Source organism: Centrocercus urophasianus, unplaced genomic scaffold (assembly GCF_019232065.1).
Source record: "Centrocercus urophasianus isolate 14NV4802_14NV808 unplaced genomic scaffold, USGS_Curo_1.0 seq_36, whole genome shotgun sequence".
Lineage (NCBI taxonomy): Eukaryota > Metazoa > Chordata > Aves > Galliformes > Phasianidae > Centrocercus > Centrocercus urophasianus.
Genome location: NW_024884933.1, coordinates 4,447,688 through 4,673,630, shown reverse-complemented (window position 1 = coordinate 4,673,630; position 225,943 = coordinate 4,447,688). Strand labels below are relative to the sequence as shown.

Here is a 225,943-nt window from a genome sequence, read left to right as displayed (position 1 = left end):
GGGGCGGATCCGGGGCTCGGTGCCGGCTGAGCGCCGTGCAGGTTTAAGAACCGCGTGGGGCTGCGGTGGGAACAGAGCGAGCCGAGCCGAGCAGCATGGCCCAGCCGCGCTGCCGCTCCGTGCTCATCACCGGCTGCAGCCGCGGCATCGGGCTGGGGTTGGTGAAGGGGCTCGCTGCCTCCGATCCCCCCCCGGAGGTCGTCTTCGCTACGTGCCGCTATCCCGATAAGGCGCAGGTAAGCGGGCTGGAGGGGGTAGGGGGGGATGCGGGATGGAGCCGGGGCTGCTGGGGGCTCCGAGAACGGAGGGACGATGAGCTGCTGCCGGCTGGGTGTCCGCTCCTGGGAGGGAGGAAGGCGGCGGAGCGGCTCGTCGGGCGCAGCTGGAGATGGGTGCTGCCCCAGGAGCCTTCGCACGGATATCCCTTAGGGCTCCCCCGTGCCTTCTGCACTGTGCATCCGTTCTGTCTTTCCCCGTCTTTCCCCGTTCCATGCTGGACTTGCAACAAGTCCACAACCAACTTAAATACTGTCCTTAGGCAGGGATCGGTGCCTTCTGCCCGTTGCTGCTGCGTGTCTCTGGGGATTTCGTTTACCTGCCTTTTTCTCTGCAATATAGCAGCGGCTTATTCGCACCCCTCCTCCCCTCCTCTGTCCCCAGGCTGTTGTATGTAACCGCCAGACAACCCAACCTGCGGGGACAAGCTGATAGCAGGTTATCAGCCTGCTTCACCCCGTGCTGCTCCAGCCCGATCTTGGCAATCTGTGGTGAGCAGAACGCTGCCAGGGCAGCTCTGCACTCAGAGCATCATCCTCTGCCTTTCCCAGAAAAGATCTGGTGCTGCAGAGCTGGGAGAATCTGAGCTCTCAGCTCTGTGTCAGGACTCTGCCGTCCTGTAATCAGTGCCACAAACTCTGCTTCTTTCCCTCACACTGGGACAGGGCTGCCCAGGGAGAAGGGATTCCCCTGGCACACAGAGTGAAGGAGATCTCGCATGGCTGCTGCTTTGCTGTGAGTTTAATTCCTTACAGTGCAAGCTGTGATCTCACTGCTCTGCTACCAGACAACACAGAACAACTTTTATTGCTTTGCTACACAAAAGCTGGGGCAGGGGCTCCTGTTGTTCCAGGATAGCACAGGGCAGGAATGGCTGCAGCCTGGCTGCTCAGCTCTGCAGCAGCTCTGTGTTGCTCTGTAGGTGCTTAGGAAAGTGAAGGAAGTCATCTTCCTTCTGTTCCTCAGTGTCAGAGCAGGCAATGCAACAAACACTCTGAGGGTATGTTTCTGAATGGAACTGCTGTGACACAGCATGGGTGCAGGTTACCTTCATGCTGCGGGAGCTCCCAACCTGTACCTGTGGTTATGCTGTTTGCTGTGCCCTCCTTCAGGTCCCAGATGGATTTCCTACTGGTAATTGCACACTTAAAGGTTGACACTGCAGGGACCGTCAGTGATTGAAGCCTTCTTGTGCAGGTGCTTGCTCTGAAGCTGCTTTTGCTGAGAGGTTCACCAACTGACCCTCATGTCCAGCAGTGGTTTCCCATTGTGATGGTCTTGAATCAGTTGTATGAAAAAGCAACGTGGTTCTTTCAGTAGGAAGAGCTTCCCAAGAAGCATTATGCAGACCTCGAGCAAAAAGCCTGGTAGACAAAGGACAAAACAGCCTTCCCATACTGTGGTGCGTGGAAAAGGCTGGGCAACTGCTTGCTTGCAGCAGGAGAAACCTGGAAAGTTTCTGGCAGCTGTGCCTGTTGGAGGCAGGAAGCTGGAGCAGGGCTGCATTCCTGTAACCCTGAGTTGGGATCCAGCAGGCCACAGGGCTGCATCCTTAATTTGGGTTGGTTTGTTTTAGTTTTTGGGTTTTCCTGGAGCAGGAGTTGTCCTTGGGGGCTCAGGGTGGGTTTTTGTTCTTTGTCAGGACCTCTAAGCCATGTGCTGTGCTTTGGCAGCACATCAGTGGAGAGCTGCGCAGCCGGCTGAAAGCATATTTCTAACAGATGGGTTTGGAAACACCACAAGGAAGGGAAATCTTTACTGAAGGTATTGTAGTCTCCCTATTGCTATCTGTCTCATCTGCAATGCTAATGCTGGCACAAAGCCTCTGACCGCTGCTGGGGCAAGCAGTGATGTGTCTGAGCCGTGCAGTGGGTACAGCTGCCCAGCTCTGAGCTTGCAGTCAGCTTGAGCGGGTATGGGTAAAAAAGATGGGTAGTTCTTCTCCTTTTTCTCCCAGACGAGGCTTTTGCCTTCGCTCTGCTGCCAGATCTTGAAATCCTGAAATGGAAAAAGCAGAAACGAAAAACAGCCTTTGAAAAATAATCGGGCCAGATTTTAGAGGAAAAGTGATGAAGCGTGCTTAATGACTGGCCAACCCAGCACTCAAGGACGATACCCAGCAGCACATCCCCACTAGGGGACTGAGCCAGAGGAGCTCTGAGCAGAGCGTGTGCTGTTCACAGCTGCATGCCAAGAGCATCCTCTAGGCAGCTCCCCAGGGACCCGACCTTGGATGAGGTGCTGGACAGGAGCCCGTCTGCTTGCTGCAGGGAGCAGCATCTCCTGTAGCCTGCTAACCCCGGGATAAGGCTGAACAGCTGCAAGCTTTTGCATGCGAGGCTGCTGGCAGCTGTAACAACTCCAGCTCTTGTGCTGCATACCTCCTAGGTGGCCTCCGCAGAACATTTGCCTAACAAATGGGCTAAGATCACAAGATAGCATGCAGCAGGCCTGCAGGCACATGGAGATAACCGCTGCTCCTCCCTGAAAAGTCCCGTGCTGGGCTCCTCCAGCCCAACTTTGCTTCTGATCTGCCCTTCCTTGAGCTGCTCTGGCACTGAGAGCGGAGGCAGCTACAAATCTCTTCCAAAATAACCCTCGTGTCCCATCTTTGCACTCCAGATGGACAAAACCAGCTGAGCAATCTCTGGAGCAGTCCTCCAGCAACAAATCTGCTATATCAGGAAGAGGGTGTTCTCACAATCTTTCTAATTTTGGCTTAAGGCAGCGGTTTGTACTTCCTACCGTGGATGTGGGGCAGTTGGCAGCAGCTTGGTGTGAATTCTTCCATAATCTGACAGCAAGTTGGCTGAGTGCTGTGATACTGGACAGCCCATCTCAGGGATACGTGGGCAAATCTTGGAGTGCTTTGGCTTCGTCTGGAGTGCCAGCAGGGCAGTGGGAAGGGGCACTGAGTCCCCTTTGCCTGACACAGCTGCCTTAGGCTGCTCTATTGCTTCCAATCAGTCCAGCACAGCCAGGCTCCTTCCAAGACTTGTAACCAGAGTGAATAATGCTTTCATAAAGAAGGCAAAGTAAATCCTGCTAAATGACAAAAGCAACACAACACCCTGATTGGAGCCTAACAACCCGTGCACTGATGGATCTGTATCTGGAGTCTCAGCGCCAGAGGATCCTGTTTAAATGGGAGCAGGCTGACTCCTTGTTAATCGTAATTAAAATCAGCAAGCAGGAAACAACAGATGTTAATCACAGCCTTAAGTTTTTTTTTCTCTGATTCTCATGGGTAGCTGTTTGGGTACCAAACACTCCTAGAGCTGCTGCACTAAACATGTGGGGCTGGTGTTGAGTGCTTTGCTTGTTTGCTTCGTTAGCTTGTTTGTTTTAAATCAGCTTTTGCAGCACCATAACTAAATATAAGTGGCTTCATCTGTTGGGGCTGCCATGGGCTTGTCCTGGCCCTCCTCTTTAGGCACAGAAGGGAGAAGAATGTGTTTTCCTGTGCTTTTTGGGTTTCCCATCTAGGCTTTCCACTCCTGTTCTCACTGAGAGCAGCAGAGCTCTGTACTTCTTGCAGCCCAAAGCTGTCCAAGATAAAGTTACGCCCAGAAGCTTCTTTTGTGAACCTTAAGCCACTCGAGTGGGAGTCATTATTAAACACAATAATTAACTAAATGGAAAAACTATTGAATTTTAACTCTGGTTTACATGCAGCCATTGCAGTGTTTATGCTCCAGGGAAGGAGAAATGCCACAGCCTTTGGAGTTCTGAACTGAAGATCTTGCTGGCTCACTTTGGAGCCCTTTCACTGGTTCTCACTGCACAGAACATCTCTGGCCTTTTAGCAGAGCAGGTTTATCTGCTGCCTCACAGTTGTAGTTTGTTTCTGTCTGACAGGGAAGCAATCTGTCCATAAATAAATGAAAACATCGTGGAAGCCAGAGCGCTTCTGGAGCTGATCATAATTGGTGCTGTCAAACTGAAGTACAGCAGACAGTCCAAAGCCACATAATTATTGCAGACCTTGACATGGCAGAACTATTCCTGTCCAGGGAAAGGAATGTCTGCTGGTTTTGTGCTTCTGGCTTCTTCCCCTTCCAAGCCCCACAGCAGCTGTAGGTTGGCTGCAGTGGGAGAGCAAGTTTACTAAACAAACCTGCAGAGAATCTTGCAGAACATCAACTGAGATAAAAAATGTGGTGTGTTACAACCTGATGAGGGGACATGGAGTCCCCAACCATCTCCAAGTGGCAGAGGAATACTCTTTCAAAAGCAGCTCCTTCCACCCCTGCTCCAGATGGGCTCCTGAAGAGGTGGATTTGCTTGAGCTGGGATGTTTGCCTGTGGCTGCTCAGCCCCTAAGAGTGGCTGGCAGCCTGCACTCTATCCATTAACATTTGTCCCCGCTTTCTGCATGGCACAGAAACCCCAGTGCTGCAGCTGGGGCTGTAAAATCCAGCATGCACGCACCTTATCCAGGAGCAATATCAGCCCAGCACTGATTTCCTACAGGAACACTTCTTATTCCTCTCTTACTTTACTGCTGAGCATTAGCAGGCAGATGGCTGAATTATATTGCAGAGAGAACACCGTTCTCCTGGACAGTTGTTGTGTACATAACCAATTTCTTGTGTGCTCTACTTTCAGTTGCAAGAACTGAAGCTAACGAAAGTATTTGATAACAGGATTTTGATGGGAAAACTGTTAGGATGCTTTTTCTGCAACCAGTAGTGCCAAATGGCTTTTCTGAGAGTTTCTGTTGCTCTGACCTGATGTCTGGTACCAGCTAAGCATCAGGAGAAGTGCTTAACAGCAGTGAGGAATTACCAGCTTGGCATGCAGCCTGAGCACAATGGAGCCATCACCCAGAGCCACCTGAGCAAAGACCTTTGGTTAGACTGTAAATGCACCCTCTGTATTAATATACTGAGAATTTACCATGCTGGTTTCTTGGCTAAGCAGGTGAAGAGCCCAGTTTCTTGGAGCAATCAGTCTTGCTCTCAAGGATGGAAGGCAAAGTAGTGCCACTGCTCTCAGTCCAGTTACAAAAGCAAACTGGAGGCGCAGGTCTCAAACTGCTTCATGTAACATACGTACAAAGAAGGTAATAGAAATAATTTCTTCTTCCTAGGAGCTCCAGCAGCTTAGCAAGCAATACAGCAATATCAAGCTCCTCCAGCTGGGTGAGTAAAGGGCTTAAATAGGAGCATGTTCAACCAAGTCAGGTGAGTGCATCTGAAGTCTCCTGCATGGTCAGTAGCCGTGCACGACCTCCAGCAGCTGGAAAGATCCCTAACTTCATTTTAAGATACCAACAGGGAATATAATCTGTGCAAATCTTCCATGCATGGTCTCCATCCTTGTTTGCTGCCTAACTGTCCCCATTCACAGCCATGTTTTAACTTTGGTTTAGCACGTGCTGTGTAGCAACAGCATTTGAACCACGTTGCTGCTCACTGCGGCTGTTCTTGGCTCCTCTGTGTAGATGTGGTCTGTGAAAACAGCATCAAGAAAGTAGTCAAGGAAGTGGAAGAAATTGTGGGAGACAAAGGTCTGAACTGCCTCATCAACAACGCTGGCATCAACGTGCTTGCCTCCTTGGAAGATGTTACAGCAGAGACGATGCTCACCATCTACGAAACCAACACAGTCGCCCAGCTGATGGTCACTAAGGTAAGAACTGGGAGAAGCATGCTTAATTGATGGCATTGCAGAGGCCCTGCCACTTGTGAGCTGGGCACGTAACCCAAGTGTTTATCGCCTTGGAACTGCGCCCCTAGGAGAGCAGCAATGGCTTTCCAACCAGTATCTTTGTCTTTATTTAAAACCAGTTGGTACGAGGTCACTTCAGTGGACAGCTTGGGCTGGGAGGTGAGCAGACGGCTGCTTACATTTGGATGTTATGGAAAGGTTTCCTACGGTCAGCTTGTCTTGATAGCCATCACCATCCAGTGCTGATGGAATAGAGTTGTACTGCAGGTTTTCACAGAGCAGAATTTGAGATGCCTTTAAATGGACCAAGAGCGAGGTGACCAAATTAAAACCAACTTTGTTTTTACAGGCTTTTCTACCCCTTCTGAGGAAGGCAGCTCAGCTGAGCACAGGAATGGGCTGCCATAGAGCTGCTATTATTAATATGTCCTCTCTTGCTGCCTCTATGCAACTCGTCCAGGCGAATGAGATGTTCCTCAAGGTCTACCCCTACAGGATAGCAAAGGTTTGGATGGTTCCTGGGCTGTGCTCATTGGGTGAGAACGGGTCTGTGTGTTAAAGGCCACTCTGAGCTTAAGATGATCGCAGCGTTAGTTCTGTCACATCCAGAGTCTAAGTCTGAATGAGTCGTCAGGATCAGACATGCAGTTTCTTCTGCACCACCTACTCGTAAGCTGTTAACATGCTTGTTTTCCCTGATCAGAAGTAAAAAGCCTGAATGTTTGTGTTGTGATTGTTGCAGAAAAAGAGTCCTTACGTCAGGGTTATTTTTCACGAGCCCTTAGGAGTTTCAAATGTTATTTATCTTCCTTCGTAACTCAGTTTCATCTTTGGGCAATAAGTTTACGAGGTGGAGCTTTCACAGTGCTTCCCTTAGAGGTATTTCTGAGAATGAGGGCCCCATAAAGCCTGGATAAGTTACCATCACGCTGCTATTGCTACTTGATTTGTCAGCAGGCATCTTGGAAAGGAATAGCCAGTTAGCTTGGCTTAAGGTCTTGCTGAAAGGGTGGTTGTAAAAAGCAGCATACTAATAGATGGTTTCCCCTCTTCTAGACTGCACTGAACATGATCACCAGATGTCTCGCTGCGGACTTGAAATCAGATGGAATTCTCTGCATTTCTCTGCATCCAGGCTGGGTTCAGACAGACATGGGCGGAAACATGGTTAGTGACACCTCTACATAAATAGGAAAGCATAATTCCCTTGTTCCCACCCTTGACCCTGCTGCTAGTACACTTCCATGCTCTGCCTAGGCACACTATGCAACTTGAAGAAGGTCCCATTTGATCCTATTGACTCCTTGATTGTATTCTCCGTTATACTTAGAAATAACTCAACCTCTATTTGCTCTCCAGGCTCCTTTGCAGGTGCAAGAGGCCATCCCTGGTATTCTCTCTGTTCTGGATCGTCTTGGTGAAAAAGAAAACGGTTCCTTCCTGGACTGGCAAGGGGAAACTCTACCGTGGTAGATGTGCATAGTATAGTACAGAAACAGCATGTTGGTCACTATTCAACTTGCATCAACTACTGTCTCCGTCTTCAGGGTATTCTTAGATTCTCATAGAAATAGCCAGTCTGATATCCACCCCCTCTCCAGGTATATTCAGAAAGGTTTACTCTTCCTTGATATCACTACTGCTCTGCTCTAACACTTCTGACAATACCACAGTGCTCTTAGTGATGGGTCTCTCCCAGAACCAGTTAACACTGATTAAAAAGTACAGGTTATATCTGGGGCTGGTTTCACTTTGCTGATTTGGTTGTAGAAGCAGCCTGCCCTCAGACCTGCTCTGACAGCACAGGCTCTTAGAGCCTGCTATGGTGGATGTGCTGGAGACACGTCTTGGTCCTCCAGTTTCCTCCAGACCTGACAAACTTTGTGGATTTGGTACTTCTGAGTGTCCTCAGGTTCACAGCTTTGCTTTTGTTCCCAGTGGGTGATTAGCATCCTGATCTTGGGGTGGGAACGTGGTTTTGTACATAGATTTCTGAAGCGTCTTCAATAAAGTCTCGTTTCAACAAATTGTGTAATGAGCCGCTCCAGTTCGTTCCTCTGAGTGCAGGTCTCTATTTTGCGACCACAGAGCCGTGCGCTCAGGCAGAAAGTCTAAACCTGAAGGAGACAGCAATGGCTGAACTGGTTTGAAATACCAAAAGCAGCCGGTGAAAAGATCTCGGTGTTCTGGCTGAGGGAAGGATAAAAAGCAAGGCGTTCTTTGAAGTGCTGGGCTGGCCTCGGCGCGGCTCCCCATGCCAGCTGATGAGACCTTTCATGCTGTGCCAAGACGGCGGTTCTCGTACCCAGAAAGACAAAAGGTTGAAGCAGGAGAAGCAGGCGTGGCTGTTCCTGGACAGCAGCCACCCGCAGATGCATCTCAGGGTGCAGAGGGAGGGGTGCCCGGCAGCCTTTCCTTGCCGCTGCAGTAACCGGGACGTGTTTCCCTGCTGCGGCTGTGCGAGCACGCCGTGTCTGACCTCTGTTTTGGGAGGTGCTGCCGCGCCCGGGCAGCTGAGCAAAGGGCTGCGCTTCCCTTCCCTGCTGGCTCTCCCTATGAGCGCACAAACAGCTCACTGACACAGGCTGCTGCTGTGGATCCGAGGAGGAATCTGGCCGTGAGCAGTGGAGAAAGAGAGGCTGAAGGAAGAATGGGGTATGTGTGCAACAGCCTTCGTTCAGAGGCATTACAAATGCTTTTTAAGGGCGCATTGCAGCACGGCTCCCACGACCGCCATTTCCCTGGGGCGCGCTCCGCACCACGGTTGTTCCGGAGGGCGCCGATAGGGGGCGCTGTGCTGGCGGTCATCGGCAGGAGGCGCTGTGCTGGCGAGCACCGGAAGTTGGGGCGGAAGCGGGCGGCGATGGTGAGTGATGGCGGCCCGCCGGCCTGAGGAGAAGGCTTAGGGCTGGAGCTCGGGCCTCAGTTCGGGTGTGGTGAGAACTGCGCCTCGGGAGCGGCCAGTTTCGCTGTTTGGGGGTTGCAGAGAGGCTCGGTCTCTGTACCGGCCCCTGGTGAGGTCGAGCAGCGGCGCGTTTCCTCGCAGCAGCGATCCTCGTTCCACTTTCTGCTGTGGTAATGATGCCGTAGTGCTGAGCTGGGCGGGAACGTGCGAGTGGGGCTTGGGATGGAGGTGCCTACTTCTTAAATCTGAAATAACAAAAGCTGCATTGGTTATCTCTGAAACTCAGCTGCCTCAGTGTTTGTGGGCCTGTCACATCCAGCAGAGTGGAACTGGTGAAACGGGAATTCTTGGAGGGTTGGGGTTACATTTCAAAGTGCTTTTTCAAGTAGCAGTAACGGGTTTGCCTCACTGCGTAAATGTTTTTACTTTAACAGTCAATACCAGGTCTGGTGAACTGAATGAAGTGGGGAAAAAAATGTTACTATCACAGCTGACTTCCCGGCTACTGAAGGCTTCACGAGTTGCAGGTGAGTGGGTTTCTGTTTGTCTTTTGGGGTAATTGGGCTCCCAGGAATTTCTTCTCCAGCCAGCAGTGTGGGTGGGGGAGCTGTTGGTTGTGCTATGTATCTGTGGCTGTGCTGTCAGTACTATGGAGCTGCAGAGGAGGTTTCTTAGCAGCAGAGAACAGTTCACAGCTATCCCGGATTAGCTGTACAGCTCACACAGTGAAATGCCATCGAATGTAATTTTAGCAGATGGGATTGTTGTAAAATGGTTGGGGTTAAAATAAAAGATAAGCCTTCTTTGCTTTTATGATGGGAATTTAATTGCTTGTTTGCAGTTTCCTTTGTTGTTATGACTGAGTTTTTTTAGTGCTGCTTGAGCTGTTGTGAAGATATTTCTAGGGAATTCTGCCTCCTAAGTGCAATTCTTTTCTTCTCAAAGGGCACTTTCTGCCAAGGTCGGTGTCTTCCTTTCTTTGCTGTCATTCTACATCTGTGAACTATTGCACGCAGCCACCTAATAAGAATGGAGCCCAGCCTCAGCGGTGGCACGTGCTGGAGCCTGAACTGGAAGAGATGTTGGTCCCCAGAAAGCTTTCCATCAGCCCCTTAGAAAGCTGGCTGACAGTCACATACTCCCTTCCTAAAGCAGAGGTCAATAGTGCTCAGGAAGAAGTGGGCTCTGGGCCTCTCCAGAGGTATGTCTGTCCTCCATCTGATGAAGGAGCTGATGTGGAAGAAGGGGAAGGAACACCAACCAACACACTGCAGTGTAAGAACGTGTTGGAGATCCGCAGACGGAAAATGAATCGACACAAATACAAAAAGCTGCTGAAGAGAAGGAAGTTTGTGAGAAGGAGGATAAAGGAAGGGCGCAAGAAGAAACGGCAGGTGAGCTCAGCTTAAAGGGAGCATCTTGATGTAGGTGCACACCCTTTTTCAACTGCCCTTTGTTCAGGTGTTGGATTTTAGGTGGGATTAACGTAGGGAAAAATGGCAGCAGCTCGGAGAAATTCAGTCTAAGCCAATTCAGGATTTACTGGCTCAGTAGTGTTGGCTGATTTAATCTGTATTTTACCTCTTCAGAAGCTTACATTTCTGTGCTTGTAACCAGGTGTGTGTGACAGTTACCAGGTGTGAGTAACTCCATAAAGATGTGTGACTAGTGGGGAAGAACTTGTGTTTGTGTGGAAGATTAATTCACATACCTATGTTACATCAGGAAGATCAGTTTAATCTTAATTTCCTACCCATCTTGCTCGTATTCTCACATGCTTTTACAGAGCTGCTGTAGGAAGAGACCACAATATTGACTTTATTGTTGTTTTTATTTAGAACCCTTTTCTTCCTTTAATAGAAAGGATGCATGAAGATGTTGGCCTTCACTCAAGTTGTGGCTATTCTCATTCAGTGCTGCCTTTTGGCAGTCTGCTATGATATAGTTCAGATAATTCTTGGTTACTTTTCACCTTGCCTAGATGCCTCTTTAAATGGGATTCACTGTTCAGTTTCTGCACGCCTGTGGGAAGCTCTGTGATGAGAAATTCTCTTACAGTTTCGCTCCCTATCCTCTCAGTTTTGCTATCACAGCATGTATGCAGATCCTCTTGGGGCACTTGGGCAGTGTCTGAATGCTTGAGCGTTGCTTCTCAGGTGTTGCCATTTCTCTCTCTTTCTTTTTCCTCTGTTTTAGGTAAAATTTGAGAAAGATTTGGAGCGCATCTGGAAAAGAGCTGGTTTGAAAAATCCTCCTGCAGGATGGCAAACACCCAAGATATTTCTGAAAAGTTCCAAGCATTAGAAATACTTGTAACGAGTTTTCACATGTAATTGTAATTAAAAGAAATATTTAAGTATGCAGGCTTCTCTTAACCTTTTTTCTGTGTGTGATAAGATTTGGAAGTCGCTTTCCAGTCTCTGTGAGCTCTGGTGGGGTGGACTGGTTTCTGAGGAAGGGGAAAGTGAGCTCTCATGGCCTCTTGATCCTGCAGTGTACAGAAAAGCTAACCTGAAAATGCGTTTGCTTTTACTGACTGGCTGCAGGAAGCTTGACTAAATCGAAACAGAAGAACAAATGTTGTGTGAACTGAAGGTACAAGATAGTTGAATTTCAGTGCTGGAAGGACAGGTGACTCCAGGCATCGTGTAGGAAGGCTTTCTGAGGCTGCCTGCTGGTGTCGCTAGATGGCAGTCAACTCAAAGCTTCTGAAACATGGCAGCGAATGCAGAAGTTGGCAGGTGGCTGGATCTGCATGTCGGTATTGTAAGGAAAGGGGGGCACTGGTGTCACACGTGGTTAAAAATGGATTATTCTTGGTGGAGAACTACCGACTTGCTGAGAACTACATTGGAGTCCTGTGGAAACAGGTGGCTAGCAGGTTTAATAGATCCAAGCCATATGTTAACAGTAGGCAGTTTTTATCAGTTGACTCAAAAGGTATTTCTTTGTGCTTTAAATATGCTGCAGATGCTTTTTATCGAGAGCAGTGGGACTGGATGAGCACAGCTGGAGTAAGATGGCCTTCCTCATTCACTGCTGCTACCTTCTCTTATTTATTTTAACACTAGGATAGTAATTAGAAAATTACTGAAATAGTAATAATTGCAAGTCAACTTTTGTGCTATGACAGTGATTATGTTAGGGGACTCCTGTGGTAAATTGCAAGTCTCCACTAAGCAAAGCAGCTTATTAAATGCTGTGCTGTGTGAGTAGTCGTCCCATCCTCCTAATGACAGTCTGTGACATGCAGTCATTACTTCTACATCTATTAGACATAATTAAGCAACCAGGTGTTGATGGGACTACTGTGTGATTTACAAAATGGTGACTTCTACCCGCGTTCCTTTTTGCTGCAGTGCATCAAAGCACGTCTTAGGATTTGTGCTTTCTTTATGTGGCAGATGCTGCAAAGGCTCCATCTTCATGGCATGAGTCAGGTGACGTGCACCAAGAGTATATCAGGTTGCTTGAACTCTTTTGACCACAGGATGCAATTCTCAGCTCACTTCAGATGGAAGGAAGCTGAACCATGTTGCTGTAGGGGGAGCACTAGTGCATACTATACTACTCACAGTTTTGTTGTGAGTTGCTGTTCTGCCCCAAAATTTGTGTGTGCCAGTGTACCTGCACAGTTACCAAGTGTGTGCATACGTGTGTGTGTGTGGCTGCAGTAGAAAAAAGGCTGAAATAGAAAGGTTTGGCTTTAAGGCTCCTCCATCTCCTCGTTATTCTGCTGCTCTGAGAGGAAGTGGTTGAAAGTAAGCAGGTGATTGCTCAGGGAATTGCTGCTGTGTGTTGTAGAGATTGGAGATATCCAGTGGGGATGGAGATTTCATATTTGAGACTGCATGACAGCTCTTTGGCTGGAAAGATCCTTCAAAATTGGAATATGAAACCAATTATGCTCACACCCCCTAAATCTTGGATTGTGTAGACTTGAGTACAGACAGCAAACTCAGCAGAGGAGAAAACCCAGTTTGGTAGTTTTGTCACAGCAATCAGTTTGTGCTGACATGAGCTGGCTCCAAAGCAACTGATTTCAGATGGGCTGAAAGTTCTGAAACTGGTTTCTCCAAACCAAAGCATCACATTGAAGATGGAAGCAGTGATGTTTTCCCTTTTGGAAAGGTCAGGACCCAGTAACATGATGATTGCAGGCTTCCAATGAACGTGTGACAGAAATACCATCTCCTTGTAGTACAAGAAAATAGTGACTGCTGGCAAACTTGAGATTTTAGTCGTCTCCATGACCTCAGTAGTGATGATTCTCACTAGGGTAGGAATTAGATGCATTTTGAGGCGTATGCTCTGGAAAAAAGTGCATTGCTCAGTTGTATCTGTATGAATTCCTGAAGTTTTTTAGTTGTTTCTGGACGTAGAAGGATTTTTGAATATGCCACGACTCTGGGAAGCTCAGGTTCTTTTTGTATCTGTATTGCAGGTGTTGTTTTTCTTTCTTCCGTTTGTAGTCTCAGGAGTGGCCTATGAGCAGGAGGAGCTGCTAGCCCAATGTTTCTGGGTACGTGGGGTACAAAACACCTTTCAGAGAGCGATTGGACTTTGCTCCTGCTGTTACCTAATCGACTGAGATGGCTTGGGAATTCCTGAGCAGAAACAAGGAACCTTTGCTCTGGTGAGCTAAAGCATTAAAGGGGCACTGTTACAACGTTACCCAGCGTGAATTGATGTATGTATTTTGGCCTCTTTAACTGACCCTGTTCTTTTCAAAGTACAAAGCCAGCTCTGCTCTGGTGGATGTGAACCCCAGTCCCTGTCTTCCAAAGGTAATTTATTACCCTTGTCTACAGTCTCTCAGAATCTGGCTGAAGTGATCTTACTGATCTTGCAGACAGCACCTGTGGATAACTGAAATCACATCTTTACATCATTCATGCTGTTCTGCTGCTGGCATTTCTGTTCAGACTGTGAAAACATCCTGGTTTGGGTTTGCTGGGGCTGTCTGGCCAGTTACTCTCCAAAAATAACAGCATTCTGTGCTTTACCTGGAGCCTTTCACTTTGCAGAGCTCAAATGATTCTGAAGAGTAGGTTTTGCTGTCTCTGCTGGTGTAGGAAAAAAAGAATTCAATAACTGTAGCTCTTGCAGACATCTGAGCTAGCTTTAAGCAGTGTGCTGGCTTAACTGTGGAGGCATCTATTCTTGCTTGCCTTTCCCTGTAAGACGGGGGAACAGAACTGAAACAAGGAGTTCTGTGAGTCATAGAACTTAAGAACATCTGATATTCCACTTCTTTCAATTCCCTGAAATAAGATTGAGTTCTGTAGTTGTGATCACTGCATGGTCACCAATGCATAGAGTCATAGAAGGTTGGAAAAGAACTCTATCATAATGAAGTCCAAATGTAAATCCATCCCCACCATGCCCCTCACTGCCAAAGCTGCCCTTTCTTGAACCCCTCCAGGGTCTGGGACTCCATCACTTCCTTGGACATCTTCATTGTGATGTGTTTCTAAATCCCACAAAACTGGTAAGAGCTATAAAACTGTAAGACTTCTTGACTGCTCTGAAATATAGCCAGAACAGGGGGTACAAAGTAACAGGGAGGAGGTTGAATGGACAGTTGGGATCGTGTATCCATATGTGCCTTGTTTTCTTAGGAAATGTGTTAAAATCTTGTTTACAGTAAAAGCATAGCATTAACAATCAGTTATTTCTGACTAGTATTTGTTTTTACACTTGTCCAATAGGCAGGACTTGGTGCAGGTCAGGGAGGTGCTGTGCTGAAGGAGTTTCATTGCCTTTGGTGTGTTTAGGTCTGGAGAAGACTGGATGCTTTGGGAGCCTCCTGGCAGCTGCCAGCACTGTGCCACAGCTGCTGCAAGTGATTGGTTCAGGCAAGGATGTTGGGTGCCACATAAGGAGTTGGCATATCAGCTAAAACAACTGATAGCTTGGAAATTGTCAGGTTTCTTTGAAAAGAACTGACAATTCATAGCAGGAAATGGTCAAATACGAAGATAAGCCATGATGGAGGAACGGGCCAAACTAAAAGGTAGTAAAAGTGGTTAGAACAGTTAAAGTCAGCAGTGTAACCACGTGTGAATGGCACTGTGTTACTCACCAGCACTTTCCCCTGGGTGCTTTTGAGTCAGAGCTGTTTCCTCTTGTGACCAAAGGGTTTGCTGCCCTCAGCTCTGAGGCAGCTGGCTTCTCTTCATGGAAAAGCCTGCTGGAGGCTGCCCAGCAGCAGAATCACCAAGCATGGCCTGAAGTCAAAATCTATGACTGGTCACCTGGACCTGGTAGGCCTTGGCTTGGCTTCCCTCACCATTCTTATTGTTTCAGTCACTGTACTGTCTTTTCTGTTGTTTTTTCTTAGGTCTGGATGAGCATCCTCCAGAGAACTGTCATGCTTAATTTTACTGGCTTATGATGTGGAAGAATGATGTGCACTAACAGCATCCTGCCATCTGTAAGAAATTGTGCTGTAGGCCCATCAGAAGGTAGGGCAGAGAGAAACGTGTCCTACTTCTGATAACATCACATGTTCCTTGGGGAAAGGAAGAGTGCTGTTGCCCTCGGGAAGGCAGGAAAACCTTTCTCTCACAAGTACTTTATGCAAAAACCTGGGACTGTGAAAAGGAAGCAAGCAGAAAAGCCCCATATCATTATTTCTGCCTTGGGTGCAGTACTATCTCTGTGATTTCTGATTACAGAGTGAGGCTGGGGAGTAGAAAGGAGAGCAAATAAAAACGTGTTTCTAGTTTTCAGAGTAGGGACAGCTGCTTCTGGAGTAGAGCTGCAAGTTTTAAGTAACTGGAACACCTATTTCTACCTTGTGCTTATGTTGAGGGGAGCTCTGAAATGGGTGCTGCAGTACACGACTCAGGTGTCTGGATAGAAGCAGCAGTGCTGGTTCAGTCAGGTAGGTTTGTATGCAGGAACATTCTCAGGACAGCTAGTTTCTAAAGCAGCACCCTGTTTTGTTTAGTTAAAGTTCTGGGCACTTGGATTGATCTAGAGTAAATGCACAGTTTGCATAGATTACCCTTACAAGTTGGCCAAGCTCCATGTTTGTGCATCTAAATTTGGCAGCAGGATTATATTGTGTTACACAAAGGAACCTCCTTTCAGCCTAAGCATTTTTATTTGAAGTGAAATGGCCTGCGAACCTGAGGCAGATAACACAGCTCTCTGGGAAGCAACCTTTGAGTGCCCTTTCCAGAGTCAACCTCTTCATTTTTCCACTCTTTCCCAGTCATTTCTGATCTCAAAATAAGATGCTGTGCCTGAAATTGCACTGCTTAATTATTTTAGGCGGGTGCAACAGATGGGCTGCAATTAGTGTGGGGACTGGAGTTCTCCTTTCCAAGCTCCTAGTGCCAGAATGCTGTTCCCATGTAGAGAGGGGACTGAGAGATGTGGTTGAGGCACAATGCTGGTGGTCAGAAAGGGGACACAAAGTGACGTAAATAGCTGAATGTGCCTGTTTCCCTGAATGCTTTGAGAACTTCTTGGTTCTTCACAGAAATATGTGCTGTGTGCTTGTGGCTCAAGTTTTTCTCATGTTAGAGGAACCTCCACATTGCCCGTGGAGGAGATTGCTGGAGAGCTGCTCTGGAAAAGGTTCTCCGTTCAGTCATCTCCTGTGGCACTGAGTCAGCACTGCTTGTGAGTGATTGCTTTTAATTTGTTCTTGGTAGGTTCCTTGTCAGAGCCTGCTGTGAGTGAGCAGGAGGATGGGCAGTGACGTGGGATTTCAGAATGTTCTGTGTCCCATGGACCAGTTATTTCTCCCATCTCTCCCTCAGCTCCTCCTCCTTTTTGTGTAGGCTTAACGACTTCCCTGTGAAGTGCCTTGAGATCTGAAATGAAGTAGTGGCCTTTTTACACGGGGGTGCTACTGAATTGAAAAACGAGGCCCAAGGTCTGCCTGTCTGGTGCCTCTTTTTTCTGAAATATGGAAAATTCTGGAGCTTTGTCTATAGAGATGAGTAACAGCTTGATGGAATGCTGCTTATCTCAGCTGCTGCCTTCTCTCACTTTTCTGAAGACAAACACACTGGCTAAGTAAATGTTCAAAGGAGTGATGAGATCCCTCTGTTATTTCCTCCTGATTCTCAATGCTGTTTGCCATCTGCCAAATTGGACCAATTCTAAGTGTCTGTCCCCTCAAGGGGGCTTAGTGGTTTCAGGGCAGGTTTGAAAAAGTGAAGACTCCACAGAACCACAGCTCCCATGGGGCTGAGTCAGTCCCATGTCATAGGTTGGATGCCCTTCTGTCTCAGGCACTTGATATCAAGAAGTTAATGTTGGGGGAGGTGGATTTTCTGCATAGATCTAAAAGGTTTAAGGGCACGGAGATGCAAGTGATAGCATCTTAGGGGCTCTAAACCCTTCCCCTGATTCCCAGCAGCACACAGTTGCTGGCTGCTGCTGTGAACCTTAGGGGAAGATGAACAGATGCATATACATGCACAGAGCCAGCTCTTGAAGTTATGATTGATGGTAACTCCAATTTAGATTTGCATGTTTTTCCATCCCCTCAGGAACTTCATGGTTCATGTGATTTTGAGCTAATATCAGTGTATTGAAGGCACTGCTGGCTCTCCATAAGCTGAGAGATAGTTAGGTACTTTGTGTCTTCAGAAAAAGAAAACAAACCAATAACAACAACAATTTATTTTCCCTGCTGTGATGTGAAAAGAGGCAGCAGGTAGTAATGAGTGTGGTTCTCCTTGGGGAATCAGAGTGCTGCAAAAATCTGAGAGGTAAGAGGGATGCCATGGGCTGTTTTGAAGTTAAAAATTACAGTCCTACCCAAATGCATTCTGTCTCAGAGCTCTTTGTATCACTGAAGCTTTCCAGAGCAGAAAGACAGGGAAGATTTTGTCCGACTCTGCCCTTCAGTCTGCATCCTCATCAATCTTCTGTGCAGGGAGCCCTCACATAGTGCCAGAGTTTTCTAGGCTCTCCGTGAGGACAGAAGCAGCACAGTCTACAGACAGAGGTACTAATGCAGCTGGTCTGGGCTGTATTCCTAATTCTGCCACTGGTCTGCTGTGCAAGCTTGGGTGAGTCATTTCCTTTTGTGCTGTGTGTCTCGCTGCTGCTCCTGTCTGTTTAGACTGCAAACTTTTCCTATGAGGAGCTGCCTGTGCTGTGTACCCAGCCTGCCCTGTCAGCAAATGAGCACAAGTGTGGGGCCACCAACAGAAAGACCCTTGCAAACATTGAATGAGAGGCTGCTCTGTTTCTATTCTGATTTCCCTGCTTGCTTGTTTGTTTTTTTTTCTGATTGAGGCTAGTGCTCAAGTGCTCCCTTCATCAGGTACCTCAGACAAAGCCTTGGCCTGCTGTGATTGAGGGGGATGCACTCAAATATCCTGAAAGAAAGAGAAGAAGAAAGACAATGAAACAATTCAGTGAAAACATACATTAATCTATGGGGATTTAATTAAGATTTAGCATAACTGCATCCGATTCAGGTGCTTGTTTGAAAGATTGTGAAACTTGACACTGATTCAAAAGCACTGTCAAAAGGATTTGTTGTTTACAGGTTTTTGACAGTGATTTTCACAGGCTGTGAATGGCATGAAGCACTGTATCTATTGGCAAATCTGTTCAGCACCAAAAAAAACCATCTGGTGAATCAGAGCTGTGTGAGATGAACAGGAAAGAAAAGGTGAAGGCATGGAGACTCTCCCTACATTCATTTCTTTTAATGGCAGTGATAAATTAATGTCACTATTACCTAAAGCTTACTAGCAGTAGGATTCATGATCTGATGGGTCTTGAAGTGTTTGTGCAACTGGGGGTTTGATGAGAGAGAGACTCTGAGTGGATGTAAACAGAGCTCCATGGTAGTTTGTAGAAGCTTGCAGATTTGGACCTGCTGGCTATCTGCCTCTGATGGCTTTTGGGGCACAGAAACCCATTTGTCTTTTTTCCCCGCACCAAACCCAGCCTTTTGGATTTTCATCTTCTGGAAGAATCGCCAAAGCACATTTTTATCTTGGAAAAATAATCTTCAGTTTTCAGTCTGGAAAGAAAAAAAAAAAATCATCAGTTGGTTTCCTGGGCAATTTCTCTGTTTTTGTAACTGGTTCATATTAATGGTTTTGAGATGAATCCCAGGAATCTGCAGCTGACAGCTTTCCAACAAAAAGGAGAGTTTAAATACAGTGGCATCCAAGATGCAGGATGACAGGAGTCTCTGAGCTGCAGAGATAGGAAAGGATGCACACAGAGCTCTCACCCTCTTACCTGGGCACTCACACTTAGAGCAGCTCAGGAACACACAGGCATAGGCACACATTTCTGTTTGCTAAGAGCAGTTTGTTCTGTTTGTTTGGATGCTGGAGTTTAACTCTTCCTTAGTGCATATCAAGGTCTTTGCTTGGCAAAGAGCAAAGCTCAGTGCATTAAGCAGAAGATCAAAATCCTCTCAAGATTCCATCTGCCTAAATACCTTACATACCTGGAAGGTCTCTATTATTGCTGCATCACATCACATCAAGGAGTTTGGCACATAGGGAGATGGAGCTTTTCAGTTGGAGAGCTGAGACAGGCAGAAGCTGAGGAATTGCCTGCAAATGACAGGGTAACACGTACTGCTCCTGGGCAGCCCTCTCATTTTGCTTCAGAAATGCTTGCACAGAGCATTGCAGAGGCTACAACGTGGTGGGTTTGTGGATTCCATCTTTCTCTTTGCTGGAAATTGGTTGTTTGAGGGATACTTACAAGTGAAACTATTGACTGTTACAAAACTGCTTTGTATGTACTTAGTAGGAGGGTGGCAGAGATCTGCTTTTCCTGCACTGTGCATTTGCCTCAGCTGTTGGTTTGGTGGTGGATGACACAGGCTGGGGATAAAGTGGTCTCCAGTGAAGTAAAACAAAGCAGAAAAGCATCTGGCCAAACTCTCAACTTGTCATCCTGAACGCAGTCTTAGGAGAATGCAAATCCGGGGCACAAGCATTTCCCAGCTAGGGAACAGAGAATAAACATTGTATTGCTGGGTGTGTAAGAGAGATGCAGCTTGTTACATTGCTGGGATAATGATAGGCTTCACTTGACAGCCCTCTCATTGTGGTTGGCTCTCAGTTTTGTCCTTTCAGTTCACAGCTCTTGCTGCAAGTTGGATTATTTCAGCCTTGTTTATGGGTTTCATTGCAGCTGAAAGATTTATTTTAATAAGAAAAGCTTTGTAACCAAATGAAGCCCCCTGGGAAGTGCACACCCTCTGGTAATTCATGTGGCTCTGTGTTACGTTGCTCTTTTCCATCAGCAGGCAGCTCTGAAGATTCCTCTGCCCCCAAACTGGAGCCCCCAACTGCAGTATCTCTGCCTCTCCCTCTTTTGCTGCTTCCATGCAGAACTCTGTGCTTTTGGTTTGGCAGGATCCATGTTGGTTTTGCCCCCATACCTGTCAGCACTCCTTTCCCAAGCTGTAGCTTTCCCTGCTACTTCTCCTGTAAAAAATTATCCTTGTTTTTACTTTTGGGAAGAGCTGTTCCCTTTTCCTTTGGTTGTACCCTGGTACAATAGGTTTCACATTTAGAGAAGATGTAGGGAAGTTGCTTGGTAATACAAACATGGAGCATTGATAGATCATGCATGTAAATCCTTGTGCTGTAATTTGTGTCTTTGTGTCAACAGAGCCTTAATCCTGGCATTCCTTTTCAGCGCATTACGTGTACTTATAGCTGTGAAAGTAGGGCAGAAGTGACTGCTTTTCCTCCTGCTTCCCAAGTTTAATGATTCTGAAAATGGCAAGAAAGGATGAAGGGCACCTCTTTGCATCAGACCTGATATTTGCTCAGCTTTCTGGACTGGTGCTCAGGCCAGATGTATTGGGAGGTCTTTCAGTGCAGCCTGCAGGCACGGAAAACAAAAATGTTCAAACAGAAGGGATCAGGAACAGCAAAGTGCCCGGCAGATGTGGCTTGCTCATTACTGCTTCCCACAAGCCAATTAATCTGCCTTTGGGCAGGGCTTTTTTCCACCTGAGTCACCAGCATTTCTAGGTGAAATAGGGATGACTGGAACAGAAGAGCCTTTTCTGACCTGCAGTGAGCACGGCAGGTGCAGAGCTCCCAGAAGCAAAATCTCTTTTATACCTTCCCCACACAGGGATGAGCTGCTTGCTTTGGACAGGCTTTGTGGTGGGGCAGACGGCAGGCTGTGCTGCAGTGGGCAGTGAAGGGATGCTTCTTGTTTTGAGAATCAATACCCAAAATACCACTGCCTGACCAGAGTGCCTTAGCCTGACTTGCAAGGAGAATCGCATTAAACGCTCAGCACCTGATGGGGCAGTTGGTGCAGCTGCATGCTGGGGATCTCTTTGGTGCAGCGAGGCTCTAGGAACACAGGGCAGACTGGAGACTGCACAGAATGAGTGAGAAAAGGGCAGGAATCTGTGTCCCTTTACTCCCCTCCTGAACCCCAGGGCTGTTCCTCCTTCCTTCCACTGGGCTGTTTTCTTCGGGAGGCTGCAGTGGGTTTGGCCTGAACTTGGCTTCCTTCAGCCAGGAAATAGCCAATTCGTGACAGCAGCAACCACAGAGCTCTGCATCCATCCCAGCAGGCGGGCAAGAAGAGCCAGTAACCTCTGCAGTGCCAAGGGTGGGGGGCAGAGAGATGGGAAAACAACCTGAGGTTGCAGTGCTGGGAGGGATGGAGGGAAGGACGGGGTGCTGTGCTTGCAACCTGCACGATGGGAGCAGCTTCTTGTCTTCCTGCCAAACATTTCCCAGGCTCTGCTGTGATGGTGCAGCTGTCGGATCTGAGCCTCAGCCCTGCTGCCTGCCTGACAGGCTACAGGAAGGCTGCTGCTGCCCCCAAGCTGCTCTCAGCTTCTGTTGGTCAGTAAGGTGTTTGCTGTGATGCCTGGCAATTGGCAGCAAGTTTTAATTTTGGGGGTGAGCAGGAGACTTTGCATGCAAGTGCTTATGGAATTCCCGTGCAAATATGTGAGGCTTGCAAAGAGTAAGCCTGTGTGTTTAGGTTGCAGTTGGGCTGGACGTGTGAGCATCCAGGCTATTGACACAGCTCATCTGGGGAGCGTGGGAACTTGCACTGTGACTGTTTGTGTCTAATTACCCACAACTTCCCACTGAATAGAAATATGAGTTGAAGTTTGCAGTGAAATTTCATGGGGTTCTTACCTGAAGATGATTTTAGAATGTTTCTCTGGAAACAAGTCCATTGTAATTTGGGTCTGTTTTGGACAGTATGAAGGCATGCTGGGGTTAATGCAAGCTTTGTTCGTGGTCAAATTATTTAATAATGATAATAATAGCTCCAGTTTCTTGGAATGTCTTGGAAGCAGCTGGTTCCATTTGCTGCTGGAGAGGACACCACACTGGGTGAAGTTCTGGTCTGTTTTAGTCTGGCTGCTCCCAGTGCTACTCTTGTTGCAGAGCATTCAGATGTTTGTTTAGGTTCTGGTTGGAAGGATAATGCCCTCCTCTTCCCTTAAGCACAGCCCTCTCTGGGATTGGGTAAATAGATGGAACAGACCAATGTCAGCATGGAAAAATGCAAGTGGGGCAATTAAGTTTCTCTCCTTGAGTGCCATGGGAAGGTTTAGGTTTTATTTTCAAGCTCTAGTATGAGAATCCCACGTATATTTAGCTCTGTTCTACAGATGGAATTGTAACATCACTCATAAGTGTCCCTTTCCCCCAAATTTTCCACTTGATGACTAATTTGATTGTATAGTTAAATCTGCTAAACACTGCTAACCACAAACAACAGCAATCTTGCATCGTAGTAAGAGAAGTTTGCTGCATTTTGACATCTGTTAGCAGCACCTGCACTGTCTCCTGAATGTCTAGGCAGGTAATTTTCCTGCAAGTCTTGCATGAAAAGACTCTTTCAGGTTCATTTGATCACCTGCATAGGTGAGGCTGTTGGGATTGCTCAGGGGCAGATGGAGATGGAACCATGTGCTTGACCTAAAGCGATGCCTGAGCCTCTCAGAGCCACGGTGCCTCACGGAGCTGGATGGTTACTAATCCAACTCAATGTATTTTACCAACTACAGCGAAGTAAACTGCATCCTCAGTGATGGAATTGTTCACCCAAGTTCTCTGTGTTCTGGTCTGACAGGAAATCCTGTTCCCCATGTTGCAGTGGTCTGGGGCTTTGCTTGTGTTCTAGGCTTCTCTGCCTGCACTGCCCTAAGCTCCCACCTCTCCAGTCTTCTGCCATGATTACCCTCTTGCTGGGATAGTTGCTGTTAAGTCCTTGATTACAAATCGCAGGGCAGGGGAGATGTTGTTTTCTAGGTTGTCTCCTGAGACTTGAGCTTAAAGTAAAACCATACGAAGAGACAAAGATCAAAAAACCACTGAAGGCAACAGAATAAATTGTCTCAAGCAGACAGCTGGACGAGTGTCAAACAAAGGAAGGAACAGCTGGATCAAGTAAAGCACAAGGAAAATTAGTTTCATCCTCCGGGGAAGGGAGAAAGATTTGTTTCCAGAGCCCAGATCTGTGTGGGACAAACCATAGCCGATAAAAGTTTTACATCAAAGTCACACAGGTCCCAGAGGGAGGGGAAGGAGAGGAGTGGGTGTTTGTAGTAACTGTGCAGGGAGTTATGGAGAGGAAGGAGGTGGAGTGTGAGCGTGGGGGAGAGCAGTGGGGAGGTGGGGAGTTAGGACTTGTAGGTGGAGTAACTGCAGAATATGAGCTGCTGTCCACAGCTTTCTGGATGTAAATTGATGAGGTCATAGTGTTTTCCAGTTAGCAAAAAAAAAAAAAAGTTTTTTTTAAGTCTTCAACTTGTTTTTCAAGAGAGACGGAAACACGGAGAAGCTGAAGGAATGGAGCAACTAGCAAAACTCCTTCTGTGGCAGCTTTTGCTTCAGCAAAGTAAGCTCCTAGCTGGTCGGTGTGATGTTACTTGTTTCTGTTTCAGCTGCAGAGGATGGGGCTGGAGATGAGAGAGATTTTGAACTGTTATCTTTGTTAGATTTTGCTGAGGTTCCTTGTTTCGCTGGGTTTGGGTCTGCGAGGGGGAAGATTTATGGAGTTCTCAGGCTTTTTTGAGAGGAAGGGAAAGAGTGGAGAAATACTTGAGGTTAAATACTGCTTCATTCAGCATGTTTGTGAAATTTATTTCTTCCTCTCAGTTACTTTAATTGTGAATTGAAAAGCAGTAAGCTTAAAGGAGAGTACTGTAAATCTTGGATAGTTTGAGTTACAGGTCCAAGGCTATTTCATACTTTTGAAGAGGCAGAAACAGCTGATATGTTTGTGCATTCAGGATGGAGGTGCAAATGTAAGTTTTTGTTCCTTGTCAGCATAAAGATAGATAGGAATTCACTTAGATATTAAGGTACAGGAGAGGGATGAGGGCAAGTATGATGGATGCACAGCAACACAGTGACTTGTACATTTTCCTGTACCACTGTTTTCTGTAGGAGCTGAAAATACATCCAGTGTCCCAAGAGCCTGATCCTAAACTGAGCAGAGAGACCTCAGTCAGTAATGCTTGGAAGGCAGGAGAAGACATGAGGATAAATTGTAAAAGCCAAGCAAATCTACCTTTGCAAGACCTTGGGGTCTAAGGAAGGCACCTGTGAGCAAGGAGGAATTGCAGCTCAAAGCACAGTATGGAAAGACCTCATTCCAGGTGCTGACAATAGGAAGTGAGGAGCTTTTGGGGGAGCAGTGACCCTTCTGCTTCTCACAGCCCTTAGTGAAAGGCTGTGGCTTTCCACCTGAGCCTCTTGAAATTCCTCAGTATACAGAGCTGAGTTCTCAGTTTGGTTCCTGCTTAATGCAGTGCTCGTGTCACCAAATCATCCCCGATGTGGTGATGTCTAAAGGCAAGGGTTAGGAATGGAATCAGTCATAGGGACAGAAGGGTTATAGTGACTCAAAAAAGTAATGTGGGGGAGTGGGTTAAGCTGGGGGAAGGAGGAGAAGCACCAACCAGTCCAGCTGCTCCCCAGTGTGGCTGAGCATGCTAGCAGTGCCTGGGGCAGGAACAGCAGGTTGGGTTGCTGCACAGCACAGAGCCAGCAGTATCCCACCACAGGATGGGCGATTCTCACGGACATCTTTGGGTGTATTTTGGAGAGAGAACTCGTCCATCTGCCAGGGAGCCGTGATGCTGAGTGCTGCTGTACCCACCCAGGTCAGGTTAGTGTAATGAGAGAAGGGAGGAAATCTGTGTCTCTGTGTTTGCTGAGATGATCCTGCTTGGAGAAGAACCACACCCTCAAGTGTTAATATCTTGCAAGGAGGAACAGCGCTGTGTTTGGAATGGCTCTGCAAACTATTCCACGGGCCCAGGGCCAACATCAAGTACACGAACCAGAAAAGGGTTTACAAAGCTGAGCTAATATCCGAGCTGTCTGCAAGGAAGTCAGGGCAGATCTGCGCAGGATTCTGGCTGTGTGGTGGCCAAGGTGTGATTGCTTTCTTGTCCAGACAGGAGGCTTTTTCCTTGCTGCTGAGGCAGCACATTCTTGCTTTTTGCCAACTTGCAGCACGTTGCTACCTGCAGTGAGGTGCAGGGATGGTTGGGGCTGGGTGGGCGGCCAGCAGCTCCAGTGCAGGCATCCTTGAAAGCAGCATGCTCAGCTGGTGAGAAACTTGTCCCAGCAAGCTTTAAAACTAAACAAGTACAGAGACTCAGATAGAAGTCCAGTTTAAAGCCTGGCCTGGCCATCAGTTGGCTTTGTAGGGAAAACTTTGTTTAGACAAGGAACTTTATTGCTCACCATCTTCTGTCTCTGCCTAGGGATGGGCCCAGGTGGTGCTTCTGGCTACTGATCTCTGTGTTAAAGAAGTGGCTGCAACAACAGTGCTGAGCTCATTTGTGTAGATGTCACCTCGATGTGACTGTGTTATAAACCATGATGGCTTCTTAGGCACTGTGTCAGCTCCCTGAAGAGTCAGGCTGGAGTCTCTGCCATTCTCCAAAAGCATTTGGAAATAGCTTGTTAGCACAAGCTTCTGTTTTTGAGGTAATTACGTAATAACTCAATGGAGACCATGAAATCTCCTGCAGAAGCAGTGGGGTTTATGGGAAAAATAAAGGAAGATGCTGTTCAGGCAGCTTATCCTGGCATCAGTGGCAAAGCCCTCGCCGTGTCCCACGGAGCACATGTGCCACTTGGCGCTCAGGCTGCTGCCTATGGTGTTTGCTGTTCCTTTTTCTGTGCTCCTTCAGTGTGAGACAGGAACTTGGTGGTTTCATTAGCACAGGCTTTGCCTCTGCCAGCAGCTATCTCAGGGAGAAGAGGAGCTGTGCTCTTGTTCAGGCAAGACTCAGGGGGCAGATTGCTGTTTGAACTGCTCTGAGGACAGAGCCTCGAGATCCCCGAGCGTGTAAGATGTCTTTCAGAGCCTGAGGCTTTTACCTGTTGTTTGCTTGCAGTTTTTTGTGGCCTAATTCTTTACTATGAAAGTGGCAGGGATTCAAGCTGTAAGAGCTGGCCCTGCCTTTTACAAGGGATTAGGAAACTCGCAGGCTGCTTTCCTCTTCCTATGTTGTGGGAGCAGCTGGATACCTTGGGGATCCTACAGAGGGGCAGGCTGAGGCTGCAGAGAACAAGTCAGATAGCAGATAGATGTCTGTCTCTTTTTTTCTGAAGTATATCACACAGAGAGAGGTCAAAGTGATTATCCTCCACACAGAACTGCAAATTTAAAAATGAAAGCCACTGTTACCAACTCTTAAGGTATTTGGTGGTTTTGAAGCTGCTGGAGCCCCATGAGCACAAAAGACTGAGCTTCCATTAGGTGCATAAATAACCCTCGATTTTATACTTGCAGATTGGGTAGTGACTCACCAATATAACTGCTTCCAGTCTGTCCCACTCCTGTAGCTCATAAGCTGTTAATTTTGCTGATTTATGGATATATTGCTGATTATCTTCAGTAGCAACTGTGGTACACAAACAATAACTTTGAAAGCAGGCCGGGGGGGCATGTCTTTCTCTGGAATGCACTTTGAGTCTCACATAGCAGAGCAAATCTCATATTGTGTTTAACTACTGCTCTGTGTCCAGTTTATTAAAAACCAGTTGTTTTAAATTCCTTTTTCTCCAGGCACATAAGAGATCAGAGACATTCCAGATTCCTTTGATTTATAAGCTATTTCACTTACAGCCATCTCAAATAACTCAGTGTATGCATTCAGATTTCCAACACTGACAGGGAATCATCACAATCGGTTCTGCTTTCTTTGTGCTGTGGAGTTCCCATGGCTCTTGTAAAGCCTGCAACATGCCTTTTCCCTTCTGTCCCCTCTAGAGCTTCAGCTGCTGTGCTTCATCAGGCCAGCATCTCGCATGGGCTTTGTTCTAGTGACAGTCACCCAGGGCCATCTTTGTGTGGCAGCACCCAGCAAATCAAATTAGGAGGATGGTAAGAGGCAGGCAAGGCTTCAACAGATGCTCTTCCCTTTTCCTATAAAGAAGCAATGTCCCCTGGTCACCAAGGGGCACTCCTGGAAGGATGCTGGTGTTCTGCCAGCAGCCAACCTGGCCCTCCTGGGTGGGGCAGAGAGGGCTGGGTGGTCATTGCCATGCCAGCAGGGCCAGCACAGCGTGCACAAAGGTGCAGAAGCAGGACAGGCTGCTGAGCAGAGCACACTGGAAGGCTTAGAGGGATGTCTGTCAGATGTTAGGTTTATGGCGCTGCGTTTGGGCTCAGTGTTTTTTACATTAACGTGCAAGAGGAAAGGAGGGAAGTAAATGCATTCCTGTTGCTCAGCCAGAAGAGGATGTTTCTGCAGCACCGAATCAGCTTGCTGTCAATGAGCATTAAAGCAAAGCTCTGGAAGCACTGGCTGTGCAGCCAGACAGCTCACTTGCTAGCACGCAAGCTGCCACGCGTGTTGTGATGCTGTGCTGTTCCCTTGTCACTCTGCAGATGCCACCAACTGTGGGCAGTGCTGGCAGAGGCTGGCAGCTTGTTGTATTTTGCCATCAGGTATTTTGCAGCCTATTAGCAGACATCATCAAATAATGGGATTATAATGTCTCAGTAGGATTCTTTTCTTATATCCAGAGCTGTACAGGCTCTGTCCAAAAAATTTGTTTTCTTTATGATGCTGAGATTACAGATGTAGAAAGAATTCCTTACATTTGGAGTGTCTTTTGAGCTGGCAGTTCAACAGAGAGCGCTGCTCACTTTTGTTCTCTGGTGCCACTGCCCAGTATTTTGTGATAGGAAAAGAAACAATATATTCTCAGCCCGTGCACTGATGGTGTTGTTAAAATAGCCCCGATCTGGAGTGAATTTCTTTTCTTTTGAAAGGAATAAATTCCAGGGCTGAAAAAAAAATAAATAAAAAATGCAGCGTTTGTCAGGAGGACATTGTGCCTATGACATTAGCAGGACAAAACAGCTAATTATTCTGCTAGAACTCACTTGGACTTGACTGGTTAGAGAGATGAATGATGTCATTGTGTTGGGAATCCGATTCGTGCTCTCCAAGCGTGATGCCAGGAGACCTCTCAGACCCCTCCTACACAAAAAGCAGGAGGGATGGGGCCAGGGGGATGCAGAAACAAAGCCATCAGTTCGTTCTGATGAAGTTCTTCCTGCGTACATCTGAGTCACGCGGCTTGGAGAGAGTTGTGGTTGCTTCCAGAGCATTGATGGTCAACTGTGCAGACCAGGAATGTGAGCAGGAGGCACACATGAGAGTGTGTGTGTGTGTGTGTGTGTGTGTGTGTCTGGCAGCAATGTGTGTCACAAGTGCAAAGCAGAACGGCCACATTGCATCACACTCAGCTTGACAGGTTGTCAAGGCATCCTGCAGCATTCAGGGATTTTGATTCCTTGGATGAAATTAACCCCCTGTCAGTTACATAGGGGTTGGATTTGAATGGTGAGCCCAGGCCAGGGCTGTTGTTGATTCTTATCCCTGCTGTTGACTGCCCTTTGTGGAAGGATAGAGCACTTATCTTTGTGTTAGAGAACTATTCCCAGGCAGCAAGCACCAAGCAAGGTCGCAGTCTCTGGGCTTAACCACAACACCTGTGTTAAATAAGTGTGTTAACAACGAAGGGAGTAACAGATGGAATAATAACAGGAGATGGTGGCTGACCAGGAGTGCATTTGTTGTGTTTTGTTTTAGTTTGGTTTGTTTTTTTTTTTTGCTTCTTTAATTTTTGACATTATTTTTTGTTCTGCTTCAACAGGTTCTGTTGTTTATTTATATTCAGGTGAGTGGCATCTTTGTAATCTGCATGGGTTTCTGTCACCATAAGAAGAAATTTGGTGTTATGAAATCAGAGTCCATGTAATGGGGATTTCATAGGTAACTTCTGCCATGCACACCATGAGCTGGTGCCTCTAAACACTGGGCTATCTGAGCATTAGGATTAGGAAAGGGTAGGTATGACAGGTCAGATTTAGGATCCTGGTAACAGATGTTTTTTGAATGAAATCAGTGATTTTTAAATAAAAATAATAATAATAATGTACTTCTCCATTAGAAAGCTCTGTGTTGATCTTGAAAGTTACTTTTCTTCAGCTGGGTTTCTTTAGGGTGCAGAGACTCTAGAACAGGACCTAATCTCACTCTAGTCCCTCCTTTACGTGCCATTAATGTGATCACTTTATTCTTTCTTTGCTCCTTGCCCTCAGTGCCAGCTGATGCCTCCAACCCAGACAGCGTTGTGGTGTCAGTGTTAAACATCAGTGCAACCCGGGGCTCGCAGGCTGTCCTGCCATGCAAGAGTTACCGCATGGTGTGGACTCAGGACCGCCTGAACGACCGCCAGCGTGTGGTGCACTGGGATGTGTACAGCACCTACTATGGAGACAACAAGATGGAGAGGCTGTGTGACATGTACTCAGCAGGAGATCAGCGTGTCTACAGCTCCTACAACCAAGGGAGGATCTTAATGCCCCAGAATGCATTTACAGATGGCAACTTCTCACTGGTGATCAAAGGTACTAAACAGGATCTTTTTCTCTTTTATCTCTAAGCTTTGCAAAGGTCTTTTGGCTTCTGTGCAAGCATTTGCTGAATAGCACAAATGACAAAAATAGTTGGCTCAGCATGAAACGTTCAACTTGTCCTCTCTTCTCTCTTATGCTAGATGTTGCAGAGAGCGATGCAGGTATATATTCGTGTAATCTTCATCATCACTACTGCCACTTATATGAAACTGTGAAAATTCAACTAGATATCACTAAGAAAGGTAGGTGTGACAGCATGGTGTCCCTTTCTGCAAGGGCAAGTCTGGTAGCTGAAGTCCAGTGGTCCCCAGGTCTGAGCTGAATTCACAGTGGGGCTTGTGTGCTGATTCACAGCAGGCATTGCATGCTATTCTGCTAGCATCAGAGAGCACTGTGGATGAAGGCTTTTTGTCCATGCCTGCTCTGTTGCAGCTCAGGACACAGGTGCAACAAGAATCTTGCAGTGTATCAGGAGGAAGCAGTGCTTACTGTGTGGTTTTCTATTAGGTTCCCTGAATATCAGAAATTTTGATCAGTGTATGGTCTTATGAAAGCCCTTCCTCTCTTGGCCTGTGCCCAACTCTGCAAAGCCTTTTAATTGTACACTAGCCAGCCCAGTTAGCTAACTGGGCCATCAATGCTCCAGCAATAAAACATTCCTAGTAACAATCTATCATGAGTCAAGTTAGCCACAAAGATCTGCCTTGTAACGTGGATTGCTGAGCTTAGTTTGAGAAGCCTGTTGTTAAAAAAACAAAACAAAACAAAAACCTTGAATCCAGCTCTGAAAGGAAGTTTCTAAGGGCTGTTGGTACCTCAGTGTGTGCCACCTGCACCTCATAAGCACATAAGTTGTTTAAATCAACCTACACATAGTGCACAAGTAAGGTTGCTGGGGCTGATGGTGCTGGGGAGCAGCTGAAGTGCTGAGTTGTGTAAAAAACTGATGGGATAGAAGTGCAGAAGAGCACCCCTGCTGCTGTTCTCACAGCTTCTATGCAGTAACAACACCCAGGCTGGCCTGTGAGCCCTGGACTGCTCATCTGTGTTTTGATTCCTCTGTTATTCCTTCTTCAACAACAAAACACAGAACAGTGTTGCTTGAACTTCTTCAGTAATTAGGGTATATGTGGGAAGGAAAGCATTTCCTGCTTGGAGAATGAGGCACAGCATATTGAAGATGGAGTCTGTTATTCTTATTGCATTCATGGTCTGTTGAGAGAATGTTCTTCCTTCGTTCTGAAGCAAGAGATGAATTCTTACTTTTAAGGAAAGGAAGTGGCTGTGCTCAATGTACCCACCTGGGATGTGAAGATATGGGTGCCTTTGTTCACTGAGTGCTGAATTGAGTGTGAGTCAGGTACGTTACCCCTGTGGCACTTCAGGATCTTTGGAGAGGATGTGTTACAGGATTGCAGGGTCTGAGAGCAACCCGAGGTGTGCATGGGTGTCCTTAAGCAAATGGGTAAAGATGCACGTGTTATCTCCACAGCCAAAGCAGCCAAAGAGTACTGGGATGGAGAGAAGGCTGTGATTGTTGCCTTGGAAGGCAGTACTGTGATGCTCCCTTGTGTCAACCGGAACCACATCTGGACCGAACGGCACAGCGAGGAGGAGCAGCAAGTGGTCCATTGGGACAGGCAGCCCCCAGGGGTTCCCCACGACCGCGCTGACCGCCTCATTGACCTCTATGCCTCTGGTGAGCGCCGCTCTTACGGGCCTCTCTTCATTCGGCAGAAGATGAACATCACTGACACAGCCTTTGCCCTGGGGGACTTTTCCCTGCGAATTTCTGAGCTGGAAAATGCAGACGAAGGCACTTATTCCTGCCACCTGCACCACCATTACTGCGGCCTGCATGAGCGCAGGATCTACCAGGTCTTTGTGACAGAGCCAGTGAGAGAGAAGAAGGTGGTGAACCTCACAACCCACAACACTGCCCCGGCTGTAGGTGAGTGGCTTCTGGCAGTGCTTCTGACTGCAGGAGGGGAGGGAGTGTGGTCAAGGCAAACCTGTACCACAGACACCTCTGAACTGAAGGTGCCTCTCGAAGCAGTGCTGGGGTTTTCCTGTATGATTTCTCCTATTTGAGCCGTGAGCAACTCCTGCCCTTAAAATCAGAGAATTAGATGAGGTCTTGCCTCCCTCCCTCACTACTAGTGCTGGAGCTCTAATGTGTAGGCTGCATTCTTACTGAGCTGTTTCCATTACAGTGGTGTACCTGGAGCTACAAAATATTAGTGAGGATTCTCTGGTGTTGCTTTAACACTGAGCTGCACCCACAGTGGAGTGTGCCACCCACCAGGGCTGACTACCCTGCCTGCTGTACCGCAGTAACATCATGTCCTGCTGCTCTTTGCTCTGCTCTGCAGAGTTTAAACTCCCTAAAGCAAGCAAACTGTTTTTCTAACAGACTCCCTTTTCTGCTTGCTTTTATGAAACAGGAGAGGGTGTGGAGCAGGGGGTCTGTTCTGTGCTGCCTTTGCTGTTACAACATGCCCCTGTTTGCATAAGCACTTCCCACCGTGCTGCTCAGGGGTTCAGGCTGTGCCAGGTGCCAGACTCTGCAGAATCAACCACCAGGAATTTTCCTCCACCCTTCAGCTTTTTCTTTTTCTTTTTTTTTTTAAAGCCAATTTTCACATTTTCCACTGCAGTGAGCTATCATTTGACAGCCTGTCCAAACCCCAAACCATCATGCTTCGTTCAGGCAGAAAAATAAAATCCCAAGTTTTAAAAAAAAAATGCATATATAAAAGTCCCTTCGGTAATAATTCCATATTAACATTTTAAAATAATCATTGTGGCTTAATGTTTATTGGCTGCTTACTACAGAATTTGGACATCACTGCATAGTAATGGTGATAGGAGGACGGTTGGATGTTGATGATGTTGTTGTAGATGATGTTGTAGTTCCTTCCCAACCTTGTGATTCTATGATTCACACGTTTTTAGATATGTCTATTCTTCTCTAGCAATTAGTTTTTCTTCAAGTCACAGAAGCCCAAACCTCCCCACTGGGACTAAGGCTGGTGGACAGAAATCCTGGCTGTACTGAAGAGGGGTTGGCCATTGGGGCTGTGCTGACACAGGGACCAGAACACACAAGTATCAGTCTCCCTGCATCTGGCTCTTTTGCTACCCTTGAGCCCTATCTAAACCCACTGTGCAGATGGAAACTACGTCGTTGCCCACCCAGGAATCTTTCTCTCACTGTCCTGACTGTGGCTGAATGGTTACCCCCTGCCCAGCTGGCAGATCCTGCAGGGTTCTCTTGGTTTGGAAGCAGTGCCCCACTGCTGAAGGAATTTGCCTTCCTGAGAAAAGCCATTTTCACAACCAGCTTTGTCCCCTGGGGGCAGGGAAGGATCAGCTGGTCTGAGAGCAGTAGGCACAAAAATATGCTGAGTCGATGGGAACAGGGAAAGGAGCTGAGATTCTGGAGTGCCTTTTTGAAGCCCCTCGCTGATGGGCAGCCTGTTTGTGTATAGCAGCAAAGGCTGAGATACTGCTCCTCTGTGAAGAGCTGGGCAGAAATTTTCTGGGCTGTAAGTTAAAGCTAAAATGAAACATCAGGAGATAACAAAAAGCAAAGAGGTTTTTTTTTTTCAGCGAGCAGCAATCGTTTCTGGCGTAATTCCAAGGCTCAGAGCTGTTTCCAGACAGGAAATTTCATCCTGTTTTGAACTATAAACATGAGTTCAATGCTGTTCCCAACTCCCAGCAGAAGAAATATGTTGTATGTCTACTAATTTAGTGTATTTTTACTCTGCATTTGTTTTGGAGCAAGTGATTGAAGAATAGCCTATCTTGCAGAACTACTCTCAGTCCTTGCCAGCCTAGGAAAGAAAACGTGCCACGTACCCAGCAGCTGTGAGCTCTCATGGTGCAGCTCTCTCCATTTTTTCCAGCTGAAAGATCTGACCCTTCTACATCCTGATAAAGTAACGTGAAGGCATCTCTTCCAGTTTTTTGTTCCCCACCATTTAAGACTTATTTTCCAGCAGTTAGATCATGTGAACGGAGTGGAGGCAGAAGGGAAAACCAAGCTGAGACATACTGAAGGATGCCGGTGACAGAATAAAGCTGCATCCCTGCTTTTGCACCTTGCCATTCTAGTGTCAGAATAAAGTTTCAGTTCTGATCCTACCCTCCCCTGCAGTACTGTGGGAAAGCAAAGGGCCAGGAACAGGATGCATTTAGGTCTGCTGGCTCCATGGCTGCTCCAGTGGCTACCATCTCATTGTGGCAGCTGCTGAAGAAACCCTTCGTGAGGCAGAGGTTTGTTAAAGTAGAACTGTCACATACACTGTTTGCAGCTTTACAAGTGGCTTTTTTGGTTTGGTATTTCTTAGTGGTGAAAAATACATGCTTGCTTTGAGCAGGACAGCCAGCACAAAGCATCCAGCATCTGGATTTGGAGATTTGTTGGTTAGCTTAACAAGCTGCTTGCCTGCTCTGCTGCCGTGTAGGGTGAGGCTGGACAAAATCAGGGCTCTTGGTGCTGTATTTTTTGTGGGGAATATTTTGTTTCAGGACTCGGCCTATTTACAGTACTGCGCTGATGGAAATGAGCAGTTTCTAACATTTCCAAATGGCCTCAAAAGGAAAACCAGCTGTTGAAATAATGATGAACTTGCTGGCTTAGCTCGACTGCGACATTCTTGTTCGTGCTGATCAGTTCTGACCTTAACTGGTGCTGGAGATGTGGCTTTGCTTAAAGAGGAATACCAAAACGCTGCTGGGGAAGGCTGTTCGTGATGGAGTACAATTAGCTGGACACAAAGCCATGTCTGATAACAAATGAGACCAGCTGACTCTCATCCCTATGACTACTTAATCCCAGTGTTAAAATCAGTGCTTATTACTGGCTGAGGCTGGCTTGCTTGAGGCAGGCTCACTTCAGAAGACATTGCTGAATGGCACCGTGGCTTTGGGGATGTTTTCCAAACCTTTCCCCTTATTCCCTCTGACTGGGGTTGAACTCCCAGGAGAACAGTGGTCAAAACCCCTTGCTGGTGCACTCAGCTCTATTCTGAAGAGAAAAGCCTTCCATAGCACAGCGTGTCCAATGGCTTTGTGGTCTGTGCCTGGGTTTGTCCACTCCTCTGAGAGTTGCAAGCAGAGAAGTTGCTCTCTTTGTATGTGCAACGCATTGACCTATTTATTTGAGAGCTACAAAAATGTTCCACGTAAAAGTTTAGAGTTACCCTTTCCTGTGCTGAGGAACTGCAGCGCTGCTGCACCCACAAGTGGAATGGAATCTTGGCTTTTCTTTGTGGGCTTTTATTTTATTGATTGATTTTTATTTGATTTCAAAGGGAACTCATTCTTTGGCATTGAAAATTCCTCCCACTCTGTAAATTACAACCTTTGGCCAGGAGTGGCTGCTTCATACTTCAGCTGTCTGGAGCCGAAGCAATGTGGTGTGTGCGTGTTGCAAGGGACCCAGAAGAGGGCTGTGCTACCCCAGAGCAATCCTAGGTTGTCTGTTGTGGCTTCTTGCTGGACTTGCTCTCTGCTGTAAACAAAAGCAATGCTCTGATAAGCAGGCAGCAGCATGGGAATGTGCAATGGCCACTGAACATGCTTTTCAGTTCCACGTCTGGACCCACCTGCAAACATGCTTTGCTTTGAATGCCAGCGACAATTATTGCCTCGTATTCCTTTTTTCTCTGTTCTCAGATCCAAATGTTGTCAGGGGGCACAATGTGATCAACGTCATCATCCCTGAGAGCCGCATCCACTTCTTCCAGCAGCTGGGCTACGTCCTGGCAACGCTGCTGCTCTTCATTGTCCTGCTCATCATCGTTGTCTTCATCACCCGCAAGCGCAGGCAGAGAGGTGAGTGCTGGAAATCACCACCTCTGGAGTCCTGCTCCATGGCAGGAGAGGTGATTCTGCAATTACTGTGCAGCACAGTGCTTACTGGAAGCATCACAGCAGAGAGGACTGAATAGCTGCTATGCGTTGCCGTTATCAGTGGTATGTGGGAGGTGTTGGTTGGATTGGATATAAATGCTCATTCTATTTCTCGTCCTTATTTAGGTTATGAATACAATGTGAAGAAATATGGAGAGTAAGTATCATGATAGAGTCTGCTGTCTGTGAGTAGAATACGTAAGAACAAACTTATTGGTCTCTTGCCTCTGTCATTAGGAGCCTAAAACAGCTGAGGATCTGTTTATGAGAATGCAGCCACCTACAGCACAGACTGTTTGATAGAATTTCTTTGTTTAACACTCTAGTCATTTTTAGGGTGATGTTTCCAGGAAATACATGCTTGCTTCGTGGTTGAATATCAGGAAGCAAATTCCATGCTGTCAAGGTGTGGAAGGAGAGAATGGCTTGTAGGGATTGTTTGGCACCTCTGGTTATAACTTGGGAACTGATTCACAGATGGTGTTTATGTGAGATGTCATTAGGAGTTAGTGGTAAAGGGGTAATGCACAGATCTACTGTAGACTCTGCTGTGAAATGGACCTAAGCCAAGATGGTGTATCTGTGTCCCTTTGTGTTTTGTTACCTGTAGTAAAGTGGAAGAAATGGGAAAGTTCCAGAACAGATTGGTTCCCCAGTTTTCTAGGCAATGGTCAGATTTGAGAGGGAAAAGAAGACACAGATTAACCAGAGATCTCTTGGTGTTGGTAGAAAAGACAGTGAAAGCAAGAGAGAGGAGAATCAGATTCCCTAATAAGTAGTATGATCCTGTGGAATCTGTTTGACAGGTTAAGGGCAAACAGAGGAAAAATATCCATGTGCAGTGGCTGCCAAAGCTGTCATCTCTCTGTCATACTTTCTCCAGGGAAGCTTTGTAGAAACAGAAAAGGATTCTACAGGGATTACTGTGAAAATCACCAGCATTTAACAAAGAATTAAATCCTCTATGAGTTTTTTCAGCTGTCCTCCAGATGTATAGCCAATAAACAATTTAAATTAATAAAAACAATTTAAAAGTTCTTGAGAAAGCTATTGTGAAAAAAAAAAAAAGAGGAGCCAGTTATTAAAGGATGTACCAATAACCATTTTTCACTCTTGTTGATTTTCCAGGAAGGATGTAAATCTGAAAGAATTTACAGTCGACACAACAGATCTGACTCAGTACAAAAGTGAAGACATCAGGCTGGGTATGTATCAGCTAGCAGCCATTCTCCAGACCTGTTCAAAACTTGTTGCAGCTAAGGACTTCTTAATGACATTTCTGTGTTCATTTTGTAGTAATCTTTGTGGTTGTAAATGCACATTTAGGGGAATCTCACCCCTAGTAAAGGTGCAGCCTTTTAAAGAGCAAGCTGACGTGCTTTGGCTATCAAAATTGCTGCAGTGATGGCCCCAGTGAGCAAAAGGCAGATGTAAAAACTGAGGCAAGGAACAAAAGAGTAGCAGAGGGTGAGCTGCAAACCAGGGCAGCAGCAAACATAAATTGCTATCAGGATGGAAGAATCTGTGGTGCCTATGAGGAGCAGAGAGTTAAAGCATGATTAGTACCAGGAAAAAAATACAACCACCCTAAGATGTAGCCTGTTATTCTGTTGAGCAGTTGATTAACTCTATGAGTTACCCCTAAAGATCTGGAAATGATAGACCTAGGGTGCTTCAAGGAAGGGCTGATCCCTTGTAAAGCTTTGTTTTCTCTTAATGTTCTAATGGCTGTCTGAATTACATACATTCCTCCCTTATACAGATTACAAAAACAACATCCTGAAGGAGAAGGCTGAGCAAGCCAGAAGTTTCCCAGCAAAGAACATTGATTTAGACAAAGGTAATAATGACCTGCTTCACCCTAATTGGTGGCTGTAGGAACCTTCTGATGGGTTGGAGGAGGGAGGAGGGAAGAGCACAGTATAGCAGTGAGCTGACCAAGCCACAAGCAAATGAAGAATGGTAAACATCATGACAGATGGCAGCAGGAATGAGAAGCCAGTTCTCTTCCTATCCTTTCATCATGGAGCCACAAGATGCAAGTAGTGATTAGGCTTTTAAAAGCTTCTGGCGTGACACAAATAGAATTTTTCTTTATTGGGAAAAGAATCCCTAGCAGGGTTGGAATAGTGCATTTTAGATTACAACCTCAGAGAGAGATGCATCTCAAAAATGTACTGGCGTGGTCTTTGAGAAGAATCTGCTGTGCAGAAGAGTGTTTTGAGTTGAATTAATTTACGGGCAATAGGCAATCGCTGACTTTATCCAACAAAACAGCTCCTTCCCTCTAGGAGCTGAATTGCCTTTTGTTCACCCAGTCTAAATTCTGGATACTATCAGAGTTGCACTTATGACAAGCTGTGCTTTTAAGAAGGTTAGGTCCTGTGACTCCTTTCATACGATTTTAGAACATATTAAATGTGTCTGAAGTGGCATCAAGAAGAGAATGATCCCGAGAGTCCATGAGTTGCCTTGTATCTGCAGTTCCTGATGCAGCTCTCATGATATTTACGTACATTCTGCAGAGATGATCTGTGTAATAATTTGTATGCCATAAATCTCACTGTGAGGTTTATGAAGCAGATACTGGGGAACGTGGCTGACTGCAGATGGTCACTTGTAACTGTATAACTAATTCCATATCACCGTGTGTTTCTTTGGATGGTTTAAAATTTCATTCCAGGTCTGATCTCTGTTTCAATTGCTTTCAGACTTCAGGAAGGAATATTGTAAATGAAGACATTCCCAAGCTGCTGGCTGGACCAGAAGCTTCAATCCAAGATAGATGGAAAAGAGATGCCTTTCATAATACCACGTCCCTCCAGTTACCATACATTTTTCATGTAGAGTTTCTCCCCAGTAAGCATGAGGGTATTTGCAAATGCTTTCTGAAAGAGTTAGGCCATCTGTCTTGCGTGCATTTATGATGGGTTTGGGTTTACTTTCCTTCTATTGTTCTCCCAGTCCTCCCTCCCATTTTCTTTCTGATATTATTGTTGTTTTTATGCATCAATGATTTTTACGAGCTGAATCAGCAGACCTTTTGCTTTGATGTTACTGCTTTAAATAAACCAACCTGCAACACCAATCTTAGCTATCATTATATCAGGCATTTTTTTCATGCAATGTACTCGTTAGAAAAGTAATAGCAAAGCCTGATTGTGATCTCTCATATGCTGGTTGTACATTGAGAGGAAGAGTACTGTCACTTAGCACTTTATATATTCCAGGTACAAAGAATTGCTTATTCAGCCCTGCACAAATAACAATATAAATACCTCATCATACAAACAGGGAAATGTCAACATCCTCATTTTACAGGGGGAAGGGAGGCAGACAAATCTAGTTGCCACCAACATAGTGTTGGGATCAGCTCCAAAGAGATCTGGGAGTCTAAATTTGTTTTTCTCACTCTAAGCTTGACTGTTGATTTGTTTTTGTTTCAGTGCAAACCAAACCAAATTTGTCAGGAGCAGACACTTCCAGCTGCAGTTGGAGGTACAGTGCTGTAATGCCAGTGTCAGTTAGATCAGATCCAGAAATATTATGGACAGAGCTAAGCTCCTGTGTGGAATCTGGAGCATGATTTTCCTGCAGTCCTTGAGTGGATCCTCCCCACACAGTTCTTGTGAGCTCATCACAGAAAAAGGTACGATTACAGCACAGTTAGACTAACTGTTGAAAAGAATAACTTCCACGAGCCAACCATGAGGAGCAAAACTAACAATGCATTCCACCAAATAGCCTGTCAGGCACTGTTGTGGATCATGGTCCCCAAAAGAAGCAGCCAGGAAGGGATATGAGTTTACTCTTGTAGGTTTTGGCATTGTTCTGGGGAGCATAAGTGTGAGGCTGTGGGCTGAAGGGGAATTCTGCATTTAATTCTACTGTATCAGGTGGGGGTGTCCAAACATTTGGAAGTCAGTAATTACGTGTTACACTACAAGCAAGGTAAAGTGTCAGGAAAGCCAGAAAATATTAACAGCTCCATACAGTCTCTCTGACTGCTTGAGATATGCTGTGGCACCATTCCCAAACCATGGCAGACCTGTGGTCCTTTTGTGCATGGATGAAAATAAGGTTTCCTGCAGTTGGAAGTGTGAAGGCAACAGCTTGTGTTCTCATGGAAGCGTGTAGCTGGCCAGGGATTGCCAGCTTACTCTTTGAGTGTCTGAAGAGAAGAGCAGAGGAAGGGATTGAGCATGGGTGAGGTGACTGGAGCTGGAGCAAGGTCTCCGGGATGTTGTGAGTGGTGGAAGTGTGAAGAGGAGCTTGTGTGGAACTACTGTGAGTGTAAGGAGTGGTTTCAGGCTTGAAGCAGTGCTCTGCTTGCAGCTGCTGCCTCAGTGTGGATTTCTTCCTGTTGTGAAGAATCCTGAGATCTTTGCTGGTGATAAAGTAGCTGTCCAAGGAAGCATCTCCGTTTACCACCTAAATAATTGAGAATATCATCTGCTGCCTTCTACAGTGTGTGTCCTGGCAGTTACAGCCACTCTCACCACTTACCACACGTCAGTGCTATGTAATGGGGTAGAGGTTTGGCCAAAATGGAAAGTGATGTCATGGTTGGGTGAAAGTACCTACTACAGGCACACATACTGTAAAGGTCCAGGGCTTTTTTGAGAGCTATTCAGTACTGTGGGCCTCCCAGACATAGGAATCAAGTCTTGTGCAGACCCTTTCTTTCCACTGCTACCAACCTGGATGTCTGATTTACTGATGCTCATGCTACAGCTGAGCAAATCCTGATCTTATGATTTGTTCAGTTCTCCTGCTGTTCTCCAGGCAATTTCTGTGATTTCTGCCTTTCTTTCCACTTGAAGATACGCTTGTACAAGAGAGTTCAGAGTAGGCAGACTGAAGACTGGTGGTAAGGAGGGCGTGGGGTTGGGCCCAGGTCCTTATTTGCTTTCCCTTCTCCCAGGGTGTTCAGCCATTCCTAGGTTGCCTTTGGCAGGATCTGATTGGAACCCAGGCTGCATTCCTGCAGGTGTGTAAGGCTGCTCTGGTTATTCCATCAGGGTGGCACAGACTCAAATAATTGCCATTAATCTCTTTCTCCCTCCCTTTCATGTCTGTGAGTCAAAGGTTGGAGATCTTTACTTGCCAGTTCGAATTGCTTAGCACAGCTCATACAGACATCAGCTCAAAGTGGGGTTACTCATAAACTCCATTTAAATATTTTATTGGACTTCTGGGCTGCAAAATAGCTTAAGGGGAAAGAAATGTATTTGTTCTCTGAAACAAGTGCTAGGAAGAACTTGATGAGTTCCTCATCCTCGCTTTGATCCCAAGTTTGAATTTGGATAATGGTCAGACAAAGCAGTATAACTTTGACTGATCAAAATGGGAGACCAGGTTGAGATCGTGGTCCTTTTTCATCAGGAGAGGCATACGTTGTGTGATTGGGCTGAGGATCAGAACAGTGGTTTTTAAAAGCAGCCTGCCACATCCAGTGTGTAATTTACTAAGTTAAAATACTGGCTGAAGGAGATCCAGGCAAGATTGCTGGCTATCGACTGGTGTGTTTTCAAACTGTTGAAAGAAACCAGAAAACTGAGCCCTAAGCTGAAGAGGTTTTTGTTTCTTAGTTCAGAGAGTTAACAAGGGCTGTGTGCCCTCCACTGCTGGTGAGAAGCCATCTTTTGCTTGTTTTGTGGTGGGGCTTTGTTTTGTGCTTGTTTTGTGGTAGGTGATGGTTGATGGTTGGACTTGATGACCCTGAAGGTCTTCTCCAACCTAAATGATTGTGATCTTGCATGTGGACATTAGGAGTGGATCTGCAATCTGGATTTGTAGGTGACCACTAGCTCAGGGACAGGACTGTGTTCTGTTCCCACCCTGCCAGAGGCTTGATGTGATTCTAGGCAGGTTGGCTTTCTCTCTCTCCCATCTCTCATCTCAGCCTTTCTCTCTGAGAAATGATTTTGTCTGAGTTACTTGAGACTTCTGGTTTTCTTATGACTTTATCTATCTTGATAGGAAAACTGCAATGCAGGTGGGTTTTTTCCACTGATGCTCATGCTTGTCTTGGCTTTGTTACTCAGTCTGTCTTCTGTAAACTCATTCATTAGCAACTAACTGCGTTTGTTAATCACTCTAAGAATGCTGTAACCTGTAATATATGCTTTCCCTCATTTTATCATTACGTGATAATTTGCAGGAGAGAGTACATCTGTGCAAATTGTAGGCTTAGATTAGTGAAGATGACATAATCATGATCTTAATTGGACGTAAATAGAGAGGAAGGAAAATAAAATAAGAAGGAAAACAGATGAAAGAGTGAAGGACCTGCATGGAGTCAGTGACTTGTAAAAAGGAGAAGAAAGTGAAAGAGCCCATTTCAGAGAGTCTGGGGAAAAAAATTTCTTTCCATAAGATGAGGTCTTAATTGAAGAGTAAAAGAGCTTAATTTGAATGGAAGCTCATGCAGCTGTACAGGCAAACAGTGTGTGTTGCAGGTGGGGAAGGTTGGTTGTGACTTCTGCCAGTCTGATCCTCTGGTCTAAGAGCATCAATAGCTGGAGCATGCTTTTTCAGTTCAATTATCTTTGAAATACATGCATTTTAAGTGCATTTAGTGCATTTTAAGGCTGTTTCGTAATGCAAACCAAAGGGTGCTATGTGGGAACACTGGGATTTGTTCTCAGACAGTTCTGATACAAAGTGCTGCAGCAAATGAGCCCTTGGAGTTCATTTGGCTGATACAAATGAAGTTCCAATGCACTTTTGTATTTCTGCAACTTGATGACGTAGAAACAGGGAAGAACTGAAGTGAGGAAACAGTCACACAATGTAATGTTTGTTTGCCAGAAGATGCAGAAGGCCACTGGCATAACAGGCTGGAAATAGAGCCCTTTCTTTTCTGCTTCATGCATGCAATGCTTCCTCTCAAGACTGTGGGGAAGACCTGGTCCGTGCATCTTGTTTCGTTCTTCATTGTTGCAGAATTAATTTTCATGATTATTGTTACTTAACTTTTACCATTTGTCCTTGCTGTGTAACTCTCCTAGCATTTAAGAAATAAAGGAGAACGTAAAGAGTTTCAATTACAGGTTGATTTTATTTCTTGCTTTCTGGAGATCCTGCCTCAGCTATCGCCAGCATTAGCTAATTCTTCCCAGTGTTTAATTTCAGAGCATCCTGAAGTGCTTGACAAAGTGCAGTTCTGATGCAGTGAGTTATTCCAGTGATTTTAATATGGGACATTCGGCGATTTTGACTTGGGACATCATCATTTGTCTCAGATGTGGGGCTCACAGGCGAATTCTAGCTCTCCAGAATCGTGTGATGAACATTTCTGTGGCTGCACATGGAGTTGGAATCATTTATCACAGAGATGAAGGCTGGCAGCTCCTTCAGAGTACATAATTTTGCAGGACCAGAAGGGAAGATAACATATCCTGCTGGAATAGTTTATGGCACAGTTTTATAGTTCTCTCCCAGCCCAAATTCCTTCCTTGCAGAACTAACACCTTGCAAAGTTCCTGCTGTGCATTCTGTTCTTGGAGGGCTGCCACCCACTGAGTAGTATCCCAGCTGGTGACAGAGTTCTTTCAGGGACACTGGTGGAGGCAGCTTGCATTGCAGTTTGGGTGGATAAAGCAGGGTGCAGGTGCACCTTGGTGAGAGCAAATGACAGCTGTTCTTGAGCAGGTGAAGCCAGGGACCACGTAAAATAAAGGTCTCATCCCAACTACTCTTCCTGGGACTGTTTTAGGACTTCACTGGTCGTGGTTATAACCTGTGAGTTGGATCATTCATTGTTAGGTGAAGACAGATGAGGACTCTTGAGGAAAAAAAGATACTTTGGGCAGAGTGAGATCATCCTGGAGCTGGTCTCTGTTTTTTTCTGCTCCATGCATGCAATCCCACTCACCAGTCCCACTCTGTGTCTCTGTAGGCAGTGGGTCTGATGTTCCAGGAAAGCAGCTGGGTACAAGCAAAAGCTAATTTAGCAACCACAGGGCCTGCTCTGCAGACCACTGAAATTAAATATTTTCATTGTCTTCAAACTGTCCAAAATGAAGTCCAGATTGTCCCCATTTCCTTTCTGCTTTCAAAGTCTGGGGAGAGCCATTCCAGTGGAGAGGGACTTGTTTGTCGTTAGGAACAGATTTCTTAGGGGAAGAAGAAATACTGGGGAGCTGAGAGAAGCAGGATAGTGGTCTGACTAGACATTCCTAAGCAAAAAGCTCCATTGTTCCCTAGAGGTCAAGTTTCTAAACATATGTGGCCCTCTGCACATCAGCTGCTCTGAAGACAATTGCTGCAGGGAAATTTTCCAAGCGTGGCTCTTTTCTTTGGGGAAAGAAAAAGAAAGTGCTGCAGCTGCTAAAAAGAGGTAGGAGAACCAGAAAATGGTCAAGGAAAGATTGAATGCTTTGTGTTTGAATCCGGAGGTGATGAATGCCTGCGGAGCTTACTGAACTGCAGGTCTCTTGCCTCCCTCTAGCGGTGCTTGCCCTTATTTCCTCCTGAACTGCATCAGGACCGAGTTGTGCGATGAGCTGACTGCCCCAGTTCAGCTGCACGGAGGGAGTATAAGAGGAAACAAAGCATAGGAGAGATCCACGAGCAAAATGGCTTGCAGTACATCCTGCTGCAGCATCTTAATTTTATGCGCATCAAACCTGGTTGGTTCCACTTCTCTTCCTCTTTTAAGGATCCTTTCCATGTTTAGTTCTCATGCTGTGTCAGTGCTAATCTTGCTGATGTGAATACAGGGAGATGAAGGGTAGCTGCATGTCTGCAGGTCACTGTGATTCCAGTCTGGAAGGAATCTTCCCCAGCTCGTAGGTGTCATCACTTTGGTTCCACACAATCCACCCTGCTGCCCTCCTTGGACCATCAGCCCCTACAAGGGGATGGGGAGCATGCAGTGATGCTCACTCCACTGACTGTGCTGTGCCTCTGAAACAAACAAAACCAAAGGTCAGAAGAACAGTAGGAAAACTGCCAGCGATGACTCTTGAGAAGAAATAATCCTCCAAGTGAAAGATGATTTTGTTCAGGTGGTTAAAAGATACAAGATCTCAGTGTGGGTTCAACTCACAGAGTGTCAGAGAGCTCAGAGCTTTTCTTTTTCTTGTATCTCTTTAAACAAATATGTATTTGCTAAGCACCCAGAGCATGATGAGCCTTTGGAATTCACTGAGACAAGCAGCCACCATCGCTCTAATTCAAAGGACCCCTTTTAAAAAGGCTTGGCTCTTCTCTGTGTGGTAATGAAGTGCACTGCTGTATAAATGAGGCAAAGGGTGAGCAGCTTTCATGCCTCAGGACACTATCTGCTCCCTGCAGGGGTCAGTGAGACTATTTGCTCTGTCACGGAGAGCATGGCACTAATAGCAAGAGATTTTATGCCTTCTATTTATTTTCCACTGAAGTGTTAAGCACTGAACTCTGCAAGAAGCGAGATATTAGCCCTGATGGACCAGTGGTTTGCTCAGGTGGCACATTCTGCATCCCATGTACACTCTTTAATTGGATTAGCTTGTGGTTTGACTGTGACATGAAAGTGAGTTATCTCTTCTGTGCTTTATGGGGACGTGGAAGGCTTTTTGTGAGTCATAGATTCAGCCTCATCATGTCTGTTCCAAGGTAGTATTCTGACAATTATACGACTCATTATATTTTCAGTTGTCAAAAGAGAAAGCAAAGCCAATAGAGCAGGAGCAGAGATTTTTTTTTTTCCAGGTTTAATCTTTGTGCAAACACCACCAGCTCCTCTGAGGAATTCGGGAGGTCATTAAGTATGAACTGAAGAGACCAAAGGGCTGGATGGTTATACTTTGCCTGGATTTTGCACTGAAAATACCCCCAAAAGCTCAGTATATCAGAGCATATAGCTTGCACCAGAGCTGTCGTGTAGTCATCCCAGAGAGCATTTTCCATTCTTGCCTGGAGCTTCCTGCTGCAGTCAGTATTTCTTTAGGGATTTTTGTATTGACAGTCAACAGTGTCTCCAACCTGTTTCTTCCTTCTCCCCTCCTTTATGATCCTCGTTATATATTCTTACAGCTTCATTTACAAATGCTTTATGTTAACTGGTTTTGCTCTCTCCAGCTCATTTCCCTACCCCCCATTAGTCCAGGTAACAGAGTTGACAGCACACATAGCAGTAGTGATGTACTGATTATCTGAATCCAAGCACCACCTTCATTTTCCATTACTGTAATGTAATTCTACTTAAATGACACCATAAATAGGAGCACAGGAAATAGGGATGTGTCTGATCTCCAAGCCTCTAAGAGCATCGACATGTTCTGCTGGTAAAAGAACCATCCCAGTGCCACAGGTAATTCAGTCACTGAGCTGTGATTTACTCCTTCAGAGAAAGCAGATGAATATTCTGAGGCGAGAATGTCCTCTTTCTTTGGAAGTGGGATAGAAAAGAGGTTGAAATTAGCTTGGGATTTTCCTGGAAAGGCTTTTTTTTTAATGAGCGGATTCCTTGAAACCCGAATTGCTGTTCTGAAATCTTCACTTTCTGCCTGTCAGCATGGGGGATTTCTAGAAAGAATGGTGAACCCATCCCGAATCTATCAGCTGCACATCTGTCTCACCTGGCAGCAGTGAGAAGCGCTGTGAAATGTAGGAGATGAAGGGTCTGAAGCTCAGTCAGTGCTAAGCATTGCAGTGCAATCTGTCCCAGCAAGCTTCCTCCAGAGCAGCTATTAACAGCAAATTGTTCAGAGCCACAAATATCCCTTCTTTCTTATTAGCATAAGCTCTGGAGAAGCCAACTGCACTGTAGAAAATCTCATGATTGGCAGAGAGCCCAGAGAACCTACCTCAGCTCTCATGAAATACGAAGGGCAGAGGCAGTCCAAATTCTTGAGGTACTCAAAGGAGAGGAGTCTGTCTGCCACTGTGATGCAGTGGGAACTGTCACTCACAGATGTCTCATAGGCATCTTGCCCATCTCTTGTTGGAAGGAAGCCTCTGGTTGGAAGTTAATCTGGTGAAGAGTATTGATTTAGGTGATAAAGATTAGAAACAGAATATGTATGTATATATATATATATATATATATATATATATATGGTAGCACAATAGGTGTGTGCTAGCATATCCTAGAATCATAGAATGGTCTGGATTGAAAAGGACCACAGTGCTCATCCAGTTCCAACCCCCTGCTGTGTGCAGGTCACCAACCAGCAGCCCAGGCTGCCCAGGGCCACATCCAGCCTGGCCTTGAATGCCTGCAGGGATGGGGCATCCACAGCCTCCTTGGGCAACCTGTGCCAGTGCCTCACCACCCTCTGGGTGAAATATGCAGCTTTTCCAGCTGCCATGGCTACTGTGGGGCTGACCCCATTGGTACAGTGGCTTACCTGGCATGGAATGGTGCAGTGGATTTACCTGGAAAGTGTTCAGTAATTCTTAGAGGCAGAAAGGTTCGGCCTGGAGAAAAGAAGGCTGCAGGCTGACCTCATTGCAGCCTTTCCTAAAGGGAGCCTACAAACAGGAGGAGAACCAACTCTTTGAAAGGGTAAATAACTGCAGGATGAGGGGAAATGGTTTGAAGTTGAGAGAGGGAAAATTGAGGTTGGATGTCAGGGGGAAATTCTTTACTGTGAGTGGTGAGGTGCTGGAACAGCTGCCCAGAGAGGCTGTGGATGCCCCGTCCATCCCAGGAGGTGTTCAAGGCCAGGTTGGATGGGGCCCTGGGCAGCCTGGGCTGCTGTGAAATGGGGAGGTTGGTGGCCCTGCGTGTGGCAGGGGGCTGGAGATTCATCATCCTTGGGGTCCCTTCCAACCCTGGCCATTCTGTGATCCTGTGAAAGGGAGGGCGGAGAAGGGACTGACAGCATCAGGAAGCGCTCTTACAGACACCTGTGCTCCCTGCCCCTAAGTACCCAAAGATCGCAAGCAAAAATGCTTGTATTTCCCCCTTTCGGAACCATCGCTCCGCTCGCAGCCCCTCCCCGGGCCGCCCCGCTGCAGTGCTGCCGTGTCGGCGGGGGGCGGCGGGCGAGAGCCGGGCTGCGTGCGGGCCGAGAGGCAGCAAGAGGAGGAGGAGGAGAGGAGAAGGGGAGAGGAGGAGGAGGGCGGCTCGCCCGCTGCCCCCCCGCTGCCCGCCGGCCCCGGGGCTGGGTGCCGCGGCGGCCCCGCTGCCCAGCGCGGCGGGGGGCGGCGGGAGGATGCGCGCGGGGCGGGAGGCGGCGGCGGAGGCGGCGAAGGGCTGCCGTTCCCGGGTCGGGCAGCTAGAGAGCAGTGCAGGGAGCGGAATCCCGGCCCAGGAGCGTGGCGGCGGCGGCGGCGGCGGCCGGGCGCTACGAGCTGCCTTCCTGTGCGGGGCGGCCGCGGGCTGGAGGCGCTGAGCGGAGCCCCGGGCCGCCTCCCCGCAGCGCGCTGTTCGCCCGCCGCGCTGCCCTCTCCCATGGCGGAGACTAAAATCATTTATCACATCGACGAAGAGGAAACCCCTTATCTGGTGAAGCTGCCCGTCCCTCCGGAAAAAGTCACTTTAGCCGATTTTAAAAATGTCCTCAGCAACCGGCCCGTGCACAGCTACAAATTCTTCTTTAAATCCATGGATCAGGATTTCGGGTAAGCCGGCCGCCCAGGTGGCGATGCCGTTTCGGGGAGGTGAGGGGGTCGGGGGGGGGGGTCCCGGTTGCTCCGTTCCGCCTTTCCCTCTGACAGCCCGGATGGGAGAGCACCTGCTGGGCTGGATGGAGGCGGGCGGGCGCTTCCCGCGATGAGGGGCTGCGGTTGGAAGCTCCGCTCAGCGCCCCGAGCCGCGCATTGCGGCACCCGCTGGGCTGGAGGCCCCGCCGGCGGCTGGCGGGGAAGGGGGGGAGCGGCGGCCGCTAATATGGCGGCCCCGGCTCTGACAGCTCCCCGCCCGGCCGTTCGGAGGCCTCGGCTCGAGCGAGGCTCCGTGCTGAGGTCGGGGCCTGCAAAACGCGTCTCCTTTTGGGGCTGTGCTCGATGCCGGCTCGTGCTGCTTCTCCTCGCGGCTCTCCCAGCCCACCGGCTGCTGTCAGAGCTCCGGTGCCGTTCGGGCGGTGTTTGTGGCCGAGTTCCGCCGTCCTCCCTGCCCGCGTACCGGCCTTATCTACGGTCGATAAAAGAAAAGCGATAAAAAAAGCCGTTCTGACAGCTCGTAACTTTGAAAACCCATTAATCCCTTTGTAGCAAATCGCTTCTCTTTGTACTCGCGTCTGTCGCTGGCACGGCGATTTTATTTCACGTATCAACGCCTCGCCAGCAGAAAAGACGAGGAGCAGGTCTGTGGAATACTACCGCCAGAGCCGAGTAACGGAGGGGCTGGGTGGTGAAACACATCGCCCTGTTACGTCCCCTATCCCCGAGACCCAGAGATACCCCTTTTCTGCTCCATCCACCGCGGAATGTGGACGTTGTTTGTTGACACGTATTTCTGATGTGGCAATTCGTTAGCGTTGGCACGCCGCTGTAGGGATTGCTGGCATTGCTCGTGCGTTGACTTGTTGTTGATCGGGATTGTGAAAACACGCTTTGGGAAACAGCTACACGAAATGTTTGTTTTCAAAATACGGCTTTTAAAAATGCCTGTTCGTAAATTTCTCTCCTCTGCCCCCTCCCCCCAAATGATGGGGACGTTTAGGAATCCTGGATCGATGTTTTGTGGTGCAGCCTCAATGAAGGATGATGGATTTGTTCAGGCAGCGTTTGTGTTCGTTGCCGCTGCTTGCAGATGTTTGGGTGTGAGGGAGAGCGAAAGCGGTGCTGATGCTGTTGGGTGTGCTGGTGGCATCTCTGGCACGTGTGGGCAGTAAATCCTGCGGTGGATTTGTCTCAAAACTTAAAGGGAGACGGGCTGTTCTCCTTGTCTTGCCCTAGAAATGGTGGAGGATGAAGGGCTGTCAATAGGTGGTTAGGCTTAGCGCCGTAAATTCTGCTTCTCTCATTTAAACTATGGTCTCAAATGTAACCGACCAAGACGGGGGCTTGTTTGTGAGGGATTATACAACATTAAGGTTGGAAATGATCACTAAGATAGTAAAATCCAACCCTACCTCCACTGTGCCCCACTGAACTGTGTCCCTCAATGCCACATCCAGGGAAACCTCCAGTCATGGTGACTCCAGCACTTCATTGGGGGTGGAGGATGACTGCGGACTGCGATGCAGTCAAGAGGCATGAAACTGAATGTGAATCAGTTCAGCAGCGAATAGAGATTTGTAACTTTGGGGCTAAAAAGGCTCGGAGGACCCCCATGGGATGCTGGCAGCTGAATGCATACGGAGGAGTACACCCCTGACTTTGCTTGGGAGATTTGTGCTGGACCTCATGGTTCACCACAGGCTTCCTGTGAACCCGTATGTCACCCTATATTATTAATTCCTGAATTTTCTCTAAGCTGTAGCAATCAGTTGTACATGAGCAATGCCACTGACTTTGTGGTGGTAGAGGCACACATCAGGGCTGGGTCACTTGGAGGATCGGGATGGTGTGTGAACCTGACTTGCGTTCCCACTGACATCTCTAACTGCCTTTTGACTTCCAGTAGAATTTTTACAGCTGAGTTATGATCCAAAATAGAATTGGATTTGTAATAAAAAAGCTAATGCACGATTTCACTGCGCTGACAACAGCACAACCACATCACAGCTCTCCTTCTGTGTCTGTAGGATGTATTCAGGGTTTTAGGATATCCTAAGAGCAAGCAGCACTTTTCCTTTCTCCCTTTTTCTTCTTCCTGCTATTTGTCACCTTTTCAGTACCATAGAGCACCATCTTATCATGGGTTCATCTCTAATTCCCATGAAGACTGGCTGCTCTGCCCTCAGGATGAAGGTATGACCAAGGCTGCCATGATCCAATCTTCAAGAGTATTCCAACCAGCTTCAGTGTACACCACAGTCCAGGTGAAGGCTCTCACAGGTGCTGCTGCTGAGGCAGGAGCCCATCATCTGAAACAGCTGGAGGTAACCCACACCTCTGAAAGCTGTCAGTCGCATTTTGGTCTCTGTTTCACTTGTCAGCCAAACTGTTATTGCATGGATAATCTCAATTACCTGTGAAAATTAGAGAATTAGGAGGAATCCACTATCAGTCTCTGCAGTCTCAGCAAGCGTTAATGGTAAATTTGGGCTTTTCTCCTAATCTTATCTACAAGCTGACTTTCTTACTGTTGCAAATAGGTAATTATAGCTGCAGTCACCACTAACCGTAAGAGCGTTGTACACCTGATTTCTGCCTTACCTGCTTGCAGATGCCCTCCAGAGAAGTGTGTTCTGTAAATGGCTCTTCAGCTGCAGTAACATTTTGGTTTTCAGTGCTCTCCTCGTCTGTCCCTGGTGTCACTGCATGCTGGCTGTGCAGAACTGTGATTTGGCACAAGCAGCACTGCTTGGCAGGGTGCTTTGTAAATCCCAGTATGGAGCAAAAAGTCATTCCTGTGTTAGGAAAGCAAATGTTTTCTTGGAGAAGTGGAGCCTCCTCGAGAAGCCAGTGATTGGGAACCAACGCAGCAACCCTGCACATGTTGTTGTAATTAAGGCCCGGCCTTTCCTGGATCCTGAAATAACCCAACAAATAATTGTGTTCAGAAACAGTGGATGTGTTGAATTGTTTCCAGCGGTGGAAGATAGAGTTGCTTACCATTGGGATGGAGCTGGATGTGGACGTGGAGCCATGTCAGGCTGTGCTGTGACAACAGAGCAGCGGTGAGTACCTGCGCTGGGCTGCTTCCAGCTGCCCTCCTTGGAAGGTGAGCTGAGGAAAGCTGCAGGAGTGGCAGGTTTTCTCCTGACTTCAGTTAGCCTTACAGCCTTAATGTTGCCCTCTTGGTAAAGCTGTAAAAAGATCTGTGTAACTTTTTGGCTTTCCTGGCAGCGTTTCCTCGACAGAAAAACATCTTCCCATGCTGTTTCGTTTTCTGTCCTGATTTCTGTGCCACCTCTTGAGGGGATGGACCTGTCTGTGTTCTGCAAGCCCAGGCTTCCCTGTGGACTCTGTCCATAATGTCATATTGAGATGCAGAGCAGTTAGCTGTGTTCTCACTTGGACTTGACCCTTGGAAGTGCTTTGTAGTTTCTATTTCTGTTCTCATGAGTGGGAAGCTAAGCTGGAACGTCACGGGATTGGATTCATTAATGTGGTGGTATCTACCAAGAGGGAAATGTAGAGAAGGGGCTATTTGTGATGTGTGTTTTACGGGCAGGGAGCGCTGCTGTCGGCTGCCTTTGGTGCTCTCTTTCTTCCAGGGAAGGAGATGGGAGGTCACTTCCTACCACTGAAATTATTGATTCTGAGGTTACAGCTGCATGTCCTTGTAATGATGTATAATGCAATTTTGTTGATTCTTTGATGATTGAAAAATAACAGATAACGGATGCATCTTAAAGGAAGGCTATGGTTTGTGGCGCCGGGGCTGTCATGACTGCAGCTCTGACAGCTGCATAAACTGTGTAGGATCCAAGTGATTCATGATGAATCCGTGTGACAGATCCCATAATAGAAACACTGATCTGCCTGCTGTAAATATTTGGTATTTTCAGAGCTTTTCTTAATAGCACTGTTTTACACCATCATTCACTTCCAAAACCACAGAATTATAAATGCGTGTTATTGGAGCATTCCCACCTTGGAGGCTTCGTTCTGTGGTTTCATCTGTAGGCAGTATAGGATGCTGTGCAGGAGATGCACAGGAAGGGCAGCTCCTTTGCACAAGTGGGTACAACGTGCTGCTGAATTTGGACCTTCTGGTCTCCTCCTCTCTGTTTGGGGAATCTGTCACAGTGCTGCTGGAGCAGAGCGAGCCACTCCTGTGCTCTGCAATCTCCATCCATCAAATTCCAAGGGAAGTCTGTCCTGCCATCCTTCTGGGTGAGGTTCAAGTCCTCATTCTTTCCATTGTGTGAACTAATATACTTTTCATTGTGCTTCTTTTGGGAGCACTTTGAGGAGTGGCTTTTTAGGCATTCCTTTGGCATCAGCAAAAGAACTTCCTTTCTAACTGTACTTTTAGGTGCAGCTGTTTCTTGTGCAGAAATTGCTTTTCTTGGTACTCAGCGTCTTGAAAACTAGTGATTGAAAGCAGCGGGAATCCAGCCTGGATGGGATTAAAATCTCTGTTTTTACCTTGCCCTCAAGGGAGATCTGACCAAGAGACAGGAATCACAATTGAGAAGTGTCTGATTGTAGGCATCTGGAATAGTTTAATCATTGGGAAAGCTTCTCGAGACAAGATATTGAAGGAGATACACTGGATGTGTCACCTAGAAAACAGCTTTGATCTGCATGTCAAATTCACAGAAGTCTGCACTCATGGAATATAACCAGGAAAGCCATTGTAAAAATCCTGCCAGCAAAGAAACATTGGGCAAAGGTGTGGAAGCCGAGTCTGAGCCACACTCCTGAAGGCTTTGGGGCTCAGCTGTGAGCTTGGACAGCTGTTTTCCCCATTGGTTCAGGGCAGAAGTGCCTTTCAGGTGGGGATTTGCCTTTTAGGTGCACTCCCTTTAATGAGAAATTTTTGCTGGTGTTTCAGAGGGATCCTCCAAAGACCGAAGAGCAGCATGAAGAGGTGCATCCCTCTGCTGCGATAGTGAGCATGCTGGTGACAGGCTGTATTTTAGGTTGGTTGCAGGCAGGAGATTATCTTGTTTGGAACAGGATAAAAAGAAGGCAAGGGGTGCACATTTGCATTAGAAAACACGGAGCTGGTGGACTGATGTGCTAAAACTAACAGGTTGGGAAAGTGATCTTTGCAGCTCCGTGACAGAAGCATTGCTGCGGAGTTGAAGCCATGGCCAGGTTACCAACCTGAGTGATGGGCAGGTGGATGAGCAGGTAAGAGGTGCTGTGCCATGAACATTCAGCCTTGAGATACAAGTAAGGATCCCTTGATAATGCAGCCTTGCAGAGTGCCCCTCTGTGTGCTTGATTTCCCACGTGCATCTCTGCTTTCTGAGTCTCTTTTACCCTCAGTGTGACTGAGGGCAGAGGAGGGCTTAGGAAGGAGGAGCTCTGTGGAGGTAGAGATAACAGGGCCAGGTTTTGTGATGATTTGTGTCCTTTCAGGGTTAACCCTCTGCGTTTTCTCCCCCATTCCTTATCTCAGACTGCTTTGTTTGTAGATGCTGGGAGACATCTGAGGCACAGTCAGACTGGAGAGAAGCCAGCAGTTTACTGGGACGTGGAGTTAAGGACTGGGGCTTCCACTAGTAATGCAGTCACATAATTAACCATATACGACTTTGCACATGCCTGTGGCATATTTATTGAAAATATCTTTTGGATGGCAAGTGTGTTTGAACAGATGGAGCAGCAAATGGCATCCTTTGTGAGATGATTTTTTTTTCCCCCCGTCCCCCCTTTTTGGCCACGGTTGCTGATCTGTAGGCTAAGAGGGAGGAGGAGGTGTGTAGGAGGAGGGAGCGGTTGCATAATAGTGCAAGTTGTCTTCAGGTCACGCTCGGGCAGCTGCTGTGTGTGATGGAGATAGGGCAGAGCAAGGGGTGAATGCACAGCGTGTTGCTGAGCCCTGGGACCTCTGTGTCGTGGGGTAGCAGGTGCTGACCCCTGGTGAGCTCAAGACGAGTCTGAGCTTCTCACTGGGTTTCAGCCAGCTTCCACGTGAGCTGTTCTGTCCCGTGAGCAATGCTGGTCTGAAAGTGAAGCTTGCAATGGTAGGAGCATGCCTTTTAGTACAGGATTTCCTCCAAAAAAAAGAAGACAAACCCCAACCAAGCTGTTAGGTGAAGTAGGTTGAGTTCAGAATTGCATGGAATTTTATTTGTTCTTTGAGACTGCAAAAAGAACCAGCACAGGGATGTGTGGTCAGTGAAGGTTTCACCAGTACCTGCAGAAGGTTGGAGTGCTGTTAGTGGTGGAAGAAAACAGGACGTTGCATAGCTGAAGCACTGAGCTGAGACCTGGGAAATTGCAAAATAATTGCACTCAGCCCCAGCGTTAGGGTTGGACTCAGCTGAGCACTCAGACACACTGAGCATCAATTGAGGCTTCTGTTAGCTGCTGGCTTAATGAGGATAGTCTTTGCTTCTTTGGGGTTTTCCCATTTTCTCTGCTGAAATTCACAAATCTTTTTGTTTATACAGAGACCCTGCTCCTTATCCAGCACCTGGCTGTTTGCTGTTTGCTGCTTTGCTGTTTGCTGGCATCAGAAAGCACTGTTGTAATACAAATAAGAAAGATGCATACAAGAACACCATGCTAACAGACCCCAAAGGCCACAGCTTTTAACCACACTAGGTTAGCTTATGTGTATTTCATCAAACTGATGCTGATAGCTGTCTGCAGTACAAGCCATTGCTTATTTTAAAGTCCCAGCTGTAATGTGATCTAAATACTTAAAGCAACCACTCTTTCTGCTGGAACCTGAGGACTGCTCTGCTCTGAGGGTGGAGTACGTTACATTTATTAAAGCTAATGCTATGAAAACATGCAAAAGGGTTACATCAGGTTTGGTCTGCTTCCTGTGGCTAGTGATCAGCAGCAGGACAAGTCAGAAAAACAAGTTTACTACTGTTCATTTAATGAACGCCTCCCCAAAGCGAGAGCTCAGGTCTTCTTTCCAGAGCTCAGCCTTCAGCATGTGCACAGAGGCTGTACAGCTGTTGGAAGCATCAACCAGCTCTATAGGATGCGAGTTTGACACCTTATCTACAAGCTTGCTAATGAAAATATGTCTGTGAAGCAGGTTGAATTAAATGAGACTTATTAAGTAGTATTGTTTAATGATTATCACTGCTGTAGTCTGCTGCAGGAGCGTGAGCGGGCAGCCAGCACCAGAAGCAGACCCACATTCAGCATGGAGGAGTTGGCCATAAAAAGCAATGGAACAGATTCAAATTCTGAATTAAGGAATTCATTTACATGCAGTATTTCAGCCTGCAAAGATTTCCCTGGTAGATGAAGTGGGAGCTCTCGTAACTCACCATACCTTGTAGTCTTTAGAGCTGCTTTGGTCCATTTTTAACATCTTTGGGGGAAGTGTGTAGGATGAATGTTTGCAATTACAGCAGGGAGTTGTGTTCGCAGCCTGCTCACCTGCCTTGTGAATGGGGAAACTGCAGCTTGTGTTCAGAAGGAGGCACCTCCTTTTGTGTTTGTAAAAGGGCAAGCTTGTTTTGGTTTGAACTTCAGCAGCACAGAGGTGGGTCTTTTCTCTCTGTGTTCATGGAAAGCTGGAAAGGAGCAGCATTGTCCTGGAAATTCAGAGTGGTGTAAGAGGTTCTGACATCCAGTCCTGCATGAAGCCAGGTTTAATTCCAAGTATCTTAAAGCCACGAAACCCTGAATCCCCTGTTTAGCCTTATACATGTATTGCTGCAGCTTAGCATCTAGCTTGTGGTTAAAATGCTTCATCTTAAAATGCTAAGATTTCAGGGTTTTGTTTGGGAAGAAAAGAAGAGCGAGGAAGCTGTTTGGGGAGCATCTGCTGAGCTCAGCCCTGCCCCGGGGATCCCAAGGTCAGCGTTCCCTCAGCATCTCCACCTTTGAGCTGCAGGGACCCGAAGAGAACTTGAGAAGGCTCAACGAGGTGGCAGTGTCCTTTTGGTGACCGATGGCTGCAGATAGGTGCAATCTGTGCTTGGTCCCAGGACATCCAACAGGGCCCTTCTCCTGGCAGGACTCAGCCTGCTGCCAGTCCTTTGTTGCCCTGTTGTGTTTGGGGGTAGTTTGACTGTACTGAGTAATAGAGAAGAGGTGGATGCCCTCTGGTGATGGAGGACATGGCACAGATTGAAACAGATTGGTATTGCTTGGTCCTGTCCTTGTGTTGTGGTGTTTGTTTTAAAGCTTGCTTGTGCCTCTCTCAATTTACTCCTTTGTTTGCATTCTTTTCACATAGGGACTCCTCTGTTATTTACTAAAGCTGATGTCTGTAAACTGCTGCACTGTGCCTAGCAGCAGTCTTTTCTGGTACAGTTTATCAGGTAATTACTTGCCATATCAAGGACTGTTATCTTTTCTTTGGTTATATTATAGGTAAAGGAAGCAGCCTCGTGTTTTGCTAAACGTCTGCTTTCTGTGCTTTGATTGTGATATTACAGAATACCACCGGGGTGAGTAATTAAGCTGGTGTTGATCTGTAAATGAATCCTCTGCTCTGGCAGCCTGGAGTAAATGTCAGAGTGCTGTAGCTTGCCATTGCCAGCGTTTTGAAATCTCTATGTGTAGCTAATGAGAAAAACACACTTGGATCTAGTTGAAGCACAGATATTTGCGTTGAATTGTGCAGAGTTGCAGTATGTATATGCAACCCCAGGCCCAAAGAACCAACTGTTTTCAGACAAGATAAACTGAGTAGGTGGGTGGAGAAAATGGAAAGGGGGAGCCCAATATTCTCAAAAATGTCGAATATCACTTTTAGTGTTTGTTTAATCAGTGTTTGCTTTCATTCACTTGGCTGGGGTTCTGGCTCTGGGCAGATGATTCAACTTGTCTGTTTTTCCTGTCGCAGCAAAACGTGTTGTTTTTTCACAACCATTCAGGGTAGGTCTAATTCTCCTTTCAGTGATGTTAGAAGAACCATTCCCAATCACCAATTAATGTGCAGAAACACAGTCTTGTTTGCTTATTCGACTGTTCCAAGACAGGTTATTTTGCATCACATTTCTTTTGTTCAGAGATTGAGCGGTGAATGCTGGCAATGCTGCCTTTAGATTGGCCTGCATTGTTAGCTGGGCTCACAAAGCTGGTGTGACAATTGGAAACTGAACGGTAATTGAATCAAATACCCATTGAAAAGCATGTTGTGGATGATAAAATATTTGGAAGTTGCAAGAATGTCCTTTCCCAATGGAGCGTCCATCTGTGGTCTCCAGACAGATCTGTGTGTTGCCCAGGGTGCAGATAGCAGCTCCCCATGCAGTGGTGGTGATGCATAAAAGATGCATACAAGAACACCATGCTAACAGACCACACTTCCCTGAGTGTAGCAGACCTGGTGAGAAAGCAGAACTGAAAAAGCACGAAGGAGGCAGCATCTGTTGGTAGTAACATGATTTCTCCGAGTTCATGGCAGCTCCAGCTGCTTCCTGACCCCCTTTTACTTGCAGATCTTACAAGAACAAACATTCCTCTCCTTACACACCCTCCAAAAATTGGCAGATGGGTGAACCTCTCCCAGAGCAAAATATGAAGAGGTCAGATCTGTTGTCCTGAGCGAGTCAAAAGCTGCATCCAGCTGTCTCCTGAGGAGACCCTTTTAGGTATTAATGTTTTCTTGCTTACCCAAACATGAGAATAACCTTCAGGTAGAACTGAATCATTTGCACTGAAGTTTTCATCAGTTTCTGGATGGAAACTGGCTTTTCTAGTGGAAGTACAGTGCTGTGTGAAAGCACATAAGCCATTTGTTAGCTGTCCATGCTGCTTCTATCTGTAACCATCTTTATTTTGCAGGATATTTTGTTCCAATTGCTTTGTCCTCTGTGTGTGTGTCTTTGGATGTAATGTGGTGAAAATATCCTCCTTTCTCAACTGCAAAATGCCAAATGGGTATCAGGAATATCACTGTTGAGGTAGAGAGCAGGGAGAGATGATATGGGCATGCAGCTCTAGATTTTCCTGTGGCCTTCAACTCCCTTCAGTGTCAAAGCTGAGAGAAGATTTTAAGTGTACATCATGTAGAAAACCTTTGATGTGTAGCTGTGCTTTTTCTACCTAGTTACTGCTTGCCTTTTAGCAAGGGGCATTTGGATCGGGCTGCCACTAGAATGGCATTTTCTAAATTAATTAAGCACCAACTGGTGGTTTAATGAGCATGTTGGGGAAGGATGTGACTGGTGATTTTGCTGATGCTGCTTTGGGGTCCCAGCTCTCGGTGCAGGCTGCTGGAACCCAGTCCTCCCATTTTCTGCTCTGGAGTTTAATTGACTGAGACAAGTTGCTGAGCAAACACAGAGGAATTTACAGTGCTTCAGGAAGGAATGACCTAAATATTTGCCCCATGGTTGTGTTGTGGGTTATCTCCATGCTGAGTGTAAGCCACTGACACGAGGGTTACTTTAGGAAATAATGATGGGTTTTGGTTCATTCTCTAGCCTTGGTTAGATGATATGTTATAGAAATTGTTTGCAAAGATATTCCAGCACGTAGATACCTAAAGTATTGCAGAGTGATAAGAAGTGCTTTCCACAGGTGTTTTTGACTGTATTTCTGTCTCTTTTGAACTAAAATATCTTTGCTTTTCTCACTGTCTCAAGAACTTTCAGTTTGCAGTGTCTGCCATTTCAGCACTCGCGAGCATGAGCCCCAGCAGCTGCTTGGCTGAGAGTGTCTGTGCACATTGATGGATTTCATGGGGGGAAGAGATTCATTCATTCCAGACATGTGCCAGGGATGAAAACCCATCGATCTGAAAGAGCTCAAGTTTGTGATGTGATTGCAAACTGTGCTGAGTCACTCGTGGGGCTCACACCTCAGCTTTCTGTGAGGAGGGGCTTCTGAGGATTCTGCACATAGGCTGCTGTGAGCTGCCTGGGGAGAGCGTGGCTGTGGGGTCATTCATTGCAATGTGCCTCGTGGCCACCCAGGAATACAACATTTGTCTGCAGCTCATTTTATGCTGTAGGGCAGTTAGCATAGCTGGTCTAACCCAGCCTCTTTCCATGGTGGGGTGGGGGGAAAGGTGACATTTCTTTCTCTTTCCTCTCACAATTTGCTCTGTCTCTTCACAGTTGCTGGTTCTGTGGTCCTCGCTGCCTGGGCTTTGTTGCTGATGGTGTATTGTTTGGACCTGAGGGAATGTTACTCATAACAAAAGCACAGGTTGCTGTTAGATACCTCACTGAGATTACAGCATTCCCCATGATAGCAAAATAGACAATCGTCTTCCATCCTAACAAGCGTCCTGTGGCAGTCCTTACCCACAAAACAATGAAGCATTACTATGTGATCATAACTAGATGCTTGAAATACTCCATTAATTATCAGAATGTCTGCAGAGGGGCACTGATCATCACTGATGATCACTGATGGCTTGCCTTGTGGCTTGCTGCAAAACAGAAGTGATAGCTTTGCTTTGCTTTTAAAGCACTAAAGGCCCTCTCACTGCTGCTTCCCCTCCTGCCAACGGCAGGAGGAGATCATAAAGGGATGGAGCTGTTATTTCTTTCTTCCAACGAAACCTTGTAGCTGTAGTTAAAAGCATAAAGCGATAGGAAAAATATTTTGACTCTGTGTCAACTGAATATTACCTGTTCGTTTCAGTAACAGTGATACAGATGATTAGAAAGAGAGACAAAGCAGACATGCCCCTGCTCTTCTGCTGCTGTCAGTCGGTGTCCCAGCCCTCTGGGTGTGGGTTGTGTGACCCACGGATGCTGCTGTCTTTGGGCCTTGCACTCCAGTGCAGATGCCAGGGCTGTGTGTCAGGGAGCTGCCATCTGCTCTGTAAGCAGAGCAAGCCAACTGCACCACAGCATATGGAAATTTGTATTCCAGAAGCCCTCGTTCACCAGCAAAATGCAGATGTTCATCACATTTCCCTTTGCGGATGGTGGTGCAGTGGGAAATGTCTTGGTTGTGAGTACTGTGTGCTGCTTCAGTGGGCTTCCATGGAAGTTCCTGCAAGTGCAGATGGCACGTGATGAGCATTGCTGCAGACCACGGTGTGCTGTTAGCAGTGGGCAGTGGAGTGGGAAGTCTCTGGGTGTGCCAGGCTGGGGCTGCAGGGCCTCCATTTGCTGAGCCCAGGGCATCTTTAAGTGCTTGCTTCCATAAGCGTTTCTAGCCGGAGGAGTTGATTCCATTTCTTTATACTCTACACGATTAAAGAGAAAAAGGCAAAACTTGGAATGCGCTTGTATCAGAACAGATGTACTGCAAGTATCCTAGTCTAGGAAGGAATCCATCTTTGGCTAGACTGTGTGCATACCGGGAAGCAGGTCATGCTTTTATTTTTCCTGTTTATCACCATTAACCAGTAGTCAACCTGTTAGGACAGCTGGGAATCTGCCTTCAAAAACTGCCTTGAGTCTTTGCAGTGGAGCTGTGGAGTTTTCCCAGGGCAGCAATTTACCAACCTGTTCTTATGCAGCCCTTTCCATGACTCAAGATAGCTCTTTTGCTTGTGTTCCTTCCTCCATGCTCTGCCTGCACCCTAAGCAGTCAGGTTAAGAGCCTGTTGTCTCTCTGAGGTCTCTCACCAGCCTGGGGGCTGCAGCTGAAAGTCTCACAAGCTCTGTGGAGTGAACTTTCTTCTAGTCTTTCTATGGACAAGCCTCCTCATCTCCTTTCTTTCTCCTTCCCTTTGCAATGTGAAGAGAATGACTGCACGGACAAAGGCACTAGTTTGGGACTTGAGGTTTGACTGCTGTTTTTCTCTCTTCCATCTCCTTTGAATTTGACCTTGAGTAAATGATCCAACCCCTGATATTGCAACCAGTTAAACTCATGCCTCATTTAATACATGCACGTGTTGTACCTTTGGAGGAGACTGTAAGCACATTACAATTACATGCCCAGGAATCTTGTAAATACAAGGCTTTCTCTTTTGGGTTTCAGTTCCCATTTATAAGATCTTTTAAATAAGCTGAGTCTTGCTGCCAACTGACCCAAGCACTGAGTTTGCATGCACGGAAGCATACCAGTACAACTCATGGTATCTTATCAGATTTCTTTCCTTTTGTTTAGCTGGATGGCAGAGGCTCTCCCTCCCATCTCCACCCATTGCTGTTCTGTTACAGTTGTTTCAACAGAAGCTCTTTGCAGTGACCAGCTCCCTGATCCTTCCACCTCCATCTGGGTGATGCCCACTGTTGAATTTGCTGTTGTGGTGGAGTTCTTAAAATTGCAGGGAAAAAAAAAAAATAATCATTTGCCAATGCAAAGACTTTTGGGGCTGCTGTCAAAATGTTTATTTCTCGTGACCTATTTTGGTTATAGACCCAAACTGACAAAAACTGAAAAAAAGACAAATGGAACAAAACTAAATGAGCCTGGAGGCTGCTGAGTACAGGGCTGAGGAGGCAGAAAGGACGTGTGACAACATTTGTCCTTATTAGGAAAGGGAGATGCAAAGAAGTGTCTGACACTAATTACATTTTGCTCTTAGCAGGAGAAGGAGCTGCACAGCAGCAGCAGGTGATGGCAGGATGCAGGTGCTGCAGAAAGCAGAGAAAACATGAATATGGAGGAGGCTGTGGGCCAGCTGTGTTGCTTTAACTGGAGATGAAGAGCTGCTCATCTGAGGGAGAGGCAGGATTCCTGATGTCATGGGGAAAGCTGGGGGTATGTGGTCATTACAGATTATCAAGCAAGTGCTAATGCTTATAGATGTGCTTGACAAGTTCCTTCACTCAGCCTATGCAAAAGCTCTCATTGGCTTCAGTGGGACTAGAAAATAAACCTGCAGTGGTACAGTGTGCCTCCCAAAGAGCTTTGGATGCTTGGAATAAAGGTAAAGTAAATAATGGACCTATTGCTCGTGTTGGACTGACAGTGAGTGTAGGATTTGTTTTGCAGTGTCTCATGCAGTGCGTCCTCATCAGCTTTGAATCAATGGCTTCCAAAGCAAGGTGAATATATTTGTTGTTCTCGGTGCTTTTTCAGGCCTTGAGCTTGTAAGAATGATCTGTAATGTAGCTGGGAGTCCTGTTCCCTGTGATATTAGATAGATGCATCTGAAGGAGAGCAATCAAACAGTTAATGCTGGAAAGCCTGCCTCTTCTGTCTTTCAAATTGTCCCAGCAGGGGTTGCGTTTCATGGTTGACATTAGCCATGCTGTTCCAGCTCCTGCTTCTTTCACATCCCGCTTTTCATCCCCCCTCCCTCCTAATGTTTTTTTTTCTTTTTAATACATCTCTTGTTCAGTGTGGTTAATAAGCAAATTTGTCATCTGCTTATTTTTGTCTTTGCTAACACACTTCCCTCCCTCCCCCCCCCTTCCCGCTCAGTCCAAATTAACAGTGAGCCAGCGAATTGAAGATAATGCTACTGTGAATTATCCTTTGCTGCAGGGCAGCTTTGCATTTTTAGTGCCAGGCTGACTGCAGTTTGTGCTACCGAAACCAGGCAGTGCTGACAGAGCTGGGCCATTCCCCTGGCAGGAGGAAAGGAGGGGTAGAGAGGCCATTCCTCAGCAGGTTGTTGTTGGGAGCATCCCCAGCGGCTCGTGGCCTTGGCCTACAAGTCCTCCAGGTGTACACAAGTGCTCCTTTCTTAGGGGGAAAGAACAAAGGGGTGAACATTACTCTCATCCTCCTGGTGTTGCCCTCCCCTACTGGTGCAGTGTGAGCTCCCTTGAGGAGAATCACTGCTGCTGTGTTCTGCTGCCATTCCTGCACGCAGCGGTTCATCCGGCCGTGTGCTCTTTGTTTGGGCTGTGCATGTGAAGCCTTGGCTCCTTAAGGCTCTGCATCTCAACCTAAAAGCTGGGAAGGACCTGTTCCCTGGGCTAGGCACTTAATTGGCTCCTATTTGCTGCTATCTTTTTCAGACCGCTGTAATTACCGTGGTGACACTGATGTGATAGGTGTGAGCCTGTAATGAAGCTGCCAGGTTTTTCAGCTGGTGGGGAAAGGAGTTGCATTGTGCTGTTGTTTGCTTTGGTAACCATTGAGCAGAAGGAAAGCTTTTCAGCTGGGTGAGGGCAGTTTAGGGAATTGAGACCAAAGTGCAGCTCAGTGTGTTTGGGAGCAGGGATCATTGTGTTGTGCTGGCACTGGGGAACAGGCCAGAGATCTCTTGGGAGTGGTGAGGCTAAATCATGATGCATGGGGATACATTGGCACAGGGTGGTAAAATGACAAAGGGGAGAAATCCACAAAGGCGTAGCCCCTCTCCTTTTAAGGATGAGGTCTTGCTTTTTGTCCTCCAATGAAAGAGAAGAGGAATTAATGGGAAATGAGCGAGCAGAAATTGTAATTACTGATAGAGTGACTGTGGCCTGGAATATACTGGATACGAGAAGCAATTCATGGCATAATTATTTAGCCAAGCCTGGCAAAGTGACCGTAGGCTGCTCCCAGTGATTGTGGACATGATTAGCTTTGACAACCTTGGGTCTGTCGCTCACATTCCAATAAAATGTGTTGCTTCAAATTAAGCAAAACCAGAACTTTTATCTTTTTTAGCTGTTAGAAACTTGTGGCTCCTATTGTTCCTTTTTCCCTTTACCTGATGGCTGTTAGGAGTGATGGCAGAAGGGATTTGTCTGAGTTCCAAGCTGCTGCCAAAGCTCCCCACTCTATGTCCACTGCTAACTGGGGCACTGTGAGCTCCCAGCAGCAGATTGAGCATCATAATTAGGAGCTGTATATGTTTGATTTCTTTGGATTAATGTTATATAGATCAGGAATTGGCTTTGTAATGACACATGACTGGAACATGTGCAAACACTCATGGCATTACATTAATGTAAATGATAGTGGGTCCTTCTTTTCTCTATAAGCTAAGTGTTGCCTAATGAAACCATGGTCAGACATCTGTCCTTTGAGGTTTGTTTTCCACTTTACTGATCTTTTTTTCCCTGGATGAATGTTTAATAAATACACAGCTAACAGCAGAACTAAGGAGTGAGGAAGGTCTGTAGAAAGTTCAGTGCTGGCACCCTGCTGAAGGTGCTGCCCTTGTGAGCCACAGCTTTGGTACTTGCTGACAGCAAGGGGAGCATACTGTGGAGAGAAGAGAGATATTAAGATGTTTTGAGTGTACTGACTTAAGTAAAGCTCTGCATGATTAATTGAGTTTTATTATGAGTTATTTGCACAGAATTGCCAGCCTAAAGATAGTTATAAGAGCAGTGATAGTTTGACAGATTGCATGAATGACTCCATTCTGACTGGGTTTGCTGTAGTGGGAACAGTTATGCAGAAAGTTTCACTTCTTTCTCACCCATAGTATCTCTCTTTTTTTAAAGCTTCTTTTTTTCTATAGACTCCAGGGATCACTAATGAGGATATCATCCTGTTAGTTGGTAGCTGCTGGTAAGTGTAGCAGAGATAGGACTTGGCCCCAGCAGAGTGGTCACCAGCACTGCTGGGGCTGCCCTTATCTGGCTCAGCCAAGCTTTGTGCCGTGCTCAAGGAAAGCAGAATGGCAGAGCAGAGTTTTACTCTGAGAGATGCTGCCTGTATCCTTCAGCAGAAATAGGACTGGACAGCTCAAGAAGCTTTTCAGATTTTATGGGGTGGGTTGGCGAGTTGGAGCTGTTCAGCCACTTTTTGTAGGTTAGTAGCAAAAGCAGCAACAAGATCAGACTCAGCACTTCACCTGCTGCAGCTTTCCCATGTTTGTTCATGTTGAGCCCATGGGAAGTTTGACCTGTGAAAAACTGCTGTGTGCTGTGGGTTGTGGCTTAGCTGGCAAATGGGATTTTGGTGCTTGCAAACAGTGCAATAGGAATTTGGGCTCTTCTCATTAGTTTCAACCTGATACGGCAGCAGCTTTTGCTTCTCAGATAGGATTTGGAAAGAGATCTTTGGTCCTGCTTTGTGTCTGAGGGTTGGGCACATCCTCCAGTCTAGAGAAACGAGCTGCTCCATCCATTGAAATTAAGACAGTAAAGGCAGGAGGGCCTTCTGGTTACAAACTAAAATGGTGGCTGGATTATTTGTTGCTTTTCTTTTTCCTTCTTGTTCAGTTCCTGGTGAAATTCCTCTCTGGAGCTGCAGTGCTAACCCAGCTCAGAAGGACCCCGCGTTGTCAGCCCTGCAGCGCTCTGCCTCGTCCTGCAGCTGCAGTCAGCCTTTCATCTCACCTTTTAGACGATGGTTTTCCCTGCAGAAGGCTTATCTCATACTGTATGGTGCCAGGATAATGAGAGCCTACTTTTTGTTTCACAGGGCTTTAAATAAATAAAGTAATTGGCCCTGTGTTTTCCCCCCCCTCTCTTCCATACGAATGCTCTGAGCTTTGTTTACTGGTAAATTAAGGCAAGGTTCCATTGCGTTCTATGTTTAAACCTACAAATACTCATTTAGAAGTCAAATGTACCAGGGCTTGGGCAGGTTGGGAATGAAAGCTTTGCATTTTGCTTGCTGTCCCTTCTGCATATGGAAGAGATTCAGTTCCCTCCCTGTGATGCATGAACTCTGAGCAGCTTTTATCTCGCTTTTCTCAGCAGTCTCTGAAACGACTCCTGAAGGAGGTGGGGAACCAAAAGGGCAGAGCTGGGCAGCCCAGGAACAAGCAGCTCCTGCATCAGGATGCTCTGCCAACTGCTGGGCACTCCTTAACATGGGCACAGTGTCAGACATCCATTCCCATTTTGGAGTGCTTGCATGTCCCACCCTGACTTAGAAAGTGCTAGCTTATCATGGTGAGCAATCGCCATCCCATATGGGCACACCTCTAAAGACTGGATTTTGTGACAAATTGCAGCTCTCTTTTTTTGATTCCTGACCAAACTTGTAGGCCCAGTTCCTCTTTGAAGTTGGGGTGTAGGTGGAATCTTGAATGGAAAAGGTCTGATCCAGCTTCTCATTACACTACCAGCTCATCTCGCTACGTTGCAGTCCCACCAAAATGTTAGAGGCTGTATTTGTTCCTAAGGGGAAAAGGGCTTGGAAGGGGTACCAACAAGGGCAACTTTGTCTTGTGATCTGCATTCCAGAACACTTTGGCCATGGAGACCATCCAGGATGCTGCGTGCTGGATAGCTGCAGCAGCCACAGGGTGGATTTACATTGTACCATTCCTGGGCTGCCTTGGGGACTCGGTGAGAAACTGTGCATCAGATTGATCTGTGTGTCGTTTTAAGGCTGCAAGGGACCAGCAAAGCTTTCTGCACAGCTCTGTGGGAGATTTGTCCCTTTGCACGTGGTGTGGAGGTGAGCACAGAGCTGGGAGCCTCCACCTTGCTGTCCCTGTGCAGCAGGTGTACGACCTGTGCTCCTCACCACACATCCCTGGCATGTACCAAAAGACCTGATGAGAATAAACGCAATGATTTTCACCACAACGGTGAGCAGAATTATGCCATTGCATTAAAACATGTCTAGACAAATAACCTAGGGGAGAGAGATATTATCTCTAGTGAGCCTTTGAGGTTTCTGCATGGGGACCATACTAAATAAACTCATGAATAGCTGCTTTTCTCTCCCAGGTATCTGGAGCCTGGGAGTACTGGAGCCACATGTGGATAACCTGATTGGCTTTAGCTCCTCGTTAGCAGTTAGGTGAGCCTGCCTGTAAGTCACTGTTGTGTGAGGTATTGATTAGCACTTGTGGATATTTTTTGATTTAGCTTTATTATTATAATGAGTCGCTTTCAAGAGCACACAAAAGGAGCATGTCACAGATGAATAAGAATTGATTCTTATCATGACTTGCTCTGGTGTGTGTTTAGCATTTCTTGTTCTTGTGTTGGTTGACAGCTGACAGCACAATTGCACTTTCATTGAAAATGAATGGAGTACTTGTAATGAGAGGTCTGGAGCTGCTGGCTTGTCCCGTGGTTACACAGAGCAGTTGATATAACACATTACCAAAAGCAGTTGATATAACATTACCAAAATCTGTTTCTTTCACATAAGAATATTTTATCCGTTTTATCTGATACTGGAGCTGCCCAGAACCTTACATGCCATGCAGTCTCTTGCTGCCCATCAGTGGGGCTAAGAGCTGTTGATGATAAGCCGTGAAAAGCCTCATGAACCTCATCTTTCAGCTCTCAGGGCTGGCTGGGAGGGTGGCACCTGGGTTGGAAACTGCAGCACTGCAGTGAATTGGGGTGCAGCTCTCTGTGTGCAAGGTGGTGGTGGCCTGGCTTCAGCTGCAGAGCTTCACAGCAGGCTGTATCCCTGCCTGGGCACTGCATGAGTGTCATCCACCAGCACTGTTTGGAGAGTGAGTTTTAAAGATAATTGCACCCTGGGGAAAGCAAAATCCAAGCCAACTGTTTCCAATGGGCATTCCACAACCAGCTTGCTGCTGGCCGTAGGCTCTCTTTAACAGTGTTTTTCCTAGGTTGTTTTCAAGAACTACTTAATTTTATGGGGGATGGTTAAACGATTATTTATTATTTGTAACTAAGGCAGGGGAGTTGGACTTGGAAATGTGGGTTTGCTTTATGATTTTGCTGACTTGTCCCTTTGTGTTGTGACTTCTTTGTCTTCGTGGCAGAGCTGACGATTTGTGTCTGTCATTTGGGACAGCTGCAAGAATAGATTGATTCATTAACACTGGTGAGACAGTAATACAGTCAGATAACTTACTAAATAATGTGACTTTTTCTTCTCATCCAAGTTGTGATACACTTTTTGCCTTCACTTGTGCCAAACACAGCCCAGTCACAGCCCTGGGATGCATGAGAACCTCAGTGTCAGTGAGGATGGTGACTGTCGATATGATTTGTATCACTTCTCATTATACTGCGTGCCTTCAGATCAGCCCTTTTGGTATGGAATGAGCCCTGAAAGACAAATTATGTAGTCATGTTTGATGAAGCTTAAAAGACGTTGCAGTACATCATCTTCTATTTATGATCTGCCAAAACAGTTGGCTTAAGGACTGTGAGGTTGCTTGCTCTTTTTATTTATAAGCTTTTTCTGCTGATTGACTTATCATCCCCTCCTTCCAGTTAACTCTGTCATTGAGTTTATGCAGTTTTGCATTAGATGCCAATGCACATTCTTCTTTCTTACTATATCTTCAGATATATCCATATGTGGCTAATACACTCAGAGGCTAACAAATAGGGTTTGTTTTTTTACGTACATTAACTGATGTCTTACAACATAGAACTGCTGCCAGGCAGAATTGAGGGGTTGATTTGACACATCTTCAGAAAGAGCTTCTTCCAAAAGAGCTTTAACAACACTTCCTTATGGCTACTGAAGTCAGCAGAGCTTCTGCCAAGCCACCAGCTGGCACTGGTGGAGTGCAGACCTCCTGCTGTAGCTCTGGCTGTTGGTCCACGTGCAGATATCAGTCAAACTGCATGAGAAGCCAGGGGCTTCTGAAGGAGAGATTGCTTTTGAGTGGGCTTAGCTTCCAGGTCTGCCAAAGCAGGTAGCAGAACGTTACGACTTCCCTTAGTATTAACTCACTGCAGGTGTGGGCTTAGGATTACTTATGGTTTTACTGATTTTAAACACCTCCTCTGGAAAACTGCTGCTTCATAAATACAGGCTCAAGTTGCCCAGAGATGGAATCTTCATACCTGGAGATGCTCAGAACTGGAAGAGATGTGGTCCTGGGCAGTGGGACCTGCACTGGGCAGGAGGTGGCACTGGGTGACCTCTGGTGTTCTCTTCTGACCTGCATGATTCCATGATACTACAAACCAGAGCTGATGTCGAACAATCTCTTACCTTCACTGTGGTCATTGGAGTCAGTGAACATACAGAACAAATGGCTTAATTACTTCACCTGCTCTCTGAGGGTCTCCTAGCAAGTAATAAAAAGTAGTGAATGAAACTGCTTTCCTCCATCTCCCATCAATAAAGGATGGTAAGAAAGAGTTAAGGAAAGACTTGATTAGGATCACAGTGACAGAATGGGATTAATCTGCTGCTAAGGTTCTATTAGATGTGCTCTTTGTGGCATGGTACTTATTAACCTGAAGTGATAAATGACACTGCGGCTTCATGCAGTGGTTCTGGCGAAGAGAAGCAAAAACTGCTCTGCTGTTTGTGCTTTCCAGGCTCAGAACCTGTGTGGACCATAAGCAGATGGCAGCTGCCTGGTTAGCCTCACTCTTCTGAGTGGGCAGGAAAAAACCTGCTAGCTCAGTGAGTCTTAGTCTCCCATAGGTGTGCATGATAGCAGTGCAGGTGTCTGCAATGCTATCAAACCAGTGTTTAATAGCTAAATGTCTGCAGGGTTACTGATTGCGGGTTTGTGGGGTCCAGTTGGGGTTCTTAGGAAGGAGTCAGTGTATCTTCTGTGGCAGCAAACGGCTTGGCAGAGGGATGAGAGCAAGGGTAAGCCTGAACAACCCTTGGTCCTAGGGCTAAAATCCTCTTTGGAGGAAAGAAGGCAGCAGGGTGCAGGGAGGTGATGCTGCGAGCCTGTCGCCAAAGCAGGTGAGGTGCTGGGAGATGGTGAAAGCTGGATTTGGTGAAGGCAAAAGCACCTTTTAGTGCAGGAGGCTGGGAGCAGTGCCAGAAGATCCAGACACAATTCCAGGAAGCAAAAGGAAGGAGGGGCTGTTACCAGCAGTGATTGTTTCGTTTGGTAATTAGTCCTGAATTCTCCTCTAAGGCAAATAAAGCAGAGGATGTGAGCTTCTGAGAGCTCCCCCCTCCTCTTCCCTGCACATCCACACCCTTTCTTGCACGTTCTCTTTCTCAAGTCTGTGTTCACTCAGGTTTGATGGTAAGGAGCTCTGGGTAGTGTTTGTTGCTCTCTTTGCTCTGACTCTGAGTAGTTCCTAACCTGATTTAAGCAGAAGATTGCATATGCTGGAACAAGGATGCACACATCTCAATCTTGCCAGCAGCTGTATGGAGGAAACAAGCATCCCCTTTTTTGCAGGGAATCTCTAGCTGTGTGTGAGCAGGGGATGTGTTTCGTGCTGTCAGGTGGTTCTTGCTGACAGATCAGGTGCATCACCTCATCTTCCTTGTGCTGCTGGTTTGAGTGGTTCCAGATTACAAAGTTCTGCTCAGACTGAAGCATGTGACTGCCTCTGTTTGTAGCCCTTTGCTCCCTTCTCCCCTCCCTGAGAGCTGGAAGGGGCTGCTGCTTTAGTGCAAGTCACCATTTGCAGAACAGTGCTACTTGAAATTAGTGGCTGCTGCAGCATTGGATGTTCTTGGCACTGCTCCTTGCTACCCAAAGCAAGCTGGGATTACAGTCTGTCCTCCTCTTGCCTCATAGCTCCAGGCTATATTTAGTAGTTGGAGTTGCAACAGATCTGAAGTCGTTCCCCTTAGCTGCAGCAGAAAGCTGATGCCGTGGCAGGGAGCACTGAGGGGGGGTGGCTGGTTCTCCATCAGGAGGACAACTGGAGCAGCCTGTGCAGCACTGCAGGGAATCCCCACTGCTGTATGTGTCAGGTGCAAAAGGGCCCCCAGCACCTCACAGCCAGCATCTTCTCAGTCTTATTCCTTGCGTTTTACAGCAGAACTTCTGCTTCTGGTTGTCACTTGCACTTGGTTGGTGTGTCCTTATCTTTATATTTAAAAAAAAAAAAAAAAGAATGCTGTCATTCCAAACACGCAGCTGTCAAGATAAAATGATTTACAGCATCTTTTTCTCCAGTCCCATTATTGGATCTTTGTTGAACGCTCTCTGCAGGACTCTGAAACACAAAAGGTAACATCTGAATTTCAGACTGGGGCTGGAGATCTGTGCCAAGCTGAAATCCTCTGTCTGCACACAGCTTGCAGCTCTGGAATTACAGGTGTGAGAGCTTCTTAAAGCACTGAGTGCTGATTTCAGTGGGGCTGCTCTTAATTGCCTCTGTAGAGTCGAGTTATAAACAACTAAAATCAGTGCTGAAATTTCATGATCTGTTCCTTATTGCCAAAAGGTGAAGGGGGGGAGGACAGATGCTCTAGGGATTAAATGAATATTTTAAAGCATTTTTTCCCAATAGTAGGAGCAGGGTGAAGGCTGCCTAATATTGAACTGCAAGCCATTAACACTGCAAATACCTGCAGAGAGAGAGAAGGATGTTTTAAACAAAAAAAAAATTAGAAGTGAAAGAATTAGTGGTGTTCTTTATCCCTAATTTTCCAAGAGGAGTCATTGAAAAGAAACTGTTTGCTCTGATCTCCTCTCTCCTCCTTCCTTTATGGTCCCTTTTTCCTTTCTCATTATCTGCCCCCCTTCTATGCACACTCAGTTACTTCGTGGCCGTTGTGGTTTTCTCTACGCAGCAACAAGAAAGACAAAAACATAAATAAAGGAAAATGTGGTTGGGGAACCGCAGCCTTGCGTTGGGTTGGAGAGACTTTGGGTTGGCTTCTTTAAAGCTGAGAGATTGTCAGAAGCAAATGGTCTCCATTACCCTGAGGTGGGCTGGGGAGTGCAAGAAAGAAAAGCTCCAATAGCCCTCCTGGAGGACTCGTGTCAGACATTTGCTTTTGTTTTTCTAAGCAGCTATAAAAAGTGGCAATAAAACGGCGTGCAAATAAACTTTTTTTGTGGAGTTTCCTTCCACCCGAGGGAGGCTGTTGGGAGCAGACAGCTGAGCTCTGCGGTGCTGGGGAGAAGCCAAGCTGGAGTCTGTGGTGTAGCAACTGAATGCATTCTCTTAATGCCTCATTAGTGAGTGTGTACACCTTCTGCCTCGGCTGGTGTGGCAGGAAAGCCCAGCACAGTGCTGTCTGTGGGCTGACAAGCCCTGAGGTTCCTTACCATTGCCTTGGTAGCCCATACCAGCGTCTAATTCTGGTGTGATGTCATTTCAACCTCTTGACTTTCTTTCTCTTGCTGTTGTTTTTCTGGCAGGGTGGTGAAGGAGGAGATCTCGGATGACAATGCAAAGCTGCCCTGCTTCAATGGAAGAGTGGTGTCCTGGGTAAGTCAGCCTGTGTCTGTGTGCCTGCTGTCTGCAATGGGCACAGCAGCAAGGGGGGGTGATGGTGGCAAGGGCTTCTCTTCCCTCTGCTGAACCATCAGCTGAAGCCTGGCCTGTGTTACCAATTCCACATAACTTTGTCCATACTCACATCCATCAAATTGTGGTGCTTGTCTGCATCTGTTTGCTGCTAATTGTAGGGGAGATCTTACTGTGAGTTAATTGTTCACAGTTTGGAGCACTTTAATATGCTGTTCCCTGGGATGGAGCAGTTAATTGCATCCATCTATTTTAGGGCAAGCAGAGTTGGTTTTTACCTTTTAGAAAGACCACGTTTGGGGCAGGGTTGTTTCCTTGTTCAATTACCAGCATGATGGATCCCAATCTTCCTTGTCAGAATATGTGCATCAGCTAGTGGCAGATAGCTTGGGATTCTTTCACAAGCCATCAGTGGTATTTGTCATCCTCAGTGTAAATTATTGCAATGTATGGATGTATATTTCTCATCCAGACAACACACTTAAAATTGAAACATTAAGTGCATCCAATACAGCTTAGCTGTCTCCTCCCCCTAGCTCCTCTCTTCACTGATGCAGTGACTACTTTGAACTTCTCAAGATGACTGATGTTGAGAAATTTGAGTTTCATCTTTTTTAATAACGTTTGAATCCTTCTATTTGTCATAGGTGGGCATTTTGATCTTAGTGTCATATGCAGGACTGATTTCCACAGGAGGAAAGCATTCAAGGAAGGGTCTGCAAGACTTCAGTTGCTGCTTACTTTTGCTGCCCTGGAACTCAGTGCACAGTTAGATTAGCATTAAATTGGAGTCAGTGCTCCTCATTAGATATTTAGACCTCTTCCACATGCCACCTGTGTCCCACTTGTTTTTCTCTGCATCTCATCCTTTTGATTTTGGAATGGGTTATTTTAATTGAATAAATAAGACGGGACAGAGGGTTGCTGCTTACTAGATTTATAGATTGCCTTTTCCCTGGTTGACTTTTTTGTTGTTGTTTTTTCAGTGATAGAGAGACTATCATTGGTTATATGGCAGAGTCCTTCACATAGAACTTAATAGTGTTAACACAAACATATCCTATTTCCTTCCAGGTTCAGTGAAGACAAAAGGGAGGAGTTTGGAACTCCATGTAGCATGGAAAAAGTAACCATCCTTACAATGCTGTATTTGAGATTTCCCTTGTCCCAGATTGCAGGACCAAGAAAATGCACAAAACATTGCTTCTTGGATGTAATTAGTTGGTCTCAGAGAAGGCAGGCTTACACCCTGTTGTGACTGGTGTCTCATTGTTGTGTTTTGCCATTTGTTGTCAGAAATCTCATGCAGTTTGTTCTGGACGTAGGGCAGAGTAGGTATTTCTGTGCCAAAATAACAGCTCGTGTCTGGGGTTGCCATCAATCTCTGGCCTGATGAATTTGCTTTCAGTGTTGCAGTAGCAAAGGATGAAGCTTGCTGTTGATACAGCTCTTCCCTTCTCATTAGCATAGTGTTTTAATTTTGCTGCATGCAGCTCTAGACGTAGCACCCTAACTTCCCCTCCCTGCTTCCTTTCCCTTTGGCCAAGTGTGTTAAATCGCACAGCGCCCTTCAGTGTAGTTCAGGATGCTGAGCAGCAACACAGGCCCTCATCAGCTTTTTCCACTGCCTGTTTTGCTTTGGACATTTTGCCCTCCTGCCCTTTTCCTCATTTCCTTGCCACAGCCTGCCCTCCTGATGAACTTTATCTCCAGAGCCTTTCAGTGCACTCCTGCTCTAACAGTGGCTGTGGTTCTCCTTGCTTTGTAGAAGCACTGAACAAGACGTTTGTGTATTTCCACAGAAGCAGATTTCACTTTTTACAGGGCAGTGAGCAGTCCATCTTTATGCCACCTGAGCAAAATGCAGTGATTTTAGGGGTGTGTGATGTGCACTCAGGTGCTCCAGGCCTCTTTGGACAGGCAGTGTGTGCTCAGTTGTGGCTGCTCTGCAGAGACAACAGATGTGAGCTGCAGAGCCCTCACTAAGCAGCTCTCTGGAGCTCTGCTGGAGCCCTGGGACAGGGTGTGTGTTCTGCCTTTCATTAGTGTTCATGCAAGAACCACGACATAATTTGTCACATGCAAATGAACGCTGTCTGACAGTGTGGATCTAAATTGGGTTTCAGCTCTGCGCTGCTGTGCAGCCTGTGTGGTTTGGGTTCTGCACTCTGTGAACACGAGATGCAGGAATGATCCCAAACTTTCAGTTCCAATTGCAACTGACTTGCAAACAACATTGCTTTTCATTCAGTGCATCTGATCAGGTGTTACAGAAAGGCTGTAAAGAGTGCTTGAAGATTCAAGGCAAAGTGAAAGAACATGGAAACCAAAACCAAACTGTGTGTTTGGTGGAGTACAAGTGTTGGAATTCTCTGTGGCTATTAGGAGCTGCTTCTTCCCATTCTTTGTAATTACTGGCACGTGTGCAGATGCTGCTTGGCACCAGCATGGGCTTGTGTGACTTATGGCTGGAGATGGAATCAGGTTTGGGGAGAAGGAGGCGAGAAGGTAAAATTCAAGCATAAAACGTTATTCCATTCTCCTTGCTGAGGGCAGGGCCAGCTCGTGGTGGAAGCTGGGAATGAGGAAGGAGTTGGCTGGTGGCCACAGCCGGGTCTGAGCCAGCTGCCTGCCCCTGCCAGCCCTTCTTTAGGAAGGCTTTGTGACATCTGGGAGCAGTTCCCTGGCTGGCTGCTGGGGATGTGCACCATCTATTGGCTGGCAGTGATGTCAGAGCCTTCTTCCTCTTTTTTTTTTTCCCTCTATTAGCTAGGTGCCAACAGATAATGCTTGTCCTGTGTGTATGTAAGCTTTTAGGCACTGTGTTTGCACTTAGAGCTGGGGGATAGAAGCATTATGCCTTCTCCCATACTAAGAACTCAGGAGCAGTAGAAGCTCTAAGTGATGCTCAGCAAAGTGCATTGTTGCCTTTTGACATGTAATTGAGGCCATGATTGAAGATCAGTGTGAACAGATTCTGGTTGGTTTCTGATGTTTAAAATGAAGGGATTTCAGGGCCTTTTTCTTCACAGGTGATAAGTGCCCATGCTCACTGGAACGGAGTGCTAGGGCCTCTATGGGAAAGAGGAGGTGGGAAAGGAGCAGACAGTTGGGCAGGAAGAGAGGGGAACTTGAAGGACAGTGGAAAGAATGTGGCAGGTGAGGGGAGGCTGCAAATCTCTGGGATGTGAGGGTCTTCTCTTGGCAAAAGTAAGGCTGGATGGTTCTGCTCTGCTGTGCATGGGAACTCTGAGGTTAGGTGCAGGTGTCTGTGATTTTACAGGAAATGCTCTCAACCTGTAGCTGAGCACAGCACTGTGAAGTTACTGTCACAAATACCAGTGGCTCTTCTTGTGTATTCAGCAGCTGCTTTCAGTCCCTCACTCCCCTCTATGGTAAGAGGGGTGCTGAGAGCTGCTGCTGCTCCCAGTAGCAGAGGCAGTTCAAATAATGTAATTTCCATGCTCACGTACTGCTTGGTGTTTAGGCAGATGAGATGTGAGAGCAGGGCTCACCACTGTTCACTCCTTCCCCTTCCCAGACTGGTTCTCTTTTGACATATTCAGCCATGAGTGTTGGCTGGGCTGGTTCCTTGAGCTGCCTTCGTGTCTGAGCAGGTTTGTTGTGCTGGGTGGCTGCGGAGTGCAGGCTGCTATAAAAGGCAGCCTTCTCCATAATTAAGGTAAAAGCATAAGCAAATATGGTGTGGAGGAGAAAAAGGGAAATGGAGAGAGGTGAAGCAATGGGTTCAAGCACTCAGTGCAGCGCGGTGGTAGCAGTGATGAGAGGAACCTGACACTGTGAGCTCCCTGGCTTGGTGGCACTGCTTGGGAGCGTCAGCTTTGTTTGCATTTCAGAGTCCGGGTGCCTTCCTGCAAGTGCTGTGGTGGGATGGCATTGGCTGCAGAGCAAACAGCACTCAGTGTGATGGAATGAACTGAATCAACAGTTGCAATTAGTTCCACACTGCTTTATTAACTTCCTCCATGTGAACCACACAGAAGTCATCCACGTTTCCCATTGAAATGCAGCCCTTTGGGGTGCAGCCCAGCAGCTGTTGCACAGCCTGAGCAGCAGCAGCACAGTGTAAGCAAAGAAGTGGAATAAAATGCTGCTGCCAGTCAGAGCTGCAGGGTGAAATCCATTTATCAGGGCTGGATCCTGGCTGTGAGGCTGGGGTTCGCACTGCTTTATTTCATAATCATGGAATCATAGAGTCGTTAAGGTTGGAAAAGATCTAAGATCATCCAGCCCAACCATCAGCCCACCACCACCACATCCACTGCACCATGCACTGCTTAGGAAGAATGCGCCTTCCAAAATGGTGGGGAGCAAGTCAAATCAAAAAGCATCATCTAGAATTACAGGTGAGCTTCCACATGTGTTTGATTGAATCATAGAATCGTTTGAGTTCTCGTGGAAGCACAGGGAGAAGTCTGTGTGTCCCACAGCACATCTTCTCTGTTTTAAATAGTACAGTATGGGAGCATTTTATTCCTTCCATAGCATCCCAAAGGAAAGTTCATCATGAAGCTCATAGGATCCTAAACAATCTAAGGAGCATTCCCTTTGTTAGTGGAGAACAATAAGAACCTGATTGTTCTAGAACTAATCTTTGATAGATGAACCAAACAGGCATGCTGGATGGAGATGGTCTTTCTGTCCTGAAGTTACTGCAAGCGAGGTTGAGTATAGGAAGTGTCTAGTGTGACATGTCCATCTCTGTGACTCATTATTCCACAGCCTTCCTTGTAGTAATTGGGATGTTGATAGGAAATAAAAATTATATTTCCAGCACTGGTCTTTATGGGGAGGATTTACAGCCTTCTGTGGTGCTCACAGGAGCTTTGTGCATCCTAGCTGATAATGTTTTCACTTTGAGCTTGAATGTAATATGATTTTATGAAGGGTTGGCAGGAATTTGTGCAAGTGGACACTGAGCACTTCTTCTCTTCTTGTCTCTCATAGATACTCACAGAGTGTGTAGCAAAGCAGCAACCCCCAGGCACGTGTCAGGACGGAGGAACCTGTGCAGATATGTTGTAATTCTCTTCTTTTTCTTGGCAGCTGGTCCTGGCTGAAGGCTCCCATTCTGACACAGGCTCACAGTGCACCGAGAGCCACGCAGACCTTCCACCTCCCATCGAGAGGACGGGTGGCATTGGAGACTCCCGGCCTCCGTCGTTCCAGTAAGAGCAAGTTGGCTTTATGTTACTTCTTTAAACCAAAAACGTGGTTCCTTGGTGTCTATTCCATACATTTCTCCCTGCTGCTGCTGCAAGCTGGCTGTTTGTTGGTACTGTTAAAAAGCAATATGCTTGTTAGAGCTAAGGAAGGCTGGTACTGCTGTGCTCTTGAATGTTGCTTACATTAAGCCTGAACTATGCTAAACTTTGAAGAGTTGAAGTGGTGAATTTTATCACTTTCCATTATTATAAATGTGGTGTCTGTGCATTGAAACTTTGCACTGTAAATCAAGAAGCAGTAAATTCACTCCAGTTGCTGCACAGTGAACAGGAGCGATTGGCAGACGAGCTTTCACGAGGGCTAGAGCAGTGCTGGAGCACCCACAACTGAGCTGAAGCCTGTGTTCCTGCCTTCTCCTGCACTAGCTGCCAGAATACTGCTTTTTCTTTTCTCTCTGGGTAACCAGATGGTGGTATTCTCCAAGCCTTTCGTGCATCTGTTGTACATTTGGTGTTAAAGTCCAGAAGTCCTTTTTCTATATGTGTGGGAAATCTGCCCCATCTGTCTTGAGGCGTGACGAGTGTCATTTGCTAACGAAGCTGAACTGTCAGGGCCTCTCATGTCTGCAGTTTGGCAGAGTTTCTCCTGCTCATCACATCTGTGAGTATTGATGCTCTCATTTGAAGCCCTTTTTGCTGCAGGGACTGCAGTGTCAAGCAGCCCTTGGATGCAGGGGGTTAACAGTTGTTTCATTTTCTGCTCTTGACTGGCACCTTGTGTTGTGCTCTGAATTGCTGACATGAACAAATAGCCAGAAGGATGGGCTAGGAAGGCAGTGATTCGTGTGTTTTGAAAGGGAAACCCAGCCTTGATGTGCCTGTTGTCACGTTTCCTCTGTTGTCTGCAATATCTGTTGCCTGGAAGAGCCCCGGGTGTTCTGCATAAGCCTTTTACAGACAGATGTGTTCTAGAGGGGACAAGAAATCTTAAGAAATACGAACCCTCCCTGACACTGTGATTTTTTGCAAGGATTTTACTGCCCTCGTGTGTCCGTGCATTGCTTTGTGTTGCCCAGGGAAGGTTAGCATGAATACAGTCACACGGCTTTCAAGCATAAGTAGTTCTTTGTCTCCCTGCCTTATACCTAATTGTAATAACTGCAAGATTCTGTTCCAAGAAGTAATTCCATGGCACGTTAGGCACAGCGCTGTGTTTGTGGAACAATGTTGCTGATAACTGTACATATTCAGATTAAATCTTTGATCTGCTCGTGCACCTGCTGCACTCCGGTGTCCCAAAAATCCTGCCTGTGTCAGAATGTCTCACTTGGTTACTTGGCATGAAGCCCTTCTGTTTAGCTGTTGGCATTTCGTTTAAGAAAACAACATCCATTCTAGGTTTAAAGATTCCAAGTGATAGTTTACTGTATTTTGGAATAGCTTGTTTCCTTGGGTAAATGAAATAAGTTGAGATGCCCAGTCTCTAATTATAAAGCATGGCTTCCAGAGCTTGAACTGTGAGCTGTAGTTCTTATCATTATCCTTCTTTGAAAGGACAGATCTTCAGATTTTGGTTTGATTCTGCAGTAGTGTGCTTGGTGCTGTTTCTGCACACTGTGTCTTTAATAGTGTTTCCTTCTAAGAGATGGTTATTGCAATCCTGTGACTTGCACAGCCCTAACTCCACTATCTCTGTGTGCTCATCTATCATGTCCCTTTCTGTGGCCTTGTCTTGTCTTCTCGGCTCCTAAATCCCTGATGCTATATGGATGCTATTAAAACTAACAGAGATCTGTCATCTTCTGTCTTCTTTCTGCACTGCTGGTAGAGGCCTTATTTATCCAAGAAGCCCCAGCCAAGCTGGGCGTTGTGTAATTGTGCAAACAGAAATGTTTCCTGGTCTACAGAGAATACAAGAAATGGATGGAGCAGACAGACAAGCAATACCTTCCAAGAGAACGAGATAATTATCAGCAGTGAAGTGATAATCTCAACTGAGCTGTCTGACAGTATTGATATTTTGCTCCGTCGCTGATTTCAATCCAAAGCAAATTTCCTTCCTCCCTCCCTGCTGAAGGTGCTGAAGCTCAGCCTGCATTTCATGCTCTACTGCTTCAGCTCACTGGTTGCCAAATCCACGTCCACCTGAATGGGTGAGGCTGCTCCTGGGTCAGTGCATGAGTGACCTCTGCTCTGCCTTGCTGACATTTGCTCACAGCCCTTGGGTGCGTGTGCTGGAAGCTGGATTTGCTCAGCAATGGGAGAGGAAACAGTCCAGCTGTGAGGTTCCTCCCCTGCATTTAATTCTGCTGTCAAACACCTTTTATAAGGCTAGTTTAGCCTGGAAAAGGCTTAGGACTGAGTAGTAATAGCAGTAGTCACGAGATGGTGCTGCTGAGATGTCTGGGTGCCTGCAGGGCAGGCAGAGCTCTGTGCTCTTCATATGTGATGAAGGCAGAAGATGCTGCCTCAGAAAAGTGTTACCCCCCTTTCAGTTGTATTGGGCTGACCTGAGCCATGCAAACATAGTTGTGTCAGCACATAAATACGTGCTTACATGCTGGTAGCTTCCTTAGGGCTTGGCCAGTGCATTCAGATATTTTTTTGAATCAGAGGCTGTTTCCTAATTGGTGTGGTGGGCATGTCAGTACACTTCATTCGTGCTGAGAAAGTGTGTGGGTGTGCAGTTGTAGAAAGCTTTCAGCAGCCCTCTTAAATGGAGCCATACAGATGTGCTTGCTTGTGCCAGCTGTTTGCTCAAGGTCCCACTGGTGCACAGCAATGAGTGCCTGTCCATCAGATTGTGCAGCTGAGAAGATGCCCAGGTTCACCATCAGTTGTAGAGAAAAGAGCATCTCCATCATCTCCCTTGCTCCAACCTTCTTTAGTGACTGATCTCTTTCCTCAGCAGTGAGCTTTTGGAACACATGGTTGCAAAGAGGTGCTCTTAACGTATTCAGGGTGCTGCACTACAGCTACTGCTCTTGGTTTGCAGACATGTCTGCTGGAATTAGAAGAAAAAAAAGCAGTGTGGTTTATGTGAATTGAGAAATGGCCCTTTCTCAGTGCTTGAAGTTCAAGAATAAGGAGCTGGAGTTGTTTGTTTAGATTGGTCCCAGAAAGTGGCCCTAAGCCACAGGGCGGAATTCTCTGCTGCCTCTTTGAAACCTTTTGTTCTGTTTAATTAGTTGGAGGAACAAGAAACTGGCTCTCAGCAGAGCCTTCACAAGAGCATAATGGAAGAAATGTGGCCGCTGAGGTGGTCATCAGGATCTTTCTGCTTTTTGCCCAAAGCTTGCTGGCTCATAATGGCCCTTCACAGGGACTCATTAGATGAAGTGCTGTGCTGCACTGGCATAGCTGCGTAGCTTTTGGATGGTTGAGAAGATGAGGAAAGGACCTGGGGTCTGCCTGAGTGTTTTGCAGATGTGTACTTAATTATTTCAAGCTTTGCTGTGACTTGAAGGACTTCAGCCTTTAAGGTCAGCACTTTGCTTTACAAGTGGCTGCAGTGAACTACAGCTTCTGCCCCTTTGGCTGATGACAGCATGCTGCCTGTGCAGCTCAGGTTGTTGTCAGGGAAACAAGCCTGTTTGGAGAGGAACAAGCACTTGAGGAAGCATGCCAAAACACAGTTTGGTTTATATATATTTGGAGAAATTGTGGGAAAGGCAATTTGGTTCCCTGTGTGAGTACGTCCTTGAGAATAAGCCCCTGGTGGAGCGTGTGCTGTGCTGGTTTTAGAGGAGGAGCTCATGCGTGCCTCTGTCTGTATCTTGGATCATAATCTAAAACAGTCCCTTTCCTGTGTCTCAGGGCATGGCTGTGGAACTGTCTTTTCACTCTTCAGGTAGCTTTAAGGTGAGCAGAGCAGTCTGGAGGAGCTAGCTCTGCAGCTGCCAAATCTGTGTAGTAGTTTGCTGGATTCTAAACCAAATACCTCACAAATGCAACTGTTCTTATTTAAATTTAAAAAAAAAAAAAAGAAAGAAAGGAGGAAAACTGATTCCACTGTTTTACTGTTATTTGTTTTCTAACAGCCCAAATGCTGCCAGCAGTCGGGATGGACTGGACAATGAAACAGGAACAGAGTCAGTTATCAGCCACCGTCGAGAGAGACATCGGCGGAGGAATAGAGAAGGGCACGAGGATGGTGAGTGGATGATATGGATCATATTTCCCCTTTTTCATCTAGAAAATAAAAGATTCTTGTTATTTCACAGCAACAACTAGTTTTGCACGAGCACTGGAGAAGAGTGTGTCTGCATTCCTGTGTGCTTTGAGGGATTGTTATTACTTTAATAGAGGAATTTGGTAATTGCTTTGAGACACTTTGAAGCTGAGCGTTTTTGAAGAGTTTTGGGTAACCTACAGCAAGGGAGATACTTTTGGATGATATACAGGATTTCTGTAGTATTAGGAGACAGCCTGGGAGAGGATAATGATGTAGCCAGCACTGAGCTCCATACCATCACAGCTAGACTGCCTTGTTCAACTGTGCTCGCTTCAAGGTAGAGCACATTATCTGTATGAAGTGTTGGGAGTTTGCAATGTGGACAGTTGGAAAGCTTTAGTATTTTAGCACTGCAAGGTCTGAGCCAGGCTCTTCTGAAATGATTTCTGCTGATTTCTCCTGGCTTGGACCAGTCTTGCGTGCTGGTATAACTGCAGCACACATATAAACTACAGAACATAATCTCTTGCCTCTAGTCTGTACATCAAAGTGAGCTTGTTTTTTCATTTGTTGCCAGACAAGAATTTCCAGGCCTAATTAAGAATTAATAGATGCCACCCATTGAGTCTAAAATGGTCCAGAATATGGAATAGTTGGACCCAAGAGGTGCCATCACAGGCTTTATTCCCAGCTCCACCCAATGAAGTATTAGAAAAGCAGAAGTCACATACACTGTGTGTTAAAAGCAGGTGTCTTCTGTTCATTTTACCTTTCCAATTTGTCAGTGACTCAGAGTGAATGAAAATTACTCAGTGGGTGGAGCAGAGAGCTGTCTTTGCATGATATTGCAGATCCCTGTGGGAAATCACAGAAACAGGGAGAATCTTGTAATAAGTGTTGTGAAAAGATCTTGGTGCTGGAAGAATGTTGAAAGGTGATTTGTTTTTCATGTTAGTTTATTGCCTGCCTCCTTTGTTGCTTCCTCCTCCTCTCCTTAGAAGCTTAGTGAGCCTGATGAAAGGGAAGCATAGGCAGGCAGACTTCTTGGTCTCATTTTTAATTCCCTCTACCCCTGCTTTTGCTCTGCTTCGTGTTGCATTCAAGAAGAGAAGTGCTGGGATTCTCCCTAAGTTGTCTGCCTCCTTTTTTGTCCCCCTACTGGCTGAAAATGCCAGGTCCTTTGTATGATTTCTGGTTATGTTCTTTTACACTCTGATCTCTCGGGGCTACTCCTGTAACTCATTAGGTTGTAAAGAAAGCTGCTCAGCAAAGTGTCCCTGTGCAGAGATGTTGTTGTCTTGACCTGCAGCACATTCTGATTCCTTCGTGTCGCACTCAGTTCAAGCCTGGAATCGTAACAGGGAAAATATGTCAAAGCTTCCACAAAATGCAGTTCCCTTGTGGAATCAGATTGTGCCAGTTTACCTGAGGGGTACTGGCTGTGTTTACTTAGGCTGCCAGATAATTTCTTGTGCATTACAAGCTCTCTGAATGGGTTTTCTTTTCGTGAGAGGCTTAATGCTTTAAGGTGCTGAGTTACACTTGACATTGCTGAGTGCCCTTCATTCCTGCTGTGTCTCTTCTTTGCTCATTTACTGTATGGCAACATTAAGCCCTCAGGGTTAATGCACCAAAGAGCTAAAAATACCATCTTCACATTTGCCTGCCTGTCTTAAGTGCGTGTTATCCTTTGTATGCGTCCCTCCCTTCCTGGCTTGCTTAATGTGGCCAGAGCACGTGTTGCAGGCTGCCTTTGGCTTCAGTAAATGGGTCTGTATCATTTCAGCTGAAACTGGCTTCAGCTCGAGGAGAGCAAGCTGAGAGGTATTAGTTAAATGGATATTAAATGGGGGAAGAGCCGTAGAAGAAGGGGGATGGGATGGGGAGAGGGCAGCAGGGTCGTGACTCCTGGTTCACAGTCAGTTCTGGGGGCATTGGAAAGGAGTGGTAAATCCTCTTCTCCTTACAGAAAGAAGGAAACGCTGCTGGTCTGTCTCATCTTGTCCTGCAGAGGCTTGTTGAATACCAAAATTACAGCTCTAGTAATTCATAGAGAGGCAGGATGTGCGTTCCTCACTGGAGCCCTGCGTTGCCCACAGGTTGTTTCGCAGCTATTAGTCATGAAGCAGCCAAGATGTGTGTGCAGTACTGTCAGCTCACTGAGGCATACAGTAACACATGCCACGCAGTGTTTGCAACTGGTGGAGCTCATCACTGGTGTGAAGTGAATGGCAGAGAGTTACCCACCCTAACCACGAGGCTAAACCTGGCTATTGCACAAAGAAGTACCTGTTTCACAAGAAGAATTCAGTAGTTCATTATAGACTTCATTTCAAACAAGGTGAAGAAGGTGAGAAAAGGTGCTGCTGAGCCTTTTGGGATCTGCTTAGGCGTGAGCACTTTGAACTAGAACCTGTGCAGGTCAGGGGAACTTGCTGCACTGATCCCTGACCACAGTGCAGTCGAGTTCAAGAGGATGAGATTCCTGTTCAGACTTGGAGAACCCACGGGGCAGGGAAGAGAAAAGGGAAGCATAACGAAGATCTGCTGCAGATGTAGCAAAATAAAAATCACCTGAAAGCAATGCAAGCAGGGCAGCAGAATTCTGTTGTGTGCTGTGCAGAATAATCCATCCTGTCAGCCTGATGTTTAGGAACCAGTTTTCAGTGCTTGGCAAGAGCTTCCTTTTGAGTTTGCCACTGGATTGCACTGAGTTCTCCCCAGCTGCTCACTGCTCAGCTCCCCAGGTTACCTTTGTGTGTGTGTGTGTGTGTGTGTGTGTGTGTGTGCATTTATAGATGTATATATTTTAAGACATAATGGTGGTAAAACTGTGGAGGCTGCACATGCAGAGAAGTGATTTTTATTTTGGAGAGGCTTTTTATCCAAAGGGGCTTTTGTCCAAGTTGGGAATATGTCTCTTCCTGAACACCTTTCACATCAATTAGTAGGAAAACAATTATTGGCATTAGCTTCAAATAAAATTAGTGCAAAAGGGCTGAGCTGTCAAGATGTCAGGGCTCCACTTTCTTTCTTCATGCAACAGAAGTTCACGTTGCTTTGGAAAGTTGACAAAGTCCTATTAAGTGAAAGTAGAGCAAGGATCTTAATTAGGAGGGTGGGAGGTCTGCTTGGCACATGTTCTCGGGACCCCTCGGTGACTGGAACAAAACTCCAAGTCCCTTTTGGGAAACAGGACTGTGCAAGTTCTAATTAGGGAGGTAATTAAGAGACAAGTTTTCTTTGGCGCTGCAGGATTTTTTTATAGCTATTGCTTGCTTTCTTGGCACATCTGCAGATGCCATGTGTGAATGCTGGGGCTTCAGCACGGAGTTGGCGGTGCGGTGAACGTAACTGTGATCCCCAAATGTTTGCAAAGAGCAGCTCCAGATGTCCAGGCATCCCTACAAGCATCTGTGTGCTTTACCATAGCGTGGGGGAGGACTGCAACTACAAAATGATTGCAGTGGGACAGTACAGCACCGACTGTAGCCTCTGCATGCAGCTGTGAGCTGCACAGATGGAGTTGCAAGTCTTTGTTAATAAGGAGGTAACAATTTCGTGTCAATAATTGGTCAGGACTTTCTGAGGATGGAAGCTCAGCTATGCCTTCTTCCCACACCACTCTCACCTTTATTCTTTGCAGGGTTACGGAGTACTCTTTACATCCTCTTCGAGCAGATGCTGCTTTCTGCTTTCAAGGCCTGTTTGATTTTGCACTTTGATGTGCCTTTGTCCCTCAGGCAGGACCAGCTCTGCTGTTGATAAAAGCCAAGGAAGACATACTTTAACCTCTGAGGCTATACTTTATTCCAATCTCTGTGACACATCGAAAAGCCTTTGTCAGACAGTCTCAATGGGCTCTATCATCCCCTAATGAAGAAACAGGAGCAAAGGGTCAATGGGGCAGGAAGTCCCTGGTTATTAGTGGGACAGGCATTGAACCAGAGCAGAGTCTGGGTTACACTGAGGGTGGAATACCTGTCTGTGCTTTGTGAATGGCATTACCATCGTGGCTTAATTAGAAAACTCAGCAAAGAGAGGAGCTGCCTCAGTTCCTGCCCCAGGCTGTGATGGGGTGGAGAAGTGTGGGTACTGCAGGGCAAAGCAGGGCTGCTGCTGCCAGGACGATGGCAGGGGAGATGGGGGCCTTTGGAGCTGCTCATGGGCTGCAGGAAAAGCACAGAAGGAAGATGACTTCAACATGAAGCAGTGATTTTTCCCAGGAGTGGAGGTACGCTTTGCAGGTAGCTTTTGCTGTGAGGTGAGAGTTGTTGAGAAGCACTGCTGCCTTCTTCCTCAAGTGTGGAAGTGATGTGGGAGGGTCTGGTGGTGGGGTGAAAGGGCCCAGGCCGTGTCAACCTGTGCTTTCTGAGGGTCTCAGGTCAAAATCTTGGGATAATACTGTAACTGTTCTAAATTTATTATCCCAGGTACTGAATGGGAACTCCACATGAGGATGCTGAGACTGTTGCAGTGCTAAAGCTCAATGCTGTTAATGACACTGAAAGCAGGCTCCAATTTACTCTGGTTATCCATTTATTAGTAATATTAATAATTCAACAAGCAGTGCTGCTGTGCTGCTCCGTTGGAGAACGTGGTGGTAAGGGTGGTGTGAGAGAGCTTGAGACATGTGAAGCAAGATTGCATGAGAGAGTGGCTCATCTATCAGGTGTGATTGCAGTGTGTGTTACAGAGAGATAGCAGTGCAATAAAAGCAGCAAAGTCAGTGCAAATAGTTTTTGTTCTGTCTCCCCAGTCAAAATACGTTGCTCAGCAGATGGGCTGCCTCTTGGGTACAGGCTTCTTTGGGATCACAGCATGGAGGAAGATGCAAATATGTATATATATGTTTTTCATAATCTTTGAGTCTTCAGGACTGGAATTTTTCAGCATCCCAGCAGGAGCCCTGAACTGACTTCTTTCATTTCGTGCAGCACGTGCCAAATAACAACTTGTGGGAAGCTCTTGTACCTTTGGTTGTGTTTGTGGGACTTGGATGGAGCAATAGTCCCAGAGCACGCTGGGGATTTCCCTCTGTGGGCACAGTGTGGGTGGGAACAGGGTCACTGCCACGGTTCTGAAGTGTTTTGACAGGAGCCAACTGCAGCAGGAGAGGCAGCATTCATTTTTCTAACACCATTAGGGTACTCGTTTATGCCTACTGCTTCTGGCTTTATCTCCTTTACAGCTTGCCTGTGAACTGATATGTAGGCAAGTGGGAATGTTAAGGAAAAGATAAGTGGGCAGGCCAAGGTGCTGGGATTTCCAGCTGTTGGATGAAGGCAGGTTGTGCAAAGAGCTTGGTTTCTGCATGTGGATCCTCCTGCAAAGTTGGCTGCAAGTCGTGGTGTGGAAGCAGTGTGGAAGCAGTGCTACTCAGTGTAGCCATTTCTTCCTTTCTTTTCCTCTTTGCCCAGTAGTAATACCCCATTTCTTTTCTTTTTGTAGTCCCTCGAATCAATGGCCATCCCAAACTGGACAGACATCGTGAGCACCCTCCTGGTTACGACAGCTCTTCTACCATGATGAGCAGCGAGCTGGAATCCAGCAGCTTCATCGACTCGGACGACGATGACAACACCAGCAGGTGGGCACTGCTGTAGTGACTGAGCTGTTAAATCCCATTTCCGTGTTTCCCAGCTGCTGGTCCATGTATCTGGGCTGTCCTGAAACATGCTGAGAAGTTTTATTATGTGCTTTTTCCTCTTTTCCCTGCTTGATATGATTTGAGGACAGGTAACCCATCAGTAACGTGTAAAATCGTTGCTCTGAGAAAAGAGCCAGCTTAATGGGATCCCTACCCAAAGTGCCATCAGCCACAGCTCCAGTTAAGAGAAAAGTTCTGTTCCTGTTCTGTCCTTGTAATGGCAGGAGTGGTTACATTTTAAAATCCAGGCAGTGTGCAACTGTCTCCTTATTGGTGAAGCAGTGGTGTGGTTGTTGTAACAAAATACAGCCACGGTCCATTCCTATGGAGCAGGCACCTAACTAAGGAAAACAGTGAAAGAATTCCTATGTAATTGCATGGTCTGAGGCCTGTGGGCAGTAGGAGAATTCATCAGGGTGAGTATTATTGCACAGGCAGGCTGTGGTGCCACGTATTTATGACTTCTTAATTATTTTTTTTTTTCTTTTTACGTGAACAGAAGGAATGTGATGAATTATTCCTTGTTTTTTCCAAAAATCATTTCAAGGCATCCTTCTTCATCCCTAGAGGATACTTGTGTTCTTAAAATGTTTGCAAGCCAATACGTTTCTCGGATTTAAAGTATCCATTTTTAAATAGGCAAAATCAATCAAAGCCTGTGTGGTTCATTTTCCTGCCTTCAGTGCCAGCGTTCTCTAAACACCGTCCCTAGAGCTGTTTAAAGCATTCAGCCAAATGGGCCATGAAAACCCATTAGAGATCTGTGAGAGCTGGCAGAGAACAAATTACAGATCCTGTGATTGTAGCTGCAGATGTCTGTGAAGAAGGAAAGGTGATGGCAGTGTGATGTTCTTAAATTTTAGGTAGAAGAGGAGCAGCAAAGATGCTCTGCTATTGGAGATCTTAGTTGATTGAACTGTGTTGATCGGAGTTGACCACAGCTTATATACATGTTGAAGAGCAATAGCTTCAAATTCTGTTTCAAGGCTGGGTGTTCCCAAAGGGCTGGAAGGGTGACTAAATGAATGTTTCAGACTGGGTTCTGAGTTAGGTTTGAGAGCTTCTTTTGCAGTTACAGTGAAGTTGCCGACACTTGAAGACCCAGAAAATTACCTGCATGCTTTTGTGCTTCACGTGGGTATTCATATGCATCAGGGCTGGCAGATCAGAGCCTTCCCAAAGTCTGAAGGGCTTCCAACCCTTCCTTCCCCCATTTCAAAATCAAAAACCAAAACCAACAATGAGAGGAAACCGACAACAAAAACCCACAAACATCAACAACCCTGCAGCTGATTGTGTTTCTTGGACATAACTTAATCATTTCCGGGGCAGGAAGAAATGCAGTAGGGCAGGATTAGCAGAGTCAGGGTGGCCTCTGAAGCACATCACTCTAAACCCAGCTCAGTCCTTCTGTATATATTAATAACATAAAGCTTCCTGTGTCTGACCTGCAAAGAAAGTGACTCTTCGAAGCTGCAGCCGAGGCCTTTTCCTTTCTAGGCTGGGGCAGAAGCTGTTGGCACACAGGATAGCTGCCAGGCCAGCTAGTCAGGAAGAACAACTAAATGGAATGCTCTGAGGTATGCTGTTGTGTTACAGCGATGATGCTCTCAAGCAGATGAGAGATCGTGCTGGCAGGGAGAAGTTTCCTTTAGAGGCAAAAACAGCCAAATAGCAAATGGAGCATGCTGCAGATCTGCTGTGGATGGAGGCCTGGGGAAGACGAGGTTGAAGGGGGTAAGTTGGTTAATTACAGCTGTAGAGTCAGAGCTTGCCTTATGGGGGGGCTCTTTGTAGGGGAGGTCAACAAGTAAGGAAGCAGCATCCCTTACAGCTGGCTTCCAAGTGGAGAGCTTGAGGGTGTTTGTTTCCTTTGTTTTCAGTATGTGATACAATTGAATGCTAGTCTTGTTTGCAGGCAGTAGGTGGTATTTTGGATACACATTGATGTAGGGAGCTTGTGGTAGACGTTTCTGTTCTGTTTCTGTCTTTTCTTAAGCAAATAAATATCTAGCAAATGTGAAGTATGCAGCAGGAGGGTTATTGTCAGCAACTTGTGAATGCTGTTCTTGATTCAATGTAACTGATATAATTCACTTTGACTCTGGGAGCAGAGTCTGAAGGCAGAGCGTTTGTGTGCAGATCGGAACACTGAATTTATGCTGTAATTGGTGGAGGGCAGCTCACAGCTCTCTTACAGCATGCGAAGGCATCTTGGTGCTCGGCTCATGTTCAGGCAGTAGAGCTCCCCCAGTCTCTTCTGTTCTTTTTGCTGCCTTTTGGGGAGAGCAGGCAGGTTCACTGTGATGGGAGCAGCGTGCCTTGCCTTTCTGCAGGTTCTCCTTTACTGCTGCATGCTGGAAGGTTTGAGCTGAATCCTGTGAATGAGGCAACGTGGGGGAGAAGAGGAGCAGAATGAAATCAGAGAGGGGATAGAAAGGAGGAGAATATTGATAGTAAAATGCAAGGGGGTTTTGTGTCAGTCTTTGCCAGTACTTGCAAAAACAGCAGTAAATGTTGAACGGGCTCAATTCTGGGGAGCCCAGCTTTTGAAAGACCTCTTTATTTTCCCTGTGGAAAAGGGAACAAGCTCAGAAAACCAGGTGCTGTGAGCTGCTTCCACAGATGGAGAGCTATCAGATCTTTGATCTCCTTAGAAAACACCACCTCTTGGCTCTTTAAATTAATATGCCTTGTTGGGAGGGGAAAAAGGAGTGTTAACATACCTGAAATAGTTATGTGAGCTTAAAGAGAACACGAAGAGCTTCACGCCCTCAGAGCAGCCCCAGCATTGGTAATGCTCAGCTGGGCGTCCTTGACTCAAACAAACCTGGGTTTCCCAGTGTGGTGGGTTGTAACCTCATGGCAGCAAGCTCTGTTTTGGGATTGCCACTATCAGATTTTGCATGAGGTATGCTGGCATGCCAGTGTGCAGCAAGGACTTTGAAGATAGGGACGTGGCAATGAGGGGGGAAAAAAAACAGGCACAGTTTTCTTTGTGCCAGTGCCAGTCCAGTTACTTGTGTTGTATTGGGTTGGATTAGTTTTGATCTTAGTTAATAGTGGAGCATTACTTTGTCTCTTTTGCCATTCTGAACATCATAAATAGAGGAGAGAGATCCCTGTGGTGTTGCAGTGGTATCTCTGAAATCCAGACTTTGTTCCAGGCTTCTGAAATGAACTTGGGCCAATCCACTTATCTTTTGCTGTGCCTCAGTCCACTCTCTGTAAAATGGGAATAATTAACTTTCCTAATGTAGGAGAGCCTAAATTATAGATGCGTAGGATGTGATGCATTTAGGGTGTACAGGTTTGAAAGACCTTAAGAAAAAGAACAGAACATGCAGAAGTAAATGATGTTCACCATTCCTCCACCGCCAGTTGGTAGTAGCTATTATCAAGAGCTGCTTTATTTCAGTGAGTTCCAGTCTGTTGACAGAGTGCTAAGCAGCAGAAGAAAGTGAGAGCACCATGGCAAGGCCCACATGAAATGATATGAAGTCATTGTTTAACGTGCAGCTGTTCTTACAGCATGCATTTTTCCTTGGGCATGGAGTCAGGCCCACTGCTCAGGGAGCAGAAAGCAGCTGCCTGCAACCTTGGGGTGCTTAAAGCAGGCTGATACACGCCTGTTGCAAGGCATGTTGCTTTCAGTGTTGCTCCAAGAACGAAGCAAGCTGGTAAAATGCTCTCTCTAATCCATGCTGTAGAGGAGCTGGTAACTTCTCTGTGCTCACAGGGTGAGGTGAAGATGCAGCACGTGCTGGGATTGAGCAGCACTTGAGAGCAGTGCTTTGTCAGCTCGCTGCTGGTGTCTGAATGGCGACTCCTTGGTGTTTGTGGGTCTCAGCCTTGTTTTTGGCAGGGTGCAGAGAACTGCGAATGGCTCAGCTTAATGGAGCTGACATTTGCTCTGGATTTCCCTCAGGTTGAGCAGTTCCACTGAGCAAAGCACTTCCTCACGGCTCATACGGAAGCATAAGCGCAGGAGGAGGAAACAAAGGATGCGGCAGATTGACAGGGTAAGGCTGGCATCATCATTTTCCAAGAAGGTGAACTGTGATTCTGAGTGTAGCATGCAAATCAGAAAGGGATTTGGAGGCCATAAGAGGTTTCCTGGATGCCTCCCAAACAGAAACCTATTAATGAGTTACTGATGAATTAGTGCTCATTAGTTATTCGTCTTGCCTTATTTGGAGCCACTGACAACCTTGAGAATTTTCTGTTATGTTTTGCAGTCATCCTCGTTCAGCAGCATCACAGATTCCACCATGTCCCTAAATATCATCACTGTCACACTCAACATGGGTAAGAGGATGAGCAATGTTTGTTATGATGTGTTCTGTTATGGCATAGAGGCCTTTGGAGTCAGTAGGAAGTTCCTTGGTTTGAAAGAACTCCTTTTGGACTGAAGGGAAGGCAGCTGGGAGGCAGCTCTGACAGTGCCTGGGTTCCTAGTCCAGCACTGGATAATTGGAGCCATTTGCAGCAGCAGCTCAGTGTTCTTCCTGAGAAGCCTGGGGAAGGAGCTGGAGCTCTGGACCCAGAGGATGGAGTTGTGCTCATATTTCTAGGAGTGGTAAGGAGCCAGAGGTTGTCCTGTTCTTGTTCCTAACACTGAAAGTTTGCATTTCTGGAGTTCACGTGTTTCATTGTTTAGCCAGATGGAAATGGGCAGAACTGTCACTTCAGTGCCTTTCAGCAGCAGCCTGTTTTTCCTCGTTAAGTGTGGAAAAGCATTGCCTAGTGCTGATCAGCTGCCTGTTTTCTAGGTATAGACATGTCTTTTCTATGTTATTTCCCTTGATGATTTTTTAACATAACTTTTTTAGTGTCTTGTATGAAGCAGTGATGCATGTAGCAGCTTTTCCCTGCTGTCTGTCTCTGAACATGCCAGGCAAACTTACCCCAGCAGGGTAAACTGAGATATTGGGGTAGTTGTGAATCAAATGCATCCCAGCTGTGTAAGTAAGCAGTGAACTGAACTTTCAGGGCTGGAGTGACCAGCTCTTAGCTCTTCACTATCATTTCAATCACTTTGTTTGCTTTTTTTTGTTTGTTTGTTTTCCCTCCCTACCCTCCACTTTGTCCCTGTATAGAAAAGTATAACTTCCTGGGAATCAGCATTGTAGGACAAAGCAATGACCGGGGTGATGGTGGCATATACATTGGCTCTATCATGAAAGGAGGGGCTGTGGCAGCAGATGGACGAATTGAACCAGGAGACATGCTTCTGCAGGTTGGTCCGTGTGCAGAAATATGCACTGCTCTCTTTCACATCGATGGTTTCAGCTCAGCCATCCCAGCAGATCCCATGGAGTTAGTGAATAATCAGCAGAATTCGTCCACGCTCAGAGAAATATGGCACAAAAACTGTTGTCACTGAAATCTTGGTGAGCTCTGCTGGATGGATGGTCAGCGTGCTCTGAGAAACAGTATTTCTGAGTAACTAAAATGTCTTTACTGTTCCCATTGCTAAGCCTGATGGCAGCTCTTTGTGTCATTTCAGGTGAATGATGTCAATTTTGAGAACATGAGCAATGATGATGCAGTACGGGTGTTAAGGGAAATAGTCTCCAAGCCAGGGTAAGCATCTTACCAAATCTGCTGCTTATCCTCTGCACTCCTTATTGGTGTTGAGCAAACCTCAAATCAACAGAAACAGAACAAACAGAAATCAGCATTTTGATCTGAATAAGCAGCTGGCATGACTGCTGATTTCAACTCTGAGCTTCTCAGTGTGAGTGATGAGACTGGTTTCAGTGTACCAGCCAAAGCCAACACAAACTGGGAGTTGCCTGGTTTCAGTAGCGCTGTTTGTTTATGGAAAGTGAGTTTGAATGTCTCAGAATCTGATCATTCCACAGATTTCACCAGTTAGCGCTACGATAAATGGGAAACAGAAACTCACCTGATGCTGTCTGTGCTGAAAATGGTTTGACAAGCATCTCAAGAACCTCCTCAGAACGTACTTGATAAGCTTGTTTCAGAGAGTTGACTGTGGTAGTTGTGACTTCTGTGGGGGAAGCTGAGAGTCTCCCTTACCTGTTTTCTCTCTTCCTAGACCTATTAGCCTAACGGTAGCCAAGTGCTGGGACCCCACTCCCAGGAGTTATTTCACCATCCCCAGGGGTGAGTACAGTTGGTGCTCCTTGCTGAGTTCCTTTGGAGCCATCAAGTTCCTTTGGAGCCATCCTTTCCCTGCAAGTTCTAATTTCAAGTTTGGATGTGTTGTTTTATAGGCTTAAGATGCTTTTTTTGAGACTGCAGTGCCCACTGAATTCATGGGAGTTTTTCTTTTCATTCACGTGATTTGGGTTAAGCTCTCAGCCTTTTGCTGGCTACATCCTGCTGAGCTTAACCTTTTAATTGATGGAAGGTTTGGGGGAAAAATAGGCTTAAGTATTAAAAAGCCTGCCACATATTTTACCACATATTTTTTTACCACATATGTGCTTAGAAAGAATTTAAATGGATTGTTTCTAAAATTTGAGGCAAGCCACATAGTAAAATATACACAAACACTGTTGAAAATGATGCAGTTTAAGAGTTTTGATTTAATAAATAGTTCAGTGGCTCTAAAAGGTCTGTGTTCATCTGACAAGCACAGCTGCCTCCTGCTGGTGAGAGCTGTGCTTAAGAAGCCAGCGTGTTACCAGTGCTTCTAAGCTTGATAACTTCTTCCCAACAAATGAGAGCGTTTCCCAGATGGAAAAATACCACAGCTGCAGGAGCAGGGCTAGCATGGTTATGTCCTTTGAGACTGATGTAGCAGCTCCTAGATTAAAGCAAATACTGCTGGCAAGGTGCTTTCTGTTCCCTTCTGTTGGGGCTGTCTCAGTTGTGACAACAGAACGGAAGGACTTAATTAGATCCTGCTGTTCACTGCAAATTGGATTCCATGCGACTCATGGTGTTTTTTTTTTTCCCTTTCTGGTTGCTTTGCAGCTGAACCAGTGAGGCCAATTGACCCTGCAGCGTGGATCTCTCATACCACAGCCATGACGGGAGCGTACCCCCGTTACGGTATGAGCCCCTCCATGAGCATCACCACATCTACCAGCTCCTCACTAACAAGCTCAATTCCCGATTCGGAAAGTAAGTCACACTGCGGCCAGCACAGGGCAGGCATCTTCTGCTCAGGGCCAGCAGTGCAGAGCTGTGTGCAAAGCCGACCCCAGCCACAAGCACCATGAAAACGACAGCCATCACAGAGCTCTTGAGTGTTTTCTGAAGTTTGTAATTCCTAAGGGGGGCGTAAAGCCTCTTTCTTAAGGTCAGAAGTTAATGCTGCCCTGTTCTGCCAGGGTTCGCGTGCAAGAAGGAAGAAGTGGCTTCCCTTCTAAAGTCACAAGGCAGGCCCCCAGCTTTATCCCTGCAGGTGAATGTGAGGGCTTCCTCCTTGAATTCTGCTGGCTTTCTTTAGAAACTGTAATCATTACCTTCAAATGAATGTCACTGGGTACCAAAGAATCATTTGGAAAATCTTCACCAATAGTTACATAGCCTTCTTTTATACTTTTTTATCCTCTTAGAATTTATTGAACTGGGAAAAAAAACAGAGCAGATGTCCCATGTGAAGTTCTTGTTAGAGTTCAGTCTTCTTTCCTGGTTTGTCTGTTCTGGGCAGTCTCCAATCTCATCTCATCCATGTAACCAACAAGTTGTCATATTTAAAAGGAAAAAAGCCCAAACATACAAACCAACCCTTTGAGGAGTTAAAAGATCAACGTGAGATCAGTGATTTGTGACAGACTTTCCTGGGCAAAGGCTGAAGCACAGAAGTTGCTTTTGCAGGGCCCAGCTCAGTCCTATCAGACTGCATAGATGTCTGCCTCTCTTTCTCATTCCCTTTCTCTGGTTTTACAAGTGGATTGTTCCCAGAGTTACACCTCACCTTGTATTGAAAGGGAGGTTGTTTTTTTTGTAGGTGTAGCTCAGTGCCTCTTTAGACAGTGGGCAGCAGCACTGAAGGGACATCTGCAGTAGAAAGCAAGTGGATCATTTACATGATGCTTAATCTTGAGATGTGTTTTCAGCCTTCCAGGTACTAAAGATTGCTGGAATCAATGTATCTGATTGCTGTCCAATGAGAGTCTGTTACTCTTCTTTTTTTCCTCTTGAAATACTCGTGTATCGTGCCTTGACGTACAGTAATGTGATTGGGAAATGTGGAATGCAGACATCCTTTCAATCCTACTTTTAAAATAAAGGTTATTTGGGAGCAGAACCATGTTTCAGGAGACAGCTTCTCATTTCTGTGCTTTCCTGGATGCAAGAAGGGCTTCCCTGTGACCTTCTGCTTAGCACTGCTTCCCTCAGGTCAGTCCTGTGAACCTCACTGAGCACAGCAGGCAGCACTGCAGGGTCCCAAGGGCAGAGAGCACCTGTCCTGTGGGCCTCCATGCCAGGAAAGGCAAAGCTGGGGAGGAAGGGAAGATGAGAGGCAAAGCAGGAGAGAAATAGTGCGTTTATATCTGAAACAGACTCGCACACGATGGGGCTTCCTCACTTTTCATGTCCCAGTCCAAGATGCTTTTTTTCAGTCCCCCTGAGGACACAACTGCCAGTATTTGAAGTGCACGTGGTACCTGTTCTACAGAATCTGGCTGCAAAAGGGGAAGCAGTGAATTAATGGAGTCACGTAAAACAAGTCTGTTTCACGCTTCCTTGTTTTGAGCATTGTGGATGTATGTTTTACTGTGTTCATACAGCAAGACCAGGATTAAATAATTCTAAGTGAATTGAGTAATTCAGATTTTCTTCTGGTTAGCTTTCCTTTGTTCTCTGACCTCTGGATCAAAATGGAATTTGTGTATCTGAAATAGTTTCACAGCCACTGCCACATCAGTGTTAGTGGTTAAAGTACTGGAGATTCTGGGGCCTTGCAAATTACCACAACACAGTAGGGTTTGTTCCATCAGCTGTCTTACTCTTTCAGGCAGATTCCTTCCAAAACAAGAGTATTCAAGCCAAAGCTGGCTGAAGGCAACCTTTTTGTTTGGGCAAATGTACTCCTCACTCAAGTAGGACCATGTAGGAGGCAATGCAACACAACCAGGGCTGGGTATTTGTATGTGACAGGACTTCATTGCCCCAGGGCACACACCTTTTTTTTTCTTACCAGGATCTGCCAAAGGGAAAAAATGCCACTTAGAGACACAAAACCAAAGTCCTGAGGCAGAGTTTTGTGGGCCCCCCATGGGGTTACACTGTGCTGTGCCTCAGGTTTTCCCATAGCTGTGGAGGTGGTCATGCCCACAGCTGACAAAGTTCAGACCAGTGTGGGTGCATTTTAAGATGCACCTGAGGAATGTACATGGCTGCATAGCAGGAAATACTGCTGATGGTTTGGCTCGTGTTGTTCTTCACAGGCAGGTTGCAGGCCTCCAAGAAGAAATGATTTGTTGCTCCCCTCATTGATATTGAGTATTGATTTTTATATGCTTTTGTTTTTTTCCAAATGAAGATGTTGCTTTTTGCCACTAACCAAACTAACTTCAAGCAAAAGCAAATGTTAGTGTCTGTTCGCTTGATAAGTATTGGAATTGCATGCATGGATGGCATTGGATATTGTCATGAGTATTAGCAGTGCACTGAAAGAAGCATTCTCAGTTTTCATTGTTTCATGCTCGTTGTACCTTATATCAACATTTTGAGTTGCTGGAAAAGAGGAAACTTGGTTCCCATGTGCTTTGGAAAGGTGGGTGATGTGGGGGCTGGGAGATGGGAGGGGAGGAGTGTTCTGAATTCCTCTTGGAGGAGGGTTTGAACTGCAAGCACAGAACAAATGTGCTGGAAGTGAGTTTTCTAGGACTGGGAAGACAGGGGCAGAAAGTAGAATTGGGTGCCGTGTCCTAAGAAAATAGTCCTGTTGTATATGGATGGGTTGACTGAGTTCTGTGCAGTTAGGGCAAGGCAAAAGTCAAAGAGTAAGCTGGAAAACCTCTACAGAGGTTTGCACTGAGCTGTTGGGTGGGTGCTGTTTGTGGCAAGTCGAAAACTGTGACCATAGAACTCCTCGTGTTTTATCTTGGACAAATGTCACTGAGATGTGGATTGAAACAGTGCAGTGCTGATCTGTGGGTGATGGTGTGAACTGAAGACGTGGGGATTTGGCATCTCAGTGGCTGAACTGGTTGCACTGAGCACAATCTCTCCAAGAACTGCCCTGAAGGCTGTAATTTGTGCCACTGATGGGATGAAACGGGGAACTTTTCTGTCTGGTTTTGCATTGTTGGTGGAGCTGTATCTTGAAATGTTTCATCCAATCCTTTTCAGACTGTGTTCGTTCCAAAGAAGCATGTAACCTTCTTTTGCTTTTAGAATTAGAAGAATCTCCCTTAACTGTGAAGAGCGACATGGCTACTATTGTCAAGGTCATGCAGCTGCCAGACTCAGGCCTTGAAATCCGGGACAGGATGTGGTTAAAAATTACCATCTCCAATGCAGTAATAGGTGAGCACAACTGGTCCTTACCCACTGCCTGTAAATTGATTTGGATGTTCCTAAGTCTCCCATTCCTGTTCTCGTTTTAGGAGCAGATGTTGTTGACTGGCTTTACACACACGTGGAAGGCTTCAAAGACCGACGGGAGGCTAGGAAGTATGCCAGCAGCATGTTAAAACACGGCTACCTCAGGCACACTGTGAACAAAATCACCTTCTCAGAGCAGTGCTATTATGTCTTTGGAGACCTCTGTGGCAGTAAGTTCCACATCTGTGAAGGGCAGAGCTGCACGTGTGTTCTCTGCTGTGCTCACAGGACGCACAGAGGAGAGCCCTGCAGAGTTTGACAAGTGAGCATTTCAGAACAGATTGTTAGGCTGAAGTTGCATGATAAGTGGTTAACATTTCCTGTTAGAGCAGCAATTAGACCCTTTGGAAAAGAGTGGACTCGTGGCACTGGGGCTCAAGGAAGCAGGGATGTCTGGAGATGCCAAAAACTTCCTGCTTGTCAGTCAAGCTGTTTCTAGTCTGTAAAATGAGAATTATTTCCCCTTGACTTGGAGAAACGCTGCAAAGGTACCTTGGTGCCCAGTGGTGAATATTCCTATCTGCCCTGCCGTGTGTGATACTTTGAGTAAGCTGTCAAGACTGAGTCCCTCACAGGCACACCAAGTGCTTTGTAAGCCATTACTGATACTCAAGAGTCAGCTCTACAAGGGAAAAGTACAATCTTCATCTTTTCTTTCTTTTCCAGATATGGCTGCACTGAACCTCAACAATGGTTCTAGCGGAGCCTCTGATCAAGATACCCTTGCTCCACTTCCACATCCTGCTGCTCCCTGGCCTTTAGGCCAAGGATACCCCTATCAGTATCCTCTGCCCCCTCCGTGTTTTCCACCAGCATACCAAGACCCAGGCTTTAGCTATGGCAGTGGCAGTGCAGGGAGCCAGCAAAGCGAAGGTAAGCTGGTTAATCTGGTATGTATTCCTACAGCTACCATTACCCCTGACCATTTGCTTGAGTTCCTTAGTACTGTTTGTGCTCCTGTCTCGTGGTTTCCTGTGCTTACTTGCATAGATTTGGTGTGACTGCATGCAATCAAAACTGTTCTTGTGTGTGATGGAGTGGGTTAGCCTTTCAGCTCTGTATTGAAACTGCCAGCAATGTTTGATCTGAGTCAGTGCTATCAGTGCTATGTGCTGTTTCTGGTTGTGCTGCAGTTCTGTTCCAAATGCAGAACGCCAGTGGGAAACTAGAGCCAGGCTGTCTGTGGCATGGGCATCTGTACTTTACCTACCAAACAGCACCACACAGTAAACTGCTGCTTGAATAATGTGAATCAGGCCAGCGTTAACATCAGTTGTCCCCCCCTGTTAAAACAGATTTAAAGTATTGACCCTTTTCAGAGATCAGAGCCATTACCAACAGTGGGGGCTGCAGTCTCTTGATATTGCTGGAAATGAGGGTTGCTGGTTGCTGGTGGAACAGGGATTAGGACCAAGGGAACTGAGAGTGCAATCACTCTTTTTGCTTGGGTGAGACAAGTGTGAGGTGAGCAGCAAAGAGGTTACAGGGCTGAAATACTGCTCACAGGGAGGAGAGTCTGTATGGTGATACGAGACAGGGGAAAAAAGGATAGTGCTGCATGGATTAAAAACCTGACCTCTTCCTTTTCTGCTGTAGGATCTTTTTGCCATTCGTTTTTCAATCTTAGTAAGTGGAAGTTGCATTTTGTGGCTGTACCAACAGGGTCCCACTGTTGGGATGCTTTATAAATCACTTCCAAATTGGGTTTTGGGTTTTTTTTTTTTGGCAGCTGGTTAGATCTCTGCTGCTGGAACAGGAAAGGTATGGTATTTCATCCATGCACCTGTGTCAGTGGCTAAGAGAGCCCTGTGGAAGGCACCAAGAGTGTTTAAATTAAGAGTTTCTACTCTTTCCTTGTTCTTCATGTGGAAACTACACTGCTGTGTTGTTTCTTACTTTATAACTGTTATTCCCTTGTTTTGTTCTGAGCAAGCATTAGACTGAAGGATTCATAGAGGAATGGCTGACTCTAGGGGATTGGTAAGCTTCAAATGCCTCCATGATAATAATGACTTCACAGCATGATCATTTAGACTCCTGTGACCCAAATGTTTAGCTGTGTTTTTCCTTTTTTGTCTCAACGCACGACAGTCCAACAGTGTGACATGAGCATACCAAGCTGTTTGCCCCCCACGTGATTGTGCTGCAGCAGCCACGAGAGAAAGGCATCAGGTAGCTTGCTGCCAGCTCAAATGGGAAAACCCTGCCACCAGTCTCTTCACCACCCTTTGTAAAAATAAAGAAATCCCAGCTTTTAATTCACGAGCCTGATGTTGTCCATCAGGATTTTATATATCTACCAGTGCCCTTCAGGAGCTGATTGGCTGAAAAACATTTGAGCAGAAGTTTTGGGAAGGTACTGAGAGTGTTGGGCCACAGGGTTGTGCCGGTCACTCTCTATATACAGATTAAAAATTGGGTTTTCTGTGTTTTCTATTTATGTATCCTGTTAGTTCACAGCTGGTAAATGTTGCTTTGTATCAGGAGACCAAAGGAGATGTCATTCAGAATGACAAGCTGGTCCTTATTCTGCTGGTTGGGATCCTTCCTAGCAGGAAGACGGTCTTGCACTCAGGGCTTTGGCTTAAGTCATAATACTCTCTAAACTGCAGGAACTCAATGAAATACCATGTGGGTTTCTTGTTATTGTTTGTTTGCTTTTGTTTTTGTTTTTGTTTTTTAAGGCTAATTAATTTAGAAATGTCTCCTGACATCTGTCCCATCTCTGATGGTAATAGAGCACAACCTTCAGCTTCCCTTTTGAATCAGCTCCAAAGCTTAGCAAAGCTTGTATGTAGCAACAGCTCAGCTTACGTCCTAGCAGCAGCCCTTGCTTTCCTGAGCTGGTTTAGTGGCCTCTGCTGGGAACATCCTTCGTGTTCCTGATTCCTTATAGAGCAGCTCAATAAATAACTCCAACAACAAAACGCTGCAGTGATGAACTTTAGAAGAGCCTACATAGTGAATGCAACAGAAGGACTTCAGTTAACCTCAGGAGGTTCAGCCTTCAGCAGCAATCTGCCCAGTTGATACAGAAGTCAAATGAGTTTCCTTTTGAAAAACGTTGGCCAAAGGCACGCTTAGGATTCAGTTGAACCTCATTTGCTTGTGGGTTAAAACCCAAACGCCTGCTTCTTCCTTTGGTTTCTGCTGCTCCCATCTAGGCAGCGAGGCGGTGGAGGAGCTGAAGGCCTCCAGCCCTGCTTATGAGCTAAGCTGCTGCTTTCGCTCTGCGAGCTCTGTAGGTGTCTCCGTGTACCTGTGCATGGCACAGCCTCGTCCGCTTCATTCTGCCATCTGTCACCCCTCAATGCCATCAGCACGCTCAGGCCTTGTCATCACCATTGCCATCACACCAAGTCGCAGGTGGATCTGTGGGTTTGGTAGGTGCTGGTGTTGGAGCCAGCAACGGAACCGAGCTAACCCGGCTTTTCTGCGTGTCCTTTTTGTTTTTTCCCCGCGGGTTTTAGGAAGCAAAAGCAGCGGCTCGAACCGAAGCAACAGCGAGAACAGCAGGAGGGCTCTTGGCAGAGAGAAGGACCGCAAGTCGGCGGGCAGTGGCAGTGAATCTGAGCACACTGCCTGCAGTGGTGGCACCGGCACGGCGCGCCGCGAGAGGCCCGTCAGCCAGCTCAGCCACCGCAGCCACGTCTCTGCCACCCACAGCGAGAGGAGCCACCACAGCCATCATTCTTACGGGCCTCCGGGTGTCCCACCCCTCTACAACCTCCCCAAACTGGGCTCGAAAGTCTACGGGACGAGCGGACCCCCTGGAGGGCCTCCGGTGAGAGAACTGAGCTCCGTTCCTCCGGAGCTGACGGGGAGCCGGCAGTCCTTCCAGAAGGCCATGGGCAACCCTTGTGAATTCTTTGTCGACATCATGTGAGAGGAAGTGCCTTCAGACTCTGCTTTGGGGAGGGCCGGGGAGGATCGTTTTGGGGCCGGGTGGGAAATGTGGTCGTTGTCGGATGCTGAAGGGAAGAAGTTTGTCTGTTTTGCATGTCACGCCTTCCCGGTTTGCAATGGCGTGTTGCAGAAAAACCAACAACACGAAGCAACAACAACAAAAACACAAAACCCCCCCACAAAACAAACACAAAAAACCCCCAGCAACGCCTAGGATTGTTAAATATCAGCAAGTCGATGGCGTCTTCTCTTTATCCTCCCGTTTTTTCTTTCTTCCCCTCTTGTTTTTGATTGTGGTTGGCTGGTGTATATTCACATCTTAATGAGCTTTGGTAATTGTGGCACCTACTTTCAGTGCAATTAGTGTATCTTTTGGGCTGATCCGAGGACTTATTATTTCACGTGACTTCTGAATTTCCAGTAATGCATAACGGCACTTTTATTTTCCTGTGCTTTTTCTCCTGCAAGGAAAAACAAAGGATTGTTGGCTGGTATCTGTGATACTGCCTCGTAATGCTGGTGCTTGGATGCATCAGTCAGCACTAAGCAGATGCAGCACCTGTGAGTACAGACCATACGTGCTTGGAAAGGAGCAGGCACAGACCAGTTCCCAGCAGAAAGCCAAGTTGTGACTGCCTTCTACTGCCTAGAGAGTGTAAATCCATCTTCCTTTTTCTTCAGATGTCCATTATTCTGTGAAGGAAATGGTGGAACCTTGCTGCTGTATGTGCTCCTTGTGCAGAACTTGTGATGTTAGTTCATTCAGTTTCATGATAGGGACTTTGTAGCTGCAGTCTTTTCCTGGGCATTTCGGTCACATCGCTGCTGACAGATGTCTGTTTTTTTTTTCTGGCTATGATTTGCACTTGCTTACTAGTTTTAAAAGTTGTCTCCACAGAAATAGAATGATTGCTGCAGCGTGATTCTGTTGGTGTAGCTGCAGCTTCTCCCTCTGGAAGGGACATATTCCCCATTCAAGCAGAGACAGAGAAATCCTGGCTCCCACTGGCACGTGGCTTTTCATTTTGACCACCTCTCCTTCTGTTCTTTGTTTCTGAGCAGTATCTTTCCCTTTTTTTCTCCCCTGAAATAGAAACCTGGAGATACCTAACCCCAATTGCTGAGTTACCCACAGGAGCATGTCCTGAACACCAGTGGGAACTAGCTGTTAGCAGAGAGGTGAGAGCAGTCCATGAGTGGTACAGTGAGTGAGTCCTTGTGCCGGACACTGAGCACAGCCTGTGCTAAAACTCTGCTGGGAGCTTTCATTTCAGCAGCTGTTTCCAGCAGGTTTTAGGACAGGAGCTTTAAAATCAGTCTTTGCTGTATATAAGCCTGTTTTTGTTTATTTTTTTAACTGATGAGAAGCTTCTTTTTGGTATCTTCCATGCTTTATGGGTGGTGTGACTATCCAGTATGAGCATCAAAAGCAAACACATCTTTCTCACTAAAACATGCAGTTTGTGTTCCTTTGTCACCCTGGAAAACTGCTCCTCAAGCTTTCCATTTTGTACATGTTCGTTCTGATGGACTTTTATTACTTCTTATGGCAGATTTGTGTGCAAACATCCATCCTTTATACAAAAGCCAAGTCCAGATTTCAGACGTCTGTGTGAAGCAGATGATGAAGTCTCACTTCAAAGGAAGCGAGGTTTTTAGGAAGCAATCACTCAGGCTAGGAACCCAGATTACATTGCAACCAGCTGAGTGGTTTTGGACTGCTGCTTTCAGAAAATCTCCCTAAAGGTGGAAACAGCATCTTCACAGTTGTGCTTTCTTCATAATCCATCTGATGGGCTGCTCTTGGTGGCAGACTTGCTGGTGGCTCATTCAGAAGAATGGCACTTGCTAACACTTTTCTTCCCTTTTCTCCTCCCACAAACGCAGCAAAGGCACTAATTAAACCAAGTAAACCATTGTGAGAAATTGACGTTGAAAGCAATGAGATAAATCAGGGTTTAAAAAAAAACACAAAAGAATACTTGTCCTGTGTCTCCAGGAGAACACTGTTAAGGAGTCTGCGACTTTCCTGACAAGTGGTTCTGCTTTCAAATCGAGTGTAACTTTTCTGGGCTCTTACATCCTAGGATTTTTCTGGCCCGCTTTGTCTAAAGGCACAACGTGCAGGGCTGGAGGAAGAGACTGTCATTTTAATGCTGCCAAAATGGACAGAACCCGGGGGCTGAGCTTTCGCCGATGGAAGAATTGTATTTAATTTCCTCACGTTTTTTCAGGAGCTGCAGCTTACACACTTTGCTGGCTTTCGGTTTCTTTTTTCGTCTCGTTGTTGTGCTGTTGGCAGAAGCTGTTCTGTGTCTTGCTGGTCTTTGCTGCAGTGTTGAAATGACTGTGTTTTATACTTCTGTGTCTGTGGGTCGCTCTGGAACGAGGCTGGCAGTGCATGCAGAGGTGTGGGAGAGCGTTTCTCTGCTGAGGAACCTGGCCTGAAAGCTTCACCCGTGGATCGGAACGGCTCTGAGCGCACCGATGGGTTTGCTGGCTGGTTGGCAGCACGCAGAGCCTGCGAGAGCAGCTGGGAAATGTCACTGACCATTTTGTCAGCAGTGCAATACATAATGGCCACTCATGTGGAAACAACAGCTGACGTTCCTCCCCTTGTAGCATACGGCTGCTTGGAGATGAGGGGAGGGTTGGCCTGAAACATTGCCAGCGCTTGATTTTCAGAAGTGATTGAAGACAGAAGATTTCCCAAACCCTTGGCTTTCAATGCATGTGCATTTATCTTTGCAATAGAGGGGGCTGGGGCCTAACTGTGCAAGTTTCTCCTGTTGGGTGCAGCACAAGGCGCAGAAGGAAGTGCTGCTGATGCCAGCGAAGCTACTTGTGATAGAGGTGCTGTGCCAGGCGGAGGGAAGTTGGAAGGCTGGAGTCCTGCAGAACTGTCTTTTATCAGGGCACGAAATTGATGTTAAATACCTGGCACTGGCCGAGCTCTAGAATGTATGGCCCACAGTGAGAAGCGGTGGGTTTTGCTGTACGGGGCACTGAAACAACCCCACAACAGGAGCCTTAAATAGTTGATGATTTTTTTTTTCTGATTTCTGGAATTGAGATCTTCATGGCCTGCCCTGCAGCTGGGCTTAGCACTCACACAAACCTGGCGGCAGCTTGGGACGAGGACTAAGAGGTATGTTTGGAAAGGTGGAGAGAACAGTTTGGGATGACGTCTCCTATCCAAAGGAGGCAGAATCTGGGGAGGGGGGCAGTGAACCCACCCGATATTTTAACTCTGAGGAGTAACGTGGTTTGGCAAATAGTCTTAAAAGCACTGCTATTGTCTTTTACCTCCCATTAATAAATTTACTTTTCAAAGGTAACAGTCCCCTGGACACTTTATCCAAAGGTCTATTGGATGGTGAGCAATGATGCACAGACATTGACTTTTGATATAATTTTTGTTCTAAGTGGGCAGTCCCATCCTGAGACTTGACAGCTCATGAGTCGATGTAATTGTTTTGTTTTTTGTTTTGTTCTGCATTTAACTGGATTGTAATAAGATTGATTTAAAATTATTAATTCTAATCAGTGATTAGAAATACCTGTAAAGAATTTTATGTACAGTAGAGGAACAAAGTTACATGATTTTAAATAATGAAAACCCAGACTATCACCTCTTCTAGATTTGGTTCTACTCGAAGAGTGACCTCTTAATGGCATGGACTGCACTGTTCCTGTTAAATGTCTATTGCATAATTGAATTCTTTTTTGTAGATATTGTATTAAAACCCAAGTGTCTGTATAGTTAATATATAGCTGCTTATGTGTAAATGCTATTTTAAACACTAAAAAGCTTTTAATTTTATGTGATAACTGCAGTGTATGTCTTCAGTTCTTTGCACTACTGCACTGTCTATAATTCAAGAAGAATGAAAAAGAATCTTAGCCTCTTTTTTTTTTTAGTTCTGTTTCTCTCTGCCATCGCTGCAAAAAAAGAAACGTTCAGGAGCTGATGGTAGGCAGCCAGGAGCCCTGTTTTAATGGTGCTTGTAAATGATCACAGCTCAGAGTGAGACAGGAGCCCTGTATGTGTACACAGCTGAACTGGGTCACAGGTGGCTGAAAAGCTGTGCAGGTTAATGATGTCTGATTGGAAACACGAGGCCCTGACACTCACCAGAAGTGCTGCAGCTTTGAGCTAGCGATGAATAAATTGGTGCATAGATGGTAATATAAATCCCCCAAGCTCTTAATTAGCAGCCTTTTCCCTGTCATGGTTTGGCAGGTGTAAGTACAAAGGAAAGGCTGAGGAACATTTCTGGAAGTAAAAGTGTCCTGTTGTAAAGACATGGGATGGAGCAAGTTGTCCTGCCTGCAAACACAGGAGATGGATCTGCTGGTAGAACCTGTTTGTGTATCCAGCTGGTTCACGTGGATATTCCCTTTCTGCCAGATGCTGCATCCAAACTGCAGCAGATGCATGCTCAGTGGTTCACCTACAAGCAGCAACCTTTGAGGCTTCAGGAGGCAGATTTTGCAGCTGGTAGAGATCCAGCTGAAAGGGGAAAAGGCAAAGCAGCAGTTATTGTGGGAGCACCCGTTACAAACGGCACAGTTGTACAGCAGAGGTACATGGGAGCCTGTGAGACAGTCCTGCACAGTTGCCCTATGTGCCTTTTCAAACCACATTAGCTTATGCAGGGCAGATTATCTAGCCAGTTCTGGTCAGGTGAAAATGGTTGAAAATTTGGACTGTGCAGCCTGTTAGTACAGGGGCCTGATGGGCTCCAGCTGTGAACTAGTTTGAATTGCCTGTGAGCTGGTTTGAATTGTCTGCAGGTGGCTGGAAGGAGCTGAGCAACACAGTCAGGTGCTTTTCCCTTTCTGCTGTTCTGCTATGAAAACACAGCACTGCAGCAAGGAATATTTCTTAGACCCGCAGGTACCACAGAGTGCTCATGAAGATTTGCTGCTATTTCCAGTCACGAGGTCTTCCAGGCTTCAGGTGAGAGTTCTGCTGTCTTTTGGGTGTTGTAAGCAGGCAGGCTGGTAATTAGAGGTGGCTTTGACACACAGAAAAATAGGTTTGGGAAAGTTGGTATGCAGTAATAGGTAATGCTGCCTTGTGGCAAAGGGTTGTGGGGTTTGCAGAGGGTTACATTCATACCTTCTTCCATTGAACCCCACACTCAGCGCTTTCAAAGATGATCATTTATTCAGTAACTGATGTAGAACATTCATAATATTAGCTAGATTTGACTGGGGATGGTTAGCAGCTTTTGTCAGGGTCAGTCTGTTTTTTTCCTTTACAAGGATCTGTCATGCTTTCTGAAACTATCAGTTACCCATTTTGTAACTGATATTGAATGGAGCAAAGCACTGCCTTTCTTGGAGCTGAGAATTCTCCTCCTGCGCAGTGAACAACGGGTGTGCTGCAGAGATGAAGGATGCTTCCTGGTGCTTGCAGTGTTTGATTCATTCTGTCCCCTTGGCAGAATGTCCCCGTGGGTAAGAGGCATTCCTCCCCATTGATCTTTGCATGTGATTTGAGATGGAAGGGATTTCTTGGAGCGACTGCGATGGGGTGATTTGCACTTTGTTTCTGTGTGCCTCATCCTCATTTCCATGTTTGCTCACACGTTGATGAAATACAAATGAGTGAGTTGATATTTGAATGGGTCGTGCACTTCTCACGTCACACATACAGCTGCCCTTATGCCTCAAAATGCTTTCTGTAGTTTTGCGTCCAAATCAAGAATTTACTTATTTTTTTTTTCCCCATGTAAAATACAAATTTAAACATTGGCTTTGGAAGGCTTAGCTTTTTGTTTCACATCAGTTACATTAAATTGGTGATCGAGTCTGCATCATACCTTATAGAGTCATTCTGAACCGAGTATTCTTGCTAAAATGTGGCTCTGGGCAGCCTGGTCTGGTGGTTGGCAACCCTGCACGTAGCAGGGGGGTTGAAACAGGATGATCATTGTGGTCCTTTTCATCCCAGGCCATTCTATGATATGATATAAAATACAGCCAGCTTCTAATGAGGCTACAATAGATCTGGTTTGTTGCTTGTTTATTGAGGGTCTCCTTCTGGCTCCTCTTTGGTGGAGTACTGAAAATAATCCTCTCTGTTCAAATCAGGCTTCAGCAAGAGGATGTAGCATTTGGGGATGTAGTATGTCCCCACAATACCCAGACTGACCATCAGAATGGCACCAATCTGAATCACAGGCCTAAGGACTGTCCTCAGAGTGGCAAAGATGGCAACGAAGAAGATCCAGATGATGAAGTAGATGAGGGTGGCGAATGTGATGCCCCTGGCCATGTTGTATTTCTTCCCAGAGGTCTGCACCATGAACGTGCACAGGAAGCAGACGAAGGCCAAGCACCCGTTGTAGCCATGCATCAAGGCGAAGGCAAGCCAGGACGCAGTGCTACACGTGAGCAGAACCTCCGTGGGCAGTGAGCTGTAGTCAGGCAGCACGTAGTCAGGGCCCAGGTGCAGGCAGCAGAAACAGAAGAGGCACTCGGTGAGGAGGCACAGGGCTACAAGGAGCCAGGCTCTGCTCGGCGTCACCCAGCGCAGGGCAGCGCGGGCACAGCGGGGGAATTCTGTCAGCAGGGCGATCTCCAGGGACTTGGTGAGGAAGGTGGAGAAGCAGGCGTTGAGGCACAGGGCATAGAGAATCTGCTGCATCACGCAGAGGTTGTTACTGGGCTTCCCTATGAAGAGACAGGAACTGAGGCACATCAGCACGAGTGCAAACAAGGCAAAGAGGTTCAGGCTGCCTCCAGAAGCCTGCACGAGGGGGGTGTTGAGGTTCTTAACGAAGAGCACGGCTGTCAGGCAGATCAGGGATGCGATGATGGACATGGATATCAGCAAGCCAACCGTGAGCGGCTCGTCCCAACGGAGGAATCTCTCGCTGCGGTCGTAGCACTGCGTGCTCTGGGCAGGGGACCACTGGTGCTCCATGCAGGGAGTGCAGGTGGAGCAGTCTGCAAATTACCAGTGAGAAAAGCACGTTGCAGGAGTGTGCTGCTGCCCTGCTGCGTGCAGCCTATGGGGAAGGATCAGTTGTGAACATGTCTGGGTGCTGGTTTGGCTGCCTTCCTCCCCCTTCCCAAGCATATTGGACCTCCATAGCTTTTGATTTTTATTTTTTTTTTCTCCTCTCTACTTCACTACCTTCCTTTCAAAAGTTGCCACGTTGTTTCTTGGTTTTATTTCTCATCCCAGGAAGGATCACCAGCATCCACCAAATCCCACAACTCCATCATAGGCTTCTCTTCTAGCTAAGACCTCGGAATTCCATCAGTTCTCCTCTCTCCTGCCTCAGAGATAGAGCATACACCTTGTCCTTGCACATTCTATGAGGGATCATCAGAGGAAGGTCCAGCACTGAATATCTGTACAGCAAGACTGGATGTTTTGCAGCAGAACTGAATGGAAAGAAATTTCCTGCCCTCTCAGTGCTTCCTGGAGGAGCAGCCTGCAGCAGGTCCTTATCAGCTCTGTGAACCTGTGTGACTTTAAGGGGCAGATAGACACAGTACAAGCAGGTAAAGCCATTGCCTTTCTCAAACCTCACCTTTAGAACTGCAGAAGGTGTTTTCTGGGCAGTCTGTGCAGTCGTAGCAGCAGAAGTGGAACCCTTTGTTCTGCCTGATTTGCCCTGGTTCGCACTCTCTGAAGCATTCTGATGTGGGCTCCTGAACAAAAGGGGAAAGAAGTGTCAGCTGGGTACCCAACAAAAGACTGGCTGTGCTTTGCTGGCATCACATCCGTGTCAGTGCTGAGAATACCTAATTATACTTAATTCTAGTTTTGTACAGTGGAGATGGATAACTTGTTTGGAGGAGAGCACAAGTTGGGTCTCACAAAAATCCTGTAGGAGCAGCATGTAGGCTGGCAGCTCTTCATGGACAGTTCTGATGATGAAGTGGCAAAACAGGTACTTAAAAGCAATATGAGATTGCCCACCTTCTTTACCTTTTGGTCTGTAGTGTGAAATTGAATCAGGGACTTATTGAGGTACCAGGACTCTTGGTAGTCTCCCACAGACAGATATGTGAGGCTGCCATTTTCCCAGTGCCAGAATATAAGCTTGTAGCCAGCGTTTGTGCCATGGGATTCATCAAACCTGAAACTTTGGCCATTCACCATGAATGGGACAGTATTCATGAAGTGCAGCAGCTGAGGAGAGAATGAGAATTAACAGTAGGTATCAGTGCAGCTCATGTTCTTCCTTGGAGGTTGCTAATGCAGTAAGCTAAGTTCTGACTGATGAAATCAGTTCCCCCTGATGTGGGCTAAGGTTGCAGCTATCAGCTTCCTTGCTGTATTATCAGCTGCTCTGTTTGTTGTTCCAGGCCCAGGTGGTAGGAGCCTGAATGCAGCCCTGGAGAGGGGAATGTGGCATGCTGGCATAGGGGATGAATGAAAAATGGCTGTTGGTCCCTCAGACCTTTCCTCACCTGCCAAGATCTGATGGATGCTTTGGGACACCCTTGGTGGGTGCAGCCCAGCGCTCTGTGCAGCGCGTAAGCCACGCTGTAGACTGCGATGTACACTGGTTGTACTTGGGAGTGGCTTAGGGTGGAGGAGATGTCGTGCAGGGAGATGTGGTCGCACTGTTTGCACTGTGTGCCCAGCATGTCAGAGCTCACGTGGCGGTAGGATTCTCTGGACTTCTGGCAAAATTCATCCTGCTGAACAGAGCTGAGTAACTTGGCAACGTATTTCTGGAAGCCAGGGACGCTGCTTGCTTTCATAATGAAGCCTAAGACTGTCCCGATGCTCTGAATGTTTGGGATGGAGGCAGCTATGTCAGACAACAACCAAGCTTCAGTGCCGATCCAAACCTTCTTGTTTAGTCCCATCTTGATGCTCTGTTCCAGCAGGGCCTGAGCTGGCTGTTGAAAGGCAAAAAGGATAATAATGTTGACGTTGGTCTTGTTAATGTTCTGAATGGTCTCTTCCAGTTGTTTCTCAGCCTTGGGGTCTGTGAGGTCTGAAGGAATTAGGCCCTCGTAAGCAATGCAGATGCTACCATTTCCAATTGTGCTTAAGAACAGCTCCTGGGCTCCTCGGCCGTATTCATCATCGCTTCCAATGGTGGCGATCCAGTTCCATCCAAACTCGTTCAGCAGAAGGACCACAGCTTCCACCAAGTTCTTGTCACTGGGAACGGTCCGGTAAAAGGATGGGTACAGCTCCTTGTTGCTGAGCTTCTCACTGCTGGCCCCGTAGCTGACCTGCAGATTCAGAAATACCTTAGAGCTACGTTCACCTGACTGTGACAGCTCTCTTTGTTGAGATAACTGAGTGCTTACAGTCACAATTGAAATTCTCTCCCAGTTTCCACTGTGAATTGCCATTTCACGTGGGTTGCAGGGCGGTGTGCGTTAGCCCTCTCCTCTCTGGGAAGTTAAACACTGATGTGTGTTCCAGGAAATTTAACCACCTGCTCAGGATCACACAAGACATCCATGGCAAGGATTGAAAGCTATGCTTCTAATGGTGCCATTCCAAAGACATGGAGCGCACACAGTTGCTGGATTAGAGGTCCCTTCCAACTGAACTAAGCCATTCAAACCCTGCCCCCCACCAAAAAGGACAATTCTCACTTTTCCTGGGAATCTCTTTACCTGTGGAATCAGGAAGAAGCTGAATAGTTTGGCTGTCAGCAGGCAGAGATCTGACTTATGTGGTCCAATCACAGCAGTGACACGAGGCTGGTAGTCGGTGTAGTTGCATGCTATGCCAATGTCTGTTGTGCCATTTTGGGTCACGAACAGCAAGCTGGGCTGTAGGGCTGCCAGTGGCTCAAAGCAGGTGTCGTAGATGTCATAGCCCAGCTCCACTCCTGGGAGAAGTGACGTGGAGTTGTTGATCTCATCAATAGCAAACTTCATCCCAAGGGCCCATATCAGCCCATCTACAAATAGCCTGCAGGAAGAGGAAGCAGGGAATGATGTGATCCACGGGTGCTGTGGTGCTCCGTGTTCTTTGACATCTCAGCATCCCGTCTGCTGCCTTCAGCTGCGCCCAAGTGACCAAATGCAACACGTGCTAATGAAACAAGCAGCCGTCTTACCTTTCACACACAATTAAGGTAGGCTCTGATCGTGCTGTCAGGTTGATGGTGTCCATCCCAAAAGGGAACAGGCCTCCAATGATGTAGTCACCAGGCCTCCTAAATTGAGCCGAGAGGCAGCTGGGCTTGAGGGCTGCTGCGCAACCAAAGCTCATGCACAGCAGCAGCTCAGGGATCATAATCTCCCTATTTGGGGGTGAAAACATTTCATGAAAGCATTAAAATGCAGGAGAGCAAATGGGGGCAGGGGATGCAGTCTCAACAGTTTCCTTGAAATCAGTTTAAATAGAACCCAGGGAGATGGAAATAACACAGAGGAATTTGTTTAGCAAACTGCATTGAATGTGTAACTCGATGTTGAGTGGCAACAGTCAAATAGGCAGCAGGACTCTGGGTGTGCTTGTTTGCAAACCACTGCCTCATCCTGCTGTGCTGCACGCAGGCAGTGACTTAAGGGCTGTATTGCTTCCCTCTGCCCCCCTCCTTGCTGGGGCTGTGAGTTATTGAGTTATCCCAGAACAGCTGGGGGTGCTTGATGTCATTTATTGTTTTATTTTAATTGAAGGTCACCTCGTCACAGAGATTCCTAAATCCTCCTCAGGACATCATAAGGATGCAGCAGTGCAGACCCCATCTGGGATGGAGGTTGGTGAGCTGTTAATTGTAACTGTACCAAGATCTCCTCCAAGTCCTTACTGGCCAATCTAATTATTTCTCCCACTGAGCTTTGACGTTAACTTCAGCTTAATGACATAGGTATCAGTTGCCCAAGACAGTGGTTTAAGTTCCTTCATGGTTTGCGTGCCTTTCTGTCAAGTCTAAGGGAAAGCAGGATGGCTCTAAACAGAAAAAATTCATTTTACTGTATTTCTCTGACTCACATTTGTACCATATCACAGACATTGCTCCTATACCTCCAAAGTGACACAAGGCTGATCTTCGTTCTGCATCTTAGGAAGTCGGTCCCATTGTACAGGTAATACATCAACATCTCCTTGAGGATAGCCTTACAGATTTCCCTAACCTTTTAGTAGAGTGTTTAAGCCTTAAAATTAAGTTTTAATTATCAGATGTCACTTTAAATGCCTTTAATGGAAACGTAGCTGCACGGAGCTCTGAGTAGGATGGGAGGTGCTGGTGAGCAGTTGTTCTTCCAGGTGAAATCCAGGCGGCTCACTTCGGGATGGGAGATGGTTTGTGTGATGGACTTTGTGCAAAACATTCAGACTCCCTCTAGTGAACCTGCGTGTCGTTGCAGCTTTCAAGGATAGAACTCGCTGTAGATGAAGGGTTCTTTTGCTTTGGATGCGGCTGTATCAGTGACAGCAGAACCTCTGAACCGGGTCAGAGCTCGGGACCTGAGTTATACTGTGTGTCAGTGAGCTGGGGCTGCTCAAAAGGCTCCTGTCATTTAGAAGCAGGGACATTTCCTAGGGACCCCAAGTGAACGCCGTTTGCATTAGGGGCTACTTTGTTCAAATGAGAAAATGCAGGCTGATGGAAAACTGCCCTTCACTTGAAGCACACATTGCACAGAATTTTTGGTAATGAATGCACAACAGAGCTTTTCCCTGCAGAGAAACTTTGATTCTTTAATTGCAGAACTTCATTTTCAACAGTAATGCTTGCCTCCTACAAGGAACGGCTGAGACTAAATGAGACAATGCCATTCCTGCATTAAATCTACAAGACATCAAATATACCTTCATTTGACACAGATTATTTGATATAATTTAAGGCATTTAATACACTTTACCAGCTGAAATACCAGCACCATCTGTAATCACAGAGCGCAGCAGGAAGTATTTTGTATATGGTGGTACTGCTCCATTTTAATCTATGGACTTATTCTATTGAACTGTGTTATTTTTGAAGTGGCTTTGGCAGAAAGAGAGTATTTGTCTTTACAGCATAGCAGCCATTCCCCCATTTAGGATGTACAGGCAAATTCTCAGTACTCCATCTGGGTTACTTCTGATGTTGGTTTCACACCTGATCAGTGAATGAGAGACTGCTGGTGAAAGACAGAGATGAACAGATAACACTGTAACTCATCTTTCTTCCAACACTGCAAGAAAGGAAAGCATTCCTGTAAGGGATACTCTCTAGCAGCTTGTTAATCATGTAATGTAGTGCCCAGCTGACCCCAGTGAGGTAACAGTGATTTCCTGAATCATGCAGTGTTACTTCAAGCCAAAGTGGCTCTTAGTTGAGAGGAAACCAAAACGCCATGGTCTGTGGGATTCTCCCCCAGCTACTCATGTCTTCCTGAAGTAAAAGAGTTGTGCTTTTTCAGCTCTGAAGAAGCTAAGTAAACTCAATTTTACATACTTCATACATAGATACTGGCTATTATATGCAGTGATTGTAGTTAGAGAAGTTACTTTTGTAGGCATTTGACACATTCATTAAAAATAAATAACAAATGACCATTTAGAAGCAAGGCTAAGAGAAGAAACACAGTCAGCTGCCTTAGCTGGGTATGTAGTGCTATGTAGGACACGGGAAGAACTGGTCCACGCCCCAAGACACACAAAGGACAGAAGAAACAATGAGCAAAGCCCTGCAGGATGGATCCATATGGAAAGCAACAGTCTCTTGGTGACCACAAGGGAAGGCAGTTCTTTTCAGACAGGAGGATTCTATTCTGAGTGCTAAAGCAGGTTCTTTTCAGACATGTTACCCAGAATTCTATTTTGAGTGCTAAAGCAGAGTGTGGGGGGGAAAGCAGCAGCTCCAAGGGAACAGCTTGTAAACAAAGTGGCCAAGTGAGCTTAAGGTGCAGGTGTTGAGATATCCGGTGTAAGGGAGTTACCTACAGCCTTTGGTGCTGTCACCATTCCTTGGTACAAATGCTGAAGGTGCAGTTTGGCTTAGCAAGACCCCAAAGCCTCGCACTGGAGCCTGGGGGAGAGAAGCATTCCCTTGACTGTGCTTGTGGACACTTTTCCTCCCCGTAGAGCTGAGGTGATGATATATGTATAGAACTGTATGTATTTTAGTGCATTTCCTTTTTGTCATCAGACCACAGCTGAGCACCATCAGCTCTGTGTGGGTGCAAAAAGGGGATGGGGATGTGCTCAGGGCAGGTTCAGCAGGCGGTGCTGCTCATACAGCTCCTGCGTGATGCCGTACACATCACGGATGTGGGGCAGAGCATCGCCCAGCATCTCCACAGCCTCCTCGGGGCCTCCCACATTCATCACCTCCAGGAAGGCGTCGCGTGACGGCAGCGCACAGAACGCCACGACGGCAGCCTTGCGGACGACCCAGGGGTGATAGGCAGCCAGCGAGGCGTTGTAACTGTCCGTGCAGATGGCTGACGTGCTGGCATCCTGCCGGGCAGTGCGCAGCCCCTCGAGGAACAGCTGCAGCCAACGCAGGGCACGGTGCAGCCGCAGAATGGTCCTGCAACCTGAGTCAGGGTGGGACGATCGCCGTTGCAGGTCGACCAGCCCTCTGCTCAGCTCGTAGCTCACCATGGACTGCAGAGTGCGGTACTCTTCCCGCTGCTCCCCGCCGCAGTAGCTCTCCATGATCTGAATTTTGGTCACCGCGTCCTTGGAGATGAAGGAGAAGATGGCGCCCAAGCCGTTCAGGAAGCTGAAGGGATAAATGGAGTGTATAGAAAGCGGTGGCTGCCAAGCGTGTATCATAGAATCACAAGGTTGGAAATGACCTGCAAGATCATCTAGTCCAACCATGCTCCCATCACCATTGCGACCACAAGCACTAAACCACATCTCGCAGCTCCTCATCCGGGCTCCTCTTGAACACTACCAAGGATGGCGACTCCTCCACCTCCCTGTGCAGCCATTCCAGCACCTGACCACTCTCTGAGAGAAAAAATTCTTCCTTATGTCTAACCTAAACCTCTGGCACAACGTGCGGCCGTTTCCTCAGGTCCTGTTTGTTGCCTGGGAGAAGAGGCCAAACCCCTCCTCACCACAGCCTCCCTTCAGGTAATCATAGAACGCAGTGAGGTCTGCCCTGAGCCGCCTCTTCTCCAGACCCAACAATCCCAGCTCCCTCAGCCTCTCCCTATAATACTCGTGCTCCAGACCCCTCACCGCTTTCGTTGCCCTTCTCTGGACACGCTCCTCAATGTCTTTTTTGTAGCGAGGGGTCCAAAACTGAAGGCAATACTCGAGGCGCGTCCTCACCACTGCCGAGTACAGCGGGACGATCGCCTCCCCGCTCCTGCTGCCCGCGCTCTTTCTAAAGCAGCCCAGGATGCCGTTCGCCCTCTCGGTCATCTGCCTCACGTTCGCAACGTCCTCCCCGCCCGGTCCCGCACTCACCGCACGAGTCCCCGCCAGCCTTGGAGGTACGGGCCCAGCAGCACCTCGCGCTGCTCCGTCACGCACGTCTGGAAGGCGGCCAGCACCTCCCGCAGGCTGAAGGCGCCCGGCGCCGCCGCCATCTTGCCGGGCGGGAGGAACCGCGCGTGCGCGGGACGTTGAGGAGAAGGGCGGGAGCGGGGCGGCACCGACTGAGCGCCGTCCGCCTGCGGCTGCGGGCCTCGGTGTTTTGAGCGCTGCTTTCGGAACGGTTTCTATCCAGATCGAAGCTAAACCCCCTTCTATTTGAGCAGCCCTTGCAATGTGGCCGTAAAAGAAACCGCGCCTCCGGGCCTCGCCGCCTGGTAGGCCATTTCCAGAAGAACCCGGCCGCGCTTTGAGCTCTGAGGGGGGTGAAAATGCCCGAAATCAAGGTGACGCCGCTCGGTAAGTGCCGCCTTCGGGCCCCCGCCGTGGATCCGCGCCGAGCGTTGCGGAGCAGCCGCGTTATGGCGCCCCCTTGACTCGCTGCAGGCGCCGGGCAGGACGTGGGGCGCAGCTGCATCCTGGTGTCCATCGCGGGGAAGAACGTGATGCTGGACTGCGGGATGCACATGGGCTACAACGATGACGTGAGTACGGCAGGGAGGAGCGCACGGTTTATCTGTTCGTAGGCGGCGCTGGTTGTCCTCTTGTAGGATCGTAGCGCGGCTTGGGTTGGAAGGGACCCTAAGGATCATCTCGTTCCAACCCCCTGCCACAGACAGGGCCACCAACCTCCACATTTAATACTAGACCAGGTTGCCCAGAGCCCCATCCAGCCTGGTCTTAACACCTCCAGAGCATCCCCTGCCTCTCTGGGCAGCCTGTTCCAGCACCTCAGCACTATCTCTGTGAAGTACTTCCCCCTGACATCCAATCTAAGCCTTCCCTCCTTGAGCTTAAAATCGTTTCTCCTGTCTTATTGTTATCTACCATTGCATAAAGTTGGTTCTTCTCCTTTTTATAATCCCCTTTTAAACACTGAAAGGCCTCAGTAGGGTCTCCGTGCAGCTTTCTCTTCTCCAGGCTGAACAAGCCCTGCTCCCTCAGTCTGTAGAGGAGCTCATCCTTTTTCCTTCTGACTCTTCCTGCATGTGAGTGAGTATCCGTGGCGTTGCCTGTAGCTCTTACTGTGTTGCTGAGAGCAGCTCAGTCTTGCCTTGAGATGGGTTACAGCATCCAGTGTAGCAGGTGCTTCCTGCTGGTGGTCCCTGCAGTTAATGGTGTAGCACTAAGGCTTTGTTTTGGGTTGGTAACCTGCTCTTCACCTCTTTGCAGAGGCGCTTTCCTGACTTTTCCTACATTACTCAGAATGGGAGGCTGACTGACTTTCTAGACTGCGTGATCATCAGGTGAGAAAGCTTCCTTTCTGATTACAGCTGAAATGGGAAGTAGGCAAGTTTTGTTTCTAAAGGGAAAAAAAGAAAAGAACTTTTCTTTCGTGGAGTGCTTTGAAGAAGTGAAGCAAGCTGTGAGAACCAATCTAAGTTGCTATGTGATGTCTTTATCCTTTCTGTCTCTTTTGCAGCCACTTCCATTTGGACCATTGTGGAGCTCTCCCCTATTTCAGTGAGATGGTTGGCTACGATGGGCCCATTTATATGACACATCCTACCAAGGCCATCTGTCCTATCCTCCTGGAGGACTACAGGAAAATAACTGTAGATAAGAAAGGGGAGACCAATTTCTTCACGTCCCAGATGATTAAGGACTGCATGAAAAAAGTGGTCGCTGTGCATCTTCATCAGACAGTTCAGGTAAACGACCATTTCTGCATAGGCTTGGATTGGACCTACTGAACTGTTGTGGAAGGCAGAGCAGTTTTCTGTTTGTGAAGTGCTTACCATGGTGTTTGCACGTGTTGCAGGTGGATGAGGAGCTGGAGATCAAGGCGTACTATGCAGGCCACGTGCTGGGAGCAGCCATGTTCCAGATCAAGGTCGGATGTGAGTCGGTTGTGTACACTGTAAGTATGCACAGCAGGAGTTACAGATGCCTACGTTTCCTTTTGATAGGCTGTTCCATTAGCTTGAGAAAATGAATGGATTTCCTTTCCTCTCTTAGGGTGATTATAACATGACACCAGACAGACATCTAGGGTGAGTAGGAAGCTGAGTTTCTGTGAATTGTATTTATTTCAAGCAGGGCAATTTTACCACAGCTTCTGTTAATACATGGGGGCTTACCAGCATTGATCCTTTGTTCTTTGGGAGACTGGGATGCTTAATGATGTCTTTCCAGCAAAGATAAATGGAAGTGTGAATTATGAGGATCAGAGTTAAATTGAGTCCCCAGGACAGACCTTAATGTAATCTTTTTCTCTGTACTCATATTAATCCATTTTAAGGCTGTGTGGTAATTGGATTTAATGTTTGAAATGCTTTATTGTTGTGGTATCTTCCACAAGCATTTGCTTTTTAAGAGAGTGCCAGTCACCACCTTTAACACTGCTTTTCTTTTTACTGGCTGTGAGAGTTTTTTAACATTCACAAAGCTTAGGAAGCATAAAAAAAATTAAACAAATAACAGACTGAAAAATTGCTTTTCAAAATCCATGGAGTTGGTCTCTATTCTGAGCTGGGTTCAATTCTACCTCCGCATGGAGATAGTGATGTTGTGCAGCCGAGACCTGCAGAGAAGTGATGGATGCTGGCTCTTAATTTGATGACTCATTAGAAAACCCTTCTGTTTCAGTGCTGCCTGGATTGATAAGTGTCGCCCCGATTTATTAATAACAGAATCCACCTATGCCACAACTATCAGAGACTCCAAACGCTGCAGAGAAAGAGACTTCCTGAAGAAAGTTCATGAGACTGTGGAACGAGGGGGAAAGGTAGAGCACTCTGATGAGTGACGTGTTTTCTGCTCCCTGTGAAGCTCTTGTTCAGCACTGGTAATGCTGCAGTGCTATCTGTGTGCTCTTCAGGATACATAGACTAAATCATGTCTCTGTTGCAGGTTCTTATCCCAGTTTTTGCCCTTGGTCGTGCCCAGGAACTTTGTATTTTATTGGAAACGTTCTGGTGAGTGCAGTCTCTTTGGTGCATGTTCTTCCTCCTTGTCCTCTTCACGTTGATGTCCTCAAGGTTTCTACGATTCTTTTCTGTTTGGTACAAATACACTCCTTAGTTTTTCTCTGCACGTTGGCCCATAGTGCCATGTGAGAAGTGCTTCTTTCCACGTGTCACTTATTTATCAGTGTTTCTGACTCTAAGCAGTAAACTGAACATGTTCCTCTCCAGGATCACTCTCTCCTCCTTCCCCAAGCACTTGGGACCATTAAATAGTTTGATGGCATCTTTGCCACATTGTGAAACTGTTTTTACGTGGAAGGGAAGAAAGAAGGATAAAAATAAAAGCGTTCAACTTTCTTATAAGCATCGTATGGAAATGTTTCTGGTAGTACCAAAGCAAATGCATAACGATCCAGGATTGCCAAAATATTGACTGGTGGTTTCCTGAGAGCGTGTTGTGCCCAGAAATCTTTGGAGACTACAGAGGTTCGTGGACTTTGAGCACAGAGAGCTAAGATACTAATTTGGTCCTCACCTGTGTCTGGATCTCTTCTTTCTCCAGGGAAAGAATGAACTTGAAAGCTCCAATTTATTTTTCCACTGGACTGACAGAGAAAGCTAATCACTATTACAAGCTATTCATCACATGGACTAATCAGAAAATCCGGAAGACATTTGTGCAGAGAAACATGTTTGAGTTCAAACACATCAAAGCATTTGATAGAGCCTTTGCAGATAATCCAGGTCCAATGGTAGGTTGGCATTAACAGTTGAGGCCCCGTTACAGCCTTGTTGTAGTAAGTGTGCTGTAATGTGTATTTAGTAGATCCTCTCCACAGTTTTAGGAAATTTATATTAATGATATTTTAAATAAACACGTATTTTTTCTGCTGTTGTTTTTGACACGTCTTTGGATTCTAGGTTGTTTTTGCAACACCTGGTATGCTTCATGCAGGGCAGTCCCTGCAGATCTTCAGGAAATGGGCAGGGAATGAAAAGAATATGGTAAGAAATTCTGTTTCCTAAGTGGTGTTTTGTATTCATGTGATACTGTTGCAGATAGCATTGTAAGAACAAAGGTTTTCCTAAGGTGTGGTGCTAAACGATCCTGGTTTCTTTCTCAGGTCATCATGCCAGGCTATTGTGTGCAGGGAACGGTGGGCCATAAGATTCTGAGTGGACAACGCAAGCTGGAAATGGAGGGAAGGCAAATAGTAAGTTTTATTTTCAATGAGGATTGTTTTGGGGAAGCTTTTTGGGACTTTAGGTGGCAGTTAGACACCATGTGTTATAAATATATATCTATAGGGGAATGTGCTGCATGTAACATGGGAAATACCTGAGTAACATTTCAATCAGAATGGAACTGGGCTGTTTTGTCATTGCTTTGGCAATAGTGTGCCTTCTCAGCCATTCTGTTGCCCATGGTTTTTATCAGAGGAGTATTAATGACTTCGTTTGGTAAGCAGACCCTGTCAGTCAGGTAGCAGTGATACAGTTTCACACTGAAGGGGCTATTGAAGATCCTGAGCCTACTGGAGTGTTGATGTGTTTTGGCAGATGTGTGGAAGGAACTGTGCTCTGAAAATGCAATTTGACTCTGAGTTACTGGGAGCTTTTCTGAATATCGATGTGTTTCACTTCTGCTGTCCAGCAGCTTTCTTCCTCACCTGAATTTCCCAGTCCAAGGGCATGGAACACTTGGATTGGGAAATTAGGTTGGAGAGATGTTCCCAATCTAAGTGATCTTCCTTAAAGTAAACGTGGAGAGGTCTCAGTCAGTTTGCACATGGTATACAAGGCAAAGTGGCTCCTGATTCACTGCACCTCTGCTTCCCACCCCTCCTCTTGCAGCTGGAAGTAAAGATGCAGGTGGAGTACATGTCCTTCAGTGCCCACGCTGATGCCAAGGGAATCATGCAGCTGATTCGCCAGGCTGAGCCACGCAATGTCCTGCTGGTCCACGGGGAAGCAAAGAAAATGGAGTTTTTGAAGCAGAAAATAGAGCAGGAATTTCGTACGTAGACTTTTGGTACTGAAAACAGTAGAAAGAAGAAGGAAAGCTTTATGTTTACATAATTAATTTACTGGTAATCAGCTTAGAGTTAGGAATAGTGTGATTTACAGGACCTGTCAGCCTCAAGAAATCAGTATCTGTAGTGTATACTGACATATGAAGACCATTCAATTTTAATGGCCATTAGGCTTGAAGTGGTGGAACGTTGTGATTGTGGTGTTACACTGTGATGTTCTGTTTGCATTGCTATGGTTCAGCATTTACTGCATTTGTATTTCTTCAGACTTAAAAACGGCAGAGGCAGGCATGTATCAGAAATGTTAATTTAGCAACGTTAATTATGGGGAATGAAGTCCAGAGGGGGTGGGAAAAAATAATTCCTGACTTAAAAGATGAGCAGAGAAAGCAGAGAATGCACGCTGGGTGGCTGTTTACTTTTCAGTACTTTGTTATGGGCATCAGAGGGCTGCACCATCCTCACATTGTTTCTTTACACTGCAGATGTCAGCTGTTACATGCCTGCAAATGGAGAGACCACGACTATATTTACCAACCCCAGCATTCCAGTGGACATCTCCCTGGGACTCCTGAAGAGAGAAACAGCAATAGGTGACACATTTTTTTCAACCAAGAATCAGATATTTGGGGTCCTGCCCCTCGAATGCAATTTTGGCACGTGAATTAGGTGGAAAGAGCATTGCAGGGCTATTTGTAGCAGTCCTTCCTGTGTCAGAACAGGTTGTACAGTGTTTGAGTGGGTGAGAGGGGCTTCTGTGAAGTGAGGTAGCTGCTGTGCTGGGGATGGGTGTTCAACAGTGCTTAAAAACAACAACAAAACAGGCCCAAAGTTACCTTGCTTGCTTCTCATTGCCCATTTGCTATGAAAATGAAGCTTGTGTGCTTTTGCTGTTGAGGACTGGAATTACTTTAATAAATTCAATGTAATCTTAAAGCTTCTCATATTAGGAAATGATATGGGAAGAGAGAGGCAGCTGAGGTGTAGTTCTGGACATTGTTTCTTACATGTCTGGAGCCCCAGCAATGACTTAAACGCCGTGAGCTTTGTTTTAAGGCATAGATGAACAAAGATGTCATAGTCTGCAGGCCTCAGCTGAGACTTGGAAATCCATGGAGTCCAGAGCAGTTGTCTTAGATGTGTTAAACATGGTATCATTAACCCTGTTGTCTTTCTCTTCCCTTGGCTTAGGTCTCTTACCAGATGCCAAGAAGCCAAAGCTTATGCATGGCACGCTGATTATGAAGGATAACGTAAGTAACGCTTGGGGGCTGCAGAGGGGGAAATAAAAGCGTGCACAAGGAAACAGTTTGGAATGAGTTTGCACTCTTCCTCTGCAGAGCTTCCGCCTGGTTTCTCCTGAGCAGGCCCTGAAGGAGCTGGGCCTTGCAGAGCACCAGCTGCGCTTCACCTGCCGCGTTCACATTCAGGACCCGCGGAAAGAACACGAGACCGTGCTCCGTGTGTACAACCACCTCAAAGGGTAACTTGGCTGGTTTTTCCCCTTGGGCTGAATGATTGCATCATTCTTCATAGAGGCAGCCCTTCCAGACTGATTGAAGAAAATTTCCTGCATCCTCAAAGAGAGTAACTGCTCCAGACCTCAATCTATTTAGCTACTGTAACCAGAGGAGCAGTTACACTTCAGTAGCAGGGGCTCTAATCAGCAGATGCACTCACGGTCTTGGCCAAGCTAATGCAGTCCTCTCCAAAATAAATTTAATACCTTCTGTGTCTCACCAGGGTCCTGAAGGATTACTCAGTGCAGCATCTCCCTGATGGTTCTATAACAGTTGAATCCATTCTTATCCAAGCCACAGCACACTCAGAGGATCAAGGAACCAAAGTTCTGCTCGTATCCTGGACTTACCAGGTAGGAATACTTGAAAACATACATTGCAACCAATTCTAATTGGTCTTAACATCTTTCAGTCCAAAACAGGCCTGCAGGGTAGCAATAGAGGGTGGGCATTTTATGAAGTAGGAATAAATCTTCACTCTGGAACCAGAAAGTTCATTAAGACAAAGTTGTGCTCAGATTAGATAGTTGTTTTCCTCAAGAATATATTCCTTACAGCTGCATTTTGAGTGTTTTTTTTTTCAATAGAGAGGAAGTGCCTTCTTGAGAGCAGAACAAAAAAAAAAAGTCAATTCAACAGATCTTCATTCTTTGCTTTCAAGAAAAATAATCATTTATTCTAAAAGAGAGAACTTGGAGATCCAGACACCTTATTTGACAACCACAAGTTTTAGGTTGGTATTTTGAAAGAACACCTAGGAATACATTTGTGCTAACTGCATTCATTCCCATATTTGAACACTGCTGCTGTTGCATCCAAGAGTTATTTTAGCCTAATTCTAGATAGCAGAAATGGGAGTCAAGTGGACAATCGCTCTCAACCTGATTTTCTTTTCTATAGGATGAAGAATTAGGCAGCTATCTCACATCCCTGCTGAAGAAGGGACTGCCCCAGAGCACATCTTGAGCCACAGAGCAGCAGGCACAGTTGGTGCTTCAGAAAAGTACAGATCTTATTTTGTTTACGTTATTAAAACAGAACTAGAGAAACATTTGAAAAAGGAACTTCAGTGTCTGTTCATTAGCCACAGTGAGAGTGTTCAGCAGTACCAGTCTTCCTCTATTTGGAAACAGGGCTAGGTTGTCACTGCAGCCTGTTCTTAAGAAGTCCTGAAGAACAAACTTCACATCACTTACACAGTAAGGTAAGAGATTCAGCATTCTTTTACTCCCACAGCTCATTTTCTTTAAAACCTCAGCAATGCCATTCCAGCTTTTTGTTCACAAATGTAACTAGAAGCAACAGCCACGCAGTGAGCCCTGCACTGACCTGAAGGCCTGGGTTCTGTGCATGGGGCAGAACAGCTTTCTGGGCTTTAGCCATTAAGGGTGTCGTTAAAGGTTATTATCAGGGAGTCTTCTTGCTGAAGGGCCAAAACAAGAAGCTTTCAAAGCTTCAAAATTAAAATGCAAAGCAGAAATATAACGTAGGTAGAAGTATGAAGCTTTAAACATGTTGTTTACCCAGCAGCTTCACTTTCATTGAGGGAAGCATGAATAACAGCTGACAAGCCTTAAAGAAACCTGCACCTTCTTGATGTAGGTTCTAGTAAAATATATTTTTTAAAAAAAAATCCTCTTTTGTCCAGACCATAACATTTGTGGTTAGTTGCAGAGAAGTCCCTGCAGTGTTAGAAGTCCTTCCCCTGTTTGTTAAGGCATAGGAAGATGGCAAGATGTTCAGCTGTTACCAAAATCTCATCCTGTAAAGTTGCTGGCTTTTAAGCAAGTTGAGTCAGTCGTGGCTTTCTGGTGTTTGGTAACTCATGAATGATAAATTCTTTCCTCTCGTGATGGTGTAGTCCCACTCTGTGGGTAGAAAACTCAGCAGTTCTCTGAAGCTGTGTGATTCTGTTAATACAGGAGAAAGGGTGAAATGGGTCAGACACATCATCATCACTTCATCAGTCATTAAAAAAGAAAAGCTTTGACGTTTGAGCAGTACAGCACAGTGTAAGTTGTGCAAGTTGTGTAGGAACACTGACTTTCCCCAGTGACTTTATGGATTGGAGCTTGTTTACCACTGCACAGGGTTAACTGATAAATGCTGTCATCTTTTATCTTCTAATATTGTTTTTAAGAGATGGCCAGCTTGACTCTACAGGCATGTGATTTTACAGTGCCTGTACCCAAGTACTCCTCAGGAAGCCAATTAACTGATTCATAAGAAGGGAAGAAGCAGCCCTTATTTGGCTGTGGAATGTAGGCAGTTTGAGAACACAGCTGACTACGGCGTACACCCAGGGAGAAAACACAGGATCCCTCCAAAAAAGGGAAAAGCCAAGCAGGACTGCAGGGATCCACTCAGCTTTCAGGGTTAGCATCAATAAAGAGGCTGGTTTGTTTTAAGTAACCCTTTCCTGTGCTGCATTCCAGAACCAAGCCTTATGTCCCAAGCAGGCAAGAACACCAATGTACATGAATATGGTGTCTCAGCATATTTGATCTGGACTACAGGCTCCCTCAAGTTCTGTTGTAGTTGGCTAACAAAAATATATAACCATCAGACACTTTCCTCCAGTGCTGCCTTGATGTAATAACCACTGTATGCAAGAATGATAGGTATCACAGGTTTGATTTCAAGCAACAGTTAGAAAGATGGCTAGTGTACTTACTTGGAGTAGGTCAGTTGATTCCATCTCTCTGTTTTTTATTTTCACATCTCTGGTGTAGTTTATAAATATAGGAGTGCTCTCCGAGTTTCTGATCACAGATGGTGTACACCATTTTAGACCTGAATCTGAACCTGAAGTTGAAGTGCCACGTCCTGCTAGAAGAGGTGAAGTAGTACAGGAAAGGGTTGAGGCAACAGTTGAAACTCACCAGGGCTAAGGTGACCCGTCGCATTTTGTAGATCAGGTTAGTAAATGACTTGTTCTGGATGACCTGGATTCTCATTAAGAAGTGGAGGAAATGGGTGAGGTGGTATGGGAGAAAGCAGAAAGTACAAATGAGCAAGATGATGTAGATGGTCGTCAGAGCTTTCCTCTTGCGAATGCTGTGTTTGATCTGGGAGATCCTCCTCGCAATGAGAGGGTAGCAGATCAGAATGATGGCAAACGGGATGACAAAACCAAAAACCAAGGCCAGGACGTTGTAAAGGGCCATGCGAGAAATCCAGCTGCTCCTTGCAAAGTTCTCAAAACACATGGTGGTGTTCCTGGGCCCTCTGTTGTGGAGGGGGCCACCGAGAATGAGCGCAACCATGATGCTCAGGGCAACCACCCAAAGGAGTGTGGCCACCCCCACGTAGTGAGTGACTCTGATCTGGATGTACGTGAAGGGGTGCAGCACTGCAACGTAACGATCGACGCAGATGCAGGTGAAAAAGACAATGCTTAGATAGATGTTGATGTAGTACAGAGTCCCAGTGATCCTACAAGCCATGTCACCAAAGATCCAGTTGTTCCGATTCAGGTGGTAATGAATTTTAAAAGGCAACATGCAAACAAACAAGGTGTCTGCCAGAGCTAGGTTTATCATGCAGATGTAGGAAGGAGATGTATGCCTTGCTTTGTTAGACAGGAGGTACAGAGCTGAGACGTTTTCTATCAGTCCCAGCACGAACACAATGCTGTAAATAACAGTAAACAAGGAATACTGGAAGTCTGCTTCCAACCTGACAGCTGTCCTGTTGGAGACACCTTCAGTCCAGGAAACGTTTGCCATGATTTCTGTTGAGGTGTAGGGATATCCAGCAGGATAAAAGTTATAAGCCATTCCTTACCTCATGAGGTTCTTGAGTTTGAAGTGTGATTTCTTCTCACGTGGTTAAGAACTAAAGCTGTGCTTATCAGTGCTGTTAGATCTGATGGCACGTTTCAGGCAGCTGTGCTTGGTCAAGTTAGGTGGAAAGTGGTGTTGCTGTAAGAGGATAAATCATTTAAAACATGAGCATTTGGAGGTTATACAACAGCCCAATTATTTGCTGGCGTTTCAACACAAGATAGCAGTACTGAGTTAACAGAAGGGAGCTCCTAAAAGAGGAGTTTGTGTTTGAAATAGGGAGAAAGAGGCACTACACAAGTAGGATGCCCCTCATCTAGGTCATTCACTCACATAAACCTGCTGGAGAAGAGAACACTGCTTATATGAATCTGAGTAACTGATCAAAAGAGAGACACCTTAACTGAAGAAGTCCTTAAACAGAGTGGAAAAAATGAATCCTCATTTTAATGAAGTGTCTCAAGCTGAGCCATTGAAAGCATGAAAACACAAAGGTTGTTCGGTACTTTCCAAAGGAAATGCTGAAATTGCACTTCCTCCCAATAGTTATTTACCTACTGCAGTCAAAAGCACTGAAGATTACAACTGGAAGTTGTAGGGAACAAAACAGTTTCACTTTAGGTAGGCAAAGGTACGTATCTGCTCACACAGGTCTTTCACCAAACAGCACAGTATTTGCATGTACACAAACAGAGGAAAATTAATTAGAACAAAGCCAGGCACGTGCTAAGCCAGAACGTCAGGCACACTGAACTTGAAACAGCCTTTATCTCAGTTTTGCCACTGAACATCTCTGTTCTACAGTTCAACGTGTTGCAGCTGGGGAAAGATAAGGCAAAAAAAGGTAAAATCACTGAAGGAGCAAAGCAGAGAGGGGAGAGATTAGCTTCTGCTTCTCACAAGCACAATCAAGACATCTCTAGATATTACCAGGCAACAGCTTCAAAACAACAGCATTTTTTTCCAAATAGCACTTGTTTATGTTATGGAGAAAAGCATCCCAAGGTTCTCCAAGAGCTGCACCAAAACGTTTGTGTGCTTCAAGCTCCATCAGACTGCTGACAGACTGCCTAAAACCATTGCCCCTCAGCTCCCTGCAGGATGGCTACGTGGCCTTACAGAGGCACAGAAGTTGTCTGCACCATGACACTACACTAATATTGTTAGCTGTAGGCTCACTTGATCCCTTAAATCCCTCCTCATCTGGAGTAGGAGCTCACATTACGTCTTGTGTGCTGAGAGTGGAAACTGGGCAACTCTTGAGGCCTCAGCCAGGCAGTAACAGGTAAAGCTTGTGTAAAAACACTGACTGTACCTTGGTGCAGCCTGTCATGTATTCAAACCCACTGGAGCTGAACTACAGCAAAAGGAAGCAATGGGAAAAGAGAGGGGGAAAAAACCTTAAAAAAATCAGACATCCAATATTTCACATGTTGGTCTTTCAGCCATGTCAAAACAGTTAGATATGCTGTGTGTGACACCACCATGTATTGATCTGCTTGAAAATGTTTTCATTCTCAATGAGAGAGGTAATAGAAGTGATGCAGGCTAGGAGTAAATTATTTTCCAGGCATGTAGCCAAATTCATCTCTTACAATAATGTATGATTTCCTTACCTACCACTTTAAAGCAAGGAGTCTGACCAAATTCCACATCCAGCTTTGCTTCCCCAGAGGTAATTTTCTCCAAGGAGGAGTGGGGAAGGGCAGGGGCTATCCCTATTTACCTTCAAATATTTCCTATGAACAACTGGAAAACACCATTGTACTTCCGTGCAAATTACTTGATTTACAAAACTACAGCAAATCATACATCCAAGTTTACACCAGACTTTGAATTCATTAAATTAATAGGATTATCTTCATGTAAAACCAAGCTTTTTTCTTTGAACCCTAAGTCAAGCATGACGTTTTTCTGGTTTTGGCTTCAAAGCGTCGCTGTCAAGCACTCAGAACGACAGAACAGGCCTGTGTTGGATGCCCAAACTGCTCCAATTGAAAGGAACTGGTAATGCAACAACAGAAGGAAAAGAACACCAAGCCCCCTCCTGCTGAAAGCTAACACTCAAGTATTAGTGACAAAAACTACAGTTCTCTCTGCTAAGCGCAGAGCCAGCCACCTCCAGCCCACTGTGGATAGCTGAATTTGGGTTGCTCAGCTAGCAAGCCCATAAGCACAATTGGTTTTTTGACTGTAACCAGAACTTGAGAAACATTTGCAGAAAGCAGGTATTTTTGTACTGCGTTTATTAAAACCCTGCTGCAATACCTGAGCCTGCAGCAGGAGCTAGCTTGTCTGAGGAGCATTTCTCTTTGGTTCAGTTTTCTGCCCAATAAAGCTGCATAGTAAATCAATCAGAAAGGTGACTTACCAGACCTCAGGCCATCGCCTCACACAAAAGCTGCCTTCTCAGGGTCTGCACTCACAGCTACAAGGTCACTGCACGCTGTGAACACCAGAACAAGCTGTGCTGATAGACCCACAGCTGAGCTCACCCACACTGCGCTGCAGAGAAACCACAGGAAGTAAAGAAGAAAGAAAAGCTGTCACTGCCATGCAGGCACAGCGTTTGCCCCACCAGCAAGACTTTCCCTTACAGGACCAAGGTGAGGATGCAGCCTGTGACCAGCAGCAGTGCGTGCTGTGGTTCCCTGCATGTATTTGCAGGCACCCTGCTCCCACACACAGCCACCTTCAGCCTTCTTGTCAGCCCCAGGAGAGCACAGCCCACCTCTGTGCCAGTGTTTTAGCCCAACGCTCTCACTTCCCTTCCCTTCAAGGGAAGGAAAAGCAAGACTTAACTGCTGTTCCCTGTCTGAAACATGGGCATGCGTTCAGGTTTGGATCACAAATGGACAAGTACCATTGCTTGCCCTGAAAGCACAGCATCCATACCTCTAGGTACTTAGGCAGCAAGGCCCTACCAGGAGAAACGCAAACACGTACCATACTGGCACCACAGTGGCTTCAGTTCTCTTCTGTTAAAACTCCTCCAAAGTTCTGTCTTTGGAAACTGGTCCCCAAGCAAGTAAGAGTAAGCAGAAGTTTCCTCCCTCTCCTTCTCATGCTGTCAAATGTTGGTCTCTGGAAGCAGAGTGAGGGGATATGCATCACTTCACATTGGGGAGCGCTCAGAGATGGGCTGGCCTGTCCTCTGCAGCACCAACCACTAAGCTCAGTCTCCCTGCTGAGGGCCTTAAGAGAGGTCAGGGAGGTGCTGCGTCCCCCCTGCACCTTCACCACCCACCCAGTGCGTGGAAGCTCCTTAATCCTTCAGGGTTATTAATATTCCTCCTTCATTACCTGCATGCTTTGAATTGCCACGTAACAAAGGACATCCCCTCACCAGATGAGCTACGATGAACTCTCAGCTCTCTAATTCTTCTCCTCTCACAGACAAAGGAGAGACTAATAATGATGGTACCAGGCATTTGAGCTGCACGTGGCTTCCACTACAGGAAAGTGTTTAAATTGGGTGCTGTTTCTTCAGAAGTCACAACTTTCATCCACTTTCCTGTAACTCAGCATTCCAAGAACCGTTTTACAACCCAGTGATTCTGGTGTCATTCATGATTAAAAAAAAAAACAATACAACAACCCACACACATTACCCAACGCATGTGCTGTTGCTTGGGCAAGCAGGCAAGATTGAAACAAAACAAAAACATGAGAAAACACATCAGGGAAAAAGGAAAAAAAAGCAGTAATCTGAAAGCAGCATCATTCTTCATTTCCCCTTAGCAAACAAACGATGGGAAGATGCCTACAGTCAGTGATGTTTATTGAGACAAGACCACATATTGCGTAAAGAGCTCTGCAAACCTCCATCCCATATCCACAACAACAGTCCTTTCAGACATGGCTGACAGAGCTGCTATTCTCCCGGGGCCGCTGTTGTTTGCAAATCTGAGGGGGGGAAAAAAAAGAAAACATTGATTTAGGGAAAAAGATGGCACTGAAAGCTCTTAAAGTCTGTGGTCTTCATTTCCTGCCTGGGCTCCCTCCCCACTGGCACAGGCAGCTCCACAGCCAGCATGAACAGGAAATGCACCACCAGGGAGAAAGGCCCAAAGCCACAAGCAGCAGCTGCCTCTTCATGGCCAGGCCAAGTGTTGTGCTCAAGCTCCCTGCACCGCTCACTGTCGCTTCCCTTTCCCTTCGGTCTTGAAGCCCCACTGTGTGCACAGCTGCAGCAGGAGACAGCATTCCCAAAGCCCACTGCAGGAGGTCTGTGCTCTGCCTGGGATGAGGCAGCCTGGAAGAGGCCTGCAGTGTGTTGGGAAGTCCTTTCTATGCACTGGAGTAACTGAGGACTAAAAGGGAGAAGAAGCATTTGTGGCTGCGGGAAGGATTACTGCTGAAACAAAGCAGGCAGCAAGTGCACAACTGAAAGCTGAGAGCACCTCTCCCTCAGCACTGCAGCAAGAGAAATGTGGTGTCAGCCCCATGGTGGGCAGCACATTCATCTCAGCAACAAGAGAAGGGACCGTGGTTTTAATATTAGCACTTCCTGTAGCAATAAGGGAGCCAGGAAATAACTTGATGCCTCTGCCTTCTGGAGATTCTCAGTGATCTCATCAAAAGCAAGTGAACATGTTTATTGCTATAATTTTCATTTTTAGTAAGACAGTAACACAGAGTTTGATTTACAGTCAAAGATATCTTTGCTCTCAACATCATTTTACCAAATTCGGCCTGCATTAAATTCCTTGCAATATTTAATACCTTCCATCCCTAACAAGAATACCAAACTTTGCCGATATCTTCTGCAAGTTTGCCTTTTTATTCTTATTTTCTAAACTAAAAATCTTCACTGTTTATGATTTAGACGCTGTTAAATTAAGAAAGCTAATATGTGAGCATGATTTCTCTTTCACTACCTTGCAAGTAAGAGGAAGAAATCTACCAGGAAAAAATTAACACTCATTTTCCATAGCAACTGCTGTAAATGGCACAAAAAGGAGGACTGTGGGGGCTTCTGTTCCTTTCGGTATGAGGCCTGACTCCCACAGACATAAAGTCACTGCCTGGCATTCCCTTACCTGCTTCATTATATTCCACTGATTTTAGGAAGAGTCCAGACGATGGAGCCATGGCAAATGGTGGAAGAGCCCTTGCATCCTTCATCTCCAGCAGCTCTTTTATATGATGAGGTGCCAACTTTCCCTGGCCAACTGCAACTAGAGCCCCAACCATTCTTCGGACCTGCAAGGACAGCATACAGCTTAGGAACTGCCCCCTGTAACATGTAAGAGGTTAAGAGTCCTTCACTTCTTTGTATCAGCAGTGTTTTGTGTGGTGGAACAGCCCCTTCCCTCCCTACAGCTGTGGGCAGTATGAAAATGGAGACCTGTAACACAATGTAACACAACAATCTCCAGTTCAGCTGACTTGGAGCAGCCTTGTTCTCATCACAGAAGAGAGCTGAGCAGACATGGTTTCTATTTCTGAAGCAGCAGCCACACGCTGCCTGTGGCAGGAAGCTCACTTGCTGCTGGGCGAGCTGGGCTCACACAACCTCAATGCACAAGCAACAATTTCCAGGTGGGGGCTATGTGGGGGCCAAGAGCAAAAGGAGAAAAAGCAACAACGCACCCAAGTGAGAAAGCCCACCAGCCAACTAACTCGTCAAATTGGCATTTTGAACACCTCCGCACCTCACAGCTCCCCTCCCCTCCACAGTAAGCAATTCCAAATCTACTGGGTTGGCACAGATTTCACTCCCAGTGCTCACCTACTATCACACCCTCGCACTGCAGCATCCTCCTGGCTCAAAGCCACCCTTCCCTGGGCTGCCCTCAAGCCATGGTGCTCTCACCACATCCTAGTGGCTTTTCCATGCCCACCAAACTGTCCCCCAGTCTCAAGTGCACAAGCAGATCCTTGTGGAGGAGTCATGGCAAGAAGAGATGGGGAACTTAAACCAAGTACAGTGCTTAAAATAACATTTACAAAAGATTAAACCAAAGCCTACTAAACAACCTCATCAAGTTTATCCCCATTAAAGAGCAAAGATATATTTATCCAGAGGTAGGCACTATTTTCACCTACTTGCTTGAAGCCTAAGCTGCACTACATGGTGCCCAGAGCCTGCTTTGTAGCCATTCTGGTGTCCTGGAGAAGCAGCACAGATCAGTGTATGTTATGTTATGTGTCCCTCGCTAGGGGTCATTGCATGCTGTGACTTCAGCTTTGATGTCTCCACACTTGGAGTTAGATGGGAGGCATCTGAAACAGCCTCGTGCTCGGTGCCTCCCTGCTGCTCCACGTCCTTCAGGGTGAAGATACACATACAGTTTCTGAGGCTGTTTAACCCTATTCTCTAATAAAAAACATCCAGATGGTGAAACTTAACATAGCAGCCATACGAGATGAAATCAGAGGTCCATCTAGCACAGTAAGCTCTCTGTTACGGAGTGCAGAAGCAGATGCTCAGGTCTGAGAGTGCAGGTTCACCATGTACAGTCTGTTCCTGCTCCCCTGGCTTGCTCTGAGGCTGCTGCTGAAAGCCCCACTCACAGAGGGCACCGGGCTCAGCATCACTGTGCAGAGAGAGCTACCAATGTCACTAAGTCACATCCAGACTGAAGCGTTAAATGGGTTACCAGCATTTTCTCCTTGTCACAAGAGCATCTTGTGAAGCAGATCCCTGCTATGTATCAAGCCTTCTCAAGCATGCTATCGTCCTTCCCCTGCTCATATCCAGACACCCACTGTCAGAGAGCTTACGGAGCATTGCTTGGCACAGGATAAAAACAAATCTAGTTTGTCAAAACAGAACAAAAAATAACTGTTCCCACAAAACACCCCCTCTCTCTTCCAAAACAAGCCTTCCCATGCCTATTCTGTCTCCAGAGTGTGACTGTGCCCGGAGTAGGCAGACAGAACAGCCAATTGTTTCCTAATGAGGTGATCCATTAAGTTGTGGAGAGAGCCGTCTCCCTTGAGGACAGCAGCAAAAACCTCACTGGAGTTATTTCAAAGAAAACCCAGCAGCACGACAGCGGGAACGATCCTGCAGTCGTGCCTGCATAGCTGAATCAGGTCTTCCCATCTCTCCTTCATGCAACATTGAGAATTACCTCACGCTCCAAAGCCAGAAAGTAAAATTCCAGGCAGCCTTCACTGGGCCCAGTGCCATTCAGCAGAGCAAGAACATATGTCTCTTGGTTTTCACCAGTCGGACTGCAAGGACAAAGACTGAGGAAAACAAAACTTTCCATCCTCCCACATGATTCTGTGACTTTGGTCATTCATTTCAGACACAAACCAAAGATAGTCTGGTTCTAGTGGATCAAACAACGAACACGGAGCCTCGCTTGACAAGGTTCTTGTGTGTATCATGAAGCTGTAGGACCAGCTCTGCAACTGAGATGGCACTACACGTGGATGCAACACTGCCAAATGAATCGTGTTACAGTGAGAGTGATATCTGGGTTCTTGGAGACAAAGGGTGCACAGAGCAGAGCAGTACCTGTCGGTAAAGAAACGATCTGCTCTTGAACTTCAGCTCCCAAAACTGCAGTCCCCTACAGAGACAAACAAAAAAAAGTGTTTCAAAATCACATCTCAAACATGAGAACTTCTTACAAGAACAGCAAAAGCCACAGGTGAACACAAGCAGAATGAACAAGTAGCTGAGATCCACGTCTGCACTAAAGATCACTAATTAGAACTATAAATAGCCAACAATTCTAGCCCAAATGCTGTGTTTACCTTTGTTGGGAACAACTGCACAGGTCAGTTATGGCTACATTGAAATAATTCATACATCTATAAGGGAGAATTAACATGAATGAGAAATAAAGAAACCTTTGTCAGAAAGGGAACAATGCAAGTGTATGAGAAAAGCAGATTTGTTGTCTTAAGAGTGAACAGAGCCACATGAAGCACACAGTGCACAAAGCCAGAGGCAATCACTTATTTACTGCTGGGATGGCACTGGAGTGAGCGGCTGGAAGCAGAGCTGTCTGAGGACAAGTGTGCCCCAAGGCAGGCAAGAGGACACCATGGCCCACACCATAATGCCCCAAAGCTTCAATTCCCAAAGAGTCCTGCATAAAACAGGGGTGCATCTTTGCTCAGAGGCAGGGTGGCAGGGCAGCTGGCTGTGAAAACACCAATGCTGTGGCAGAGACTGTGTAGGTGAGCTTTGGGTAAATGCTGTTGTACATGGGAAGAAAAGCTCTGACAGAAGCATGGCAACAGATCTGGGCTCTCAGTTGCTTTGCCATTCATTCTGGGCACAAATAACATTTTCTTCACCCAAATTTCAAGCATTTTGAAGGGAAATTTTACAGCAGTATCTGGTGGCTTAGTGCCACCGCTAAGCAGTGCTGGAGCATCAGCCTTCCCCTAAACCTCCCTGTGATAAAAAATAATCAGTTTAAACTAACAGGATTTGGAACAAAAAAAGAGTTATCAGTACGAACACCTCCAGGACAGCTAAAGGAGATTAAGGAGCAACAATTCAGCTACAAATCTTCTGAAGCCTTCAGATGAAGATGTTGGTAAGCACAAGTTCTGCTTCACCGCTTCAAGGCCCAGCCTGCCAGATGGATCTTCGGGCTGTTGCAAAACACCACCCTGCAGTTAGAGCATATATGAGGGCTGCTGGTTCAACAGCAGGGGCAGATGCTTGCTGAGATGTAAGCTACTTTGAGTCACTGACTGCCTCAAAGCCAACAAGCTGCTCTTTTAGAAGTGCAAACTGCAGAGAGAACACAGAGAATTTGCCTTTTTCCTGGGCACCACTGAAGTGCTCCAAACACCACCTCCGTTTAGGCAGAGGACATGCATGCTGTGCTAAAGACTTGAAATACCTGCAGCCTGTCTGACCTGATCGGAGGAGGTAGCTCCAAGGAGGAGGTACAAACTGCAAGATTCCTTACGAGACAAAATAGCCCTTAATGGCAGCATTATTTTTTAACAGCAGAGGTTTCAGTGCTTAAGAATGGTCTTTCTCTAGACATTTTTAAGAAGAAAGTGAAATAAAAACACTTATAGCGGCTGAGAATGCTACCACAAAGCCAGGCCAGCTCCCAGAGCTCAAACACCAGTCTCTGTTCTGGTCAGGAGATGGTTTTACTTAGCAAACAGAAAGCAAGGTGACAGCTGCACCGACATCCATGCGCTCTGCTGCTCTCCAGGAGGAGAAGATGGAACGAACCAAAAGGAAAGAGATGAAGGCATGGTGAGGGAAGGATGGCAGAGGGCCTTCTGATGAGTACTGGGTAAATCTGACCCGTGTCAGGGGCAAAACGGGCATTCAAAGTCCTGGTAAGTTGGCAAATTCCAACCTGAAAACCGATTTCTCCTTTTCTTTGCAACAAACTCTCCTCTGCCAGATGTTTTCCCCTGAACAACAGTCGGCAGAATTCCAGGAAAGATCAAATCCTGATGCTGACAGCAGAGCAGCAAACGTTTAAAAACCTGCTGCCAAAGTGGAGCTCTGCAATGTCAGCACTGCATCTCACCCAAGAGAAGCGCTTACGTCGTGTCAGGCTGAACTGAATGATTCGCCCTCGACAGCATTTCTGCCATCCCATAAATCATTGTGGACGTGACTGAACATTTCTAGCTCTGATAAAAGCTTTTCACTTGTCAAATCACAAACAACACTTATAGAAGCTCTAATTCCACCATGTGCACAGCCTAACAAAGACCCTCAGCCTTTTCCCATAGCACTTGTTCAGACCAAAACCTTTGCGCATTGAGAACAGCATCCTTCAAGGAGAGGAGAGGAGAGCACTGAGGCACAGGAAGTGCTCAGCACTGCTATGAGCATCTCTCCACCCTGCAGATCTTCTAGCAGGAGGGCTGCAAAAGCAAAGTCTGCAGGATGTGTAATTCAGTGCCATGATGGGGAGCAAGCATGGAACAACAGGGGTTGTGGGGAGTGCTTTGGGGGAATGTTACATTAAGGGTTCATAGTGAGGAAAGACTGAATCTTGTGCGTTGCTCGGATGAAGGCAACAAGGAGAAGAGAATTCAAAACCATTAGGATTGAGACTGAGCAGTGGGTATCTTGTGGCAGGGGGAAATAGTGCAGACAAAACAAGGCTCTTGTGACCAACTGCAGCAACATCCATCATTCCACATCAGGGATGCTTGCAAAAAGGCTGCAATGACTGCCTCTGATCTGCATTTCGCAACAGGTCGGTCTCCTTTTCCACCTCTCTCCCCACACTGCCCTTTCCTTCACCACTGCCCACAGCAGGCTCAGGAACTCACATCCAGACAGGGAAAATAGACTTTCGAAGAAGCCAGCTGCCTTGCAAAGAATTCAGAATGTAAACCACCCCACAGCCTGCTCTGGGCAGCAGTTCTGGGGTAGCTGGAAGTTGAGAGTAAGCAGAGCAGGAAGAAGCACAACAATATTTGGGGACAGATGGATAGATACCACTGCATGAAAACACATCTTTTTCCCTTCTCCAAATCCATTGATACAGCTATCATTATTCAGAAAGTTTTAAAGTGATAAGCAATGTTCCCTACAAGGACAAGACTATCAAACAGTACTAAAAGTCTATAGATGCCCACACACAAAACCTCTTTTCCTTTCTCTTGCCATGAGCCCAGTCGTGTGGGGCTCTGAAGACTTGAATCAGCGGTGGGAAAAGCACAGCTGCAACGTATTTGGGGGAATCAGGACAGGCTGGGTTTGCTGGAAGCACCTGAGCATAAAAGGGGGGGCCTAGAAGAAAGCTCTTGTAAGGGGTAAAAAAAGATGAAGCAGGGACAATGTGATTCACAGCCTGCATGGGGCATCAGGGCAGGGTGAACAGGAAGAGAGACTGTGAAATTATCACCCCGGGGAGCAGCTGCAAGCTGTTTTCTCACAGGATTCACAGATAAGTTACTGCTTTTAGTTCTCCCTGTTGCGAATGTTGGTAAGTGCAAAGGCAGCTCCTGCCCCCAGATTCCTCTTTGTGTCAAGCAATGACACTCCTTCCATCACTTACATACGGTTTGCTCTCCCTACAGCAAGGAGGATGTGGCACACAGACATGTGCAGCGCTGGGCACGTGCACGAATACCCACCACATTACAGCCAGGAGTCTGCTCAGCTCTTCAGCAATGGTAAGAGATGGTTTGCATGCGTTATCTCTAGCCAGGGTCCTCCTGCCTTGGGTGTCTCAAGCAGACGCACTAAGCTACAAAAGATAGCTTGAGATACTTCAGGAAAATATCTTGTAGAGAACAAAATATTTTTCTTAGAGTGGGAAACTTTCTTTTTCTTGTCAATCTCACAAGGAATTCTGCTTACCAGCACAAACTCTGTTTGTCTTTTCCACTTAGCAGCAGCAGGCAGCACCTTGCAATGAATAATACATATTCAGCTAGAAAACAGGTGACAGAGCAATCACTCCCTGGGAATGGGGCTGAGGCTCTAAGCACATCCTCGGCATTAAAAAGCATTTTGGATGGATAGGACACTAACTCCACTTCCAGTGTTGCTGAGCAACACTGGAGTTTGACGGAAGGAATCATTTCAAAAGACAAGCAGTCAATTCAGAAGATTGGTTTAAGTTCAGAAAGGAAGGGAAGAAGGCGAATGAAAAGCTGCATTATTTCACTAAGAAACCTTGGTTTATCATTCTGCAGATTCCTCCCTCTGAAGCAGAAAATAAAGCTCCTTAGACTTATTACAAGCTTATAAATAGATTATTTTTTTTCTTGCTATCACAGCCCTTTCATTGCAGGACAGTTAATCCTGCCACTGCAGGGAAGAAACACACATGCATTTCAGGCACTTGCTGTCTTACTTGCAGTATGAGCAAAAGCAAACACCAAGCTCCATGACTGCAGCTGTCCCCATAGGGTGTTTTGCAGATTAGAACTAGGACACTGCAACAAACCAAAATCAGCCAAAGAAAAACACCCCCTCAGCCTGTCACAAACACACTCACTCCAGGACTTTATTTTTCTTTAGATCAGAAAGCTCATGGTTTCAGTTAAGGCTTTACTAACTAAGGAAGGACTGTAGGGGAATTAGGTGCTGTTTAAATGCATCAAAACAAGGCTTCTCAAAGCCACCCCCTTCAACCTAGGTGTTCTGGAAATCAATTGATATTGGCACATTAAAAAAATGACTTGTTACAAAACACAACTTCGGGCTGCATGCGTCACCAAGCGAAAAAATGCTATCAGCAACAAGCTCAATGCCTTTCATCCCATTTTTCGGTTTGCTCTCTCCTGTGAGCTGTTTTTGGCCTTGTGTGGGATGGGTTTATGCAGCAAGTTATGCAAGGAATGGTAAATTCCTTTTTTTTTTTTTTTTTTTTTTATAATAAAATTAAGGATAGAAAAAAGCTGATCTGTATCGAATCTCGGGGATGGGACAATCAACCACAGTAGGTCTGGATTTTGAAGATAACATGACCTGCATGCACTCACAGGTGATCTTGATGAGACTGTTCATGCTTATTTTCAGGCTTGCTCAGTGGCAAAGCACTGAACTTACTTGTGTGGTGGTCAAGCTCTCCAACCAGCAGTGGCCAACAACAGACAGCAGGAATGCAGCCAGGTAACAGCACCCAGCTTCCCTTCCAGCCCTCCTTTTCCAATGCAGGCAGTGTTTCAGCTGCAAATAAGCAGGAAGGAAGCGACCCATCTGGCACTCACTGCCCATGTCCTTGTACTTGCACAGCACAGAGCTTCAGTGAATATACCATACCCAACTAGGTGGCTCTTTGTGATGCAGCTGTGTATTCACAGCACCAATACTGTGCAAAGAAACCATGGATCAGACAAAATGCCTTTTTCCTCCTGACCCTGAATAGGGAGACTGAGAGGAACTGAAAGACCAGGGCTACTCAGAGCATACAGATCTCTCTCTGTTTTTGCAGTTCCCTTCTGGCTTTTATCCTACACTATTGCTGGCAAAACACACCATCCTAGGACAAGGGGGGAAAAGAAAGAGCAGGCTATTTGTAAACTGCAACGAGGCCCAGCTGAAGCTTGAAGCATGGCCCTTACTGTTGCAGACTGCTCTGTAAATATTCAAACCTAATGGAGGACTGCTGGAGGAAACTACAAAGAAAAAGGTTTTCTATTATTTGGAAACAAGGAAAACGTGGTTTGGGGACAGACAATAGCAATGTCTGCTTTCAAGCTGGAACACAACAGCCATGTTTCTCTGAAAGAATCCAGCATGAGAGCAGGGGCCATGTTCAGATGGTAAATACATGTGATCTTTCTGAGGGGAAAAAAAAACCCCTTCAGTTTCTGCTAAAGAGAGACAATACATCCAGCCACTTCATTTCAATACTTGCAAGATCTGGCCCTGAAAGAACCTGACACACAGCAATCTTTTGTTTATGTCTTGACTGAGGAATATTGAATTTTCTTTCATCAGCATCCCCCAGGAAGGCAGCAGTAGTTACTGGTGTGAACTGAGAGGATATGTGTAGCTACAGCAGTGCCCTGGGTGTTGGGTGAGTTATTTTTCCTCCTATTTGCAGCCTCTAGGCAAAGCTAAGACAGAGGCAGGACAGAAAATAAAAATCCCATGCCCTGCCAGTGCTGATCTTCAGCATCACACAGGAACTGCTCTGCCAGGTTTCTGCCATCCTGCCTTACTGCACTGACAACTGGGTCAGCTTCTCGCCCTCAGCCTTGCTCATCTTTCTCCCTGAGCTCAATGGGAGAAGGAAAGAAATATCCTTCCCAGACCGTCACTGGGCAGAACCCTGCTGAGACTGTGAAGGCAATGCAGTGAGAGGAGGTCAGTGCTCAGCACAGCACTGGAAAGCAGCTTTTCTGACAAAGCAAGCAGTAGCTGATCAGGGCAGCTCCTCAGCTGAGTATCCAGGCTCTCACCTGTATTCATAGTGGTGGGACAGGAAACCAGAAGAGGGTTGGATGTCTGCCTGTAGGATGGTTTTGACTGGAGACCGAAATGGGGTTTCAGAGTTCAGTGAACGGAAAGTGCTGAAGTCGTGTGTTCCCAGCAGGAACTGTGCTGCATCCTGCATGGCAGGCACGTCGAGGTAGCTGAAAAGGAAAGGAGCCTTAGGAGGGACTGAATGAGTTATGTGGGTCAAATTCCAATTAACTGATGAGAGGCCTAATCTGAGCATGCAGATAGAACGTGGCAGCACTGTGGACGATGGAGTTTTTCCTGCAAGAGCACAAACCAAGATGGCAAATGACCTGAGGTCTGAAAGTGCTCAAAGCCCCAGGCCAGGTGAGGGGTTGGCAGGCACACATTTTTTCACAAAGCTTTATCCTGCTGTTCTGCTTAATGTGGTTGAATTCACAATAGCTTTATGGCTAGAGTGGAGGGAAAGAGGAGCAAAATCCTTTGCAGTACCTTGTAAACTCAAAAAGGTGTTGCCAGGTGAGAAAATATTCAAACATCATGATGGCTTTCCAAGCTTGTTTTTTCTATAATGTGAAAAACTCCAGTGTTCTTGAATGCATATTTATCTCAGCACAACCTTGTCTAAAGGGCAATAACTAATTTTCTTCTGGGGTCTCTTTTTTATTTTCTTGCCCGCTGTTAATCATGTCTTAAGTGTTTTTAAGAATACATGTGAATGTAGGTACACCAATTAGTTACTGTAGGGTTGCTCAGTCATTGGCTCTCACTTATTATTCAAACATAAAGGCATTCAGTCAGGGAATGAGAGCAAAGATTTCATGCAGCCGTCACCAGAAACAGGATGAGAAAAAGAAAAGAATTGCCAGCCTTCATTGTTGACTGCCTTCTTTGTATGGTCACACCTGAAGCTGTGACATCTGCCATGTGATGCATTTCTGCCTGCATCGTTGAGAGCGTTGTCCCTTCAGCCAGCTGTCAGAATGGGTTTGCTGTATGAATTGGCAAGGTTATCTGAGGAAATTGCTTCCATGCAGGGCACACAGAGTTGTTCATGGATGTGGCCCAGAGCCATTGAGTACTTCAGCATGTTAACAACATCTACAGCTGACTGTACAATTAAGAAGAACTGTCTCAGGCCTCACTGAATGTAACTCAGTGCAGCTCCATCATTCAGTATCTCCAATATGATGTGGGAATCTGGTTTTACATGTGGAAATTACCCCTCTGCACCTCTTCCAAGTACCAAGTCCTTGCAGAGCTGCCCAGAGGCGTATGAAAGACACTCACCCTCCAGTGGGAGCCCAGCACAGGTCCCTCTCAAACACTGGTATTTCAGAATGGTGGGTGCAGCCCATCAGCAGCCGATAAATGTAGGTTCTTGACAGTGCAGAGAAACGTGCATGGAAACTGTTGGTCACTCGATAGGCACTTAAGATGCTGTAATGACAGAAGAGAGTGAGAGAGACAGGAATGCCATGAACTAGTTCAAAAACTTTCGCTGGTCTCCATACAGGTGGAATGAAAACATGCAATGGCTTCTTTACTCACGCTGTGTTCTAAACCCACACACTTCCCAGCAATCTCACTGTTGGAACTCTCAGCATCCTGACCAACCTTCCAGCCAATGATCAACTTTGGCTGCCATCAGTTTTCTGTTCAGCTGTATGCTGTGTTCTGGTTCCTGCTCTCAGGGATGGCACCATTAAGGAGCCTGCATTATTCCCACAGGCAGCTGGGTGCAAAGGCACACGTGTGCGTACATGTTTGAAATATTCATGTGCATGTACAAATGTGAATCACTTGAGGGAAAGTTCTGCAGAAACAAACAAGCAAGACAATGTTTGAGGTTTCCTGAGATCCTCAGGATGAAATGTATCTCACATATGGAGAATATTATGCTGTGCTAGCTCATGACCCACTTTCCAGTGGCTGCTGCAAATGTCAAATGTGTTTTTCACAAAAACTCTTACCAGTTCTTTTGTGGTATCCCTATTATGCTAGGAAAATGGAGAAAATAGCCATTATTCCTCCTTTTACCAAAGCAGCTGTAGAAATTCCCTTTGGATTTTTTCATCCGCTACCTTCTTTAGCAGGAAAACCAAAAGGAGAGGGCTGGTCTCCTTTGAGCCCTGTAAGAAAAATTTTCCTTTCCAGTGCCTCTTACCCAGACATGCTGATGGCCAAGGTAACATTTTTTCAGAGATCTAACTGAATACACAGCCATAAAGGGACTTTCTCCATGGAATTTGACAGGCACACAAATACTCTGTCCCTGCTCTAGGCTCGCCAACAAGAAACTAGTTATTGCAGCATCATTCCCGAGTTGATGAGCTCTTCCAGACTATTCTCTTGGCTCACAACTGCCCTCATGCAGCTGTGAAACACTGACTCAAAGGACAGAGTGTGTTTGTGCTTGCCTTCAAAGGCATTCTGGCCGTACCCAGAGCCCTCAAGTCCACAGGACAGCATCAACTGAGGTGGAAGAGATGCGATGTGGATGATAAAACCAGATGTCCCAACCACAACAACCATCAAGAAAGGCTTTCAATGCACTATTTTCATGGTGGTTTTTTTTTTTTTTTTCTTCAGGTTTTGTGTCACCTATAATAAGCAACAGAAAACAGCCACCTTCCTGTTTTGCTGGTCAGACTCGTCACAAAGGCAGGTCTGTGGCTCCGCTTTTTCTGGTAATTGATCCAGTTCTAATAGATAAACTGGTAAGAAGAGGGAAGAAACCCAGCAGATTTAATGAGCCTGTAAGAGAGGTCTCATAGCCTGGGCCACCTTATTTTTCCTGATACTCATGAAGCACTTTCTTGAACAAGCATCCACCTGCAAATACTAGAATACAATCAGACACTCTAAGGCTTCCTATCTGTTTCACCTTAGCCTTGCTGCATCCACAAGAAGGGCTGCCATCACTCTCTGTGTGTAGACAGACAGGACTTTGCACTGAAAGCCATACAAGAATAAGCCCAAGCCCTCTTGCAGAGCCATGGCCACAGATAAGAGCATGAAGGACCTCCCCATGACAGATACCTGCATACCCAACGCAGCACTCTGTGCTCACTCCTAAAGGCAGCCACGCAGTTCATTGCAGCAGATGGAAATAGTTGAAAGTAGGTCACTTCCCTACCACCTCCCCCCACAACCTCCAAGATTTTGCCACGGCAATGAAAATAAAGGAGCATCCCACCTAGACTGCTTCTGTCTGGATACAGCAGGACAGGTATCCCCCCATTTCACACATGCAGATGATGGCTGTAGGGAATGGCTATGCCCACTCATTTTCCATCGGCACTGGGTAGTTATCTCAAGAAGCAGCTTGCAAGGCTGCTGAAGGCTCCTACTGCCTTCTATAAAAGCAACTGGGAAGAAATGCCTGGTGTCCCTAAGTGAGGGATGGCTTAGTAGACAGGAGGTTGCAAAGGTTGGCAGAGGAGAAACAAACTTCTCTCAGGCAAGGGAGAAAGCAGAGCTTTCCTGTATTTCAGCACATCCCCAGAGCACTACAGCTGATTTGAAGGTGGCAGTTTTTGCTGGATTTTATTTTCCCATAGCCCAGAGTTGTGGTTTGTCATCATCCTGCTGGGAGCATCCAGCAAAGAGGCGCTGTCTCAGAGGTATTCTCTCGCTGCAGACACTGCCTCTCATCAGAAAGTAGTTTTCCTTCTGTCATGTGCCCCTCTGGTTTTGGAGCTTTGTAAATGGAGGAGAAAGGATGCAAAGCAGCCAAAAAATTTGATACCGTTTGGGACCGAATAATAGAGAAAGCTATTTATTTACTTTTAAAAGGTTGGTGCTGCAGGGAGTTTTGTCAGCCTAAGTGCCTCTGGCTCACACCTCTGCACTGCAAAGGCTCAGACCACAGAAGAAGAAATCAAAGCTGAGCCACAGGCCTCTGCAAAGATTTGCAATAACAAGCCAGAAGGCTGCTTCACTGCTATGAACTCCCATCAGAAATGCAAACTACATCCTCCAGGCCTGCAATGGAGTTTGAACCCAGGACCTCCAGCGTCTTCTAAACACAGTAATATAATTAAGTATTCCATTTGTTTTCCTCTGTCTACACATCTCCACAAGCATTTCATCTCCCTTGAGCTTCTCCTGTTAACACTTAAGTGATTTTTATTAAATAACCATTCCTATTATAAACTCCCATAGAACTATTCTTTCAGAAAAGCCCATTCATACTCAGATGATTCTTCACTGCAGACAGCCTTTCTTGCCTCTTCTGGTAGATGCAATTGCTATCTTGGGCTCTTTCTAGCTGGGAGTCTCTTATTCCACCAGTTCTTCAAACATACTACATTTCAAGCCTTGTTAACGTCTCCTTTTTTACAAAGCTGCTGGTAAATAAAGACTGAGAGCATTCTTCAGCTTTTTGGCAGTGTAACCTTCACCAAATTGGTGGAAACCAATTAGCAGGAGGTGGGATGAATCCCAGATCTGCCTTGTTGCCACCCAGACATGGAGTACTTACCAAACTGAAACCAGAAGTAGAAGGCAAGAATCTACTTTACCACTCTATCCCTACTTACATGATAGCAACGTCCTCCTCAAGTTACCCATCTGCAGAATACACTCTGATCTTTGCAGACGAGATCCTTTCAAAAATGCTTTGCAAATGTAAAAGACAGATCATTTCCTAGAAGAGACCCATCATGCAGCAAAGCTACAAAGAAGATCATTATTGCTAATGATACAGCCAGCCAGTTTGGAATCTGGTCTCCTTTTCAAGCTCTATCAACAACGAGTTCTCACAAAGATATCTCTCTCCATCACCCCCTGCTTGCAACCACATGAAAGTGCTGGGTTTTCTATCCAGCATTAGGAGAGAATTCTTGGCAAAGCAATATTTAGAGAGGGAGGGGTTGGCTGCTGATCCATTTAGACTCATGCCTGTCACCAAGCTCCTTAATGGAAAGCAGCTGAGCCCTTTTGCAAAGGGTTCAGATTAAGGGAAGAGGGAGAAGTAGAGCTGACTGCATCCTGGTAAACTCAGAGTGTCTAATGATGAGAACTGTGGTCAGGCATGCAGCTAAGGCCAGTGAGCACCCTCAACAGCACAGGGCACAGCTTCAGCCAACTCACAGTCTCTCTTCACTTTACACAGCATCTGGGACCTGCACAAAGGACCTCCTGGGAGAAAAAGAAACGTCACCATTCAGATCTCCCTCCTCAGCCACCAAACTGTTTGGGTTCCTGCAGGTCTAGAGCTGGGTTCACTGTTCCCCAGGCCACGGAGAATTGGAGTCCTCCCTTGCAAAATGAAGGGCAGATTCAGGCATGATGTCAGCCCTCAAATCCCAGGCCTTGCTGCGTCGGCATTTGGGTCAGGCCCTGTTTCACAAAGAGGAGATTAGAAAATAAAGCAGACTGGGTGAAGTGGGAAGGGGGAGGGTGCTGCATAGCCAGGCTGCTATTCTTACAAAAATCCCTTCATTGGGTGGGGAGGGATTTGCTTTTTTGTCCTGGGTTCTTCCTCTGGCATGGGGAATTTGCCTCCCATAATCTTCCTTTATGCTCATGCCACCAGACTGCAGTAACATGAAAGAGAGCAATTGGGTCCTCTGAATAATCACCAATTGGCCTCTTGCATCCAACTTCTGTTGCTCATCCCAACACCTCCTGCAAATCAGCCATCTTCTTGTACAACACACTGAGGTGCCCTGGCACACTGCTTGTTAGGGTGCTGCCCAGAGAGCCACGTCTGAGTGCAACAGATGCTGCACAGACACGGACAGTCTGCGCCTTCAACTGATTTTAGCTCATACTAAGACAAAGTAACAAGAAAGAGTGGAGAGCAGCTCTCTCTAGTCATTTACATGACTACATTTACAAGTGTATAGGACAAAAAGGACTGTTTATCAACCACACTGAGCAAAATCAATCCGATTTTGTGACAGCAAGATTGAACTGGAGCTCTTGATGCAACTTCTCTGAATCACAAGGTGAGGTAGCCTTGGTGTAGCTGGGAAGGGAAGAGTGGACTCTGCTAACACTAGCAGCCATTTTATTTCATGGGTGAAGAGGGGAGAGCGTTGCTACACCTTTCCCCTTTCTCAAACAAGAAGAAAATAAAGGATTTTGACTTGCCACCAACTCACCGGATTGGCTCAGGCTTCAAGTGGTGATTCAGACAACCAACTAGCATTCTCTCTTGAAAAGCTGGCTTCCCTGGTGCCCTCTGGATGTCAAAGTGAGCAGAGTTGCAGAGCGCGTGGACACCGCTGTCGGTCCGGCTGGAGATGTGGAACTTGATGGGAACAACAGGTTTTAGGTTCTGTGCTGCCTTCTGCAATCCAACATGAGACAGAACCATGAACAGGAAGCTCAGAGCTCTCTAGGAAACAATGCCCTCCTCCTTGCTCAATACATCGTGCCTCCTTGCTGTTTCCAGAGAAGTAATAGGGAGTTTTACTGTGAGCTGAAGAGATGGATGGAGGTGGGCTGTTGACTTCTGCTAGTACTATTTGGCTTCTCACCTTCTGTCCCAGAATCATTTTAAAGGGAACATCCAATGTGCCACATCAGCTTAAAACATACATATGAAACATATATAAAATATATAAAACATATATAAAACAAAGTGACAAATATTTGCCTCCCTGTCCTTTGCATTACTGGGCGGAAGTAAAGAGAACAGAGAATCCCTAATTTAAATCCAGACACAACCCCTGCATCTGACCGCCAAGAACTGCATTCAAGCTGCATCAGAAGCAGGTAACAGCAGCACAGTGCATGCTCTTAGCTCCAGAACTCAGATAGAAACAGCACACAGGGATGTCAGAGTGACTTTACAGCTACGAGGCCTGATGGAGCTCAGGCTGCAGCCTTTTGTTCCATTGCAGGCCAAAATGATGTCAAATACAGCAGCTTATTGCTGCTGGCAGAATTTTTTTCCCACCCACAACAGGAGCAGGGCTACAGAGGGCAACGTGCTTCCATCAGTTGCTCAGAACAGAGGAGGAGTCAGGGGACCAGATGAGAAGTAGCACAGCACTGATGTAATGCATTCATTGGTCCCACTGAGAAACAGATCAGAGAACCAAGGCACAGCTCTAATAAAACACAGCATTGGAGGAGCTGATGCTGAGCCATCCCAGCAGGTGTAAATAATCACAGGGAGGGAGAGGGATGTTAGCAGAGATAATTAGATGCTACATATATAAGGGTCTCAGATCAGTCCACGTTTAGCAAAGCCAGGATGAACTCTGGTAAGGGGCAAAGGCAAATTCTGCTTGGGATTCTAGTAACTTACTAAAGCAATGTTAAAACCACAGTAGGTCTTCTGTACAGTAGGGTTTAGAAGTAGGTTACTGCACCTGCAACATACAGTTTTTGTCTTTGTGAGGACAGGCCCTTAATGTGATTTTTTATGGTGTATGAATGAAGTATATCTGAACAACTGAAGGGAAAAAAAAAGCAGGAAACCAGCTGAATGACTGGAAATTTCCTTCTCTCTCTCTCATCTTCCCTCCCGAGTGGTGAACCCAGTAGTGGTCTTTATTACATTTCAATTTGGTACCAAGAGTCAATAAAGCTTGAATTGCTGACTCACAAATGCCTTCCAGATTCCTACAACTTGAGCAGACAGGATTCTGGGCTCTCAGAAGCATATCATTATAAAGCACAGAAAGGCAAGAAAAAATGTAACTGAGCTGCAGGGGAAGGCTTAGGAAACAGAACAGAAATGACCCTAGACTTCTCCCCTTCCTAATCCTTCTATTTGGACTTCACATATGGTTACAATTAACAACAAAAATCTTTATTTATCACCCTTAAGCAGAGAGAAGCAGACAGAAATAAAGTAAGTTTTATGCAGCAGACCACGTCTCGTGCCTTGATGCTTTGTCTTTAAGCAGAAGCCGTGTTTTAAGAGAAACAAATCTGCAAATATATATTTATATTTTGCAGCCTCCTCTCTTTCCCCAGCCTTTTGCCAGGCACAAATCAGCCAGTGTGAGCACAGCTGAGTGGAACAGAGGGAGAGAGGGCAGGAGAGAACATCGTCCTTTCCTGCTATGGAGAAGTTTGGATACTGCACTCCTGCGGATCCCCACACTGCATTCTATTTCACACCCCACCTCTGAACAAAGCTGGAGAATAGGAGCACTGAAAAGTTTAGGTTTCCTGTCTGCCAAAAGGGTTAAGCTGTTTTGGAGAGGAAGAGAGGGTCGAAGGCTCCAAGGCAAACCTGATTGCTTCCCTGCTCAAGCCACTGAATCCACACAAGTAAAGGAGCAAATGACAGGTCCACCAAAGCTGTATTTTCACAGCTGCCTTTCTGCAGCACGCTTACCTCCCAGGCACAGCTCTCTGGAGAGATATTTGTGCTGGGTATGCAAGGAGAAATGTAATCACCATCAACAACAAATCTCAGCCTGTGAATGCTGAAAGCTTCATCTGGGGGCTCTCCCCCCAGCCCAGCAGGCATGCAGCTGATAATAGAGTCCACTACCAACTGCTGCCTCCATTTAAATATTTAAATTAAATATTCCATTTAAAGCCTACCCTAATTAATCTCCTTGCAGAGAGAATTTCTGAACTGCTGAACTTCTTCATGGGCAATTCACTAATGACCCCTTCACCTATGCATATGTCCCATCTCTGCACCATCCAGATGGCCTTTGAGCCTATAGACATCTGTTACCTTCCTCCACGGGTTCCTATATGCTCTAATCCATTAATACAACCCACACTGATCTGCAAAAAAAGATGCATTATTTACATTTAGTAATTGCTTGAATGGCAACCTGCCCTTTCAGAGGAAGGAAGGGAAAAAAAAGAGCCCCTACAAGAAGCAGGCCTTTCATCCAAGGAGCTCCCAAGGCTTTACTGCTGTTAATTCTGACCCTTACACTGTTGGCTGTCATCTATGGATTCCAATGGGGGACAACTGGGACAGTTAGTTAAGCAATTTACCCATGGGTGCTCAGCTAAAAGGAGGAGATAAAGGAATCCAGGAGCTGTGTTCTCTTATGTCCTCAAAGTTCACAGGTCTCTGCTTCCTTCTTTAGGCCACACAGCATGCCAGCATTCTGCTTGGCAGATTACAAACACCGGATCCTTGACTTAACACATGCTGGAGGTGCCTCACTGACACAGATCTCACTCATTTTCATGATGTCTTTACTTCTAGAGTCACAGTTGTTCCAGACAACCATACTTCTGGAGCAGCAACCAGAATCCCTGGGTGTTTCTCTATGCTTCTAATACTCTCCCTATCAGTAAAGCAGAGGAAAGCATTACTTGCATTTAGTAGGTCTGTGCTGCTAACAGGTTTTGTTCACTAAACACTTCCATATTTTGAATCCCACTGAAATTTCCACTGTTGTGTGCCAGAGCGATATGAATCCACGCTCCAGGTTTCTCTTATTACTCACAGCCCTGTTCTCTTTTCCCTCTGTACAAATGTTGGAGAGGCAAGATGAAGAACAGGCCTGTCAGTGCACACCAGCTATGTCTGGGAAGCAGAAATTCATCCACGTATCTCCCTGAAGTCTAAATAAAAAATGCTCAAGATGCTCAGCCACAAAAGACCCCTGCAGAGCAGCTGGGAGCTACAGAAGGAACCTGTCAAGTCAATTGTAGATGGATACGTTCAAGAGAGAAATGTGCAGTAGGAGTTATTTTGGAAAGGTGTCTAATGCTCTTCCACAGCAGCTGGATTGCTTATTGGTGCTGTCATTGGAAGACACCTCCAATGGCATCAGATGCACAGACACAAGGGATTGCATTGCACTGCTGGAGATGGTGCACAATTTGCAAAGTGCTGTGTTCTAATAAATAATAATGCAGGAGCTTCTGGTTGCAACCTTGCTGACTCAGTGGGCATTATGTCAACTGAAACTAATTAAGAATCTAACTCCTTCCCAGAGAAAGAGAGAAAAGCTGTAGAGAAAACAAGGAAGAAAAAGATGAGAAAGCAGCTTCTGCTGGAAAAGAGGGTTTCTAAAGCAACCTCCCAGGCTGCTAGAATGATTATCCAAACAGGTGATGAAGTTAACAGTTCTCTGGGTCAGTTTTCCCTTTGCTCCTTGTATGGGGACTGTTGAGTCATGGCCTGAATCACTGATAGAGCACCTGAAGAAAGGACCGGGTCAGCCCTGGGAGCACAGGTGAAGGCAATTCAACGGTGTGATCAGAAGGGTTGGAGCCTGGCTGCACCTCACCTAAGCTTCATTTAAGGGCTGACTGCCATGGGGGAAGGATCTCTGGTTGGAGATCCCTCCCTTGTGGAGTTTTCCCTGCAGGCCTAGGTCTTCATAGATGGGTGAGTCCTTTTCTTTTGTAATACCATTCCATTCATGTCAGTTCCTTTGCTATTATGCTCCTGTATCGCTCTTCTGCTGCATTGATCTTTCTGATTGTAGCATTACTGTTTTGTTTGGTTTTTTTTTCTGGAGGAAAGAAGCTGTACCAAAGCTGTTTTGTGTAGCACAGAGTTTATCTGTGTTCTCCTTCTCCCTCTTTTTCTTTCATGAGGAATAATACCTGGACTTAGCACAAAGCTACAGAGCTTCATGCAGGAAGATTAGTTTTAGACAGAGTTATCTAGCACAGTAGGAAACAACATGCTCAGGAGGTGGTTCAAACCAAATATGAAAGGGATCTTAATTCTGTAGATCCTACCAGGCCTTGCATTTGGTGCCTGGTAGCACAAATAAGAGCTATTCACTTCAGCAAAAGGTGCTACATGGGATTCTCATTTTCAGGAGGGACATTTGTAAGAATTCAGTCTAGAGTGCAGAGTCCTACAGCACATACAAGTTTCTCCTTGTTGGAAGGAGCCGAGTCAGCAGTCTCAAACATCCCAATTTGGGAAAGCAAGGTCTGGAATTCTGGCTTGGACTCATCACTAGCAAGCTGGGCTTCCAAGTATTTCAAGACAGATTGTCTCCAAGAAGGAAAAGTTTTGTCTGCAAAGCTCATCCCCATCAAATACAAATTAAAAAGCTCCTTCAAATACCTGCATTTGTCACGGAGATAACACAAGTTTCTATTTCTTCCGTGCAGTTCCAAGACTCTGCTATACAGAGAACTGAGAACTACAGAACCATTTGTGTCCTCTATGATGGATGTGGTGACAAAAGGCTGCAGGCAGGCTTCCTGCTCAGCCACAGCTCTACCCTCTCACCTACAGAGCTGCATGTCCTGCTCCCAAAGCAGCTCATTACACTTCTAAGGCCACCAGCTGTTGATACATGAAGTCTACACTTCACAGGTTATTTGCTTGCCTGTAACTGCAAACAAAACAGATGTCTGAACATAGGAAGAATGGAACAAGGATCTCATTACAGATTTAATCTTGCTCTTCCCTTCACTTGCCTTCCTGGCTTTGGAAATGAGTGTTACGAAGCTGCACAGAAATGGAGGAAGGAAGATAAATTCCTACAGGCCCCAGAAGTTTCCTATTAAATCTGCTTTAAGACATCCCATGTGGTTCTAATAGATGCAGCCCTGCTCAGCAGTGCCCAGCATCAATACCACCACATGAAAGCAAAGCACATATCCCAGAACTGGCCAGCGAAATGCTGATACTGTGAAAAGACAACACCAAGCAAGTTTATCTCTTTCCTTCTCTTTGTCTTTTTTTTTTTTTTTTTCTCCTTTCTTTCCCTTTAATCACCCATCCTACCCATTCCCTTCTTAAAACAAAGTTACTTGGATAATGCAAAACAACTGCTGGGCTCACCCAAAGTCCGGCGCCTGAGGCTGAGACACTGGATGGTTCAGAGCATTTTAGATAAATGAGATAGAAAGTCCTTTGGGGCTCTTCTTTCATGATTTGCACAATATTTATACACTTTCTCCACAATGGTCTCAGGCAAGAAGCCATACAAATACATCCTGAAAACTCCTCTTCAAGCCATAATTCATCGCACTTTCCTTCTGCAAGCTGCAGACAAAGCAAGGATACTCATCCTCACTCAGTCAACACAGGCATGACTGGAAATGCCTTGGCCGTGCTCAGAGCTTTTGGGTGGCATATCTCAGCCCAATTCTTCTACCTGCCTACCAGCACCATTCCTAAAGCACTTAGACACTCAGTAAGGCATTTGTATGCTGCTGAATAGTCATGTTCTAAACAATCAGTGTAAAAATAATATTTGCTCTCTATAATATCCATAGCTAAAACAGTGTGAGCACAGAAATTTCATTTTAATGTCAATATGATTAGCAAAAACGTACCTCCAAATAATTCTGGACTCCAACCCCTGACTGCTTAGCTGAGGTTTGCATGACCCCACTGCAGAGGAAAGCAGATACAGCAGTTACTGAAACATATTAAGACTGCATTTTCCACCCAATGTCTTGACAGAGAACCCATCAGAAGTTACTTGGGGGCAATCATTGAACTGCTTGCTGCTGAGCGACCTTTTCATACAACTCACAGGGACGTGGCACTGGGAGAACAGACAAGAAAACAGCCGCAAGAAACAAAAATCATCATTTAAATGCTACTCTGTGTACCAGCCCTTCAGGTGGAGGCTGGTGGGCTGGGAAGATGAAGCAATTTGCTCTGGATGAGAGTATGCAGGTAAAGCAGTTTCAAGCCCCATCTGAAATGCCGTTTGCAGGATCCTTTATTGTGGGCACGTGGATGTGAAAGCTGCAAAGACCCAATTAGTGCTGAGCTTCTTTCCCTGCTCTGGGAGTCACAGCCGTTCACAAACAGCTCAGAAGTGCTGAGGGATGTCCTGAGGCCAAGCTTTGGCCCACTCGCAATCATGTTGAATAACTGAGGCTGGAGCCCACAAGGAAACAAACCGTACCCTGAAAAATAAGTGTGGCTTTTGGCACGTGATGGTGTTATTCTGCAGAACCCTCGTGTCCATAGGCGTATTGGGGCTGCACAAGTTCTCCCACAGTCTCTTTGTCATGTAAACAAGCACAGCCACCTATGTGGGATGCTTAAGCCTGGGGAAAGCAGTGCAATGGAGCAGCTTGGCTCTGTCTCCAGCAATGCATCCGAGCCACTCGGAACCCAGAGAGCCAATGCAGCAAATAACACCACCGGCTGTGCTGCCGTCACCAGCCTGCCCTTCTCTCTGTCCTTTCCTGCCTTTTACCCAATTTCCGTGCTTCCTGTCCTACCCAACACCACAAAGCACAGCACACGACCTGTCCCTACCCCAAACCCTTACACACACCCATTTTTACCTATTTCCTCCATGCAACCTCCCCGGGACCTAACAGCGCAGGGCCGACCTCTAACCGCACCTACCTATATTTAGTGCCCCAGTACTGAAAGAACACTAAGTATCGGGTTTGGGGAGAAACCATCTTTGCTGCGCTCCGGGCTCGGAGGCGGAGCGGGGCCGGCTTCCCCTCAGCGGCCCTCCCAGCACCGCCCGCTTCCGCTGCGCGGCCATGGCTGCGCCGTGCGTGAAGGGCCGGAGGCGAGGGGTTGCCGCAGCCGAATCCGAGCTCCGTGGTTTTCAGCTTTGGAAGGGAAGGCGACTCGCAGTCCCTGCTGCAACACCCCCGTGTCGTCGTCGGTGCTGGAGGAGCAAAGGGAAACGCGTTGATTTGATGGAAGCAGGTGGAACAGAAGCCAGCAGAGGTCACCTTGCCCATTCTGCACTGATGGGCTGAGCTGAGCCTTTCGTGTCCCTCAGAACCCTCTACCATTTTAATGTTCAATCGTGTCAGGCTGCTACATGCACACCATCCTTCCAAAGCACAGCAGACGAATCACAGAATGAGAGAATGCCCAGGGTTGGAACCCCTGCCCTCTGCAAACCCCCTGCCACACGCAGGGCCACCAACCTCCACATTTCACACCAGCCCAGGCTGCATAGGGCCCCATCCGACCTGGCCTTGAACACCTCCAAGGATGGACGGGGCATCCACAGCTCCTGTAGGCAGCTGTTCCAGCACCTTGCCACTCTCACAGCAAAGAATTTCCCCCTGATATCCAACCTAAATCTTCCCTCCCTCAGCTTAAAACCATTTCCCCTTGTCCTGCTGTTATCTACCCTTTCAAAGAGTTGACTCTTCTGCTTATAGGCTCCCTTTAGGTACCGAAAGGTTACAAATGGAGCAGGGCTGAGTCCTCAGACAGAGCCAGAGCCTGGCCTGGAGGCAGATCATAGCAGCAGTCAGTGTGGACGTGGCATGGAGCATCTTCCTCCCCCTGGGTTTGTCCTGGATCTGTCTGTGGCTGAAGTGATGCCTTGATATGCTGTGACATTGAGGCACCCCTGACCCTGGTGTTGCTGTGAGCTGTGGGTTTAGTTCAGGTGCTTGTTAAACAGAATGCGTTTGGGTAGAGATTTACATCAGGGCACTTCTCAGTCTTAAATTCAGCGATTGGTGTGGTCTGTGCAGTTCTGCCTGTGGTGAGTGATGGGTGGAGGATCCAAACGAAGCTCGCTGTAATTAGTCTCATTTATCTGTGCCACATCACACTGCTGTGTCCGGTAGCAAATGTGATCTGTTCCCATGGTCCTGCAGGCCCAGATGTCCTTCCTTGAGTGATTACATTGGCTTCGGTGGAGTTACTGCAGATTTACTGCATGGCTGATGGCAGCAGCAAATCCACTGTGTACGGAAAATTAAAAACTAGATTAAGCAGTAACAGGATTGATGCCAATCCTTTTGACACTAATGGCAGGGAATTGCTGCGTGCCTCCTCTACAGGTCGATTTTTTTTCTCAGCTGTGGCCACAACCCTGTGGCAACCCGAAGGTTGGGCTGTGCTTCCAGCGGCTGAATTAATGCAGAGACCTGAGGGGATGGTCAGGATCTGAATCATAGAATCACAGGATGGCTGGGGTTGGAAGTGGGCCTTAAAGCCCACAATCCCAACCCCTGCTGTGGGCTGGATGCTGGAATGGACTCCATCCAGCCTGGGCTTGGCATCATCAGAGATGAGGCACTACGCCGCTCTGGGCAGCAGTGCCAGGGCTTCACTGCTCTCTCAGTAAACAATTTCTTCCTAACACCCAACCTCAATCTCTCCTCTTTCAGTTTAAAGCCATTCCCTATCTCTATCAAACCAGGCACTCAGGTGCTTTATCAAGCTCCCGTCGACTAACTAGAAGGCTCAGTGAGGTCTCAAAGCCTTGTGCGGGAAAACCGGGGGCACTCTCATTCTGTAATAACTGGGAGCATCTGCAGTTGAGCTCCCCGCCCCGTGCCTCCAGCCGGTCCCTGCCCTGCCCTGCCCGCCGGGCGGTGGTGGGGGCGGGCGCAGCGCCGTGCCGTGCCGTGCCGCGCCTCGCTGCGCCGCCGCCGGGCGCTGCGCTTCCTCCGCTGAGCTCCGAACCGCGAGGATGACGGTGGAGTTTGAGGAGTGCATCAAGGATTCGCCCCGGTTCCGGTAAGCGCCGAGACCCCCGCTCTGATGACGATAATAATGATAATAATAATAATAACAAGCGGAAGGGCTGCGTGGATAGGGGGAGAGGTGGGAAGCAGCTACCGGCCCCGTGCGGTGGGGATGCGGTGCCGGCAGCCCGCTCGGGACGTTCGGCTCAAGGCTCATCCCAACCCGCTCCATAGCTCGGGGGAACCGGCATCGTCTCCCGGAGCTGCTGGATGTGCTGCCACCGCTCCCGAAGCCCGTGCTCAGAAACACGGCGTTTTCCACTCGCTGGCATCGCCGTCTCTCGGAGGGTGGATTCTTTTTTTATTTAGCAGTCTTGAAGGAATCCGAGCTCTGATAACAAAGACTCCGTCGTGGCTGTGCTGCTGTTGAAATCGGGCCTCTGAGCGCTGCTCGGGGCTGGTGAGGAATCCCTGAGCCCGGTGCGGATGCTCGTTGTGCCTGCAGCACCACGGCTGGGTGTCTGGGTGCTGTGGGATGTCCTGGTGCTCGAATGGAAAGATTGGAGCTTCCACAGCTGGCGATTGCCTGCTGCATTCACACTGTGCTTGGATGGGGACAGAAGGAAGCAGACAATAGCCTGCAGGAGCAAGTTGGTTGGAAATACATGCAGGGGGACGGTTACCAAGGGGCTCTCCATCCCAGCAGGCATTTCTCATTGCTCCTCAAACGTTTTTGTTTATTAAATGGGATACTTTGCATTTTCCCCCACGTGTGTTTGGAAGGATTTTCTCAGAATAGAAGCTTGGTACAAAAGGCTGCAGTGGTCTGCTGTTGTGGCTGCTCTGAACGGTTGTCATGCTGTGTATGCATTCATGTGGCTGCGTACGGCTGCAGGTAACATAAAAACTCCAGGCAAGTGCACCCTGTGGGTGCTGCAGCCCAGGTCTGGGGATCCCCAGGGCTGTGGGGAGGGTCCTCCTCCACACCTTGCAGCTGTAATTGCATGGTGAGATCCTGCTCTTACTTGTTTCGGGGCTGTTTCTGGCTTGGCATGGGCAGCACCCCGTGAGACGATGGGCTGCTCCTATTTGCGTGCCTGGAATCACAGGAGTTTTTTATCAGGAAAAGTTAGATATGCAGGCAGGCGTGCAGAAAGTACGAACCTCCGTCCTCAAACCTCTGCTCACTCAGTATCAATTAGAATGTATTCTTTATTTTTTTTTAACTGTCATTTTATCCTGTGGTGCTGCCGAGCATGTGAACTGCTTGGTGGCATCCATCCAGAGCAGTGACCTCACTGTCCAGATGTCTCCTTCCACATGGCAGTGACCCTTTTTCCCTCGGTGACGTCAAGATTGATGGAGATGTTTATTTATTTATTTTGCCTTTGGTGTGCGTGGGCTCCGGGCCAAGTTTCTTAGTATGCAGGCAGCATCATTCTGCTCTGTCTGCTCCATCTGTAAAAACAAAACAGCCCTCAGAGTACTGTGCTGGACCTTTATCAAAAGCCAGTTATTTAAGCAGGGAATTATGAACTATTTCCCCAATGGCTAGACGCAGTCTAGAGCAAGAGATTGGGTGAGAGAAGTGAGCCTGGATGATTCAGGAAGGCCGATATGTATTAATGTAAGGGGAATTTGTGACCAAGTACTGACATCTGCAGGGTTGTGGTGAAACCAAAACTGAATGCTGTGTCATAAGTTCAGCGGTGAGCCCTGGAGAGAATCAAATCGTTTTCTGTCTGATATACAGAGGGAGAAAAACCAAAACCAATTGCATGAAGGCACACTGTATCAGGCATCCCATAATAAGGCAACCAAACTAGTCTACTTGAGCAATCAAATCCAATTACATGCCAAAGCACCCCGAATCAATACTCAATATGCAGTCAATCCGTCATTGCTTCCTGTTTCATAGGGCACAGTTGCTGACCCTTTTTCCCCTCCTTTTGGTTTTCGTTACTTAAATACATTCAGATCTCTTGACTGGCAGATAAACCTTATTTCTGTTGGGCATCTTGTAGAGACACGTATCTTCTGCCTCAGTAAACAAATGCTAATTACCTTGTAAGACCAGTTTTAGCACATTTGAATGCAACCCCAGTGGATGTTGTGGCTTTCATCTCCCTGCCTGCCATGGGAGCCTCCTGTTGGGCCAGCAGCAGCCTGGGAAATCTAGGAACACATTTCTGCTGGTCCTACTCAGAGATCCAGGTGCACTTGGCACCAAGGGACAGATGGGGACATCATCAACTATCGTGGGTGTGAGGAGCAATCAGGAGGACAAGGGCAGAGGAGGAACAAGTTGCTGGGGCTGGTTGCAGAACTTTGTGAGCCATAGAAAACCCCAAATGCCTCTGTGGTAAATCCCACGAGGGAGGGAAATAAATGGTTATTTCCTTAACTAGCACTGCTGTTGCTCTTAACTAACCTCGTTAATCAGGCTGTGAGCTCAGGGTTCCCAGCAGGCTGAGCCACCTCTGATGCTTGTAGCTCTCATGGCCAGGGAAACTCAGGCATGGAATTGCAGCTCCAAGAGAGATGCAAGAAAGCAGTTGTCATCTGCCAGAGGAAAAGGATGTGAAAAGACAAGGACGTTCAGGAAGTGTTTTCTCCTTCAACTGTAAAGTGTTTCAAACAGAATGGGAAGGAATAAAAACACTCAACTCCAACTGATCTTGCTAAGTCTGGTAACAGATTGAATCGGACAAGTTTAAAGCGCGCATAACAACTTCAGATGAGTCCATGCTGCTTGAGCATGTGTTAGAGAGAAAGATCTTCAGTGCCTTGTGTGACTTTTGGCTATTGTCACCCGGCTCTGCGCACCGCTGCCATGCAGTCTGATGTAAGCCAAACTTATTAGCTGAAGTTACTTGAAAGCAAAAGTAAATTATACCCAGAATGGCAAAAGCAAAACTCTTCATTTGTTTAACTAAATCCATTAAACAAAAAGAGCATATGCATTGATTTGAAGCTTACACAAGGCTTCTTATGTAAGCAAGATCCTTGCTACTGATGGTGGTTGAGGGAAGATATGCCCACACAGAGAGCTTCTCTTTGAATCAATGCCTAATGAGTACCATTGCCATCACTTGCTGGTTTAGTTGCACGAGTGAGAAGATGTTATCACAAAAGCAGCACGATGCTATCTGTATCAATCATAATTCCTGCCTTTATTTATTCTACTTCTCATCTCTTTATCACTGCGCTTCCAAAGTCACAGGGGCTGAGGTATGCGAAGGAGGAGTCAAAGCAGAGATGTCACAGTGAGTTTCTTCCTCTCACCCCAGCTGTGAGATGCTCTCCATGCTGCAGCAATCCATCCTGTCCATCCAGTTCCAAGATACCCGTACCTTTCTCAGGTGCTTCTTGCATGCACTGAGGCTTCCTTTCCTCTCCTGGCTCACAGCCTCACCTACTCTGCATCATTCTGAAGTGAGCCCAAGGCTAATGCAGAGCCAGATCAGGCAGGTTGGACTTGGGCATGTTTTATGGTGGGGTTCATCCCCAAGCTAGCATGGTGGCTTGTCCCACATGTGATTTTGTCACCATATGTGCTTGTGCCATACCAAGGCCATGGCTATGACAGCACCACCCAAAGAGGTTTTCTGTGCTGCATTTCAGCTGCTCTTGTGTCAGGCTCACAGCAGATCATAGCAGGACCCTCGTGTGGTGCAGGCTTTTTTGCTCTGTGGGTGGTAACACAGAAGCATATGGAACGAGCATTCCTTTAATTGCGTTTCCCTGTCATCAAAGGTGCCACGGGAATCCTGAAATATGATTCTATGATTCTAAATGCTTAGGAAAAGCTGCAGTCCAGCTTGTGTTACCATGGGCACGTCTGAAGGTATTTCTTCAATGGAAGTCAAGGAAAATCCCCTGGTATTAGAGACTGCCTGGATGAGAACTCAACTGAGATCTCTGGCTTGGCACTGATGGTGGGATTTGATGCCAAATTTTTTGGCAAGTGGTTTCCTGAGGAATTTTGAACTGTGAACTGCATGAGCAGAGTGTCCCGAAGAGCCGGGGATCTGAAGCTAAAGCCCCACAAAGCCATCTCCATGTTCCAAGTCAGTAAGGGACTGTTTGTTGTGGTTGCCAAGACAAAACTGGCCAGATGCAGAAGCTGTGATTTAGCAGTGGATGGTATTAAACTCAGATATGCGATCTCTCAGGCTGCTTGTGAGAGAGAGCTCTTCAGTTCCATGATGTAGCACACTGACAGGGGTAATTTTGTTGTTTCATAATTTGGCCAATTGACTTTGTTACCGTAATAATGTTCTTGTAGCATGCTTTGTTGTGTAACTGCATGTACCTTGTAAGAAGCATTTGCAAACTGAAGTGTTTCTGGTTGTCTGACAGATCAGTATGGGAGTTCAGCAGCTGCTCCTCTCCATGTCCTTTGCTTGCTGGAATGTACATGCCTCCATGGAGATGGAAGTCACCTCTGCAGGCATGGATAGACTTCTGACATGCTTCCCTCTCCCTCACAATCCTGGTTGCCTTGAGATAAGTGTAAGGAAAGAGCTCTTCAGTCCTAACGATTTAGCAGGAGGTGAGCTCTGGACTGTGTTTCCTCAGAGTCTTCCAGAGGGCAACCACAAGGAACCCTGGGCCTTGTCCTTTTGGGAAGGCCAGAAGCCACTGAGAAAGCCTAGATCAGGGTTTTGCAAGTTGCTAGTTGTAGCTGTAACAAGGAATGTAAGAGGGTTGCAAGTTAGTTGACGGAGCTTGCTAAAAGGAGAAAACACAAAAGAGCAATAAGCCTGTGGTAGAAGAGGATAATTAGACCCAGAGAGATGCTGATGCTGGCTTTTCTGCGCTATTGAAATGCTCTGTGGAAGAGTCAGCCATTTGCTTTGGGCTCTGCCACATGCCTTGCTAATGGTGCTCTGCTGCTTGTCCTGGTTCCATGTGTTGTACTTGGATCCCAGTCCTGGTCCTCGAAGGACTGCTGCTGGGCCAAGGGAGCACATTGTCTGTGTCACCAGAGTCATGGCCACCATCAGCCCAGTGCAAAAGTTGCACTGTCAGTAGGGCACTGCAGCTCTGAGCTATCATCACTGGATAAGGAATAAAACACTGTCTTATCTGCTCATGCACTGATCAAGGCACTGTAAATTCTTCTGCAACTCTTCAGTTAGTGATATCCATGCTGGGGTATCTTGCAAGTCTGTTTCTTCACTTAACCAGTGTCTTCTGATTTGTGGGGGTGCATATTCTATGCTACATCTCTACTGTTTCTCATCTCTTGTCAAGACAAACTTGCTGAAATGGCCATCCCCATAAAGCCTCAACTCTGAGCCTCCTAACTGCCCTGTCTCTTTAAAACTTGCCTTCATAACACTGAAACTTCAGCTAAAGTATTAATTTTTTGCAGCAGGAAAGCCAGTGCAACTGTGAGGTTTTCTGGCTTCCTAAGCACTGGCTTTGCTGCAAAAAGCAAGCAACTGCTTATTTTGTAGCTCTGGTTATTCAGGATAAAGAAAAGAGTTCTAAAAACAGACTTCCAGTCCACGTTTGGTTGAATTTTGGGGACAATCATCATGTTTCCTTGGAGCCAAGAGTGCTTGCTAGCTTGCAGTTCACCACTGTCAGGTGATCAGGTCTGTATTCTGATTTCAGACACTAACAGTGATTCCTGGCTGCTGTTTCCCAAGTGTTTGCTACACACACAACTCCACCCTTAACAAATGTGCTGCTTGTCTTCTGTAAAGCTTGCTTTAAAAGTGGGGGTGGAGAGAAGTAAAAAGGAAGGTAAAAGAGAAGGCAGATTCAGCTCTGTGCTAACACAATGCAGTGCAGACACTTCCTGTGTGGAAAGGAAGAGGAAACGAGCAGAATTTGCTTCCTCTTTGACCAGCAATTGCAGACTTGGAGAGGGAGGAGCAGGAGTCCTGGCCAGCACAGAAAGTTGGGGTTTGTGCCTGCCAGGAGCTTTCTAATTGTTTCTTCCTCTTCTCTGAGGCATTGTTGAGCCTGCCCTGTTAAGATCCTGGAAGGAAGGCATGGAACTGGAGCTACAGCACCGTCTGTGTGTTGGAGCTCCAGGGAGCTTGGTGTCCCAGGCCAAGGGGTTGGAGGCCCTGGGAGCTGTGTGTACCTTCTAGGAGATGCATTGCATCCCTACCCCAGAGGACAGAGAGCAGAGCTGGGTTCCTGGATAGTTATTCCTGTGCAAAGAGTCTTCCTGTTTGTTTCTGAACCTGAAAGCTGCCTGGAACCGATAACCCCAAACCTATTTTGCAATGGCTGCAAGGGAGGTGCTGGATGGTGGAGCAACTGGCTCTGCCACTCATCCCATGTGTATGCACACAGCCTGGGCGTGCATGCATCTGCCCTGACGAACCAGGTGAGACAGCGGCAGCACAGGTCACAGAAGCAGTGAGTAAGCAGCACGTGTTGCTGCAGGAGCTCATTGCTGCTCATTGCTGCTCTGAGCCGCTCCTCCCAGAGGAGAAAATAAGGCCACAGGTAATGGCCCTACTCAAGCCTCGTGGCAAAACGTTCCGGTCTTTTCACTCAGTGGGATACATGTTTAAGTTTACCGGTGAAGGTTTGTTTTAAAACAGCACATCTAGGGATTTTGTTGTTTTTGCATGTTGCTGTCTCCTTTTGCAAAGAAAGGAATTCAGCACAGAGCTTGATTTATAGGAAGGGAGAAAGGACCAGGAAAGAAGCAATGGAAGGGTTGTGTGTGTTCTCAACAGCTCATGTCAACCCACTGGACACAAGGCCAGCCAGCCTCAGTAAGATCCATTTACAGCAGCGTGCCCACACACGTACTGCATTCTTGTCTTGCTTTTGTTATCTACAAAGCTGTTCACTTTGCTTGTATGTGAGGTCTCTTCAGGGGGCAGAGAGCATTCTGTTGCTCTGATTGAGTTAAGCATCACTTATTTCTGGGGAATAACACAGACAGTGACTGGGAGTGGAAATAGATTGGATATAGCATGGGCTGTGTGGTAGGGAATGGCTCAAAAGGGAAGCAGTAGATTCATTACAGTGGATTAAAGCAGTGATGTCAGAACTCATGGGTGGCACATCACAGAGTGAAGTGCTCATTCATTCCTTAAATAAGCAGAAAGTGGCACAGCCTAAACAGATTATATAATATCAGAGAGTGAGATAATCCCTCCCCTGCATACCCAGTCTGCTTCATCACACTGTAGCAAGGCTTAATGGTTTCCATACTGTTTATTAATAGAAACAGCATGCATGAACACGTGTGTGAATGTATATGTGCACATGCAGCTCTTCAGGGGCTGGATACATCTGTCTTTTGATGAGGAAAGAAGATAGCTTGTGGGAATGAAATGTATGACCTACACACACATGCATTCAGATGCACACAAATACAAATACATAACTTGTAGTCCTTTCTCAGCATCCGAGCAGCTGTGCCAGTCTTTATTTAACACAGCAGACTGACATGTGGCTCTGTCTGCTGAATCTCCCCGTGTCGGGCTGACAATGCAGTATACAGCATGGGGACACTTACAGATATATATAGCTGCTGTAAAGCGGATCTCCATGAGCACAGGGAGCAGCTGAAGGAGATGTATCAGTTCTCCCAAGACAAAGCAAGGTTATGCTGTGCAAGTACGTGGACTTGTGGCTTGACCTGAGGCTGTTTTTTGCTCATACACATGAGAAGAATACCAGCTTAACATTGCCATGATCCCACTGCATTCACAGTGCTGTGGTGATGCTGGAGTCTCAGTAACTACTTGGAGAACAAGGCAATTTGAGCCTGGCAGTTGTTCTTGCTCCATTCCAGCATCAGTGAAACAATGCTTTTTCCCACAGCTTGCTTTCTTCCCGGAATATCACCCCTTTGTCCTCTCTGCTAAACCCAGTTTTTGGCAGGAAGGCTGAATTTGTCCCCACCCTGTAAACCTCGCCCCAGGATGTAGGAAATGGCCACAAAGATAGCACTGACATAGCAGGAGGCCCCTTCCCCTTTCCTGTCCCACTCTTCTTCCCACACCCTTCCCTGCTTTCCCTGCTTGCAGGCTTGCCCTTCAGATGGGGCACTTTGCAAGGAAGCAGCTACCTGAGAGCTGAAGGATGAGGAGGCAGCAAGCTGGCATTTAGGAAGGCTGCTGCCTTCAGTGCTCTATGAGCAAAATGAAAGAGGTTCAGCTGGATGGAGTTAAGGAGTTTGGAGTCATGGAAGTCTCTGACTCATCTGAACTTGGAGATAACGCAGGAAACTATGGGCCAATGGCAGGCTGGTTGACAGGACTGCATAGCTCCATGCTGATAGATCCTATGTGTTGATAGATGGGAAGTGACTTCTTTCAGAATTCAAACTGCTATTGTCTCTGAGCTCATCCTTAATCTTTCTTTGCTTGTGTTTACTAGAGTCATTCCTGGTTTAATACTGCAGCCTGGGTTAGAGGCACCAGTGCAGTCAGGACATATGGAGGTGGATTCAGTGCAGAAAGCAGAGCATCCCATGATAGAGCTGAAAGAAGATTTAAAACATAAACTGCAGAAGTGACAGTAAAATAGCGGTTCCTGTTTGGTACAGTGGAAATAGGAGTTATCTGCAAAGGTGCCTGATCTCTCCCCATAATTACTGTGCTCTATGCTTCTCTTTTACCTGCACTTCTGAACTCTGTAGGATGAGGTGTGCAAGATGCCAAGAAATCAAGAAGAGCTTGAGGTTTCCAGCTGGTTTAACCACAGTGGGAAGGGATGGAGGATGCATACGTGGGAGTCCCTCAGGGTTGCACGCTGTTGTTCTGACCCTTGACTTAGTGCTTCAATTCTTTTTCTGCTGCTGAGGCTTGGGTACTACAATGCCAACTTTGTTCCCCCTTGCTTGGACCACATCAGCCAGCACAGAGAACCTATTAATTTTTGCTCTAGGCAGCACTGGTTCCTATTTCCTGCCCAGTAATTCCCTCCACCCCCAGCGTTTTGGCTTTTTGTGTGGGCTTGGGAATTTCCTCCTTGACCCAGGGCCCACCATCTCATCTCCAGAGCATGGCCCAAGACAATATTAGGGATGACCAGCACAGCAAGGTTCTTTCTACAAGGATAATTTACTAGCTGAAGTGTGCTGGACATGTGATTGTCCATCATATGGGGCAACAGAGAGCAGATAAGCGATCTGTGGCTGCTAAAAGTCGTGCTATCAAGAGACATCTGGCAAATCTTTCGGGGTGCAGCGAAGGGTGAGGGCCGTCCTGTGCTGCCCCAGTCGGTCAGCACTTCCAGCACTGCTGCAGCCAGAGGGCAAGACCTCGCTGCGTTTGGCAGGCAGCAGCACAGGAAAAGCCTTTCAGATGAAAGACAAAAGGAGCAGAGAGGTTGGGAAGCTCCATTCGGAGCCAAGGCCCAGGGAGGGAAGGAGGGGGGGAAGAAACAAGGAGTTTTCAGTGCTGAAAGATGCCTGCTGGAGGAGAGTGGTTTGAGCTGAACTGTGGACGAGGGGAAGTCTCAACAAAGCCTTCTGAATCTCCTCCAGCCCTGTTGGTAAACGGATGCTGCTGGGTTCACTTAGGGGGAAGAAAGAATTGTTTGATACTAGTTTATTGATAAATCCATTTTGCTTTTAAAAGAAAGCTAACACACTGTCTAAGTAGAGGCATGCCCACATAACGTTTCTTTTTCCAGCTGAGGAAAGAATATTCCTGTATGGGGTCATAGCTTTGTAGTTTCCATTTTGCTGCTGCAAAACCTTAATCCATTTAATTGAGTCTCGCAGCTGTGTCATCTTCTGCAAAACAAGTACTCAGATCAGAAAGGAAGGTAAAGGATCCATTCAGTTTGACAATACAAATTATTAGCTATCAGCGTGAATAGTGCTTGCTCTGATGAGCAAGAATAACAAAGCTTCAAAACAAAGCCCATCTGGTAGCTGCCACAGAGCAGTTTCCATCTCCAGATTCTGCTGTGGCTGGTGTGTTTCTCCTTACATTCATGCATGTGGAGGACTCTTCAACAGCTAAGAATGAGGGAGGATGCTGCAGAGTGGGTTTGGAGTGGCCACTGAAGAAGCACTGTTCCTCTAGTTGGCCACCTCTTACACACAGCTTTGCAGTCCTAATCGTCCTTGGGGTTTGCACCTGTCATGCATGGTGGAAACTGGCCAAGGAGTGCTCAGCTCCTTTGAAAATGAACAGAATGTTGTAGTGAGAGCTTAATGTAGTTTGGATGCCTTGCTTGGAAATGAAAGTTGGCAAGTTGTGCAATAGAGTCTGCTGGGTCTGAGCTGGAAGTCATTTTTTGGTTTGTTGTTACAAGAGAGTGAGAGGAACGTGCTTACCTGTTTTGATGCATAGCCTCCTTTGTAACCTACACAGGTTTGGGATGGAAGTGTGCAGTAATTAAGTTATTGAGCTGCCATGGCAGCCAGATGTTCTCTCCTCCTGAACATGTCATCGTTAGTTGCTTTGCTAATTCATCAGCACCAGTGCACATGGTGCACATGGCTGCTCTGTGGAACATTCCACGTGGAGAACCCATCACTGAAATGACTTCTGATGAACTGAACCATGGGCAGCAATAGGAAACAGTTTGCTGTGATGTCTGTCAGGATTTTCTCCCCCCAGGCTGTAATGGTGAGTGGTGGAAAGTAAACTGCTGCCTGCATGGCATTTCCTCTGCCTTGTGCATCCATTCTCGACTGCAGGCCTATGGTCAGACAGTGAGCTTCCAGATGCTGGGGGTGCTGTCTCCTTGAACATTTGGCTGTGGGTTACAGAAGAGAAGCTGAGGGGGAAACATATTATGAGATACATTACATAAGGAGTGCATTAAAGGAGCTAAGGGAAGATTTCATCTTTAAGCCATTAAATCCTAGAGTAATTTAGGTTGGAAGAGACCTCTGGAGGTCACCCAATCTAGTGCCCTTCTTAGAGCAGGTCCAGCCAGATCGTGTTGCTTAGTGCCTTGATTCTAGAGGAGCTCAGACTGTAGCTGCCAGAGAGCAGAGAGGGAGAATTCGCTGAATGGAAGACTGTTCAGTAAACTCAAATACCTCACTGCTTTTTAATAGGCCTTTATATCATTTGAACATAACTGAGAATACTAGAAGAAGTCTGTAATTGTGTAAATATAGCATAGTGCATAGAAGCCATATCTCCTGAAGAGAGTTGTCAGTTTTTGCTAAACATTAATGTACTAATTTGGAGTCAGCAGAGCACCACGCAATCAAAGCGTGAAGTCGTATTCATCTTGCTTCAAAACTGTCTAAACATACACCTCCAGCCACTCTGCTGGGGGAGAGGAGCCATAAACTGACATTTAGCATGTTTCAGACAAAGAATGGCATATTTCTGTAGCTGTGAAGAGCAAAATGTGTAAAACACTATGAGCACTATTACCTAAACTGGAGCTTGGCTGTGTTTGGGCACTGAACCTCTTCGCCCATGAGAAGACACACTGGAAGCTCTTCTAGGGTTTGTGTTTCCACACCTAACCAAACAGAGCACCAAATACCACAGAAACATCTTGCATAAATGTAAATCCAGAGAGGGCTTCAGCAACAGAAGGTTGGCAACAGAACTGCAGTAAAACAAGGCAGTCATCATTTTGCTTGCACGTTAGCATGTCAGCGATTGGATTCAGTGCTTTGTGTTGGGTAATGACACGCTGCCATTCTGTAACATCCTGATCAAACAGATCCACACCACTGAATAACCGTCCTGTGAACTAATTAAGGTACAATTTCTCCCTTTTTTTTTAATAAATGAAGACACAGATTGAAAGGCAGTTTACGATGCCTATTCAGCATGAGCAAATCATGTTAATGGGAACAACTGTTTATACTAGTGGGACTAAATGTGTTATCCTCAGGTCCTTTACAGCCTGCCCAAGTTCATGGAGAGCCACACTGCATCAAGTCACCCCATTTTCCACCCCAGAATGAAGCCATTCTCTGCTATAGTTGCACTGAACATAGCAATGCATGAAGGATCACAGCTTAGTATTGTTTAAATGTGATGTTACCAGAAAATACATGGAAGATTGTACAAGTTAAGTGAGGGCTCAGCTCTGACTCTCTGCTGTGTTTATTTGGGAGTAAGATTTATGTTCAGCAGGAAGCAAAATCAGGAATTTGGGATGTTGAGACTGCACGGTTTTCAAGTGCAGGACTGCACAGAGCTTGCAGGGAACTGTCGCTGTCTGAGCTTCCCGTCTGGCTCTGATGGGAACTGCTGCTCCCACATCCCCCCAGCACCCAGACACTGATTTCAGTTCACACACCAGTGAAAAGAGAACTGAGCCATGTGGTTTTCACGTCTCGATGTACTTTATCTGCTTGGAGGTTCTTGTAGGACTCTGGAACCCTGCTGAGACCTCCTGCTTTCACCTGCAGAGCAGGGAGCTGAAGGCACGTGCTGGCTGTGTGAGTGTGCTCTGTGCAAAGTGCTGATACCCAAACCCCATCCTGCAGTCCCTCCCTGCACTGCCTGTCAGGACTCAGAGGAGCATGGAGCTGAGCTGGCTGGCTGCTTGTAGTCCTTCAGCAGGAAAGGAGCCCAAGCTAATAGCTCTGATGACAAGTTCAAGTGTTTGAGCAGACGATGGGCTCAAAAAAGAAAAAGATTTTTTTCAGTGAAGCCTTTGGAAACAAAGCAAAACCAAATGAGAATGAAGGAGGGACACGAGGAGCCTGCGTCTCATCATCATTTGAGTTTTACTTGCATCAGCAGAGCTTCTGCTTCCTCACCTCTGTTTTTTACTGCAGAAAACTCTCCTGCTTCCAGGAGCAAAAAGCATTGGCGTGACCTTTCACATCTGCATCATGCTCATTGCCATCTGCAGAGAGATTTCAGTCAAGATTAGAAATACAGCTTATTCCATTATCCTGGAACAAAAATAGGAGACTCGAGCCACTGAAAACAGCTCCATTTTCTCCATTAAGCAATTGGTGCTGTTTATCCCAAAGACATGAGGTTTAATGATGAGCAAAATCCCCTCTACGCTCCTTAGTTCACACGAGTGGCAGAAAATGAATTGCTATTTACAAAACATTGCGTGAACCTCAGATAAGGTTATAAAAGCAATTCGGTTCAAGTTGTGGCTTAAATGAGTGGCTTGTATAAGGTGTTTTCATCTTTTTTTTTTCCTCACTTCTCCAAGACCCAGCTTAGATCTCAGTCTGAGCCAGCAGCGTCCCCAGGGAGAGGATCTGCAGGGCTCATGTTGTGCATACAGGCTGCTCTATGGTGCACCAAAAGGGAATGGTCTTGTGTACAGCAGGGATCTGAGAGCAGAATGGCTGTGAGGAAACAGTTAAAAAGAACAGGTAGCAGAAAGCACTGCTGCTCCAGTGAGCAGAAGTAGATCAGACTGGAGCACAGAATTAGCATCACACTTACTATAAATAGATTTATCTGGGCCAGAGAAAATCTCGGCCATTTTGACCAGAACCACGAGTCACCTTTAAATGAAGCAGATCCTCCTGCTAAGAGATGCTTCAGCCTGATCCACAACCAAGGGCTGGTGGGAAGAAAGCAGAGCAGGTCCTATCACAGAGCCAGGGGCACCTTCCATGCCATTCACTTCCCATGACCTGGCTGTAGACCAGCTTGATGGCACTGAGGATGCAGAGCTGTGGCAGTCTCCCTGCAAAGCTAAACTGAACCGACCACAGCTTCCTGTATTGTCCAAACTCCCAGCCAGCTGAGAGCTGCACAGGGTGACATTTGGTTTAACCCTCTCCTGCTAAATGTTGTTTTTTAAATTATTGTTATTTGATTACAGAAGAGGCGAGGGAATGGTTGGAAAGAAATGAAGAATATAGACGTGTGTGTGTGTGTGTGTATTCCCTGAAAGAAGGGAAGAGCTTTAGGTGCCATGACCCAAAATTTCCCCCCAGTCTCATTGGAACAAGACCTCTCCCAGCCAGGTGGAGCTGTGGGTTAATGCTCACTTTGTGGCTGCTTTGACAGGTTCCCCTTTCCCCAGCCTCACAGCCCATCCTGGTGTTTGTCCTTTTGCAAGTTCTTTCTGGATGTTATGCTTTCCTTCTGATTTATGGTTTCCTGTGGGCTCGGAGGAATGTGAGGCAGAAGCAGCGTTTTGCTTTGTCACTTCTGAGCAGAAAGGGAAACAGAGATTAGCAGCAACAGCTTGGGGTTTTGTGGAGGTTTGCAGGCTGACGACAAAGCTTTCAGGAGGAGCAGAGCTGCCCTGTGATGGGGTAGGGGCTGGCCGCCTTGCTTGGACACTGGGAGTGCACAGAGCTGGAATCATTGCAATGTTTGAAAAAAGCCATTGTCCCCACTGAGCAAGAGCACAGACCCAGGTCTATGCTATCAAACACAAAGAGCAGCCATCTATTTCTCACTCCAGATGATTTTTATTTTAGATAGTCTGAACGTGCAGAAACCCTCCACAGAATGGAGCAAAGGCCTCAGTTAAGAGTTGGCAAGCAAGCAATGTGAACCTTCCCTTCTGCAGATCTGAGAATAAACTGCTCACTGCACAAAGGGAGCCTTAGAAATGCAAAGATAAAGAACACAGAAACAAGGATACTGAGTGTTATTACTGCCTATCCTCTAGGAGCATGTGGTGTTTTTGTAGTGCTTTTGGATCATCCCAGTGTGTGGGGTGGAGACGAAGCCCTCTTGGAGTGTGAGCTGGGAGATGGGCTGAGTTGGGATGTGGGGGGCTGGGATGCAAACTGCCCGGTTATAGGTTCAGAGCTGGGATGAAGGCTGAATGGAGTTGGTTGGTTGGTTGGTTGGTGTGTCACAGTCACCAGGTTTCAGGAGGTTTCTCTCTGTTGTTTTCCAAGTCAGGCTTGTGTGATCTCAGTGATTGAGAATCCAGGGCTGTGGCTTGGCCTTGACTCAGCCTCAAATGAAAGCCAGGCACTCCTCCCCATGTGAACTCCATCTCCTTGGCCTGTTTCTGGCCACAGAACCCTACATTCCCCCCATTGTGCCTCCCCATCTGTCAGACCTGTTGTGTTCTCCCTGCCTTTTGGGCTGGTGTGTGGAACACTTCCAAATGGTGATCTTGTTAGGCTGCTCCACAAGCTGTCTGTGGGTCAGGGACTTTGAACACAGCCTTCCTGCTATCACAGGCCACAAACTCTTCCCTCGCTGCCATTCTCCATGCAAAGTACAGCTCTGAATGGTGCCAAATCGCCGTGGCTGTTGGAACAGCATCCTTGACCTGGCAGATGGTTGGCTAACCATCACTACTGGATGCCTGTGATGGCTGCTTAGTGCTACAGGTGGGACTGACAGTTCTTCCCATCTTTTCTCATGTTGTCTTATATTCTTTCTTAAAGACCAAAATCTAGATGTACTAAGCACAATGTGGACAGGGAACGGGTTTCTTCCCAGCATTGCCTGAACCACTTCACCACACTGTATGTGCTTATTGTTGGGTCCATTACATACCAGGCTTGAGAACATCTGGCTTTCTTCCCAAATTCCAGTCTGGTGGCAATGCATACGACTTCCAACTTGCTTTTGTTGATTATCTTTCATTTTTTAACAGAGGTTTGAGGTATATTTCTCCGGCAGGCAGTGCAGACTGTGAGAGATTAGGAGGATCAATTCTGTTTTTGGCTTTTGTGTTGAACTTCATTGAGTCACATTACTGCTCCCATGCCTCACTTTCCTTCCCTTGCTATTTTCCTATCTGCTTAAACTCGCTGGAGGTGTGATGGTCTCTTTCTGTAAGACTGTATAATTCAGGTTCATGGGGGTCTCAGTCTGCATGAGGAATGCAGTTGCTACAGCAATGCCAACATCAGCATCCTTTTCTTGCCTCACTGTTCAGTGGGTGTGTCATCTGTGTGTATTTTGTAAGCATTAACTAGTAGCCAAAATGAGTGCAGAAAAAACGTAGCCCTTGGCTTGACGAGTCATGTAAAGATATTAATAACCGCAAACACAAAGGAAATGATTAAGGAATAGGCAGTGCTCCTAATTGAATGCTTCTTCCCCATTCATGGGAGGAAGGGTGTGAAATCTTTCTTGTGCTTGCCAGCTCTTATTACAGGAATCAGTCATTAGCCCCATTTGTGCGACAAGTTAGTCTGCAGAGCCCTGCCAACACACAGGGCAGAGCTGGACTTTCTTTGGGGCCGTGTGAGGAGCTGGGAGTGCAGCTCTGCAGGAGTTTCTGCCGTTTTTTTCCTCCGGTTTTTTATTTCAGAAACAAAAAGGGCTGAAAAATTGATCCAAGGCTGTGCCATTGCAGCTTATGGTGTGCTGTGTTAACTCTTGGCCCTGTTGATGGCATAAAGCAATCTGACCGTGCTGTCCTTTGATGTGTGATCTCTCCTATGCAGCTCTGAGCAGGAGAACCTCTGTCCCAGGGAAAGGAAGCAGCTGTTAGCACATCAGTGATGTCCAGTGCTTTTCTGAAGGTTCTGCAGCCTTTTGGCAGCTTGGAACATCTCCGAATGATCCAGATCATGTAAATAAGGGCTAACAGAGTTCTTCCTACGGTCCTTTGCCAGATAGGGATGTCAAAGCTAGCTAGATGTGGAGGATTTTGCACTGAAGGAGAGTAAAACCTTCTGCCAACATGGTGCAGAGCATCTTTTCTCACCGGTTGTCCTTTCAGACATGTATCTGTAAGGGTGGAAGGGATGCACCTGGCTGCACCAAATGACCTTCAGCTTTTGGTCATGTCAGTCTGTCTGACACAAAGGTCAGCGTGTTTGAAGAATGTGAGAAGTTAAACCAAATTAAACAGCATAGGACCAAAGGAGAACATGTTCAAATTTGCGCTGGTATATCGGTGTAACTCCCAGGGGTTTCTGCAGTGGTAATTAAACACCAGGCCAGATGTTGGTTGTGGAAATGTGCTGAATGTATGTTTTGGGCTTGTACAAATGAGAGCATTTAGGCTGGTGGGGGTGGAAGTGAATGTCCGAAAAGAGAGGCAGAACACTCACAAAAACAAGTCTCATTCAGTCCTGAGTTTGCTTTGTGATTTCCTTGTGAATCAGGGAAGAAAAAGAGAGTGGGAGGAGGGGAGAGAAAAGATATTCAGAACCCAGTCCAAAAGCAACCCCACACCCCCAGGCAATATCTCTTGTTTAAGACATTTGTTTCTTCTGGCACTGGGAGGAAACCTTTCCAGACATTGTCCTCTGAGAACTGTTCAGTATTTGCAGTTAAAAGGGCAGTGCGTGTGTAAATATGTATGTGCCGAGAAGGGGAAGGAAGAAAAAATAACTGTTATTGTAACACAAAGGACAGATTTCTACTTTTTGGACCTAAGAGTTCACACTGAGCCACGTAAAAGATTTCATTTTGTGGAAGAGTTTGTGATCTGCAGGGCTTTAATTGCATGGAGTACCTCCAGCTCATCCCTGTGATCGACTTCTCTGGAGATGGTGAGGGTTCAGTTATTATTGCCTTGGGACTGTGTGTGTATTCCCAAGCCTCCAGAACACTGGATAAGAAGCACAGTTGTTTTCTTATCTGTCTTCATGCATCAGTAACAACATCTCTTCCTGTTCTACCAGGAGAGGCCAAGCAAATTTCTTAATCTCTGCTGCACTTTGACCTGGAGAAGGAGGGCTGAGCTGCTAGCGTAGAAATGATTTGCCTTGCAAAGCCTGCTGGCTGAAAGCTGCTCTTAGGTGCCAGCTTGGAAGACATCCAGCAAGCACCTCGAGCCTGCCGGCCATGCACTGTGTTCATGCAGAGGCTGTTGCAGTTATGGGGAGACTGAGCTAATCCAATCATTCTGAGCACCAGGATGGAGGATGCTGGGGGTTGTGGTGATGCTGCCTGGCCATGTTTTCCAGCAAAGCATGGCACTGGTGAGATCACAGTGCCACGGAGATAAGTGTGCTTCTGCTCCTTGGTAGCTTCTTGTCGAGGCTGGGGGCTGTTCAGGAAGAGAGGCTTTCATGTAGCTTTTAATGGCATGCGTGGACTTACAAATTAGTCCAAAGGCTTTACTGGCCTCTAAATCCAGCGTGCTATAATGTATTGAGCAAAGGCCCATTAGTGCTGTGTAAAGATGGGGGGCTGGGGCACAACCTGCTTTAGCAGATGTAAAAGGAAGCTAATCAACTAAGACAAAGGCACCTAAGAATGACTTACTGCCCATTGCCCTGGGATCCGTGGCACAGCTTGTTTTAACCTGCGCTGTGTGTGCAAACCGCTCAGTAGGATTATTTTGGAGGCTGCACTAATTAAGGGATTATCCAGTGAAAGTGGTAGATCTCCCTCTGCCTTAGACAACGGGTCGCTGCTCCTTCTGGAGCCAAGATGGAGATTCGGGGGCTGCCAGAAACTCATGGGTGTTTTTTCCCAGGTTGGTGGTGTTCTGAAGAACAACATCCTCAGGCTCAAAGCAGCTCCTTCCCTCTGGAGGTACAGAAACAGTTTGGCAGCAGCAGGTGTTGCCGAGGTGGAATCCATGGACGGGATCAGCACTGTGTGCTTTGAGGCTGAGGATGCTCAGCTCTGCCCCTCTCCCACCCCACGTGGCGGCTGTTCGTGTGAGATGTCAGTGAGCTCGAGCTGCTCTTGGCGTGACTGCCTGAGAGCTACTGGCTCGGTGATGCAAGTCAGGCCAGATGGTCCCAACCAGCCCTGCTGCTGGCAGGCTGCGAATCTGTGAATTCCCACTTTATTTTGCCATCAATTTTGATGATAATGTTTCTGCTAGCGGCTTTCATCAGTTCTCCAGCAGCACAGCACTTCTCCACCCAGGGGAAGGTTGGGGCAGCGGGGCCACAAGCGGTTCAGCCCCTCTGAGGCACCACCGGAATGCCTTCAGCACCTTGAGGGCTCCCAGAAAGCTGATCATGAGCAGACATGGGATGGAGACATCTAGCCAAGCAGGGAGAGCTGGGGACAGCCAGCCCTGGGGAGCAGCTCCGGTGCGGGGCACACAGCAGGGCTGCTGTGGCAGAGGCCATAAGAGGAGGCCTTGTCTCCGCAGCCTCGGGTGGGTTGGGGACGCACTGTCAGGCAGTGCAGGATGGTGCCGTGCCTGCAGAATGGGCCCTGTGTGCTCCTCTGCTCTGCGCTGCTGGAACAAGGGCTGGAGTGTGCGTGGGCATTCGGGGGGATATCCGTCACTGCCACTGCACTGAAGGGACACCTGCCATTGGCAGTTGCCAAAGTTGGCGTTTGTCTGAGAGGCTTTCCTGCCACAGTCCCTCTTTCTCTCTCAGTTGGCACTTCAGAGGCTGCTGAAGGACAAGGAGGCTTCAGAGCAAGGCCAGGTGCACAACCAGCTTATGGCATGGAGCAGGAGAGGAGCAGGGAGCGAGGCCTGAGCCAGGACAGGGTGCACATGCCTGAAAACAACAGAGGTTCCCATCAGCTGGGATTCCACCCACGAGAAGCCCAAAGCCCTTCTCTCCTCTTCTCTTGTCCTCCCCCTGGCTAACCTACCCTCACTGTCATTTTCCAAGTTTCAAGCACACAGAGCTCAGCATCTCCTGCCAGATTGCGTGTGTGTGCATGCAGCTGTGCATGTGTGAGGGAGAGTGGTTATTTGGGGGTGAAAGATTGCTCTGCAGCAATAACCATGGTAGACTAAACAAAATCTTGTACACATCTGCAGTCCAGCCACTTCTGGTTCCAGGCAGGAGCTCATGCAGCATAGCAGCATCCACCTCACATCTGCCAGTAGTGCTTTTTTTTCTTTTTCTTTTTTTTTTATCCCCCAAAACAGTTTTTCTATGGAATTCCAATGACTGGTCGTCCCTGAGTCTGCCTGCCATCCCAGACATCAGAAAGTTTTTTTCTGTGGCTTTATGTTATGGATGTCACATAGGTTGGTGACGAGGTACACAGCCTTCATTTTAATGGTCTAATTGATCACTTGTCTCATGGGCTAAATTCACTTCTGTGCCACAGCACTCATTTCATTAGGTTGCTGAGGGTTGGGAGCTGAGCATTAATTTGTGATGTTTAATATTTGTGAAGTTGTAGTTTCTGGTATTGTGTGATTGCATGGGATTCAAAGAGATGGGATTGTCACAGAGCAGTGCATTTCCACAGACAAGGACATGTGTGGTGTCCTTGCATTAGGCAATGCCTGGAATGAAAGAGATGCAGTGTGATGCAGTCCTCCAAAATACTTTGCTTTTAGTTTCCTGCCTGGCTTTCCTCTTTTCGTTTGTATAAAAGCATAGTAAACATATTTCTATTTAGAGGAGCTTGTCAACCTGCAGCCTGACCTACTGTGACCTGGAAAACAACCCTTTTCCTCACTTTGTCCAGGCCTGGGATGCTCAGCTGTGATGGAGACACTTGCTTAGTGCCTGGTGTTTCTGTTGGGCTTTGGTTTGTTGATGCACACACCTCCTGTGCCCTGCACCAAGTGCTCTTTGCTAAGCAATGCAGATGGAGCCAGCCTACAAAAACTGTGCATACTGCACATACCTGGCTTAACAAGAGGCACTACAGGTCTTTCATCACACGTGTTTGGGACAGCAAGGCATCCAGGGGTTCAAGCATAGCTGCTTGTAGCATTAATTCCCTAGTTTGCTCCTTGCTGGCCTATCTCTGAATCTCGTTCATCCTACTGGCCATACCAGTGCAACTGGTTCAACCAAGATATTTCTTCATTCTGATTCCTGTTCAGCAAACTGTTCCAACTTAGCAGGTTAGGTAAAGCATATTCTGAGCACTAGGCATATTCATGAAATCCTATTGAATTTTGTGGGAGTGAGTTTTAAAATCACATATCTGCTTGAGGTGTCTGCATATGCATGGCCTTTAAATCTTAGCTGGCCTAGGGCCCTTTCCCCTGAGCCTTTGTCAGCTTAGGCCTTGATGTTAATGCAGCTTGGTAGCTTTCTTGCTGTATAGAGATTGCCACCAGGGCTCAGAGCAGTAGGGCTCCTGAGCTCCTGCCTGATGCTGTTTACTGTCTTGCTTTGTAAGCACGTATGTTGTTCATTCTCCCTGCTTTCCTCTCCACGTGGGTGAGTAGAGGCTGCTCAGCCTTTGCTGCCCTGCTGTGGAGCAGCGTGTGGTGGGAGCTGAACCGTCAAATGCCAGCTTTCTCTGTGTTGTGATGCTCTGCCAAGGATCCTGGCCAGGTGGTGCTTTTGGTAAATAGCATTGTTTCTGTTGATTCATGTTGCAGCATTCAGCCAAGGCAAAGCAGCCTGCAGGTCGGTGGGCGGTTTGTGCACACACACACCTACTTTGGTAGGTCCTAGCACCATGTGGCTGGGTTGAGGACGCTTGCTATGCAGCAAACCAGGACTGCAGAAGTGAGTCATTAGAGACACCTCCACCTAATGGCAGCTTTCTCTGTCTCCATCCATCTCTGTTCAGTGCTGTTCTTCCAGTTGCCACGCTTCTTTCCCAGCTCGCAGTGCTGAATGGGATGAATGTAGACAAGACCCTTTAAGTTTTACTGTTTCTCGTTGGTACTGGACTGAAGGTGTCCCATCAGAGCATCTCTGAGTTCCTCCCTGGCATCAGCTCAGTCTTTTGACTCCTTTGTAGAGCAGGCAAGAACTGTGAACTCTAGTTTCTCAGGAGCTGTGGAACAGGGACAAGCATATCTGAGAGGCTCCTATATTCACAGGCAGTGAGTCCAGGCACTGAATCTCACCTTCCTGACACTTGTGATTCCCTCAAGCCACGATTCCTGCTCCGAAGGGCAGCTCTTGGCAAAGAAAAAAGGTTTTTAAGAACTAAAACCACGATAAGATAAAATAGGAATTAATTTCTGCGTAGCCTTTAATTAGTTAGTTAGTCTGGAGGGAGTTGCTTCCATCTTTTTGACCTTTCCATTCCCTGTCTTGGAGGTCTGCACGTGTCACACTGATATCAGGATGACCAAGGCTCAGTATGTCTGTGTAAGGACCCAGGGGGTTCATATGTAAGAGAACATCATGAGAGTGGGAAAAGGAAAGGGGCAGCTCTGAAACCAAAGGTAGCTGTATGCTCTCTACTTATCTGAATGCTGCTGACTTGAAAGCCAGAGAGCAAAAGCATCACATGTGCCTGTTTCCAGCGTAATTACTCAAAATCTAGGTCAGTGTTTGCACTGTGTCGAGCACTTACGCTTGGGAAGGCTATTGACTTGTCATCACTGGGAGTGTGCTAATAAATCTCTGGCAAGTATTACCAGTAATCTGTTCACAGTATCTTTGATCTGAAGATATTTGAATGTGTTGCAGTTGTCATGAAGTCGAGTTTGCAGTGCAGCTTTGTGAAAGCAGCTCCATTTTACAGATGGGGAAGCCAAGGCAGGGAGCGAGCATGAGCAATTTCTGATGGGAGGGCTGAGTCATTGCTAGAGGTAAGGATACGACCCAGGAGCACCAGCTCCCATGTCAGACAGCACTCTCCCCAGCCTCTTCAGACCCACCCTTGAATTATGATATTCCAAGGCATGTAACTCCAGCTGCAGGAAGCCTTCTCTGCTGAGCTGTAAAGGGCCGTGGTGATGCACGCACCAAAGAACCAGATAAACATGGACTTGTCCTTTGTGTGAGTGCTGCAGCCAGCGGGGACTGCAGGAACTCCTTCCCCACTGCACACAGACAGAGGGCAGCGAGCTCATTGTGAGCCACAGAGGTAAATAACAAGGGGACCAAGGAGCTGCACTGTGCAAGGTGCACTGCTCACACTATCTGAAGCCCTCAAGGAAGCAAACGAATCCACTCAGAAACTTGGTAAGGGTGGGTGAGGGCAGGTAGCAGCTGGCTCTGAGGCTAATGGAAGGGCATCTCCCTAAGGTTGCTTTCTCCTGGTCCAAACCAGTATCAATAAAACCAGAAACACTCCTGGGAGTAAAGAAGATGGGATATGCAGTGCCTTCATCCTGCTGCTGAACACAGCTGTGCCAATGGTTCCAGTTGGATATTATGAAGGATTTCTTTTCTGAAAGAAGTGGTGATGCCCTGGCGCAGGCTGCCCAGGGAGGTGGTGGGGTCACCATCCCTGGAGGTGTTCAAGAACTGTGTGGCACTGAGGGACATGGTGGGGGTGGGTTGGGCTTGGACTTGATCATAGAGGTCTTTTCTATGATTGTATGATAATAATAGATTATAGGGGACAATGGGCTCAATATCAGCTGAGTTGGTTCTGAGCTGGTTCCTCTCCTGGAGGAAAAAGGGAGCAGTGAGAGATGATGCTGTCCATGTGCTGCGGCCATGTGGAGAACCAGGTGTTTTGAATGGAGGTACAGAAGAGCAAAGGCTGAGTATTGGCATGCACAAGATTGATGGAAATGCAACGAGAAAGGCTGGTTTGTTTGGAAATTGTTATGCAGCAGAGCTTGAAAGCCGTGGTGGCTGCTAATTTTTCAATGCACAGCACAGTGGGGCTGTGCCTGGCCAGCATGTGGTAGCTGGGGTGGAGGGTTTGTTTGGAGAGCTAATAGAGAAAGAGCAAAGGAGAAGCAGATGGCAGCAGTGCTCTCTAGCCAGGCCATCAACCACCAAACCTCTACAGCCTCAGGTGCAACTTAATCCCAAATTAGTGCTGTATGGCTCCAGGCATCCCACTGCTGTGTGTGTAATTGAGGGAGGGCAGAGTCCTTTGTCTGGTAGTGCTCATGTAACTGTGACCACGCTTAGCTGACAGCAACAGGATTTAGGGGGCAGGGAAGATTTCCTGCTTGTTCCACCTGCCTCCTGCTGGGCTTCACTTCCCTCCGCTCTTCTCCCCACCGTTGCTCTCCCCAGGTCTAGGATGAATGTTCTAGCAGGTGTCCACTTTGAGATGGGACCATCTCACCCAGAGGAAGCATCTCACCCAGACTCACCCCTTCCCAACCCACGCTCCAGCTGAGGTGGGTTGCTGAGTTGATATGTAATGACACTGCCCAGTTTCAGTGCTCACATCTCCCCGTATCCTGTGTGCCCTGCTCATTATCCTCAGGAGCCATTGGCTCGCAACCATCTCACAACTGGTTCCAGGCTGTTTCCACAAAGCCAGGCGAATCGTGGCATTCAGAACTGGAAGCAGTGGCAGTTGCAGGACCTGGTTGTCAGGGATATTGTCACCATGGAGCTGTTGCCATGGTGCTGCCTGCTCACACTGACGGAGAGATGCAAAGTATGCTTAATTTTTTGAAGAAAGGCGGAAGAACAGTAAAAACCAGAGGGCACAGAAGGTTTTGGATGGGTATTCAAAGAGCCTAATAATAGCTTGGCTTTAGAGCTTGGCTAGTTCTGCTGCCTGTCTGTGTCAGGTTCCTTCTTTTTCTTTTTTTTTGCATCTTACAGCCAACAAAAGGAGGTGAGACTAATATACTTGCTGTAGGGTTGCCCACAGTGGAATTTCACCATGGAATGAATGCAGCACTTTCTCCTCTTGCAAAAAAAAAATAATATATATATATATGTATATATATATATATATCAGTCCAAAGAGTGCCACTAATAATAAGTGCTTGGGCTTTTACCTCATCTCAGTTTTAACCTCTAAAAATAAAGCATCTTGCAGAAGACAAAGACATGGAGGGGGATGTGAGATCCCACCTCCCCCTGCAGGCCCCTTTCCTTGGAGGCACACCCGCTGCTTGTTTGAAATTCTAGAGAACTCTGTGCTCCTCTGGAAGGAGGTTTGGCAGCTGCTGCTGACCTTGTCAGGCTGCTGATGGTTCTGGAAGGAGTCGAATGAGAAGCAGTTTGTGTCTGTGCCAGCCTGTGTTCAGGCAGGGCTCGTCTCATCAAGGCAAGTACCAATTTCACTCCATCTCAAACAGAGCCCGGGTCAGATTTAATAAATAATAACAACTGTGTTTTGCACACCTCCAGCTCCTGGCCCTGAACGTTTTGGCACTGCTGTGTAGTGAATCCTCCAAACACTGCTGCAGAGGAGGGAAAGATGCATTTATCCCATGATAATGGGACACAGAGTCAGGGTAAGCTTCCTCCCGTCAATGCTATGGCCATCAGCAATAGTACTGGGAGTTCCCATTTCCAGTCCTGACCCTTGGAAAGCTCACGTTGAACATCACTGCAGTGGCACGTAGTGCAGGGCCTACAGCAGCCTAATTTGGAGCTGTATGAGCTATTTTCTCAGTATTGAGTCCCCTCTGCATCGCACACACACGCATGCGGCTATTCCTGGTGTAAGGTGGGTTCCTAGGAATTACTGAGCCATTCTTGGCCACTCAGCACAGCAATCAGATTCAGTGCAGCAGGCACCACTTTTTTTTCCCCTTTGTGCCTCGGTTTCCCTGCTGGAAAAGTGAGGAAAAACAAAGGCACCTCCCAAGGGAAAGAAAGGGATGTAATGATGTCAGCTTTGTGAGAAGCTCTGAGAGCCGCAAGTGGAAGTGTTGCTGTTATAGCAGCTAATAATTTGGAATTATGTCCTTTATGGCTTTATGTCCTTTTGGAGCTGTTCTTCACATCATTGCCAGAGGTAACCAAGAATGTTGAAGTCATTTTATTGCTTTTTAATACTCTGTTTGGTATTGGATTCCTACTGCACTTGTCTTCCTTAAAGCACGCGTGTGTTTGCGTCAAAGGTAACAAAGCAGGCCGAGAAAACCAAACCCATCATCCCCCCCATAGAGAAAAGAAATGTGAAAAATGCAACCAGGCTGCTTGGAGAAACGTGTGTTGATCACTTCATGCCTAAGCTCATTATTAACGTGCTATTGTTTAATCACAAAGTTTATTCATCTAATACACGGCTGTTCATTGCTGTAGTCAGCTTATCACCTGGGAAACCCCCCGAGGTTTCCAAACATGAATTAATCACGGGCTGCTCACGGTATCACTGTGAGCCAAATGTTGATCAGTTTAGGAATGGGGAAGTCAAGAGATGCCTTTTGTGGCAGCTGGTAACCACGGATGCTCCGGTCACTGTTTGTCCCGTTTGTAAACCTATTGCTCAGCAGTCAGGAGCAAATGGTGACTAATGGTGATCTATGTCAAAAGGTGGTTTGCCTGTGGCAGCTTTGTTTGGGATGCCATTTCCCCTCCACCTTTATCCTTGACTCTAATTACATCTTAGCAGTGTTTGGATGCTGTGCTTGGCTTGGGCTGTCTGCTGAGACAGTGCAGAACCAGGCTGCTGCAGGGCGTGGGCAGATGTGTTCTTGCTGCAGACCCTATTATCTGCTAGCAGTATAGGTTTATTACTCCTTTCCACATGGGATGTAAGAATGCTTCTGAGAAGATTTTTGTCCCACGCAAATCGTGCTTCTGAATGGCTTCTTAAAGCACAAATTGAAATTCCCACTGCAGACCCCTCAGGACTGTGGGGAATTTCTTCTGATGAAGGAAGCCTGTGCCTCATTGCCCTGGTTGGAAGGGCTCTGCTTTGTGCAGAACATCTAGCAGATGAGGCTGTGGCTTGCTTTCTCTTCCCTCATGATGGAAATAGCCCAAGGCCTGGAAAAGCATTAGCAGGAAGAACACAGCATCAGGAAGCACAAAGGGCACCCAGCCAGGAGATGACAGCATGGCTTTTAGCTGCCCAGAAATGGGGATGTTGCTTTTTTGGGGTATAGGTGAAGGGATTCAATTCCCTCTGTTAGAATCCCTTGGTTTCCTAGCCAGATGCCTCCAGCTGTGAGCATTTAGGATGTAGCATCCCTGTGTGCACACTGCAGCTGCAGTGCCTCTTGCTGTGCTGCTTTCTCTTGCTTCTGTAGTCCTTTGGGATGGAGCAGCGAAGGAGGATGCTGAGGTGGCATTACTCATCCCCGTGGAGTTATTCCAGGTTGTCAGTTTGCTTGTGTAACTGGAAAGCCTTTTATCTGTGACATGCTGGTGGAAGTGGGAGAATTTGAGTTTGGAAATGATACTAGCAGAGAATTGAGCCCAGTTGAAACCTACTGTTTCTCTAGGAAAGATTGTCTAGTGGAATACTGTGGCACCATATCTGTAAGCAGGATAAGGACATTCTGAGTTCCGTAAGTCCAAGGGTGGATTTATGGATATTGTAACCTTGAAGGATGGGAAATGAGGTGTTCAAGAAGCTGGAACTGTGGCTTTGCTCAGGGCTTTTTCCTTGGAGCATTGGCCTGCCCAGAAAGATTTCAGCTATCACTGATTTAGCTCCTTGCCAGCTTGTTTGCAGTGCAGTGGAGCAACACAGATCATAATGAGGTTTTCTGGCATTGGTGCACTTGCTCCTGCAGAGGGACTGGGGTGAGTTTGTGTGCAAGCACCCACATGGCTTCCCAAGGAGCAAAGGGCAGAGCTGCACCATGAAGGGTCCCTTGCCAAGGAGACCAGGCATAAAGGAAAAGACACTGTGAGGTAGAAATTGGGCACTTGGCAGAGGATGAGGTCCTTTTGTCCTGCACTTACAGAATATCTGGGTTGATTGCATGGCTGCACTGCACCTTCCTGCTTCATGGTGCATCTCTCCAAGGTCTTCGTTCTCTGGCAAGGGTGGCTGAAGGTTCACCCTGGCTTCCTGTGATGTATCTGAGTTCTGGCAGGGTCCTGAAACTGAAAAGGTCCCTGAGACAACATCCTTGAAATCAAATGCTTGGGACCCTTCATATCAAGTCTGCGTAGCAAATGTAAAGCTCAGGTTTCACGCTGCTCCAGCCGTGGCCAATTGTATTCATACCTTAGTGGATTCCAGACCCAAAATGTCTTCCTCCTCCACAGAGAGTCCAAATATATCAACTCCTTTTCTTAGGGCACGATAAAAAAGGGGAGTAAATTATAGATGCTCTCTCCACCTTCTGGCAGGAAACACTGCTAGACTGCCTTGCTATATTAGCTTCTAGCTGATGTCGGCAGATTAAGCAACGGCTGCTGTTGCTTTCCTGGAAAGAAAAGCAGCCCCAGAAATACTGTCTCTCTCTCTCTCTTTTTTTTTAGCTGGTTATTATGACCAGCTATAAGAAGCAAGAAGAAACCAAGTGGAAAAATTGAATCTGGCAGTAAGAGGGCGATGCATGAAGGCACACGACTTCCAAACCCAGAGAACAAAAATAGCTGAAAGAGGGGGGGGGAAAAAAAAAACGGCCTGAAAGCAGCTCTTTAATTATTCCATTTCTTTCAAAAGCTTTGCCCCTGGCACAGCCAGGCTGCCATTCCTAAAGGCAACCGTATGTGCTGTAATAATGCTCAAGCACTGCTGCATTATTAGAGAGGAAGAAGCTTCTTTTTTGGCTGTGTTTTCAAAGAGGGCACAAGGGAGGCTGCACTTGCATAATGAATCACCAGGGCTTGGTCTGCAGTCCTACTGATGGAGGGGGAGCTCAGATTGCTGCCTGGGTTCTGGAGAGCTGCTCAGGGAGGAGCTGGGATGGTTTGTGGGAGCAGGCAGGAAAGCAGAAGCCCAGTGGGTCTTCAGAAGGTCTGTGGCTACAGGGCCTGAGCAGTACATCTTCACACTGCAGGAACCCTTGAGTCAGGTCAGAGCTTGGAGGCATAGAATTCCTATGTGCTCAAATGGTTCCTTCAGAACTTCTGCCGTTCCCTTTGGTCTGTGAGCATCTTTCCCTTCTGCTGTGATAGGAATATTGATTCCCGTGGCTCTAAATCACATCTCTCCCCTACTGTTCTTTCACCTGGCAAATGTTCAGCGCTGGATTATTTTTAAAGCCCAAGCCTAATATTCCAGGAACCAACATTTTAAATTACGAGCCCGCAGATGTAAGAAGCTGTTTGCAGTGGAATTTAGCTTGTATATCCTCAGTGCATAGGGATGGTGTGAGGCTTACCACATTTCCAGGTGTGTGGTTAAAGGATGAGCTGTGCAAGCAGAGGATAGCAGCGAGCAGCTCTGCAGGAGGAGGCTCTCAAGTTTGCAATGTGTGCTGCTGGATGCTGGCCTTGAAAAAAGTCATTCATGGTTCGGCCTGGGAATGCCTCTTGCAAATGGCTGATGTCATGTTGCTATTTCACTTTGTGAGGGAGGCCTGGTGACCTTTGCAGCTGGATCCCACTGGCCTCTTACTGTCACATCTGTCTGCTGACGTGGAGAGAAAACAGATCCATTAATTGCAGAGCAGATTTGTCTGTATGCAAACAAAGGGCCACGTGTGGGGGAGAATTAAGGTTTTCAGTGACAGAAGGACCGAGATGTGTTTCTGCTTGAGTGTCATTCCTGAGGCTCGGAGGACGTTGCTCACTGTATGGCTGCTCTTCAGGCACAGTTACAGCTTAGGAAATCAGTTTTGGTGGTGGGGAAGCACGCAGTTTGTGAGTGGATGGCTGAGGTGCCACCCATTAGCAAAGCCTGCAGGGTCAGAGCAAGGCCAGAGTTTGCTCTGTGTGACTCACAGTACAGCTGAATGCCTCCACGGCACTGATGGAGGATAGCATAATCTCCATCCCTTTTGCCTGCCCCGTGGAATTCATTCCTGATCAGGTGGGATTCCTAAAGGTAAGACTTGGGCTTACGTGGGGAGAAGTATGAATCCTTCCTTCCCGTCCCCCAACAGCACACATACTGTAATCTCTCTGATCTTTTCTGTGACTTTTCAATCATCATAAGCAGCCAATTAATTATGGCTTCAATGTTCTCATTTCAGGGCAACCATCGATGAAGTGGAAACAGATGTGGTGGAGATAGAGGCAAAGCTTGACAAGGTAAGATGGAGCAGCTTAGCATGTTGGTTGGAAGAGGGACTGATGGCTTCCTGCTGAGGAATATGGCCTACCAGCCTCCTGTAAAACCAGGGCCCATCACAGGCTGTCAGTCAGCTGATGTATAATAATGCACTGGGCTTGTCTATAGGGCCATGTCTCCCTCTACTGACAGGCACCTGTCAGGGCTCCTTTGCAATGTCCAAAATTGTTGGGACAAGAGGACTTGGGGCTCATAACGCTGCACGGTGGTCTTCTTGCCTGCTCCTGGATCTCAGAGGACTGCCTTCCTGCTGTGGTGAGGTATTGCAGTGCTGTCCTTTTCTCCTCTCTACCACCTGTGACATGAGGAGCTCTCTCACTGCCCTGCTGGATGCTGCGGGGAGGTGGGCAAGGGGTGTCTGTCCATTGCCTCTGAAGCTTTGTGAAGGATGAAGGGACAGCAGTGTGGGAGTGCTGAGGTGGCTTGGGTCTGAGTCAGAAGCTTTATGCTCGAAGGCGCCTCCTCCACCCCCACTCCTCCTGAAGTCTGAGGCATCGGCCAAGTTGTTTCTCAATGAGAACAGAGAAGAGGAGGAGCCAGAAGAGCTGCTGGCAAAGCAAGCAAGGAAGAAAAACCCAATGTCTGATGGAAAAATGGCTTTGCTGAAGTCAGCTCTAGGCAAACCTGTGTCCTACAAAACCTGTTTAGTGTTGAAGCTGCTAGAAATGGACACCTGCAGAAGCTAACTAGTCTCACTGGTGAAAGCCGCAGAGGGATTGAGATTGTCTGTCTTCCTCTATGGACAAGCCTTGGGGTGCTGAAGATGAAGCCTGGGGCACAGCTTGCTCTGATTGAAGCACTGCTGCTTCAGTGCTCCTAAAGTTAGGCAGCTTGGTGTGTCAAGGAACCAGCAGGGCAAGCAGGGGAGGCTGCAAGTGCAAGAGCTGCGCAGGGCTCTCAGCTTTGGGTTGTTCAGTGCTTTGTTGCAAAGTGATTTGAGCTCCTTTGGGTGAGGACTGCAGTAAAGCAACAGACGTAAGCAATCTTGTTCTTCTCCTGGCAGCAATTACGGTGATATCCTGGTTGTGCAGTGTGACCCCAGGTTTTCCTCCAGCTGTCACAGACACGCTTCCTGCCGATGGTGTCTGAGCTCTCTGATGTTTTTCAAGAAGTAGGAAATGCGATTTCAAAGTGTGCTTGTGCTGAGTGGCCTTCAGCTACTAGTGAGACAGCCCTGGCCACAAATGTTTGCACACAGGAATGTTTGCTAGAAACCGCCACGTTGCAGAATAAGCTGAGTTTCCTTTCCAGAGGATCTGTCCAAACCCTTGTGTCCATCTGGGCTCCAGATGTGACAGGAGTTGCATCTATTTGCTCTCCTTCTCTGCTGGCTCCCAGTGCTGCTCTGCTAGATTGTGTGGACAGGGGAGGAGGTGAGTGTGAAAGAGTGAGGACTGTGCGTACAGTGTATACACAGATACATTGTGTGTGACTGCATGTGTATTTATATGCTGCTATATTCTTACAATACTGCAGACAGAGGCAAGCAAGGCTGTTCTGTAACACATGTGCACAGAACATGGCTCAGCACTGACCCCAGAGCCAACGGCTGCTCAAACAGAGCACAGATCAGTGCACACTGCTTTGGGGGGGCTCTGACAGCAAGCCAGACTTGAGAGCTCCCCATCACCTGTAGGTGAGGCTGGCAGGTGGGTAGATTTGTAAAGCCATTTATCATTAGTAAGATCAATATCCCTAAAAAGCTCCTGGATTTTGAGAATGGAAAACTTCAGTTTCAAGCCTTCTTCATTGTCAGCAGCTGAAGTGTTGCGCTTTGTTAAAAAGCGTAAACCAGTGATTATTGAAATTAAAAAAACCAACAAAAAACTCTGTGATCATCCATTAATGTTGCAGATCTCTCCGGTCTTTGGTTTATGGATTTGTGTTGTTTCACTCGAGCTTTTTACAAGGGGCCTTGGGTGAAAGGAGACGTACTTAGGGCCAGGATGTTGCTGTCTTTACAGCCAATTCCAGGCACATGAAGGCAGTTTGCTGCGGATGGGAAGTCTGGCAATGTTCCCAGCAGCTGTTAAGTTATCAGAAGTCAATAAGGGCTCTCTGGAGATGTATGTCCATGCTGCAGCAAACCTGTTCCCAAGTTAGGAAGCTGCAGGATCCAGGGAGCTCCCCTGAAGTTCCAGCAGAGCTGCTGATGGGGATGGCATGTTTTAATATGCACGTGAGGAATGTGCAGACCTGATGCCTAAGATCTGATGAACAGTGGAAACTCACATGAGAAGATGGGCTGCCCTGGTTCACCTGTCCCCAGGGGTGAGCCTGCAGTTATTCATCCTAAGGGATAAGTGCTGACAGCGTGACATGCTCTGAGAAGTGAGGTGTGCATCCCTGAATCTGCCCGCTGCAGCTATGGTTGTTCATTTAGCATCCTGTCCTGAAGGTCTTGTGCTGTGATGATGATACACATTAAAACCAGCCCAGTTGCATTTCAGCTCCATGTGATCAGCTGCCTATCTTCTCTTTCCTTGTGCAGCTGGTGAAGCTATGCAGCGGAATGATTGAAGCAGGCAAAGCCTACATCACCACAAACAAGCACTTTGTCAGCGGAGTCAGGGATTTGTCACAGCAGTGCAAGAAAGATGAAATGATTTCGGTAAGTCATCCTGCGAAGTGGATGAGAGCTGGGGAGTGGCAGGCTTCCTGATGCTGTGCGTGGACTGTATGTCCAAGTCCTTTTTTACTGCTTAAATATCTCTTTAGTCTGAGATTTTCTATTTGGAGGAGTATGGAAACTGTCCATTAATGCAGTGTTGAAAGATCACAGCCAGATTCATCGTTTGCAGGGAGAACTGCACTTTTAAGAAGCCACAGTGCTGGCAAGGTTACTGCAATCTAGGTCAGTGAGCATCAGTTATTTAGGAAGCACGGGTAAGCAGCCTGCAGAAGAAACAGCTGGCATGGAGATTCCAGCACTAACCTGGAAAGGATGGGGAGCCTGTGACTTCCATGCCAGATGTTTGTTGAACATCTTCTTGCCAAGTGGCCCTTCAGTGACTTAACAAGAGTCCCTCTTAGACCCTTGAACCTCGGGGGATGTAGGGCAGCTGCTTCTATTCACTGCTAATTTTCTTTCTTCTTTTCCTTTCTTTTGCAGGAGTGCCTCGACAAATTTGGGGACAGTCTGCAGGAAATGATCAACTATCACATGGTAAGTGCCAAACATCCAGCCACAGCATCTGTAAACCTTGTAAAAGAGGAAGGTGCTTCATCCATGGTGGCTCCACACCAGAACCACGATTTTGAAGTCTGGAACTCAGTTGAAGTTTAAAGCACAAATGCTTTAAAAGTGGAGGAAGCTTCGGGGTGTCAGCACTGGATTGACCCACTTTTGTACCACGCTGGCCCTGTCGCAGTGCATTAGGCGTGATGTTTGCATTTGGGACACAAATTAACTGTGTACAGCTGGAGAAGAAGCTGCATCAAATCCGTGTGATTATTTCAGGAAGCAGGCAGGAGAGTGGTTTGGTGAAAGATGACAGGGAAAAGAGGTTTTCCAGCTCTCCTGGAATCATCAGTATCTGGGAACAAACAGTGGCACTGGTGGTGGGGAGAGATTGAATTAACCAGTATGAGCCTCAGCAAAAAGGTGTGCTCTTGTCCACGCAGAGAACATCAAATCCTGATTCTCTGATGCTGCTGAATTTCCCTCTGACAACGTGGCCAAGGAGGACGTGAGCCCCAGGAGTTATTCCTCCGTTCCCAGGGATCACAGCTGCACTGCTGGCTGCTGGCTGTAGGCTCCCCACGCCAGCTGTGCAGCTTCCCCTGGATCCTTGCTCTCTGCCAAAAGTGGCACTTCTGGGATTGCTCTTGCCTCAGCCAACTAATGAGCAGAAGGACCCTTCCCAGGGCTGCCAAATTCCCAGCTGAGGAGGTGTAACTCTTCCCATGCACCCCACCCTTGTCCACAGGGGTGAGTTCCCACTGAAAGTGACGCAGGGGCTATCAGCAGCTGCAAGCATAAGGGAAAGCATGCTGAAATCCTCTCTGCCCCTGGCCTGTGGAGAGCATCCTTCTCCCCTGGCTGCACAGCAATGTCAGTCCCTCTCCAGGAAATGGCTTTGGATTGACTGCTGCATCTTCTGCGCTGCCAGACGAAGGCTGTTCAATTAGTGGAGTTATTTTTAGTGCCTTCTGCCATCTCCTTTGTGTGTGTGCTTGCGTGTGTGGATGTGTATCTTGGCTCATCCATGTCTGAGGAGCTCAGCTATGAAGCAGTTGTCAGTGCTTAATCTAGGCTTTTGGCCAGGACAGTATGTACAACTGGAGCGAGTTAAAAAGAAGGGAAAATATCCCAAAAAGTTGGTTGAAAAAGCTTGTTCTATAACTTTATTGCTGGAGCACTCGGCCAGGAGATATCCAGCTTCTAGTTCAGCAGAATCCAAGAGTAAAACTCTAGCAGATGAACACACTGAGCTCCAGAGCATTACCACCTTTGTCTTAATGTGCCAAGAGCAAAAAATCATCACAGCATCCTTTGGGAGACAGATGACAGAAAAGTGAATTTAGTTCAGAGGAGCCAAGTCTGCTCTCCGTGCCTTTTTGTTCTCTTAGCCACCTGCACTTGGGCTACTGCCTTCCTCCTTGTCAAAGCATGCACAGGAGTTAGAAAGCTCCCTGCAGCACTCATGGAGGAGCAGTTCACAGCCTCCTCCATGAGATGTTTGTGCAGTGGGTGGCAGACAGGGATGCCAGACCCTTGCAGCAGCTTTCCTGCACAGCTCGCCAATGGGAACCATTCATTTCCTTTCTCATGAGCTGAGTGGCATGAGCTGGAATTTTGCTGGAGGGGCTGAGGTCTGCCCTGGGAGCCCTCCTCCTCACTGCATACCACACTGCAGTCAATAAATTTTGACTGTGGCTTGCCAAGCTCCTCTGCACTGGGAAAGCTCCTTGCTTGTCTACAGACAGATGCTTGCCATCAGCTCCAGAACCTGTTTGTTTTTTGCTCACCTCCTTCCTTCCTTCTTCTCAACCTCCCCAAAGCACAAAACAAGTTGAAAGGCACCAGCAGTCTGCCAGACAGCACACGAGAAAATGACTTTTCTCTCTTTTTATGCAATGCATTATGAATATAATTAAGTATTACAAGGTATCCCTGTAGGTAAAGCAGCACAAAGTTGCCTACCAGGTCCAGAAGGTTAGCTTATAATTATTTGCCACTGGACATATACTATAAGGCCAAGGCAGTGGTGCTTGGAATTACAGCAGTGCAGAAACTCATGATTTTGTTTTCACCCCACTGCCAAAAAAAAAAAAATCCTGATAAACCATAGACTTCAAGTGGACCTTTTTGCTCCCAGAACTTCAGGTTAGGTTGGAGTTCACTGCCGTGCTGCCTGCTCTTCTTTCCACTGCATGAGGAGGTGAAATCAGCTGTGAAGTTGGATGGCACTGGAGTGTTTATAGTCATTATTACATGGTGCAGGGAGCTGTGAGCTGGAGAATGGGAAGATTTCCTATTCTCATGCTTGGGATGAAAGCACTTGGGGTCAGGAAGGAACTCTGGCAGCTCTCTCTGGGTATTGCTCTGCCTTCCTCTTGGGGGCACGTTTCCTTCCTGAGGGTCACCTGGATATTTACACTGGAAGAATTCCTTGCAATTTGGGTTTTCCACTGATGCCATTGGTTTCTTCTCTTTTTTGTCCTTTGTACTCAAGGCTGCCCTCTGCAGCCTGTGGAGAAGGGGAGGCATGTTCTCTGGATTTCGTAGCTTGACCCAGGGAATTCCTAACAGCAACCCAAACCCAGGGGAAAGGCTTGAGTCACCAGAACCAGTGAGAAAGATTTACTGAAGGAATCAGTGCCAAGAGCAAACATGGAAAGAGCCCTCTGAAAGGGACAGTCCCGGTGACATTTTCATTCACAAAAGCAGTTTTGTTCCATGAACCATCTTGGGCCATTTCAAGACCTCACAGAAATATCTGAAAGCATTTTGTGTTGATATTTCACATTCCATAGCAGTATTAATCCCAAAGGCACGCGAGAATCTGACTAGCTGTACTTGCATGGCCCGCTGCTGTATTAACAGCGTAGGACATGGGGTCTGTGTGTGGGGAAGGGGCTGTGGGCTAGCTATCCAGGGCTGCTAGAGCTGGTAAAGAAAAAATTTTATGTGGGAAAGACATTAGGAGAAAACAATCAACAATAATCAACCCATAAAAGCAATCAATAATCAAAATAGAGAAAATCCCCAAGCAGCTCCCAGCTACAAAGTCTCCCTTTAATTTATCTGCCAGTCTGCCTACACATTTGCTTCCTGACATCCTTGTCTGCACTTTTTTATGCTCTTTCCCATGCGGTTCCTTCTCTCTCTCTAATCAGAAAGATAAGGAAAGCAAGAGGATGAGGGTGAAAGTGCTGCAGAGATAAGGTTGCTCTGTCTGAGCCCCCTTAGAGAAAGGTCAGCAGCACCAGGTATTTTCCAGGTCGTGAACGTTGCCCTCACCATTGTGCCTCCAGGCATCACTGTGAGCTCCACCAAGCCTTCCCTGTCTGCCACAGGTCACTGCAGCTCTGCTAAGGATCCTCTAGCAGGAGCTGGAGCAGCTTGCAGGGGAGGTTTGGCTGTGCTGAGTGAGCCAGGAAGCGTTTCCTGCTGACAAGAAGAAAAGCCACCCAAGCTGCGATGAGTCAGTGGGGCAGATGGCAGATGTCATGGGTGGAGGACAGTGGTGGAGTTCAGGGAAGGATGAGAGCAGAGTGCTTCCAAGCTGCCTGCTGTCCCCAGGGCTGGGTGCACCCCCTGCATGTTCTGCCAGCGCTGGGGAAGGTCCAGGTGCACCCAGCTACTCCAGTGAGGTGCATCAGTTTAGGATACCCAATTACCACCTGAGAAGGGATGTTTTCTCATCTCCTGGTGTCACAGTTGCTGCCATTGTGTCCTACTGCAATGGCATTACATTAGACTTGGATGAGATGCTACTGTTTGAAGTTTGATGCCAGTGCTGGATGCCAGGTTTCAGAAAGACAGATTTGGGGGCATTTCTACAATATCTTAAGAAATCTGCTTTTATTTTCCAGGAAGGGAGAAGCAGCTTCGATAAGATGTGAGGGGCAGGAACAAGCATCCCACGAACTGAAGTGATTGGTTGACATCCCAAAGCTGTAATCAAAGTAGTGTTGGCTTGCATTCCAGAGGCACTGCAGATGGAACTCTGGTTATGGGTGGCATTTATCTGCTGTGCCATCGCTTAAGAGAGGCAGGGCCAAACCACACAGCCCAACCAGATGGGAATAAAAGCTGTGTTAACTCCTCTCCTTCATGCTGACCCTCCTCAACACAGATGTGTGTGAGTCACAGGCTGGACTTCCCATGTCTTGGTGGAAGCTGAGAGAGGGTGGGGTGATATTTGGTCTGGAAAATCTTATCCCAAATGATTTGTTCCAAGTATGTCTGGGAAAAGAGAGTAAGCCAAAGAATGATTTTGTAGTTGAAATTCTGGGTCTTTAAACTCCATTTATTATGCATTGAAAATTAGGTGGGACCTACTTGGGTATGCTGTATTGATCTTACCTGGCAAAATGTAAGAGGAAATAAAGAGTAATGTGGATATCAGTGTTTCTGAGCAGAGATGCTGCTGGCAGGAGAAGCACATTTGTTACCTGGTGTCCTCTCACCACCCCTGTCAGCCCCTGCCCAAAGCTTGCACTGTGGGAAGGTGGGATGGAGGTCAATCACCATGGCTGTGGTGTGGGCCTTGTGGTGTGAGTAATAGGAGCAGGGAAGAGGACCATGAGCAGAACGGTGTATGGTTGTACATGTCTTTTTCTCCTTGTATGTATAGCTCTCCTGTTCTGATACAGATGTATCAGGTGTATTTAAATGTATACTCTACTTTAAAATGCTCATCTGCACCACAGGCTCATATCCTCCTCTCCCTGAACCTATCACTCCAGTGGAAACCAGTGATGGAAGCTTTCCAGATGGAGGTGCAGGTGGATGCCAGAAGGCCTTCTTGCCATCTGTATATCCCTACCGTGGTATCTTGGATAGAGGGAAGCATCACCAATGCACAGACAGCATTTAGGGAAGCTGCTCCATGTGAAAAATTGCAGACAAATAGTTCTTGGAGTGCTTTCTGGAAGGGCAAATAGATGCCAAGAGCAGTGAATAATTTACACTGGTTAAAAATGCAAAACTGGGTGGTCTGGGGGTTTCTTTCTTTCCCTCTTGCTTTGCAGTTGCTCATATTTACAGGCCATTCACGGCTGTTTATGCTCAGCTACTCCTGTCAGGTTTCTTGCTTCGTCCTTGGCTGCAGCAATGCATGTAATGAATGTGGGGCTCTGCAGCCAACACTGCTGCTAGTGGAGCAGTACATTAGGGTAGCAGCAAGAACGTGATTTGTCTCCTAATGGGAGATGTTAATGATGTCTGTATATCTATGAAGCTGTTGGCCATGGAAAGAAATGTCAGGAATGGACCTGAGTGTTTTTGCTAGCAGATTGCTATGGTGCATGGGAAGGCTGAAGCTTGTGACACCTCAGAGTGCATGTTGTATCAGGTCTGAGCAATGCTTGCCAAGATCACAGTGTTGTGGACACAGCTCAGACTGAGAACATGGCCCATGCTCCAGTGCATAAAGAGATGGAGAGCATTGGGTCTGGGGCTGAGAACATAGTGATGCTCCTTTGAATTCCCAGACTGCTCTTATCCACACAACAAGCCCAGTGACGGGTGGGGTTTCAAGAGAACCTGCTTTAAAACCTCCCACTGGGAATCTTAAGCTTGCCTCAAAGAGAAAGGAAAAAGAGCAAACTCATTCTGTGGCTCAGACAGCCTCTGCTGAAAGGGCTGTGGTCATTTAAGGAGAGAAAGCAAGGCCAAATGCTGGATTGGGAAATGCTGTTTCTCCTTTAGGAGGAAAGGCCCAATTATTGTTGTGTGATCTACATTCAACTGGCTGCCCGGGACACAATGTGAAGTTGGAGCAAACGAGGCAAGGCTGCACGTGCCAAACAGCTGCAGTGATGCCAGACTCCAGCACTGATGTTTCAGGGCTTCATTAAGGCTTGGGCCAGTGCCTGGGTCTTGAGCTCCCAGAATGAGACGTGGTCCTTGTCCATTGCTCATGGGCTACTCTTGCTAGCTGCTCCCTGACCAAAGGCTTCTCTGTGTAACCCTGGGATGAGGTGCCCTCCTTGCTTCAGCAGCTGTGTGGTCTGGGAGCCTCTCCCCATCTGGTCCCAATTATCCAAGATCCTGTGCATCCCAAGCCCCATCTGGAACACAGAGGGATGGATGGAAGGGAGCTGAGCAGGCTCCTTTGTGCCATCTCTTAAGGGAAGGTGGGAAGGGCTGGGGATGAGATGAGCAGAGTGTGTAAAGAAATGGCCCTATATTTTTTGTGAGAAACAGACAGGAGTGTAATGTTTGAAAGTTCTGCAGGAGCTAACTCTTGATACCACCTTTCTTGGACCTCTGTTCATCAGCATGTGGGTCTGGTGGACCTTCAGACGATGCTCCTGTCTACTTCCCAGGACACTGTGGTGTTGAGGTGACAGTGCCCTCCTCTGGCAGAATGAGCAGTTTGAGGCTCTGGAGAGAAATGGTTCAAAATTGACTACAGAGATGGTTGCTCTTTTAAGAAAGTAGGTTGGTGGCTCAGGTCTCACATGCTTGGAGAGCTGCAGTGCAGGAGCTGTGCACTTGTAAGGGCTACTGCAGCCAGAGGGCAAAATAAGTCATCATCCATTGCATAACAGTTGAGCAGTGGGCATGACCGAGCCCTGGAGTAATGCTGAAGTCCTAGATGGCATCTGTTTGCTCACTCCTAAATGCTTCCATGTTACAAACCAAATATTTGCAAAATACCAAATATTTGGTATTCTTTTTCTTTTCTTTCAGATCCTGTTTGACCAGGCTCAGAGGTCTGTTCGGCAGCAGCTGCACAATTTTGTGAAAGAGTGAGTATTTGTCTTACCAGTTTGGTTTCCAGCTTCTTCAACTTCCAATGGAAATAGCACTGCAACCTACTGAAGGCTCTGCTTGGGGCAGAAGAGACCCTGAAGGCAGAATAAAGGATCTGTCTGTGATGGCTGCTGCTGGACACAAGGCATAATTCCAGATCAGAGCAGCATCTCAAAATCAGAGTTCCTCTGCAGAGCCCATCTCTGCTTCCTTCCCCTCACACTGAGTCTGAAAGTCAAACACATTCTAGTGCTCAGACCTGTGCAGGCTAGGGCCAGCTCCACATTGGTGTTATGTTAAATTTAGAATTTCCTTGATGTAAACCACTGCATGCTGGCTGTCAACTGATGCATGCTTGCAGAAGGGAAGAACTTCCACGCCCCATCGCTTCCAGACCCATCCAAATGAGTGTATTCTTGGCTCCCTGCATGGCGTGCTCAGTCACCCAGGACTGAAGTGGCCCAGGAAGCCAGTTGGATGGGGACAGTCTGTAGCTGTGACAAAGTCTCAGCAATCTCTCTCTGCTATCTCTGCGTTAACAGCTTCCTCCAAGAGCATCTTTTCCCCGGGGCAGGTACCACGTGCAGTGTGGGATCCCAAATTGGCTGAATGTAGGTCAGAGGCATCCCAGGCCTCCAGTTAAGCATGAGCTGGTTGCCATGGGAACTGGTGACTGAATCCCTCAGCAGCTGTGTGGTTTGGTGTAGGGGGCCCCAGCTGACCCCCCCCCCCCATTCCCCAGCCTCCTGCCTGGCGCTCACCCTACCCCCACTTTCTCTATAATCATTTCTCTGATGAGTTGAGATTTAATCTCCTTTAAAGCTGGCAGCGGGAAAGGGAATTTCACCTTCACTTTGGCTCTGTCATCCTTTTAGCATCTTTGCAGTTTACTTTCCACGTTCACCTTGCTCAGCCTCTGCGCGTGCAGGCCCTGTTGGGTGGATCTTTGCATTGCTCCTGCCCTTGACTGGGAAGGTCATTCCTACACCTGGGACCATTTTGAGGATGGGAATAAAGAACAAATGTAAACTATTTCCTTGCATGGTGATTCGTATATATTAAGGCAGTATTCACCCCCTAGCCTGCTTTCTGCACGTTTAGGCCCTGAAGGTCTCTGCTGGGTGGTAAACATGGAAGAAGCCAGCTTGCCCTGATTGTGCTGTCAGTAGCCAGACGCTCTGTGAGTGCCTCAGCACATTGCTGGGCTGCAAACCTTGATGAGTAGGAGGCTTTTATTAGCTATGGCTTCAGTCATCCTGCTGCAGCCTGGTTTAGGAGGGTGAGCTGAGAATTCCCCAGCAGCATCTCATGCCTCCAAACTCCTGCTCCTTCCTACTGGAATACACACAGGTGAGGGAGCTGTAGGTTAAGCTGGCCAGAGGCTGATCCATACATCAGTGCATGCAGTTTCAAATAGTTTGCCACGGGGCTGAATTCAGCTGTCACTGGCTGTTGTCATACCTTCATCTGCTCTAGGGCAAAGAATACGTGGGTGCTACTTATTGACTGGCAGTTTTCAACTGCTTTGTGAAGTTATTATAACAATTTGTCATTGAGGTAAGTAGAAGTCCCATGGGTAGAAAGTAGAGGTGAGCTCTGCATCTGTTCACCATCATTCACGATTCATGAGGCACAAATAAAGCATAGAAAGTTGGTATTGTGAATCAGGTATTTCCCATTAAAAATCAATATGCCAAGTATACAAGGGAAAAAATGCCTGGAATTGAATCAGATAGGACAGAATCAGCTGGATGGCCTGGCTGCTCTGATAGAATGCCCTGTATGAATTGGAAAAGCAGCTGGTTTTGTTCTTTGTCACAGAGTGAAAGAGGAGGCGTGTGTTTTTACAGGCAGGACCTGAAATTTTCTGCTCACTGCTTCTTCTGAGGGCAGGTGTGGACTGTACGTAGGGCTGGATGTGGGCTTGCTTGGCTTTTTGGAGGCTGTCCTGGGAGGATTTCCTTAAGGCTTTGAAGGCACTGTGTAAGATCCGGCATCTTTCCTTGCCAAGTTTCTCTGAAGCCAATCTAATGCTTGTCTGGAGCCAGTCCAGCTGGACACAGTGACACTTTGTGGAGTGGGTTAGGATGCCAGGGACATCTGGAGCAAGATCTGAGTGATCGTAGTGCACCTGGCTCCATCCCTCCCTGCTCGGCTGTTATCAGCAATATTCTGCCTGTGGTGTAACAATGATTCCCACCATCTCAACTTCTTTGGGTTTCAGTGATGTCCGGAAATTCAAGGAAACCAAGAAACAGTTTGACAAGGTGAGAGAAGACATGGAGATTTCACTGGTGAAGAACGCCCAGGCGCCTCGGCACAAACCCCATGAAGTGGAGGAGGCAACAGGAACCCTGACCATAACCAGAAAATGTTTTCGGCACCTGGCCCTCGACTACGTGTTGCAGGTTGGTGTCTGCTCCCCCTGCTATGGCTGCATCTCCCAGAACGAAGCATCACAGGCAGGTTGCTAAATCTGCCCTAGAGATTGATGGGTGAGAAGAAATGGGGTTCAGAAGTGTTTTGGCTTGCCAGTTCGTGGAACGTTTTGCCCTTTGTCCTCAGGGCATCCTTGGAATTGGTGTGTGAGGGTGTGTGAAAGCAGCAAGGTTTGCTCCAGTTCCTGGTGTAGCTGTGCCATCACATTGCAGTAGGTTCCAGGATTCTTTGAGCTGCCTTTTGTCATAACCCAGCCTATTTCTGTGAAAGGCTGTCTGCTTGAAATAGCCACAGAATGAGGGTATGAGTGCTAGAAGAGAGACTCTTCCCCAAGCCTTCAGCCACTGTCATTGTTTTGACATATATTTGTCCTTGCATGGCACTGATATGACTACGTGCATATATGTTCTCCTTCCTAAAAATGTTACAGCAAAAATAAGAAGGAAAATCTCAATCCCTTTTCAGTAAGAAATTAAATGCTTCCTTAGATGGAATTTCTCTTCCCAGTGGCAGATTTCACGCAGGGGCACTCATTTGCTGCACCCAGAATGATGAAGGATTTTTCTTTGAGTCACCCATAGGCTTCACATCAGGTCTGTCCTTCTGGGCAGTGGGCATATGAAGCAAACTGTGTTTACTGATCCACGTGTGGCTCCACTGTCACTCCTGCAGCACCAAACGGGGACCATCTGCCACCATGCTCTGTCTGACCATGGGTAGTCCCTGATGTCACATGCTGTGGCCTGCAGCTGGAAAAGCAATGCTTTCCTCTTGCTGTATAAATCATGCATGTCTTCACTCCTCTAGGACTACAAGTCTTTGCATCTAGGATGATTGAAAGCATTTGCTGTTCAGGTCACACTCTGGTAAACTCTGTCAAATGCCATTTCTCCCACTGATGAAGAGTTTCTTTAATGTGCTGATCCAAACCTGGGGAAATTTCCTTGTTGGCCTACTGCAAGGTACCAATCTAAATCTGTTAGTTCTGAAGAGCATAGATGCGAAGCTGCCCAGGCATTCTTTGGTGTTTAATTAAGGATGTACTGAAGAGAGTTATAATTGCATTCTTGTATATTTGTGTCAAATTCTTTTTCCTGATCCTGAGTGGCTGCACAACTGAGGAGCAATTTCTTTTAGTTAATTACCCAAATTGCAGCAAGATTGCTGGCCACAAATCCCAGCTCAGATATGTGGGAAAAGAAATGGCTTGGCTCACAGCAAAAATGAACTTACTGCAAGCCTAATGCTTTCAAGCAAACTGATACTGCATTTGTAAGTGAGTTATTAACACTAGAATTGACTGTCTGTCATGGGAACATACTGTTTGTGACACAGCTGAAACCCCACAGAAACCTTCTGCTACAGCTGACAGTGTTTTTCAGTGCTAATTGCAGCACTTTAAGCTTACCAGCATCGCTTGTGAGGGTCTGTGGGCAAGGTGCTATGCAGCTACCAGCTATTTCTTTTTCAGTTTTGAAACGGTGCTGAAGTAGGTGAGTTCTCAGCCTCTCACATTTATTTATCTCTTGTTTTTAAACCTTGAGGATGTTTTTCCTTTCATGAAGCAGGCCTCTTCTTCCACACCCCAGGAGCCCAAGAGCGTTGGCAATGGCCCAGATCATCCTGAACCACTGCTGCTTCAGTGTGGAGGGGCTGCAGGGATCTCTGGGGCAGTCAGCCAGGCACTTTTCCCTGAAAAAAGCATGCAGAGGGTCTGTACACTGAGAACATAGGCCCACTGCAGTACAATTTCATGACAGGCTCCACTATGCTCATTAAAAAGCCTGTGATGCTGCACCGGTTCCTCTCAGCCTGCAAAGGGAAATCACCCCAGTGACCTGATGGATTAAACACATCCTTCATGTGATGCCAAATGAGAGTCTGGAGTCACTATTTGTTGTCAGCTTATGTACAAACATACATCTGGCAGAGATCTCAATCAATAGATCAGAAAACTTCTGTGCTATTATCCTTTTTATTCCATCTGGAACTTACTAGGGCTTGCTTTTCAGAAGCTGGCTTTCTAGTACTGTCCTTGAATAGTCTCTGTTTTGCTGCTAGGGGCACCGCAACAAGTTGTTCCTATTTAAATCCCCATATTGGACTGCCTAATGCTGCTGATGCTGAGAGTCTTATCTTGATCCCTTCACAGATCAACGTCCTGCAGGCCAAGAAGAAGTTTGAGATACTGGATGCGGTAAGGGCTCTGTGTTTTCTCTGGCTGCTCTCAGTGACTCAATGAAAGGCAGCCCTCTCCATTTCAGGTTGCATGGGTCAGCATACCAACTCCTCGGTCTGCCCTGGAGATTCTGTCTGTCTGGGACTGCTCGGGGGCTGCAGGTATGCTAACGAGAGGGGAGATAGAAGGCCCAGAGCAGTACTTCACAGCCCTGACCCAGAGGGTGCTCTGAGGGGTGAAGGATGCTGCTCTCAGTGCTTTGTGCTCAAGACAGGGGTTACCTGGCAGTGTGTAAGGATTTGTGAGAGGAAGAAAGAAGAGGGAGAGGCACGTAGTGAATAAGTTGGTTTGGGAAAGGAAAGTGTTAGAGCTGTGCCTTGAGGGGATGTTCTTTGTGGGAAGTCAGGGTTAAGAACTCCTCATGCTGTCCTCTTCCAACCTTGCTTTTATTTCTCTCCCCAGATGCTGTCCTTCATGCACGCCCAGTACACCTTCTTCCAGCAGGGCTACAGTCTTCTCCATGAGCTGGATCCCTACATGAAGAAGCTTGCCACAGAGGTGAGGGATAGAGAATCTGATTCAATCTGCCCGTTTACACCCTTCTGTCCTGAAAGGATGTCCTTGTTCCCATTCAGCTGTTGGTAATCATGGAGTGGACAGAGCATCTGAGCTGCTTGATGGATGCACTCTGCTGTGCAGTTGGGTAGCAGCCAGGAGCCACTGTAACTTCCATTGCCCAACCAAACGCAGTCTGGGGCCCTTTTCTCCTCTTGTGAGGGCTTACAGTTTTGGGAAGGCTTGGTAGAGCCGTAGGGCAGCATTGTAGAGATAGACTCATAAGCTCATAATTCTCCTTTGTGTTCTCCCCAACTTTAGCTGGACCAGCTGGTGATTGATTCCGCAGTGGAGAAGAGAGAGATGGAGCATAAGCATGCAATGATACAGCAGAGGGTGAGTTCTGGGGGCTGCAGCTTGATGTGTGCAAGCATTGTCTGGCAAGACCTGTGAATGCCAGCTACTGCAGTGCCAGCACATCCCTTCTGACACTTCTCTGTTCACGTGTGTCCAGTTCAGTTCCCCATCAAAGCCCTGTGCCCCGTGGTTAGGAAGCACTGTAGCAACATGTCTGAATGCCCAGCCCAGACGGCCAGAATCTTTATTAAATCACTCAGCAAAAGAATTCATGAATGCACTTTTTTTGGTACCCATAGACATGAGCCATGGTAACTCGCTGTGTGTGCTCCCACATGCTGTAATTGGGAAGAAGCACCATGATTAGGGAGCTACTAGAGTTTATTATGAAGCAAATATGAGCCTTCAGTAGGGATGCAGCTTTGGTTAATGTAGGCTCTGATTTTCCAGACCATTCATTTGGCCAACAATCTAAAATCCTTGTAGAAAATAACTGATTTTTTTTTCATTTTCCTTCTCTTTCATGGGTTACTGACATGTTCCTGCAGACCCTCCTGCAGGTGAGTACCACATTTTCTTCTTTCAGCGTCTCTATTTCTCTGAATTAGCACTTTGCTGCTCTGGATATTTACAAAATCCTTCATTGAAAGCAAAACAAAGCAACTTTGCAATGGGTTTATGCTATAACATAAACACAGGAGATGAAATTTTAAAGCCCAGTTTCAAATGAGTTTCGTTTAATTCTCCTCAAAGCTCTTCTTAGTTCTCTTAATAGTAGAATAGGAGCTCGAGTAGATTGGAGTGTAACAATGGAGAAAGAATAAGGCTGTCTGTAGGTAACTAGCAGTATGAATTCAAACCTGAGTTGTTTCTGGACATTAGATCCAAGCTTTGGTGCTGCCCATCACTAGGGCTGTTGTCCAGCCTTTCGGTTTTGCTGGCTGCTAGAGGAAAGCATGCCATAGGTGTTATGCAAGTTGTACTCCTGTATTTTGGGCACTCTGGAATGTAAGAGTTGACCAAACATAGGAGCTCCCCCTGCTCTCTTCTTTTCCTGTGATTACAGAACATCTCCATGCACAGTATTAGGGAATTTCAGAGAGCCCTGAGAAATGTCTGTGAACCAAGCCCTGAGAAGGAATTGTTCAGGAATCTGTATCTGGCAGGCACTTTGTGGATCAATAGTATGCAACAGGACAAAACTGAGTGCCCTTTATTTTCCTTCTGATGCTCTCTCAAAAATGTCATAAGGCATGAAATGGAAACATAACTGGATTTGAAAGCTAATGACAGACATCCCCTGTGAATCATCCTGTGTGTGTGCTCCCTGTGGTTAAGTGTTCTGAGGGAGGGGAAAACCCATCTGTGAACTCTTCATCATCGCCCTGGGGACGCTGCTGGAGAGATGACTTCATTCAGGGGACTGCAGAAGGTCTCTCTGGTGCAATGCATTTCAGTTTAATCTCTTTATACTGCGTGGCTTTGAATGGACTAGCAGGGAATAAAGCAGGGGTCAGGCTCTGAGAAGGAGAACAAGCACTTATTTTTCACTAGGGTGCATATGCATGGAGCTGTGGCTCCCCGTGTGCATGAGCTTGCAAGAGAACTGAGCATCCCTGCTGCAATGTAGAGTTTAAACCTTCCTGCCTGGCAGTGTGATGGGCTGCTTTTTGGTTGCTCTGATTTGCTCCCACAGCAGAGGAACATGGCACTCCACATCTGGTGAGCATCTCACCACCTCCACAGAGAGCACAGCACGTGTCTGAATGCGTGCCTTCATGCTCAGCCCTGCCAAACCCAGGGGTATCCTCTGCTCTCTGCAAAAATGTGGAGACTTGGTTGTACTTTACTAGGGAGGAGTGGCAGAAGCATCTTTTCTCCTCGTTGTCTTTCTGAGCAGCATGATAGGTACAGCAGGAAGGGAGGGAATCTAGTGTGAATAATGCTTTTTGGAGCGTTCCTGGGGATGGGAGGGCTGTGCAGTTCTGAAGGCAGAGCCTTTTGCACTGAGTTATCTTTAGGCAGCTGTGCGAGGGCAGCCTTAGAGCCAAGCTAAGAAAGCAGTCATTTTCTTTCACTGTTCTAATTAAAATAATTTTGGTAGGAAAGAAACTCAGCATGAATCTCGACTGTTTGTTTTGATACTGGAATTCAGGTGCCTTTTCTTTTGCGTCTCCTTGCCCAATTTTCCTGCATGAGCATCTGTCCCCTTTTGTGTAGATTCCCAGAGCAGCTATCATTTCCAACTGTCATCTTAACTGCTGCCCTCTCTGCTTTCCCAGTTCTAAACCCTTACAGCCCCATTTGCAGCCTCACCATATGAAAGTAATGCTCACGTATGCTAAAAGGGTGCCAATAAAATCAGCAAGAGGAAGGGATGGATCTGCCTTTATAGGCTACCATAAATATGTTTCCTCTTTGTACCACGGGAGAATGAGTTTTAATGGGAAGGCTGGAGATGCTTCTTTTGTGTGCTTGGGATGCAGGAGTGGAAGGACTGCCTTAAAAGAGAAATTTGTGCAAAAGCTGAGGAGAGAATCTTGTTGCTTCCCCTATCTCTTAAGTGTTGAAATAAAAACACTCTGAAACCACACACGGGATGAATTTGCACATGGGCTCACTTGTTTCAGGCGGATGCACAAAAGCACGTGGGCTTGTGTAGGACCACTGAAGGAGGAAAATTTGGGGCTCACAGCTGGAACGGAAGTCTAGGAAACTCTTCCAATGGGAAATGGGGTGGAATTACAACACTTAAGCAAAACTGGCAGGCCAGTCTGTGGAAGTAGAAGAATATGATACTGCGCAGAAGCTCCTTTTAGGCTTGTGCCAATTCCCTGGTCCAGAGAAAAGGAGGAAGCAATTGTGCTTCTGTTGCTGGTTTGCCTGGGAAGGGAAGGAGTGCCAAAGCAGAGCTCTCTGCCTCATTTAGCCCAGCTGGTAGATAACAAACCAGGGGCCATATGGTGCTTCACCACCCAGATTTCAGTGGCTGCCCTGGGAACAGGGGTGGGATTGCTGGCCGTAGGGTGGCCCTGCTCCTGGAGCTGGGGGAAGCAGACCCTGCCGAGAGCAAATGAGGCTGTTAAGGTCAGGGGACATTCGGTGAGCATCTTTCTGTCAACCTTGCTCTGTGCTGCTTGGCTTCTCCCGCTCCCTTCTGTGCCTCCCTGACAGCTGTATGGTAATTAGCCCTTGCTCTAAGCTGATTGACTGTGAATGGGAGGCACGGGGAGGCGGCAGGCAGGTGGTCTCCAGAGGCCAGCAGGCTTCCTCCGCCTGGTGCCCCTTGCTTTGACGGGAGCCAACGGCAGAGCTTACTGCTTCCCAAAAAGGAGTAGGAGGGGTAAAGGAGAAGGGGCTGAAAAAGAAATCCCTCCTTTCCTGCCAGCCTACGGTGCTTAGCAGAGATGCTGCTCTAAGAGAGCGAACGGAGAGAGGACGCAGCTGCTCCCTGCAGAGCCTCCCTTACAGCTGGCATCATGAAGATTTTCAGCAGGCTTGAATACCTCCTGGTAAGGAGACTCCTGCAGCTTTGGTTTAACTTGGGGAGAAAGTTCCGGGGGCGCATTTCCCTGGGGGGGGCAAGGGGTGTGCCTATAGGGCTGTGTGGTACGACCCAAGTACAGCTTTATTACTGCAGGGGAGCAAATATGCTTGGTTCTGTCTGTGGCGTGGAAAAGGCTAGGGCACGGTACAGATCTCTAAGCATCATTTGCTGGCAGGCTGCAGAGCAGGGGGGGTTGTTTGGTGAGAGGAAATTCAAGAAACAAAAAGACCGTAGATGGGGTTTGGCTGTAATGAGTGAAAACTGACTGTGCAGAATGGAGATATACATGGGGGAGGTCTCCAAATTCCATCTGCTTTGGAGGATGCCTTGGGTCATACACAGTACATATACCAGGTAAAAATAGCCAGATAGAGAAAGGCTCGAAATATATTTGGGCACCAGAAGAGAACAGAATGTGCATGCACCAGTTTTGTGTAGAAGGGGGTGTGTGCATCCTTAGGGGCTGTGAATATTCCTCTCAGTTCTGCTATCCTTGGAATCAGAGCTGAGCAGTCCCACAGCTTCTCATTTAGCTCAGAAGTTCTGTTCTGTGCATGGGTGTACGTAATGTAGTTGTTAAATAGCGAGCGTCCTTTCTTACTTAACAAAAAAATAAGGGGCACTTTTGGATAAAGCCTTTATTTTCTATGAGGGAAAGCATTTGTCACGTGCTGTTATTTTATTTCAATCGATACCACATAAGATACCACCAAGTGGGCAGAAACGAGACCTTCCTATCTCAGGGAGCAGCTCGTAGGCAGGGCTGTTTACTTAGAAAACACTCCCCTGTCAAAAGCATCCAGGGAAGGTGGGGGACATCTTCACTCTTCACATTAAATCTGTGATGCTGGAGGTGTGTTGAATTTCAGCCATTGAAATGCTGGTCTCATGGGAGAAAGCAGAAGAGCTTGGCTGGGTCTGCAGCACCAGCATCCCTATGCATCCCCCCTAAGGATGGGAGAGTTGGTAGTGGAGAGGGCTGAGAGGCAGCCTTGAAACAGTGCTATTTTCTTTCCCTGGTCTTCTTGTGCTTGCATGTGTTGGGTTTTTTGCTTATCGTTTCCTGGTTTGAGTGTCTCCTGTAATGTCCTTTTTCACGTCCCTCTGGATGTGACTCTTGGGATTGATTTCATTGCTGTTTCAGCAGCAGTCAGTGTGCTCCCATGGAAACCAGCGTGGCTTCTAACATATCTGTTCCCAAGCAGCTTTGTTTGTAAGCTCAGGCTGAGGGGATGGGGAGGGGATGTTGGACCCGGTGTGATTCATTGAAAGTGGCTGAAATAAAAGGGAAGCAGATGATGGCAGAGACCTGGCTTCTTATTTTGGAAGACAGTGGGTTTCTTTTACCAAGGTGTGATCCAATGTGTCCCTGCTGTCTCTAATTGTGATCGCATTGCAGTTGCAGCTGAAGCCATTCAGATCTCAATCCTAGGATGGCTTTTCTGTGCTGAGCTTCTATTTTTTGTGTTGCAGAGACAGTGAGGTCCTCAATGCAGGCTTAATAAATCAGTCCCGAGTCATTCAGAGCAGACAGAGCAATAAATAGCAATGATGGGAAGAAACAGGGAAAAAGCTGTCTATGACAATCATGCATTAAAGCCTCATGCATAGCAGGAAATGGGAAAGAGGGCCCAAGGGAAAGCATACCTGTGTGCTCTCACTCTGCTTCGTCAGGCCTTTTAAAGTGGAAGCAAGCTGCTCTAGGTGTTGTGTAATGGGGAAAAGTTCCTATTCCTTCGTTCCACCTGCAGCCAGGCAGCCCCTGCTGTGCTTGTGCCTTGCAAGAAGTGCTAACAGGCTTTCTGATGTGCTTGGCATCAGCTCAGCCAGGACTCTGCCTTATTTCCCAGAACTAACAGGATTAAAATCTTTTTGTGTCAATGAATAAAACAGACTTTGGGCCATTTAATGGCAGCTCTCCCTCTGTTAAGGGGATTCATTGTCACATCTGGCTGTGTTCAGCTATGGCCACACCACCATGCTGTTTCAACACCACTGGGAGGATGATCTTAGCTTTCTAAGCTGGCTCCCAGCTGGATTCCAAATGTGTGCATGTGAGGTATCAATAGATGTTCTGGTAATTCCTCTTTTCAGTGGCTGTGTAAGAAAGCTCACAGTATAAGTGTCTGCCTAGGAATGTGTCATTGGAGCCTGTAGTTGAAGCTCGCTCTGATGTGCTGGATGGAACTCTGACAGTTAGGGTTGAGCTGTCTGAATGGTGGATGCCTGAAACCATCCTGAGTCCAGCCACGATTTTACCTTCTGGCTCCATGAGCCATTTCTGTACCTTTTCTTTTCAGCCTTTGAAAAGGAGAAATGACATCAATCAGGGGATAAACTCGGGATTATTTTTTTCCCCTCCCTTCTGCACTGGGGCTGTCCTTCAGTGTGGTGTTACAGCAATGATCTGATGCATTTCCCAGCAGGGTGTGATGGAATGGAGCAAGCTGCCCTCTGAGGATCAGACTGGAAGGTGCCTAGGATAAGAGGCTGATAGCTCCTTACCCCTCAGCTCTCCCCTGGTTTCAGCCTGCTTTGCAAATCCAGCTTAGGGTCTGCTGGGCATATCCTGTCCTCCAGTAGCTCTGTTGACAACAGTGGCATTGCTCTGGAATTACACAGGCAGAAATATAAGTTAAAGGCACACCTGGCTCCACTCCCCTGACTTCCAGTGGATTTACTCTGACGCACGTGGCCCATCTGTTCCTCCTGCTCTCATCAGCAGTACATCCTCCTTACCCTCCTACCCTGTGATTAGATGAGGACAATTGAAATCACATGATTAAATTCAGATCCTCCCCTCTATTTTGTACCCGTTCCACAAAGTGTCATTTGTAAGGTGCCCTTGGAGGGGTTTTTCCTTATTCTGTGCTTCTCAACAGATCTTTGGACATTTGTGTGGTTTATAGAATGGAGCAGTTTCTCATCACATTGATAGAAGCTGCTCTTACTTGGGAGCAGCTCTATGAAAATCACACATTCAATGGTTACAAGTTAGGGGCTGTGGATGCCCCATCCCTGCAGGCATTCAAGGCCAGGCTGGATGTGGCTCTGGGCAGCCTGGTCTGGTGGTTGGCAACCTGCACACAGCAGGGGGTCGGAACTGGATGAGCATTGTGGTCCTTTTCAGTCCAGGCCATTCTATGATATAGAGAGGAAAATTTCCTCTAGCCTTTGTTTGCAATATGTACACAAAGGACATCAGCAGAAAAGAAGTCCCCCCAGTGGGATTTACTCCTTTATGGCAAGAAAATTTGGGGCTGAGCAGACCTCCTTTAATTGTGTGCCTTACAGCAGAGTTTCTAATGCATAATTGGGCATCATGCTGTTTTTCCAAGGGATGACTCAGTCCTGTCCCATTATATCTCCTCCTTCTGTATCAGTATTCTTCTGATTGTGACACCTCCCAGGCAAGCTGGCATCTCTGAACGTGAAAATAACTCATCATAATGAGAGTGAAGTGCATGTTGCCTGGCAACGCAGCATCGCGAGGGTCTTCGTGTGCTGAGCTGGGAAAGGCACTGAGGTTAATGGGGCTGCTTTGCACCGTGCTGCCAGGTCTCTGGACCAGGGTGTGCAGGGGAAAACATTCCCTCTCAAGAGGGAGGTGTGGATGGAGTGCACATAGGAGAGATGTGCCTCAGTTTCCCAGGAAGTTGTTTAGGTTTCCTGACCTAGATTCTCTGGAGAAGGAGGCAGATGTAGCCCAGGGAGAAGAATCCCATGTTCTGCAGGAGCAGCTGCTATTCCTCTCTGCTCTGTGTCTTGCTCAGCAGCTGTCAGAATCCATGAGATCTATCTGGTGAATCAGTGCCAAACCTGACAAATTAGCTCTGATGGGTAGCATAGCATGGAGAATCATGTGAGTGCAAATTGGAGATGGCGGATGATGATAGGTAATGAAAATGGAATTGATAAGTCTTGCTTCCCCTCTGGAAAGCTTCGTGCCTGTTTTCCTCGTGCACAGATGGGCTTTGCTCTTGTTCCTGGCCCTTTGCAGGAGAGTCAGCACTGCTGCTATGTTCTGCCAATGAAAAGCACCTCCGTCCCTATGCTTCACACTGCAGACTGCGCCAGATATTGGTAACTTTGAATTCTCACAATAATGAGCTACCTGCCTTTCTCCTTATCAGCTACCAGAGTGGGAAACGCAGCATATATAGCACATTCTCCACCAATAGGGATGGATAAGCTTGCTGCAATGAGGATTGTTCCTGGCTGCTATTCATGGCTGCAGCCCACTACAGCAAAGGAGCGCGCTGTGAGAAAGAGCTCTGTCTGAACCTCACAATCTTGGCATAGGTTTCTTTCTTTATGCTTTCAACAGGCTCATCTCCATCTGGGGAATGCAGCCGTGTTAGAGCCTCAGTCTCTTTCCATGTGCAGGACTTCTCCTATGATGACTCAAAGGTGGAGTTTAATGTCGATGCCCCAAATGGAGTGGTGATGGAAGGCTACCTCTTCAAGAGAGCCAGCAATGCTTTCAAAACATGGAATCGGTGAGTAATACCTCATATTTTATTTGATATCAGGGCCAAGACTCCGAACACAGCTAATGCCATAGGAAAGTTGTAAATTAATAGCAATTAAGAGGAATATGTAATGCAGCGAGACGTGCTTGCTTTTAAAGAGTATTTTACCTGTCTGTTGTGGGAAGGGGAATAGGCAGGAGTGGAACTATCAGCACTACTGCTGGGAGCTGAGAGGTGGCTGTCTGAGCACTGACCCTGCTCTTAATTGCTTATAAATATTTCAGCTGATAGATCACCAGGAATGCTGGTCTCATATGGCGCCTGCACCAGTCAGGAGCTGCCAGAGACCTTGGGAAAGTGGAAGCAGAGGTTTCATGTTCTAGCCTTGCTTGATATTTGTGTGTTTAGCTTCCCTTGAGATTGTTAATGGGTTTCATTGATGGTTGTGCAGGAGCATTCAAACCCTTTCAATTAGTTTGTAATGCAAGAGATCAATGCTTTTTTGACTCACGTTTCCTCCTGTCGCTTAACAGGGAAATGATGTAATATTATCAGATCCTGCACTTGCCTATGGGATACACTCTATATGCCACAGCAGGGTTGAAATATGCTGTCATTAGACTTTGGAATAAATAAACACTAAGTGATTCAGTGAACGGTCTGTGGGATGCACAGATATTGCCTGTGTTTGCATGGAGAGAAGATCTGAAATTACTGCATCTTGGAATTGGTTGGGTCAGTGAATCCTTCCTGAAGCTTGCTCCAGTGCTGCTAAATTGGATTGGAATGTTTTCAGAACGTTTTTAACCCCTCAGGCTGTCTCATCCTCTGACATTTAAGCACTAAGTTTGCATTTGAAGGAACCAGAAACTGCAGCAGCAGCTACAACCCAATGCATCAGTTGTTGGATTTCAGTGCTCACCTGGAACGTATTGTAGCTGCAGTCTTATCAGCCTTTTAGGAGTTCCTGCTTGGTGTTTCATAAGCATGGCCCCTGTCCCTAGACATGCGTGCTTTCACTGCACACCACGCATCTGTGCAGAGGAGAAGTTCATGCCAAAGCGTGGCAGGTTTGTGCTGAGACCTGTACCTCGAGAATTTAAGGGGCACTCTGTAGGACACTTATCTTGGAGGGAGCACAAACCTCTGAGACCTTCTGATTGTCCTGATGTCTGAAGTAAAGCTTATGTCAAAGGCTCTAAGTTTTCCCAATCCCCCAAATCTCAGCTGTTCCCCCACCCCCGTGTCCTCCTGCATCCCAGTCACACGCTTTGTATCCTCCCTGCAGTCATCTCAGTCTCTTCGGTCCCACCCACCCTCAGCCATATCTGCTGGCATTTCAGCAGCTCCCAGCTCCTGTCACCTACCTACTCATCACCCTCTTACTGTCACCCTGCCACTCACTGGTGGTGCCTCCCCCTCGTGAGTGGGGTTCAGGCAGTAGAAGCAGCAAAATCCCCTGTTTGGTTCAGGCTAGGAGCCAACACCAGAGAGCAATGGATTCCTTGGGGTGGCAGAGCAGGAGAAGGCAGCTGCAAGGAGCAGGAGTGGAAACCAGAACCTGAGAGAGAGAAACCTGACAGCAGCAGAGCTCACTGAGCACAGACTGTGGCTGTCACAGCAGCTCGGAGATGCAGAACCAGATGAGCTCAGCAAAAGGGGTTCCCACGTAGGTGGGATGGCCTCCAGTTACCTGCGCTTTCCATTTCTTCACAGACATGTCAGATCCTTTATTACTGATGTCTTTTATCTCGCTCTTTAATCTTTCAGCAGTGATGAAGGAAAGAGAACCCTGTCTCATCTCATTTTCCCAGGGAACCGAGTTCCTTTGCAAAACAAGTGTGATACATGCTCAATTGCCAGCCTGCTGCAAGCCTCTGACTATTTATGCTCGGATATTTCCGTGCTTTCTTCCAGAAAGATGATCAGGTTGCTAAATCTTAGGCTGTATCTTGGACTGAGGAAGCATCTTGGGAGGGCTGGATTTAGCATTGCAGATTAAGACACCAGGGAATTACCTCTAATATCAGCATCATTTGGACCTTCTGTCACTTGTATCTTAATGGGAAGCTGGCAGCTGGTGGTCCCCTAAGAAGGCAGATCCCCTTCCCACGCACATGTCCTTACTCTGGCCACAGCAAACAGGAGCTTTGGCTTTCTGTTTGGCATCCTGTTGGTTGTAGTGGCTACTGAGAGCTCAGCCTGGTAGGTAGCTTGTTCTGTATGAACAACGTGTGCAACCTGTTTGTATTATTTTTTCCAACGCTGGTTGTAGCACTGCCAGTTAGCAGGCTTTTCCAATATATATATATATTTTTCTTTTTGCCACTTGGAAGTTTCTTCATTATATCAAAGAATTTCTGGCTTTCCCCATGACAGCTTGGAGAGGCAGGAGGCACACTGCCTGTGGCACGTGCAAGCAATCCAACCTTCCCAGTAAACACCAGGTTACCTGCTGTGTAGGTCCATCAGCCCTGACCAGTGCAGTGTATCCCACTGACTTCTACCTGCACGGGGGCCAATGTGCACACAGACTTCTGCTCCAGAAATCCTAGGTAGCAATATGAACTGCCCAACTCATTTCTTCCCTTCCTTCCTCCTTCATACACATCAATGTATCTCCGACAGTTGCTTTCACAGTATCTCAATGCCAACAGTCATTTCCTAAGGCTGTAAATCCTTTGGTTATTCTCCGACGAGGGCATTGGAGAAGCGTGAGTTTGACACTTGTTTTCAGCTTCTCTGAGGTCTGCTGTTCACTTGTTCTGACCTCTGTCTGTCTGTCTTCCCCCAGGAGGTGGTTCTCCATACAGAACAGCCAGCTGGTGTACCAGAAAAAACTAAAGGTCAGTGAGGCTTCCCCAGGTGACACTGGGCAGATTGGCCAACCTGATGTCCTGCTTTGCTGGGGATTTCTGCACTGTGATGAGGAGAGTCGGATAGGGTCAGAGGTTGTGGGCACTGTTGTGCTTCAGAGTTAGGTGGTGCTGAGAACTAAGCAGCAGCAAATGGTGTTTGTGGGGATCTTAATACTCATATTCAACAGAGGAAGTTAGCGATGTTAGTAAGCTGTATTATGTGTTTGTTGTCCCACTGTTAGGTCCTATACAGCCCCCTCCTATTGCTCTAGAGTTATCCTGTGATGGGCTGGCTCTTTTCTTTTTTTTCTTGACCTAGCATGTGGTAACCAGCAGAGTTTGGGGAGGAGGTTTCTGAGAAGCTGATTATGACAGATTCAGAGAGCTGACGGAGCCACCTGTTCTCACTCTTTCAGGATGTCCTCACGGTGGTGGTGGAAGACCTGCGGCTCTGTACTGTCAAGCCATGTGAAGACATAGAGAGGAGGTTCTGCTTTGAGGTTGTCTCACCTACCAAGTAAGTTTGGAGGCTTCCCTGTGTCATCGTCGTGGTTGGTAGGCTGTATATAGAAGTGCTATAAATTTGATTTGAGCAGATGCTGCCCTGATCTGTTCACTGATGACTGGCAGATAGCTCTGCCTGTCTTTCAGAGTCTCCATGAAGTTCATCAGTTATCAGCAGAAGCTGGTATCCAGGCTGTGCAGATCTAACGTCCATACAGACTGTGAAACTGGCAGCAGTCGTCTTTCCAAAATAGCTGCATTCATTTCTGTCCCATGCCTGTCAAATCAAGGTGCCACCTCCATTGAAAAGGCTACGTGAGGACAAAGTGGGACAGTTTTGACCAAGACTTGCATCCTCTCCTTACATTCTTTCCTACCCTCTGCTTTCCCTCCCAGGAGCTGCATGCTGCAGGCTGACTCGGAGAAGCTGCGTCAGGCCTGGATTCAGGCTGTTCAAGCCAGCATCGCTTCTGCATACCGGGAGAGTCCTGACAGCTACTATATTGAAGTGAGTGAGGGTGCAAGGAAGATCCCTAGTGGGATCTCACAGCCCTGGCAGTGGGCTTCTGAGCTGTGATGTGTTTGGTGTGGCTGAGTAGACCATTTAGAAATACCCTTTTTGCTGGTGGCTTTGCTAATTCAAAGGCAACAGTGATAATGAACTGCATGCGAGGGAAAGGTGTGCCTGCAGCTGCACTCCCAGAGTTGGGAGGGGTGAAGCACAGTCCTGTGGCAGTAACAGAAAGTAATGAGACTTTACCCTTTGCCTTCCTGGACTAGCAGTAACTCATTCCTCTTCAGGTATTGCTTCCTGTGAGTGCCTCTGCAATGCAATGATCTGATGTTGGTCCTTCCACAGTGCTTTGCAAATCCTAAGTCCCTTTTTGTTCCTTGCAGAGACTGGACCGAACTGCTTCCCCATCAACTAGCAGCATTGATTCTGCTACCGACTCACGGGACCGCAGTGTGAAAGGGGAGACCATCTTGCAAAGAGTGCAGAGCATCCCTGGGAACGACCAGTGCTGTGACTGTGGTCAGCCAGATCCCCGGTGGGCCAGCATCAACCTGGGCATTCTGCTATGCATTGAGTGCTCTGGTATCCACAGGTATTGTAAGCGTGTTGCCAGCGAGATGCTTAGATTGCAAGCTCCTAGAAAAAGGTGGAGATTGAGTTATGAGTGTATAGTGTATAATGTTTGTACAGATTCAAAAGTAGCTGCTTGCTGCAGCATCTGTGTGTGGGAACATCTGTGTGTCTGCAGTGCTGGTTCCCTTATAGTAGCTGCAGAGTAACCCAGAACAAAGGACACCAGGAAACAGCCTGAATAGTAATATTTTGGCTGCAGTGATGGTATTTAGCACTTGTTGTTTATGGACTTGTTTTATCCATATTCCACCCATATATAACTGCACTTCTGAGCATTGCCTCTGCCAGCAAACTGAACTGCTGCATCACCAATCAACAGCACACACTAATGAGCCATCAAACATTGATGATGTTCACCTCAAGTAGGGAATCCTTACTAGGGATGTAAAGACAAGGGAAGTAGAATGGAAGGATTCAAAGATAAATAGTACAGAAGAACAGCTTTTAATGTGAATAACGTAACAGGATTGATTTATATCACTTAAGCATTCCTACAATAGCTTCTACAATCATTTCTGTTTTTGAGGTGTTGTAACCATTTCAGTTTTCTTCCTTTTGAAGGAGTCTAGGTGTCCACTGCTCCAAAGTCCGATCTCTCACCCTGGACTCCTGGGAGCCAGAGTTACTGAAAGTGAGTGTTGGCTTTTAACACCAAAATGTGGAAAATGCTGGGCAGGGGGAGGGCAGTCGTGCCTGGTAGCAGGAGTAACTCCTCACCTGAGTACTTCATTCTCTCCTGGTTGTATTGCAGCTGATGTGCGAGCTGGGGAACAGCACCATGAATCAGATCTATGAGGCACAGTGTGAAGAACTGGGACTTAAGAAACCAACAGCAGGGAGCTCCAGGTGAGTTTGAGTGCATGTACTGCTCCTACCAGCTTTGGGGAAAGTTATACAACCCCACTGACACTCAGCTCTACTCTGAGAAATCTGGGAAGCCAGACAGTGGGGCTGGCATTCAGTGAGGGCCCAAACTCTTGCTGAAGACATGATGTGGTCTGGGTCAGCCCCTTCCACTCTCAGCACTCCTCGCTTTTGCTTTGAAATGTTTTTAGGTTGGAGCAACTCTGCCTTTTTCATTCAGGCCTCAGTGGTTTTTAGGGCTCAAAGCAGGGTTGAGGAGCTGAGCCAGAGCAGCCTCATCTACTTGTAGCTGTTTGCTGTAGGGGAGCGGTGTGACCCTGTGCAGGGTTTGATGCTGTTCTTCTCCTAGGCAGGACAAGGAAGCCTGGATCAAGGTGAAATACGTGGAGAAGAAATTCCTGAAGAAGCTACCAAGTGGAGAGGCTCTGGCAGAGAACGAGCGGAAACCTCGACGTTGGTGCGTGAAGAAGTGCCAGAGGAACAACAGCACCACAAAAGCACCCACAGCTCGCAGGAAGTACCGCCACGAAGCGGGCAACGCATCACCAGCCATGTTGTCATCAGGTGGGAACCTCCCTGCTTGGGAAGGGCTCTGGCTGCTCTCAGTGCTTTGGAATGACTTGCTGTGCAGTGTGGTCTGCTCCTTGTGTTTTGGTGGTGTGTGTGGGTACAGTTATGGCACCAAGAGCATGAGACACACAGCTCAGCGTGTTTAATTGTGGCTGTAGAAATCTTGCATTATTCATCTGTGCATTGTTAACTGCTCATTCCCAAATCTCTCTCAAACAGCAGCCACACTGGAGAGGAAGTTCCGTCGAGATTCCCTCTTTTGCCCTGATGAACTGGACTCTCTCTTCTCCTACTTTGACACTGGTGCTGGTTCTGGCCCACGCAGTAAGTACAAAGAAAGAAAGAAGGTAGCCCTGCTTCTGGCAAGCTTTACCTCCCAACTCTTCTAAGGCATGTGCATTGCACCAGACTTAAGGCAAGGTATTGGCCTCACTGGAGAGGCATTCAGCTGGCCAAATCACAAACATCCTGGGTAAATATATGAGAAGAGTGATGGGGAATTACTTCTAACAACTCCAACCCGTCGCTCTTTTTATTGCTCTTATAATTTTATTATCCCATCCAATCAGTCCTTGGTGTTCGCATTCTGGTAGATGGGGTTTTTTTCCCCCACATTTTGACTTCCAGGCTATGCATTCCATCAACTTTTTTTCTGGTTTTAGTTTTGGCTTTTAATTTTTATTTTTATTTTTCCCGTGCTGTGTTTTTTTTTGTGTTTTTTTTTTTTTTTTAAAAGCAAGTCTTACTGCGGACAATTTTTCTTTTTGTGTTTGTGACAAACTCCCCTCATATTCCGTCCACCTTCCTCTAGGTGCCAGCCACATCTCTATGCAGCATCCGCTAACAGGTGGCCCATGGAGTGGCAGTGGCATTGGTCCCGGTGGGAGCGGTATGCCGTTCCTCCTGGACGGAGGTAAGGTGACGTTCTGGCAGCTAGCAGCAAAAGAGACACCCAAATTTGACTTGTTCCAAACCAAGCAGCAGAGGCAGTTATGTGTTTTCTTGCAACTGGAGCCCATCCGTGCTCCGGGTGTCAGGCTTTACTACATTTGAGCCAGCTTCCTTCTGAATGATGCCAGTCAGGCTGGTGGCTGAGCATCACTGGGACGTGTCTTGGTCCTGGCTGCACTGGCAGACAGCAGTTGGAGTGCCTAGCTTCAGAGTGAGATGCTGTGCGATGGCTTTCAGAGACTTACTTTCCCAATTGCTGAAACTGAGAAGGGTCTAAAGTGCTCAGTTCAGATTCTTTTGTGGATCTGGATGCCAGAATCAAGACTGTGCAAGCGCCACAGAAATTGGTGTGAGTCTGTATCTTCCATAGGTGATGTCACTACCGCAGAAAGACAACCCACTGACCTTTGTCCTCACATTTGATGTAGTTCTCTTCTGGATCAGTTAGTGGACATCACTGTCCTAATCTTTAGCTCCTATGGAGCACTGAATGAAGCTCAGCAGTGGTGGTGGTCAGTATGGCACAAGTGCAACAGCACTGAGCAACTGCAGTGGGAAGTCTGCATGTAGGTCTGTTAGCTTCTGTGCTGTCTTCATTATCTGCCTTGGCTGGGCAGGTATTACTTGTGAGCTGTAATTTCAGTAGCATTTATTTAGACACCCTTCTTGATTTAGTACCTTAGATTTAGCTGCTTTGAAGGTTTCTCTGGGCAGCCCTGAGGTTGAGCTTTGTTGTTCTGCTTTGGTTTTCAAGGCTCTTCAGTTCTTGCAGGCTTCTCACTCTTTGCTGTGACTGCTCAACTCATGTTTTTGAAACGTTTTGCCTGGCTTGTTTTTCTTTCTTATCACAGTGATTTGAGCGTAGGTAAATGTAAATCATGGGCACTTAACATCTTGAGTTCTGGGATGAATAAAAGATAGATGCCCTGAACCCTGACAGTCGCTGGCATGCTAAATGCAGCAGGACACAGAACCCAGCCAGCTTTTCTAAGGAGCAGGGCAAAGATGATGCCCCATCCCTGTTCTGCAGATGCAATTTCCTCGTTGATTCTTCCTTCCCTTCATTCATCCTCTTGACTGCTTTTGAATCTGAGTTCAAGAAGGTACAAAGTTGCTCATCCACTGACACGCTGCATGTCCTTGGACAAGCTGCTTCTTCTCTTTGTGACACCACTTATTGTGTGAAATCAGCTGCCTTGTAGCTTTTACCAGTCAAGCAGGGAAGGCGTGAAGCTCCATGAGGAGACAGAAGGGTGAAAGAGCTAATGGTCAATGCCTTAAGAGATTAAGTTTGAGATGCACTCTACTGGCATTATTTGGCCCAGTCGTGGTCAGTAATCAAGAGCAACGAATTGGCAAATGCCTCAGCAACAACTGAAAAGCTCTGGAGAAAGCACAGAGTGAAACTGATGTTATAAACAGCGAAAGCAAAGGGGTGTCTTTATTTACTTATGACACTGTGCAACCTGCTGCTAAGTTGTCTCTGCTGCTGCTCTGCTCCAGTCCACGTCACAGCGTCCCTCATGGATTGCAGCAAGTGCTGTCCTCGACAGTCCAGAGTGCCATGGCAGTGTTGGAGCATCCCTGCATGAATGGCAACGTGGGGACATGGACACCATAAGGCTTTGCAGTTTTTCCTTGGGCAGTTTTACTGAGTGGGGCTAAATGGGGTAGAAGTCTCCCTCTCCCTTGCCAGCAGTACCTGGTGCAATGTGTTTGTGATGCTCTGCACAGCCCTTTTCCCATGTGGTCTCAGCTTTGACTGGTGCTGGAATGCCCGGGTATTAAAATGGCCTTGGCTTTTCTTCTGTTGGCCCTGCAGGTCTGAGCAGTGACAGCGGACTTGGAGGAAGCACAGATGGCAGCACTGATATCCTGGTATTTGGCTCTGTGGTGGACAGCGTGACAGAGGAAGGTGGGTGTCACAAACAGGCTGGTGATGGAAGTAGGGTAGGGAACAGCTGGGAAGATGGGATGGTTATGATTATTTGGTTCCAAGACCTGCAGAAAACGTACAAATTGGAAACTCCAGGCTTTTGGGTCACGTCTTTCCATCTCTTTCCTGCCCCTCAGAGTGTGAGGTGTCGGAGGAGTCAAGTGGAGAAGCAGAGATTGAACAGGAGGCATCAGATCTGGAGGACCTGAGGGAGCTGCATCCTGGCTTGTTGATCTACAAGGCAGCACAGGCCCGAAACCTGCCGCTCATGGCAGAAGCCCTGGCACATGGTGCTGAAGTCAACTGGGTGAATGATGAAGATGAAAACAAAACTCCTCTGGTTCAAGCTGTGATGGGGGTACGTTGTGCTCATGGTCGGGAGGCTGTGGTTGGGAATGGGAGGTCTTGGCTCCAGTTTGGAGGTGACAACATACAGCGGGGTGTATGGCTTGTGCATCCTCTCAGTACTGCTGGCAGGATTTATTGAGAAATTCCCCTTTACCTTGCCAGGGCTCCTTGATAGCCTGTGAATTCCTGCTGCAGAATGGGGCAGACGTTAACCAAAAAGATAGCAGAGGCCGGGCTCCCTTGCATCATGCCACGTATATGGGACATACTGGGTGAGTCCTTTGCACGCTGCTCTGATTTGCTCCATCACCCTGGGGTGGGCAAAAGAGCTGGGCTTTGGGTAAATCTTCATCCCAAACGGTGGTTAAGAAGGCAATCTGCCCTGTGAAGGTGGGATTTCTGTTGATGGTCTTTCCTTTCTCTTGTGCAGCCAGGTCTGCTTGTTCCTCAAGCGAGGGGCAAACCAGCATGCAGTGGACAGTGACGGGCAGGACCCGCTCAGTATTGCAGTCCAGGCAGCCAACGCAGACATTGTTACCTTGTAAGTACAGCCTGGACCTTCCCTGTAGGTGGAAATGCTGCTTGTAGATAACCAGGAGGAAGAAGTAACTAAACATTTCTCCCTTTGCTTTCCCTGTTTCACTCTAGGCTGCGTCTGGCTCGAATGAATGAGGAAATGCGAGAAGCAGAGGGCCCCTTTGGACAGCCAGGTCAATATCCCAGCAACAGCCCCACTGAGCTCCAGTACAAGAAGTGTATACAGGAGTTCATCAGCCTTAATATAGATGAGTGTTAGTGACAACTTCCCCACCTTCCCTTTTGCTGTCTTGAAATGGGGCTGGATTTTTGGAAGCCCCAAGAGCCCCATCCTTGGTATACTGGTGTTTCTAGCAGATTGGTCTGTTTTTGATGCCTGAGCATATGGGTTGAAATGCACGCAGGAAGGAATGGGGTCTTTCCTCTTAGTGTGAAGTTCTCATACTTGACTACTGGATGGTTGATTTTGTGTAGGAGACTCTTGGGGCATAACCACAGACCATGACGTGTGGATTTGAGTGTGTGAAAAGTATGGGAGATGAGTTTAGCGTTAAATAAAGAAAAAAAAAACCCACAAAACAAAAACAAAAAAAAAAAGGGAAAGAAGAAAAGGAAACCCTCTATCACCAGGAGAAGCCCACCAACAACACGGTCAGACGAACCTGTCGTGTCCCTCCTTCAGTGTAGTCACCGTGCGCTGAATTCTTGTCTGAACCATTTGTTTGGAAGGGATTCTGATGGGGAGCCCTCTCCTGGCAGTGTGCCCAGCAGCCTGCTTTCTCCTGGGAGTCTGCAGCATCTGCGAGCTGCTGGGACCAGTTTAGAAAACTCAGATGTGACCTCTTAAGTTGGGAACGTGGTGTTTCTTGGGGTAAATTCTTCGCTCCAGAAGGCAAAAGAGAAGGGGTAGAATTGAGAGCGATGGCTGCCCACCTTACTTGCTCTCAGGACTATTACTAGCCACGCTCCCCTTTTATTGGCCTTGGTGGTTAGCTGGTCAAAGCCATAGCTCACCTGCTTCCTGGACCAAGATGCAGTCTGCACAGTGGTAGGAAGCGGCGATGCTAATCTTTTGAGGCTGGGAGAAGCTTGTCGCTGGCGATGGGCTTTTGTGTCAGGGAAGAAAAGCCAAGTCCAACTCCCAGTGCCAAAACGGCTGTCTGCACGATGCCATTTGGTTTGGTTTGTTTCCTAGTCACCGGATTTCTGACTTTGTATCTCTGTGAAGGAGACTTCTACCTGCATGTGTATCCCTCTGTGCTCACCCCGCATGCTGAAGCATGTGAGTAGGGCCTCTCCGCAGCTGGCCCAGAGACTTTTGAGTTTCCCAGATCCAGTGGCCAGCACAATCTTCTTCTGGTTTCTTTCCTTTCTGGTGTTATTCTTTGCTGGAGTGGGAATGTGTTTTGACTCGGAGCACTTTGTTGCTAATGTTTATGGTCTGTGTTCTGGGGATGGTTCTGCATTAGCTGCGCAGAGGTGCTGTCTCCAATGGACATACAGAACACGTGTACCACTGATAGATTGTCCTCTGGCTGGGGATTTGGATGCCAAGCTGAGACGTGCTCCTGTAAGCCAAGTGCTCCTGTAAGAGCCACTTCAGCATGCCCTCAAACTGCTGTAGACATCAGTGTGTTTCAGGACTCGTGGTGGCAACCCACAGTTGATATTTAGCCTGCCTGGGCACCTAGGCTGCTAGGTGTTGGGCCACAGTGCCTTACAGATAGTTTTGGGATCCTGAGGGGGTCTGGATCTCATGAGGAACGCAAAATACCAGGCAGAGTTCCCCATCCTCCTGCATTACATCCGCAGTGATACACAATCACACTGTTTTTCATCCGATACCTTTGACTTCTTTCCTTTCTTTGCAAACTGGCTGCTGTCTTGCTGCGGCCCTTGGTGGGTTCAGTCCTTCCAGGTTTATTTCTAAGGGCATTGGTCTGTCCTCAGGAGAACAACCAGCTCTCCACTTGAGATGGTGCCCTCAGAAACTGAACCAGCTGCACCTCAACTCCACCCGTTTGTCTGAAGGTGGAAAAATCAAGAAGCTCAGGCTCTGGCAGCCGTCTCCTCAGTTCCAGGGAGAGTCCCTGCTTCCTTAGGAAGGTGCTGTCCCACGTTCTGCTTCAGACAGGGCACCGTTTTCTGTCTGTGCAATCTGTGGCTTGAAGTCCATCTTGGGGTTTTCTCATTCCCGTTCCCTTTAGAGCTGGGAGATGCCCAGTGCCACAGCCCCAGCTGCGTCGTGACCCTGAAACAGTCCTAGTGAACACACTGAGCCTGCTGCAGAATGGTAGTAAGGGGGAATCTGGCCCCAGGGCTTTTCTTCCTTCCCTAAATAACACAATTCATGAGCTTAGCCCCATCCGCTTCCATCGCTCCACCTGTTCCGAGTGCTTTGTACTCAGCCCACTGCTGCTGGATTTGGTCCCCATTGGACACCCTTCTTGTGAGCTGAGCCTGCTGGTTTTGCAGCCAGACTGTGCCCAACCAGCACTTCAGTGCTCAGAGCAGCACAGGAACCAGTGTGCAGCCAAAAACTGCCTCTGCTGCTGGGGTTAGGAATTGAGAGACCTCTAATTAATCCTCTTCGATCCCATCTTACGCTGATCTGCATCAGTTTAGATGTTAGAGCTGAAGTGGTCTCCCCAGGTTGTGCTCTTTTCTTGAAGAAGGAGACCACGCTGCATCAAAGCTGGCATCTTTCAGGGTACTTCAGAGATGGTAAAAGCAGAATCCGCATTTCACCACCACCGTGGTCCTGCTCTGTAGATGAATTTCAGCATGGTTATCATCTAGCAACGTTTCTCACATGCACAACAACTTAACAGCACCCCAGTTGGTTTTCCAGCTTTTTATGAGAAGTTAGAAACAGGACTGACCTTTCTGTAAGCCAATGAGGACCGGAGATGTGGCTTCCATTTTTGGGTCATTTTATTTCACAGTCAGCATTAGTGACTCATAAGAACAAAACAGAAATCATGTACAGGTAGGTCCAATGAAGCTCAGACTCACTGCTGAAGTACATGAAGTTAAAGCATATGTAAATACTGATGCAAAAAGCAGTGTCTTGCAAGACAATTTATTTAACATGTATTGGTACTTTATTTAGATTCAATGTATAAAGCGACTTTGTGCACTTTTCCTACATACAGTATTGGGGGGTTTTATGTTCTTTTGTTATGGGTTTTGTGCTGTCTTTTTTTTTAATCAGTGAAATTGTTAAGTATTTAATTTATTATTGATGTGCCCAGAGGACTAGTGCAATTTTTATTCAATACAGTTTGTCTGTATTTAACGTCAGGATTTTTTTGTAGCAGTGTTAGGGAATATTTTTCAAATCCTGCCTATTTTCCCTACCATTTTCCTTTCTCCCCAACCCCCCTTTCTCTTCTATTTTCACTACACAGATGGTGAGGCATTCAATGCCTCTAGTTTGTAATATAACCAAACACTTTAGTACGTCCTGCGGTTTCTAAAACAAACAAACAAAAAAGGTTCTCCAGGAAAATAATGTTAAGGAGGCACTTCTCAATGTTTTCTGTGTTTATTTGCTTTCTTGGATTGGGGTGTGTGTGTGTGCGTGTGCCTAGATGCATGGAGTGGGAAAGTTGTACAAAACAAGTTTGTTTTCAGCAAAACGAGTGGCCAGCCAGGCTCAAGGGAAGGTCAGACACGAACACTCATCTTCTTTCAGTTCAAGTACAGCTGTATTGGTGTTGTACAACCACGTTTGAAATATTTCATGCCAAAAAACGACTCTTCTCGTTCTTCCTTTAATCTCGAAGAGTGCGTTCAGTATCTCTGTGACAGTGATTTGCACCCATGCTTAACATGAGAAGCTTTGCCTTTGTCTAGAAAGCAACATGCCAGGCGTTCTCCAAACACAGACGGACTGAAACCTGCAGATTCTGTCATCTCCTGTGTTTTTGAATATTTATATACCTGTACCAGCTTTTGAGTTGACCCAAACCTTGGAACCAGGTGTCCGGAAGCATAACCTAGGTTTCAATTTGAGGGGTCTGGCATATCACCCATTCCACGTGGGACAACTTCAAGTTGCTGGCAAGTTGAGATGATCCCCCTTGTGATCCATGTGTCATCTGGGCTTGCCTCAGGTGTTTTTGATATCACGGTCTCTGCAATATGCAGTTCCTTCGAGCAGTCTCAAGGCAAAACATGGAACAGGAAGAACAGATGTTCTTAAAGGAGAAAAGATTTGGCAAGCTGAGACTGCCATCAGCGTAAAACAGATCAGATCAGTAACAGCTCAGCATAGCCCCAAGGGGCTCTTATTATGCAAAAGTACAACAGGACCTCCTAAAGTAATGCACTGACATGTGGCTGTCCAGTGGCCTAACGCAGCTATCAGCTGCTGGGCTGCCTTTGTCCCACCTCCCGCTCACTGCCCGAGCATTATTGCTTTCAACCAAAGACAAACCAGAATGAACGGCTTCAATGTGATATTTAAACCACAGGATTGCTGATGGCAAACGTCTGTGTGTGTGTGCGTGTGTGTGTGTGAGAGAGAGAGAGCATTTGGTGCTGTTAGGTGGAGAAGAGGTGGGGAAGGAGGGACCGAGCAGGAGAAAGGAGAGTGGGAGGTTGTAAGAACGCTTTGTTTTGAGATTCCAAACTATAGAGTGCTGCTTCCATAGGATGATGATTCGTATCGCAGTCTGCCTGCGGGTTCCTCTGCCTTGGAAGGGAGCTGGGCTGAGATGCAGCCTTTGGGAGCTGTACAGCCAGCATTAGTGGGAAGACAGAATGGTTATAGAGAGCAAGCAAGGGGTGGAGGTGGGGTAGGAGCACACGAGCGTTGGTGTGGATTCCCCATCCTGGAGGAAGGCAGGCAAGCTCAGCCGGCCTCTTGGTGGCCAAATCTCCTTCTGAGCCTAAAGCCTTCACTCCAGGGCTGGCGTCTGCTGTAAATACACATCACCTGTTAACCCCTCACCTGCCTGCTGCCAGTAACACTTTGGACCACGTTTTTTAATCCCCCCCCCTCCCTCTTCTTCCACACAGCCTGTACCGACTGTAACTATGGAACCAGATATTCTGTATGTTATTATCTTTGTACCATTTTAAAGCTGTTGCTGTGATGTCTGCCTTTTTTTCCTCCTTTTTCTTCTTCTGTCTCTTGAAACACTGTTAATAAAAACCTAGATGAACTCCTCCCCTCCTCTTTCTCTGGCTTTATTTATTCACCTGGGTTTTCTTGCCTTGTTGCCTGCATTAACTGGATCTGAAACGCCATCTGTCCCCTTTTAACCTGTTTTATTTTTCCTGCGACCCACAGCTTCGATCTGTTGGCAGTGAAGCAAATGCTACGTGAACCACTGTACCCTCAGGGCTCCTCACTCTGCTCCCAGAGCTCCTCAGTGTGAAAGGCCCAAAGCCTTAAATCCTGAAAAAAAAAGAGTAAGAATTTCAAACCCTAAAAAAAAAAAGCCTGAAAACCCTTACTTCTCTCTCCATTCACCACCATGGCTGACTCAACTGGATAACGCCACACAACATGGCCGCCCGGAAGTAGGGGGTAGCCACGCCCAACATGGCCGCTACAAAACAACAGACCCCCACACTCAACGTAGCCACTCGGAACTAACAAACCGCCACACCCAACATGGCCGCCAGGAAATCCGGCGGCGCGGGAGCTCCCAGCATGCTTTGCAGCACGGCTCTCCGTGGCACCGCAGTGTGGCCGCACCTGTAGTACCGCAAGGTGTCCAGCAGGGGGCAGCAGAGGGCGCGGGAGCACCCGAGGTCACGCCCGCAAGGACCTTTAGACTCCAGGTTGCCCTTGGACGCCCTAAAAGCTTTCAGTGATCCCTGCAGCCTCCCCATGAAGTCTTGGGGACAGCAACGTACACCCAGAGCTTGTCTGCTCTCCCTTGGGTGCCCACGAGCCCTCCCAGGATGCCCGCACTGTACCACGGAGCACCCTAGAGCACTCCCTGAGCTCCTCAGTGTGATCTAAGATGCCCCAGAGGCTTTCCAGAATGGCCTTGAGGCATTCCGTCAACCCCCATTGTACTCTAGGGCACCCCAGTGACTTCCCAGTGCTTTCCAGTGTGCCCTGGGGATCCCTAGAAGCCCCCAAGGACCACTCAGTGTACTCTAGGGCATCCTAGTTGGCTCCCAGAGCTCATCAGTGTGCTTTGGGATGCCCCAAATGCTTCCCAGAGTGCCCTTGTGGCCGCCTAGGACCCCACAGTGCCTTTCTGTTGGGTTTCTGTGCCACTGTCTCATGATATTGTGATTCCAGGATGGGATAGAGGTGACGGGCTCACATCACCCCTCAGTTCATATCCCTTCAGAGCCTCCTGATCTATTATGCTCTGTTACAAGCTCTCTGCTGATGGCTGCCCTGTGCAAGGAGCCCCTGTGCTCCACGGGAACTGTCAGCATCCTGCAGGCATATCTTCCATCACCCCATATCACAGTGCCATTAAGCACTCATGCTGAGTGCCCACAGCCGTGCAGCTCTCAGCTGTGGATCTGCCCTCTCAGCTGCTTCCCAGGACAAGTAAAGGGCTCAGGGTCTCTGTGGGAGCCTCAAGGCAGCTGCACCTCTGCGGCTGAATACCTGGGATCTTTCCCTTATCTCTTCCCCGGTGGCTACGTGGGTTCATCTTCAGGTGAAAATGAGCTCAGTCTGCAGCAGAAGTTGTCCTGGAACACCAAGCATTGAACGTACAGCACAGAGGGGATGCGGGTGCCTAATTATCTCTGGAATTACAGCGTAATTCTGAAACCTTTCCTGCACTGAGGGAGGTTTTGTCCCAGAGCGGCGGCCGAACCCTTTGCCTTCAGCAGGCAGCCCAGGGGTGACATCACAACACCAAGGTATGACCCTAATGAAGAATCTGCACGGCTGATTATTGCTCAACTGCAGCAGACGATGGGAATGTTCTGTCATACAGAGGCAGCTGCTAATCTGGCCCACGCCCTCTGAGAAGGTTGCTCCAAGCTGCCTTCGGGCTGGAGGCTGCTGCTTTTGCTTCTGCTACCTCCGAACCACTGTTTGATTCTATGAAAGGCAGCCTAAGCAGATGGGAAGCAGATTTGCCTCCCATCTTGAACCCCACAGCCTTGGCTGCGCTGGCCTTGTGGCTCATCACCCTTCCTTCCCACTCATGCAGCGTGTGCAGCTCCTTTCTGCCTTGCAACACCGCTTGTTCTGCGACTGCACGTGCACAGCTCGAGCTGACAGATCCCTGCCCTGCGTTGTTGCCACATCCCTCTTGCTCCAAGGCTGACGTCCAGGCAACGCAATCCCATGCCCTGTTCTCCCTCATCCCCAAACTGACTTTTCCAGAGCCCCCAAAAACAGAAGGAAGCATTTGTTTCCCTTCCAAGTGACTCTATGGTAATAAACCCAAATATAGGGTGGAAGCAAAACAAAATCAAACTCAATTTGCAGCCACGGTCTGCGCTCAGAGCGTTTTATTATTACAAAAATAAGTTAGAAAACAAAGCTCAGCGCTTTCTTCACAATTCTTCTGCAGAAAATCATAACAATTGTAACGGAGTAAAACCTACGCCGACACTGCCATCAAAAATAAATATGTTATTTTATGTACACGTAAGTTACTGTCAAATATTAACATTGAAACATCCCTACAAATGGGCTGCACTAAAAACGCAGCGCTGTTTTAATCTCGGTAGCTCAGACTCTTCTTCTGTGGCAGAAAAAATTGATCAGCCCTATTTCTTCCCGTTCCTCTCCCCTGAGACAGCGAGTCCCACTTGAAATAATCCAGGCTGAAGCATTCTGTGCGTGGTCCTCTATGTGCAATGGTGGTCAGCAAAGGACAGAGCTGTGATCGGAGCAGCCTATGGCAA

The 225,943-nt window shown here is 46.9% G+C and overlaps 10 protein-coding genes and 1 long non-coding RNA gene across 22 annotated transcripts in view; 6 read left to right on the top strand and 5 right to left on the bottom strand.

Annotated features, from left to right (window-relative positions):
* Positions 1-7,976, top strand: part of LOC122167135 (C-factor-like) — a 10,026-nt gene extending 2,050 nt beyond the window's left edge. Inside the window, exons 1-6 of one of the 2 annotated variants that reach the window (XM_042831487.1) lie at positions 72-236; positions 5,369-5,420; positions 5,723-5,910; positions 6,299-6,454; positions 7,006-7,116; positions 7,309-7,976. In XM_042831487.1, coding sequence (XP_042687421.1) covers positions 96-236; positions 5,369-5,420; positions 5,723-5,910; positions 6,299-6,454; positions 7,006-7,116; positions 7,309-7,422 — 762 coding nt within the window. In that variant the 5' untranslated portion in view covers positions 72-95 and the 3' untranslated portion in view covers positions 7,423-7,976. Of the gene's footprint in view, positions 1-71; positions 237-5,368; positions 5,421-5,722; positions 5,911-6,298; positions 6,455-7,005; positions 7,117-7,308 lie in introns of those variants that run through there. The other variant, XM_042831488.1, reaches the window with a different exon arrangement.
* A 459-nt stretch (positions 7,977-8,435) lies between these two features.
* On the top strand, positions 8,436-11,213 carry AURKAIP1 (aurora kinase A interacting protein 1). 4 transcript variants are annotated; one of them, XM_042831618.1, is made up of 4 exons: positions 8,436-8,604; positions 9,289-9,381; positions 9,800-10,248; positions 11,051-11,213. In XM_042831618.1, exons 2-4 carry the CDS (start codon positions 9,330-9,332, stop codon positions 11,156-11,158), a joined length of 609 nt encoding a protein of 202 aa, XP_042687552.1. In that variant the 5' UTR covers positions 8,436-8,604; positions 9,289-9,329; the 3' UTR covers positions 11,159-11,213. The 4 variants fall into 4 exon arrangements, with proteins under 4 accessions (XP_042687552.1, XP_042687553.1, XP_042687551.1 ...); XM_042831619.1 differs by lacking the exon at positions 8,436-8,604 and adding an exon at positions 8,738-8,815; XM_042831617.1 differs by lacking the exon at positions 8,436-8,604 and adding an exon at positions 8,822-9,024.
* A 12,291-nt stretch (positions 11,214-23,504) lies between these two features.
* On the top strand, positions 23,505-42,735 carry MXRA8 (matrix remodeling associated 8). Its single transcript, XM_042831675.1, has 10 exons — positions 23,505-23,701; positions 28,996-29,019; positions 29,444-29,752; positions 29,902-30,003; positions 31,254-31,712; positions 35,447-35,605; positions 35,810-35,840; positions 36,812-36,888; positions 37,446-37,523; positions 38,395-42,735. Exons 1-10 carry the CDS (start codon positions 23,653-23,655, stop codon positions 38,418-38,420), a joined length of 1,314 nt encoding a protein of 437 aa, XP_042687609.1. The 5' UTR covers positions 23,505-23,652; the 3' UTR covers positions 38,421-42,735.
* Positions 42,736-42,808: 73 nt separating this feature from the next.
* On the bottom strand, positions 42,809-47,140 carry LOC122167234. Its single transcript, XR_006170992.1, has 3 exons — positions 47,051-47,140; positions 46,480-46,646; positions 42,809-44,596 (listed from the first exon to the last, which is right to left on the bottom strand). It is a non-coding gene; the product is annotated as an uncharacterized LOC122167234 (long non-coding RNA).
* Positions 47,141-48,009: 869 nt separating this feature from the next.
* On the top strand, positions 48,010-103,593 carry DVL1 (dishevelled segment polarity protein 1). 2 transcript variants are annotated; one of them, XM_042831498.1, is made up of 15 exons: positions 48,010-48,241; positions 72,003-72,072; positions 77,179-77,300; positions 81,338-81,450; positions 86,923-87,061; positions 91,050-91,143; positions 91,360-91,429; positions 92,221-92,360; positions 92,631-92,707; positions 93,186-93,253; positions 94,070-94,147; positions 97,448-97,579; positions 97,660-97,827; positions 98,324-98,530; positions 101,128-103,593. In XM_042831498.1, the coding sequence occupies exons 1-15, from the start codon at positions 48,072-48,074 to the stop codon at positions 101,541-101,543; spliced, it is 2,064 nt and encodes a 687-aa protein (XP_042687432.1). In that variant the 5' UTR covers positions 48,010-48,071; the 3' UTR covers positions 101,544-103,593. The 2 variants fall into 2 exon arrangements, with proteins under 2 accessions (XP_042687432.1, XP_042687431.1); XM_042831497.1 differs by having other exon boundaries at positions 94,070-94,219.
* A 4,004-nt stretch (positions 103,594-107,597) lies between these two features.
* TAS1R3 (taste 1 receptor member 3) lies at positions 107,598-112,069 on the bottom strand. The gene is made up of 6 exons (XM_042831496.1): positions 111,625-112,069; positions 111,176-111,476; positions 110,003-110,782; positions 109,518-109,721; positions 109,117-109,237; positions 107,598-108,523 (listed from the first exon to the last, which is right to left on the bottom strand). Exons 1-6 carry the CDS (start codon positions 111,828-111,830, stop codon positions 107,598-107,600), a joined length of 2,538 nt encoding a protein of 845 aa, XP_042687430.1. The 5' UTR covers positions 111,831-112,069.
* A 1,127-nt stretch (positions 112,070-113,196) lies between these two features.
* On the bottom strand, positions 113,197-116,047 carry LOC122167182 (ceramide-1-phosphate transfer protein). The gene is made up of 2 exons (XM_042831595.1): positions 115,926-116,047; positions 113,197-115,227 (listed from the first exon to the last, which is right to left on the bottom strand). The coding sequence occupies exons 1-2, from the start codon at positions 116,045-116,047 to the stop codon at positions 114,705-114,707; spliced, it is 645 nt and encodes a 214-aa protein (XP_042687529.1). The 3' UTR covers positions 113,197-114,704.
* Positions 116,048-116,096: 49 nt separating this feature from the next.
* Positions 116,097-123,573, top strand: INTS11 (integrator complex subunit 11). Its single transcript, XM_042831332.1, has 17 exons — positions 116,097-116,351; positions 116,439-116,536; positions 117,225-117,298; positions 117,475-117,703; positions 117,814-117,912; positions 118,011-118,045; positions 118,641-118,779; positions 118,905-118,969; positions 119,523-119,712; positions 119,882-119,965; positions 120,085-120,174; positions 120,815-120,977; positions 121,479-121,586; positions 122,185-122,246; positions 122,334-122,476; positions 122,737-122,866; positions 123,414-123,573. The coding sequence occupies exons 1-17, from the start codon at positions 116,324-116,326 to the stop codon at positions 123,477-123,479; spliced, it is 1,803 nt and encodes a 600-aa protein (XP_042687266.1). The 5' UTR covers positions 116,097-116,323; the 3' UTR covers positions 123,480-123,573.
* LOC122167083 (lysophosphatidic acid receptor 6-like) lies at positions 123,508-129,968 on the bottom strand. Of its 2 annotated transcripts, XM_042831334.1 has the most exons (5): positions 129,245-129,968; positions 128,670-128,803; positions 126,300-126,436; positions 125,188-126,146; positions 123,508-124,423 (listed from the first exon to the last, which is right to left on the bottom strand). In XM_042831334.1, the coding sequence occupies exons 3-4, from the start codon at positions 126,302-126,304 to the stop codon at positions 125,198-125,200; spliced, it is 954 nt and encodes a 317-aa protein (XP_042687268.1). In that variant the 5' UTR covers positions 126,305-126,436; positions 128,670-128,803; positions 129,245-129,968; the 3' UTR covers positions 123,508-124,423; positions 125,188-125,197. The 2 variants fall into 2 exon arrangements, with proteins under 2 accessions (XP_042687268.1, XP_042687267.1); XM_042831333.1 differs by having other exon boundaries at positions 125,188-126,436.
* A 94-nt stretch (positions 129,969-130,062) lies between these two features.
* Positions 130,063-153,443, bottom strand: PUSL1 (pseudouridine synthase like 1). Of its 3 annotated transcripts, none has more exons than XM_042831335.1 (8): positions 153,361-153,443; positions 152,325-152,382; positions 146,237-146,424; positions 141,414-141,563; positions 140,123-140,296; positions 133,773-133,827; positions 131,341-131,503; positions 130,063-130,204 (listed from the first exon to the last, which is right to left on the bottom strand). In XM_042831335.1, exons 1-8 carry the CDS (start codon positions 153,417-153,419, stop codon positions 130,173-130,175), a joined length of 879 nt encoding a protein of 292 aa, XP_042687269.1. In that variant the 5' UTR covers positions 153,420-153,443; the 3' UTR covers positions 130,063-130,172. The 3 variants fall into 3 exon arrangements, 2 of the variants coding, with proteins under 2 accessions (XP_042687269.1, XP_042687270.1); XM_042831336.1 differs by having other exon boundaries at positions 153,297-153,383; XR_006170949.1 differs by lacking the exon at positions 130,063-130,204 and having other exon boundaries at positions 131,419-131,503; positions 133,381-133,827.
* A 1,951-nt stretch (positions 153,444-155,394) lies between these two features.
* On the top strand, positions 155,395-221,627 carry ACAP3 (ArfGAP with coiled-coil, ankyrin repeat and PH domains 3). Of its 4 annotated transcripts, XM_042831653.1 has the most exons (25): positions 155,395-155,460; positions 184,803-184,860; positions 187,392-187,511; positions 188,013-188,066; positions 194,769-194,827; positions 197,056-197,239; positions 199,423-199,467; positions 199,912-200,007; positions 200,326-200,400; positions 200,910-200,921; positions 208,295-208,407; positions 211,175-211,226; positions 211,655-211,755; positions 212,139-212,250; positions 212,640-212,848; positions 213,451-213,520; positions 213,641-213,735; positions 214,103-214,317; positions 214,543-214,647; positions 215,135-215,236; positions 217,097-217,189; positions 217,348-217,568; positions 217,721-217,830; positions 217,989-218,099; positions 218,207-221,627. In XM_042831653.1, the coding sequence occupies exons 1-25, from the start codon at positions 155,414-155,416 to the stop codon at positions 218,352-218,354; spliced, it is 2,607 nt and encodes an 868-aa protein (XP_042687587.1). In that variant the 5' UTR covers positions 155,395-155,413; the 3' UTR covers positions 218,355-221,627. The 4 variants fall into 4 exon arrangements, with proteins under 4 accessions (XP_042687587.1, XP_042687589.1, XP_042687588.1 ...); XM_042831655.1 differs by lacking the exon at positions 215,135-215,236; XM_042831654.1 differs by lacking the exon at positions 215,135-215,236 and having other exon boundaries at positions 217,088-217,189.
* Positions 221,628-225,943: the final 4,316 nt, after the last annotated feature.

Coding starts and splice junctions, on each gene's coding strand:
- PUSL1 (XM_042831335.1), bottom strand. CDS start 153,419: ATGGTTTCTCCCCAAACCCGATACTTAGTGTTCTTTCAGTACTGGGGC. Junction 152,383..153,360: donor TACTGGGGCACTAAATATAG/GTAGGTGCGGTT, acceptor TTTCCTCTGCAG/TGGGGTCATGCAAACCTCAG. Junction 133,828..140,122: donor TCCCACCACTATGAATACAG/GTGAGAGCCTGG, acceptor TTGTCTCTGTAG/GGGACTGCAGTTTTGGGAGC.
- INTS11 (XM_042831332.1), top strand. CDS start 116,324: ATGCCCGAAATCAAGGTGACGCCGCTCG. Junction 121,587..122,184: donor GAAGAGAGAAACAGCAATAG/GTGACACATTTT, acceptor CCCTTGGCTTAG/GTCTCTTACCAGATGCCAAG. Junction 122,477..122,736: donor GTGTACAACCACCTCAAAGG/GTAACTTGGCTG, acceptor GTGTCTCACCAG/GGTCCTGAAGGATTACTCAG.
- LOC122167182 (XM_042831595.1), bottom strand. CDS start 116,047: ATGGCGGCGGCGCCGGGCGCCTTCAGCCTGCGGGAGGTGCTGGCCGCC. Junction 115,228..115,925: donor GGCTGGCGGGGACTCGTGCG/GTGAGTGCGGGA, acceptor TTATCCCTTCAG/CTTCCTGAACGGCTTGGGCG.
- ACAP3 (XM_042831653.1), top strand. CDS start 155,414: ATGACGGTGGAGTTTGAGGAGTGCATCAAGGATTCGCCCCGGTTCCG. Junction 215,237..217,096: donor GCCGTTCCTCCTGGACGGAG/GTAAGGTGACGT, acceptor TTGGCCCTGCAG/GTCTGAGCAGTGACAGCGGA. Junction 217,569..217,720: donor TGGTTCAAGCTGTGATGGGG/GTACGTTGTGCT, acceptor TTACCTTGCCAG/GGCTCCTTGATAGCCTGTGA.
- LOC122167083 (XM_042831333.1), bottom strand. CDS start 126,292: ATGGCTTATAACTTTTATCCTGCTGGATATCCCTACACCTCAACAGAA.
- DVL1 (XM_042831497.1), top strand. CDS start 48,072: ATGGCGGAGACTAAAATCATTTATCACATCGACGAAGAGGAAACCCCT. Junction 87,062..91,049: donor GACGATGACAACACCAGCAG/GTGGGCACTGCT, acceptor GATTTCCCTCAG/GTTGAGCAGTTCCACTGAGC. Junction 93,254..94,069: donor TTATTTCACCATCCCCAGGG/GTGAGTACAGTT, acceptor GTTGCTTTGCAG/CTGAACCAGTGAGGCCAATT.
- MXRA8 (XM_042831675.1), top strand. CDS start 23,653: ATGGAGCAACTAGCAAAACTCCTTCTGTGGCAGCTTTTGCTTCAGCAA. Junction 29,753..29,901: donor CTTCTCACTGGTGATCAAAG/GTACTAAACAGG, acceptor CTCTTATGCTAG/ATGTTGCAGAGAGCGATGCA. Junction 30,004..31,253: donor ACTAGATATCACTAAGAAAG/GTAGGTGTGACA, acceptor TTATCTCCACAG/CCAAAGCAGCCAAAGAGTAC.
- TAS1R3 (XM_042831496.1), bottom strand. CDS start 111,830: ATGTTTTCACCCCCAAATAGGGAGATTATGATCCCTGAGCTGCTGCTG. Junction 109,722..110,002: donor CATCCATCAGATCTTGGCAG/GTGAGGAAAGGT, acceptor TTCTCTCCTCAG/CTGCTGCACTTCATGAATAC. Junction 108,524..109,116: donor CACCTTCTGCAGTTCTAAAG/GTGAGGTTTGAG, acceptor GGTAATTTGCAG/ACTGCTCCACCTGCACTCCC.
- AURKAIP1 (XM_042831618.1), top strand. CDS start 9,330: ATGTTACTATCACAGCTGACTTCCCGGCTACTGAAGGCTTCACGAGTT. Junction 9,382..9,799: donor GAAGGCTTCACGAGTTGCAG/GTGAGTGGGTTT, acceptor TTCTTCTCAAAG/GGCACTTTCTGCCAAGGTCG. Junction 10,249..11,050: donor GGCGCAAGAAGAAACGGCAG/GTGAGCTCAGCT, acceptor CCTCTGTTTTAG/GTAAAATTTGAGAAAGATTT.